The sequence below is a fragment of the Prionailurus viverrinus genome, chromosome A1 (genome assembly GCF_022837055.1).
Source record: "Prionailurus viverrinus isolate Anna chromosome A1, UM_Priviv_1.0, whole genome shotgun sequence".
Lineage (NCBI taxonomy): Eukaryota > Metazoa > Chordata > Mammalia > Carnivora > Felidae > Prionailurus > Prionailurus viverrinus.
In genome coordinates this window covers 158,488,538-158,733,662 of record NC_062561.1, presented here as the reverse complement: position 1 = coordinate 158,733,662, position 245,125 = coordinate 158,488,538, and the positions used below count along the sequence as shown (strand labels likewise).

Genomic DNA, 245,125 nt, shown 5'->3' with positions numbered 1-245,125 from the left:
ACCAAGACACATAGTAATTAAATGGCAAAAAGCAGTGATAAGAAGAGAATTTTAAAAGCAGCAAGAGAAAAGAAAAGTTACATTCCAGAGAAAGCCCATAAGGCTATCAGCTGATTTCTCAGCAGAAACTGCAGGCCACAAGGGAGTGGCATGATATATTCAAAGTGCTGACAGGAAAAACAAAAAACAAAACAAAACAAAACAAAACAAAACAAAACAAAACAAACCTGGAGCCAAGATTACTTTATACAGTACAGCTAACATTCAGAATAGAAGGAGAGATCAAGAGTTTCCCAGACAAAGTTTAAGGAATTCATGAGTACTTAGACCAGCCCCACAAGAAATATTAGAAGGAACTTGTTGATTGTAAAGGAAAAACCATAAGTATGAAAAGTAGGAAGCACAAAAGCAACAAATTAAGTATCTCTATAAAAATCAGTTAAGGGATTCAAAAAATAAAAGAATGTGAAAGTAAGACAACATGTACCTAAAACATGGGAGAAGAATAAAGAATGGGTTCAAACTTAAGCAACCATCAACTTAATATAGACTGCAATATGAATAATATTTTGTATACAAACCTAATGGTAACCACAAATCAAAAACCAGTAACAGATATGCAAAAAATAAACAGCAAGAAATCCGAGTATGTCCCTAAAGAAAGCCAGCAAACTGTGACAGAAGAGAGCAAGAGAAGAAAGGAACAGAGAATAAATACAGAAAACCATAAAACAAGTAACATAATGGCAATAAGTACATATCTATAAATAATTACTTTGGGTTTTTTTTTGTTTTGTTTTGTTTTTAAACAGTTTATTTATTTATTTTTTTGAGAGAGGGAGAGAGAGCACAAACAGGAGAGGGGCAGAGAGAGGAAGAGAGAGAATCCCAAGCAGGCTGCACATTTTCAGCACAGAGCCCAACACAAGGCTTGAACTGATGAACTGTGAGATCATGACTTAAGCTGAAACCAAGAATCAGACACTTAACTGAGTGAACTACCTAGGTGCCCTTATAAATAATTACTTTGAATGTAAATGTACTAAACATACCAATCAAATTCCATAGGGTGATGGAATGATGAAAAAAACAAGACTCATCTATATGCTGCTTAGAAGAGACTAATTTAGACCTGAAGACACATGCAGATTAAAAGTCAAAAGATGTAAAAGCATTTATCCTGTAAATGGAAGTAAAAAAGAAAGCTTGGACAGCAATTTTTATACCAGACAAAATGGGCTTTAAAACATAAACTGTAGGAGTTCTCGGGTGGCTCAGTCGGTTAAGTGTTCAACTTTTGATTTCAGCTCAGGTCATGATCTCACAATAGTGAGACTGAGCCCTCCATCTGGCTCTGCACTGACAGTGCCAAGCCTGCTTAGGATTCTGTCTCCCTCTCTTTCTGCCCCTACCCTGGGCACTTGTTCTCTCTCTCTCTCTCTCTCTCTCTCTCTCTCTCTCTCTCTCTCTCTCTCCCTCTCTTAAAAATAAATAAACATTTAAAAAAAAAAGACTGTAACAAGAAAAAAGGATACTATATGATCACAAAGGACATAATCTAACAAGAAGATATAACAATTATAATTATTTATGCACCCAACATGATAGCACCAAAACACATAAAGCAACTAATAACAAACACAAAGGAAGTAATTGATAGAAATAAAATAATAGTAGGGGATTTTAACACCTCACTTATATCAATGGATAGATCATTCAAACAGAATATCTATAAGGAAACAATGATTTTGAATCACACATTGGACCAGATGGATTGAACAGATATATTTAGGACATTCCATCCTAAAACAGAAGAATACACTTTCTTTTTTTTTTTAAATATATGAAATTTATTATCAAATTGGTTTCCATACAACACCCAGTGCTCATCCCAAAAGATGCCCTCTTCAATACCCATCACCCACCCTCCCCTCCCTCTCACCTCCCATCAGCCCTCAGTTTGTTCTATTTTTTAAGAGTCTCTTATGCTTTGGCTCTCACCCACTCTAACCTCTTTTTTTTTTCCTTCCCCTCCCCCACGGGTTTCTGTTAAGTTTCTCAGGATCCACATAAGAGTGAAAACATATGGTATCTGTCTTTCTCTGTATGGCTTATTTCACTTAGCATAACATTCTCCAGTTCCGTCCACGTTGCTACAAAGGGCCATATTTCAATAGCCAAATTATGGAAAGAGTCTAAATGTCCATCAACTGATGAATGGATAAAGAAATTGTGGTTTATATACACAATGGAGTACTACATGGCAATGAGAAAGAATGAAATACACTTTCTTTTAAAGTGCACATGGAACATTCTCCTGAATAGATCACATGTTAGGCCACAAACGAGTCTCAACAAATTCAGAAAGATTAAAGTCATAACATGCATCTTTTCTGAGCACAACAGTATGAAACTAGAAATTTACCACAAGAAAAAATCTGGAAAGAATGCAAATACATGGAGGTTAAATGACATGCTACTATACAATGAATGGGTCAATGAAGAAATCAAACAGGAAATAAAAAAAATACATGGAAACAAATGAAAATGAAAACAGTCCAAAATCTTTGGGGTGTAGCAAAAGCTATTTTAAAAGGGAAGTTTATAGAAATATAGGCCTACCTCAAGAAACAAGAAAACTCCCAAATAAATAACATCACCTTATACCTAAATGAGCTAGAAAAATAACAAGCATATATGAAAGCCAGTAGAAGGAAGGAAATAATGAAGATTAGAGCAGAAATAAACAAAATAGAAAATTAAAAAACAAAACAACAACAACAAAACAACAAAAACCAATAGAATAAATCAATGAAACTAGGAGCTGGCTCTTTGTAAATATCAACAAAATGGATAAACCTTTGGCCAGACTCATCAAAAGAGAAAGGGAGAGAGAGAGAGAGAGAGAGACAAAGAAGACTCAAACAAAAAAAAAAATGAACAAGAAGGAATAACAACTGACACCACAGAGATACAAAGGATTAAAAGAGAATATTGTGAAAAATTATATGCCAGCTAATTGGACAACCTAGAAGATATGGATAAATACCTAGAAACATATAACCTACCGAAACTGAAACAGGAAGAAAAAGAAAATTTGAACAGACCAATTAACAGCAATAAAATCGAATCAGTAATCAAAAATCTCCCAAAAAACAAAAGTCCAGCACCAGCAGGACTCAGAGGTGAACTCTACCAAACACTTAAATAACAGTTAATACTTATTCTTCTCAAACTATTAAAAAAAAACAGAATAGGAAAGAAAGCTTCCAAATTCATTCTATGTTACCCCAATACCAAAACCAGACAAATATAAGAAAAGAGAACTACAGGGCAATATCTCTCATCAACAAAGATGTAAAAATCCTACACAAAATTCAGCAAAATGAATCCAACAATACATTTTTAAAAAATCATTCATCATGATCACATGGGATTTATTCCTGGATTGAAAGGGTGGTTTAATATTCACAAATCAATCAATGTGATGCATCACATCAATAAGAGTAATGATAAAAACCATATGATCCTTTCAATAAATACAGAAAAAACATTGACAAAGTGCAACATCCACTCATGATAAAAACCCTCAACAAAGTAGAGTTACAGGGAACATACCTCAACATAATAAGGCCTTATATGAAAAACCCACAGCAAACATCATACTCAATTGGTAAAATTGAGAGCTTTCCCTAGGTCAGGAACAAGAGAAGGATGTCCACTCTCACTACTTTTATTCAACATAGTAGTGGAAGTCCTAGCCATAACAATCAGACAACAAAAAGAAATAAAGGCATACAAATTGGTAAGAAAGAAGTAAAACTTTTGATATTTTCAGGTGACATAATACAATATATAGAAAACCCTAAAAACTCCACCAAAAAACTATTAGAATTGATAAATGAATTCAGTAAGATCACAAGATACAAAATCAATATCTAGAAATCCACTGCATTTCTATACACTAATAATGAAGTAGCAGAAAGAGAAATTATGAAAACAGTCCCATTTATAATTACACCAAAAATAATAAAATACCTAGGAATAAATTTAACCAAGAAGGTGAAAGACCTATACTCTGAAAACTATAAAATATTGCTGAAAGAAGTTCAAGATGACACAAATAAGTGGAAAGATGTACTATGCTCCTGGACTGGGAGAACCAATATTGTTAAAATGTCCATACTACCCAAAGCAATCTACACATTTAATACAATCCCTATTAAAATACCAACAGCATTTTTCACAGAACTAGAATAAATAATCCTAAAATTTGTGTGGAGACACACACACACACACACACACACACACACACACACGCGCGCGCGCGCGCACACACACACAATAGTCAAAGCAATCTTGAGAAAGAAGAATAAAACTGGTGGTATCACAATCCCAGATTTCAAGATATACTACAAAGCTATAGCAACCAAAACAGTACGGTACTGGCACAAAAACAGACACAGTTTTCAAAAGAACAGAATACAGAGCTCAGAAATAAGCCCATGATTAAATGGTCAATTAATCTTTGACTAAGGAAACAAGGATACGCAATGGGAAAAACAGTGTTGGGAAAACTTGACAGCTATATGCAAAAGAATAAAACTGGATCACTTCCTTACATCATACACAAAAATAAACTCAAAATGGATTACAGACCTGAATGTGATACCTAAAACCATAAAAATCCTAGAAGAGATTTTTCACAGGCAGTAATTTCTCTGTCATCAGCTGTGGCCACATTTTATGTCTCCTAAGGCAAGGGAAACAAAAGCAAAAATAAACTACTGGGTCTACACTAATTTAAAAAGCTTGTGTTCAATGAAAGAAATCATCAACAAAATGGCAAGCCAACCTTTTGAATGAGAGAAGAAATTTGCAAATGATAGATCTGATAACAGGTTAATATCCAAAACATATAAAGAACTTATACAACTCAACACCAAAAAAAAAAAAAAAAACCTAAATAATCCTATTAAAAATAGGCAGAAGACCTGAAGTGAATTGACATCTTTCCATAGAAGACATATAGATGGCAAACAGACATTGGAAAAGATGCTCAACATCACTTATTATCAGGGAAATGCAAATCAGAACCATACAGAGATATCACCTTATACCTGTCAGAGTAGCTAGAATCAAAAATCCAAGAAATAATAAGTGTTATCAAGGATGTGGAGAAAAAGGAACCCTCATGCATTGTTGGTGGGAATGTAATTAGTGTAGCCACTGTGGAAAACAGTATGGAGGTTCCTCAAAAACTTAAAGACAGAATTAGCATATGATCCAGGAATTCCACTAGTGGGTATTTACTCAAAGAAAATTAAAACCCTAATTTAAAAAGATACATGCATTCCTATGTTTATTGCAGCATTATTTACAATAACCAAGACATGGAAGGAATGTAAGTGTCCCTTTGAAAGATGAAGATAGATAAAGAAGATGTGATATGTATATCACATAAAAAAAAAAAGAATGAAATCTTGCCATTTGCAACAACATGAATCGATCTAGAGAGTATAACGCTAAGTAAAATAAGTCAGAGAAAGATAAATACCATATAATTTCACTCCTGTGTAGAATATAAGAAACAAGACAAAGAAAAAAAGGGACAAAAGCACAGAATTGTAAGTACAGAGAACAACTTGATGGTTACCAGATAGGAGGCAGGTGGGGAGATGGGTGAAATAAGTGAAGGAGATTAAGAGAACACTTATCATGATAAGTATTGAGTAATGGATAGAATTATTGAATCACCATATTGTACACCTGAAACTAATATAACATTGTTAAATATACTGGAATTAAAGTGTAAAAATTAAATTTAAAAAAAGCTGAGAAATGGGCAGAAAATGCCAATAATGGGAAAGTCTTTACATTTTAAATATAGCGGTCAGGGAAGGTCTCACCATGTAGGTGATATTTGAGCAAAATCCCAAGGTGAGAGAATGAGCCAAAGCAGCTATCTGGAGAAAAAGTAATCAAGGTAGACAAAGAAGAAATAAAGTATGCTTGGGGCTGGTTTATGCCTGACATTAGAGGAATAGCAATGAGGCCAGTGTAGCAAGGAGGGAAAGAGTGGTAGGAGATGAGGTCACAAAGGCAATAGGGCACCAGATCATGGTGAACCTTCCTAAAAATCATAAAGATTGTGGTCTTCCCCCAAAGTGAACTGAGAAGCCACTTGAAGGTTTAGAGAAAAGAAGTGACTGATTTGACTTATAAGTGTTTTAGCAGATATATTTATCTATCTGTTTTTATTGGGAAGAAGACTGTCAGTATTCCAGGAAAGAGACAGTGGGGATGGACTAAGGTAGTAGTAGAAGGGGAAGTGTCAAGACAGAGTCAGGGCTTATATATATCTGTTAGAGCTCTCTGAATATACGGAAGAAAATCCCACTCTACCAAAATGAAATAAAGAAAAGAAAATTAAACAGAATATTGGGGAATCCCGTGAAATCAAGAGGGAGCCTGGAGAACCAGACTTGGGAACAGGATAGGAACAAGGTAAGGAGCCACATGACCATCAGAGCAATTTGTACCACTCAGCTCAAGATTCAAATAACCAAGAGAGTTTGGACTTCCAGGCTTGAGTCACATGCTCATTTCTTTGCCCATACTCAGCAGTAAGAGTAAGAACCAATGGCTTCTCTAATGGGAATTCAAGGTGGTTTGATTTACCACCACCCTACAAACCCCTGGAACTGCAATAGATGGGAGAGAGATGACACCACAAAAAGAAATTAGGACGCTTTTAGGAAGTAAGGATGAATATGTATGAAGCAATTTATGTCTAGTAGAAAAAGGCAGAATTACAAACAAAATATACCTCAGAATAAATGTGGTCTCAGAAATTCACCCATACTTTTCCATAAAGAGGTATTGGTGTCCGATTGTTATCTTACCACCCTCTAGATCTAACCATAATTCTGGTATTTACCAGACTACAGTGGAGATTAATTTATTTTGCTTTTAGGTAGTCTCACTAACAAAGTTTTTGCTTAAAAGTCCCAAATATCAGATACATAATTTTGAAAAATATTTAATTTTTTTAAGCCTACGAAATTCATAATACATACACATTTTCCCCTCAGAAATATCCAAGGATATATATTTGAATCAGTATATTTTGATTTTGAGTTATGTGGATAACCTTGTGAATTATTGACTATAAACAGCTGAATAAAGGTCCAAATATATCCTCTTAAATCACCCTTTTCACTCTCACTCTCTAGCTCCTGCCTTTTGAACAGGAAATAGACATGGGAAAGCATAATAAGAGAATGACTCTTTATCATGTCTCCCATGTCTATTTCCTGTTCAAAGGACAGGAACTACCAAGAGAGAGTGAAAAGAATGATTTAAGAGGATATATTTGGACCTTTATTCTGAGCATGTAAACCCTGCAGATCATATTTCCAGGGAACAAGCTGATAATATGAGACTTCAGATGCTCCAGAGGGACAGCTGATACTCCAATCTAATCAATTTTGACAAATTTGAAAGCAAAATCCAGAGACATTAGATCTCCCAATTTGTTTTAAACAGCTGAGATTCCAGATTTGTATGTAAAACCTCTGGGTTTTAAGTGCTGAAAACTTTGTTTTGAGATGGATTTGTTTAATTGTTTGGTTTTTAACACTATGTTGGAAACTTCTGTTGTCTTTTGTTTCAGTTCTTGAACACTAAAAATGACCTCTGTTCTCCATTTCAGACACCTTCAAGGTATGACCAAACCTCAACAGAGGTGACCAGATGCCTTGACTTCTTTTTACTGTTTCAATGACAAGAGCACCACATATATCTTCCCTTTGTGGAAGTCAGATGACATCTATGGCAAAGACATGTGATTCCCTGAGAATTCCCTTCATACTTGAAGTGCAACCAAAATGATCAGTGATTTTGGAACAATTTCAAAGTGGCATTTCCAGTGAAGATATGGACATGCCCTGGCTTGCTGCTACCTGTATGATGTCAGAACCAGAAAGGGAGAGTTCAGGAACTTCTTATGGTGAGACAACCTTGGTGACAGGGGCAGTTGCTGAGGGATGCAGGAACTCATCTAAAAGATGAACTCAAGCAACAAGGCAACTGAATCTAAAGCAAAAACTATGCTAAAATAGTACGTGGGGGGCGGGGGGAGCCACAATACAAAAGAGGCCCTTCCCATTTCTCCACCCCAACTTTCTTCCTCAGCCCATTCCCCTAGTTTTGTTTTTTTTTTTTTTTTTTTTTGAGATACGTGGATTGAGTTTTGTGGGTTTTTTTTTTTTTTTTTTTTTGAGAGAGAGGGAGCTGTTTATTTCTTTTCGGCATGTTTTCCTCCCAGTTTCAAAAGCTAAAATGGTAAATCATGTAATGTTTGATATGACCATCGCCACAAATTCTGGTGGGTGAATGGATGGTGGTTGCTTATATAGGAATTGGTTGAACCTTATTGTTTAAATTAGTTCCACCTAAGCCAGAGTTCACAACTCACATAATGCTGTTTCAGTGCAGACTACGATTGTCAAGGCTTGTTATTTCTGTATTAGAATGTTATTTTTTTATATGAAATTTATTGTCAAATTGGTTTCCATACAACACCCAGTGCTCATCCCAAAAGGTGCCCTCCTCAATACCCATCACCCACCCTCTCTTCCCTCCCACCCCCCATCAACCCTCAGTTTGTTCTCAGTTTTTAACAGTCTCTTATGCTTTGGCTCTCTCCCCCTCTAACCTCTTTTTTTTTTTTCCTTCCCCTCCCCCATGGGTTCCTGTTAAGTTTCTCAGGATCCACATAAGAGTGAAACCATATGGTATCTGTCTTTCTCTGTATGGCTTATTTCACTTAGCATCACACTCTCCAGTTTATCCACGTTGCTACAAAAGGCCATATTTCATTCTGTCTCATTGCCACGTAGTACTCCATTGTGTATATAAACCACAATTTCTTTATCCATTCATCAGTTGATGGACATTTGGGCTCTTTCCATAATTTGGCTATTGTTGAGAGTGCTGCTATGAACATTGGGGTACAAGTGCCCCTATGCATCAGTACTCCTGTATCCCTTGGATAAATTCCTAGCAGTGCTATTGCTGGGTCATAGGGTAGGTCTATTTTTAATTTTCTGAGGAACCTCCACACTGCTTTCCAGAGTAGCTGCACCAATTTGCATTCCCACCAACAGTGCAAGAGGGTTCCCGTTTCTCCACATCCTCTCCAGCATCTATAGTCTCCTGATTTGTTCATTTTGGCCACTCTGACTGGCATGAGGTGATACCTGAGTGTGGTTTTGATTTGTATTTCCCTGATAAGGAGCAACACTGAACATCTTTTCATGTGCCTGCTGGCCATCCGCATGTCTTCTTTAGAGAAGTGTCTATTCATGTTTTCTGCCCATTTCTTCATTGGGTTATTTGTTTTTCGGGTGTGGAGTTTGGTGAGCTCTTTACAGATTTTGGATACTAGCCCTTTGTCCGATATGTCATTTGCAAATATATTTTCCCATTCCGTTGGTTGCCTTTTAGTTGTGTTGGTTGTTTCCTTTGCTGTGCAGAAGCTTTTTATCTTCATAAGGTCCCAGTAACTCACTTTTGCTTTTAATTCCCTTGCCTTTGGGGATGTGTCAAGTAAGAGATTGCTACGGCTGAGGTCAGAGAGGTCTTTTCCTGCTTTCTCCTCTAAGGTTTTGATGGTTTCCTGTCTCACATTCAGGTCCTTTATCCATTTTGAGTTTATTTTTGTGAATGGTGTGAGAAAGTGGTCTAGTTTCAACCTTCTGCATGTTGCTGTCCAGTTCTCCCAGCACCATTTGTGAAAGAGACTGTCTTTTTTCCATTGGATGTTCTTTCCTGCTTTGTCAAAGATGAGTTGGCCATACGTTTGTGGGTCTAGTTCTGGGGTTTCTATTCTATTCCATTGGTCTATGTGTCTGTTTTTGTGCCAATACCATGCTGTCTTGATGATGACAGCTTTGTAGTAGAGGCTAAAGTCTGGGATTGTGATGCCTCCTGCTTTGGTCTTCTTCTTCAAAATTACTTTAGCTATTCGGGGCCTTTTGTGGTTCCATATGAATTTTAGGATTGCTTGTTCTAGTTTTGAGAAGAATGCTGGTGCAATTTTGATTGGGATTGCATTGAATGTGTAGATAGCTTTGGGTAGTATTGACATTTTGACAATATTTATTCTTCCAATCCATGAGCAGGGAATGTCTTTCCATTTCTTTAAATCTTCTTCAATTACCTTCATAAGCTTTCTATAGTTTTCAGCATAGAGATCTTTTAAATCTTTGGTTAGATTTATTCCTAGGTATTTTATGCTTCTTGGTGCAATTGTGAATGGGATCAGTTTCTTTGTCTTTCTGTTGCTTCATTGTTAGTGTATAAGAATGCAACTGATTTCTGTACATTGATTTTGTATCCTGCAACTTTGCTGAATTCATGTATCAGTTCTAGCAGACTTTTGGTGGAGTCTATCGGATTTTCCATGTATAATATCATGTCATCTGCAAAAAGCGAAAGATTGGCTTCATCTTTGCCAATTTTGATGCCTTTGATTTCCTTTTGTTGTCTGATTGCTCATGCTAGAACTTCCAGCACTATGTTAAACAACAGCGGTGAGAGTGGGCATCCCTGTCGTGTTCCTGATCTCAGGGAAAAAGCTCTCAGTTTTTCCCCGTTGAGGATGATGTTAGCTGTGGGCTTTTCATAAATGGCTTTTATGATCTTTAAGTATGTTCCTTCTATCCCGACTTTCTCAAGGGTTTTTATTAAGAAAGGGTGCTGGATTTTGTCAAAGGCCTTTTCTGCATCGATTGACAGGATCATATGGTTCTTCTCTTTTTTTTTGTTAATGTGATGTATCACGTTGATTGATTTGTGAATGTTGAACCAGCCCTGCATCCCAGGAATGAATCCCACTTGATCATGGTGAATAATTCTTTTTATATGCTGTTGAATTCGATTTGCTAGTATCTTATTGAGAATTTTTGCATCCATATTCATCAGGGATATTGGCCTGTAGGTCTCTTTTTTTACTGGGTCTCTGTCTGGTTTAGGAATCAAAGTAATACTGGCTTCATAGAATGAGTCTGGAAGTTTTCCTTCCCTTTCTATTTCTTGGAATAGCTTGAGAAGGATAGGTATTATCTCTGCTTTAAACGTCTGGTAGAACTCCCCTGGGAAGCCATCTGGTCCTGGACTCTTATTTGTTGGGAGATTTTTGATAACCGATTCAATTTCTTTGCTGGTTATGGGTCTGTTCAAGCTTTCTATTTCCTCCTGATTGAGTTTTGGAAGAGTGTGGGTGTTCAGGAATTTGTCCATTTCTTCCAGGTTGTCCAATTTGTTGGCATATAATTTTTCATAGTATTCCCTGATAATTGTTTGTATCTCTGAGGGATTGGTTGTAATAATTCCATTTTCATTCATGATTTTATCTATTTGGGTCAATCTCCCTTTTCTTTTTGAGAAGCCTGGCCACAGGTTTGTCAATTTTGTTTATTTTTTCAAAAAACCAACTCTTGGTTTCATTGATCTGCTCTATAGTTTTTTTAGATTCTGTATTGTTTATTTCTGCTCTGATCTTTATTATTTCTCTTCTTCTGCTGGGTTTAGGCTGCCTTTGCTGTTCTGCTTCTATTTCCTTTAGGTGTGCTGTTAGATTTTGTATTTGGGATTTTTCTTGTTTCTTGAGATAGGCCTGGATTGCAATGTATTTTCCTCTCAGGACTGCCTTTGCTGCGTCCCAAAGCGTTTGGATTGTTGTATTTTCATTTTCGTTTGTTTCCATATATTTTTTAATTTCTTCTCTAATTGCCTGGTTGACCCACTCATTCGTTAGTAGGGTGTTCTTTAACCTCCATGCTTTTGGAGGTTTTCCAGACTTTTTTCTGTGGTTGATTTCAAGCTTCATAGCATTGTGGTCTGAAAGTATGCATGGTATAATTTCAATTCTTGTAAACTTATGAAGGGCTGTTTTGTGACCCAGTATATGATCTATCTTGGAGAATGTTCCATGTGCACTCAAGAAGAAAGTATATTCTGTTGCTTTGGGGTGCAGAGTTCTAACTATATCTGTCAAGTCCATCTGATCCAATGTCTCATTCAGGGCCCTTGTTTCTTTATTGACCATGTGTCTAGATGATCTATCCATTTCTGTAAGTGGGGTGTTAAAGTCCCCTGCAATTACCACATTCTTATCAATAAGGTTGCTTATGTTTATGAGTAATTGTTTTATATATTTGGGGGCTCTGGTATTCAGCGCATAGACATTTATAATTGTTAGCTCTTCCTGATGGATAGACCCAGTAACTATTATATAATGTCCTTCTTCATCTCTTGTTACAGCCTTTAATTTAAAGTCTAGTTTGTCTGATATAAGTATGGCTACTCCAGCTTTCTTTTGGCTTCCAGTTGCATGATAAATAGTTCTCCATCCCCTCACTCTCAATCTAAAGGTGTCCTCAGGTCTAAAATGAGTCTCTTGTAGACAGCAAATAGATGGGTCTTGTTTTTTTATCCATTCTGATATCCTATGTCTTTTGGTTGGCACATTTAATCCATTTACATTCAGTGTTATTATAGAAAGATACGGGTTTAGAGTCATTGTGATGTCTGTATGTTTTATGCTTGTAGTGATGTCTCTGGGACTTTGTCTCACAGGGTCCCCCCTTAGGATCTCTTGTAGGGCTGGTTTAGTGGTGCTAAATTCCTTCAGTTTTTGTTTGTTTGGGAAGACCTTTATCTCTCCTTCTATTCTAAATGGCAGACTTGCTGGATAAAGGATTCTCGGCTGCATATTTTTTCTGTCTAGCACACTGAAAATCTCGTGCCAATTCTTTCTGGCCTGCCAAGTTTCAAAAGAGAGATCAGTCACGAGTCTTATAGGTCTCCCTTTATATGTGAGGGCATGTTTACCCCTTGCTGCTTTCAGAATTTTCTCTTTATCCTTGTATTTTGCCAGTTTCACTATGATATGTCGTGCAGAAGATCGATTCAAGTTACATCTGAAGGGAGTTCTCTGTGCCTCTTGGATTTCAATGCCTTTTTCCTTCCCCAGTTCGGGGAAGTTCTCAGCTATAATTGGGATACCAATTATGCGTATATTATTTATTTTTAGTGTATCACTTAGTTCTCTAATTTTCCCCTCATACTCCTGGATTTTTTTATCTCTCTTTTTCTCAGCTTCCTCTTTTTCAATAACTTTATCTTCTAGTTCACCTATTCTCTCCTCTGCCTCTTCAATCCGAGCCGTGGTGGTTCCATTTTGTTATGCATTTCGTTTAAAGCGTTTTTCAGCTCCTCGTGACTGTTCCTTAGTCCCTTGATCTCTGTAGCAAGAGATTCTCTGCTGTCCTCTATACTGTTTTCAAGCCCAGCGATTAATTTTATGACTATTATTCTAAATTCACTTTCTGTTATATTATTTAAATCCTTTTTGATCAGCTCATTAGCTGTTGCTATTTCCTGGAGATTCTTCTGAGGGGAGTTCTTCCGCTTGGTCATTTTGGATAGTCTCTGGAGTGGTGAGGACCTGCAGGGCACTTCTCCTGTGCTGTGGTGTATAACTGGAGTTGGTGGGCGGGGCCGCAGTCAGACCTGATGTCTGCCCCCAGCCCACTGCTGGGGCCACAGTCAGACTGGTGTGTGCCTTCTCTTCCCCTCTCCTAGGGGCGGGATTCACTGTGGGGTGGCATGGCCCGTCTGGGCTACTTGCATACTGCCAGGCTTGTGATGCTGGGGATCTGGCGTATTAGCTGGGGTGGGTAGGCAAGGTGCACAGGGGCAGGAGGGGCAGGCTTAGCTCGCTTCTCCTTAGGTGTTCCACTTCAGGAGGGGCCCTGTGGCAGCGGGAGGGAGTCAAATCCGCTGCCGGAGGTTTGGCTCCGCAGAAGCGCAGAGTTGGGTGTTTGCGCCGAGCGAGCAAATTCCCTGGCAGGAACTGGTTCTCTTTGGGATTTTGGCTCGGGGATGGGCGGGGGAGATGGCGCTGGTGAGCGCCTTTCTTCCCCACCAAACTGAGCTCTGTCGTCCGGGGGCTCAGCAGCTCTCCCTCCCTTTGTCCTCCAGCCTTCCCGCTTTCCGAGCAGAGCTGTTAACTTATGACTTCCCAGACGCTAAGTCGCGCTTTCTGTTGGAACACAGTCAGTCAGGCCCTCCGCTTTTGCAAGCCAGACTCGGGGGCTCTGCTTGGCCGGCGAGCCGCCCCTCCGCCCCGGCTCCCTCCCGCCAGTCCGTGGAGCGCGCACCGCCTCGCCGCCCTTCCTACCCTCTTCCGTGGGCCTCTCCTCTGAGCTTGGCTCCGGCGACTCCGTTCTGCTAATCCTCTGGCGGTTTTCTGGGTTATTTAGGCAGGTGTAGGTGGAAACTAAGTGATCAGCAGGACGCGCGGTGAGCCCAGCGTCCTCCTACGCCGCCATCTTCCCTCCTCTCTGTCTGTTTTCTTTTGTTTTAGAGAGAGTAAGTAAGCAGGGGAGAGGATCCGAGAAAGAAAGAATCCTAAACTGGCTCCTTCAGCACAGAGCCTGGAGTACGGCTCAATCCCAAGGCCCTGGGATCATGACCTGAGCAGAAATCAAGAGTCAGACTTCCAACCAACTGAGCCATCCAGGTACCCCCATGGATTGACTTTTTTCAGTCAACTGAGCACTGTAAACACCAGGCCTCATGCAAGACACAATGGGAAAAAAACATCAAACATATGAATTTCCAAAAGAAATTACTTGAGAAGAAAGTTTTATGAAACGTGTTCAGAAAATTGGTTAGTCAATGGAGATTTATGTAAATATTTTTAAAGGTATTTATAAGTGAACTAATCCAGACAACTCAGCTTCCTTTTACATTTTTTTTCCTTAGAACAGTGGAAGCTTTATTCACAAGCTCCACTTGAAAGAAACAACTTTTTCCGTCCCATGGTTAAGGATCTGTAGAATCATTTCCTTTCTACAATGCAAACTTGACACGTGACTTACCTGCTTACTTCAGGTGAGTGACAAACCATAATCATGATAGGGAACAATAGGGCACTGCCCTAAAAAAGTGCTTTTCATCCTCTCAAAACATTCACAAACATTAACCAATTAATTAGTAGGTGAACTCAGCCTTTTTTTTTTTAAGCACAAATGAAAAACTGAAGATATTTAAAAGCTTTCCCCACAAAGGGATTCAGTGTCTGACTCTGAATTAGAATTTGGACCTTCCTAACATTAGCAGTTCAGAGATTCAACTCATGTAAACATTTGAAAGGTCAGCTGTTCATCAAATACTTTTCCAACTACAGCAAACGTATCCTTATTAAGTTTCTTTTGCAAAAGTTCCAAGGTGCTGAACACTCATCCATTGCCACCAATAATTAACAATCCAAAACAACCTAAATACAGAGAATTTTTTGTTGGAATTTTGAAACTTCAGACTATCTTAGGAACAGGGCTTGTGGGAGTGCTAATGGGCAAAAGGCAGGCTAGGAAAAAAGACATCAGGCTGAAAATTTTTCCCAAGATTGGTCCTTCCCTGTTTCAAACAGTTTTGCAGCAATAAGAAAAGTGTTTGCTCTTTTCAAATAAGAACTCTATGCTTTCTGGAAATGGGCAGAAAATTAAAAACCAAGAAAAACAATATCACTTGGCCTAACATTTAGAAGATTTAAAACTTGGAGTCATTATTAGGCATTACAGTCATACTTTATTCTATCCAGTTAACTTTGATTTGAACATGTATCCTTCTGCCCAAGGTTTAATGATTAAAAAAAAAAAAATTACTCAAACTCCATATCTACCATGAGATATTTCCCTCTCATTATTTCTACATACCCCACAAAAAGTCACAAGCCTAATTTAAACAATACCATTTGTGGAACTTAAGAATTGAACAGCTACCAGCTTTAAAGGTTTCCCTGAGTCTCACACCCACACACTGTCTTATACTAGTTTCTACATGGCCATGTGTAACCTGACATGGTTACATGATGAGCTATGTGGCACATCAGCAAGGAGAGAGAACTCTAATAAAAGCAGGATTTAAATCTCTATGTCAAACTCAAAATTACCTTGCAATTATGGTAAACCTAAATATAAAAAACATTAAACTTCTAGAAGAAAATCTTTGTGACATTAAGTTAGGCAAAGATTTCTTAAGCAAGAAACAAAAAGTGCAAAAAAGAAAAAAAAATAGATAAAACAAACTTAATCAAAATTTAAATGTTTGCTCTTGAAAAGACAAAATTAGGAAAATGAAAATGCAAGCCATAGGCTATGACAGAAAGTTTGCAACTACCTTTGACCAAGAATTCATATTCAGAGTATTGTTTTTTTAAAAAACATACATACAACTCAATAAGAAAAAAAACAAGCCAATTTCTTAAATGAACAAGATTTGGACAGACAATGACTGAAGAAGATATGCAAATGGCTAATAGGCCCAGGAAAGATATTCAATGCCATTAGTCATCAAGAAAATGCAGATTAAAAACACAATGAACTATCACTAAACATTCACTAAAATATCTAAAGTTAAAAGACTGACAAAATCAAGTGTTGTCAAAAATTGAAGGAACCAGAAATCTAGTACATTATTGAGAGGATGCAAAAGAGTATAGCCACTTTGGAAAGCAATATGGCAGTATCTAATAAAGTTAAATACAGATTTACCAAATGGCCCAGCAAACTCATTCCTAGGTATTTATCCCAGAGAAATGAAGACATATTTCCACACAAAGACTTGTACATGAATGTTCACGGTGGCATTATTCATTATAACAAAAAAACTGAGAATAATACAAATGCCCATCAACTAGTAAATGGATAAAGAAATCATGGTATTTCTATAACATGTAACACTACTTGTAAGAAAAACTACTGATTAAAAACAACAACACACAGTATGAGAAAATAAAAAAAACTTTTGCACAGCAAAGAAAATCATCAATAAAACAAGGCAACCTACTGATGGGAGAAGATATTTGTAAATGATATATCCAGTAAGGGATTAATATCCAAAATATATAAAGAACCCACACAACTCAACACCAGAAAAAAAAAATCCTATTTAAAACTGGACAGATGGCCCAAATAAACATTTTTCCATAGAAGACATCCAGATGGCCAACAGACAACAGGAATGGCTAAAAGAAAAAAGATAAGAAATAAAAAGTGTTGTCAAGGATGTGGAGAAAGGAACCCTTGTGCACTATTGGGTGGGAGTGCAAATTGGTGTAGTCACTGTGGAAAACAGCATGGAATCTCCTCAAAAAATTAAAAATAGAATTACCATATGATCCAATAATTCCATTACTGGATGTTTACCAAAAAACCCAAAAACACTAATTTGAAAAGATATATGCATCCCTACATTTATTGCAGCATTATTTAGTCAAGCTATAGAAGCAACCCATGTGTCCATCCATTGATGAATGGATAAGGAAGATGTGGTATATGTATACAATGGAATATTACTCAGCCATAAAAATCATTGCCATCTTGTCATTTGCCACAACATGGGTAGACCTAGAGGGTATAATGCTAAATAAAATACATCAGTCAGAGAAAGACAAATACTACATGATTTCACTTGTATGTGGAATTTAAGAAACAAAACAAATGACCACACAAAGAAAAAAAGAGACAAAAAAAACAGACGTTTAAATACATTGAACTGGTAGTTGCCAGAGGGGAAGTTGGGGTGGGGAGGGGAGGCAGGGATAGGTAAAATAGATAAAGAGTATTAAAAGTACAATTATCAAGATGAGCAATGAATAATGAGAGAGTTTTTTAATCATTATATTATAAACCTGAAGTTAATATAACACAATGTTAATTACACTTCATTTTTAAAAAAATAAAAATAAAACCCAAACAACAACAACACAGATAAATCTCAAAAGCTTTATTCTAAGAAAAACAATCCAGACACAAAAGACTACCATATTGTATAATTCCACTTATATGACACTCTGGAAAAGATAAAACTATAGTGACAGAAAACAGATTGATGATTGTCTGCAGTGAGGGTCAGAATTGAGGGTTAACTGCAAAGGGGCACAAGAGTACTTTCTAGGGAGATGGAATTTTTCTATATCTTGATTGTGTGGGAGATTAGGCAGTTATACATAACTACCAAAATTCTCAAACTATACTTGGATAAGCAAGTTTATTATATGTAAATTATACCTCAATAAGGCTAAAAAAAAATGTCAATGTCAGGAAGTCTTTATCCCTGCTATTGTACAAAATCTTGCTCTTTGAAATAAGCTAAACACTTATAACCACAGTTTCATAATAGATTTGAGGTTTCCTTTCAGAAAGAGCACACTAAACATTTTACATCTGTGATTTGTTTTTGGTATTGTTTCAGTTTGATAAGTAATATCAGAAAACTGAACAATGATTTAACTAGCTCCTTTCTCATCTTCAGAACCCCATTTTCTGAAGAGGAAAGACCTCACCTGAAGTTTATGCATTAACAGTATAATACAATTCAAGAAACATTTACTGAAGGTCTGCTAAGGTTTGAATTCTGGAGCCAGATTGCCTGGGTTCAAATTACATGTCTACTACTCAGCAATAGGACCTTGGACAAATTACTTAACCTCATGGTGTTTCAGTTTCCCATCTATAAAATGGAGAAAATGGTAATACCCAACTAATGAGGCTGTTTTGAGGATTAAATGAGTAAATACATTAAAAGTTCTTAGAAGAGTGCCAAACACATAAACACCTTGCCTTAACTATAATTATGTGTAAAGTGCTAAAACTACAGAGGAGGAAAAGACAGAGTTCATTTTTGTTGTTATTTGTTTGTTTTCATGAGCTTACGGTTCACTTGAGAGGGAACAAATGAAAAGCACATGTCTAAAATGGACAAAAAGAAATGTTTAAGTACTTATAAGAGCATAGATGCGTGAGCTATTCATGGTGGCAGTAAGGAAGGTTCATCAAAGAATGCTACAAAGAGGGGCACCTGGGTGGCTCAGCAGGTTAAGTGTCTGACTTCAGCTCAGGTCATAATCTTGCAGTTTGTGCATTCAAGTCCCACATCAGGCTCTGTGCTGACAGCTCAGAGCCTGGAACCTGCTTTGGATTCAGTGTCTCCCTCTCTCTCTGCCCCTCCCCTGCTTGAGCTGTCTCTCTCTCTCAAAAATAAATAAAGATTAAAAATAATTTAAAAAAAAAAAAGGAGTGCTACAAAGAGTAACTAAGTCTTGGAAGAAAAACAGGAGTTCTCCAAATCAAAAAAAAAGAGTAACAACAGTAGTGATAATTTAGTCTGCTAAAGTCTGCTAAATTCTATGCACTGTGCTATATATTTTACACAAGCCATTTCTCTTGTGACTGTCACAATAACCCCATAAGACAGGTACTACATTACCCATTTTATACACGAAGACACTGAGTGTCAGAGACTATGAATCACTTGCCTGAGGTCATCAAACTAGTACATGCCTTAAGCTAGAATCCAAACAGCATTGCAGACGCTGAAACCTGTGCAGAGAAAATAGCATGGCCAAGACTGAGGTGGTGAAGTGCTTAGTGAGTTTTGGGAAAAAGCAAAGAGCTCAGTATGACTAGAACACAGATAAAGCTAGGAAGATGAGGCCTTGGGTCCTATGACCAGTTTTCATGTCTCTGACACAGAACTCCATTACACTATTCCTGGACAGGAAGCCTTTTATGACCTATTGCTTCACTAGATTGCATTTAGTAGGCTTAGCCTTCCTTTGCCAGATCTTCATATCAGTAGCAGAGGTTCCTTAAAGTGTGTCCCAGTAACCATCTGGGCTGGAATCCCTGGGAAATTTGTTAGAAATACAAATTTTCCGGGTACCACACAAGTCTACAGAATCAGAACCTCTTTGATCAGGGCCCTGAACTTGCCTTTTTAACTTCCCTAGGTGTTTCTCATAAATACAAAAGTTGGAAAGCCCTAGAAATTGTAGAAATACTCAGAACCCTGACTCTCAGGACTCCTAGAGCTGAGCTCTAGGTCTATAAACCACCTTGAGAATCCTTTTAACAGTGACATTCTGATTCAGTCTGAGGGGAAGGGGTGACCTGGGTTCACCAGATATTATTGCAGATATCCCTGGCCCACATACTATGCTTGGAGTCACAGGGTTGGAGGATATCCCACACAGGAGGATATTCTTCTCCATTTCTATCTTCCCTCCTGGTCTTGCATTTATCTTCAGACTGTCTCCTTGCCTGGGTTTACTACTCCTTAAAACAACCTTCTGTTTATTTACTGTCTAAAAATGTTGTACCTTTGCCACGAAGAGGTGATGGTCAAACTATTTTTACTTTCATATGCTCACTATTAAAAAATAGTACCTTTATAAAAAAATGTTTCTTGGATGTCTAGAATTGTTCACTGAAATTCTAAGATGACCTAAGGAGTCTGACTAGCAATATTATACAAAATAGACTAATGATGACCAAGGATGAGAAAATTTGACCTTGTGGTATAATGTGTATAGTCAGTCATAGGGTCCTACTGACATTTTCTTCAATACATTCTTTTAAATCACATAATGAAACCAACAGGGCTACCGTCTCTAAAGTCATAAAGGATTGACTAAGGAGGAATCTTATAAACAATCTCCTTATTTAGACTTAAAGGAACCTGAGTTTTCTGGTCTCCTGTGCAGACATGCTCTGCAAGCTTCTCCTTGCTGGCACTCCTGAAGGAAAGGAGCTGTGTGAAGCTGCCTGCCAATGCTACAGCAACCTGGCACCAGGCAATGGGAAAAGCCACTCCAGCTGAAAGGCGTCTTTTGCACTCTGGCTGAGAATGGCTCCTTTAGAAAATGTTTTTTTTTCAGTTTCTAATGCTATTTTTCTGTGTGCTATCATATTTTCAAAGCACTAATCCTAAAACCTTATGAAGAAGATTCTTTGTAAGATCCCACTTTGTATTTTTGTGGTTGTCTGCTTTAATGGGCTCACCTAAGCCTTTCCTAATGCAAATCCATTAACTTGCACTCATTCTTGGCTTTGCAATTCAGAGTTACTTTATCTCTGTGGTTAAAACCCTTCTGTTTGTTGTTCTCACGTAATTCAGATGAATTAAATAGGCACTTTTATAAAGGGGATACATTACCCACTCTATAAAATAGATGGGCCTACATGTCAAGGATTCCCTGGAAATTACAGTCTATTTGATTTGGTACATTTTAGGCGACAGAAAATACAGTTTGGTTGGAGATCTCACATATTGGCCCTGAAATCTTAATTCTAAGACTGCAAAGAATCTACAAAATTACTACCATTGTTGTTAAGAAACATGCTGTCGATGAAAAGGCAAATCTATATTTTGAAAACTAAAAGTAAGTACCTAATAAGCCCTTTTAGATGAAGTAAACTATCTATGACCCATAGGAAAAGACAAGGAGGATTCTATGCAAATATGGAAAATAAATTTAGTTTCAATTTTGAGGTCCTTGTACATCCCTTTTTTGCTTCCCTCCTCACTCCTAGTTTCCCATACATTTAATAATTTTTCTCAAATACCAACTATGCATCACATACTTCCGAGTTCTAGAAGTTCAACATTAAGTAAGTCTAATACAGTCCCTGCACTCACAAAATTTATCACTAAATGGGGGATATAGGAGTAATCAACGACAATGTAGTATGCTCCACTTTTAATTTACAGTGGTTGCTGGCCAATCTCTGCCATGATTTGCTGTTTACTGTTACTCAGGAGGATTTGCAAGGCTGGTTAATTCTTCTTGGGCAGGATCACTGTGCTTGCAATTTGTGTTGTTGACACTAGGGGACACAATGTAGTCCTTGATTATATTATGTATTCCAGCTAGTTTTCACCAGACAAGTCTCTCAGATTGTTTAGCATACCATTGAGTCAGTTTTCCTTTTTGTATAAAAGCAGCTTTCACTAATGTAACAACACAAATAGAAAGCTACTTATCACTGTTGCAGGATTGTTTACCTCAAAACCCAGGATTCGTTGCCTCACCTTTTGGAAGAATTGAAGAGGTGGACACAAAATAAAATAAGCAGCAGGCAAAAGTTTATTAGAGTACAAGATTAGAAAGTAAGAATAGTAGGAAAGCTCTCTTTACAGAGAATAGACATTCCAAAGTGAACGCTTGCTGACTATAGGCAGGGGTCCTTGTTTTATAAGGTTCTGGTCATCCCCGCCTCGTCCCTTCCCCCTTGTTCCTTCTGAGGTTCTACCCTTATTGATTTGATAGCTCTAGGTGCTGGGTGGTCCATTTCTGATTGGCTCAATTCCATTGTATGATGGGTAGCCTGTGGCCACCTTTAGGTCTTTTGTTAAATTTCTCAGGGAAACCTGAGGGGGAGTAGGTGGGGTCTGTTGCATTCTTTTTTTTTTTTAACCTTTATTTACTATTGAGAGACAGAGAGAGACAGAGTATGAGCATGGGAGGGGCAGAGAGAGGGGAAGACACAGAATCTCAAGCAGGCTCCAGGCTCCGAGCTGTCAGCACAGAGCCCCACGCGGGCCTGGAACTCAGGAACCACTAGATCATGACCTGAGTGGAAGTAGGACACTTAACCTACTGAGCCAACCAGGTGCCCCTGGGTGTGTTACATTCTTAAGAGGAACCTTACACCTGAGAGGGTTTGCTATGCTCAGTCATGCCCAGCATTGTTCCAAAATACGTGTTTTTCCCAACCCAGGGACCTCATGTCATAATCTTTCCCTCTCTGCCTACTGAATCCTATCTTTCCCTATCATATTAACATTGCTAACTATAAACAACTCAAAATATAGTTTTAAAACTACATAAAATAAAATTTAAAGAAAGCAAACCCATGGAAATAAATCGGTGCCTTCCATCATGTGATCCTTTGATTCCTGCCACTACCTGTTTAATTTAATACACTGTTGCTTCTCAGGCTCAAAGAAAATTTTTCCCTGACTTGACTTTTAGAATTGGAAACATTTGGACTACACTCATCCGATTGTACTTCAGAGCTACTAAGTGAAAACTTACCTCTTAAACCTGCTCCCTGGGATCAGACACAGGATCCAAGTTTTTACCCATCTCCTTCCTAACTACCTAGTCAGGGCTCAATACTCCCCTCCTAACATCCCCTACAACTATAATTACACCTGTCTTTCTATCTGAAGAATCCTCCTTCTTCACAGTTGCTCTCTCTTCCCAATCTTGGTCAGATTCTTTGTGATCCTTAACCAGAGTAAAAAAGAACAAGAGACCGATGAATGTAAGGACATCACCCAGTGATAATCTCTTCGAATCAGGAAACGACATGACCTTTGACAAACCCTCCAGCAAATTCACTCTGAGACTTTTTCTGAACAACCTATTTGTTTGAAGTATGTTTTATAGGTAATGGTTTAAGATGACTCTTTGATGTCATGTCATATTTTGTATCCAAATTTAGCTTTATCAGAGGATTATCTTTATTGATTAAGAACATTTTTTACTTATCAAAGGATTTGAGATGACTTGATACATACAGTTAAACCATAAGATCACAGAAGCACAAGGGTAAAAAGAGAAGGAAAGAAAACTTGATAATAAAATTTCCCAGAAACAGCCCACCTTCCTCCCATGGTAATTTGAGGAGATCTAACCTGATAGACCACCTACCACATTGAATAGTGTTCATTTGGTGTTGTGTGTGTCACCCTCACTCTCTACTATATTGTGAGTTCTTTGAGAACTAGAGATGTGTCTTAGGCAACTTTTGTATTCACAAGGCCTTGGGAAAATGCCGGAAACAGGCTAGATTTTCAAATACAGATCTTTGAATTAGCTCTGAATTTCTAAATTTCCACTCTAATTCTTTTAAGAGCTGTGCCTTATTTTTTTTAAATATTTTAACATGCAATTTAAATATACTAAAATATCAGAACCATTTTAAAACAGGATTTTATGTAATTTTCTTTTCCATGATATTAAAATGTTAGTTTATAAAAAATTAAGATGTGACTCTTCCCATGTGATTTCTATTTTTAAAGTCTGGAGGAAAAATACCCTCCCTTTTCTATATCTTCTGTCATTTCTCTGCCCCCAGAATGTCCTGAAATAACCCTAACACCCACCAGACAACCTTGCACAGACGTGTGGAGAACATGATATTTAAGCCACTGTCACACCTGCCCTCTCACTGCTCTTGCCACCATCACCCTTAACTCTTTTCAGACAGGGACATCACCTCTGCTACTACTCAGAAAATCATAATACATAAAGATCTGATTTTTTTTAATCCAAAATATTGCCAATACCTCTTAGAGGATGACTAATCACTCTCAAACAGTATTTGTAAATTTTGCCCTCATGGAGCCTCAGAGCCACATCAACATTTTCTAGAAGATTCTAGATCACCAGGATAATGTTGTGTGACTTTCATTATTCAGCTCAGCTTTTGGAAATGTGAAAAATATCAAGGTGAGGCTCCTGGGTATCTCAGTCGGTTGAGCATCTGACTCTTGATCTCAGCTCAGGTCATGATCTGACAGTAAAGAGTTCAAGTCCCGTGATGGGCTCCATACTGGGCATGAAGCCTATTTAAAAACAAAAACAAAAAACAAAACAAAACAAAAACAAAAAACAAAAATATCAAGGTAAAAGCTGATTATTATGAATTCATTATATTTGTTGTTTACTAATTCAAATATCACTAATAATAAACAAATTTTGCCAAGCATGTTATTAAATGTCATAATTTTGAATCCTTGATCTGTTTAAACTCTAAAACTTCTTAATCTGAATAAAAATATTTTTTGATTAAAATACAACTATTGATTTTGTGTCCACCTTTGATGGAGAATTTCCATGACTTAGATCTGTGTCTGTTTTATTCATTCATATTCTCTTAAATACCTAGACTAATGCCTGGTACAAAATAGGTACTAATTAAATATTTACTGAATAAATAGCAATATTCTTTCTCTTCTTTTCCCATCATTATTTCCTTACTTTCACCACCACAAAAGAGGCAGTCTACTTCTAAGCTCTCCATAATAGATCAGCAGTTTCTTGAGATCTTATTAATTTTTGCAAAATAATGTAACAAAACACAGAAAGTTTTTGGTGAGAGTGAGAGAGAGCATGTTAGAAGCCAAAGAAGAGCTGCATGCTGAGGTTCAACCTGTTAGCACAATCGTGAATGGAGAATCAAGGAGAGCATATAGAGACCCCAAGGCAATCTTTGAATCCTCAGCCTAGTTTGTAGCTTCTGTAAACCATACTTGGTTTAAGCACCTAAGAGAGAAAATAATTTGGAAAAGGCTTAAAATGGAGGCAAAAAGATGACTGAGTGATTGGAAATTAAAGCAAATGAAGTTGAAGGAACTTGGGTGATTCAGTCAAAAAAAGGCAAGAAAACTGAAGAGGATGAATTGTCATAAATGAGGCTCGTTGAGCAAGAGTTTCACAGGGTCTCCAGAAATGCCGCTGACACTGCAGGGAACAGGGGAGAATAAACAGCTGGGAACTTGTGTACTGGGCAACATAATAGGATGTGCACTGTGCAGCACAGTAGGATGTCCAAAGGATGTGGTGAACTCAACTCCATGTAGCAAGCAGACAAAATTTGTAATCAAGCAGGCAATGGTTTCACAGCTCCAGGTAAGCCAGTAATAATCATGAGAGTAGCTTCCACTTATTAAGTACTTTCTAAACATTTTACATGTGTTGCCTCATTTAATCCTTACAATTCTGTGAGGCAGATACTATTATTTCTCTGCTTTACAGGAAGAAACTAAGATAAGAAAGATGAAGAAAGTAAAGTAAAGAAACCAAGGAATGGTTAGGTCACTTGTGCAAACTATATCCGGCTAGAAGTTGCTTGAGCCACCTTCCAAACAAGGCAGTTCACATCTGGGATATACTGCTAGCCCCACAAGATACTCCACTCCATGCACTGTAGGATTAGTCAGTAGAAGTCAAGAGAATAGGCCACAGGAGAAGAGTCAAGAAAGAGCCAGGAACTAAGGCAGGTGTCCAAGGTAGTAGACTAAGACACATGGTAGGCTGCAGATTAAATGAAGAATTGGAAAGTTACTCTGATAAACTGAGGCAGAAGTCAGCATGTAAGAGGAAGAAGAGGCTCCCATAGAGAGGTCACACAGAACTCACATCTAGCACACCAGATACAACCTGTGTGTGGTAGGTCTTATGCCAGGTCCAGGACAATAAAGAGTAAGCCAATGATCTACTTCCAAGCCAGGGGAGGACTTTGACAAAAAAAAAAAAAAAAAAAAGCTGATCCTGCAATGAGGATCCTGGGAAGATGAGGTAATCAGGCACTTCTACCCCTCACACAGCCCATCAGTTCACATCTGAGAAATTCCAGGTGACTTAAGAAGAACCTGGGCTAGTTGGAAATCCTGATAAAGACCTAGGTGTCCTCCATGAACTTTGCTGCAGATATAACTAATTCAATAAGGGCTAATAGTAAAGAGCTTCCCCATTCATTCAAGATAGATGATTTCTTTGTAAAAGCTCAGTTAGAGGAAAGTCTCCAAGAATCTTTCCAGAGTCCTATCTCAAACTTACAGGATTGGAATATCAGGTAAGAGGGCACAGGAAATTGTAATTTTTTAAGTGTCCTGGGTAATTCCAGTAATGTGTGTGACTCATCTGCGTGAACACATGCAAAAGACTGCCAACAGGCATCCATTGGTAGGAACATTCCCCAAGAGCTGCATGCTCTTGCCAGGTATAATGGGGGTCAGTGCCACTGCCCTGCTCAAAGCACTAGCATGAGTTATGACAGTTATGACAGTTATTCAGCAGAAATGATCAGGCCAGTGGCTTGGTTCTGCTTCTATCACCTTGGTCTTGTCTATTATCTTCCTTTGTCCTCTTCTGTGTGGACAGCTCATTTTATTTACTTATTTTTTTAATGTCTATTTATTTTTGAGAGGAATGGAGGGGCAGAGAGAGGACAGAGGATCTGAAGTGAGCTCTATGCTGACAGCAGCAAGTCCAATGTGGGGCTTGAATTCATGAACTACAAGATCATGACCAGGCTGCTCAACCAACTGAGCCACCCAGGCACCCCATGGAGAGCTCATTTTAAACCCTGGGACTGCTTTCTCTAAACAGTAGTTAATTTTTACCACTGTTGCTTTTTGTCCTAAATTGTTTATGAACAATTTCATATTTACTGAGCAACTTCAGGTCCCTAAGATTACTTGAGCAGCAAAAAGTTCTCGAATTATCTATTGTAAGGATCCAAAGTTTCTTTCTCTTATCTTCCTGTACATACAGAGGTTTCTTACACCGCCAAAAGCAAGAAGTTATTTCCACCTCCATTTATGGCAACTTCAGAGGAGGTTTACTTGAATTGCACCCTCAGGGATTGAAATTAGATGAAGGATGAATTTGGTGATAACGAGGTTAGGTCTTTGTGACCTGAGTATCACGTAATCCAGTCCAGTTTGTTCTTCCATGTGAATAGCTGATGTTTACATAATCAATTCAACTGGCTATGTATTGAGCCAAAACAAACAGGAAGAGGACTACAGAGTTGGTCAACCTTGTCATCATCTGATTTTTTTTCCAGTTATTTAAACACAATCTAAATTTATAAACACTAGAATTAATAATAAAAAGAAGTTGGACTCTCTTTGGGGGCTCAATAAAATGTAATACCTTTTCTGAGGATTTTTTAAATGGATCAATGTCAAGAAGATGCAGGCAAGTTAGAAACAATAAGCTGGCCTCTCAAAATCTTTTAGTCAAGGAATGCAATGATTATATCACAACCAGAAGAAATGCCAGCCAACTTTTCCTTGGTACCTAGCATGCTTTCTTGGAATTTAAAAAGAGGAGCAATGTTGGTGATTTGCCACAGGTTTAAGCCCAGAACATGCCACCATTCACATAGCACTCTATTTTAGAGTGGCAAGTGTCCGAAAGACAAACTGATGAAGACAGCTTAATGGGAGGAAAATGAGTAAAAGCATAGCAAACCACACCAAGCATGTTTGCAACCCAACATTTCCTTCAGCCATGTGGCAACACTGTTCTCAAAATACTGCCCTTGTAAAAATGGCAGACACAACATACACCCTCAACCCAGCCACTTTACCCTTCCCTTGCACAACCATATTGGCTTTGAGCCAGAGTCCCAAAGTACAGGTAGAAGTTATCATTCCAGGCAGCTGGAATAGTGAGAGAAATTGAATACCCATTTTTCTTCCAAGTCAAGCCAGACCTTGTAAGAAGCAAAACAAGAATTCAGATTGGTTGGATAATTTAAACAGCTGCAAGGATGACTTTATGCAGCAAAATTAGTTCACAGGAGCTAATAACCAGTGCAAAGAAATATACCACTCTATGAATTATTTGTTGTAATAGACAAGTCCAAACAATCCATAAAGAACTAATGTCACATAATTGAAAAATAAAACATGTAAACAAGTTGGCAGTTTCTCAGAGCCTGATTTCTTGCCCATGGTGTCCACACTGGAGTGAAAAAAATCCAGGATTTAAAGTCAGACAGATGGTTTGACACACATTTTATTTTATCTCTCTCAGACTTTCTCAGTGTCATTATCTGTAAGATGAGAATGACAATTATATCTACCTCTTAAGACTACTGTGAGGATTAAATAATAATAGTAATAGTAATAGTAATAATAGTAGTAGTAGTAGCAATATTTTACTACATAAATGTTTGCTGGCATTAGGAACACTTGCAGCATAGTGTTCTTCTAGCTTATCTGTTTTTTAGCCTCTCTCAGGATGGAGACATGGCAGTGAGAGAATGGGATGTCCCTTGGACCAGAAAAAAATGTCACTCTCTTGTACAAGAGCTACAGACTTCTGTACCCTACGATCTTTTTAAATTTCATCAGTTACCCAATGAGTATATCCAAGGTCCCCCAACTAACTCCCTTAGTTATGTATGTGAACTAAACCATTAAATCTGATGCCCCCTCTCCTCTCAATACAAAAACCTTTGGGAACTCATTGGGCATAGAGGGTAGATCAATGTGACTACATTATTAGTCACAGAACAAACAGTCCAGGTAAGTAATTGTGTTTTCTCCCATTGATTAAATACATTCCCACCTGCAGAGACTAATGGGCTCCAGGGATCTTTATATATTTAACAATGAGATAACTAAGTGGCAAAGTCAACAATAATCAGAAGGCAGGTGCAAGGAACCAAGCAACTTTTTTACAAATATTGTTTTTCCTTAAAGGAAATAAGACACACGTTTAATACAATAGCTCTGTAACCTAAAAGAGAAGAGAAGGATTGCTGGCCGGGAATAGGTTCCATTAGAGCAATTAGCTTAAATTCTGGTCTTGGTAGTAAATGAAATTCAGACAAACTTCTGTGAGCTTGGTCACTTCTCTGAGCTTCAGATCCAAATTGGAACAATTTCTTCTCTTCATCTACCACATCTAACCAGTTACCACAGTAGTTATTATTTAGGAATGTCTTTATATATATATATTTTTTTCTTTTCCATCTCCCCTTGTCTCTGCCATATTACTATCTCCTGCCTAGATACTGAAATGCCTCATAACCAGCCATCCAGACTCTCAAAACCAAGTTTCCCAAATAGCAGTCTCAAAAAATCTCCACAAAGTCATGCTTTAGCTCAAAATGCAAAGTGAGTTCACTGTAGTCTACACGTCTGACCTTTTCTACCTGACTTTCAAAGTCCTTCATAATATGACTCCACCCTACCAGCCTATCCTTATTTTCCAGTCAGACTGGCTTCCTCACCAGTCTCTCATGAATACACAAGACACACACCCACAATTTTCCAGTTCCCATTCTACTGCTCCACACATGCTTCTTGCTCTTGTGTGGAATGCCCTGCTTCTCCAGCTCCATATCTAAACCCTGCTCATTCTTCAGGACCTAGATTAGTCTCATCTTCTCCATGAAGTTTCCTCTCACTCCTACAGTCCTCAGGAAACATTTTCTCTGTACCATAGAATCCATCACCTCACAAAACATCTGATTATCTCTCATTTCATGTGCACTAGACTCATCTCCATAACTAGATAATAAATTAGGTCACCAAATACTGGTTTTTCTGACAAATATGATCCTAACCACATTGTTTGAGTTCTCATTTTTGTTTTCTCTCATTTGAGTATAGGCACACCCTTAACTGCCTATGGAATTCCCTCAATGAAATCAATCTTATGCCATCATTCCTTAACTTATTTAAGTTAAGAGTAACAATATTAGGATATGCATCACTAAAACCTATAAATCTTGAGTGTAGGAGAAAAGGCATTAGGTGTATTAGAAAAATCACTGAACAATGATTTAGGAGATCTGCCTTCTAAGAACCACCCTGCTATTAACTAGCCCTGTGATCCTGGTTAAGTCATGCAGTGTCTCAGCAAAATGAAGGGTTGGAATGAATGACCTCTATGGTCTCTTCCAGCTCTTTGTTTCTGACAACAAAGAAATCAGAGCCTACTTTGTTCATGTCTGAAAAGCAGAAGTGAAGAGGTTTCTCTCCAGGAAATAGAAAAGCTCTTGTGCCTTCTCTTTTATAATCATAATATTAACATTTGGGGAAAAGTATGTATCAAATTTTGCCCATTTTATTAGGTAGTATGTTACAGTAATCTTCTAGGTCAAATACAAAAGAGACAACTGGTTAGTTTTCACTTTTTGAAAGTCACCATATATATTTTGAACTAACTCAGTAGTGACCTATCTTGAATTTGGGTATCATGAAGCTACAACATGAAGCATCATGAAAATTTGAAAGAGGCCCAACTCAAATTTCGATAAGAAAGGGTCTAAAGACAAATGGATAAAGAAGATGTGGTTTATATATATAATGGAATACTACTTGGCAATGACAAATATTGAAATCTGGCCATTTATAACAACATGGATGGAACTGGAAAGTGTTATGCTAAGTGAAATAAGTCAGGCAGAGAAAGATAGATACCATATGTTTTCACTCATAGGTGGATCCTGAGAAACTTAACAGAAGACCATGGAGGAGGGGAAAGAAAAAAAAAAAAAAAGGTTAGAGAGGGAGGGAGCCAAAACATAAGAGACTCTTAAAAACTGAGAACAAAATGAGGGTTGATGGGGGGTGGGAGGGAGGGGAGGGTGGGTGATGGGTATTGAGGAGGACATCTGTTGGGATGAGCACTGGGTGTTGTATGGAAGCCAATTCAACAATAAATTAGAAAAAAAAAAAAGAAAAAAGAAAAGAGAGGGTCTAAAGATACATACTGAATGCCACAGTATAGACCTAAGAGAATTGTATGCAAAATTCTGGAAAGCAATTATCTTTCCTACTTTCTAGCCAAATGCATATTTTAAGTAATAAGAAATACTGACAAAATTTGCTATAAATCTCTGAAATCCTTTTTCTTTTTTTCTTTTCTATTGGTCTTGAGGATGAGAGAATTTCTTTAAGACAAAAAAAAAAAAACAAGTTATAATAAGGCATCCATGGAAGACAATTTATAAAACAATACATAGAAGTGGAAGAGTTTTCCAAAGGCAGAGGAGTGGTCAAGAAGAAAATGATGTTACAAGGGGGTGCCAGTTCCAAGGATGCCAGTCAAATAAGAATGGTACATGTGTCACAAAATCAGCCACATTGTGATTCTGCTTTGGAGAGCTCATTTATTCATCAAGTGCTTAGGCAATGTGCTGGGCACTTGGGATAAAATAAAGGGAAAGAAACAGTGTCTGTCCTGCAAGAACTCACTATCAAGCAAAAAGACAGCCAGGGTCTGAGTTAGCAGTGCCCTGGCTGAAGGCTCACTGTGTGCCAGACACAGTGGTGGGCACACCAGCCCCATGAGGCAGGTATCATTATCCCTGTATCACTGATGAAGAAACTAAAGCTTTAAGAAGATTCCATAATTTACCCGAGTGCTATGACCTGAATGTTTATGTCCCTGCCCATGGCTCCACCCAAAATTTATATGTTGAAATCCTAACCCCCGGTGTGATGGTATTAGGAAGTAGAGCCTGTGATTGGGTCATGAGGGCAGAAGCCATCAGACTAGTGCCCTTATACAAAGGTCCCAGAGATCCTCTGTCATGTGAGGTTGCAAGCAAGAATGCACTGTCTTGAAGAAGAGGGCTCTCACCAGAAACTGAATCTGCAGGTGCCTTGACCTTGGACTTCTCAACCTCCCAAATCGTGAAAAAAAATATTTCTATTGTTTAGAAGTCACCCAAGTTATTTTATTATAGCAGCTGAAACAAACTAAGACATGAAGGCTACCCAGCTAGAAAGTAGCAAGGCCGGCTTTCATACCCAGATCTGAGAGTCTCCAGAGCTAGCACCCTCCACTTCAACCTTCCACTGCAAATTGGTGTAGACAGTGCAACGGGGTGAATGATAATTGAGACAGGCGTAAAGTACTGTGGGCTCTGTGACTCTCACCAGAGCTCAGAAGAACTCGGTACCTCTCTGTGACTCGAGTCCACAACCTCTGGTTTCAGGTTGTTGTGTGTAAAACTACCCAGGATGTGGTATACTTCAACTAGACCAAGGCCACAGGGGGAACAAAAGCAAAACACTTCAGTTGCTTCAGATTCTCTGGTGATCTCAGAAAAGAAGACTATGTGTACACATACAGGCACATACACTCCTTTGCCACAGCAGTTTCCTTACCAGAGACTAAGTTTATTCAAAAGTATCCTCTTTACCCATAAAAACGGAAACAATTTTTTATACATGTCTGAAAACTAAAATAAAAAGAATGAAAAAAAAACCTCTTTCTGAATGTAAAGGCCCCAGGAGACTGGGGGAAAATGACTCTGGGTAGCTCAGTGGCTGTTTTGTCCTCCTGGGCTGAGCAGCTGCCAGAACTAAGAGGACCCCAGAGGGATCTAAGGGTCACAGCAGCAAAGAACCTTAAAGCTTCAGGGGCCCTGGGGAAGGTGGTACAAGCTCAGTGGGACCCTGGCCCCACATGATCTGATGACAGCCTGAGGCCCTCATCAGAGACCTATTTTGAATAATAACACCAGTGGAGAAGAGGTATTGTTTATTTGCATTATGGAAACTTCTTGTCTTTTTTTTCTTTGTTTTAACCTAGTAAGCTGTAAAACTTCCAGTGGGCTATGAGGGTAAGATCGGCCTTCAAAGAAGGGTACTGGAAAGATTTTTGGCTGCAGCAAGGTGCTAGAAATGTCTGTCCCACCAGGATTACCTCCTGAAGCCTTGAAAAGGGCAGGGAATTAGCTTTCTTTTATCAAGGTCCCATTAAAGATTTTGTCCTAGGCATTACGGGAGGGACCTTGCCTTTTTTAAGTCTCCCAGTAAGCCTTGAGATATTATTAATCTCATTTATAAGAAGGAGAAAAAAGGTGAGGCTCTGGCAAACACTAAATCATTTGCTGAGTATCACACAGCTAGTCAGTGAGGGCCAGACCTAAAGGTCTATCTGACCCCAAGGACCAGAAAGAGAATCCTTTCTGTGGAAAAAAAACAAAACAAAAACAAAAAACAAACAAACAAACAAACAAACAAACAAAAAAACAACAGTAAGAAGAAATCCTAACAGGAAGATGAAAAATTAACATCTTTATTTACAGTTTATTTAATTACCTACTTATATGAGTAGGAATTAAATTCACAAGGAAAACATTTTAAGCTTTATCAAAAAGCATACAGTGAAAGTATGACTCTTTCCACCCTCCTCTAAGCTCCTCAGTTCCCTTCACCAGAGGCAACGGCTGATAATAGTATGTCAAGAAAGGCTACACATACACAAACATATACATGTATACATAAAGCCTCCTTTTATTTACAAAAATGGCAGCATTGACTGTCCCTTCTTAGATACCTAATATATCCTGGAAATTTTCTATATTGGTATCTATAAATCTGCTTCATTCTTTTAACAATTTTTTTTTTACAAATGTTAAAGAATCTATTGTATGACCGTCTGATAATTTATTTAACTAGTCCCCTATTAAATGGACATTTAGATTGCTTCTAATCTTTTCTTATTGTAAACAATGCCATACAAATATCCTTATACAGTCTTCCTTGAATACATATGGTAGTATACTTTGGGGACACAATAGTTAAAAGTGAAATTCCTTGGTCAAAAGTATGTGATAGAACTAAACTACCTCCAGGAAAGTGTGCACTAAGTTACAATCCTTAAAATATATACTTAATGCCTACTTCCCCCACTGTCTCCAAAACACTGTGTCTCCAAACATTTCCATTCTCTGTTGAAAAGAAAAGCACCCAGATGTTCACTTGCATACTTCCTTCAGAGTGAATAAGGGGAACCTATTTATTCAAGCCTGGGCTTTAGACTCCTGGAGTAAAGGAAGATTTTTTGGAGTTCCTTGAACTGTAGAAGATCCTGACTAAGAGCATCTGTTCCTCAATTAGGTGATATTGGCAAAGTAGGAAAATAGAATAAATCCCTGAAAATAAACAGTTGGCTTTGACTAATCAGCTGAATCCACCAGGGTACTGTCAAAGCCACAGAAGTCACTTCTGGGTATCCGGGTAACCTCACCAGCCTGCTGCATAACAGGGCCAGAGCAGGCTGTGCACTAGGAAGGGGATGCCTGCCACAAACAGAAACATTCAAAACCTATGGTCTGCCTCTGCTTGTCAGGGGGGAAAAAGTATGGGGGGGAGGAACATCAGAAACATAAGACTAAACAGAGACTGCCAAGTACTGAATAATGTTTCCTAACTGTAATGAAATGAGGGAAAAATGGATATAGCAGAAAACAAAACACTCTTTTAGTTATATTTTCTAACATAAAAACTTTCTAGAGTGAATAAATGCCTATTGGATCTGCAGCACTAATATCTTCCTCCAGTGGTGCGGTCCAATCAAAACCATAGGATCCGGGCAGGAATCCTGGGTTTCAAAACCTGAGAGATGGTGAAGCACACACTTTATCTTTGTCCAAGTTTTGCTTACCTGAATTTTCTAAAAGTCTGGGTTTGACATTCTTTCAGGATGCATTACAAAATGTTCCTCTTCTGTTTGGCAATCATCTTGCTGGGGAAAAGAGCCTGCTGGCACCATGGCCTGAAAAGGACTGGGAGGAAGGGCAGTGGCTTAGATAGGCATTGAGGTGAATTGACACGAGAGGGATTTCGTCTCCAGAGGGAGTAAAGAGGAGGTCCCAGGAGTGGCCATATTAGTAACCATTTGGAGCATGACTTGATTTTTAAGCTGGTGCACACATCCTACATGACTAAAAAAAAAAAAAAAAAAAGTAAATATGCATTGCTAACACAACACTCCAAAAATTTAAATCAGGTTGTTACCCTACAAAGATGAATATTTTAACCATTTAGGGGAGAAGCCTTCCAGCAAGCAACAGAATGCCTTCTAATTACTACTTGTGCTTTTTTCCAATTAGCAACCAACAGCATATTGTCGTGGAGGCATTGTTGGGAATTGTTTGCCTCTGTTCAGATGTATTCAGATGCTTAAATGCAGGTTTCTAGGCTGATACATATTATTACAAAAATTACAAGGCTGAAAAAATGATTTCAGATGGAATTGTTTCAATCTATCAGATTTGAAGCAGCCTCTAGGTCAGCTTCACAAGCAGTTGGAGACTATTAGAAAGAATTTGCTATTGCCCAGCCCACATCCTGTCAGCAATATATACAAGTTAACTTGATTTGCCACTGTTAGCTCTACCTCTCTGAAATCTCTCCAAATCAGTCACTAATTCACTTTCAAGTACCATCCATCATTGCTCAGATGAGCCTTGCTCGGTTCTTATTGATTGAGTTTGATTGATCGATTGATTCTCTTATTAGTCTATCATCTGGACAGAGAAAAAATAATTTGGAATACTCATCTTCAAATTGCATCCCAGGGGTCATGTAGCTCAATGTGGGTTTCTATGATTATCTCTCTTCCTCCATTCCACTGAGCCTTTCCTCTATTATGCACTTCCGGTATACAGAAAGGTTTCATGAGCAAGAATGAACAAGAACCTAGGAAAAAACAGAAAGATGAAAAAAATGTACAATCCTTAAAAAGGGAAGTAATTAAATCAAAGTTCAAATTTGACCTAAGAAAATTGGTGTTCCAAGTTTTAGGTGGGATATGTTAAAAAATAAATAAAAGCATGTACACCCTTAGCTTTTCTGTGTTACATACCTTGAGATGACTGGGAAAATGCAAATGAAGCCTCTGATAATAAAATAATCCATTACATAAATCAAATCTAACAAAATGTCATGGTTAAGGATTTCTCTCCAACACTTAGGGAATACTATTTATTATAGCAGTTATATGAAGGTTAATCATATAACTATTGAACAAGTTGTTCTAAGTTCCTGCAAATGGGAAATCAATGTAACCTAGAATCTATCCCTACCCTACAATAGCCTTTAGAGGTAGTAATTTTGCCTGCATGTTCTTTAAATTAAATTTGAATCAGAGAGGCTTTGACCAAAACATATAGTAGGAATGTTTACTAAAATGAAAAATAGAGCTCATCCAAATGTGTCTATCCTAATATCTCATAAATTATATGGTTTGGGCTGGTTTACTTTAAGTAATGGTAGCACTTAAGGCAAATTGATAAGTGACTTGAAGGGATTTCAGAAGGGTAGGGCCAACCACGGCATGCAGAAATTTCCTAAGACGTCACTTAATCCATCAGGGCCATTCTAGTATTTTACCTAGGCTTACACAGGTAGATGGGAGCAGAGCCAACACACAACTCAGATATTCTAACTCCTGGTTTATTTTTGGCAAACTAATGGGGCCAACAGAAGCATTTTATAGGACTCTGGATAGTTTTCATTAACTTAAATTAGATAATTATGCAATTTTTAAAAGGACCTTATTTTTTAGAGCCTATTAGTATATTCATTTATTGATTCATTTCCTCTTCGTTTTCCCAACTTGGTCTAAAAGTTGATCTGAGGTAGTTTACAGAGATATGTGCTATGAAACAAGGTAAAGCATACATATTGACATAAGGGAAAAAATATTTTCCAACACTTGAGAAATATTCATTTGCCACAGGAAAATATGCTTCCATTAGAAGAGATTCTGACAATATTTTCACTAATTGAAAGTAATCTCCTAATTAGTGAGGCTTTATCATCCTATTTTGCGATGAGATTCTTCTTGTTCATACTCATTTTGAGTTCTCGTTACCATTATATTCCTGACTCTCATTTTAGTTTCTAGAGAAGATTGAGATCCAGACCCAAAAGCATAATAGAAATGAGTTCTAGCCAAGATATGAATATTAAATGCATAACCAATCCTTGTACTAAAAAGTCAGTAGCTGACCCAAGAGCCTTGCAGAGGAGATTCTGACCTTCAAGCTGCCCAGCCAACGAGTGACATCTGCTGAGGAGTTCTAGGAGTCATAGAGGGACCTGGTACATTTCACATTTAGTTAAGTTCCTGAAACTATGGTTATCAGGAATGAGGCTTTGTTTACAAATAGTTGTAATTTAGAAATGCAATAGTTAATTTGTTTTTCAGTATTTGACTTTCAAGGCATTACTTATGAGCTCACTTCTTAGGCTTAGAAGACTGAAGAACAATTTTTACACTGCCAGTAGATAAAATTTGTGCCACTGACAGAGGTGTGAATAATGTCTATAATTTGGGGTCACAATTTTGGTTTTATACTAAATGTCTCAATTTAAAATTATAAATTTTCATTCATTTTTCAAAACTTAGTTCAAATACCACCTTCACTGAAACCCCTTAGGCAGATTTTACAGTGCCTTACTTTATTTCTCTATAATACTATTCTCCACACTACCTTGGAATCATGTAATGTAAGTTTATATGTCTGTTTTACTTCCTTAACTATAAATTTCTGAAAGGCAGGAGATAGGGTTTGTCTTTTACTGATAGATAGTAGACATCCAATAAGTACATAATGAAAGAATATCACCATTTTCATAAAAATCTATGAAGTATTTCAAACTGTCTTAATATTGTGGTAGGATCAGAAGAAAATTCCATCAGAGTATAAAGATTCCTTTGGGTAGAAGTCCAGGATTTGGGGTCTAGCTTCAAGGTCAGAGGAGCAGGCAACCAGAGAGAAAGATTAAAAATCAGTCTTCAGGGTCTCCTTAATTCCATATGCCTTTTGTCTTCTTCCACAGTATCTTGTAGCAATATAGAATAGTGGACATTTGTTGTTTTTTGCCCATTTTGTTTCCTTTCTTCCCTCTTCTGGTTATAGCACCCTGATTTTGTTTTGGGGAAACTCCTCCGTCAGATACAGTCAGGTGTGGTTGCCTATTTAGATGCTGTGTCCTCCTCTACTCAAGGTGTAGGCACCTGACCCAAGCTAGGCTGATCAGATTCCTTCCTCTGGAATATGAACAAGCGACAAGAGGCTGACTGACCCTGAAATGGCCATCCTGCATCCTTCAGTCCCTGCTTCCCAGTCCCCCAGTGGCTGTACCTCCCAGGCAATCTACATCTTTTGCCTTGCCTTTCTTCTTGGTTGTTTGAGCTTCCCCACTTGCAATAAATTACTTCTCTGATTCAATTAGCCAGAAGTGGTTTATGTGCTAGCAACCAACAATGGCAACAGAAACAGTGAATCATATATTAAAATTCTATCTCATTTATCCAAAAGCCTAGCAAATAGGAATAATTCTGGATATCTCCAATCTATTCATAGGCTCAGTTTACTTCTTTTAATAAACTCACTCACAGCCCAGATAAGTATCTGAGAAATCCCAATCACCACGCCCCCGCCCTTCAAATATTCATCCTGTTCCTAAAATAACCCATTTTTCCCATTCATCCCCCCAGATCAGCCCCAACATACCTTGATTAGTAAAGTAACCCATTGAGCTTAAAGACCCTTGCAATATTCAGCCCTAACCTGTCTGTTTCTTGCTTAACCACCCACCCACTATGTCACAAAAACATTGGCACTTTCTCATTATTATCAGATGTCCAAGTCAGCCATGTATCATTAGCCCACTCCCAATTAGTTTTATTACCTCTCATTCACCAGCAAACACAAAGAACCCAATTAAACTACTTCTTGTTTAATACCTTTATAGTTCTTATTCTGTATCATGCATTATTTGAAGTGCTTTACATATGCTAACTCATTTAATCCTTCATAAAACCTCCCTGAGATAAGAACATACAAAAAAATGAGGCATAAAGATCTTGAGGAGTTTGACCACAGTCTCAAAGCCCATAAAGAGTAGAATCAAGATTCACAAGCAAGCAGTGCGGCTCCAAGGCTGTGTTTGAACCAGCAAGCCATGGTTTTGAGATGATGGGTTTATTACATGGCCAATTAAAGGGAAGGGCTAATAATATTTTAATCTGCAGCAGCTGACAGGGTACACTGACATGGAAATAATATTAGTTCCCACATGTCACAAACCTAAAACCATCAAGTCAATTTAGAATGCCCTCCAGGCCTCCTTTCTTAAACATTATGGAAACAAGCCAGAACAATTCTACCATGGTTTCTATTCCCATTGAGAAGATTCTAAAACTTTGGATGGGAGATGCCTTTCTTCTTTAATTGGTCTGAAACAGATACATTAATTTTCTAGAAAGTATGAAAGGTAAATCTAGTATGAACCTCTTACTCCTTGTTGTAACCAGTGTTTACCCCCTCTGGAGTGGGAGGGAGGTTGCTGCTACACTTGCTCAATCACTGTTATGCTTCTGGCTGACTTTTCTAACCCCTCTCTCTTTAGTTCAAGAGAACAGATGAAGTCATACATCTGTCCATTGATGTAAAGACTACACTGGGATCAGGTGGTCAAATTCTTCCTGGATATGAGGCCCCTTCTCTCTCCAGCAGGATTGTTTGGCCATTCATAAACAATGCTTAAGGTGATTTTTATTATCTTTTTGGTATTTCAAACTGCAATTAAAGTTTATTGTGTGATAGTCTTATTGGATTATATGTATATTTTTACTTTCCTTCCTTGAGTCTTTAAAAGTTTTCCGGAAGAGGGGTGCCTGGGTGGCTCAGTCAGTTAAGCATCCAACTTCAGCTCAGGTCACGATCTTGCGATTTGTGAATTCGAGCTCCATGTTGGGTTCTGTGCTAACAGCTCAGAGACTGGAGACTGCTTCAGATTCTGTGTCTCCCCCTCTCTGCCTTTCCCCACTTGTGCTGTCTCTCCCTCTCTCAAAGATGAATAAATAAATAAATAAATAAATAAATAAATAAATAAATGTCTTCTGGAAGACTATCTAAAGTAAGAATTTACATACTGAATGTCTCAATTTGCCTGTGAAGTAACTTCTCTGAAGTAAGAACTATAATCTACATAGATTTGGTTTCATGAGCACTAAACACCCTGTGCTATGTAGAACACTCATGGTATAATGACATAAAATACTGATATCAATTTTCTAATTTTCTTAAATAAGGGTGAAATATAACTTAAAGTGGGTATCTGCAGGAAGAGGAATTATAAGTGAATTTTAACCTTTATTTATACTTTCTGAGTTTACATATTGTCTACAAAGAATATATACTTCTTGTATAAATAAACAAGGCAGTATTAGCAAGAATATTTAGCTTAATAGGGATCTCGTGGTATCATGGTCATACTATACTATTTTTTCCTAGTTTGTAACTAATAATAAAGGTAAAATGAACAGAGAACTCTACTCTTTATTTTGAAAGTAATAAAGCAAGAAATTGGTAAACATTTACTAAAAGAAGCAAAAAATTCATTTCCATCCTTATTCCACAGTTATATTCAGACAATAAAAGAATCACTTTACCTATAAAGGCAGTCTGGTGTCAGAGGACCTAGACTGTGAATGCAGATCTGCCTCCTACTGCTCATGAATGGGGTCTATCAGTTCCCTGTGCCTTAGTAATCTCAACTAAAAAATGGAAATAATAATGCCTAGTTCACAGGCTGTGTAAGTACCTAGGATATGTTGTGGCACAGAACAGCCATCAAATAAATGTCCCTCTACTCATTCAAAAAGCTTACTGCACCCCTCCTCTGTGTGAGTGCTTACAAAGTACAGAAACAAATACATTAGAAAATAAACACTTAGTGCTTTCCCTCAAAGAGTTTGTGATCCGGAGGAGCAGATAATGAATCAAATATTTTTGATGCAATAGAGAAGTACTAGAGGTGCTATAAAACTCCTTCTGCACTTAAGTGTTTAAAAAGTCTAATAAATGTAAGTTCTACCATGGAGTTCCTATTTCTCCAGGCTTTGGAACTAGATCTCATTTAAATTGGGATTTGTGAATGTCTCTGGGGTAAGCTGGGAATGGGTGAGTATCGGTCTAGGGTAGTAGCTAAGATGTTCTCTATCTTGTCTTCAGTAGTTGGTCTCTGCAAATGTCTGCTGATTCTGTTGATGTTCCCTGTCAACAGTACCTTGGGGTCCAACTCTCTTTAACTGCCTTGCCCCTTTAAGGTACAGGGGTCCATCCTGTGGTTCCCACAGCACAATGGGCCCCAGGAAATTCAGCAGGACCATCCTCAGCCCTTTACCATTTCCATGTTCCTCTCAGAGCACAAGAATATTGTCCCTGCCTCCACAGCATGCCAGGCTCTGTGGAACCTCTCTGCATGCTTCCTCAGGCCTGTCCACCTGGGTACCCTGTAGCCATTTCTACTCTGGGTTCTTCTCACCTCTCTGGGCTCTATCTAGCAAAGAAAACCTAGCCTCTCTCTGTGCTCAGATTCTGTATACCTCTGAGGGATTTCTGTCACTCTCCTTATCCCTGTGCTGTGCTCTGGAAAACACCAGGAAGCCTCACTCCTTTGTCAGAGGCCCACCTTGTCTACTCACTCCATGCTTTCCCCTGGTTAGAGCGCTTTCTTTTTTCTGTAGCATGGAAACTCTACTTGCTCAGAATATCTTTTACTGGCAATTAGTTTCTCTATGCCCTTTGCCTTTTTCATTCCCTGAAGGGTCCAGACTTTTGAGACTTAAAATGCAAGAAAAGACTGTGCCATCTCTATCTCAATGTATTAAAAATACAATACCACAGCTGAGTCTGGGGTGACAAATAAAAGTTATCAGTTAATCTTTGAAAACTCTTTTCTCACCATAGAACACAGAGACTAAGACAATCCAAAGGCAGAAAATGCCTAACTCAGCTGAGGCACTTAGGAAAGGCTTCACATTGAAGGCCCAGCCTGACCTAAGTCTCTGAGGATGACTCAGAGCTCAGCTACAGTCAGACAAGGGGAAGGTCATTATACACAAAGGGAGAATATGTGCAAAGTGACAGTGTTACATAAATCAGGAGTTAAATTTATCTCCCACAATTATCAAAACTATATAAATCACAACTCATTTTGAGAATGGAATAAGCAACGCCATAACCACTTAAATTAGAAGTTACTTTAGGGATTATCTAATCGAATCCCTGCATATCAGAGATAAGGACATTAAGGTCCCAAATGATGATTTTTAATCCATAGTTCAAACACAAATGAAACAAAATTTAGCCTCCCACTTCTATCTCCAGCAGGAACTCCTACTCTCAATTTACCCTCCCACATATCTTCTTTGGCCAGAATTAAGCATCAAGCATATCAATACTTGTAACAAGTTTTGCAGTGAGTTCTTCATTAAAGTTGGGGGAAAAGAGTTACTCTCCAATAACTCTCCAATAATGCTGTGCTTGCATTAGCTCCATTGAGACTTATATCTCCAAGGTGTGTATTAGCTTTTATACTTATTTTACAGATGAGGGAACCTAGGCAAAGAAAGTTAAGTAACTTCCCTAGGTTATATGACTACTAAATGGTAGGCAAGTAGTAGGTATTAAAGTCTAATATCCATGCTTTTGGCCACTACAACACCACATTTCTCTTCATGCTATTATTCAGCTTACAAATATATTATAAATATACTTGCACAAATCCATGTGTGTGTGTGTGTGTGTGTGTGTATATATATATATATATATATATATATATATAAACCCTCCTCATTGAGTCAGGTTTGTTTTTTGAAAGACTAGAAGTAACCTAAATATGTATTAATCGGGGGCTAATTTGATAAATTATAGCATATCCTCATCATATACCCAGTAAAAACAAGTGGATGAAGTTATATGTACTGATATGGACCAATCTCCAAGAAACAAGACACAGTTAAATTAAAGGTAAAAAAAATAATAATAATAGAAACAAAGTGTATGTGGTATTTCATATTTGGGTTTTTTACAAGGGGGTCTATAAATAATATTTAAATTTGATTAGCTAAAGAATGTTTCCATAGAATACTAGCAAGAAATGGTAGAGGTTACCTCTGAGGAGAAAAGAGAGAAGGTAACTGAAAATGTGGGGTGGGAAATAAATTTATTTTTCACTGTATACCTTTTTTGTAATGTTTCCATTTTTTACTATGTATGAGTAAGACTTATTCAGATTCTATAAACTAGCTAAATTTTTTAAATTATCAACTGATAGAATTTTTTAAATCCTAAGAGAAGTATTGAAAATAAGAATCATATAATTGAAGAATCTAGTTACTTAAAAGTGTTTTTAAACACGCAAGTTATCCTGTTTGTATTTACCTGCAAAACACCCTTTGAAAAAAACAGACTTCTTGCCAGGATATTGATTCATTTGTGAGTCACAAAAGAAAATAAAGAAGTAGCCAGATATGTAACTAGTCTGATGCCGGTTGGTATGTAGGAGTTTAGGTGGAGAAATGTGCATTGGGAATGAAAGGAAGGGAGGGTTGGGGGGGGGGGGGGCACAGAGAAGGTACCAAATTGGTAATTCCTAGTACTGCTAAAATCCTTGCATTAAGAAGCTCTATCCCAGGGACTCATAATTCATAATTCATGAGTTATAAGACATAAAAATACTTTTCCAAGTGGATTCTTAATCCCAACACATACCACATTACCATAAATACCCACAAGACAAATCATATTTAGTGACTGGCCCTGACATAAAATGTCCAACTATTTTCTTTCCATACTTTCTATCTGTTTCATTTTGTTCCTTATCTACTGATTAGACTTTTTAAAAGTTCAATCAGGTGTTCATGAAATTTTACCTTTGTCATTAACACTCACCAAATTGCTCTTAATTAGGAGAGTGTATACTTGGATAGAAGCTGGAATGACCTAAGGGAGAAGGGCACTATTACAGATTGAATGTGTCTCCTCAAAATTCACATGTTGAAGCCCTAATCTCCTCCAATGTGATAGTATTTGGAGATGGGGCTTTTTGGAGCTTATTAGGGTTAGGTGAGGTCATAAGGGTAGTGCCCTATGATGGGATTAATGCCCTTATCAGAAGAGACACCAGGGAGCTGAACTGATCTCTCTTTCTCTGTCATGTGAGGATACAGTAAGGCGGGATAGTCTCCTCATGGTACAAATAGTTATTTTAATTAAAATGTAGTGAGATGTTTCAGATAAATCTCACATAAGAAAAAACTATTCTAATGTTCTTGGCCTGAAGATCACTTTAGAATAGACAGTCAAGTGTGCAGAAGTCAAAGTGTACTGTTCCTCAGAGAAACTTATTCAACAGGAAAAAATAAGTTGTTAAACTGTCATAGACAATTAACATCCAAATAAACACAATTAGTAAAATCAATAAGACAAACTCCACAATGGAAAATGCTCATTCCAGTAATAATCAAAGAAATACAAATTAAAACAAGCAAACGATAATACCCAATATACATAACAATGCAGAAGAAGTCATATGTCACATTATATTAACACTTCAGAGAGCAGTATGTCGATATACAGCAAGATTATATTCATAATCCTCAACCTTCATACCATTTTGGGGAATTTAATCATGAGAAAATAATTCAGCTGAATACTAATAAAATAATAAGTTATGGACATGAAGATGCTCAATACACTGGTATCCATTATATACATCTGTATCCTTATAACATAATTTAATAAAAGTTGAGCTAAGTGGCCAATAGTAGAAGTTAACAAATTAAAATAATATGAAAGAGTAAGCAATCATTTAAAATAGCAATTGTTGGTGCCTGGGTGGCACAGTCAGTTAAGCATCGGACTCTTCATTTTGGCTCAAGTCATAATCTCAAGGTTTGCATTGACAACACAGAGCCTGCTTGGGAATCTCTCTTTGTCTCTCTGTCTCTCTGTCTCTCTGTCTCTCTCTCCCTCTCTGCCGTCCTCCCACCTCCTCTTGTGCACTCACACTCTCTCTCTCTCTCAAAATAAATATTTTTTTAAAATAGCAATTTTTAATACAATATAAAAACATAGGAAATTTTAATGTTGGGAGACATATAGAATGTTTCATGAAAAAAAGTGTAATATAAAATACTGTAGTTGTAAATATAAAACATGTAGGCCTATGAAAAGAACTAGAAATTATTATGCAAAAATATGTATCATCATATAGGGAACTATGATTATGAATTAATTATTTTTAAAAATTTTTTTTTTTTTTTCAACGTTTATTTATTTTTTTTTGGGACAGAGAGAGAGACAGAGCATGAACGGGGGAGGGGCAGAGAGAGAGGGAGACACAGAATTGGAAACAGGCTCCAGGCTCTGAGCCATCAGCCCAGAGCCTGACGTGGGGCTCGAACTCACGGACGGCGAGATCGTGACCTGGCTGAAGTCGGAGGCTTAACCGACTGCGCCACCCAGGCGCCCCTGAATTAATTATTTTTAAATGCTTGTTTATATTGTTGTTTACATTTATTAAAACTCAGAGGGACTTAGGATTCAAAGGTTTATGAGTACAATCTAAATACAAGAGAAAAAATAGCCAACTTTACAAAACACGTTTCAATCATTGAACTTGATATTTATTACTTTCCTTTTTCTTTGTTTCAAAGAATTCACTGAATATTCTTGTGACATAGCAAATTCTTATGACATGGCATATGCTTTCAGCTACAGAGACTGACTTCCGAAGACTCTGTTCTAAATTCTGTAGCTACTAATTATTCAACTTCAGTAGTCCATTATGGTAAGGACGGCTCCAAAGTTGGTTGCCTCACTAAAACATCTGCTTTGATCATTGTCTTTTAGTTGTACACAGAGGGACTTGGGAGCCCAGGCCCAGAACCCACACCCTAGTGTTATCAAGAAATACTTCTTTATTCAGGGAGAAGAAGATAAATTCCACAGTTCCACGCCTTTTTTAATATTTGCTTCTGTGGCCTAGAGGAAAGGAGAGGGGTATGTTTTCACTTAATATTTATGACTTTTCATCATATGTTCTTTAGAGCAATATGTCTAGAGCAGGAATACTAGAGAACACTAATGACAGATTCAGTTCCAAACACAAAGTCAACAATCTGACAAAATGTTATTTGACCCTCCTTTACATTTTTATTCTCAGCCTTTGCCTCAAGGTCCAAACGGGAGGTTTTCAACCCTGAAAAAGTAATCTGGAACAGCTGGCCCTATAGTGAAAACAAACTATCCTGACCTAGGGTGTGGTTGTCCTGAAAGAGACAAGCTACCACGCAGACACTGGATTTTCACTCCAGAGCTGAAAAAGGAGTGGAGTACCCAGACAACATTCAATTCTCACAAGACAGGAAGGCACAGAAGCCAATTAGAGAAATAAGATGAAGTCCCAGTTCCCCTTAGCCTGTTTTCAACATGGATGCACAAACCAAGTGGATTTAATGCGACAAATTCCCAAGGGAAAAAATTCTTTAAAAACTTTTATTCACAAGGAAATGAGAGAGTGTTTAATTCACCTTAAAGGGATCATTTAACCCATGAAATAAACATGCAGGCACTTGCCCAGAGATGAAAGCAATTTGGCAGTAAGCTTAAAAACAATCCTTCCTAAAAGCACCACCTCTCTGCCTCTTTCCTCCACATGGCTCCAAATCTTCCCCTTTGGCTCAGTGAAATTCAATACTTTGAAAATTTTCTATTTCTTCTTCTTTTCCACTTTTTTCTTTAGTTCAGGCTGAATGGGAACTGCTTTTATTATCTTGGTTTAGTCAATTGGCTGGCAGCTTATGGAAGTAGAATGCATGGTGAACTCGGAATCTGAAAAAGTGTGTTCAAGACTTTATTCAGTTACTAACTATATAATTATTGACAAGCCAGTTACTTCTATAGACCTCTGTTTCCTCATCTGTAAGATGAGAAGGGTGAATTGCATAATTGCTAGGATGCCATCAACCTCAAAATGCTCTGTAACTTATAGGAAAAAATATAGATGGTGCCAAGAAATACTGTTAAGAAGATATAAATCCTTAAAAGCAGATGAAAAGTATTGAAAAGGTGGTAAAACCTTATATTTCATCTTTACCTGGCTTGATTTCTCAGAACTGAATCATCTCATGGAATGTACTACTCAGAGCTAAAAGACATATAGATCAAAACAAAGCTCTAAAAATAAAAGATGAACCTGTGTTAGGAAGAGGTGACTGAGAGCCAGTGAATAAATTCCTGCAGTAGGAATTTCTTACATTCTTTAAGACCAAAGCAAATAAGAAGGAAGGAAAAATTTAGGTGCCCATTTCAGGGCAGCTTTTCTTCCTGGCAGACCAGTTTCTAGGGATTAGCTTTCATTACATTAGTCCTGCCACCTGAAAGAGAAGTTATCCTGGCCAATTTATTTTCTAACTCTGCATTGGCTTATCACAATGTAGACCTAAATCATGACCAAGTTAGGAATGACGAGTATGCAAACAAAGATATAAGGAGTGTCAGACTAAGTATAATCCATAAGTAATTCCCAAATCCCACTCTATGAAATAATTTCAACTCCCTCCTTATTCACAATTTTTTCCCCCAAGAGATGATGTTAAATCACTAAATTTGCTGGTTTTACCTTTGTCCTTCTTTCTTCCTCCTGTCAGAACCAAGGTACTAAAAGCTAAAATACGTCTTCTGGCTAGTCGTTTTGTACAGTAGTCAATTCTTTAGTAGAAAGCAACAGAAACTATGTGTATTAGCTCAGACTGTCATAACAAAATACTATAGACTGGGTGACTTCAACAACAGGAATTTATTTATCATAATTCTAGAGTCTGGGAAGTCCAAGATCAAGGTGCTGGTGAGGGCTCTCTTCCTGGCCTGCAGATAGTTGCCTTCTCTCTGGGCCCTTACATTGCAGGGAGAGAAGAAGCAAGGTTTCTGGTGTCTCTTCTTATAAGGACATTAATCTTATCATGAGGGCTTCACCTTCATAACTTCATTGAAACCTAACTACCTCCCAAAGGCCCAATCTCCAAACACTATCACATTTCAGGTTAGAGCACCAACATACAAATTTGCAGTAAGGGAGGGGCAGAGGGGTGGGGGGAGGGTAAGCGCAGTTCAGTCCATAGCTCTACATAACCTACAAAAGAAATAAGTTTATTCAAGGATATTGAACAGCTCACAGAATCAAAGAGAAATCTAAGAACCAGCAGGGTAGCCCAGAGGGGCTAGGTAGCAGGAGTCAATAGTTCATTCATGGTGTTAATACTAGCAAAAATTAATTCGAACTAAGTTTTCAATCTTTGAGTCTTTCCATGCAAGATTTAAACAACTCAAAGAGAATGTGGTTATCCTAGTTTGAGTCATGAGGCAGGGTATTTTGATTAATAGTTTCAAGGACACATCATAGAATGGAGTTGGAGAAGGTGGGAAACGGGGAGTAATTCTCCAAAAAAGAGAGAAACGAATATAAGATAGCCAAAAAACAAAAACAAACAAACAAAAAAACACAATCAAACAAACAAACATACAAACAAATATCCATGGTTCTCTGTTAAGCAAAGACTTAGAAGAAACCAACGTTTCAATGCTGGCTTGGCCACTCATTAACCGATCATCTTGGGTGAATATATTAGGTTTTTTGAACATTAGTTTTTGCATCATTCAAATAAAAAGGTAATATCTGTCTAACAGCAATACTGTGTTGACTAAACAAGTTACACACACAACAGTAAATGAGTCCTAAATGCTCAACAAATGTAAGTTCCCTCCCTTCTTCCTCTTAAATATGGCAGCTGGTGATTCACTATATAAGTCTATATATAGAGTTTACTCTTAAAATACAAAATAAAATACAACTCGTACTATGTGGACATGTTATACTATTATAAATGTTTTATATATTAGGCAATTATCTGACATCAAAGGGGTAACAGGCTTTGAGTCAGACTTAAATTATTAACTTTTGGTAAATCATCCTAGACTAAGGTAAGAAGGTCAAGTTTTCACATCAGATGCCTAGAGAATATATAATCTTGGTGACAATATTGTTCATTATTTCTAAAAGCCAAAATAACCCTTCTGTTTGCTAAACATAAATGGACATGTTACTCATTAAGGTTTTCTGCCACATGGCTTGGATCTGGAATTTTAACTGGATCTTTGGTCTTTGAACCCCTTGAAATTATATGCAAAATTTTGCATGTGTTTGTGGATATGCACCTGAGTGCATGCACTCATACACACACACACACACACACACACACACACACACACACACACACACAAAAACCCTGCCTAAACCAAGGGTGGGGGCACATAACATCTGTGAGCCACTCCAAAAGGCAACAGCCATTTTCAAATTTCTCCTCCCTTTGAGACAGACTCAAAAATCCATCATTGTACAGTATATCCTATGAACACCTACAATAAAAGTAGCAGCAAGTGTATAACACACCACAAAGTAAATAGCTATGCCAGGAATAATGCTTATTTAGTCCAACATTTTAGCAGTGGAACTTTTTTCAGTAAAAATCTGCCCTCAAACCAAGTACATAAAACAGAGTTTCCTAGACAAATAGGTCCCACTGGTAGTTTACATCTTCACTGATTTATAGAAAAGACATGTTTTGCAGAAAACCTGAGGCACCCAGGAGCCTCTCTAGAGTCACTTAAAAGACTAGACTGCTAAGATAATGGAGAGCAACCTCACTGTAGATTCATGTTCTCCCACCTCAGCTGCAGCTTATCTCTAGCTGGCTTCCTTCCCCTTCCCTACAATGGCTATCTCGAAAATCTTTATTCAAGTCTTACCTGCTCCCCTTTACCCCCAGAGAGCATATGGACTTCTTCACCAAGAGAGTCAGACCTAAACAATGGAGTTGCTTAGACTTTTTTCCTCTTTTCTCAAACTTGCTCTACTGTTCTGTATCCCCACTCATTCTGAGATCCTTCTTTATTATCTTAAGTGTTTTTCTCCCTTCAGCTACTCAAATACCACCTTCATGGTTTTTTTCCATTTCTGATTTTTGCCATATCAGTACTAGTGCCACTTAACACTTTTCTTTATATCAGTTCATTTTATTTACTTACATACATTTAAACTTTTCTCATTAAAATGTTTTTAATGAAAATTTTTAAACATACACAAAAAATAGTGATGCAAAAAGCCCCTGTGTGTTCTTCACCTTCAACAATTATCAACTCATAACCAGTCATTTCTCCATTTATACCCACCCACTTGCCTGCATTCCAAATAGTTTGAAAATAATCCCAGTCATCATATCATTGCATCAATAAATACTTCAGTATGTGTCTCTAAAAGGGAACAACTTTTTAGACTTACTTTTGTTTTTAAGTTAGCAAATAAGGAAAAATGAAAGGTACAGAAGTAAGGACGGATCATAGTTAAGAGAGAATAACAGCATTCAAAGTGAGAGGAGGAACTAGAAATGAGACAGGCAAAGAAAGGAAGGGCAAAGGTTGGCCAGCAAAGTCTCCAAGGACTGAGAACAACAGACACAGTGCCAGGAAAGTGGCGGGTACAGGTAAAGGCTATGATACATGAAGTACAGAGGAACTCTGGGGGAAATGGGAGTGCCACTGGTGGATGGGAAGTACATTCAGGAATAGGGATGGGAAGGATGGAAATTGGGGAACCAGTTTGGGCCTAGGAACTGACATTGGGTGCTAGATAAGTGACCCTGAAATTGGGGAAATACCAAATAGAACTGGGGGAGTAGAGCTGAGAAGAAGACAGGAGCTGAGGGAGCAGTGATACTGGGAAAAGCATAGCTACAGAGTCAGATTAAAATGCGGTGCAAATTTGGAAAGGGTTTGTTGTTAGGAATGTAGGGTAGGGTAGTCCTTGCCTCCTTGAAGAGAGACAGTGGGTGTTTTAAGAAAAGGGAACCTGAGAACTGGGTAGAGACAAAAAATAAAAGCTGTATATTGATTGACGGCTGAGGAAAGGTACAGAGTCTCTGATTATCATGATCTTGCCCTTAGGTAAAATAACATCTGCATACCACAAGTGATTTTTTTTTTCTGAGAAATCCAGGGACCCCTAGCCCCCACAGTACTTATTTCTCTGTAGCATTTCATTGTTTTGATCACCATCTCTTTCCATTCCACCTTTGAGTTTCATGATACTCTAGTTTTCCATCTTTATATTCTCATTCTACCCCCAACTTGTTTCCCTCAAAATCGTTTGGTGGCTCTTCCTCCTCTTCTATCTGCCCTTCTGAAGTAACATCCATCAGGGTTACATACATCCGGATCAATCTTATCTATCCACTCATCTATATATTTGTTCCCAAGTCTACATCTCTATCTATCTATCTGCCATCTTGAGCCTGGGATGCAAATTTCTAACTGTGTATTGTACAGCTGACTCCACACTGATGTGCTGCAGATATCTTAAATCCAATGTATTCAGAAAAAAACTAATTTTTTCAGCCTCAAAAATCTATTCATCCTCCCATTTTCCTTATCTTGGTCCCAGCATCTCCAATCATCCATTTGCTAAATGAAAAACCTTGGAATCAGTTTTGATTCTTCTCCTCCTTCACCACCTGGAGTAGGCATGTTTGTGATCACCAGGACTCTTGTGAAGGTCTATTCTAAGTTTGAGAAACTCGTCAAACAGTCCAAAATGGAAGCTAGAGCCTCTCTTTCCTAGCCTCCTTTGTAGCCAGAGTACAGTGAGGAAACCAGAGCTATACAGTATGCACTTTCATGAGGTCAGACATAGGGGTGTACAGTTTGCAGCAACCAGTAGTGGAGGTCCTGGTATCCTATGTCCAGCATCATGTGTGGTATGATATGCAATGTTCAGGGGTGCTAACAGTGAACTCTTCACCGTAGAAGCCCTAGGGTATGGTAAAAGCATAATTCCTAGCTGCATGACCCCTCCCCCCCCCCCCAGGCCTAACTCCAGATTTCCTGGAAATCTGTGACCTAGGAAACACCCTTTTGTAATCTTTTTTCTACTTCATTAGCTGAGGGTATTCCTTTGCTTGTAATTAGCACCTGGACACCTAAGTTTCCCCAGTTTCCTAAAATCAGTTACTAAGTTTTATCTTCTGGATATACAGACTGTTGAATCCTTTCTTTCCATTCCCATTACCTCCATCTTGGTTCTGGCTTCATCATCTGCCCAGGCTCCCGGGCCCACTTGCTTCAGCACATCTTGTAATATATATACCTTTGATTATATCTCCCATAGATCTCATCACTCCATCATCTGTGCCTTAAAGACACCACAATTACAGCAGTGACTTCACTTCTTTGGAGTCATTTACTTAAATCGCTATTTTAGTCTGTCAGGCTGATTTAAAAAAAAAAAAACACAGATGAGGTAGTTTATAAACAATAGAAGCTAATTTCTCATAGTTTTGTAGGCTAGAAGTCTGAGGTCAAGGTGCCAGCATGGTTAGATGAGGGCCTTCTTCCAGGTTACAGACTTCTAATTGTGTCCTCACATTGTTGAAGGGCTGAGAAAACTCTGTGGAGTCTCTTTTATAAGAGCACTAATTACATTCAAAATATTCCACCCTCATGACCTAATCACCTCTCAAAAGTCCCACCTCCTGCTAACACATCACATTAGGTATTAGGATTTCAACATATGAATTTGGGAATAGGGGAACATAAACCTTCAAACCATAGCAATCACTGTTTGTCCATTAGCCTGGAGTTAAGGCAGTGTCGGCTTAGTAGAAAGAGCAAAAGTTTTGATGTCAGGCAGCTAGGAAATTCCCTTAGACTCTCTAATTCTCAGTTTCCTTGGGATAATGAAAGTGATTAATTTAGTGAAAGCAAATTTAGCAAAGAATCAAAGATTATTACAGATTTCATTCTCATAAGTACTGTCAAACAAGCTTCCATCTATACCAGAACACCTGCAGAATCATCTAGGGTGTGAGCTAAGGCTGGGCTCAAGTCTTGCCTGCTCAAGGCCCAGCCCAGCAATGAACAAGATGTGCACTTCAGCCCCAACTTCATTGCCTGGCCAACTTCCTGTCCTTCCTATGCCCCAGGAATATGATCAGCAGTACCTTTTCAGTCCACTGATATTACACTGTACTGGCTGAGCTTCGCTGCTGAGAACCTTTCCTACAGGGTGGTAGGACAATAATTGAGATAATAAGTATAAACACTTGTCATGGTACCTGACCCATGGCAAGCAGCAGCACTCAACAAAGAGTGACCATTGTCATTATTCTTTCTGAGCAGAGATACAGCCTCTTTGCATTACATCAGTGCCCAGAACAGTAAGACATGGAAATTGCACTCAATATAATTTTAGACAATATATAAACTCATGACCAAATTCTTTTTTTTACTGGAATAGGATGTTTTCCTTTCCCTCAGCCCTTACCCTTTTATTTAGCAAAATCCTATCCAGCTTTCAACAGCCACCATAAATTGCACCCTTTTGCAAAGCCTTTCTCACTACCCCCAGTCAGGATTAATCATTATTTCCTCTAGATTCCCAAAGCTTTTTGTTTACAGATGATACAGAACTTTTCACAAGGTGCATGACCTGATTTATAGTTATTGACTGATTGATGGATTGATGTGAGCACCTCTCTAATTAAACATAGATTGAGGTCAATGGCCTATATTACTCTCCTTTGTAAGATTCATAGTACCTGTGACAGTTAATTTTATGTGTTAACTTGGCTAGACCATAGTACCAAGGCATTTGGTCAAACACTAGTCAAGATATTGCTGTGAAGTTATGTTTTAAATGAGATTAACATCTAAATAGGGATATTTCAAGTAAAGCAGATTACTCTTGGTAATGTGGATGGGACTCATCCAATAGTTGAAGGCCTTAATAGAAAAAGGACTGACCTGGGGTTCCTGGGTGGCTCAGTCGGTTTAGTGTCCAACTCTTGATTTCAGCTCAGGTCATAATCTCACAGTTTGTGAGCTCAAGCTCCATGTCGGGTTCTGTGCTGGCAGTGCAGAGCCTGCTTGGGATTCTCTCTCTCCCTCTCTTTGCCTTTCTCCTATCCTCTTTCTCTGTCTCAAAATAAATAAATAAACTTAAAAAAAAAGAAAGAAAAAGAAAAAGAAAACGGACTGACCTTCCTGCAAGGAAGAGGGCAGGCAATCTCCAGACTGCCTTCAGACTCAAGTTGTAACATCAACTCTTCCCTGTGTCTCCAGATAGCCTGAAAATTTTGGAATTGCCACCCTCCAAAATCTAACTCTTTAAACTAAATCTAGATTATAGATAGATAGATAGATAGATAGATAGATAGATAGATAGACTGATCGATTCTATAGTGGGGAGGATGTATATAAATATATATACCAAAATATTCTTTCTTTAATTAATTTTCTATCTATATATCTATTTATCTAATCTATCCATCTATCCCATTGCTTCTGCTTCTCTGAGAACCCTAGCTAACCCTAGCTAATCCATTATCTCTCCAGTAGGTACTCTCTCATGGTAGAGGTTCAGTAACCACTTCCTGGATGGATAGAGCCAGAAGTAAATGAGTGAAGGAAGTGAATGGAGATAAAAACTGGTGAAGAATGCTAGGCAATTGAGTACTGGGACAAGGACATCAGGGAAAAGTCTGATGAAATGAACACCATCCTGAGAGTAAAGCCTCTGGAATCCCACCCCTTATCTAGTCTTCCTAGATAAGGCCCAGGGCAGACACTGTCTGCTCACGAATAAAGACAGTATGTGAGGCCAGAAGACCTTTTGGCTGAATCTCTAAAAGACCAGAGTTCAGACAGGGTAATAGTGAAGAAACTCCCTAGCAGTGAGTCAGTGCTCAGTAAACGCTGCTGCCTGGCTAAAATGATGGCACTTGTACACCTAAGTTCGGTAGCACAGGCCAGCCCTGACCCTCTGTCCTTCCCATACTATGCTCCTCTTTTAGCTCATCATACCTACTGTGTTGCCTACATCATCCTTCACACTCTCCCCCAACACCTTTATACACAGAGCCCCTTATCTCTCATCACTGTACACCAAGTTCAGTGGCCTGTCAGCTGCTTTGGGCTCCCCAGAATTGCCCAGACAGGGCCACATTTAAAAGCCATATTACTCTCTAGTTTCTGCAAATACAGGAAGTGTATAAGCAGGGTTTTTTTAAGGGAAAACTATAAAATGTGGAGAGTAAATTACATTGCAGCTTTCCCCTCCCATTGAAAAATGGCAGGCTGCCAAGTGGTTTGGAGCTCAGTCAGTGTTTCAGATTAAAGGGAGTTGAATGTAAACCTCACATTACTTCTAGAGCATGAAAAAGATAGAACCTTAAATAGTCCCCATAACTGACAGAGGGAAAGGGGGGGAGGTGACTGTCAGTCGTTAATGCTATTTTTATGTTTGTATATAGACAGGAGGTCTCTGGAGCCTTTTAAAGTGCAAGTATGTCCATTTTAAAGCAAGTCAATTTAAGAAAATCCAGTCTAGCAAAACAGATGAATTAGCAAGTGGTGCTCCATACTACAAAAGAATTCTTCACTCCAAAAGCAATTAGGACAGTCTCTATGATTATTAATGGTTTAAAAGTCTACCACAAATGTGTTTCTAATGACCCATCGGAAAAGTATTTCCCTTATTGAAGGGTCCTGGTAATTATTTAGAGACTATAATGAGCTGTATCCACATTGCATTATTTAAAACCTGTATTTACTAGAAGCCTATATTGAAAAAAAGATTTCCTACACATATACAAATGGCCCCTCTTGTCAGACTGAACTGTAAAAGGAAAACTAAAATTAAATAAAAAATATAATCGTAAGAATGAGATTACTTGAGATTCAAAATAATATTCTCATGGACCAATTTTTACACACCATTAACTTAAAACAAAAAAATTAAGGGCTTGATATTATAGAAGCCTTGAACACATAATTTTTTCATTCCTCAGGTAAATTTTGATTCCCTAATACCCCTGAAGCCTTGTGCTAACCCCTAAAGTCTATATGAGATAAAGGTGATATTTTCCCTCCACAAAAGTTGAGAAATAAACCATTCATGGAACCACTTGAGAAATGAGGTCATAAATTATGCATTGCCACATAGAAAGTTACAGACAGCAAGTACAACAGGAAAGGAGACCAATATGGGCTGAAATAGTGAGAGATATGACAGTTGAGCTTGCCTTTGGAGGGAGAGGCAGATGAGAGGAACCACAGCAAGAATTCACACCCAAGCTGGCTTAAAACAAATCCAGGGAAAGACTTAAAAATGTGAGGAAAAAGATGGAATGTGCATAGATATAAAAAAAGATATGGGATGAGTTAGAGAAGCTACCATCAAATAGCAGGCAATGGAAAAAATGGAACAGTGAAGACTCAGAAGGATCATAATCGTGAGAGATCAAACTTCACAATAGCAAAAGGCAGCTAAGCCAGCTCGCAGGGCCCTACTGTTCAGGTTGATTCTATCCACAAGATTCATGCTAAATGAACACAAAGTTGAGCCTTGGACAACTTGGAGGTTAGGGGCGCTGACCCCCATGCAGTTGAAAATCCAGGTATAACATGACTCCCCCCAAAGCTTAACTGCTAATAGCCTACTGTTGACCAGAAGTCTTACAGATAACATAAACAGTTGATTATCACATAGTTTGTATGTTATGTGTTTTATATACTGTATTCTTATAATAAAGAAGAGAAAATGGTAATAAGAAAATCATAAGGAAGAGAAAATACACTTACAATACTGTGCTGTACTATACACTTACTACTGTGTAAGTAGACCTATGCAGTTCAAACCTGTGTTGTTCAAAATTCAATCATTCTATAACTTGACAGTGTCCAAGTAACATTTAAACCTTTTAATGATGGACTTTGTTTGAAACTCAGAATAGTTTTTCTTTACAAAAAAAAAAAAAAAAAAGATAGTTTTTCTTTTTCCATTAGCCAGCATCAACAGTTCTCTGTCACAAAAGGCATAACAAAGTATTAACACAAATGTCAATGTTCTATTCTGTTCTCATACTCATTACACTCATGATGTGTTCTCTCCACCTCTAGGATACATTTCTTTAATGCAGCCCACGACTCCATGGAATTCCCCTCCAACCGTTGGAAACTTTGTCCATGATCATTCTATGTCCATTCCAGCTCATTCCACGACCTGTTTTGTTAAGTCATAGTAAGGTGAAAGATTTTGAGCAAGATCTGTAAAATAACTTTTAATTTCCACAGTACAGTCAGAGGTAAGAGTTATCCTGGCACTGAAAGAAACTCTCTCTGGCACAAGGCTGAGACTGAAGCAAAGTTTAAAGATCTGGGGTGAGAAGGTAGAGGATAATCCACTCTGAATAATAAATATCCCAGTTACATCTCTAGATTGTGATATCTTTCAGTTGCATAATACTTTACACTTTAAAAATTCTTTCCCTTACCTTGTCTCATGATCTAAACGCTTTAAAATAAAAGACCCTTTGGGGCACTTGGGTGGCTCAGTCAATTAAGCATACAACTTCGGCTCAGGTCATGATTGCATGGTTTGTGGGTTTGAGCCCTGAGTAGGGCTCTGTGCTAAAAGCTCAGAGCCTGGAGCCTGCTTCAGATTCTGGGTCTCCCTTTCTCTCTGCCCCTCTCCTGCTTGCACTGTTTCTCTCTCTCTCTCTCTCTCTCTCTCTCTCTCTCTCTCTCTCTGTCAAAAATAAATAAAACATTTTGAAAATTTTTAATAAAAGACCCTTAAAAACTAGAAAATACTAATTTGCTTTATTGTGGTATAACATGTATGCAGCATAAAGCACCAATCTTAAAGCATATAACTCAATGGATTTCTACATATATACAAGTGCAAATACACACACACACACACACACACACACACACACACACACACACACGTAGTGCTATCTAAGCACCATTCCAGATCAGCATAGACAGAATTTCCAGCAATTCAGAAGGCTCTCTTGTACTCCTCCCCTCAATAGTTTTTTTCTTTATAGAATTGAAACTTTTTTTAAAATAAAAATTAAAGTTAGAGACGATAACTCTCAGCTATGCTCAAACCATTAATGTTTGGGGAAGCTCATTTCAAAGTTTCAAAGTCTTAAGAAGTAGTGATGGGGGGCGCCTGGGTGGCTCAGTCGGTTAAGCATCCGACTTTGGCTCAGGTCATGATCTTGCGTTCTGTGGGTTCGAGCCCCGCGTCAGGCTCTGTGCTGACAGCTCAGAGCCTGGAGCCTGTTTCAGATTCTATGTCTCCCTCTTCCTCTGACCCTCCCCTGTTCATTCTCTCTCTCTCTGTGTCTCAAAAATAAATAAATGTTAAAAAAATTAAAAAAAAAAGAAGTAGTGATGGAAAAAAGGAAAAAAAATTACCTGTGTTCATGGTTTACACCAAGAAAAAAACTATACTACACCAGTCTTCTGAGTTCACTCATTAGGAATTTCTTTTAAATACTTTTATAGGAAAATCATATCTAAGAAATGTTGATAACAGGAACAACAAGTACCAGAAGACAATCATCAGTCTTTATAAAATGTAATCCAGAAATATACCCCACTGTGTAGCCATTACCAACATATGAGGTCAAGAGAGGATGAAGGGAATCAAGCAAGGGGGCTAGCTGGCCTGGTTAGTTTTTCTTATTTTTTGCTAATTTTTATGCTTTTAAATTTTATCTTGTTTAGCGGGGAAATAAGATACCAGCATAGATGTCACTGAGGGCAAGAATCAGAAACAAAAAACAATTCCCAGAAGAGGGAATTTCACACTTTTCTGAGAAAGTTAGGCTGGGTTATTTCAGGAAACTATAGACTTATGACTATTTAAATAGTTAAGCAAGTGTTCCCCCCCCCCGCCCCTGTAGGCCACATAACACAAACCACAGACAATAAATATCACTTGTGAAAATCAGGCAGAATGAAAAGAAGTTTCACAAATGCAATAAACTATAGACAGAGAGTACCAAGAGACTTCACCACAATAATTACCCCCATGGTCAGGGTTTGAAGCACATTCTGCAATTAGTAAAGGCTGAAGTCCTTAAATTAAATCATTATCAATTTACTGAAAATACAAAGATGAAATCTTTATGAGAGCTGCAATTACATACCTTTGCCCATCACTCAACAGCTGTTTGCAGAACTCAAATGGAAATGTTATTTGCAACATGCATGATATGACCAAAGCTAGCTTTGAGCAAAGCTACTTAGATAAAAGCTTGAGACACTGGGTTTATAAGGGTCTCTAACTTTCTCCACTCCCTGGAATAATCTCTTTCAATGTTCACTATTGTTGATGACAACACGATGTAAGAGAACCAAGCTTACCTTCCAACTACCACCTAATCAATAGCATCAAGAAATACTGGAGTCAAAACAGAAAAACTACTGTCCCTTTGCTATAATTTTCTTTCTCATTCTCATGGCCAATAGGACACACAAATAAAGATCATTTAAAATCCTTTAACAGCTAAATCCATCCTGAAGAAGTTACCAAGTGAAGTTACTCCCCTGTCTCCATCTGAGGATAAGCCACAATAAATATACTAGACTAGTTCTCCCACAGGTAAACTTATGAATGAATCAAGTCCCACTTGCAAGGCCTTACCCACAGTCTCACACAGTTAATTCCAACTAAGGATGCATTAGGAACCTCTAACAAACACATACTATAGTGTGTTCCAAAAGCCTTTGTAACATTATAGTATAGTTGGAGGCAGAATGATGAAGCTCAAATCCCAGCTATGGTGCTAGCTACTTGTGTGAATTCAGCAAAACACCTAACTTCTTTATGCCTCAGTTTCTTCATCTATAAATTGGGAACGAAGGTGGCTACCTCCCAGGGTTGTTGAAAGTATTAAATAAAATAAGACATGTAAAGTGCCTACTCCAGCCCCCAACTAAATAAAACCACATGCCAGGATTGTATATTGAAGCATATTTGCATGTCTGTATGTAAAGAGTTTGAATGGGATCTCAAATCTTTGTTGACCTACCTGAATAGGAAAGAGTAGGACTTCAGTTGTGTTCCCTGGGAAATGGGCTCTGGGATGGATGATTCCATGCAGCAAAGTTCTCAGGAAATGCACTCAGAATCAACAATTATGGAGGAATAAAGGAAATAGGAATGGGCAAAAGGAGGAGCTGAACTGTATGGCAAATGCCACAAAGGACTCAGCTAATCCCACAGGGCTCTCTGGAGCTAGGACAGCCCTTCTGAGTTGTACTACATGAGTCAAGAGCTTTATAACCCACACTTGCCAGTCATTTAATGTGGGCTATCCCCTAGAGAGAGGCATAACCTTGGGTAATGTGGCTCCCTTCAGTTGAGGGCAATGCCCAGATAGGGATTCACCAAGAACTATGACCATCAACAGTCCAGTAGCTGAATGCCTCAGTCCTGAAGAGAGGGATCTCAGCAACACATCATATCCACTACAGCCCAGCATTTGTGCCACTTGTATCCACTTGCTTTATATGATAAGTTCTGGGGGCAAGTCCTGATTGGTCTCTTTTCCTGGGGATGCCCATATGAAAGATGTTAGTGGGACAAAATCACTGCAGCTGGTGTAAGGCTGTAGCTGATACTCATTGTCTCCCTCTATTACCCATTCTAGATTCTTCTTACCCTCAGCTAGTTTCTCTTCTGGGGTAGGAAAGTTAACTTGTGGGGTGACCCAGACCTCAGCCCTAAGGAGACTGCATACCATATCATCAGGCCCTCCCCAGGCCATGACTGATATATTTTCCAATTTACTCTTAAAATTGGGCAAAGAAAGTACTAAGAAAATCCCCAGTGGATCACCTAAGTGCCAAACACATTTTCCCATATCCCACTGTATAACAGCAGCCTTACCTCTTTCTCTTTAGGGTCAATTACCCCTGCCAGGAAGGTGACTTCTTTTCTTGACTGCTTTCTCTTGGTCTGAGAAACCTGAAGTGATGGGCTTTCAGCTATGCTGAAAGCTAAATAGGACTCTAATACTGTCCCTTGATAGAAGTGTTACTCCTATGGGAAACAGAACCTCTAAACCCATAGATAAAGGGAGTTGTGATGACAGGAAGCTCAGATCCTCCAAATGGGCCAATGGGAGAGTTTCTAAACAGGTCTCTTTCTACCTTCAACCTTGGTCCTGGATCCATGTATTCTTCCTCTTGGACATAGAAGTATATAATGATAGTTGATTGAGGGGACATGTTGCACTTACACCCCATTCTTACAGGTTACTGTCTCCAAGCTGGCACCTCACTTGTGCTTCCACAAGGTCATTCTATCACTGTTAATAGGTAGGCAAATTCTGGGTGGTGTGGTATTTAATAAAGCCACTGGATTTCTGATCGTGTATTCACCTTCACACCTCTCTTGCTGTAAAAGGGGCTGCTTTGTTTGATACAATGTTATGCAAATCCTGCACTGGTGGATCAAAAACTCTCTAAGCCACAGGATAGTTGGACTGATTGATACACTATATAAGGACAGTAAGGCAACCCCCAACCCAAAACATGCTGATTCCAGGGTGAAAAGCGTCCAGTGTAATCAAGATGCCACCAATTGACAGTCTTTTGAGAGATGGTCCCATACAAGATTGGTCTCTGTTATGAATTGAATGTTTGTGCCCCTGCAAAATTCATATGTTGAAACTCTACCCCCCACTGTGATGGTAATTAGGATGTGAAGCCTTTGGGAGGTGATTAGGATTAGTTGAGGTCATGAGAATGGAACCCTCCATGAATGGGATTACTGCCCTCATAAGTGTCACAAGAAAGCTTGCTTTCCTTTTCTCTCTACCATATGAGGATGCAATAAGAAGTTGGCAGTCTGAAACCTGGAAGAGGCCCTCATGCTAACACCCTGATCTCAGACTTCCAACCTCCAGAACTGTGCAATATAAATTTCTGTTGTTTATAAACTACCCAATGTATGGCACTTTGTTAGAGCAGCCCAAAGTGACTAAGATGGTGTCTATTGCTGGATTTGGGGCATTCAGCAGCAGTAGTTACTATAGGAATCCCATAAGGGAGAGCTCATGCTGTCAGGCCCATGGATAGCCTTCATCACTGCCACCATGGCTATTTCACTTATGTGCCCATTATGTCAGCATTGGGATGGCCAATAACAGAGATGGGCTGACATCAGGTAAGTCATTTGGTCTACTTGGTTATTCAATGCCTTTTCCATGATGGATGCTCTCTGGTGGAGATGGATATATCTTCACACTATGTGCCCATTTCCGTGTGCTCATCTATATGGATCTCTCTAGACCTCTTTATCTCCTATCTTCTTGTCTTTTCCTTCCACTCCCCTAACTAACCAGAGACACCATTTTCCATACCCTATGAGATTATGAATATGCTTACTTCAAGCTACTTCTCTTTCCAACACAATGGGTAACAAAGGCACACTCAAAACTCTACCCACTAAGAGGATTTCTCCTCACCACTGTCTTTTAGGGCCATCTCTGAGAGGGGCAAAGGAGAAATCTATTTTTGGCTTATACCCACTAATCTTTGAATAAAGATAAGGCTTTTTTTTTCTCTGTTAGCTAGTCATCAGGACCCTTGTCCCAGCAGTCCTCTGTGCAAACTGAGAAAGAAGCCCCAGTGCAACAATGCTGAATGGCATGGGCTTCATTAATATACAACTTTTATTTATAATTCCTGGGCTCACCAGAGTTTAGACTTGGTTGTGTGACCCAATCCAGTTAATGACAAGTAGTTCTGGCTGCATGATCATTTGGTATCCCATAGTCTAGGGACCAGTAGCACCCCAGGAGCTGTTTACTGAATGGTATATAATTCTCTGTATGGCATGTGATTCTCCTTAGGTGGTGGTTAAAGAATGAATGTTTGTGTCCCTCAAAATTTTATGTTGAGGCCCTAATCCCCATTGGGGATATATATGGAAATGGGTCCTTTAAGAAAGTAAGGCTAAATGAGGTTACGAGATTGGAGCCCTCACGACACCTGAGTTCTCCCTCACTTTCTTCTTTATTCTTTCTTTTCTTTTTTCTTTCTTTCTTTTTCTTTCTTCTTTCTTTTCTTTCTTTTCTTTCTTTCTTTCTTTCTTTCTTTATTTCTTTCTTTCATATATCTATCTATCTATCTATTTATCTCAATCTCTATCTCTGCCCATGCACTGAGAAGAGGCCTTATGGTTAGAAGGCAGGCATCTGTAAGCCAAGAATAGAGCTCTCACCATGAACCAATTCTGCTGGTCCTTGATCTGGAACTTCTAGCCTTCATAACTATGAGAAAATAAGTTTCCATTAAGCCACCCAGTCTCTGGTATTTTGCTATGGCAGCCCAAGCAGACTAATACTGGGAATTTCCACAAACTTCACACAGTCTCTTTTCTCACCACCAATACGGCTCATAACACAGAGTCTGCTTGGTCGTATGGCCTAAGCAGGAAAGCTGCACCAAACCCAGAAATAGTGCAGAACACTTCCCTACTATAGGCCTACTCAAGTATAGAAGATACTGCTTCTACAATTTTAAGAGGCCTAGTAAATGTTGTACTTACTTCTTAGTGCTAGGAGGTTTGAAAATCAAGAATTTGTTCTTTATTTTGGACAGATATTCTAGTGTGCCCCAAATCAATGGACTTTGAGAAAGTCACTATTATGGCAAGCACCTGAATCTCTATAAGATTTATCTTCGAATATATAAAGCACATGTATCTGCCAACACTTTCAATATGTTTGCCATGTTTTGTTCATCCAGTCTGATGAGTGTAGCATTATTGATATACAGGATGAAGGTGATATACTGCAGAAATGTCCAGATAGGGTATTCCTTTCGACTCTATCAGAGGGTGAGAAAATTAACATAATCCTGGAACTATTATTCTAGTGAATGCAAACTGTTTCTGATCTTCCTTCCTATTAGGAATTGAAAAGAACAGAAACACCAAACGAATGCTTAAATACCACGTACCAGAGGCTGTGTTAATCTGTTCCAGCACAGATACCATACCTGGCACAGCAGCTGCAAGTGGTCTATTAATGGTGGATTTTGCAGTAGTAGTCTCTAATCCTCCAGGATCTGTATGGTTTTTGAAGAGGCCAGACAAGACTGGTAAATGAAATGTAAATATGATAGGAACCACCAGTATCTGTTAGGTCTTTAATGGTGGCATTAATCTCTCTCTATCCATTGCCTCCAGGATACATTATTATTGTTGAATTATTCTCTTGTATAGGATTGAAGGGTAACTTCAGAGGCTTCAACCGGATCTTCCTCAATACAGTAATTCTTACCCCATTGGCCAAAGAACCAAAGTGGAACTTCAACCAACTACTTATTAGTAGTTCCAGTTATACATTCTGAGCCCAGAAGGGTGATCACATACAGGATCTGTGGACCCACTAGACTCACTGTTAGCCAGACCTGAGTCAGAATTCCATTTATTACTGGCCTTCATACACCTTACCCACTCTTTCTACAGAAGGGGACCATAGGTTCTAGACATCAATGTAAACTTGGACCCTGTCTCGAACACCCCTCAAAATATTTGAGTATTCCCCTTTTCCCAGTATACAGTTACCTGAGTAAATGGCCTTAGTTCCTTTGGGGAAGGACTGGAAGAAATATTACCACATATGTGCTGTTGCACAGTGTTTCTTCCTAAAAACCTAGGCTTTCCTTCAATTTATGGCTTCTAAATCTAAAATCTGGCTCAGAAAGCATAAGAGACTCTTAAAAACTGAGAACAAACTGAGGGTTGATGGGGGGTGGGAGGGAGGGGAGGGTGGGTGATGGGTATTGAGGAGGGCACCTTTTGGGATGAGCACTGGGTGTTGTATGGAAACCAATTTGACAATAAACTTTATATATTGAAAAAAAATAAAAATAAAATCTGGCTCAGGTCCACAAACTGGACAAAGAATTGTGGCTTTTAGGATTAATGGGGGTGCTTAAAAGGTGACAGGCATTAAAGAGGGAATTTTTTGGGCTGTGCCCTAGATATCATATATAAGAGATAAATCACTGGATTCTACTCCTGAAGCCAAGACTACACTGTATGTTAACTAACTTGAGAATAAAGAAAATAGAAAAAAAGGAGAGGAGAGGAGAGGAGAGGAGAGGAGAGGAGAGGAGAGGAGAGGAGAGGAAAGGAAAGAAGGAAGGAAGGAAGGAAGGAAGGAAGGAAGGAAGGAAGGAAGAACGAAAGAAAGAGAAAGAAAGAAAGAAAAAGACAATTGCTCTCTGCTTCCTGATTAGTCATCCTGCTAGGTTCTTCATCTCCTTTTGGGTTTAGTTCCTTTTTTCCTTCTTTAGCAAGTTCAGCACTTCCCTGGCTACATTAAATTTGATTTGAAACTAGCTACTGGTCAAGATCTGAGGGAGATAGTCTATGTGGTTTTGCAAGGCAAAAGCTTCTATGTTGCCTTCAGGTAGAGGGTACAGTCTCCAACAAAGAAAAGGCTACTTTTGCAAGCCTAAAAAGTTGAGGGAGAGTTAAGTTCATTGACACAGATGTTCCCGTCTCAAGCTTTAGGGTCTTATTCTTTTCCAAAACTAGGAAATTTTGGCATAGCAAAATATGTCATATGACCTTGGCATAGAAAATTTGCTGGGGCTGAAAATTTAACCTTTTCTGAAAATGAGCCATTCTTAAAATCAAATTTTGGTCTTCAGTATTTTCTGCCCTCAAGCTGCAGGAGATGAGTCTCTTTATTTGCTGCTAAGGAGGACTCTGACTTCCATACTCTCTCTTTGATTGGTAATTAATCATTGTCTTTCTCTTATAATTAAAGACACTCAGCAAGAGCCAAATAATCCCATTATCCTTATAATTTACGACTCTCACCTCTCAAAAGTCTGAGATTTGCACCAGCCAGTTCATTCTCCTCCATGGTACCCCATCCCAGTTCATCACCAGTGAAAGTGTAAACAATGAATGACTACTTCATGGTAGAGATTAAATGTCATTGCCAGCCAGCTGCAGTCGCATAGTTCCAAAATCCCATTTTAGAGTCAACTTCCTTAGAACACCTCTGGCACCAAATCACTTTGGTCAATTTCCCTAGGAACTACTCTGAAGGAGTTTTGAATGTAGAACGTTTATTGAGGAGGGTCCTTGGAATTGTCACCTGTGGGGGAGTGAAGGAAGTAGGTGTGGACAGAAAGAAGTATTGAACTTCAGTGCAATCACAACAAAGGATTCAGCTATCACACTGGCAATCTCTGGAGCTGAGATGGTCCTTCCTCATAGCAATGAGTTTGAGCCTTTGTTCTTCTTCCTGACCAATCATTGTAAATAGACTGCCCCTTGGAAAGTGGTGTGATCTAGTGTGAGACAACACTTTGGCTGAAGGCAATTCCCAGAGAGGCCTCCAACTTTCTCCAACTTTCAGCCTCCAACTTTCTCACTTACTGGGAGGATTAGTGACTTGGTTCTGAAGGGGAGATCTGGAAAGTACTCTACACTATCCAGAATGTAGTATAAATGCACACACACACACACACACACACACACACATACACACACATTTTTTTTTAATGAGACCTAGGATAAGGTCAAGAAACAATGCTTCTTTTGATATATATTTCTAAGAAAAATAAGGCACTTCATCCTTCAAAATGCTGAAAACTGTTTTTCTACTGCCAGAAAAACACAAATGATTTCAATCAAAAACAGGGTCAAGAATTCAAATACTTTTGCCACAATGAAACCAAAATATAACATCTAATACAGATAAATTTCAGTTCAAAATATTTAAATGCACAAACATAGACTAGAGGAGAACTGATATGATAACATTTCATGCAGAAAATATCCAGGGAGGTTAGTTGTTTCTGAGCTTAAAGGGTGTCAAGAGTATAAAGGCAACTACCAAGAAAACAAGTACATTTAGCCTCTATTAATAGAAATACAATACAGTATTGCCAGCAGATATTATGGTTCTGCCATATATTCCATAAAGCACAACCACATCTGGAGAAATATTCAGTTCTTAGTTTCACATCTGAAAAGACACCATTCAAAACCAGACTGAATCCCAATAATAGTAATCAGAAGTCTGAAAATAATGCCCTATGGAGAAAAGCTAAAGGGTAAGGGGTGGTTACTCCAGAAAAGAAAGGCCTTCATGGGGAAGAAAGGAGTCAGTTGAATATACTGGGTCTGGGTTTCTCCAGAAAGAAGGACTAGGATTTGTGGGTAGAAATTATAGGGAACAGATCTCAACTCAATAAATGAAAAACTCTCAAACAATTAGAGCTGTCTGGCAATGGAGCCAGCAGTGATGGCTCTGCCCTGAAAGTGCCTAAGCCAAGGCTCTTCTCAGGGATGCAGGGTGCACACACACATACACACACACTTTAAAATCTTATTTTTCTAAGACCAGGGGTGGAGAACTAAGACTACCAGGTCAGGAAGAGTAAATTTCAAAATGAAGAGTAAATTTCAAATTTCAAAAAGTCCTTTACTTTTCCTTGAACATCTCTGTTATATATAAAACTTTCCCAAGCTCAGTGATAGGGCGGGAACTCTGCTTCTACTATTCCACCTTCCCAAAAAACAGAAGTATGGATGAATAAATGAATGGATGAATGAATGAATGAATGAATGATAAAATGACAAATAGCTCATCAATAAACAAATACAACTCAGATAGTTCTTATCTCATATCTAGATACACCCATCCGTATTCTTTTTCAAGAACTCCCCAATGAAGTGAGCCATCCATGTGAACTCAAGTAAATTGCCACCTCCGTGGGGCCCAGTTCCCACATCTGGGAATAAATAGAGCAGGTGGAGCTAAATAATCCCTCAGTCTCTTTCAGCCCAAACAGTCACATAGCCCAAGGAAAGGAGGTATTGTTTTTATTAAAAATGCCTTAAAATCATTAATTATCCAAGATAAGCAAACATTTTTTTGGCTATATAAAAGTAGTTGTGGAGGATTTGTTGTTGAAATGTATGACTTAGTAAAATACCTGGAAGAAAGCAAAAGATAAAGAACTCACAGGAAGAAAAGGCTCTAGGATAATCAGAAATATTTGTCTGGTTTGTTTTTTCACTCTTAGTTTTTTCCTGTAAGTTCATAGAAAAGTTTCAAAACTCCACTGCTCAATGTTAGGTATTCATGACTAGCAGGAAGTTAGTTGATTTTAGGAACTCTGTATTTAGAAGAATATCCTCCTGAAAAATGATGCTTTAAAAAAAAAAGACATTGGGGATTTTTTCTTCTTGCAAGAAAACATTGTGTAATACTGTTAAAATTGGAACAGAACTGACTGGGGCTTTTTTTTAAAAGACAGGGATGCCATGTTATTTATGTGTTCAGTACTTGTGTAATATTTTAAAAGTTTATAATCTTGTATTTGAATCAAAGTTCAACAGAAAATTAAATATATATTATTATATTGTTATTAAAATTGTTTAAAATATATTCAAGATATTATTAAATAACTTTTCATCTGAATCCAAAACAAAAGGGAAAAAAAGTGTGATGTTTTTTCCATCTAAGGGCAGCACTGTAGTTTAGTACAGTGAGTAGCTGACTAGAAGGTGTACTTTGAATGGAACAAAAAGCACTTTCTTCCTTAAACATTTACTTCAAGGGGCACCTGGGTGGCTCAGTCAGTTAAGCATCCGACTTCGGCTCAGGTCATGATCTCGTGGTTGATGGGTTCGAGTCCCGCGTCAGGCTCTGAGCTGATAGCTTGGAGTCTGGAACCTGCCTCATGGATTCTGTGTTTCCCTCACTCTCTTCCCCTACCCCGCTTGTACTCTGTCTCTGTCTCTGTCTCTGTCTCTCTTTCTCTCTCTCAAAAATAAATAAAACATTAAAAAAAACACATTTACTTCAAATCTAACACAGACTTGAATATTTACATTTGTCATTACTGTGGGTTCTGGTACTCTGATCACTGATAAAACACCATATACTTGCTGAAAGAACAACACAATCTAGTAACATTTATTTTGGATTAATTTGATAGATTAGTCATTTAAAATGCTAGCCACAAGCATCTGAAAATCAACTGCTAAAAAACTAGTGTAATTTTCATCTGTATAAATAGACGTGTAATTTCATAATAAATAAAATATAAGACAGGGAAGGAGAATGTCCATATAATTTGGGGGAAGGGTGGGAGTACAGCAAGTGAAAGAAAGAAAGGTCTGAAGATAGAGATTTCCACATGGGAGCACCTAGTAAAGGAGCAGCAAAATGGGAGAAAGTAGGAGCCCTGAGACTTTGCAGTCTTACTTGGGACTGAGGAAAAAGATGTCTGACTTGAAGGATAAATTTTAACAACTTCAAGGATGGGTTGTGCAACCAAACATAAACAAAGAATTAGTTAATGTTTGTGAGGTGCTTTGCTATCTATGAAGTACTTTCTTATTCTTGATTGCATTTAATCCATCCATCCTCTGAAATGGCATCTATCTAGTATCCTCATTTTAAAGATGGAAACTAAGGCTGAGAGGAAATGATTTCCCCTGATTCACACCAGACCTTCTACCTCCAATCTTACACACTCAGCACATACCACAGTGAAGCTTCAAGATGGTTTTTGGTTTATTTTACTGACTTGGAAGATATCAGAAGGAAAATAAACTGGTTAAAAACAAATTGTACTGAACTCCACTACACTGTATATTTCAAAGTGCTTTCACATATAGTCTACTGTTTGATCCTCAGGAAATTATGATCAGAATAACTCAAAATTCAATAGGAAATTACTAAAGCAGAATTAAAAGCAAAGTACACCAACTCTGGCTTTTCCCATGTCACCACACTGGGTCCCTTTTCTGCTGCATGGTTTTTGCAAAGCTGATCTTAGGACTAGGTCCTGATGAATGAGACTTAATACAAAAGAAAATTAGAAGGAGAAGGGAAAATCTCCTAGTTTACACAGAAATTTAATAGGATCCCATTGTCAGAGTTACATTAAGCTGGTTTGAAAAATACCTACAAGTTTAAGTATTAACAATAAGTGCTTTGGAAAGGATAAAACAAGGCCTCTGCTAGAATCACCACATGGCTCTCCTATGACTGCTGCCCACACCACAAAGAAATGCAATATCAAAGATCAACACATAGTAAAAATGAACCACAACGCGCTTCCAGTTATGGAATGAATAAGTCACAGGGATGAAGGGTACAGGATAGGGAACAGAGTCAATGGTATTGTAGTGGTATTGTTATGGTGACAGATGGTAGCTACACTTGTGGTGAGCATAGCATAATGTATAGAACTGTGGGATCACTATGTTGTACCCTTGAAACTAATGCAAAATTATGGGTCAACTATACTTCAATTAAAATAATAAGCCACAATTGAATGAGTAAGAAGCATTATGAGCCCCATCTGAGCTGTCAAAATAATGATACCAGTTTTTCTAAAGCTGCATTGCAGGTTGGAGAAGACATCTTGATATCATAGACAGGGAAAATGTTTATACCAACTAAGCTCATCATGTGTATGTAGAAAAGACAATCAGAAGGTATTTTACTTTGTACAAGGTAGTGAGTAAATATTCCCAGAAAAGCTGAATAAGATTGCATTTTTCCTTTTTTGACATATTTCCTTTTTTGAGCTCCCCGACTTGTCCTATTTGATGTTTGGTAACAGATTAAAAGGTATTTGTGAAAAGTCATAAATGATACTAATATTAAAGTGAAGTTATACTTTTCAAGAAGAAGATTGCTTATGTCATGCTGCAGTTGGTTTACTGATTTCAAAAACTGCAAAATAAAGATCTGAGAAATAATTAGCTCAGCAATTCTTGACCTCAATTTAGTAATGCAGTCTTTCTACCCATCTCTCACCAGAATAGCTGCAATTATTCCAAAGTCTATCATGGAATTTTTCCAAAAGCCTCAAAACAAACCAAAGGAAAAAAGTTGCAAAACTTTTAGGAGATAAAGCGGCAAGAGAGTGTCACAAAATCAAATTATAAGTAATGCAAGTCTAAAAAAAATCTGAAGATCACTGAATTAGACCAGTGGCTCTCAAGCTTGACTGAAAAGGAGAATCTGTGGGAGTTTTTTTTTAAATCCTAATGTCCAAGCTACACCTCAGACCAATTACATCAGGATCTCTAGGAGTGGAACCTGGGCATGAATATTTTTTCAAGTTCCCCAGGAGATTTCAATGTATAGCCAAGGTTCAGAACCACTGGAATAGAACTATTAAAAGGCTAGATCCTTCAAATGGTGCTGTCTTCTGTTAGCAGACAGAAGGCATAAGGGAAAAAAAAAATTATGAGAAATGAAGTGAGAGCGAGCGGAATCACTTACTAACTGTATAACTGAGGCAAGTGTTCATTTCTCTGAGTCTCCAGACTTTCTCAGAGGGCTACCAAAAAGAAGACACTAACTGAGAGAACATGCAAAAATATCTAGCCCACTACTTGGCACATAAAAGCACCAAATACATCTCCCTTTCTTCCCCTTCTATCCCAAGTATTTTAGGTAAATACTACTTCCTGACCAAATGGATTAGAGAGTGGTAGATCTAGTTACAGGTCAAAACTCCTCTCAAAGAATTTTAGGCAAATATAACTATGACCATTCTTTTGTCAATAATGGAACAAAAATATGCACGGAGCCTTCAACTCACTAATGACTCCCACACCAAAAGCTCACATAGAAATTGGTTGTTTGAGGCAAAAATGAGACATGATATTTTGCCAGTTGGCCAAGCCAATAGATTGATAACCATTGATAATTACCAGTGTTGGCAAAGATGTAAAAAAACAGATTGTGGAGTGTATATTAGTACAACACATTTGGGAGAGTAATTTGGCAGCATCTATAAAAAAATTTAATGTACGTACTCTTTCATTCCATTAACCTATTACTGGATACCCATCCTACAGACACACCTACACATACCTACTCAGTGAGATATTGTTATGCTTTTGGTTTTGTTTTCATGCAACTTAGTGACTTTCTGAAATCCTTTGTTTGTAGTCCATCTTCCATACGAGAAGGTAAATCCATGTGGGAAGAGTCTCTAGAGTCTGTTCACCAGGTGAGAAGGGCTAGGCTTGCCAAGAGGGCTCATGTCCCGGGCATATTATCTGCCTATAGCGTCATGCCGCTTGAAATATATACTTATTTGGCTTCTCATGCAATATTTCCATCAACCCATTTATGGCTCTCTTTATTTAACTTATTTCAAATAATATATAAACACCTACGAATAGACCATTTAACCCAAACAATGATATTAACAATAACTTATATCTATTTATATGCTCTCTGCCTGCAGTCCTCTGTCTGCCCTCCACCCTTGCCACCTCAGGAGTAACCACTATTCCAAACTTGGTGTTTATTTTTCCTTTGCCTGTTTTTGAATGTTACAAAAATGGTATTGTACTATATATAGTTTTCTGGGATTTTCTTTTTCACTCAGCATTTTGTGACAGATTCATCTTGTTGTTGTGTATGTACTTTCACTCACTGCAAGTAAATATCCCATTGTGAGAATTCACCATAATGTATTTATCTTTTACTCCTATAGTCAGCATTTTTGTGTTTCCATTTTGGGCTATTAAGAAAAGTGGTACTATGAACACTTCCTGTCATTTTCATGACACGAAGGTGACTTCTGGTAGGAAATTTGGCTGCTACTACACTAACCCCATCGCCCATAAGAGTCAGTGATGGGCTTTGCTAAAAGGCTTAATTTCTCTCCTCACTACCTCCCCCAACAGACCAGTTCAAGGCAACCTAGGGAGAGAACCTATAAAAAGGGCAAGCATACCTTTAAAAAGGCAGCACTCAGCAACAAGCATTTACTGGCATAATTGGCTCCTTCCAAAACTATCCTGCTATCTCCAACACCAGACTGAGTGCTTCCTTGTCCATCTCCTGTCAGAATTTTAAAGATATTTTTACTTGAGAGACGAATTCCTAAACAGTTTGAATTTAATACGTTATTCCGATTATTTTAAAAAATAACTGCAAAGAGAATTTTAGCTACTGATAACTCCCACAGATATTCTTGTTTAGTAATCATACTTGACATCCAATGACACAAAACGCAAAGAGGAATCCTTCACACACACACACACACACACACACACACACACTGGGCTGAATGAAAAATCCAGTATCAATAGCTACTTATAACTCATTTTATTTTTTCTCACAAAGATAAGATATAAAAGATTCAGGACAATTTAGGGTAAAAAAGAAAGAATAATCCATGCACTGTTTTGTAATGATTTTTTTTTCACTTAATTTAGAATAGGTCCTGTAGCTATTTGTAATCCCTCTACAAATACTGCTTTTGCCTCACTGATGTTTTTAGATCTTTGCTGTGTCTCATTGTCTAAAGACTCCAAATTGCATAAATTATTTCTTTTAAATTAGGTTTCTAGGGGCGCCTGGGTGGCTCAGCCAGTTAAGCGGCTGACTTCGGCTCAGGTCATGATCTCACAGTTCATGAGTTCAAGCCCTGTGTCAGGCTCTGTGCTGACTGCTCAGAGCCTGGAGCCTGCTTCGGATTCTGTGTCTCCCTCTCTCTCTGCCCCTCCCCTGCTCACACTGTCTCTCTTTCTCTGTCTCTAAAATAAATAAACATTTTTTTTTTAAATTAGGTTTCTAAAAGTTGCCACCTCCTCCCAGGAAAGAGAAAACAACAGAGACCACCAACTAGAGACCAATTAAAAATAGCCTTGCAGATAACCCTGTGCCTTTCTGTTCAGATTACAGGTGTTAGAGGAAGGAGGAAGAGAGGCCACTTGACCTCTCTATTCCTAAACATGCACTCACCAGTCCTGCTGTCTACCACAGCATACATCCTCAGAATTCAGAAGCTCCCTTCAACCCTCACCTCCTAATCAGGACCTCAGTACACTCAATACCTTCCCCTTCGCTTCCATCTACCCCTTCCTCAGTCCTGTGGGTACAATGGGGAACACTGGTGGAGGACACTCACCCCCTGAACTATCTTTGACCTGAGGGAAACTATAGCACTGCTCAACAATCCCTTCTGGACTGTTCTGCTCCTGGCCTCCCAAACAGCTTAATAAAACCAAGTCTTTCTTCCTAATCCTCATGCCTTATGGCCTGTGCCATTCTCCTCATTGACCTCTTCACACTTATATTGAGATCATCAGCATGAACTTCCTCAATATCTCACACCTCCCCAACCCACACTTTTATCTATTTTAATCTGTACTCATTGATGCCAGCTTTCCCCTCATCCCAGAGGAAGTGACCTCCCTTTTCTGGTTTCTGGCTAATTCCTTCACCTGTGCCAGAAAATTCCACCCCCTCCCACATAGTTCAGAATCACACTTATTCTTTCTCTCTTGTTTGGCTACTTCTCCACACATGCAAGGGTTCACTTCTTAAAACCAACAAACAAAACTCCACCATCCCTCTTTTTCTCTTTCCTCTCACAGAATGAACAGAGGACAATTCCACCCTATGGTAGTGGAATTCATACCTCCTTTCCACTCTTCCACAGACTGCAATATGGATTCAAGCCCTAGTACTCCACTCAAGAATCTATGGCAAAACTGTGACACCACCCTCACCCCCACCCCCAGTTGCTAAATCCAAAGCATTTTTTTCAGTGTCAACCTTAGCTGACCTCTCTGGACCTAACTGTGCTCCAGTTGACAATATTAATCACTCCCTCCCTCTTGAATTTTTTTCTCTCTTAGCTTATAAACTCCTGCTTCCCCTCTTAACATATATGACCATTTTCTTTTCTCATCTCCCGCCCAACCCCTTTTTATGGCTCCTGTTTTGTTGTCTTCCTCTTAAAACACTCATGCTCCCTATGGCCCTCTACTCATTACTCTGAGAACATTTTCCTTAGAAAGTACTATCTCCCCAATACCCATCATGGATCCCCAACTCTCCCAGAGAGCTACAGACCCAAAAAGCCATCTGTCTTGAGAGCATCTCAAGTATAACAAGTTCCACACTGAGTTCATAATTCCCATCACTCCCAACTTTTCCCCACCCCCTCAACCAATAACTCTGACCTTTTTCCTATTTTCTTTAAGTGGATGGAGTTCACTATCTGCTTAATCCCACCCAAGTGGGATCCCCAGGAAGTACGGCAGCTCTACAACATCATTCCATCAGTCTCTGAGGTTTATACAATCCACCTCCTTAACATCACTGCCACCTATTCTCCCTTCTCCATCCCCACTGCATCTGTCTTAATTCATACTCTTCACACCATGAGAATTAGAACTACATCTGCTGACAGTACTACACACTGGAACTTAACTTGCACAGTTCTTGCAGCCTATATTTTTACAGATGAAAAAACTGAGACCTGGAGAAGAAAAATAGTTGCCCAAGCTGACACAGTCCAGAAGTAGAAAAGCCAGGGTCCATTCAAACTTGTGTTCCTGGCTCCAAAGGTAATATCCTCTTCTCCATTTTAGCAATCTCCTGTTTCAACAACTTCCTAACTGGTTTCCCTGAATCTCATCTCACATTCCATGTCTAATCCAATCTATACCACAGACAAAATAAGGTTTATTTTTAAAAACTTATTTTTATTATGAAAATAGTACATATTCAGAAAAAGTATATACAATTAAGAACAGCTTAAATTATTATAAAGTAATCTTTGTAAAATGCAAGCCTAACCTTGTTCCTGACATTTTCCTAATCTTCTCAAAGTCTCCCCACTGCCCTTCAAGAGAAGTCAAACCTTAGCAAAGCACAGAGTTCTCCAAGATGTCACCTCAGTCCACTCCTTCAAGCTCATCTCCCACCAGGCAAGATGGCCCAACCCACACTTTAGCCTCATGGGCTGTATCTCCAGGCTCCAGGCTTTCTTCTTAACTGGCTCCCAACTGAGATTCTGGGAATATTCTCCCCTCCTTGATTTACCCTTTCCATTGCATTCTCACTTTGCTCTCTGGGAGCTATGTCTTAGTGCTTGTTTCAGAAGATGCTGTGTCTAAATGAAATAAAAACAAAACCTCTTGACAAAACTGAATAGCCAAAGTAGTACAGTTCTTTACATCTAGATGGTTAATAGACACATGAAAAGATTCTCAACATCACTTATCATCAGGGAAATTATAAATCAAAACCACGATGAGATACCGCCTCATGCCTGTCAGAATGGCTAAAATCAACAACATGGGAAACAACAGATATTGGTGAGGATACAGAGAAAGGAGAACCCTCTTACACTGTTGGTGTGAATGCAAACTGGTGCAGCCACTCTGGAAAAACAGTATGGAAGTTTCTCAAAAAGCAAAAAAATAGAACTACCCTACTACCCAGCCACTGTACTACTAGGTATTTACACAAAGGATACAAAAATACATATTCAAAGGGATACATGCACACCAAATGTTTATAGCAGCATGATCAACAATAGCCAAACTATGGAGATAGCCCAAAATGCCCATCAGCTGATGAATGGATAAAGAAGATGTGATACACACACACACACACACACACACACACACACACACACACACTGGAATATTACTGAGCTATCAAAAAGAATGAAATCTTGCTATTTGCAAGGATGTGGATGGAGTTAAAATATATTGTGCTAAGTGAAATAAGTCAGTCAGCGAAAGACAAATACCATATTATTTCACTCACAGGTGGAATTTAAGAAAGAAAACAGATAAATATATGGAAAGGGTAAAAAAGAGAGAAAGAGTGAAATAAACAATAAGTTTATTGTTGATGGAGGGAGGTGGGTAAGGGATGGGATAAATGGGTGATGGGTATTAAAGGAGGGCACTTGTTATGATGAGCACTGGGTGTTATATGTAAATGATGAATCACTAAATTCTACTCCTGAAACCAATATTACATTGTATGTTAACTAAAATGTAAATAAAAAATGTGAAACAACAAAACAAAATCAAAACAAACAAAAAAGAAATTGAAGGACAATTCATTGTTTCATTTGGGAACTTCATCCATTGTAAGGAACCAAAAAAAAAAAAAATCCCAAATCAAACTGTCTTAAGCCAACAAGAGACTAGTGCCTTGCATAATTGAGATCTCCAGAGGCAGAGCTCCTCCAAGCAAGGATGGATTCTGGGCTCCATAATGTCCCACAGCTTGGTTTTTTTCCCACTCTTTGAGTCTATTCTCTACCAGCTACCCCTATTTTGTTGGCTTCTTGCTCACACTCCAGTTGGTGTCTGGCACCTTCAACTTCTCCCCTCCTGATCCTAAGATAAGAGGCAGCAGTTCTCATCTCACATATACTCAAGTTCAAGGCCAGAAGTTACTTTTCTAACAGTCTTAGAATTGCTCTGATTTCTCTAGGTTAAGTCACTGACCACTCTTGAAACTAAGAAAATAAACTTCTCTGATTCTGGTGAAGGAAATGAAACTCATGGATTACCTCAGTCCAGAGGTAATCTGGCTCTACCTCTGGAACAAATGTGTAAACCTCCAGCTATATTAACTGGGACTAGGGGTAGAGAAGTAAATTCTCAGAAGAAAATCAGTGGAATAGATGCTATTGTAGATGATCCCCCAATGCACCTCCTGTTACATCTTTTGTAGTCCCCTCCCTCAAATCTGGGCCTTATGACTAGCTTTTTTTTTTTTTTTCATAGACCTTATTTTTAAGAATGGTTTGAGATTTGGGGGGAAAATGATGCCATCGTATAGACAGCTCTCACATATGCTTCTCCTATCATTGACATACCATTTGCGTGGTATATTTGTTATAATTAATGAATACATATATATATATATATATATATATATATATATATATATTAACTAAAGTCTGTAGTAGTTTATTCAGATTTCCTTTGTTTCTGCTTGTGTCTTTTTCTGCTCCAAGATCTTATGCAGGATACCACATTATATTTATTTGTCGTTGTCTCTTTGGGTTCCTCTTGACAGCTTCTCAGACTTTCCTTATTTTTGATGACCTTGATAAATTTAAGAAGTACTGATGAAGAATTTTATAGGATGTCCTTCTATTGGAAAATTGTCTGATATTTTTCTCACAGTTAGACTGCGGTTTGGAGTTTGGGGAAGGAAGATCATAGAAGTAAAGTGCTAGCCTCATCACATTATATCAAGATTACATCACATTAAATCAAGGATTTATCACTGTTGATACTGACCTTGATCATAGGACTGAGATATTCTTTTCCTCTCTTCCATTCTACACTTTTGGAAGTAAGTCATTATGAGCAGCCCACACTTAAGGAGTCAGGATTCATGCTTCCCCTCCTAGAGAGTGGAGTATCTACAGAAATTAATTGGAATTCTTCTTCAAGGGAGATTTGTCTCTTCTCCCTTGTCATCTTCCTTTGACTTCCTTTTCTTGAAAAGGATTTATTCAATCATTTATATCAGTATAGACTCAATGGATCCCTATCTTGTACTGTGGGTTGTAATCCAATTAAATTTTATTTATTTTATTGATCAAATTGTTCCTGCTTTGGTCATTGGGGGCTCTATCAATTGGCTCCTGTGCATGATTACCTTTTTGACCAACAGAATGAAACAAAAGTGATGCTATGTGACTTCAGAAGCTGGGTCACAAAAAGCCTTGCAGTTCCTGCCAAAGTCTCTTGAACACTTACTCTGGCAGAAAAGGCTCCCATGTAAAAACTCTAACTACCATAAGACTATAATGCTGTGAGGAATTCCAAACTAACCATGGGAAGAGGTCATGTGAAAAGAAATAGATACCAGCTTCTAGCTCTTCTGGTCATTCTAATTGAAGCACCAGATATGTGAGTCAAGGAGTCCAGCCCAGATGTCTAGCCCAATCAAGCATTAAAATTACTCTAACCTCACCAACTATCTGACTACAACCATATGAGAAGCCCCACAACCAAGAACTCCAAGCTCAGTGGAACCCAGTCAACCTACAGACCATGAATGACAGCAGTGAGTTGCTCTTTTAAATTTAGCAGTGTTTTGTGATATAGCAAAAGAGAACTGAAACAGATGCAAAAATGTACTAGATATGGTATTAACTCTCAAAGTAAAATAAATTTTATTAAACATATTGTGATGGTTCTCTTGTTTTATCACCCAGAAGAAATTACTTATTCAAATAAAATTATTTGATAAAATATTAATGAATCTTTTTCTTCTCAAATAAAGTTATTTAAACTCTGGGGCTCTCAAGGTAACAATGTGATCAGAAACACTGCTCCATACAGACAGTTAGGCTTTCTAAAGACCTTAATGTCAGTTCAAAACCAGTAATATTAGTCTTGAGTAACTCTGCTGTCTACCTAACAATTAGTCATAGCAAAGTAAACTTCTGAATAGGACTTTCAGGCAGCAGAATCTGTAAGCATCCAGAAGCCTGAAATGTCTTCCACTATCATGATAGGAAATAATATTTCTACATTTGAGCCAATCTAAACTTCTATTGGCATCTTTACAAGAGTTTGGGGAACAGAGGTCTCCATTCTACCAGAGGACAGAACATGTTGCTTTTCTACATGAACTGCACATTTCCGGGAGTTTATAGGGTGGGGAGGCTGAGGTATGGAAAAAAGCCAAAACACTTCTCCAAAAGAGATAACATTATTAGTATCAAGATTAGATTACCAGATTCAAGGAGGCTATGTCACATTTGTTTTGTTTTGTTTTCTACAAAGGAAGATAGATTGTATTTCTCTTTTATTCCTGGTTCCCCCTCCTTTCCTTATTTATATTTTCTGTTTCTCATTTAAACAGTTTGCTCTTAGAAATTTTATTTGCAAATATGTTTAAGCTTCATTAATACATATTCATTTTATCTAGAATGTAAAATAATTTACTTGGCTTGAGTTTATCTTGATATATTTGCTTAATAAATTAATAAACAAGCCTAACAGAGTTTATTTCAAAATAGCTCAAAATATTTTTTATGTCTTAAACATTAACTATAGGTATATGAACATGTAATTGCTTATCTGAAAGCAAGTCTTACCTGTTCACTGGAGATTCAACTTAGAAGCACTTATTAATTGGTTTAAATTACCAAAACAATACAAAGATATTTCTTTTTAAATATTCACCAAGAGGGACCACTAGAGTCTAGAGATAGAAGGTTCCTTAAGGTCAGAGATAGGGCTCTGGCTCTTGAACATGAACATTGAACCTTAAGAGGCATTCAAGACATGTTTGCTGAATGAATGATTCAGACTTCAATGACTTAAGTTTAGGGATTTGTTTAATACACAGGTTTCAAATGGCAATTCATGGGCCAAATTTAGTCCACAATCTTGTTTGGTTTGGCCTGTATATTGATGTATTTTGCTTTATTTTGTTAAAAATGGTAGTAAATTCATTTGGTTCAAAATCTTTTTTAAAAAGATTTACTCTCACTCTAAGTCCCATCTCTATGTTTTATCTATCCATGTGCCCCCAACTTCTCTCAAGGTAATCTCTTTTATTCATTTTTTGTGTATTCTTCTAGAGTCTCTTTAGACAAATTATAAGAAAACAGTTCTATTATTCCCTTTTTTACACAAAGGTAGAATTATATACACTGCTTTTTAGCAGGCTTTTTTCACAGAAATTACACCTGGAGATCTTTTTCTACCATTCCATCATTTCTATTATTATAAGCCAGTTAGTTTCACTTGTTGCATTTCATGTCCATCCATGGTAGTCATTTAAGTTATAGCTAGAGTTACACTGCCAAAAGCAGAGTGGGAACAGATATACATTTTGCCCTCTTTATTACACCAAAGTAGGTGAACAGGGATGGGGAGGCCACTACATAGTAAGTATCTTATAGGGGACACATCCTACATATTAGTTACACTGAATGAATTCCAAAAACAGCATCCACAGATGGTTAGCTGCCCCACTCCACACCTTACACACACACACACACACACACACACACACACACACACAGAGAGAGAGAGAGAGAGAGAGAGAGAGAGAGAGAGAGAGAGACCTGGAAATGTTAAATCAGTGACAATGCCAGAATTTCTGAGGGAGAAAAATCTCAAAATTTCTTTCCCTTTCCTCTAGGTGCCCAACTCCTTCCACCCCAACTCCCACCAACATCCCACATTACACTTTCCAGAGGTAAATTCACCATATGTAGCATTTCTTAGACTTGTGTGATCTCAAGAATTTTAAAAGTCCTTGTTAAAACTCCAGATTCCCAGCCCCATCCCTTGGGCATTCACATCTAGGTCTGAATCTCTGCTCTTAGGATCAGGAAAGTTTAGGAAGACTGTCAAATACATTCCAATGCCTGTGTTGACACAGTTCTCTTAGGGACCAGTCATTATAATTAGATTCTCAGCACCTTATTATATGTCCTTTCTAATAGCTATTTTAAAGAAATCCTCTTTTAGAGAAGTGTTTCCCCAAGTGTTTCCCACCCTTTGGAAGGATGAGAAGATGAAAAATGGTATTTCATAGGACAATGCTTGGGAAATTCTGCTTTAGAGTATCTTGAAGGCAAAGAGCAAAAAAAGTAGCATTTGTTTACTCTCATATGCCTGGCACTATACTTAGAACTAAGGCTTTTTTCTTGCACACAATCTACTAAACATAGACAGATGTGCATTAGTTCCTCCATTTTAAACTGAGATAGATTTAGATCAACCTCTTCCAAAGGTAGAGTCAAGAGCTAGAATTTGAATTGCCATTTCTGGCTGCCACATTCAACTTTTTTTTTTTACCATTGCCTCAATGGTAGCCAATACATGTCTCAGAAATTAAGGAACATTCCAGAAGGACACAGATGACAAAATTTTTCCTGGGGATATTCTGGCTTCTACCCAAGTTGTTGAGTGCTCTGAATACAACACTGTTTGTGGTAGCTAGTCTCCAAGCTGGCCTCCAGTGACCCTGCCTCTTGGTATTCATGCTCTGATATTCTTCCTCCCACATCGTATCAGGATTGGTCTGTATGACCAATAAAATACAAAAAAATACAAAAAGACATAATGATGTGTGACCAAAAACTAAGTCACTCACCCTGGGAGAAACTAGCTACCATGTGGTAAGGATACTTGATTGAGCAGCCCTATGGAGAGACCTACACAGTGATAATTGCCACCAGTCATGGGAACGGCCATCTCAGAAGCAGTTCCTTTAGCACCAGTCAAGCCCTCAGATGACTGCAGTTCTAGCTGATTTCCCGATTGCAATTTCATGAGACACCCTGAGTCAGTGCCCCCCAGCTAATCTGCTCCCAAATTCCTGACTCACAGAAACTGTGAGATAATATGTATTTGTTGTTTTAACCAACTAACTGTTGTAGTAATCTGTTACACATCAGTATATAACTAGCACAGGTTTCTATTATATGGACAGAAAAAAAAAAACAAAACAGAGTAGGTATTTGCCTCTATTGTGATCTACAGTGACATATACCATCGCACCTTAGGGAAGGAAAGCAAGATTTTTGTTTCAATTTTTAAAAATTAAATAAATAGGGCCACCTGGGTGGTTCAGTAGGTTGAAGGCCCAACTTCAGCTCAGGTCACGATCTCATAGTGAGTTCAGTGAGTTCAAGCCCGGTGTCGAGATCTGTGCTGACAGCTCAGAGCCTGGAGCCTGCTTCAGATTCTGTGTCTCCCTCTCTCTCTGCCCATCCTCCACTTGCACACTGTCTCTCCCTTTCTCTGTCTCTCTCAAAAATAAATAGAAACATTAATATATATATATATAAAGTAAATAAGTAAAAATAAAAAAATAAAATAATGTGTGTGTGTATGTATACATACAATATATATTAAGATTTTTGTTATACTTTCCAAACACTGTTAACTTTTTGTTTTATCAAGGTCTGGTAGTGAAAGTAGAATGAAACTATCAGGGCAAGGTCACTTCAACTAACAAATAAAGGAACACTGATACATGAACTTGATATTTGAACCATCATGACCGAAAAATTAAATAATCTGCCAAGGGTAGGAGAAGTTGTTTTGTAAATCCAGTTCAGTGCTATGCCAAACTCTGAAAATACATGGAAATTCATTTTTCTCTGTCCAAGGTAGATTTTTTTTCCTTTTTCCTTTCCTTTTCTTTTTTTTTTTTTCTCTTTTTGGTCATGCTCTAGGAAAAGAAGCCTATAATTGTAATTAGATCTGAAGAAAGTTCATTTAACTCTGATAATTTTTGATCATTCCTATAAAAATATTGCCAAGAAAGTAATCACCAACCAAGCAAAAATATAGCAAATAGATCATAACAGCATGATAAATAGCTTTTCAATGTATTATAGGGATGGCAAATATTATCATGGCACATTCATTTTGCCTTTATTTTTACCAAGCATTTTATAATTATTTTGTACCTCCTAACCATTAAAGCTATATGGTATAATAAGTTAAAACTCTCACTCAAAATTATCAAATAAGGAAACTCAGATGGGCTAGATTAAGTACACAAGAGGCTTTTGTAAGCATTAGAAAAAAACCCAATGAATAATTATCTTGCTCTTAGGGACTTGTCTTTAGTGTGGCAAATCCCAGAACTGGGGTGGAACACGAAAGGGAGAAGAGTTGGAAAAGAGTACTAACTACTTAAAAGTAACCTCCTTCCCCTTATCCTCATACCCAGGCATCTGGCATTCTTAAGTTCTTTCCAACCTGCTCTAAATCTTTCATGGGATAGCACTTAATATTGTTTGCTGTCAGGGTGCCTGGGTGGCTCAGTCGGTTAAGCGGCCGACTTCGGCTCAGGTCATGACCTCGTGGTCCATGAGTTCGAGCCCTGCATCGGGCTCTGTGCTGACAGCTCAGAGCATGGAGCCTGTTTCAGACTCTGTGTCTCCCTCTCTCTGACCCTCCCCTATTCATGCTCTGTCTCTCCCTGTCTCAAAAATAAATAAAAATGAAAAAAATATATATTGTTTGCTGTCTATCCTTATGGCCTAACACCAGGCTGTCCACAATCCTATCCTACCAATGATTAACCAAATGAGGCTGACCATGGGCTCCAGGCTACTGTCCAATAGGCAGGTCCATTGCCCTCCATCTAGAATATTTTATATATGTGAGAGAAGCAGTTCACCCAAATATACCTCTAAGATTTTTAAGACTGGGGCAAGAATACAAGTGAAGGGCCATATACAAAAGTTATAAATCAGGTTAACAAAACTGTTAGTTAAAACAGGTCTTCTCTTCCTATCTTAACAACTCATAACAACAAAATTTTTTAACTATGGGCAAAGCTACAGGTTTTATATAACTAAAAGTCAGCAAAGTAACAAAGACTACTGAACTTAATTATTATTACACCTGAGTAATATTTGGATGAGCAATAAAGACATCTGTAACTCAAATTATTATATATTTATTCTATAAAATATATTTTCTTGCCTTTGGCCCATCAAGATTACTAATAATGTTGTTAAAATCAAGATTTTTCACATAATTTGAGTTCTACTGACAGGAAATGCCAAACTAGAAAACCTTTCTTGGGTCAAAATTATTACATACTTTTTATTAATTCCATTTGGAAAAACTTGGCTCTACTGAGATAGTGACAAATGGAATTGTCAATACAATTTTTAAAACAGTACTCAATTCAGAATTGAACACTTATTTCACATTTCAAGCTCAAATATTGTAATAGATGTACTTTTGAAACATTTTCATTTCAAAACAATATTATCAAGTATGGTATTTGAATTTCATCATATAGGTTGCTATCACACCAAGATCTCTCAGCATCTCTTAAGACAATATCTAGATTCATATCAGTTTTCCTAATTCTTCTGCTTTTACATTTTCCAATTCTAGAATATTAAAAAAACTGAAAACAGGGGCGCCTGGATGGCTCAGTCGGTTGAGCATCTGACTTCAGCTCACGTCATGATCTCACAGCTTGTGGGTTCAAGCCCTGCATTGGGCTCTATGCTGACAGCTCAGACCCCGGAGCTTGCTTCAGATTCTGTGTCTCCCCCTCTCTCTCTGCCCCTCCCCCATTCTCTCTCTCTCTCTCTCTCTCTCTGTCTAAAAAATAAATAAACATTTAAAAAAAATTTTTTTAAACTGAAGACAGCAGTACATTGCTCAATTTGTTCAAATTGTTATTTGGTCTCTATTAGCCAGAAAATAGCATTTACAGAAATTAGTCTGGGGATTTTTTTGTGTATGTGAATTTTCTCCTTTTAGTTATGTGAACATTTTTATTTCTTCAATTTTCTTATATTTTTTTCAAATTGTTGCTTTTGTTGCATATTGCACTTGCAGTTTCTATTTATAAAAATTTTCTTTAAATTTTAAGAGTTTTTTAATCTTTTCAAAAGTGAAGTAGCCAAAGTTAGATGTTTCTTCTAAGCCATTGCTAATATTAATAGCAAGTAAACATTGTTAATCCATGTGTACATCAAATTTGATGTTTTTTTCAATATGTTCCACCTTTGGACAGATCCTGAAAATACTGTATATAACGTTTAAGCTATTCCCCAAAATGTCAATAACATTAGCAATATTGAAGCAATCTCTCTCAGTAACAGAGTCGAACTATGTACTGTAAATTGCATAAAGAATCATGAATTTTTCACCAAAATCATCTTTGTTGTTATCAACCATGTTAGCACCACTATCACAGTTTTCCCCTTGATAAGATTCTTTTCTTATCCTTTTTTTTTTTCCTTTTGAGTAGAATTGAAACACAATGTAACATTAGTTTCAGGCATACAACATAGTGATTCAACTTCCCTATACATTATGCTATGCTCACCACAAGTGTAGCTACCATGTGTCATCATACAACACTATTACAATATTATTGACTATATTCTCTATGTTGTACCCCTTATTCCTGTGACTTATTCATCCATAACTGGCAGCCTGTATCTCCCACTCCATTTCACCCATTTGCCCATTCCCTGACCTCCTCCCCCCTCACAGTTTGTTCTCTATATTTACAGGTGTGCTTCTGCATTTTGTTTCTTTATGCATTTGTTTTTTAATTCTCCCTACCAGACAATCTTCACTTGTTTCATTATTTTTTTACCTATCTTAAATTTTTGGTCATTCTTTCTTCAAATTTCAAGATCATTTCTACACATCCTACATATTTGCCAGTAAGTTCTATAAATATTGTGCTGTTGTGCCATGAAAGGTATCATTAAACGTAGCCGAAGATTGAATATGTGACATTATTCTTTTTTTTTTTTTAATTTTTTTTTTCAACGTTTATTTATTTTTGGGACAGAGAGAGACAGAGCATGAACGGGGGAGGGGCAGAGAGAGAGGGAGACACAGAATCGGAAACAGGCTCCAGGCTCTGAGCCATCAGCCCAGAGCCTGACGTGGGGCTCGAACTCGCAGACCGCGAGATCGTGACCTGGCTGAAGTCGGACGCTTAACCGACTGCGCCACCCAGGCGCCCCGTATGTGACATTATTCTTTAAAGAACATTATGCCCGTGTACTAGTTTGACATTTGTTTTTGTTTGTGGAATATTATCGATTATTTGCTGTTTGACATTTTTTTTTTCACTTCTGGTAATTACATCTGTACTTTTTGTGTGCAAAGGACATTTCATGGTATTTTACTGAGAATTTAAGTGTTTCCTGTCACAAATGCATTCATTGGCTGAAGTCTATCATGAAGATTGGCTGTGAAACATGTGAACAATGATAAAAAAAAATAGTTTCTAAGCAGAGAATATAAAAGCCAGTTTCTACACTCTCCTACTTGAAAGAATTTTGGAGTAAAACAAAATATTAGAAATTCTGCCATGTTCATGCAGTGTAAAATTCCAATCATTAATTTGAACCTGAATGTGTTTTACTAGCAATAATTTCAGAAGGACATGGCATTGCCATTTCCAAGATCATCATCCTGTCAGATGCTTGGAGTATTCTTCCTCTGTTTGATAATTTCAAGACCATTCATTTCTCCATCTTCTAATTGGCAGGCCAGAGATGCTTATGTTTTTTCCAGGTTATTAAAATGATAAAAAAAATAGATCAACATTTTCATTCTCATTGTTTTAATTAAAAATTAAATCTTCATTTAATAAAGAATGTAAAGTTGAGAGAGGTTTTTATCTGACCTATTTACGTTGTGGGTTGATGAGAATAATGTTCTTGTTAATTTGCATTGTTTTGATCAGTAGTTAAATAAATCTCCATTAAATAAGAAATTGTAATTTCTTGTTTGCAAATTTTATTAGGGTCATGCTCAACAAAAGTCTGTTCACTCTAATTGTTCCCGTATTTTTATTTTTAACTTAAGTAGAACTTCACTTTGAAAATTCTGTATTTCTTTTCTTCTTTACAGCTTTTTTGCTTTTCTGATCTCTACTTGTGAATTCCTCATTTCAATCATAATTCTCTATTTTTCACTGGCCCTCATTCTCAAGAATCTAAAGGATTAAAAAGTAAAATGTGTTGCATAAAGGGTATAAAATTTAAATAGATTTTAATCAAAAATGTAAATTTAAAATGCATAAAATGGAAAACTTTTCATGTGCTAAGTTATTTTTCTTCTAAAATATATAAAAGTATTAAAATTAAAAGGTAACATATAAACTGATGAATATCAAATTATAAAGCAAAATTAAATACTCAATTTTTATTTTAATTTTTGAAAATTTAAATATGCTCATTAAACATTTTTATAAAAATAAAACTCTGTATTTCTAGCTTTCAATATCCATCTAGTTGCCAACGTTTAAGAATTGATATGACACCACAAAGAAATGGAAAAAGATTCCATGCTCCTGGATAGGAAGAACAAATATTGTTAAAATGTCGATACTACCCAAAACAGTCTACATATTCAATGCAATCCCTATCAAAGTAACACCAGCATTCTTCACAGAGCTAGAACAAATAATCCTAAAATTTGTATGGAACCAGAAAAGACTCCAAATAGCCAAAGCAATCTTGAAAAAGAAAACCAAAGCAGGAGGCATGACAATCCCAGACTTCAAGCTACACTACAAAGCTGTAATCATCAAGACAGTATGGTACTGGCACAAGAACAGACACTCACATCAATGGAACAGAATAGAGAACCCAGAAATGGACCCACAAACCCATGACCAACTAATCTTTGACAAAGCAGGAAAGAATATCCAATGGAATAAAGACAGTCTCTTCAGCAAGTGGTGCTGGGAAAACTGGACAGCAACATGCAGAAGAATGAACCTGGACCACTTTCTTACACCATCCACAAAAATAAACTCAAAATGGATGAAAGACCTCAATGGAAGACAGGAAGCCATCAAAATCCTTGAGGAGACCGCAGACAAAAACCTATTTGATCTTGGCCGCAGCAACTTCTTACTCAACATGTCTCTGGAGGCAAGGGAAACAAAAGCAAAAATGAACTACTGGGACCTCATCAAAATAAAAAGCTTCTGCACAGTGAAGGAAACAATCAGCAAAACTGAAAGGCAACCGACAGAATGGGAGAAGATATTTGCAAATGACATATCAGATAAAGGGTTAGTATCTAAAATCTATAAAGAACTTATCATACTCAACACGCAAAAAACAAATAATCCAGTGAAGAAATGGGCTAAAGACATGAATAGACACTTCTCCAAGGAAGACATCCAGATGGCCAATCGATACATGAAAAAATGCTCAATATCACTCATCATCAGGGAAATACAAATCAAAACCACAATGAGATACCACCTTACACCTGTCAGAATGGCTAACATTAACAATGCAGGCAACAACAGATGTTGGCGAGGATGCGGAGAAAGAGGATCTCTTTTGCATTGTTGGTGGCAATGCAAGTTGGTGCAGCCACTCTGGAAAACAGTATGGAGGTTCCTCAAAAAACTAAAAATAGAACTACCCTACGACCCAGCAATTGCACTACTAGGCATTTATCCAAGGGATACAGGTGTGCTGTTTCGAAGGGACACATGCACCCCCATGTTGATAGCAGCACTATCAACAATAGCCAAAGTATGGAAAGAGCCCAAATGTCCATCTATGGATGAATGGATAAAGAAGACATGGTGTATATGTGTATATATATATATATATATATATATATATATATATATATATACACACAATGGAGTATTACTCGGCAATCAAAAAGAATGAAATCTTGCCATTTGCAACTGCGTGGATGGAACTGGAGGGTATTATGCTAAGTGAAATTAGTCAGAGAAAGACAAAAATCATATGACTTCGCTCATATGAGGACTTTAGGAGACAAAACAGATGAACATAAGGGAAGGGAAAAAATAATATAAAAACAGGGAGGGGGACAAAACCCAAGAGACTCATAAATATGGAGAACAAACTGAGGGTTGCTGGAGGGGGGATGGGCTAAATGGTAAGGGGCATTAAGGAGTCTACTCCTGAAATCATTGTTTCACTATATGCTAACTAACTTGGATGTAAATTTTAAAAAATAAAAAATAAAGTAAAAAAAAATTGTTGTCACACTTTAAGCATAATATACCTAAACATAGATGCATACAAGTATGAGAGAGCAATGTGAACTGTTTAATATTGCAAAATACTCGTCAGCCATCATATGCAATAACTGCAAATATTGAGCATATCTGGAGTAAGTCCAGAACAATAAAGTGCTTTATATGGAGAGAAGCAAGAAAATGGATGTTCAGCACTAGTGGGACATAAAACTTCATTATACAGATACCTAATGCATTCATGCTATGAGAAGAAGGATTTGACAAGTTAATTAATTTGTCTTTTCTCTTATTTAAGTGTCTCTGCCGTTCCAATCCTCCCTGGACTCTGAAGGATTCTCTTTTTCTCATGTTGGAGGTAGCATAACGCACGCTACGTCACAAAATTCAGATGTAATTGCTTTTTATTTCCAGGAGGTAGTTAAAAGATGTGGGAAAGCATTTCCCTGTAGCATGATGAGTGTTAGTCTACAAGCACAAATGTTTAGTGACAGAAGAGCCTATGGTTTTAAAAAAATTTGCTTATGTGTTGTGTATATTTGTGACTTGAGAGCCGTCAGAAGCACAGGGCCCAGAGCCTCTTTTTCCCAGACCTAAGTATTCCATATTGCTTCTACTTCTTTCTTAGTCCACTGCCTCAGTGTACATCAAAAACCCCTACCCCCACCACAGCCCAGTTTAAGACCCTGGCTGAATAATTTATTCTCAGCCACTGAATTTATTTAGAATTTCAACTGAAAAAGTTCAGACTCTCACATGTTGTGCTACACTACTCGTGAGGAGAGCAGAAGTCTCTGTAGGAAGGATGAACACTCAAACGTTTATACATGCTGCCTGAAACACTGTGCTCTCCTCTCTTTCACTATTTAACTCTTATTTAGATGGATGCTCATTTCTAACTTCCATAGAAGGGTCTTCCTTGGCAGCCACAATTAGTTCAAATGTCCTCTGTCTTTGTTCCCCTAGCATCTTGGTCTATTTAAGAGTGACGATTCTACACTAACTTCTGCAATTTGACTAGTGTTTGTCTCCCTCAATAGAGGAGTACTAACATGAGGACCGTGTCAGAGTGTATTTTGATTGGCCATTATATCCCCAGAGCTTAGGCCATGTTTTGCACAAAGAAGACACACACAATTTAATTAATTGCTAGCCATTCAGCTGCATCTCACACTCTGTTTGCTTCCTTGCTTTTAGACCTCGGTCAATCATGTGGCTAAAAAAATTTATTTGCCTTTTAGATCTCAGCTTAATAGCGCTTTCTTGGGAAAGCTCCTAGACCTTTCTGGCTAATTCAAATCCCCTTAATTTTTTTTTTGTTTGAAAAGACTGAAAACTTCATTTGCCCTCCTGATATGATTTCATATCATGTTTTTATACTTGAGCACTGTGCTCCAGGGAAATCTCCCCAAAATTGTGGAAAATAGTGTACTGAAAAGACCGGCTTCATGGGGGGCATGTGCATTATTACAGCAATCTTAGAAATATTTTCACTGGCTTAGCAAAATCTTAAGTGTGGCCGCAGAGCATGGGCAATTTTAGCAATAGGTGTATTTTCTCAAAATCAATTATTTTGAACACTGACTGACATGGGAATTAGGAAGTACATTTTCTAATGTGATCACATTATTTTGAAGTAGTTCAGGATTTATCCTTAGCATTCAGTTTTACCTGGACACTAAGCAGCCCAGGAAACACAAAAATATCCAGAAAGTTTCTTGACTCCTTTTTTGTAAGGTTTAACTCCATCACCATGAAATCATTTGTTTATTATAGAATAACTTTCATCCTGGTTCTGCTGAGAACTTGAAAAACTAGAAGAACCAACAAATGATGATGAAGTGTCTCTCTACATTTTCCCATTACTCCCAGTAACTGGTGGACATGGAACCAACCTTAATTTCGTTTCCTGCCTCTTCAGCTTTCCCACCCACATTTGCAGGATATCTGGTCTCTGCCTCTTTCCACAATTTTCCTTGTATTTTAAAAGAAAATACAGCAAAATTGGACTATAATAGACATTGTCATCACAACACACAAAATAACTGTTAAGTTGAATCAGCAGTGAAAGTTTTTCAGGAGATAATTTTTTTTTTCTCTCATTTGAGTCTTCATCTGTTTTAACCAATGGCAAAATTAATCAGAAATGACAAGTCAAGTTGGAGACCATCAAACAGGGCACCTCATTTTCATGAGTTTCTGAGTATCCATGGCCTGGGGGCTCTGGCTGGATCAGTCTCAAACAACTGAACTTTCCACCCAAAGTGTCCCATAAACAAAGAAAGACTTTATTAAACTCAGCTCAGCTGGGGGAAATGTGAAAAAGCATCAGACTAATTACACTCACTCACATGATCAAGTACTAGTTCTTTGGCTCAATCAATCAGAAGCTCTACTAAGTGAGATTCAGGAGCAGCTAAAAAAATGTTAATGTGTCAAGACATAAATTAGCAAAAATATGACCTGGAATAGGACATTTAACCATGCCAGAAAGCCTGGCCTCCATTTGGAATCAATGAGATTATCCTGGCAAAAAAAGTATACCATCAAGTTCTGAGAAAGTGAGCAATGGACACCCTGACTCTGTGGACTTAGAAACAAAAGGGGGAAATACAAAATTTTTTTTCCTACTCTTATTAAGACAATGCTAAAATGTGCTTTGAGGTCGTTACTTCACACAAGAAAGCAATCTGTTTTTAGTCAAGGCAATATGTTATAAGTAGGGAGCCTAATTCATCTGTTTTTATCAGGTAATAAAGTGGAAGTAGAGGTCCTAATAAATGTCTATTATCTTGCTCACAGCTGTAAAAGACATACCTCAGTAGTTTTATCTGCTGTAAAACAGCAGATGTTTCTGCTGAGATTCTGTATAAATTCTCTTTGGAGCAAACAAAGCACTTTTCTTTGTGGTTGACAGGAGCCAAACAAGGAGACCTAAGGGAAATCGCGTCCAATCCCCAGGGATTCTAAACAGCACTGCCACATTGCTCCTACTCAGCTTCAACTGGCAAGTGAAGCATTATTAAAAATTTTCAATTATTTTCAAGTGCAGAAATGTTTTTAACCTTTTGCCTTTACAAAGCATCGTGTAAGTATGCTTTTCTTTCTCCTCCCCCAGCTCCCACCTTTGGATTATTTGTTTTTTGGTTATTTTTTAACCACAGGTAAATTTTTAAAAAATGACTGAACTTGCTAAGTGCTGCTCCTGACACAACATGGGTAAATTGAAGTCTTTTCGTTAAAAATAATAAAATAAACTTTGGTGGTATTCTAGAGGTAGAGATGGCTAAAAAGTCACTTGGGGCAAATACTACAAATCTTTCTACAGAATATTCAGTTTGTGACAATTTGGAGGATTATGGTTTTAGTAAATGCTTTGCCTGCATTAGATGATAGTAACTCTGTGGCTTTTGTTACACATTTCATTTCTTGGCTGAAATTAGTCTGAAATAAAGGAAAGTCTGTGTTTATTTTGTAACAATTTCATTAGTAGGTTTATGTTACATTTTCTCATTGGTAAAGACAGGAAAGTGCTATCTACAGGATTGTATTAGCTATCCATGTAAAAATCTTAAGCATGGCCACAGAGCATGGACAATTTTAGCAATAGGTAAAGTTGGAAACAAAATTTACCTCCTTATCATATTGCATAAATCTTATTTCTTATTTCCACCCTTAATTATTTAACTGGCCTGTTGTACAAAACAGGACTATTTAAGATTATCTCATAACATTGCTATGCCCTTAAAATTTTCCTTGACCCATATTTTGGATTATACCTTCAAGACTTTTAAATAGTGAATAATTTTATGCTTATCCAGGATCTATCTTTCCATTACTGTTCCTATTCTCTGTGTCCCCATTAACAGGTTTTTTAGCATAAGGCAGCCATAAGAAGAAAACATATTTCAGAGGTTCTGAAAACAAGAGAGATCTGGAAACCCCAAGTTCCTCACTAGTCTTGAGCCTAGCTACTAGTCTAAGAGTGTTCACTTATTATTGGATATTACAATTTTCTGCCAAGATAGAGGAGAGGCCCAAACAGCTTCCATAAGTGGCATTTCAAAGTAAAACCTTATTTAGACTTTCATCAGCAAAGTGAAACCAAGGCTACCATTTTCACTAAAAAATGATGCCCTTCACTCTAACGCCACAAGAGTTATTTCTCAAGAATCATACTAAAATCACCTAGATCTTGACCTCTTACACCCACATTTCCCAGAAATGATTAAACCATCATTTCCTAGCTTATCTAGAGCACAGCTTCCCCTATGCTCCACCAACACAACTGCACAATCACTAGGAAAGTAGTGTGGCAGTTGTCTTGAGGGAAGAAGGGGCAACAGGTGACACCTGTCCTACCTCCTTTCCCAGCCACCCTTGGGCAGGTTGGGCTATGTCTGAAAATTTTCCAGAGACTTCCTTCCACCAGCAAGGCTGCCACACAGAGACTGAGGGATGATTGGTTTATGTGTCAGCTTTGCTACACTATAGTACCCAGTTATTTAATCAAACACTAATCTAGGTGTTGCTGTGAAAGTATTTTTGTAGATGTGGTTAATATATACAATCAATTGACTTTAAGTAAAGGAAATTACACTCAATAATGTGAATGGGAGTCATCGATCAAGTGAAGGCCTTGGGAGCAAAAAATGAGGTTTCCTACAAAAGAAGGAATTTTGCCTCAAGACTGAATTTCCAGCCTCTGGACCTGCCTGCCCCACAGATTTTACACTTGTCAAGTCCCACAGTGTCCCAAGCCAGTGTCTTAAAAGAAATCTCTTTGTATATATGTATGTATGTATGTATGTATGTGAGTATATGTATATATTATATGTAATATATATAATACATATTCGTTCTGTTTCTCTGAAGAACCCAGACTGACAGAGGGCCTTATTCCATCCCTATTCCCTCCAAATGAAGTTATATTTTGTGAATTAAGAGAAGGAGTCATGAATAGATAAGCCTGTTCATGTTGGACAAGCATGGTTCTAAGAACCACCCTTAAACTTGGGAGGTTTCCTGAAGAAAACCAAAACATAGCGGTCCCCCATGCTTGGCTATGTATACATGGGGACCACTGTACTTAGATGCCTTTTCTATACTTCCCCCCCCCCCATGTTAAATATGTAGTTTTATCTGAACTACAGTCAAGGTCTCACGATTCTGCCTCAATTTTTTTCACAAATAAATTTTACGATAGAAATAAGATTTTTCTTGTTATATGAATCCATAATCTTTGACAATATTACACACATTTAGGCATTTCATTTCAACAGTGTTTAGGTTTAGACGTCCTGGTATAATTATACTTAATTAGATCATTCAAAGTAATTGAAAGTCAGTAATTCTTTTAAGATGAAGTAACATTTCCTAGAAAACTTTGCACAAACTTTAAAAACAAATTGAAGTGTGAAAAATGGAAAACGCTGACCAACAAAGTTCTTTAAATAATACCAGCTTGAAACAACTGAACAAGGATGCTCTTTAGGCACAAATCTTGTTTCCTGGATTCTATTAGAATCCTAAATACTGAGAGGCATCTATAATTTGTTTTAACTATTCTTTCATGTAGAAAAAGTTTCATCATGTCTACTAATTTTTCATCATAAAGTGTTTAGAAATTTATGAAAGCATGCAGTTATACTGACCAAGCTGTCTCCATTCCTTCTATGATACTAAAGTTAATGATTCTTAGTTGAGGGGCACCTGGGAGGCTCAGTCGAGCATCCAACTTCAGCTCAGACCATGATCTCATCGTCTGTGATCTCGAGCTCCACATCAGGCTCAATGATGTCAGCCTGTCACCGCAGAACTGGCTTCAGATCCTCTGTCCCCCTTTCTCTGCCGCTTCCCCACTTATGTTCTCTCTTATTAAAAAAAAGTTTAAAAACATCAAAAATAATCATCAAAAAATAAATTAAAAAACATTAAAAAAAAATTATTCTTAGTTGAGCAATCTCACTACTCCCCTGCTCTGTATTAGATGATATACATCCTAGATTTGTGACAGTTTATATAAAGAAACAGGAAAAAAAAATACTAGATTATAACAGAATAGGAAATGAAATTCTATTTTTTTAATGTTTATTTATTGAGAGAGAGAGACACACACACAGAATCCAAAGCAGGCTCCAGGAAGTTTAACCAACTGAGCCACCCAGGCGCCAACCCCCCCTTTCTTTTTCATTTTTTTAAAAGAGTGTGATGAACTCTGTGATGAAACATTAAAATGTCTTTTAAAACATTTTTTTAATATTTTTATTTATTTATTTTTGAGAGAGAGACAGAGTGTGAGCAGCGGAGGAGCAGAGAGAGGGAGACACAGAATCTGAAGCAGACTCCAGGCTCTGAGCTGTCAGCACAGAGCCTGACTCAGAGCTCCAACTCTAACTCCATGAAATCATCACCTGAGCCGAAATCGGTCACCTAACTAACTGAGCCATAAAGGCACCCCCTAAAATTCTAATTCAGTTAAAATCTACATCGCAAAATTTTAAATATAAACTTATGACTAACCTTAGTATTATCTAGATTAACCACATTAATTATCTCTCTTTTGAAAACAGAATGTGAAAAAATGTAGCAATGGCACCAGACTAGAGGACTGATATTTATAACCATTGTCACTTTGGAGATGTATTCTAAGTCTGCCGCTTATTTTTATTAACATTTATTCTGCTTTGTTCTCAGTGCCCTAATGAAAAAGAGGATATACCTAATTTCCAAGCAGGTACTGGCTTAGAAGTGAATCTAAAAAATAATATTATTTCTGATATTGGAAACAATATTATTTCTAATAATGGTTAAATCAACCAGATCTGTTTATAAATATTACCCCCACCACTTTCCAGGTATGTGGCCAAATTAATCAACATTAGGCTTCAGTTTCTTCATATACAAAACAGGGATAGTAAGCTTACTCACTAAGTCATTGTAATAACAAAATTTTATACATATATATTTTAAAATAACTATACACACACACATGCTCAATAAATGGCAGTCTATTTTAGAAATTGTCTTTACTCAAAATCATTAAAGTTCTATTCTAAAAAAATGTATCTTCTTATTCAATATATTTAAAAAACTAGCATTTAAAATGTCTATTTAGGTTAAGGCTCACTGTAAAACATAAAGCACAAAAGTTTATTATGTAGAAGTTTTTTAGTGATAAGCAATAGAAATGGATTACAGTAGAAAATAAATTTCTGGGTATGGAATAGCCCCAGAAGCCTTGGAGAAGATCAGGAGTCAGACAGTTCAAGGGGTGCAAATAGCAGAAACTAATGACTTTTTCCCTTCTTCAGGATTTTGCTGCTACAATGATTCCATTCCAATTTTTTCAGTCATTTTGTCACTCAAGATTCAGAGAGAGTGATTAGGGGAGGACATCCTTTAAAGAGTTTTGTGCTCCCCTTGCAGAAGTGTTTTTTAACATCTTGCTTAAATGTTGCCACGTTGGGGAAATTATATAGTTTCAAGGCAAACTTGCCTTTTGTACGAGTCATGGGATTAACACATATGTTTAATACCAATGGGAGCAATGCAGAACAGTCATTTTTATTTACTTAATGACCCTTTTGCATTGCCTAAGGAATTGCACAAATAGAACTGCTTTAAGAACAGAATTGTGAGACGCCAGAGTGGCTGTTAGTCGAGTGTCCGACTCTTGATTTGGCTCAGGTCATGATCTCAAGATCATGGAATTGAAACCTGCTTGGGGTTCTCTGCCTTTCCCTGTTCATACACACACACACACACACACACTGAAAGAAAAGAAAAGAAAAGAAAAGAAAAGAAAAGAAAAGAAAAGAAAAGAAAAGAAAAGAAAAGGAAAGAAAAGGAAAGAAAAGAAAAGAAAAGAAAAGAAAAGAAAAGAAAAGGAAGACAAAAAAGAAAACAGAAAACAGAATTAAAACAGAATTGTATGTTCAACAATAATAACCACTGACATCCCTGGCACCATGTCTATGCTATTTAATCTAACCAAGTAATTTATACTTGGAAGAAAACAAATGAGGTCTGATTCCTACTTTGTTCTTTCGATTGTTTGCATTGGGCTTTCCTGGTTTATACTGCAAAATAGTTTTTCTGCATATTTTCCTTAGTAGACTATATTGGGAAAAGTTCAATGTGTTCAACTTTATACTTTACAGATTTGTAAAAGCATGTTGGATGTTTACATATTTCCTGCATGACTTCAATGTACGAAATTATTCCTTACAAAATTCTCTCAGAGGAAAAGAAGGAATAGCAAGGGGATTATGTAGATAGATATCTATGTTTTCCACAGGAAAACAGGACAAAGTAAGCAACACAACATGGTACCAGCAGCTAAATCACCTGGAATAAATTTAAATAACTATCTCAGCTTTTATATTGGCCTTAGGATTTCTCAAAATAAGATGCATGTGGTTTTACTTTCCATATAAAATGAATCTATGCTTTCTAAATTTTAATATAAATTTTTGCAACCTTAAGAAAGTGAGACATATTCCACCTTTTGTGGCTATGCTCACATAGTCTGTGATCCATCTAAAAAAACTTCTCAGTCTCTAACGTCAAAAAATTTAAGTTCTAGTCTTAATTCTGATTATGACTGAAGTAAATGTTTAGAGAAGACCTACTATTTTTATATCTTGTTTTCTTAGTCTTTACAATGGCAACAGACATACACTGGTGCCCCAAAACAAAGATTTATTGATTTATGATACTAATAACAAATGTAACATAACTACTAATTGTTTTAAATATGAATCATATATTTAAGAACTATGAAAGAAATGTCATCATAGTATATAAAAGTTAAACTGGAATTTATTACAACTGAAAATCTGCCTGCCAAGTTATAAAAAGGTCTGAGGAAGACTCTTCTCTTAGTAAAGGATGTATCATGTACTTTGAGATTAAATGACATGAGAAAATGTTAAAGAGAGATCTTACTTAAGAAACAAAATACAAATAGAGAAAGAGAAAAACAGATATGTATCTTTTGGACCGATCACTTAATCAACCCATAAGATAACATTTTGACCTTAGAATCAGGGCTTATCTATAGTAAGGAACATGTTCCTTCCATTCCAACTGTACTCATTGGGGAATTGAATGGTTCTGAATTTTACTTGTCAATATTTTTCAGAAGCCCAGACCTGGAAGGACTGCAGCAGAAGTTAAACAGTTAAATGAAATCACCACCAACACTCTGACAGAGTGTTTCTCCCTTTCTCCCACTAAGGTTTTAAATCACCCAGGAAAATCTCTAATAATTGATAACACAGGGGACAACAATACTGACTAAAATTCTAAGCTCCCTAAGTTAAGAATTAAAATAGAAAGGTAAAAGAAAACTTAGAAATAACGGCGGCTGCAGGGCACTGGGTAGCTTAGTCGGTTAAGTGTCCCACTTCGGCTCAGGTCACAATTTCACAGTTTATGGGTTTGAGCCTCACGTCAGGCTATGCGCTGACAGCTCAGAACCTGGAGCCTCCTTTAGATTCTGTTCTCCTCCTCTCTCTGCCCCTCCCATGCTCATGCACTCTGTCTCTCAATAATAAATAAACATTAAAAAAAAAAAAAAAAGGAAATAATGGTGGCTCCCAAACTTGAGAGAGTACAAAAGCAGGAAGGTGAATGACATAGCTTCATGCAGGTATGACAGATATCATTTTGACAACCAAGATGTGGGTCCTGTGTGCATGTTACATAGTACAAGAAAAAATAAGTAAAACCTGGTGTCTGCCTTCAAAATGCTTATCAAGTTGGAGGGTAAAAAATATAAAGCTCACAATACGAGACAGAGTATGAGAAGTGTAATGTGTGGCTCAGATGCATATGCAGCATAGAGCTCCCGACTTAGTTTCAAATTTCTAATTTGTTGTATACAAAGAATGAGTATTGCATTCTGGCAAGCTTTTGAGCTTTGGACTTAGACAAATGTATCAGGGTTCAATCAGAGAAAGACAACTGGTAGGAAATTCATATTAAAAGACTTATTGCAAAAAGCTGGCGAATGGCTAAGCAAGTCTGCAATCCACCAGACAGACCACCAGGGAGGGCAGGCTGGAAGTCTCAGGCAGCTGAAGCCACAGTCCACAGGCAGGATTTCTTCTTCAGGGAAGCTTAGCTTTGCTCTTCTGGCCTTACAACTGAGTGAGTTAGCCCCATGTAAATTATCTAGGATAATCTTCCTTACTTAAAGTCATCTGATTATGGACTTTAATCACATCTATAAAATACCTTCACAGCAACACCTACACTAGCGTTTCACTATTACAGTGGGGCCTATAGCCTAGCCAAGTTGACAGTTAACCTGAATTAAATTCCCAACACTATCGCTTCCTAGCTATATGGCCTTGAGAAACATTCTAAATTTCTTTAAATCCTATTTCATCATTTGTAAAGATGTAGGAGTAACTGCTCATAGAATTCTTGTGAAGATTAAATAGGTCCATGTAAAGTGGATCTAGTAATGTGCTTGGCATATAGTAAATATTCAGTACATATTACTCAGTGCCATCATCATCCTCACTATCTGGGTCATACTGAGTCAACCCTTTTCTCTAAGCTTCAGTTTCTTCATCTGTAAAATAAGAATATTAATACCTATAATTCACAGGAGTGATATGAATATTAAATGAATATATATTAGAGGTGATATTTTTAATTGTGGGAAAGCTTTGTTATCTACTTAGATTTCAGGCACTTTTACACATTTTCCAAAACCTATTTTATTTTATTTTATTTTTTTTAATTTTTTTTTTAACATTTATTTATTTTTGAGACAGAGAGAGACAGAGCATGAACAGGGGAGGAGCAGAGAGAGAGGGAGACACAGAATCTGAAACAGGCTCCAGGCTCTGAGCTGTCAGCACAGAGCCCGATGTGGGGCTTGAACTCACGGACCGTGAGATCATGACCTGAGCCGAAGTCGGACGCTTAACTGACCAAGCCACCCAGGCGCCCCTCCAAAACCTATTTTAAAAAACACACTTTCTAAAAATGCAACCAATAATTATAACTTCAGAATTTTTTTAATTTTTATTTAACATTTATTATTGAGGGATAGAGACAGAGTGTGAGCGGGGCAGGGGCAAAGAGAGAGGCGGACACAGGATCCAAAGCACATTCCAGGCTCTGAGCTATCAGCACAGAGCTCAACGTAGGACTCGAAACCAGAAATCATATAACTGAATTTTTAAAGTGAGTCCAGGTCAGGGCCCCTGGGTGGCTCAGTCATTTAAGTATCTTAATTTTGGCTCAGGTCATGATCTCATGGTTCAGGAGTTTGAGGCCCACATCGGGCATTGGGCCCTATGCTGACAGTATGGAGCCTGCTTGGAATTCTCTCTCCTACCTCTCTCTCTTTGCCCCTCCCCCACTCACATGCATGTGCACTCTCACAATAAATAAACTAAAATAAATAAATAAATAAATAAATAAATACACACATACATACATAAATAAAGTGAGTCCAGTTGATAACGATTTCTTACATATCTTAATACATCTTCAGGTTTATAAGTGGAAATTCACCAGATTTCCATAGGTACAAATACACACACACACACACACACACACACACACACATACACACACACAAATCATAAATTATTTTATATCATTTATATATTTTATATTTATATATTATATATATTTTTTATATATATTAATATTTATATATTAATGAAAGCTATCATCAAAACAGGACATTCAGAAAAAATATTTTAGGATATTATACTAATATTAGTTTCATTATACTATTATTTTAAAAGTAATTTTAGAGAAGTTATGGTTTAGCTGTCTTAGCCTAGGTAAGTGTACATAAGTTAGAATCCTAGCTCCACTACTTTCCACTGAATGAAGAAATCAGGCAAGCCCCTCAGCTTACCTCCACATCAATCTCCTCATCTTTAAGATGAGGGCAGTGACAGTACCTCACAGAATGTTGTGAGCTTTAAGAAGCTGATACCTATAAAATGCTGGGAACTTCCTGGTATATAGGCATCAGCTATCTGAAAATATCATTTAATGTCCTCCTGGAATGTCAGTGGGATGGCTTCCTGTGTGAAATATTATACTGGTCCTGCAGATTAAAGGAAAATGCTGTTAGATATTTACAATATCTCTTACCAATACAAATATTTTTGTTCCTCTATGAAGGACACTGGCAGTAGCTATTCCATCTGTATACATCTTTTTCTTGAGAATTTATCCCACAGATACACTTACATTGCAGTAAAATATAGAAAACAAGTGACCATCAATAGGAGACTGTATTCTCTTTTATTATGATATACAATACAGCTGTAAAAAGGAATAAGGAAGCTTTCTATACACGGATACACAAATATATCTAAGATATATCAGATGAAAAAAGCAAAGCATAAAACTGTATAAAATGGTAGGAATGGGAGCCAAGATTATATATGCATGTCTAACTGCATTTACATAAAGAAACTTGAGAAGGATACAAAAGAAACCAATAAAGTGGGCAACTTGCAGTGGTGGGACATTGGATGGGACCCAGGTGAGTAGGGAACAGAGCATGGAGCAAAACATTTCACTGTATGCCTTTTTATATTTTTATTATTGAGCCATGTGAATGTGTTTTCTATTTCAAAATACATCTTGATAGAAGTCAATGGTACCTGTTGTATCAGTTAGGCATCCCAAAAATGCTGTGTCACAGACAACACCAAGATTTAACAAGTATTTATTTTTGAAGATCTACAGGTCAGCTAAGCTGATCCAAGCTGGACTCCATCTAGAGGCTCTGCTTCTCAGATCTGTAAGTCTGCTCCCCATGTATCTAATTCTCCTTGAACCAGCAGAAACAGAAGCACAAGATGACTAGTGGAGGCATATAAGGCCTCTTAAGTCTTAGGCTGAAAAATGACACAACTGCTGCCCATATGTCATTAGCCAAAGCAAGTTAAAGATTGAGGAAGTACACTCTGCCCACAATGAAGCCATGACAGGAGTGCAGATGCAGAGAGAGGCCAATGATTCAATCTGTCCCACCTGTTGGCAACTACAGACATCCTGAATGTTCTAAAACGAGCACTATGAATCACAAGTCTAAGGAGTAGCAAAGAGCAGGCAAAACTTTTGGGCAGCTTGAACACTCTATGAGTGTCTTGTCTCGTCTTGACGATTATGTCATCACTGTCCATGTGGATCATGAATGAAATGGAATGGGATGGAATGGAAGGCAAACTTATGAACTCACAGGACCAGCAAAGACTTTGGACCACACTTTAGCCCAACACATTTTACAGATTAGGCAAGTGAGGCCTGGATAAATAAAGTACAGTAAAGAACAGTCATAAAAATCTTAAGTGGTATATCAAAGAATTTGTTAAATACAGAATCTGCTAGATTGATTAAAGTTCCTTAGAGTCCAGGTGATGGGGTGAGCCAGGAAATAAAGAGGGAAAACTGCAGTGACATTAACTACAAACAGCACCCATAATGATAAATCAGAACACATTTCATGCATACAAAGGAATTATTATTTAGAGATAGATGTAAAACAGACATTAATAATAGTGTATATTAAATTTTTATTTTGAAAATATTAGATTTTTTTTAATTTAAACGATTTCAAGAGTATAAAAAAGTAAATCCCTGTTCTTTACCAGACACCCAATCCATCCTTCCCCCAGAGCAAAATACTGTTAGTAGTTTATGTATTTCTCCATAAATGTACTATGCATTATTGGTTTATAAAGAGAAAAACACAAGGCATTTGCATCTTAAGTATGCATTTCCGAAGACCTGGCATAATTTAATACTTATTTTCCCAAAGGACTGTTAAAGTATAATGAGTATTATTTTTTTAACCAGTTCAAGTGACAATGGCATTAAAAACAATTTATAATTCACTAGTCCTACTAGTTTGAAAAGCTATGCAATTCTTAATTAATTCTTTTTAATTTGGGGAAACTCACAATATATATATGGAAATATATATGAAAACACAATTTATATGGAAATGCAAAGGACATAGAATAGCTAACAGTTTAGGAGAACAAAGCTGGCAGAGTCACACTACCTAACTTTTGAGACTTACAGTATAGGTACAGTCTTTAAAGACAATATGCTTCAGTGTAGCATGGGTATAACGATAGGTAAATAGTTTAATGGAACAGACTACGCATATTCTTGACCATCTCCTCACACCAATAATTGGGACTGAGCAGCCAATTCACTACAATGACTAAATCTTTTCCGTGTTTATCCATGTCAGCCTCACCCTCATTTTGTCCAGCTGATGATTTGGAGCAAATATAGGACTTTACATTTATCACTACTACATTTTATCTTATTAGTTGTTGCTCTTCTTTTTAGCCAGGATTTTTCTGGATTTTGACTCTGTAATATATTCTAATATATTCTCTATCTCTTCAAGCTTCTTACTGTCTGTGAATTTGGTAATCATGTTATTTAGCACTCTTTCAGTTACAGTTAGTAAGGACTCAATTAAAACTGACTTAAGCCAAAGAGGAAATGTACTGGCTCACATGATCAAAAAGTCCAGGGGATATTCAGATACAAACTGGATCCAGGTAAAAAATAAGCTCAGCTGGGTACTCTCACTCTCTCAGCATCATTTTCCTCTTTATGGAAATCAGCCTTTGTCCCAATGATCTCAGTAAGACTTAAACCTATCTCTCATTTGCCTAAAATGAGTCATAGGTCCATCTCAGAACCAATCAGTGTGGTTAGGAGATATATTTCCTCATCTGAATATCACATTCATTCCTGGAGCTATGGATGAAGTAAGCCTTCCTTCAATTACATGGACTGAGGAGTGAAAATGGGGAAAAGTAACTTCCCAGGGAAAACAAGGCACTGTCATCAGGTTGTAGGAGAAAGGATACCATAGAAAGGAAAAATAAGATCTTTATATTACAGTTCTCATCTAGGTTGTTGACAAAAAATGCTGGGCAGGGCCAAAGGAAAGGATAAATAAAATGCTTACAACATATCATCTCCAAAAATAATCTATTTTTGTATTTTGTTTTAAAATATGCTGCCAGGAAAAATAAGAGGTATTAGGTCTGAAGGAAATAGGAGAATTATCACCTCCATATGCTCAATACTGATTAAAGTTTAATTGCCCTATCCTATTTATATTGAAGCCAAAAAGTGGAGAAGTTGGAAAAGGCCTATGTCTTAGACAGCCAGGCTGCTGCCATAGGCTGATCTGTGGCTTAAACAACAGGTATTTATGTCTCACAGTTCTGGAAGCTGAGAAGTCTAAGATCAAGGTGTCAGCAGATTCTATTTTTCTTGAGTGCTCTCTTACTGGCTTGTATACAGCTGCCTGAGAAATGTGTGTTCATGGACAGAGGCTTTTCCTAACTGTGTGTTCATGGACAGAGAAAGAGCTCTTGTACCTTTTTATTTTTTTATAAGGATATTAATTCCATCATGGGAGCCCCACATGTATAACTTCATCTAAACCTGAATATCTCCCCAAATCCCCACCTCCAAATACTATCATATTTGATATGATAGTATCATATCAAATGATATGAAGGTAGGGCTTCAACATATCAATTTTGATGGGTCATAAACATTCTGTCTAAGCAGTCTGCAAGAGATCTGTAACCAAGTTCGAAAGTCAGTGGAACAGCCAAAGAAAAGAGGTTTATCTGGCCATTCACATAATGAAAATCAACAGAACCAAGGTAGTCAATCCAATATTATACCCAGAAATAGCATTACTTTTAGAGAAGCTTAATCTGCAAGTACACATAAGAATATTCTCTGTACCACCTCCAACAAATCTCACTTGGACCAGGAACGAGTATTAAAGCCAATGAATCAGGAAAAAAGCCTCAAAAAGTACTACTAAACTCAAATGTCCCATAGGCAGGAAGTCAAAGCACAAGAAATTACACTTAATGGAAGCAAACTGGTCAATTAATTGAAGAATATGACACCAAAACCACCTCTTAAAATCCACAAGAATATCTGATAATTATGTGATTGAAGGAAACTGGAAATGCAAGATACAAAATGGGTGATGCCAAAAAGAAAAGAAAATTATAGGTTATTATACCAATTAGGGCTTTTAAAATATGTTTTAGCTGAGATATTTAGCTATTGCAGTGCTTTCATTTTCATTTGCTGGATCTACAGAGAGAAAACAAGTATGAGAGGAGTTTCCTACAATGTCTAGCTCTTAGCATATAAAAAGGGATTTTAAAAGTATAGGAAGTATGAAGAAGATTAGTAAACCTGCACTAAAACATGCTAAAGACCTCCATCCAAACACTATATGCCCATCATGGTTTTGCTTCAGGGTCAATCTCACTGTCCTGGAGTTTACACTTTCATGTTTAGTGCCTATTATGATGACAGCAATAGGAGATGCCACTATCTTTGGTGCCCCAGGGTAAAGTTATACCCCTAACCCTGGCATCAGATGGCTTGATTTCTAAGTCTCAGTCTACCACTAGATCAGCAGATAAGTCACTTAATTCCTATGAAACTGAACTACCATTTAGCCAGATTGATGGAGATGAAAATGGGGTGCAATAATGCCCAACAATGAATAGTGCAACATTTTGGAGATGTGGCCTAGCCAGATATGCTCATTGACCACCCAAGACCTAACTAGTCCTGCCCAACTTCTAATGTGGTCTGCTCCTACTGGTTTAAGATGCTTAAATGGGGGTGAAGAGGTTAAACAGGGGTATTCATTCATTATATAAAAAATCATAAGTTGAAGGGGTGCCTGGGTGGCTCAGTTGGTTAATCGTCCAATTCTTGGTTTACGCTCAGGTCATGATCTCACAGTTGTGTGAGTTTGAGCCCCACGTCTGGCTCTGCACTGATAGCACAGAGCCTGCTGAGATTATCTCTCCCTCTGTCTCTACCCCAACCCTGCTCACCCTGTCTCGGACTCTCTCAAAATAAATAAATAAACTTAAAAAATTTTTTTTAACATTTATTTATTTTTGAGAGACAGAGCGAGACACAGAGCATGAGTGGGGAAGGGCAAAGAGAGGGGGGTACACAGAATCCAAAGCAGACTCCAGGCTCTGAGCTGTCAGCATAGAGACTGATGCAGGGCTCAAACTCATGGACCACAAGGTCATGACCTGAGCTGAAGTCGGCCGCCCAACCGACTAAGCCACCCAGGTGCCCTGAAATAAATAAACTTAAAAAAAAATTTTTTTAAGTTATAAGTTGCCATGAAAAAGAGTAAATTGACTGGTAATGGTGAATATTCAAAATATAGGACAAATATGTATAGATAAGATTTATTAACAAAAATGCAATATTTTATTTTTAATACCTTGTTTTGAAAATAAGCAATGAAATTGATTTTATTTTTTGTATATTTGATGTTTATTAATTTTATTATACTATAGCTAGTATATTATATAGTATGCATTATAGTGTACTTTCTTTCTTTCATCTTTCCTGCTTCTGCAGTTCAATTTTTAAGACTTTAGTTTTTAGAGTAACAGTTTTAGATTTACAGAAAAATTGTAAAGATGAGTTCCCATATGCCCTACACCCAGTTACTCCTATTATTAATACCTTTAGTTTGTTTCAGTTTGAACTACTTCTATTTCCACTTATTATTTTTAATCAACATAACTGATATACTGGATAATGTGATCAAATAGTACTAAAAAGCTGATAATCATTCATCAGTCCTAGCTGCATTCTTCCCTGTAAGTAACCATTTTTATCTGTTTAACTATCTCTTCTAGTTATTTAAACTCTGTGCTTCTAAATAATATATTTATAAATAAATACCTTAAACTAGCAATATTAGAAATTTTGATAATTTTTTTTCCGAATGCTCCATCATATTGATCACATACCCATCAACATTAATTGCTCAGCAGTCTAATGTAATCAAATAATCCATCCACGTCATTTCTTCCCCCTTATTTCCATTATGGAACTTCTATCCTCTTGCTACAGTCAGCTACTTGTGGCTCTCTAGGCTCAATGCAAAGCTGAAATTTCTTTCACCAATTTCCTGTGTTGGATACCCTGGTCCTCGGGCCTTGGGACTTTTTTTTGTTTTTCTTGGGTTGCACCTTCATTTTGTTGGAATAAATCTTCTAGTCACTTCCTAAGAAAAACTTAAAGGAGGTAATTCTTACAAATTTTATTTACCTAAAACTGTCTCTATTCTACCCTCATGATTTATTGGCTGAATCTACAATTCTAGGTTGAAAACCAGTTTTTCCTCAGAGTTTTAGTGGCATTGCTTTACTGCTTTCTATCCTCCAAAATTTCTGCTGAGATGTACTGTGCCATTCTATTAGCTATTGTACATGACGTGGCCTTCCAGCATTTTCTTTTTAATTCCAGGGTGCTGAAATTTTTAAAAATTTTTTTAACATTTGTTTTTTGAGAGACAGAGAGAGACAGAGCATGAGTGTGGGAAGGGCAGAGAGAGAGGGAGACACAGAATCTGAAGCGGGCTTCAAACTCTTAGCTGTCAATGCAGAGCCTGATGCGGGCCTTGAACTCACAAACCACAAGATCATGACCCGAGCCAAAGTCAGATGCTCAACCGACTGAGCCATCCAGGTGCCCCTTAGGGTGTTGAATTTTATGAAGGCTTCCTTTACAAGTGTCTCTTTTCATTCATTGTGCACTCAGTGGGTCTTTCAAACTGGAGTTACATATTTTAGCATCTTAGTCTTTGCTTTTTATCTGCTAAAATGGTGTTGAATCTCTCATCTACTCATGACTCAATTCCCACATTTCACTGGAAGTCCTTGGAAATAATATTTTAAGTATATAGTCAACTCAATTATAAACTCTAATGGCCTATATAATGACTTGGGAATATGGCCTAAAACTTTGGAAGGTATAACATTTCAAACCAAATAATAAAACTACTTAAAGAAAATGCAATTGCCTGAGTTGAAGTTATCCAGTTTTCTCATCTCCCTCCACATATACTTACCCAGATAGGACTGGCTGGATAAACAATGAAACATTTATATAAAAGAACATCATGTGATTATTGCTGCTGTTTAAACCACTTGACAGTTAGTGGGAGACATCATGCCTTTTACCACTACATATTTCAGTGTGTATTTCCCAGGAACCAGTCATTCACATAATGCTTCTAATTTTATGAACTGTAGACTCAAAGAACAAGATATGTACTTACTAAAATTAACCATATATATAGGAATTCTGTATATAATGTATCTACACTGGACATAGTCCAAAAAAGGTTGAATGATAACAATATAGCAGGGCTTTTTTGATTTGATTTCACCTCATCTTTCATCCTGTGATACAGGCCCCATAAAGCTCTAGAGCATGGCAACACAGCATGAGCAGCCAACATCCAGAACGTTTTCTAAAACCAAAATCAACTTACATTTCATTACTCATCTTTGATATGCAAAGAAGTCTAATGTGCTATATTTAAATGTTGATTTGCTCTGTATGTATGCCACCCCTTTTTCTTACTCTATTTTAAAAGCTAGAGGTGTCCTAATTTGTGAATATGAGAAAGAAAAAAAAAAAGATTACTGTATTTGGACTTGCTATTTAAAATGTCTCGATGTAATTCTCTCCTTCATATGTGTTTTGGAATTTTCCCTTATCAGAAAGCTAATCAGGGTCAAGATCTGAGAATTAAAAGGAAAGGAAATGTGGTTTACTGGAAACTTATAACTGTGGTCACTTAAAAACTCTTTTCTAGTCTTTAAGTAAGGATTTGAAACCAATTCCATCCAAATAATTTTGTTTAATTCCAGGTAATCAAATGCCATCAACACATCGAAATTATCTGAGAACTACCACTTCTTAAATAATCTCTCTCAACTAATATACTTGTGATTTTTATTATGAACTAAACATAGTTTTTGCAAGCAATTACAATGGGAATATTTACAAAAACTTGGTAAGATTTGAAAATTAATTTTAAGAACTGATGCTGCCAATTCAGTAAAAAGACATTTTATAACCATAAGTAAGAACAAGAAATAATGAGTTGAATAGATCTCTAGAATATTTGAGATGGTTTCGTAGATAAATACATGTTGTAATACAATTAGCAGCAGCTATGTGTTTTTGTGGCAAATGAAAGCCAGTGCTCCTCTCACTTAAGAGTGCTTAGTAACACCTTACCAAATGTAGTGGACATCTGTTGTTTGTGTCTTCCTGGCATCCACTAGGGACCTGCTCCTCTTTCACCCCATGTGGATCTGGAGAACTTATTAATCAGAGGCCTTTACTCTGACCTGGCTTCATGAGCTGGGACAGCTCCTGGGCTAGTCATTCTTTATACAGTAAAACCTTGACTGAAAGTAACTTGTTCTGCAAGTGTTCCACAAGATGAGCAAACATTTCTAATAAATTTTAACTTGATAAATGAGTGATGTCTTGCAATATGAGTAGTACGTGACACCAAATCACAAGATCACAAGTCAGTCAGTCAACAGTTCTCTCTCACTGCAGGATCGTGGCGATCATCTCCTATGCTCCAATGCTTGGTCTCAGGCTGCCATGTTTGGCAGAAATCAGTGACTTTTCAGAACATTGGAAGGTGCTCACCACTGACACTACTGTATTTTTTATCATTTCAAAGCACCTATGGACAGTCCTTTCCTTTTCCATATAAGAGGAAGCTTAGGAATACTTTGCTTCATTCTAGGCAGGCTGCCTGCAGATGTAGATAGACTCTTTTCTCTGCTGCCTTATTGCCAGTTATATTAAATACAGTATATGATAAGACTTCATTAATACTGTACTGTAGTCAACATCCATGTGAGTATATACAATGGCCCTATGCAGAAAAAGGTTGAAAAGAAAGGCAATAGGAAGAAGATGATTATGGTGGAAGTTAAGAAGGAAATCATCAAGAAGTATAAACAAGGTATGTGAGTGGCCGAAATTGCAAGATTTTATGAGAAGTCTACGTCAGCATCTCATCTGTAGAGGAGGAGGAGGAAAAAAAGGTGGAAGAATCCTTCACTTCAAATGAGATTAGGGAGATGTGTAAAATGTGGGAAACAGTGCAAAATTATGTAAAAAAGCACCACCTGAATAAGGTGATAGCAGTGCGAGCGACGAATCTGTTTAAAGCAATGCGATGCCATTTCCACGAAATCCTCAAAAGGAGGCAAAAGTAAGTGTCATTGGATAGGTTCCTTGTTAAAGCTGAACAAAAAGAAAAATATTCCATTGAGCCAATAGATAGCAGTGATCCTGTTAGCGATAGTAAAAGTCCTCCTACAAAATAACCCTCTTCTGTCTGGTCTCTCTCAGCCATGAAGATTTTCAAAGGTTAGTGCCAGTTCGTTTGTTTATTTTTCTTTATATTTTATATTTTCTTTATTATCTTGTATTATATTACAATATTGTAATCATTTTTATCTGAATATTTTTGGGTTGTGGAATGAATCATCTTAGTTTCCATTATTTCTTATGGGGAAATTTGCTTTGATATACAAATGCTTTGGATTACAAGCGTTTCCAGAACGAATTATGCTCACAAACCAAGGTTTTACTGTACCTTCCACTGTTCACAGATTAGTACAAGGGGATGAACATATGACCCAAGCAGGACCAATCAGAGTCCCATGATGAAAGGTAATATATGGACACCAAAGAATCTCTCTTCTTCTGACTTTGACTTAAAAAGAACAGAGGAGTCTGGAGGTGCCAGTGGTCATCACTGACTACCATACACACAAAATCTGCTATAGAATAATGCCGATACCTAGAAGAATGCTGAATTGAGTGAGAAAAATCAAGAGAGCCAAGAATTCTGTTGAGTCCCTAGACTCAGCTGTGCTAAGGCCAGTTCCACACTGAGACTTTCCAGTTAAGAGAGACAACGAATTCTCTTTCTTGCTTGAGTAAATTTGAGTTGAATTTCCATCTGTTGCAACCAAGCATCCTGACTAATAGACCAAGACAAGGCCTTTTCAAAACACAATGTATGGTTAAGGCTTACCTAAGTACACTTGAACTATGGTTGCCCCTAAATGGTACATCTGCCAAGACTATAAAGCTATATGAATGGAATGGAATGTTAGCTTAATTTTTTTATAACTTTGCAAACCATTCCACTACTCACATACAAGCAGCCCCAGATTATTTACTGTCAAAAGGAGAAAATATACATGTGTGTGGCAGTAAACAGGGGAGGATTTCAGGGTAAACTCAAGCCAAGCACAGCACCCACAGTCTGAAAAATGTTTCAGATCAGAGGTTTCCTGTCTGTACATTACACAAAAGACTATTAGATTAGGTTCAAGTCTGAAGGTGATGTAGTTCTAAAAGAAACTTCACGAAATGTATTAGAGAATATAACTCAGAACCTGAAAGAAAGTCTTAAAAACAGGGGCATGATTTATAGTTGATTTATATCACATTCATGTTCTTGCAATACATTAAAAACATACTTCTTAACAAAATGTCATACTATAGTTTTGCTTTTTAGGAAAACCTGAAATGTAAAAAAAAAAAAAATCCATTATAATCTTAAATACAATAAAGTGAATTATATACCCAATATCTGCCAAGTTATATACCTTTCCCCATTACTATTCTTAAGGAAGTAAGTATACCTTTTTTACCACAACATGAAGAAATCCCACTGTACAAAGGTAGGCTGCAGCTGTATAGGCTGGAAGTCCTCTGTCACATGTCTAACATGTGAATTCTCTCCTGCATAGCACATTGTGAAAGCTGATCTTTAGAGTAATTTTCCTTTTTCTTTGTCTTCCCCAGTTAACTCCCTGGTCAGAAGAGCTATGCATTTCTAGACCAAGGGAATTGTAGAACTAACATAAAATGTGGAACATATTATCTTTTAATGATTTGTTTTCTCATCTCTCTCTATAAAAGCATCTGTCTCCTTTGTCTTACCTTTTCTTAATAGTGCCTCACAATGCCTGGCACAAAATGAGTACTCAATAAATACTGACTAAATGAACAAATAGAACATTCCAAAGTAAAGAGCTTGAAAATGAACTGCCATTTTAAACTGGGAGCAAATTGAAGGTCTCAGAAGTTAGGTGATGTTCCAAAAACATAAAGCCATTTAGTCCCAGAGTAAGTCTCTTGATTCCTAATCTAATGTTCATCCACCAAACCAGAGTTTTCAAGCATTTGTCTAAAATAATGCCCACATGGGAGACATGTTCTCAGGGTATAACCTGAGATATGATGAATTCTAAGGTAGCACTATACCCTCCATTCTAAGAATATCAAGTGTTTTAAAAAAATGGATTTAAAGTCTTTATTAATCATAAGTTTTTAGAAATAAACCTTAAAACAGATGGCAACAAACTAGTGTGTTAAGAGACCAAAGATGATGAAATCATTACACTATACTAGGCTAATATGTATAGGTCTTTTCTCTGAGGACACCACCTCCTTGATTTTATCTCAGAAGTAACCAGATCTTCAGTTGGTGTGTTCCTCCATTCTACACTCCTTGACTATGTTACACTCCCTACACTTGACTTGGAATTGGAAATTATATAATTTATTTTGTATCACCAGTGCCTACCCTAAAACCAAGCACTCAATAGAGGTCAGTTTATAAGACAAGTGAGGGGGCACCTAGGTGGCTCAATCAGTTAAGCCTCTGACTCTTGATTTTGGCTCAGGTCATGATCTCATCATCATGAGATCAAGCCTCTTGTTGGGCTTCATGCTGAGCATGGAGCCTGCTTGGGATTCTCTCTCCCTCTCCCTCTGCCTTCCCCCCACCCCAGCTCTCCCCCCAACAAAAAATAAAATAAAATCTTTAAGACAAGTGAGGACAACTAGCTATCCATATGCCCAGTGATGAACTTAGACCATCACCTCACACCATATATAAAAATTAACTCAATGGATCAAAGATTTAAATGTAAGAGTTAAAAAGCAAGAAAATATAGGAGGAAATCTCTGAGACCTTAAGTAAGGGAAAATTTTTTTAGATATGACACCAAAAACACATTCCATAAAAGAAAAAAATTGATAAATTGGGCTTTATCAAACTTTAAAATTTCTGTGCTACACAAGACAACTTTAATAAAATAAAAAAGGCAAGCAACAGACTATGAGAAAATATTTGCAAAACAGGTATCTGCTGAAGAATTTATATCCAAAATATACAAATAACTCTTACAACTCAATAATAAAAAGACAACCCAATTTATTTTTATTTTTATTAATGTTTATCTTGAGAGAGAGAGAGAGAAAGCATGAGTGAGTGCAGGGGAAGGGGTGAGAGAGAGAGAGAGAGAGAGAGAGAGAGAGAGAATCCCCACTGACAGCACCAACCCTGACTTGGGGCTGCATCTCAGGGACAGTGAGATCATGACCTGAGCAGAGATCAAGGGTCAGACACTTAACTGACTGAGCCACCCAGGTGCCCAAGATAACCAAATTTAAAAGTGGGCAAAAATATATGAGCTGATATTTCACTATAAAGAAGATATGCAAATGATTCATGGCAAATAAAGATACGAAAAGATGTTCAACATCTATAGTCATTAGGAAAATGTAAATTAAAATGAGATACCATTTCGTACCCATTGGAATGGTTGGAACAAGTAAGACAGACAATAGCAAATGTTGGTAAGGAAGTGGAGAAATTGGGACCCCATCATACGTTGCTAGTGACAATAAAATATGAACACTTTAAAAAGAAGTTTCTAAGTTTCTCAAAAAACTAAACACAAAACTACCAAATGGCCTAGCAATTCCACTCCAAGATATCTACACAAGAAAAAGTATAACATATGCCTACACCATGACTGGTAGAGAAATTTTCATTGCAGAATATCAGAAATGTTGATAATAGTCCCAAGCTGAAAACAACCTGAATGTCAATTAACCAGTAAATGGGTATAGTAAGTATAGTATGTCCATAAATGGAATACTCTTTGACAATAAAAAGGAAGGAACTACCAACACATGCCGCATCACAGATGAACCTCAAAAACATTTTGCAATGAGAAAGAAGCCAGACACAAGTGACCACATATTGTATGATTCCATTTATATGAATGAAGTATCCAGAAAAGGCAAATTTATAGACATAAAACAGATTGGTAGCTGCCTGGGCCTGGGAGTGGGAATGGGAATAACTATAAATGTCTATAAGGGATATTGTTGGGAAAATGAAAATGCTCTAAAAGTGATTTACGGTGATGACTGCACCACTCAGTAAAGTTACTAATAATCATTGAATTGTACACTTGAAATGGATGGATTTAATTATATGTAAAATACATTTCACCAAGTTGTTTTAAAAAGGAAAAGTGAACGAATCATTGCCTCACTTATACCTCTTGCAAAGATCCTTCTCTTCATTGTCTATTTAGTATTCCACTCTATGGGTATACCACCAATTTTCAGAAACTTTCTACTCCCTTATCTTTAAAATTCTTACCCTCCCTCCCCCTCCCAACTCCTCCCTCTAACAAATACTCTCTCAAAACCTCTTAGTACATTTTAGCATGTTCGTCCCAGTCCTTCCATTCACAGCAGGAAAACAGGGCTCTTTGCCAACAGCTCATTCACACTTTTATGGAGTCCTTATTCAGTCCAGTTACCTTGCCATCAGGATGCTAACAGTCTGACAGAAGAGATAGAGGATTCACAGAAATAACTACAAAATAGAGGTTCCTGGCCAGATCTTACTGAATGCAGATGGGGAAAACCAAACAAGACTTTGTATAAGAGGGGCCATCCAAAGGAGACAAGGCATGACAGTCAGAATCCCTATAAGTAGAAATAAGCACTACAAGGCTTCTGTGGGGATCAGGGCCAGTGGTGAGTATACCCATTCTGAGAGATTTCAGCTTCAGGTCTTTGTTCCTGATCTTTCTCTTCTCTCCTCAAACCATGTTCACCTGCTGTTGGCTCTGTTATCATGCCTAACTACTCAAACTCAGGCAGGCAAAGAGCCAAAGCTGAAGAAATAAATGAGCTTACATCTGAGCCCTGTGATTATCTCCACATCATCATCAATACATAATTGGGTCTTAGAAGGTACAATTTCACAAATGCTGTTTTTCTCAAACTTTTCTCTTGATACCCTGAGATACTGTCAGAGAGGGGAGGGCTAGAAGAGCAGTAGGAGGGAAAGTCCTTCTAGAACTAAAGCATTCAAGCTCTGGAAGAAGACATCTTGTTTAGCAATAAACATATCAGACATATGGGTACAATTGCCCCTGATAAATACATGAGTCAAAAATTAGTATGTAGAACCTTATATTTGACTATGCATTAAAAATGAATCCTGGATTTAGTGGGAAACCCACTGAACCAGTAGTGTGACTGTTAGAGAACCTGTTGAATCACTGTGTGGAGAAATATTATTCAATTTGCTTCTTTAGTTCCAAAGCATTCTGAGATTTTGAGCTACATATGTATGTAAAGTGCAACTGTTTTCAATATCCATGTCCTTTATTATTCATCATACAATAAAAAAAATCAGCCATTAAGCAAATACTTACAGAATACCATGAGTCAGGCACTGAGCTAATGTTGATGAATGAGGGTAAATACAGATTTAAAAAAATGTGTAAGGAGTTCAACTATAGTCCAATGTCTATAAAAATATGTTCTGTGGACCACTTTCATCTGAATCACCTAAAAAGATATTCAAATGCAGACTGCTGTGCTCCTCATCAAACCAAATGAATCAGAATCTCTGTGGGTAGAGAAATACACATCTTAACAAGCTCTACCTGTGACTGTTAACATACACTGAAGTTTAAGTAAATCATTGCTATGCTAAATCCCACAGAAACTCACTCATATCACAAACAAGTGTAATACAGTAGAAAAGTAGATGTCTCCATTAGATTCAGTGGTGATTATGTGCCAGAATCCTCTTGTATAATAGTCTCAGTACTGCTAATTTGTACATGAGCTTTTAGAATAAGGTCTCCAAAAAAGCTACTATAAAATTATAAATATTATGAAATTAATTATCACTGTTAAAATAAGGAGAAAAAGAGGATGAGACTGACCCACTAGAGTCAAGAAAAATTGTTTGAGCTGGATCTTAAGGCTACAGCTTTAAGCTGGGCCAGCCAGTTTGGAGGTTTTGTCTTAGGATTCTGTCAGTACCACACTCAAGAACTGGATGAATGAAATTGGAGCTACAACTGATCCTAAAAAGGTTTGGCTTCTGCCATCCACTCCACAGCCAGCAAAATGATGTGTTGTGACCAGCTTGTTTCCTTCCACAGCTCACCTCTGAGGCAAGGTCTTCCTTAGCTATCAAATTGGTAATACTTAGGTCACATATCTAAACATTAGCTACAAGGGAGACTGGGAAAAGTAAGTTTTTGTTTTTGTTTATAACTACCTTCCGGAAGTAAAATGCACAATGCAGGAAACTATCAAAACATGTAATGGATGGCCAGCGCATATTAAGCTGCTATGATATCATATTCCTACTACACAGTCCATCTCCAGAACCTAGTCTTTTAACCATTCTGCCATAATGCTTCTTACTATGGCCAGGGGGGCAGGGGTAAGCAATCATCTCATTGACCAGAGCTGGGTCATGCATAGAAATTAGGTTACCTTACTTGTTCCAGCTGCTGTAACACAAAAACCATAAACTGAGTGGCTTATAAACAACAAAAATTTTATTTGTCACAGTCTGAAAGCTGACAGGTCCAAGATCAAAGCACCAGTAGATTCTGTGTCTGATGAGAGTGCACTTCATGGTACATAGACTATGTCTTTTTGCTGTTTCCTCACATGGCTGAGGGATCTCTCTGTGGTATCTTTTATAAAGGCACTAATTCCATGGAGCCCTCATGACCTAATTACTCCCCAAGGCCCTGCCTCCTAATAAAAATGGTTTATTCATGGTCAGTGTAAGAGTCAACAATATAAAGAATATTTTCAACTTCCTTTAGTCCTTTAGGAAATATCGTCCAGTGTGGTATTTAGTGTTCTGATGTGAAGATTTTCACAAATAATTATTCTTTCCTGATTGTAAAAAAAAGTGTAGTCTTCAGACAGGCAAATACTCTTCCACTTATGACACAATAAAAAGTATAGAGCACATGAAGTTTTCATTTTTGTATTATCTATCAAGAACTTTAAAGATAGATTAGTGCTCAATTGCAATAATTACTATGAGCTGGTTTCTAGATATAATTTTTTTCCTTTATTATTTGGTTCATATTCTTTTGATAGTGTATTGTTAATTTCAAAGCCTCAAATTCTTTTTTTAAATTTATATTCCTATTGGTCGAATTTAAAATAAAAGTCACTCACCTTATATGTAGTTTGATAAGTTTTCATAACTGTATGTAATTATGTAGCCATCACCACAATTAAGTTAGAGAATATTTCTTATCACCCCAAAAAATTTCCTCTTTTCAGCTGATCCTCTCTCAGCCTCAAGCAACTAGTGGTCTACTTTCTGTTACTATAGTTTTACCTTTCCTAGAATTTCATATGAATAGAATCATACAGAATATAATTTTGTGACTTCTTTCACTTAGCATAAGGTTTTTAAAATTCTTCCATGCTGTTTTGTATCAGTATTTTGTTCCTTTTTTATTGCCTATTAGAATTTCATGGTATGGTTATATCACTACCAGGGATATCATGACACAATCTTTATCCATTAACCGTTGATGAATAATTGGATCGTTTCATTTGAGGATACTATGAATAATGTGGCTATAAATAATCACATACAAGCCTTTGTATGAACATATATTTTCGTTTCTCTTGGATAAATACCTACAAAGCAGCAATGCTGGGTCCTATGGTAAGTATATGCTTACTGCCTAAGACAGAGCCAATTTGTCTTCCAGAGTAGAACTGAACCATTTTGCAATTCCACCTACAATGTATGAGAGTTCCTGTTGCTCCACATCTCTGTCAGCACTTGTTGCCAGGCTGTTTAACCTTAGCCTTTCTAATGAGTGTGTTGTGGTATCTCATTATGATTTTAATTTGCATTTCCCTGATGAATAGTAACATTGAGCATCTTTTTATGTACTTATTGGCCATATTTATATGCTCTTTTTTTTTAACTAATTTACTTATTTTGAGAAAGACAGAGACCGTGTGAGCAGGGGAGGGGCAGAGAGAGGGGGAGAGAGAAAGAATCCCAAGCAGGCCCCGAGCTGCCAGTTGCAGAGCCCAACACAGGACTCAAACCCATAAACTGTGAGATCATGACCTGAGTCAAAACCAAAAGTTGGACACTTAACCGACTGAGCCACCCAAGTGCCCCTATACTCTCTTAAATTATCTGTTCAAATCCTTTGCCTAGTTCTTATTAGGTTGTTTGTTTTCTTATTATTGGTCATAAGAGTTATCTTTATATTCTGAATCTGAGCCTTTTGTCAGGTATTTGTTACAAATACCTTCTCTCATCCTGTAGTGCCTTTTCATTTTCTTAACTGTATCTTTTGCAGAGCAAAAGTTTTAATTTTTACTTATAATTTGCATTTATTTTTATTTCAGCATTTATTTAGTTTTCTTTTATGATTAATGATTTCTATATCTATTTAAGAAAGCTTTGATTAACCTAAGCTTTCTCAAACTCTGTACTATTGATATTTTGAACTTGGTAATTTTTTTGTTGTAGGGAGCCATCCTGTGCATTGTAGAATATTCATTTGCATGCCTGGACTCTACTTAGATACCAACAGCATGTTCCTCACCCCACTCCAGTTGTGGTAATCAAAAACATCTACAGACAATGCCAAATGTCCCTTGAAGAATCAAATTGCCCTCAGTTGAGAACCACTGGCCTAAACTAATGCCACAAAAAATTTGCTTTTTTTTTTTTTTTTTTTGGTAGGAGTTTTATAGCTTTAAACTCTTAAATTTGGGTCTATAGTCCATATCAAGTTAATTTCTATATAAGGGTGAGGTAAGGATCAAAGTTCATTTTTTTTTCCATAGAGATATTCAGTTGTTTTAGCACCTTTGTGGAAAAGACAATCCTTTAGTGCCTAAGTGCCTTTCACCTGGGCACTTAATTTGAAAATCATTATAAACTGGGATATATTCTAAGCTCTCTATTATGTTCCATTTCCATATGTCTACCCTAAGCCAATACCACACACTCCTGATTATTGTAGGTTTATAATAAGTCTTAAAATTAGGTACTATAAATACTTTATTCTTTTTCAAAATTATTTTGGCCATTCTAGGTTCCCTGCTTTTCCATACTTTTTAGAATAAGCTTGTCAATTTATTTTTTCTTTAAAAAACTTTTTTTTAAGTTTATTTAATTTTGAGAATGAGAGAGAGAGCATGAGCGGGGTAAGTGGCAAAGAGAGAGGAAAGAGAATCCCAAGGAGGCTCTGCTGTCAGCACAGAGCCAGATGCAGGGCTCAAACTCACAAACTATGAGATCATGACCTGAGTCAAAATCAAGTGAGACCCTTAACTGACTGGACCACCCAGGAACCCCACTTTAATAAACGTTTTATTTTGGAATCACTTTAGATTTGCAGAAAACGTGCAAAGAGAGTCCTCATATACTGCTCACTTAGTTTCTGTTTCCCCTAATGTTACCATTGTACATTATTGTGGTACATCTCTCTAAACTAAGAAACCAACATTGGCACATTGCTATTAATTAAACAGATGATTTAAGTTGGATTTCACCAGTTTTTTCTTCCAGGACCCAGTCTAGAATACTATATTGCATTTAACCATCATGTCTTCTCTCTCTCCTCTAGACTATGATAGCGCTTAGACTTTCTTTGCTTTTCATGCATGACTTTTCAGTTATTTTGTAAAATGTCCCCTAATTTGGTTTATGTGATGTTTTTCTCATGATTAGGCTGTACTCATGGGTTTTCAGAAAGAATGCCCCAGAGGTTAAATATACTTCTCACTACATAATGTCAGGAGATACCTGCTATCTACATGGAATCACTAATAAGGTTAACCTTGAAGTCAATTTCCTTTTTTAAAAGCCGGTTAGTTCTCTAAAAATAAATAGTAAGTAAGTAAAAACTTTTAAAAAGGAGGTTGCCTGGGTGGCTCAGTCGGTTAAGCGCCCAACTCTTGATTTCAGCTCAGGTCATGATCTCAGTTTTGTGAATTTGAGCCCTGCATCTAGCTCTGCGCTGTCAGCACAGACCTTGTTTGAGATCTCCCTCTCTCTCTGCCTTTCTCAAAAAATAAAAAATAAATAAAAATAATGAAAATAAAAACTTTAAAAGCTGGCTAGGATCTTGACCAGGATTGTAATGACTCTATGTATCAATTCTGGAAGAATTGTCATCTTACCAACTTACAGTTTTCCAACCTATAAATATTGTCTTTCTACTTATTTAAGTCTTCTTTAATCTCCTTCACCTCCTCCAAGCATGGATTTCTCACCAAGATCTGTCTGCTTCTGTCCATTCTCCTGCCCCTTCAAGTACCTACTTTTTATTATTATATGTTATAATATAATATAATTATACATGTTCCAGAGTATATAGTTATTACCTGGAAAAAGCTAGTTTAATAAGATCTAATTCAGCCACTAAAAGCAAAATATACTAGTGCCTCAGATACTTTTTAAGGTAGACAGGGAAAAATAATTTGTATTATTATTTTTAAAATACCATCAGACTAGAATCTAAATCACCATCTGTGCTAAGCCAACCTGAAATCTTAAAGTTCACCAACAATTAGCAGCCATACGGTCTATAATCTTGAAACAGAGGATTTCTTTGTGCCAAATGAATTTGACTATACGAAATTATGACCTCCTATTTGGTTATAATTTCAAACTCTAAAAGATACAAACACGAGAGAATCATATTAAAATCATAGTAAAATTGTTCATTGCTATCCACGATGCTGTAAAGTAGGCATAATTCTATATAGTAATATATCTTTAATGGTAATATAGTTTTAATTAACTCTTCTGGAAAGCAAATGTATATGAGCCTTAAAATTATTCATAACTTTGATCTAGTGTATTCTCACTTTTGAGACTCTATCCTATGGAAATAATGCTAAATAGAGTCAGAGGGAAGAGTAACCCTTATGCACAAATATTTCCACCAAAGCATTGTTTATAATATGAAATAATTTGATACTACTTAAATATCCAATAAGAAATTATTATACTTCCATAGCCACAAGCTTTAGTAACACCATAATATTAAGCAAGTGTATATGCTATATGAGCTCAACTCTAATTTTTTTTAAAGTATAGAACAAAAGACTAGAAGTTAATATACCCAATACTTAATGATGGTTAGTGGAACTATAGATGTTTTCTTTTTCTTTTTCCTACTTGCTATTTTTCAATAGTGAGCCAAGAAAACAATAAGATTGTTATTAATCTTATAAAAGTTTACCTTATTTTTGAATTTCTGAGCTGGAAAATTTAGAAAACTGGCTCACCCTCTATACTTCATTGGTAAGGAAATTTTTGTTTTGTTCCAGTCTCTATTTCCAAGGCTAAGGAAATGTGCCGGTTCACATCAGCAATATTTCACTAAAATAGTTTTTAAATTATTAAATAAAATGCTGGGGCGCCTGGGTGGCTCAGTCGGTTAAGCATCTGACTTCTGCTCAGGTCATGATCTCACAGCTGGTGGGTTCAAGTCCCACATCGGGCTCTGTACTGATACCTCAGAGCCTGGAGCCTACTTTGGATTTTGTATCCCCCCCTCTCTCTCTCTCTCTCTGCCCTTCCCCAATTGTACTCTGCCTCTCTGCCTCTTGAACATAAATAATTATTTAAAAAAATTATTAAATAAAATGCCTCAAGCAAACTTAATTTTAATATGAATGCTCTAGAACCTGGAAGGTGAAAGGAATTTTAGAGTTGTATTTCCAATGAATATTTCAAATGCTGAGCAAAAGTGGAGTTTTATTCTAGAAAACTTTCCAGTTATGAGATTTAAGATGCCTAATGAACTTCTATTACATTTTATTTATTAAAAGCTCCTTGTTCTCTTGTTGCAGTTACTACTGTTTGTTTATAGTTGCCCAAACAGAAATGACAAAGTACAATGTGATCTTCTATATCAGGACTTTCTGTTACAAACTAGTCCACCTTTACTGTTCAACTCTCCTAGGCTAATGATTTAGTAACAGCATTGCTGATAATTATCTACTAAATCATATACTGGACATAATGACCTTTAACTAGGTTTTAAATATCGCAAACAATTTTTCCCTGATGTCTCTCTAAATAGGAAAAATAAAAATATTTTTAGTTTAACATTTCATACCACAGGAAGATAATCAGGAGGGAATGTTTAAGGTTAGTAGAGTGTTTATCTTATCAAAAGTGGTCTGGTCTGTTTGGGTTGCTGTTTGGATTCCAGCTAATCAGCCCTATTTACTAGTTTAAGAACTTTCAGCAATTAACAGTGTTCAAACAGCACCAATCTGCTGTGTTATTTCAGCTGGGAAAGCAGCTATATGAACCAATACAGCTTTCTTACTAAAAATAAACGATAGCACTTTCCACTCACTGGGGAGTTAGTTTTTAGGTTTGTCACACTGTCACACTGCATAACAAAACAAAAGGGTGTGAAACATCTAAATAATAAAATACCCGAAGACATGCCATGTTTTTAAATTAAAAAAAAAAATAAATAAAGTAACTTTGCCAACAAAAACATCATTGCAGGAAGACAAAACAAATATAAAGTGAATTTAAGAGGTAGGTTGTGGTCCTTTTCCATTGAGAACCAGGACCTTCATTGTTTTTAAGACTGCTTGGTTATATTAGCATTTTTTTTTTTTACATTTATTTATTTTTGAGAGACAGAGAGAGACAGAGCACAAGTGGGGGAGGGGCAGAGCAAGAGGGAGACACAGAATGTGAAGCAGGCTCCAGGCTCCAAGCCATCAGCAAAGAGCCCGAGGCTGCAAAGAGCCCTGAGATCAAGTGACCCTAGCTGAAGTCAGAAGCTCAACGGACTGGGCCACCCAGGCGCCCCTAGCAATTTTTAACATAGTAGCTCGAATCAACAATACATTTGTTCTTCAGACTTTGACACTTCCCAAGCTGCTAGGCCTATGCTTAACCAAACAAGTACAGTAGCACACGTGGAACATTTATGTAACACAGAAACTGTAAAAGAAGCCTACGTGTTCTAGAAGATATGACAAATGGATAAATTTTAAAACAGATTTAACACTCTTATGAGGAATATATTTAGCTTATACTTGTTGTAGTTAAAAGTATCACATCATTTGTTTATTGACAATAAAATATTCTTTCTCTAAATAATTTTTTTAATTCATTGAGCACTTATCTGGGGTTATGTCCTATACCAAAGACTTTCCATATATTCTGTCATTTAATTCTTGCAATAATACTATGAGGTGTAGATACTAATATTTTATCTTCATTTTGCAGATGGAAAAACAGACTTAGAAAGGTTAAGTAATCTGCGCAAGGTCATTCAGCTAGTTCATAATGGAGTATGGTTTGGACACAGGAGGTTTGATTTCGGAGCCTGTGCTCTTACCTACTATAGGTAAATAAAAATGACACTAAAGAATTTTTAGAATAGAAGAGATATCAAAATACCTGAAATAAACATTTCTGATAATAAAATCATAAAATACATCCTATCTATGGCCTTCCTTTTCCCACTGACAGATATTCCCTTCCCAATGCCAGTTCTTTCTCCCGGCTACTGCCCTTTCCTCTTCCACTTTCCAACACACACACACACACACACACACACACACACACACACACACACGCCAGTTGCAGCTTCGCTGATAGTGCCTGTAGTACTAAAAAACAGGGCAGGGAAAAGTTAATGTTCTACTTCAAAAGTGGACTAAATGGTTGGTGAGCGTGGCCTCCGAACTAGTGGGGTGGGGAGGGGAGGAGACATCATTATTTGAACAATCGATTGGATGTTCCCACTTGTTTGTTTACCTGAGGTAAACTCATTTACAGGTATATAGGAACATGAAAAAAGTCTCCATAGAAGAGGTGGTTCCTGGATTTCCTTCACTTCTCTGCTCGAGCCAAAAGGCCTGCTGTTTACCTAACAGAAACAAATGTAGAAGGTTTTCCATAAGAGTTTGAAATGACGTTTCTCTAAATAAAGTTAGGTCTTACTGAAGCAGATGTTATAAATGAGTGTTTTCCAATCTAAAGAACTTTCTGCAAGGAGGGAGATGTTTGACATTTCTGCTACCCAGTATGATAGCCACTAGCCATATATGGCTGTTGAGCCCTTGAAATGTGGCTAATGGGACTTAGGGGCAAGTTTTTAACTTTGTCTAATTTTAATTTAAATAGTTACATATGGCTAATGGCTATCATATCAGACAGAATACTGATAGCCTTATTCAGCAACCACTACTCATTGAGTATCTTCTATGTGCTACATAGCTACCTGTAAGGAAGGTACAATTTCATCCTCCTTTTAAAGATGAGGAAACTGAGGCTCAGAGAGCCTCATAGAGTTACAACTAGTAAGTGGTAAATTCTGGATTTTACACCCACATCTGTCCCTTTCAAGGCCTGACAGTTTCAATACCAGTGGTTTTTAATATTGGCTGTGTATTAGCTGGTGAGCTTTTCAAAAATACTCACCCTCAGGTCCCATTCCCATAATTTATTTAATTGGTCTAGGACAGGACCCAGGTACATACATATCATTGAAACTGTCACTGTGTAATACCACTGGTGTGACTGAGGACCCCTATTATTGGACAACCATTTCTAAAAGGGAGCTGCAATGAAGCTCTACCTCTACTTCTTCTCTTAAGCATGGTTAACACTTAATGCTAAAAAGAGGCCCTGTCTTTTTTGCACATCAAGGTAAATGACCAACAGCAGCAACTGCTGGCTAGTCAAATAGCTGGTGTTTTGATAGAGCTGAGACCAGGGCCCAGGTAAGGGTTATATGTAAATGCCCCAGCTTCTGGAGCTGTGGAGACAACAAGTGAGCAAAGGTCAAGAGAGCTCAGCCCAGTGATTTAAAGCCCCATGCAGAAATCCAGAGGCAGAGAAAGCTTGCAGGTGCTATTTGACTATTTCTGGAGGTGAGAATACTCAGAAATCCCAGCTCGTCGACTTTTTCCTCTCCACCCCCTTTCTCCCACTCCAAAGGTCCTGAGGAGTGGTCCAAGGGCCTCTGTCCAGTATTTTTCACCGTGCCAAGGTTATTTCTAACAGATATAACCCTACCCTGTCACATAGTAGGTGCCTAAAATTAACTACGAAATGAATGAATGCAGAGTTTGGAATTCAAGAGAATCAGACTACTCAGCTTCTAGATGGGTTCAGATATCCGAGAATGCGTTTGGTAAATAACTTGCAAAAAATCAAACAAAAAAAGTCCCTTCAAACTGACAGTTACCAGCGGAAAGGGGAGATGGGCAAAATGGGTAAAGTGGATCAGGAGACACAGACTTCCATTCATGGAATAAATAAGTCACAGAAATAAAAGGTATAGCAGAGGGAATACAGGCAATGGTATTATAACAGTGTATGGTGACAGACGGCAGCTACACTTGCAGTGAGCAGAGCATAATGTCTAGAGATGCTGAATCACCATGTTGTACACCTGAAACTAATGTAACAGTGTGTGTCAACTGTACTCAAAAATTTTTAATAATGGTTTAATTAAAACAAAGAAATTGGTGTACAATACAAATAGAAAAGACATCTGAAATAAAGAACTTGGTATAGTTATCAAAAGAGATGGGTCACCAATTAATTAATTTTTTTAAGTTAAAAAAATAAATACGTTATACTTTAAAACAAAAACATTTCAACAGTTAAAAAACAAAGTTCCTTTAGAATTCTTGCACTTGCCTCAGAAAAGTGGGTACAAAAGAGGCCATCAGTCTCCAGGACAGGATTATCTTTTGTTTCAGGGGTTAAAAGGCTTGAAAGTAATGAAATAAGAAGAGGAAATGAGAATATTGACAAAAAGTTAAACAGGAATTTGTCCCATACCCATACATACTCCAAGAGTCCTGTTAAGCACAGGCAACCTGCATTTATCCTGGTCTTGGGCTAGGAGACCACTAAATCAAGTTCTGGGGTTTAGAAAGAAAGTCAACAATGCAGGGGCCTGAAGAAACTGCCATAAAAAAAGAAAATGCTGCTGTAAACATTACCCCTCAGACTAGCCAAGTATGTCTTTCTCTCCTACAATAAAGGAGTATAAATAAACATAATCTGTATTTTAGATTATGCTCGGGAATGGTGTGTGGCTATAAAATACACTGTGGAAATCATCCTTCCATTCAGAAACTCAGTACAGCTGCTCCAGTAAGGAGGCTGTGTATGTTCTGAAGCTAAATAAACTTGTGTTCTAAGAATCTGTCTTTAGAAATAATAGCTCTGGATGCCGTGAGCAAAAATCTCAAGGATGATTGTAGCAAATGGCTTCAAACTGAAACATCTAGTCTGTTGGCAAGTGCCCTTTAGAAGGGAGAGCTTGAATTCTCTTGAAACAAAATCACCAATCATTCTCACCGGCCTGTGCTTATAAAAGTAGGGAAAACATAGGTTTTTCAAGCTACAGCTGCAAATTCAAAAATTAGTTTCTAACAGTTGATTTCGCTTTAGTAATGTAAAAAGTAAACCACCCCAAAGAGAACACAAAGAATTAAACAACGGCATCTAGAGATGTGAACAAAGATAATGGTAGAAAAAGCCACTTCAAATATCTCCAAACTTGAATTTCAAACTATGGTTTCTTTTGAACCTTATCTGTCTGCTTCACCCTCCATCCCAGCCTTTTTTCTTTCTTTCTTAATAGTAACACATGTCCAAGTCTTAAAAGTAACACAAAGATGTGTAAAATTGAATGTTAGTCTTCTAACCTCTATTCTCAATCCAAGTCCTTAGAAATGTTTTGTTTTGTTTTGTTTTTTGTTTGTTAATCATTGTCTAGCTCTTCACATGTTAAAGAAACATGATCTCTAATGTGTAGGTGTCCTGAGTTTGATTCCCTGTCCTCAAATTTTCCATTAGGAGCCAACTGTGTAGGGAGACAGAGAATCAAAAGATGGAAGCTCTATTCCTCGCTTCTGCCCAATCATGTTTGTGCCTTTGTGTTTCCTCTCTGGAATTAGTATCCCTATCTGGAACTTAAGGGAAGTGAAAATGCTGATTCTCGGTTCATTTATAATTCAAACCTTGTACACCAGCACCGTCTAACAAAAGTGAGCTATAAATGGGAGCCACATTGACAACTTAAAAATTTTAATAACCACATTAAAAAATAACAAACAGGTGAAACTAAATTTAATAATTTTTGTTCATCCCAATATATCCAAATTATTAACATTTCAACATGTAATCAATATTAAGACACTATCAACATTTTAATATTATTATTAACAGTTTATAATCCATTTTTAAACTAAGTCTTCAAATCTGGTGTACATTTGACACACAACATCTTAACTGAGACTAGCCACACTTCAAGTGTTCAGTAGCCACATGTTAATTGGTTGCTACTGTTTTAGTCAGCACAGTTTTATACCACTGTTGGACATTATTCCAAAGAAGCTCTTTTTCAGTGAGTAGCTCACTTCTGCATCTCTGTATTTGATTGCCTCTTTTACCAACAAAACATTATTATTGATTATCATTCGTGGCATTATCTAATTATCAGCAACAAATTGTTCAATCTATCTAGATAAGGTTACTCATGAAGTTCAGTATCAGAACTTTGATTAATACGAGTGTTGTTTCTCTATAATACATTTAGTCTTTGAGTGAATTTTTGTTGGTTAAGTCATTCCTATTGAATTTTAGATCATTTGCCCTGAGCTTTACAACAATTAGGATAAGTATCACTGTTAATTAACAATTTAAAATTGTTAACAACAATTAAGTTTAAAATTAATTTAACAATTAAAATTAACAATTTAAAAGCATTCTATGCTTTTTTTTTTTTTTTTTTAAGTAGGCTCCATACCCAGTGCAGAGCCCAATGCAGGGCCTGAACTCAAGATCCTAAGATCAAAACCTGAGATAAGGTCAAGAGTCAGACACTTAACCGACTGAGCCACTCAGGCACCCCTGTATCCTATGCTTTTAAAAAGCTGACTAAAATACTAACTGGCCTAAAACACTAATAGTTTTTTTCCAGAAATCACCCAGTTGCATCTCATCAATCATGTTCTGCACCTCTTAATCCTCTCACTAAAAAACACCTAACATGTTATTAAAAAAAAAAAAAGCATCAATAAGTAGTGAAACCTTATTGGATGAAATATCGTTTAAATGATACTGTTCTCCAAAAAATTCTACAAATAACTAATACTTTCCACAGGCCAGGAGCCATGTTTGCCTTTAAGGAATCCTGTCTTTGTGATTTAATTTCAAAGATTCCATCAAATTAGCCCATTATCAGAGGCTCTAGCATATATGTGATGGGCAGGGATGTAGGTTTGTATTCTAGGATATCTTTCCCTGAAGATGAGCCTTCTCCCCAAATTGGACACATTTTTAAGTAGACCTTTTTCTATCCCTCCATGCCTAAAAAACAAAATACGCTGGAATATGCTATATATCACCTTTGGTGTGTGCTATAAATTTAAGATTTTATTTTATTTTTTTTCAGTTTAATTTTTTATGTAATCTCTACCCCCAATGTGGGGCTTGAACTCATGACCCTGAGATCAAGAGTCACATGCTCTACCAACCGTACCAGCCAGGTGTCCCCCACCCCCATTTTTTTCTTTTTAAGATTTTACTTTTTTTATTATGTGTGCTATGAATTTAAAAGTAGTACATGCTCACTGTAAAAGAAAATGTTCAAATGAACCGGAATTATATAAAGTAAAAGGTGAAAGGTCTCCCTTCTCTTAATTATCCCCAGGTGTACTCCTCAGAGGTAACCACTGTGAAGAGTTTTACAAGTATCATGCCATAATTCTCCAAGCATGTATTACTATGTGTATGCAATGTACACATATGTATACATATGCAAACTTGGAGAAAGAATTTTTAAAGTAACAAGATTATAAACAAAATTCCAATAATACAGTGGCATGTAAAATAAAATGATGTATGTTCACATACAATATTTGAGGGATTATTATTTTTTTTTAAACATTTATTTCTGAGACAGAGAGAGACAGAGCATGAACAGGGGAGGGTCAGAGAGAGGGAGACACAGAATCCGAAACAGGCTCCAGGCTCTGAGCTGTCAGCACAGAGCCTGACGCGGGCTCGAACTCACGGACTGCGAGATCATGACCTGAGCCGAAGTCGGCCGCCCAACGGAATGAGCCACCCAGGCGCCTCGAGGGATTATTTTTTAAAAAGTAACAAATGATTCTGAAGAAAATATAAGTAAATAAAATGCAAATTGTAAAATGCAAAGTAAAATGTTCCCTACCCCACATTCCCACTGCCCAAAGGTAATAACAATTACCCATAGCTCTTTCTTTTGTGTGTACGTGTGTCCTTTGTAAAATTTCTATGAGTACACAGGAATACGTGCACACACACACACACACACACACACAAAACATATGTAAATGAAGATATAGAGAATATATATATGCCTAATGTAGTTATGAAATATGCTTTAAAAGGTTTTTATTGTGAAATCTAATATACACATAGATAAATGTACAAAATAACAAAGTGAACCCCCTTGCAACCACCAGCCAGATTACAAAGTAAAAACCAGGGTGCCTGGATGGCTCAGTCGGTTGAGAGGCCAACTCTTGATTTTAGCTCAAGTCATGATCCCAGAGTTATGGAATTGAACCCAGGATTGGGCTCTGTGCTGAACGTGGAGCCTGCTTAAGATTCTCTCTCTCCTCCTCTGTCCCTCTCTCCACCTTGCAAGCACTCTAGCTCTCTCTAATTAATTAACTAATTAATTACAAGAAAAGTAAAACACTTCCAGCCCCTTAAAAGCTCTCCTCTAGAGTCCTCCTAATTACCACCCTCTTTCACTCTCCCTCTCAAAGGTTTCCACTCTCCTGACTTTCAGAGTATTTAATTCTTGTTTTTCTTTTTAATTATACTGCCTAAGCACACAATAGTAAGCAGCATAACTTTTCTTATTTTCAGATTTTTAATAAATGGAGTCAAACCACATGTATTCTTTATGTCTGGTGCTTTTTTTTTTTTGCAATATTTATTTGTTTATTTTTAGCTTAATTCATCTTGGGTACCTCAGTCAACATATATAGAATTACCTCTTCCTTGTATCCATGCTATACAATCAACAAATAGCCTGAAATACCAAAGTATTTTCACTCTTCTGGTCATTACAAATAATATGTAAAGAACAACTTAGGTATTCAACTTAATAAATCTATTTTTTAACTTAAAAAGTAATCCTACTGCTGATATAAAATGAGGTCGAATATTAATTCAGAATTCTTGAACAAATTTCAGTTCAAGTACAATAAAATTTTAACAAGGGATATTCCTATCTTCTAAATTCTAGACCCCTTTCCAAAACTTATATTTTGCTTAGAGACATGGTGACATCTTTAGAGCACATTAGTGTGTGTTTTTCAAAGGCTAGTCCCTGGATTGCTGGCATCACAGTTACTGGGGGATCTTATTAAAAAGCCTATTTTCCATCATTCAACATCTTTAGAGATGGTCATGATAAATGAGTTAAGATATAGTCTAAAGTGCTATAACCAGGAGACTCCAATATACAGTAGCGCCAACAAGATAGAAATTTACTTCTTTCTCATTTAACAGCCCTATACTACACAGGCAGGCCAATGTGACATAGGCAGGTCTACTCCATAAAGTTGTCCAGAGAATCAAATTAATCTTGTTGCTCCATCAATCTCAGGGTGCGGCCTTGCTTCCATGGTGGAGGCTGGTCCTCTACCTTGTCCATGCACTATCACATTCTCAGCAGAGGAAAGGGGGACACAAGGAACTAGGGAGTAACTGGTCAGGAAGCACAGAAGCTGTACCCATTCCATTGGCAAAAAACATGCAGGCTGGGGAACTGTGGTTTCTGGCTCTACTGGCAATGTGACCTCCTAAATCTGGCAAGGGGCAGAGTTCAATTATTAAAAAAAAGAAAGGGATGGATATCAGGGAATAGTTCTTGGTCTCTGTAACACATGGGTATCTATACTGTTAGGAGCTCCAGTTTCTATGTCCTCAAGGTGTGATCAATCACCTGGCTGGAGAGAAGCTCTTTTATATTTGGTTTAACATCATCTCTCCCAATAACTCTGGAACTCTGGGCCATGTACACTTACTGGGAAAACCAGATATCAATAAAAAAATAACAGCAAATATCAATAACCTGCTAATTACATGCCAAGCACTTTATATAGATTATTTCACTTAATCTTTACAACAAGTTTATGGGGTAAATACTGTTACACTCTCCCTGTTTATAGATAAGGAGACTATGGTTTAGGGAAGTTCCTTGCCTAAGCCCCACAATTAGTCTGCAATTAGTAAGTGCTGGAACTTGAACCCAGAGCCTATAGGTTTAACTTTCGTCTGTACAGTGAGTGGTTATATTTAAAAGAACCTCTAACCTTAAAAATCTACACATGTTCAATATAAAAAAGTTGTTGAGGTCAGTGGTTTGGATATAAAGAACCAAAATCTTAGGCAATTGTTAGTAGAAGGTATTCAAGGCTGACCTAGTCCTAATAATAATAATACTACCATTAACTGATACTGAGTGTTTACACTCTGCAAGGCACTGTCGCATGTGCTTTATCTGTGCAACAACCCTACGTGATAGGTCCTACACTCATCTCCAACTTAGACATAAGAAAACTGGGCCATAGAAAAGTTAAGTCACTTGGCCAAGGTCACACAGTTGATAAGAATAATGTCTTTAACCACCAGGCAATACCACCAAAATAAAAAGAGAAGTTGATAATTATGAGTCATATTTACCAAAATCTGATATATTTTTCCATTTACAAGGCATGTGATAGTTAACAAGTCTTATTTTCAGTGGCATTATGAAGTAAGCTTATTATCATAAAGATGTGTGAAGTCTGCAGTCTGTCTAATGCACAGATAAAGCAATTACCAAGTTCACTGAACAGTATAATGATGAACATCTTACTTTGTCATTATCAATTAATATTTACCAATTCCCACACTGAATCCTAGAGATCTCCTGGGTATACCTGGTTCCCATTTTCCTTACGTCTCTTTTAAGTAAAATGATTGTCCAAAATTTGTATTTGACTTTGTTTATACAAGGCACCCTCCAGGATGAGTGCAAGGCACTAGGACAAGGAATGTTATACTTCCCTCCAATGACCAACATTTTTGCCCCCAAAACTTCACCTCACCTTAGTGCTTCAGCACACTTAGAACTGCCAACCTCATGGTTTGCTGGATTCTTGGGACAACTCTCACTATGAGAAAAGAATAGGCATTGTTATTGTATGAATTATTGAGAACTCCCAATGTATTATAGCCATCTTTAGGGAAGTGGGGGGAGGCCACAAAATAATTCTTCTTCATCAGTTCCATATCCTGATCACAGTGGTAGTTACAAAAATCTATACATGGAATGATATTACCTATAACTGTACAGACACAGACACACACAGACACACACAAATATATATGCAAATAAAAAATGATAAAAGTGGAACCAGGTCGATAGTCTAATTAACAATACTGTACTGATAAAATAAATTTGTATATCAGGACCAACAAAAGGGAGGAGACCCCAGTGACCCACTCTATGTCACGAATGTACACCTAAGTCAGCCTACTCTCACAGGAAACACCTGTCAAGGAAACTTAACATACACTAATGACAATCCTCCAGAGACTCTGCTTTAGCTAGCTTACCTTACTCTAGAAAATAGAAACTGTTTGACCTACAAGGAAATCCCCAACATCCTAGCCAACCATGCCCTGCTTCCATTTGCCTCTTGTAACATTCTATAAAACTCGCTCTTACCCCAAATCTCTCAGGAACAATGTTCCACTGTTTGTGAGACACTGTATTCCTTCAATCCATGAATGGTTTTCCTTTGAAAAAAGACATCAAACTTGTTACTAAATTATATTGTTTTTGTTATCTTACAGTACCAATGTCAATTTCCTGGTTTTGATATTATATTGTAGTCATATCACATATTGTATTTGTGTTACATATAAGATGTCACCATTGGGAGTTAAGAGAATAGTATACAGGAGTCTACAATTTTTGTAACTTCTTGTGAGTCTATAATAATTTCCAAATGAAATATTTTTAAGGGAGACAGGTGTAGAAAGGTGGTTCCTAGACCAGCTATGGCATCCACTGGGAACTTGTCTGAAATGCAGAATCTCAGGCCCCAGACCTGCTAAATTAGGATCCACATTTTAACAAGAACCTCACATATTATTCACATGCACATTAAAGTTTAGAAGCACTGATATATAAGAAATAAAAGTGATATTCAAGTAGTGTCAGAAAGGTTATTCCAGAAGCTCACGGTCTGTTTGCTTCATTGGTATGCAGCCATTTCAGCCACATAGGGTATTAGCTTAGAAGACCTTCCTCCAACATGAGTTAAATACTCTGCCTTGAAATACTTAATAATTTTATCTTTGAGGGGTGCCTGGGTGGCACAGTCAGTTAAGTGTCAAACTCTTGATCTCGGCTCAGGTCATGATCTCACAGTTCATGAGTTTGAACCAAGCTCTGCACTGATGGTGAGGAGGCTGCTTGGGATTCTGTCTCTCCTTCTCTCTCCCCCTCCCCAACTTGTGGGCTTTCTCTCTCTCTCTCAAAATAATTTTTTTTAAATAATAATTTTATCTATGAGTTTGAATTTTCTAAGTGAATTCCTAAGAGACTAAAGAGCATGCACTGGGAGCTTGGAGCCTCAGCTTACCAACCATCATACTTCCCCACCTTATAGGGATGGGTTCTCAGCTGCCCTGGCACTTCAGGACCCTACTCCTCCAGGTCCTCATCCAGTAATGCTGCTGGCCTCCAGCCCCTCTGGGCACAAACAGATGGGCCCCCTTGCTCCCTGAGACAACTCAGGGAGGTTTATTGACAGTCATCCACATCCCAGACTGACAGCACCATGGAGTGATCATCTTATAAGTGGAAGATAAGTCTCTCATCTACTGCTGATCCAGGTACCCAGCATGTTCCAGCATGGAGATTGTACTACCCTCAGAGGTCCCCCATCCACCATGGGTTCCCACAGGTGGCATGCCTAGGGGAAGGGGAGATACTTGGCATGACTTCCCTACCTCTTGCCAGGAAATAGGCCAGTCCAGTGGCTGGTGGGGGGGGGGGGGAATCCAAGAAGTGAGTGGGTGGTATGTATGCTTAGGTACAGAATGGGACTCTGTGAGAATCTGCATTTGCTGGGTGAGTATCCCCATGCCTAAGGACATGAAACATTAAATAACAAAAACATCATTACAGATAGAGAAAAAGACAGTGGAAGAAAGGAAAAAGTTTTATATTTTAATTTTATTGTCTTTTGAAGGAGGGACTCCATATATTTTCACTTTGCATTAGGCCTGGAAAATCATGTAGTCAGTACTGCAGAGGTCATTGGGAATCAAAAGATGAAATGCCAGCATCTGCATGGCAGATGCACGGGCCCAGTGGTGAACTCTAATGGGTACCAAAACAGCCTTTATTGTTAGATGGCTCCAGGAATCCCTCACCAACATTTTTTCCTGTCTCTCTCTTTAAAGGAGACTTTCCACCATGGAAATAAGCCAATGCCGAGAATGTAAGCACATATCTCCTAATTCTTTGTATTTATACTATTACCCAGGTAGGGTGTCCAGGCAGCTCAGGCTGGGTGGTGGGTTTGTAAGAGGAGGGTAATAGTATAAATACAGGTCAAAGATATGACCAACTGTAACACTTCCTATGCTTTTAAAGATTAAAGTTCCTAAGTGGCAGAATAGGGAAAAAAAAGTGGGGCTTTGGAATAAGTTTAGGGAGAGAGAAAGAGAAATGATTTAAGGATTTAAGGACTATATTTATAGTTGCTATATGTTAAGCTCTCCCTTAATCCATTCATAGAATTATTACTTAATGAGCCACTCCCTAAAAGGTCACTAGTGAACTTAAACCACTTTCCTCTGAAGCACTATTTCCATAAATAATATATTAATGAATAAAAAAGTCATATTCGGTAATAAAACACATTACTCTTCATTTTCTTCTTTCTCTACTCTGGGCAGTACCAATCTTCCTTTTACTTAAATCTTTTATCTTGAACTAATAATATTATTGAGTATATCTCATATATAACTAAAGAGAAAGCAAAATTTAAAGAGTATTTTTTTCTGGAAAGATGCTCTCAGTGAGTTTGTTTAATGGGATAAATACAAAATTTTATTTGTAGAATGATCTCAGTTTGAATCTCATAAATAAATACAATTGTGGCTAGGAAGAGCTGGTATATAAAGTTTTTTTTAATATAAAATTTATTGTCAAACTGGTTTCCATACAATACCCAGTGCTCATCCTAACAGGTGCCCTCCTCAATATAAAGTTCTCAGTAATTGTTGTCTTAGGGCATGAGATTACTGGTGGTTTTAATTTTCTTCTAATTTTCTTCTTCTTTCTATTTCTCTGTATTTTCCCAGTTTGTCCATAGTGAATATTATAGGGGACATTATCACCATTACATGATAGGGCCCTAATGCCTCTGATACTTGCTATTCTGTAATATGAACCACCTGGATTTTTTTTCAGAAATGTATCTTGATCTTTTGGATACTGCCACCAGCCCCCTGACAGAAGTGAGAAAGCTAAGTGCGAATTTCCCACATTTCAGGGGTGTTAATTCATTCAATAGCCTAATTAAGTCACCACCTGATAACCCAATTCATTACAACATATCAGACTCTAAACACCCAATTAATTTGCTCCTCTGCTCTACATGAGCCTACATATCTTGACTTTGTTAACTGAATCATGAAGTTTGTTTGTTTTTTAAACCAGTGATTTCCATATTATGTTGTAGGAAGGTGAGTTGAAGCAGCCTAAAAACTCCTTATTACAGTTGTGACTTGACTTACAATCATGAGGAATTTATCCTAATAAAGTGCATCCAGTATGTACATACTAAATAATTGTAACTCTTAATTTTTCATACTTTCAACAGCTTTCAGGTAACTTCTGTATTCCCACTATATTTTCTAGACAGAACATACCCTGAAATGATTAAAATTCAGACAGCAAGTTCTGCTGGTAGTGATCAGGAACATGCTATCATTTATCGAAGGCCATTTTACAGAAAACTAAAGTACAGAGAGGTTAAGTAACTTGTCAAAGGTCATACACCTGGCAAGAGACAGGGCAAGGATCTAAACTGAGCAAATGTGGCAGCCAAACCTGTGCAACAGGAAAATAGGGAATGAAAAAAACCCATCTGCCAATTTATTGATCAAATTCACAAATATTTATTTAGGCCAACTGTGCAAAATGAAGCCTTCCTCCTCAAGAAGCTGAACAATCTCAGGGTGATTAGAAATGCATATGAGTAGGAAACTTCCCCTTAAGAAGCTAACAATTTAGTGCAAGAGTTAAAGTACAAGCAACATAAGTTTCAAAAATTAGGTAAGAGATGGGACTGGATGTTCTTTAAAGTACCTTTCAACTCTGGAAGTTTCTGTGAAACACTTTGTCTTGTCAGTTTTGGTTTGAAAATTTAAAAAAGGTTCACATAAGCTAGTTACATTTATAAACCCAAACTCCAGGCTTCAAATAAGGAAAAATAAGCTCTGGCTTAGGTGTTTTAATTCTGCAACTGCAATACCAAGTTAGCAAATTTGATTCCCTTCTCATGTACAGAAAAAAACAATTTACATCATATTGTATTTGTTTGTATACTTGCTTTGAATCCACAAACTAGAAATGCTCTGTTTTAGCTACAAAGACAGAAGAAAGCCCTGTCCAAAATATATTTAAGCCATTGGTATGGACAGATGGAAATGATGCCATGCTAGGTCTACAGAATACTGATAGAGAATCTGAATTTTGATTGCTTATGTTTGATGGGATTTTCAAATTACTTTTAAAAGTAGGTCATAGGTGCCTGTCTGAATTAGAGGAAGATTCTCTAGGGATGCCTGCTATGTTTTAAGAAATCTCTCTTGGCCCACAGATGCCTTGTCCCCAGAAAGAAAAGAACCCTTACAAAGGCAACAATTTCTACATTGTCTCCTATATGACCAGAATGGGGTGGAGCCACAGAATTTGATACCCCCTAGCTAACGTCAAGGGACCAATTAGTATATTCACAGTTAATTTAATGGGATCCTGACTAACATCATTAAGGGCACAGTAGGCAATAAATGATTATAAAGAACCTTGTGAAATTCCCTAGATATCTATTCCTGGTCTACCTCCCTTATCTAATACTATCTGTGGAGGCACAGATGACCTGGAAATGGAAATTGTGTAACTAATAATTTCTAATTGAAAGAAATCTAACTTAAGTCTGTGTACACTGTTCATTGCATGTTATATCTTAGTTCACACCTGGGGAATCTAAACTAGTTAGTGCTAACCTCTTTGGAAGTCTGACACTCAGTCATTAAGTTTCACAACACCTACTATGCTAAGTGAAATAGTATTTTAAAAATTCAGTTGAGGGACAATACTTTTTCCTAGGGGAATTTTGCAACTTCTTGAGAGATGACTCAGAGTACCAAATGGAGTGAGGTTGTTGTTAAAATGCAGATTCTTGACCACTCCCCAGACCTACTAAATCAAACCTTTGAGGGCTAGAGCCCAGGGACCTTAAGTTTTAACAAGTTCCCCAGGGGATTCTTTAGTACACTAAAGTTTGATAACTTCTGCCCTAGGGTATCACCGATCCAAAGCTAAAAATCACTTGTTACTACCAAATGTTATAAAATGTTCTACTTCTAGCATAACTTTGACTGGCTATAGAAAACCAGTACTTGTTAGTACTAGAAAAATTCCAGCCACAATTTGACTTTTCATATTTAGGTGCATGATTCAGCATATAGTATAGATGCAATACAGCACTGCTACAGAAATCTGAGCACCCTGTACAAGGCTGCAGTAACAGGCTCTCTTTCCCACTCCCTGCACACAACTGGTACCAGAATTGTTACCTCCCCAAATTAATCACTGTCTTTCTCTTTCATTATCATGTTCTCTCATATTCCCAAAAGTGAGGATAATGTTAATTTTAGGTAACTCATAAAAGCTAGTGCTCTTTTCCCTTATCAGTATTTTGCCATTTATTTTTCTTTTATTGTTCTTTTCAGTGTATTTACTGATCAACTAGCACAAAAACTTGTCCCTATGGTTGCAAATTTCTTCAACCTCCTAACAAATATTCTGCTTTTAAATAATATTCTTAAGTTCATCTTAAGATGAAGTTCTTAAGAACTGACAAAATGACCCCCCAAAAATGTGAAGGCATGAAATTGGCTTCAGCATTCCAAGAGAAAAGCCATGTCCTCATGGTATGTGAGGTTATCCCTTAGGCACCTGAGAATTCTTTCACCAAATCCAAAATGTAACAAGACCTTGGGCAGAGAATTTTTTGCCTTTTGGAGAATGTCAGAAGTCTAAAAGCTTATGTAACTATTAAAGAATTGGTAATGCAAGAACTTTTTTACAGAAGTTTCCATGCCTGTTTGTTTTTCAGGAAGAACTAACAGCTGGTTCAAACACTTGATGAAAACATTTATCTATCTAACTGAGCTCATACATACTCTGGAAACTGGAAGGTACCTGTTAAAAAATAAAAAGTTCAATTGCTGAGGCACCAGAAATCAAACCTCTTTCATAAAATTCTCTCAATCAGACATCATTCAGCCTGGCTCTATTAATGTCACTTCTCAAAAGGCAGAAATCTTAAATGGGATGAATCATGACAGCTGGTTTCTACCAACCGCCACTCCACCAGACAGGAAGCTGGCTGTCAATGGGGGTTAGGGTGTCCAGGCAGCTCAGGCTGGGTGGTGGGTTTGTAAGAGGAGGGGAAGCCCATCAGGGGAGCTTCTGTAGATGAGCAGCATAGAAAATGGTTCTTTTTAAAAATTTGCAGTTTGATGGTGATGCAGAGAATGCTATAATTGAATACCATAGTTCACAGCTTTTTCTCTATCTAGGAAAGGGATATAAGAAGTATGACCACAGCCCACGCTGAATTTATAATGAATATGTAAACTGAATGAAGATAGTAGGACTAATCTATTTGTTTGGAAGAAAATTGAAAAGGAATTTGACTAGTGTGCTGCAGAGAACTTGTTTCTTTCTGCCAGAGATGGTTGAAAGCTAATTCTACTATAAAGCTATGATAAGGACATTGTGTGGTATTTAGCAAAAGGATAGACACATAGATCAATAAAGAATAGAGAGTCCAGAAATATAACCATATCATAAATACTATGATCAATTAATTTTGACATAGATGCAAAGGCAGTTCAATAGAGAAAAGATCATCTACTTTGTACAAATCTATACGCAAAAAAAAAAGGACCTAGACATATACCTCACATCTTACACAAAGATTAACTCAAGATGGGCTACAGACTTCAGTGTAAATGTAAAACTACAACACATTAGGGAAAATAGATGCAAAAAAATTTGTGACTTTTAGCTAGGCAGAGTTCTTAGATATAACACCAAAAGCACTATCCATAAAAAACTTATAAACTGGACTTCATCAAAATTAAAAAAAAAAATTTGCCCTATAAAGACACATTTTGCTTTGCATAAGACACTTTTTTTTAAGTTTATTTATTTATTTTGAGAGAGAAAATGCTTATACATGAGCGGGGAAGGGGCAAAGAGGGAGGGAAAGAGAATCCCAAGCAGGCTTCGCGCTGTCAGTGCAGAGCCCTACACAGGGCTCGAACTCACAAACTGTGAGATCATGACCTGAGCAGAAATCCAGAGTAAGATGCTTAACTGACTGAGCCACCCAGGTCCCCCTGCTTAAGACGCTTTAAAAGAATTTAAAATATGCCACAGACTGGAGCAAAACATTTGCAAATCACCTGTCTGCCAAAGAACTTATATCCAGATTACATAAAGAATCTTCAGACCTCAACAATATGAAAACAAACAACCCAATTTTAAAAATGGACTAAATATTTGAAAAGACAATTCAGCAAAGAAGATATGAGGATGGTAAATAAGCACATGAAAAGATGCTCTACATCATTAGTCATTAGGGGAATTCAAGTTAAACCCCGACGTGATACTAATATGGACCCTGTAGAATGACTAAAATTAAAACCAAAAGACTAACAATACCAAGTGCTGGTTAGTATGCAGAGAAACCTGAACTCAAATGCAAAACAGTACTGCCACTTTGGAAAACAGTTTGGCAGTTTCTTAAAAGGTAAATATACACTTACTATATGCAGTTAATTCCACTCTTAGGTATTTGCCCAAGAGAAGTAAGACTTATGTTGACATAAAAATCATTTGTGAATGTTTATAGTGGCTCTATTCCAAATCACCAAAAACTGAATATGATGCAAATAAATGTTCTTCAACTAGTGGCTAAAAACTGTGGAGCATGCATACAATGAAATACTGATCAGTAAATAAAAAGGAACAAACTACAGATACATGCAACAACATGGATAAATCTCAAATGTATTATGCTAAGTGCAAAAAGTTACACTGAAACGGCTACATCTGTATGAGTCCATTCATACAACATTCTAGAGAAGCAAAACCATAGGGATAGAGAACACATCAGTGGTTGTCACAAGAGTCAAGAAGAAAAGTCTGACTACAAAGGAACAGCACGAGGGAGTTTTCTGGGGGTGACAGAACTGCCCTGCTTGTCAAATGTATAAAAAAAAGTAAATTTTACCATATGTAAATTAAAAATAAATTTTAAAGAGTTTATTCTGAACTAACACTTGAATACTTTACAGTAAACTTTCAGAGATATCTGTCATTGCAAACCAAAAAAAAAAAAAAAAAAAAAAAACCCTCAAATTTTCTATTTTTAAAGTAAGTTTACAATGGCATGTTTCTTTTTTGGCAAATATTAAAAAATAACATCTATCTGTTAAAACCTATATGTGTTTTTTTGTTGTTGTTAATTTTTTTTTAACGTTTATTTATTTTTGAGACAGAGAGAGACAGAGCATGAACAGGGGAGGGGCAGAGAGAGGGAGACACAGAATCGGAAGCAGGCTCCAGGCTCTGAGCCATCAGCCCAAAGCCCGACGCTGGGCTCGAACTCACGGACCACGAGATGGTGACCTAAGCTCAAGTCGGACGCTTAACCGACTGAGCCACCCAGGCACCCCGACACCTATATGCTTAGAGTGAGTATGTAAAACAAAAAAGGTTAATTTTTTTAATTTTTTTTAATATTTATTTATTTTTGAGAGAGAGAAAGAGAGAGAGACAGAGCACGAGCAGGGTAGGAACAGAGAGAGAGGGAGACACAGAATCAGAAACAGGCTCCAGGCTCCAAGCTGTCAGCACAGAGCCCAACGCGGGGCTCGAACTCACAAACTGTGAGATCATGACCTGAGCCGAAGCCGGATGCTCAACTGACTGAGCCACCCAGGCGCACCCAAAAAAGGTTAATTTTTAAATCACAGAATAAAAACTTTTTTTTAAAGGTTCAGGACCCTAAAAATGAAGCAAAGATACTGACCAAGTGAAAATTACATAGGACAGACCTCTTCTTCCATGTACAATTTGTCAACATTTAACAAAGTTACATCATGCTGCTTAGCTTTCTATACTATTGAAGTTTGATACAATCCACTGACTGTAGTACCAGTATTTTCACCAGGAGTCAGAGTTATAACAAATCATTAACATTCTGGACAGTTGTTGTTTTTAAGAAGTGTGAATATCCCTGTTAGAGGCTAAAACTCTTTGGCAGGTAAATCATATCATACCTTATACCTTTTACATTTTTTAATGTTGGCTCAATTGAGAAATCCTGAAGATAAATCACAATTCAAATACCCAGCATATTTAAATCACCTAAATCATTTTACACATAAGAGAAGTGATTTATTCAAGGTAAAGGTTAGAAGAACAGAATCAAAAACAGAGAGCAACTTATCTTATTAATTTTAATGGCCTTGCTTTCAAGATCACAAACACAAAACAAAAACATTTCTGTTAATAAGTTATCATTAAAATAATTTGCTCCGACAACTTAAAGGGGGCATTATCACTTTAAGTACAATGTATACCCAGCGAAATTTATTAAGTATGTGGCTAGTACCAACAGCAATGACCTCTTACTAAATTCTTTTTGCAAATTATCACTTCAGCTTCACACTGTCATTATTCGACTGATAGTACTCTGTTTCACCTTCCAGATGATATATACAGCCACCTCTGATCATTGGTCGCCCTGCTTATTCTCTCCCCAATCATCTCATGTTCCCTGTACATTTCAGACCAATGTGCCTTCAGGCTACCCCATTACTGCCTACAACACTTACTTTCTGTCATAATATATCTAATGGATAAAGTGTCCAAGGTCAACACATTCCCATGGGTGTACCCTAAATAAGCGCAATGCCTGAGAAGCACCTGTTAATTTCCTACCCTCTTTTTTTTTTCCCACTCCAAAATACATTTGAATGTAAATGACTGAGAATGATGGTACTACTGGGAAAATCTTGGAAATATATACAGGGATACATACATATTGTAGGTATTAAATACTCCTGTCAGTAACAGTGGCCCACCATAGCCATGGTTCTCAATGTGAAAGAGGTGTACAGCCCTTATAGTAGGTGTAGTTTGGGTAGACTCCCCTGTTCTTTTTCTTCTCCTCCTCTTTCCTCAAAACTTCCCTCAGAAGACTTGTCCAGTTCTATGACTCTTACTATTATTTCAGTGGGATTGACTCCGAGGCCTAAGGCCCACAATTCCAAATGTCTGAACATTTTCACTCATATATTGTACCACCACCTCTAACCTAAATCAGCTCCCCCTTCTGATTTCCTTATTTCTTTTCAAATCAATACTATCTTCTAGCAAACAAACTTGAAGCTACTACTTATTTTTGGTTCCTCATGCTCACTCACCTCTCATGCCCAAATAAAGCTGTCAAATCAGTCAACTCTGCCTTCAGAAAGTCTTTCATATCCTTCTTCTCGTCTCTGTTCCCATTATCAATATCCTAGCATAGGCCTCATTACCTTTTGCCTTTCTAATTTAGCTTCCTTTTTCCAGTATTCCCCCATTCCAATTCATTAATCATACTGCTTTCATCTGGATAGTCCTAACCTATGGATTAGAGTATATCACTATCTGGTCAGAAGATGCCAATGGTTCTGCATTGCTCACAGATAAAAGTCCATAGTACTTAATTCAATAATGAAAACTCTCTTCACAATCTGTCATCAACACATCTTTCTATCTGCATCTGTCACAACGGCTTTCATATGCCCTGTGTATCAGTTAAACCAGATTACAGTCTTTCACCAAAACACCTTGTGATAGCAAACCAGTATTCTTAAGATCCCTAAATTCGGAATGTTTCAGGGGCACCTGGGTGGCTCAGTTGGTTAAGCGTCTGACTTCAGCTCCGGTCATGATCTCATGGTTTGTCAGTTCGAGCCCCACAATGGGCTCTGTGCTGACAGCCCAGAGCCTGGAACTTGCTTCAGATTCTGTGTCTCCCTCTCTCTCTGTCCCTTCCCTGCTCACACTCTGTCTCTGTCTCTCAACAATAAATAAATGTTAAAAAAAAAAAAAATTAAAAAGAAAACAGGAGCCAGTATCTTTAAAAAAAAAAAAAAAGAAAAGAAAAAAAAAAAGGAATGTTTCAATAATCTCATTATCACAACTACAAATCTCTGATGTTCCAAAGCTAACTTTTCCATGAAGCTTTTCCCAACACCCAACACCAACACCTAAGCTGAATATGTTCTAGCAATCCAGAACTTCCTATACCACTGAATTAGTGCCTTTATGGTACTTCTCATCTAATAACACTCATCTTCATACTTTGCCCTGCTTTGTTTCTAATTTTGTAAATATTTTATCCTGTAAGGGTCATGTTGACTCTTAAATTTCCAAAATCCAAAGCAATGGCAAAAGCTCCCAAAATAGTAGGCCATAACAGATCAAAAGATCAAAGATGATAAATATGATATTTGATTAAAAACAAAATGGAATCAAGGCAGCCTGCAATTCTAATTCTTTAAGTAGAAACAAAAAGCCTTCTGAATTTATATGTGTGATATATTTATTCTGTGCTTTTCACCATAACATGTTCTAGAAACCAGGTCATAAAGTATCATTTTCCCATGGGAACAGTGATATTATTGGGGATTGTGCTTTTCAACAAAGACTCATTATCAAATAAATCATAGATAGGAGCAACATTCAATAAAAACAAAGATATAACAACTGTAAACCTTTATATTTTAAAATTATAATATGAGCATTTTCAAATGGGTGTCCACATACTATGCATATTTATTATACTGAGGTTCTAATATATCACAAATTATCTATGCTGAACAAAAAAATTGAATTAGTTTTCATAAATCTCAGTAAAGTCAATATGCTAATTATAATGAACCTAAGATGAATTGATCACTTTATTTGCCATCTTACTATTTAATATGATATTTGATGTTTGTGTGTGGGGGGGGGGGTAGGTGACTCAAATGACTAGTTTTACTTTCTTTTTTTTTTTTTAATATATGAAATTTATTGTCAAATTGGTTTCCATACAACACCCAGTGCTCATCCCAAAAGATGCCCTCTTCAACTTAGTTTTACTTTCAAGACCAACAACAAAACCAACAGTGTCTCTGAGTCTCAGGTACCTCAAAGGTAAAATGAATATATAAAACAATGGCTACCTCACAGAATAGGGAGAGAATTCAAAAACACAATGGAACTTTGTTGTTTTTAAGCTGTAAAGTTCCATCAAGAATAAGCTATTATAGAAGGGCCTGAATGGCTCAGTTGGTGGAGCATATGACTCTTGATGTCAGGGTTGTGAGTTTGAGTTTTGGGTGTAGACATTACTTAAAATCAAACTCTTAAAAAAATAAGCTATTATTAATTATCAATATTGTTCTTCATGTTGATGGCATCTGGCTCACTATTAGCATGTTTAAAAGTGAAAAGGTGAAGAGGTGTTTTGTCTCCTCTGGTCTTCCTACTTCCTCAGTTTATTCAGATATACATTTGTGTTCCTTTTTAGTACAAAACAACATGGAAACAATAAGAATTGTGAGGTCACTCTATCACCCTTCCCCTTTTCAGAACTTATTTGACACCTTTCAGGGCATCGTGAATTGCACTGAAAAGCCATAAAAACAACTCTTATGTGCAAGAAAGGGACACTTTGGTCACTATAGTGTGCAATTCTATGGACAGGACATGTTTCTCAATCAGTATGGGAGGGGAGAACTTTCCTCGTGTGCAGGAGAATTAACTCTGAGTCTTTTGCTTCCAAAGAACATACAACTTCCTTGAGACTGCTTTTCAAGTAGGAGAAGGCAAGCAACAAAGAGGGAAAGCAGGCCAAAGAAGTATTAGTGAATACAGATCATCGCCCTCTCAGAGTTTTGTCTTTGGTATATCTGGAAGATTGAGTGACAGCTCTGCCCACCTAGCCTTCTCTACTCAGCTCCACCAAGAAGAAGGGATCTGAACTGGAAGGGAGGATAAAAGTGTGGTGAGGGGTACTTTCGTCACTCCCACATCACAACTTTTGAGAAGAACCCTACTGTCCTAAGAGAAGGAAAAGACTTTAGAGACTAAGATAGTGTAGAGGTAGAAGTCTAGAGTTTAAATAGCTTCCCCCAGGATGAGGAAGGGCAAAGGCTGCCAATTCCAGGAAGACTACACCCCAAGTCCCCTTTCAGCTCCTCTAGAAAGACCACACCTGGAGAAGGTTAGACTTGGTCCCCCAAAGTTGCCAGTCTCAGCAAGGTTCCCAGATGCACATACCTTCCAGAAAATCAAATGGACCATCATCATATATATTTTGTGTCAAGCAGCAGTTAGAGTTTCAGTCTCCCTTTCTATAATTTCCATCAGTGCCACCATCAACCCAACTGCCAAACAAATACAGAATCTAAGTAAAACCAGTATGTTTGCTACATAAGCCCAGTTTCAATTCAGGTCATCTGGTTTCTTCCATCTAGATCATACCCAATAAACCCTTCCTGAAGGGAAATTTTTGAGCTTCTCATGAATTACGTCAGCAGTGATAGACATAGACTAGATAGTCTTCCCCATATATTCTGGGACCTTTGTAACACCTGTGGATTTATTGTTCTACCACACAGTGAGATGGTGGGGGGAGGGGGGGCTTAGAGCCAGATTTAGCAATGATGATGATGATGATAAGCAACACAATGTGACATTTATTACACTTAAAGGGAGTGGAGTAGAAAATAATCACATGTGATATAATAATTGTTTAGCTTAAAATCTGTGTTTAGGCAACAAATATTTATGTCTCTCCTGTAAGTATTTCACTTTCTCCATGAATATTTAGTGAATTTCTTTTAAAACCATAGAGCTCCTACTTCACTTGTGTCTAAGGATAGGAAGACACTTTTTGCACAGAATTAGGGAAGTCCTTGAAAGGAGAGCAGTGTAATGGTAAAAGGTCAAACATAATGGGGACATGAGGCATCAAGGAGAGAGAATTACAAGGGGAAGAAGTTCCACCTGGAAATTCTTCTTCCAGGGAGCTCCTCTGCTGTATTTCTATAAAGTTATGTGTTCTCTTTTCCTAACAGGAGCCCATGCATTATATTAAGACATTAGTAGGAATTGTTTTATAGGTACCTTAAAGAAACACTCACAAAATTACCAAGACAGGTATAAGAAAGAATGGCCTTGTGCACTGGAAATCATTAAAGCAAAGGTTGAAAACCAGAAAGCTGTGGGTTACCTGAGGCCCAAAGAGTTTTTTTAAATATTCACAAAATGTTTATGGAAAATTTCAGGTAGGTGCCAACAAGTAGAAATCAGAAAGCTCACATAAAAATCTGAGATTTTCAAGTTTTCTTTAAAAACTGGACTACACTGGGCCCCTTCATGTTCACCCTACAAAAATCAGCTGGACTAGGAAACTGCTAAACTCTTTCAACACCCCTAGCTCACCACAGTCCAGCACCTTCAGTCCCTGTGGCACTGTCTGGTCCACTTCATTTATCTTGTGAACCTAATAACACCTGAAGGCATCTGAACTGGTGATCTCAGCTCCAATAGAGAAGTAAGAAATGGTCATTAAATACATGGTGATCAGGAAAGAGGCATGGCCTGGCATTTCAAGACGAGCAAAGACTTTGATGTTCACAGTCCTATTTTCATTTTGAAAAAAAAAATTTTTTTTAATGTTTATCTTTGAGATAGAAAGTGACAGAGTGTGAGCAGGCAAGAGGTAGAGAGAGAGGGAGACACAGAATCCGAAGCAGGCTCCAGGCTCCAGGCTCTGAGCTGTCAGCACAGAACCTAACGAGGGGCTCAAACTCATGAATTGCAAGATCATGACCTGAGCCAAAGTCAGAAACTTAACCGACTGAGCCACCCAGGCACCCTCAACTTTTTCCATTTTGTACGCTAAATATAACAAATGAAGCAGGCCTTATATCAGTTTACTTCTTTTTGCCTTTTCTTTGCACTAAACTATCATATATTTATTTCTTCTCAGTTATTAATTCCAAAGAGGTACGTAGTGTATTTTTTTTTTAATGTTTATTTATTTTTGACAGAGAGAGAGACAGACCATGAGCAGGGGAGGGGCAGAGAGAGAGGGAGACACAGAATCCGAAGCAGGCTTCAGGCTCTGAGCTGTCAGCACAGAGCCTGATGCGGGGCTCGAACTCACAGACCGTGAGATCATGACCTGAGCGGAAGTTGGAGGCTCAACCGATTGAGCCACCCAGGTGCCCCAAAGAGCTACTTAGTGTATATAGTGGCTAGAAAAGCCAATTCAGACCTACCTATCCAGGTTTTAATAGGGTGCTTTTTAATAAACAAAATCTCAGTTTCCTCACTCATAATATGAATGTGTTCAACTAGAATTACCATTAAGATAATTTTTAGTTGGCCTCTCCCCATCTATACCAGGTCTTCTTATCTAGAATCTACTCAGCCCTATAGAGGGATTCAAGTTCCACTGACTCCAGACTTCTTTCTTTGAATTTTTGAGCTGATCACCACCACCACCACCCAAATTAGCATTTACTAATTCTCAATTGCTTTGCTTTGAGTGCATTGGTCTGTTTGCCAGATTTAGAGACAAAATTCCTTTAAATAAAAGACTATGCAGTTCAATTTTTAAATCCTCGACAGCATTTTACACTTAATTGGCCTTCAATAATTATTTGCTAATTATTTACTCTGAATGATACAGAAAATATCTATAAACTGGAAAACTTCCCAAAGAGCAACTTTTATCAGAGTCCCCCTCCCCCAAACCAATTACCCTTATCAGCTTGCCCATCTGATTCAGGTAAGCATAATGGTACTACACAATGAAGAGACACAGTACTAGATTACTGTATTACTTTGTACATGGTTATCGCTTCCTTCCTTATTTGAAAAGCTCAAAAGGGGAAAAATATAAACAAACAATAATTCACTAATAATAAGTGATAACATATTCCTAATTTCTTAATAATATTACACAGTGAAATATGTTACCTACTAAATCAGGTATGAGAAAAATATTCCTACTGCAACAGAGGAAAAAAAAATCAGTTACTGGTAAGGTGCTGCAGGTCAGACATTTGAAAACTACAGTGAAAATCACCCTTGATCTTCCACCACCTTCTGTGTGTCATCAGAAGTCCTGAGTAACAAGAGGCCAAGATGACATGTGGGCAGGGATTTACCCACTTTCACCAGAAAAGTATTGAGACACAGGTTCTCCTTGTTCTGGTCAAATCTCTCCCCCTCATTCCCCCCCCCCCGATAATTAAGGTTTTAGATTTAGATATGTGGTCAGTCCTTCCCTATTAAAGTAAAGTAAACATAAGAAAAGAATAATTCAAATACGAAATTATTTTCAGTGATTGCCTTAATTTCTCTATTCAATGAATTTAAGATAATTTACACTTTAGTAAACTGAATTAATAAATGTTAATCATGTCTTAACAGCTAGCAAATTCTAGTGGGTTGAAATTAAGTCAATTTTAAAAATGCTCTCCTGTGATGGAACCAACAGTTAATACAGATGTTTCCACTTAACCTATACTCTGTGGAAGGAGAATTAGTTCTGTAATTCATTTTACATACATTCAATTCTTGAAGGTCTGAATCAAAAGGCAATGTACCTTTAGGCTGGGGAAGGGATTAATTCAGGTGGGGGGTGGGGGGGGGTGGGGGATGAATCATGAAAAACTCCCACTTGGATCTTTCGGGAAAATCACAGCCCTATCCAATTTAAAAGGGTGGAAAAACTGTTTAACTGCCTATCAATTTTTCTGGGGAATCCCTATAAAACACAATAAGGTTTTACAATCTGATGGAAACAACAACCGTTATCAATTTTTTTAAAGTAAATTTTTTACACTGCCTTTTAACGGTTTGAATTCTTTCAATGGTTTGTTTTCATCTGGTGTTTCACATCACCCTGTTAATTCTTGCTCTCCGACAGGAAGCCTGTCAGTCTACCCAAACAGAGCCTGAAGAGGGCTCTGGATCAGGCTCTCTGCTTTAGCCACGCCTACACACGGAGCACCGCGAGGAACGGAAAAGTATGCCCAGCCTCCGCACACCCTCACACCACCAGCTCCTCTACTTAACCTCCGATTGCTTAAGCCCTAGCTAGGTTTTCCCACATCCCTGTGGAATAAAATGGGCAGAGTTCAAACAAAGCCGAAAAATGACAGCTGTAGATGTATCTTTTAATTTAGGTCAAGCCCAGGTCTAATTTAAATGGTCCTTTGAAAGGAGATACTCCAAATTCCATAAAAAGGCACAACCCTGTCCCTATGGCGACTTCCAGAGATACGGTATATGTTCCTCTGGGATAAGAACCCGGATAAACTGGGAAAGAACTAGAAGTTCAATTTTCTATAGTATTGTGCCAACCACACCAAAGACACTTAAGTCTTTAGGGATGGTGTTGTAATTAAGGTGCTACATATATTCTAGCACAACTCCTAAAGCCTAGGGTCGATTCACTAATTTCAAGGTTAGGGTGAAATGAAGAAGGGCGTTCTCCTCAATTCCATCTGCTCAACGGCACTAAACTGAGTTTTCAGAAGATGCTTTCCAGTGACCCCGCCTACTTTGTTCTCCCTCACAGGCACACACCCAGCTCCACAAGTTTCCGCAACCGTCGGGGAACGAAGTCCTTACTTGGCCACACATTTGGGGTGGGGGTCTTCCTCTTCAAGGACCACTCGGGGAGGAAGAGATTCCCCTACTCCCCCGACTCTCCACTACCACCTCCTAAGGGGCGGGGCTCCGACTCTAGGTTACCAGGCCAGGCAAAGTGAATAGCCAATTAACAAGGGATCCCCGAAGGCAGCCTGACCAATAGCGGCCGGCGAGCCAAGAGGTCCAAATGTGACGTCACGTGTGATTAAATTGGCGCGTCACCTTGACGTCAGCCGCTCACCTCGGACGTCCCGTCCCGGGAGCAAAACTCCAGCGACTTTGGGCCCCGCCCCCGTGAGAGTGGAGGACGGCCAATGAAGGCGGTTCTGTGAGGAAACAAGGCCAATGAGACGAGCCCGGGGCGGGGCGCGGGCCGGAGGGTGGGGCGGGTGGCGGCGGTGGCAGCCGGAGGTCTGGCTGCGCGCAGTATATGACAGTACGTCAGCAGCGGGATGGCCGTAGCTGTGGCGGCGGCTGCAGAAGCCCTAGCAGCCGCGGCCGCAGTGGAGGCTAGAGCCCGAGCGGCGTCGGCGTCCGCACCCCTGGGAGTTTAAGATGGCGGCAGGGGGGGCGGCGGGCCTGCGGGAGGAGCAGCGTTATGGGCTGTCGTGCGGACGGCTGGGACAAGACAACATCACCGTACTGCATGTGAAGCTCACCGAGACGGCGATCCGGGCGCTCGAGACCTACCAGAGCCACAAGGTGAGCGGGTCGGCCGGCCAACCGGCAGGGCTGAGGAAGCGAGAGGGCGCCCGTCGCCTCCCGGTGGCGCCACCCTGGGCTCCGAGCAACCGGCGCGGGGCCGCGGAGCAGTGGCTCGCCTCAGCTGCCGTCAGCGTCCGCGGCGGCAGGCTGGGCAGGGCCGGGTAGGGTCGCTGACGCCGCCGTCCCGGGTCGGCCGAGAGCCGGAGCGTTGGGAGACGGGCAGGCGGGCGGCCCCTGGCGGCAGGGCCGAGGCAGCCGCAGCCTCGGCTCGGCTGCGCGGCTGCTGCGGGACTTTCCGACGGCGCCCGCGGGTTTCCTGGCGTTTTCTGTCCCATTGAGGAAGGGAAGCACCAAAGAGACAAGGGAGATGACTACGCTGTCTGTGGCGGGGGAGGGGGAGCGGGTGCGGCGTACCAGTAACGAACTCCGAAGTACGGAGGGCATAAGCCGTCAGCGTTTGGGTGTTAACACAGAAACACCGCGGATCCGCAGAGACTCGGACACAGCAGCTCCGCATATGGAGATGGGACACACCTTGTACTCGCAAGGACTTGAGGACACAAACACACCCTGAGGCAGGGGGCACACCACGTAGTCCCAAAGGACGGGACACGACACCCCGCCTACGGGGGGTAAAGGGAAGTCACACCTTGCACTCCCAGGAACTCGGGGACACGGGCGCTTCACCTTCCCAAAGAGGGACCAACGCCGTGTACGAGGGAGCCACACACACACAGCGCTCATCCAGGAACAAGACAAAGGTTCGCGGAGGCTCTTCGTACCCAAAAGACACGCTGGTGTCGGGTTGACTCCCGGCGATAGGAAAGTGGATCGAGAGTGAGGGTGGGGGAAAGGTACATTGTACCCTGGGCAGAGACTCCTGTCTCGCTCACCACACCGCGTTGGGTAGAGATACCCGTTTACACACGGAACTCGAGTACAGCTAGGGTTCACGCAGACGCACATACACCGCATTTGGGGAGTACAAACCAGAAACGCGTTTTCTTGTTACGGCGGAGGGGGAAAAGTGGGAGAGAGACACGGAATAGACGTGCCACAACCCAGGGTGCATAGGGAAGCCGTTTATGGGCATGCAGTACTGTGTGTGGAAGGATAAAAGGAAGGATATACGATATGAGAGATGGATAACATTTAGTCTGAGGGGAGGGACAATCGGAGGGAAATGTAACCCACAGGGCATACTGACAAATAGCCCACTCCATACCAAGGAAACCTGCTTCAGTTAACTGAAACAGGCACAGAGGGCCAGAGGGACACCCGGACGCATATAGTTATTCAGATAAAAGTGGAGAACAGAATTAACATCTGTTGAGCTCCCACTAAATACATAGAAGGAATACACAGAAGGAATTTGGAAAGCAGAGCTTTTGGAAGCAGAACTGCAAGGGAGGTGTGAACCCTGTGGTTCAGTGGGAGCTTGTGAAGCTGGGCAAGGGAACACTCATCTTCAGAGAAGCCCCCTACACATGGGTGCATGCAGGGGGAGGCACACGGTTGTGAATAGCTTGGGAAGTACATGAACTCTTGGTAGTATAGGTGTGAACAGTAGAGACTCACAGAGGTGAGCTTGCTCAGGAAGGCACTGACAGAACAGAGTGGTTACATGGATGTACACTTCAGGGCCCATGTGTTATCCACCAGAGAAGTGTACGGTGAAAAACAGACTGAGGAGGGGAGGGAAGGGTGCATGTAGGAGGCAGGGGGGGGGGGTACCTTTCTACACACTGTGAAATCCTAGGGAAAAAGAGTCTCATTTGTGGCTGGGAAGATAGTTGAAGCCAGTAATAGGAATGCAAGGAGATATAAGAAATACAAAACTGCATATGTCAATAACTGCTTCCAGACTGGTATACCTGTAAGGAAAGACCACCAACTAGCACGGAGTAGGAGGCCCATATGGGGGGAAGCCAGATAGGCAAGCAGAGGGACAGAGGCAGACAATGGAGAGAAACTCAGCCCTGCAAGATGGAGAGATAAGCTTGCCAGTTCCAAAGGGAGGGCGTGGGAAGGAACGGCACAGGGAAGAAGGTAGGTCAGGGGTGTAAAGAGAAAAACACATAGGCTGAAGAGGAAGAAGCCAGCAGGAGAAGGCCAACTTCCAGTCAAAAAAAAAGACTGACACATAGAGGGTAGGGAGATTCATCTATGAGGACAGTAGGCCACCATCCACCTTGGGGGAACAATAGGGAAATTGTACAGTTGATTACAGCAAGATTGACAGACTCTGTACACTTGGTAGGGAAGAGGTGGATGAGGAGAGCGACACCGGGAAAGGATGGTGCTCAGCAATGTGAGGTGCCAGAGGCTTCCAGTGTTCAATGATCTGCATGACTGCTGGGGCCCAGGAAGGGAGTGTTTTTTCTACCTTCATTTCTGCCTCGTACACCTTAGTGTTTACATGCATGGGATTAAGGTTGGAGTCCTTTGACTCCAGAAACCCTCACATTTATATACCAGTGTCTTCCAAGAAACAGGAAATCAAAAATTCTCTCGGGACCCACCACTTAGTTCTTGATTTTTTTTTTCTTTTTACTTTTTATAGTCAAAGGTATGGAAGTCAATTACTTTTTCTGCTGCTAACTACTTCAATTGCCATTTACTATTGCTCTCTTTTTTCCATCTCTGTGCATGCAGATTAATGGGTCTGATCAATATGTACAGGAGCAGAGAAGGGAGACGGAGAACACTTTTTCAAGTCCTTCCGCCTTTCTGAGGTTAGAGCCAGGCATATTGAGTTAGTCCTGGTAATCCTTTTCTCCTGAAGGGCTGGTGGTGGAAGCAGTGGCATGCAAGGAGAGGGGGAAGAAATAAACTGACTTGGCCTTTGCAATTGGACACTGCCTTGTTTCTGACTTAACCAGCTTCTGTCCGAGGCCTCTCTGTCATTTCAGCTACAAATACTTTGTAAGGGGCTTGGAAAAGCAGGAATCGGGGTAAGAATGTTAATCCCAGGTGGTTGAAAAGTGGGAAGAGACTGAAGATAAAGAAATGAGGGACCCTTCAGGTGACTACACTGTTGGTACTTACTGCAGAATCCTCTGGTGTGTTCAGCCAGGTCTCCTACAAATGTGTTCTCATGACCTTCCTCCACGCTAGTCCAGACCAGGGCTCCCCCATCAGGGAGTTGCTGGCAGTAGGCATCTGGCTGGACTTTTATCTAACAGTAGGAGGATAAATTACTTGGTCTTTATACCTTACATCCATATCAGAAGTGGGGCTCATGACTCGAAACTGTAGCAGCTGTTTCGAAATATGTTGACACTTGTTGGCTAAGTGGGAAGTTGTTTCTGGTGATCAAGCCAATTCCTTCTGGGGGGAAAATTGCTTTCATTTTCATATAAAACTGTGCCCACCATTTTTGTGCTCAGATAGGATGCTCAGTGCTTGACAAGTGGCCTCCAAGTGGCTTTGGCCTGTGCAAGGTTATGACTATTAGTCCTCCTCTTCTAATGACTTTGCAAGAGCCAGAAATTTCAACAATTTCCTAAATTAAGCATCAGAAAGTTATTTTTATCCAAATTATTTTGCACACTAGATTTACTCTTATAAATTAAACCACTTGACCTAAGACTTCAGAGAAGTAAATTCATGGATTTTAGTAAACTATGATTTAAGCAGAATACAGAAGTTCTTTAGATATAATTGAATTGAATAAGTATACGAAATTGTTAGGGTGCATGGAAACAATCTTCGATTGGGAACAATTCCTCACTGTTTCAAAAGACAATCAAATGTAATTGACTATCATTATTCAAGTTTTCTATTTTTAGAGAAATGAAAAATGCTAACTTGAGAATCTTTCAAAACAGGGACTGGAGTCAGGGAGAGAGACACTGAATCTAGCGATGGGAGTTTTAGTTGGAGTAAATATCTCCTAGAAGTTGTTTTCCACTACGTATGAAACAGTTTCAAAATGATTGTTTATTTAAAAATGTTAAAAAGAAAGAAAATTTAGGCATACTAATACAGATATCTAGGATATGTTGCAAAGGTACTTTTTTTTAACTGTAGATTGTTTTGAGAGGAAGGTTACTAAATAAAGTCACATATTACCACTTTATAATCATTCTAAATTGATGTTTCTGATTACATGGTTTGTGTAAGCACTACATATTTAAAGTGGACATATATTATTGTAATTACATATTTCTCCAAAATGTATCCTAAAACTGCATTTAGAATTAAAATCCCAAATTTTAAATATATTTTAGCTAATTCAGTAATGTGTAGCTGTCATATGCTGACATTTATAGTAACAAAAATCTTATCAAAATATTCTTATCAGATTCTGTCATTGCTGAGCCTGTCAGTTTATTTTTTAAAAATGTTTATTCAAAATTTCAAAGATGGTGGCTCAAATAATATCATCATGTTTACCTAACTATTACATAAAAAGTCTTGCATAGATGTTTTTGGGGGCAAGGGTTCTTCATGCTTTGTGCTTAAAGATAAGAAAGCAGAAGTGTTTGAGAAGGATTCTGTTAACACAGTCTCTTGTCAACTCTAATTATTGGCTTTAAAAGAATTTTCCTTCTTTGGTAAGTGTCTTCTAGGAAAATGATAGTGTTTTGAAAATGTGTACAAATACACTTACATTTAATTTTGCATGAGGAACTCAGTCTCTCTCAGTATTACCAGATATTATTATTGCCAGTCAAAGCATAAAGTCTAATTCAAATCTCCAAAGTTACTGTCCTTCACAATTGCTCCCTTTAGATCAAGCATTACTTGATCTTTTAAAATCACTAATTCTATAGGTCATGAGGTAGGTGATTTTCTCTCCTAGCCTATCTTTCTACCAGGTGAAAATTTTAGCATTTGATTCATTGTGATTTAAGGCAAAGAAAAAACTTATACCTTCTTCCTTATTCATTTTTCTTCCTGTCCTCAAACAGTTTTGAGTATGTGTGTACGTATTGAGTAATCTTCCTTATAAATATAGAAGACGCTGTTCTTAAAGCACTGCTCAAGCATCCAGAACTGCCAGCACAAACTGCCACTGCCATTGGACATGTTTATTAACTAAAACAAAGAGGTTTGCATTATCAGATTCCTCTTCTTGCACTTTTATGTGTAGCCAGATTTTAAGACGTTAATCTGGGTACCTGGGTGGCTCAGTAAATTAAGCGTCCGACTTCAGTTCAAGTCATGATCTCACAGTTTCTGAGTTTCCAGTCCCTCATTGGGCTCTGACAGCTCACAGCTTGGAGCCTGCTTTACATTCTGTGTCTGCCTCTCTCTTTGCCCCTCCCCTACTCACACTCTTGTCTCAAAAAAAAAAAAAAAAAAAAAAAGAAGAAGAAAAAGAAAACATTAAAAAAAAAAAAGTTAAGGGCTGGGTGGCTCAGTTGGCTAAGCTTCCAACTTCTGCTCAGGTTAGGATCTCACAGTTCCGTGAGTTTGAGCCGGCATCTGGCTCTGTGCTGATAGCTCAGAGACTGGAGCCTGATTTGGATTCTGTGTCTCCCTCTCTCTCTGTACTTTCCCCCCCCACCCCACCCCCCACGCGCGCGCATGCGCGCTCGCTCTCTCTCAAAAAACATTATAAAGAAAAAAAGATTTAAAAAAAAAGTTAATCTTACTTTTAACTTAGACCCATCTTCAGGATAAACTTGATTTTAAAGTGCTTTTTATCCAGTAAAGTCAAATTTGTACCTCATGTTCGGGTGTTTAAAACATTTATTCAAATGATCAGGTACTCAGTGCAAAGAAGGGTGCTCTTCCCTGTGGAAAGCAGTAGCCAGATTGCCTAAAATGATAGACAGGGAACTTTGGCACCAGAATTGGGAGGAGAAAGAAAGAACATATGTGAAGGATTGGAACATGTTCAAGAAAAGAGTTTAAAAGGAAAGGGGTGTAGAATTCTTGGAATGATTTACAGGAAAGCTTATGGAAGACAATCACCAGATCCAGCCTTTCCATTTGTTCCATTTACACTTCTAAAAAAACTATGAAAGCTATGCTCATAATGCTTACTAGGTAATTTGTGATTAAATCAGGAAAATTAGAATTTCAGCCTAACCAATGCTAGGTCATTTTTAACAATTTGCAGTGACCACAGAGAGGCTCAGGAGCCTGGCACTGTGTCCAGTCAATGTATTTGCCCACTTGGGCCAAATGTATTTAGAGTATTTGAGAAGATGTTCCTAAAATGTGATGATATGGGCATTTCTGCATTTAAAATCAACTAAGTTTTAGAATAAAGAAAACAGTGTGTATATAACCCCACATTTGACTCTCTTGCTTACCTCAGATCCATACTACATTTTCCATGACTTAATGCAAAAATGTAGAAAAGCAGGTCTGGAGTACAATACAGTAAATTAATGGCTGTATCTCCACAGCCAAGTTGAAGCTGAAAAAAAAAAAACAAAAAGATATAACTCAGGTCAAATTTACCAAGGAGAATTGCTCTTTCTTTTCTTTTGCTCCCTCCCTTCCTTCCAATTTATCTACCCATCTATAATTTCTGTCATGGCATTATGGCCCTTGAGAGCCATGTGAAACCTGTAGGAAAAACTGGTTTAAGAGCCTCCACAATACTTTGCCATCAAAGGCCAAACTAGCATTTCCATGGCTGGCAGTTTAATATAGGACATAAAAAGAGAGAATCTTATTAATTAGGCTATATGCTCCTTAAAGATTCATGAGTCCTATTAAGCACCTTGAATTGAGCTCTACAGTCAGAGCATTTGACTACCAGTTATATAGTAACCAGATTGTTAGACAAATGGCCTAAGTTTTTCTTATTGATGATCTTACATATTATTGGTCTAAAAAACATCCTCAGGTCTTAAAGGATTTTAGCAAGGCAGGGACTAGATGGGGGACCATATCTCTAGCAGAGGGAATGACACAGGCAAAGAAAGGACGGCAGTAGAAAAGCTAGGGTAGGGTGTGAGAGTCCCAAGGAATACTGTGTTCCACTTAACCCAAAGTTAATATAGGAGAAAAATATAGTTGGATTTAAGAGAGGAAAGGGAGATTGGAGCAGGTTAAATTTTATTCTGTCAACACTAACGAGACACTGAGTAGAAATCTAAAGTGTTTTGAAGGTGTGTTTTAGGATTATTCTGTCCTCAGTGTTACATGATGAATATAAAATGAATCAGGAAGGAAATAGACAAATTAGGAGGAATTATGTGGTCCAGGTGAGAGATGATTGGAGTCTAAAGTAGGATGCTTGTGGGAGACATTAGAGATTAATTGAATCTATGGACTTTTAACATATTTTAAAGAAATAGGATTGAATTGAGATTTCTAGCCATCATCACCGGAGGTATTCTTAGTAGAAAAAGGAGAAATCAGAAGCAGTTGGGAGAGTGGGTTGGGCACAGGGGCCATAAATATGATGAGTACCATTTTAGTGAACATTCATTCAGTCTCTTGTTTGTTGACCAAGAGACTTAGATTTGATTAGGTGTTTTATATTTGAGAAGTATATTTGGGGGTTTGAGGCTAGACTAGAACAATGCCATATTGTTTATATGTCTCCTATAAACTCTGACATTTGGATGGAAATTTGGATGACAATGGGATTGGTGATATTCGGGAGGAAGGTGAAAGTATTAATTGGAAGAAATTTTGGTTTTGAGAAGGGATTTTTTGTTTATAATTTTGTATTTATATTTTGTTTGCATTTCCTTTATTTAATAACCTTCTCTATTAATTGCACTTAGACAATCATCAAGCACAGATAATATGAAAATAGAATTTGATTATAACCTGAAGATCAGACCTTCTCTGGTTTCTGTCCTTAGTGATTATTGAAACATTAAGAAACTGTGTATAAAGTACCTGGATTTACTTTTCAATCATCATTTTGAAATGATTCTGAAGGCCTTGAGTCAGTGTTTTCACTTCTTCCAGATTGTCTCCATTTCTGTTTTGGTGCTTTGATGCTCTTCTTTTTTGTTGTTGTTGTCACTGTGGAAAAACAAAACAAAAAATAATCCTTACTACATAAAGCTTTCCTTATACCTATACATTGTAATGGATTAGGTATGGGTGCTTAGTTCATGGTTCATGGAGGTAATCTTGTCTAGAGGACTTTTCCCCTCAACAGTGAGCTTATTCAAAGGTGAAGCCAGGCTTAAAGTTTTGATAAGATTCACTGAGATACTTCAGGATCTAGATAGGCTTATCTGGAAAGTTAAGTGTTAGCATATTTAAAAAAACTTTGTTTAATGTTTATTTTTGTTTTTGAGAGAGAGAGATACAGAGTACAAGCAGGGGAGGGGCAGAGAGAGAGGGAGACACAGAATCCAAAGCAGGCTCCAGGCTCTGAGCTGTCAGCACAGAGCTGGACTTGGGGCTTGAACTCACAAACCATGAGATCATGACTTGAGCCAAAGTCGGAAGCTCAACCCACTGAGCCACCCAGGCACCCCCAAGTGTTAGCCTATTTTAAAATAACTTGTACTTAGTATCATTGTTTTTGGTTTCCATTATCAGAAACCATGATGTCTCAGAGAAACAGAAAATACATCCATATAGTAGAAACTTAGTTGAGTGTCTTAAGTTTTTTTTAATAAAAGATTAAGAGATAGGAGTCCGAATTATAATTACCAAATTTTTTTTTATTCATTTAGCAAACACTTTAAATTTTAAGACATGTGCCAGGCACACAACTACACAGTGAGTATATAAAGCCAATTAAGTCCTTGATGGTCCTTGCCTTCAAGAAAGTGCTTGTGCTTTAGTAGAAACAGACAGACATGTGAAAAAATAACTGCAATAAAGTCTGTGTTTAAGGGGACACCTAAAGAGAGAAGGATGATGTTTAAGGATGCATCTGAAAAGCAGTGTCTGCTCCTTTACCTCCCATCACTTTGGGTTGTCTCCACCACACCTGTAAGATTACACCTGACTAGGTCCCTTGTTGCTCAGATCAGTGGACGTCTCTCTGTTCTTCCCTTACCTGACCTCAGCAGCATTCCATCCTGTTAACCACTCCTTCCTGTTATGAAACTGATTTACCGCCCTGCCCATTCTTAGTCTCAGCTGGCCATCCCCTGTTTGACTGGTCTTTGAATGTTGGAGATCCCAGCTTCCTCCTCTTTATCTATTCATTCTCTATAGGTGACCTCATCTAGTCCTATAGATTTAAATGTCATCCATATGTTAATGACTTCCAAATATTTATCTCCAGCTCTGACCTTCCTCCAGCTCCAGGCACTTACTTCCAACACCTCATCTCCTTATCAAAGTTTAAGAGACATCTCAAATTTAACAAATCCAAACACAGTTCTTGCTTTCACTCCTCAAACCTACATCTTCAGAAGTGTTCCCCATGTCAGTAAGTGGCAGCACCTGTCACCAGTTGCCTAGTAATCAACTAATCCTTGATTTCTCTTCTCATTTCTGGGCTTATTTGATTCATCAACAAGTCCTATAAATCTCCAAACTTTCAAAATTTAACCCCATCCTTCACCACTACTCTAGTCTCAGCCACCGTGCTCTCTTAGGACCAATACCATGGACTTCCAACCAGCCCCCAAGTATCCATTCTTACCCCCATAGTCCATCCTACGCACAGCAGCCAGAGTGATCTTTTTATTTTATTTTTAATTTTTTTTAATTTTTTTTTCAACGTTTTTTATTTATTTTTGGGACAGAGAGAGACAGAGCATGAACGGGGGAGGGGCAGAGAGAGAGGGAGACACAGAATCGGAAACAGGCTCCAGGCTCCGAGCCGTCAGCCCAGAGCCAGACGCGGGGCTCGAACTCACGGACCGCGAGATCGTGACCTGGCTGAAGTTGGTCGCTTAACCGACTGCGCCACCCAGGCGCCCCCAGAGTGATCTTTTTAGAACATTAAGTATGCGTGCACCTGGGTGGCTTGGTTAAGCATCTAACTCTTGATTCTCTTGATTTTGTCCCAGGTCATGATCTCATAGTTGTGAGATCCAGGGTCTGTGCTGGGGGTGGAGTGGAGCTTTCTGAAAATATTCCCTCGCTTCCTCTCCCTCTCCCTCTCTCCCGGCCCTCTTCCACTTACTCATCCTCTCAAAAAAAAAAAAAAAAAAAAAAAAAAAGAACACAAAAAAAACATTAAATATGAAAATGTAGTTTCCTGGTTTCAAGCCTTCTTAGGGCTCCCTTTGTTTTGGATGTTTTATTTGGATGTTTTGGATGGTTTATTTTATAAATTTCTAGTACTTTAAAAATAATCTGTCTTCCCTCCCAAGTTTATTTCATTGCTTCTGCTTAGACTTAATGTTCTAGAGATCATGATCCCAAGGAAGAAATCTTCAGTTGCATTTATAGTCAGATTTGACACGTAAGCTTTTTATATAATCACAAAGCCTACATCAGACTTTCTTGGAAAAAGATAATGGGATATTATGCTTCAAGTATTGGTGTTTTAAAGGCTGGTTACAGTAACTAACTTTTTAACTGGTTCTTCAGTTTAGATTTGCCTTCTATGTTTCTTTAATAACTGTTTGAAATAGTAAAATATAAGATATATTTTTAATTTGGCCTGCACCAGATAACTACAGTTTTCCAGAAGCTATCTTTAAAAACAAGGATTGTGTTCACTAGTTTAGGTTTTGACCTCTTCTCATTACTGTTTTGACAATCCTTTTATATTTCATTCTTTTCAATGCTATAATGACCAGAAATAAATTATTCTTTATTGCACATGCACTTTAATCTTGTTCTTCCAGATCTGCAGAGAAGTTTCTCATATGTGTTAGGTTGGATTGACTCACCAAGCAAAATACTAGATTTTGTGAAGCCTGGTGACTCTTTTTTGGCATCTAATAAAATATTGGGGGCAAAGAAGGAGATAATGTTTATTTAAGGTAGCTTTGGATTATCAGTAAATTTTACATTCATGGTATCTTTCTAAACATTACCAGCTTTTGACAAGCGCTAACTATATTGGATTTCTTCAGGGTCAAGTGTTTGATTTCCTGCACTGTTTCCTGCTTTAGCTCCAGTTTTCTTTCTTCTTCTGTCCCTACGTAGATAGATAGATAGATATATATATATATATATATATATATATTTTTTTTTTTTTTTTAATTACAGTGGTTAAAATATAATTATTAGAGTCTTTGGTTTCTCTGTAAGGTGATGTTTTAAAGAACAGAATAAAATGACTTTCTAAATGAAAAAAAAAACCAAGTTCTTAAAATGGTGTAGTACCTCTTTTAGGAAAGAAAAATGATCTTTTATATAAATTGTATCCCAGGAAAAATCACAAATACATTTTCTTATCTACTTGCATAAGTGACAACAAATTCAAGTACTTGGTATTTTCCTTAAGCTGTAGTACAAAACTAAAAATCTATCAATGCTTATCAGTTATTATCAATTCTTAATTTTCTAACTTTTAGATGTTTCACATTTTATGTAACCATTGTTAAGAAGTGGCAAGAGAGGCTACTGTATATAGTGGTAGGTAAGAGCACATTTCTTAAATTGAGACTGGCCAGTATTTGAGTCCCAGGCCACTCACTAGCTATGTAGCCTTTGGTAATTCATAGGACTTAACTGAGAATTGGAAATAATAGTATCTACCCCACAAAAGTATTCTTAGAATTCCTGATGATGATAGTAAAAATGATTATAGTGACTGACACATTTTAAGCACTCAGTAAACAGTAACTAAGTAGCTATAAGCAATTCCACTTAATCACTTGACACCATTTCTAGAAAGTTTTCTGGTTTGGGCAAAGTTCCGACATTACATTTGACTTTTGAATCTTTTTGTACTATCTTTATCATGACTTATAATGCACCTTAGGCACTCAGATAAATACCAAGTATTTAATAAATGTCTGTTGATTGCTAAAAAGTTGAAGTTAACTTTCAGTTAAGTCAGAGACCCACAATGGGTTCAGAAAGAAAGCTGGAGATGTTTCAAGTAGACATCTAACCCAGGGGAATAGAGTTAGGTCTCTATAATGTGTTTCTTAGAGAAATCACTCTTTTCTAGGCCCAGAATGCTATTTGTTATGTTTGCATATTCACAAAACCAACAGTGGTTGATAGAGTAAAAGTAACCATAGATTTAGTTTGTCAATAAGCAATATATAAAAAATGAGATAGTTATAACAACTTTTATAGGATAAAAAACTTTGTTTTATGCAACTCCAAAAAACCTTAGCTTTATTCCTTCTCTCCCACCCTCTAAGTATCATGTCAGAAATGAATATTATGCAGAAAATTAAGGTTCCTTAATAAAATTACTTAGGAAATTCATATTACTGTTATAGACCTGATATATTGTGAGGAATAGTTTCTGGATATAAATGGGCATAGATTTCTTTGGTCACAGAGAAGTTTTTGTTTCACTAGAATTGGCTTGTAATGGGCAGATGTCAAGAGTATAACCAAACTTCTGAGCATTTTAGTGTTGCCTACACTCTAGGCTATGCTTAAGAACGTCCTACATTTCCTATGAAGTACAGAAGATTAATTCAAGGGGCTGTAAAAACAGTGAAACAACTACGAGTTTAACAAAACCTTTTGACTACAAAACACCACCTTTATGAGATTGTTGAACCATTTGTCTAAAGGAGTTTCCCTAGCCAGTTTCAGTCTATGTTGTTTCTTGACTGGGTGAAGATACCAGATCACTTTCTTACTTATAGCTCAACCACTATTCAATTAAACTCTAGAGTTACTTGATTTTCAAATGAGCTACTTGATGTATATATCTAATAAAAGCTAAAAATCAAAAGTTGAAGCCCTTATTGAAACTCATTTGTAATGGGAATGTACTTAGTAAGTTAAACATTTATTTTAAAACATGCCTTATCACCTGTAATTGCTTTATCTTTTTTTTTTTAATTCTTTTTTCAACGTTTTTATTTATTTTTGGGACAGAGAGAGACAGAGCATGAATGGGGGAGGGGCAGAGAGAGAGGGAGACACAGAATCGGAAACAGGCTCCAGGCTCCGAGCCATCAGCCCAGAGCCCGACGCGGGGCTCAAACTCACGTACCGCGAGATCGTGACCTGGCTGAAGTCGGACGCTTAACCCACTGCGCCACCCAGGCGCCCCTGCTTTATCTTTTAAAACAGAATTGAGGTCATGTTTGTGCAGTTAAACTTAGGCTAAAGAACACTTAGAAAAACTAACATGCATGAGACTTTTACTTATAATGGTATTGAATTTTAGAATTTATTCCTGGTAGCTATCCCATTAACACAAGTGGTCAGATGCATACATAATAAGTGGTATAAAGTTCTAACTATCTCCTCTTGTTGCATTTTCAAAGTGTTCAAGAGCTAGTAACATCTGGTAACTTAGTAGCATCTTCTTGTCTAAAATCAGGATTAAAATCAATAATGCATTGGCCTTTCTTTTATGTATTTTTCTCCTCTGGGTTGTTGGATAATCTTAAATGAATTTTTCAGTAACTGTGACCTTAGTTTGTCCTGTTTGGATAAGCACCCATAACTATCCCATAGATGAGGGTTTTATTACTTTTTAAATGAAAAATGATAACACATATTTATATATGTTCCTTTATTGTACATGTTCCTTATGGCAAAAAAATGTTATCGGTTAGTTTTTATTCAGAAACTGAAGTTTGGGGGTGCCTGAGTGGCTCAGTCAGTTGAGCGTCCTACTTCGGCTCAGGTCATGATCTCGCAGTTTGTGAGTTTGAGCCCCATGGTTGGGCTCTGTGCTGACAGCTCAGAGCCTGCTTCGGATTCTGTGTCTCCCTCTCTCTCTGCCCCTCCCCCTGCTCATGCTCTGTCTCTCTCTCAAAAATAAATAAACATTAAAAAAAAAAAAGAAACTGAAGTTTGGAAATTTTAATGATTTTATGAAATTCATTTTCCTTGGAAACAAAATGCCAGAACTGAATGAGCATTTAAGAATTTTTAGATGTTCAGCACTGGAAGGTAACCTGTTAACAGAGACAAGAGAAGGAAAGGAAAGTGTTCTGTATTTAGGATTCAGAGGACTGGCTTTGAAGTGCAGCTTTGCTAATCACTAGGTTGGTGTCCATGGGTAATGCCCTTTACCTGTTAGAGACTCATTTATCTCCCTCTGAAATGGGTAACAATGATATTTTCTTACCATCCAGGGCTGATTTTAGGAGGCTCACTTGAGACAATGGTTATAAAAATTGCCCAACGCATTACAAAACTAAACGAAAGTTATCATTTCTGTTGAGGAATCATGCAAGACAGATACAGCTATACGTATGTCAGGAGGTTAGGTTCTAAATTCAAGTCCTGAAACAAAAACTGGTTAAAGTCAAAATTACTCTTGAAAGTTCCCAAATGGATGTAAAGTGTGATTGTATTGTCTATATAATCATGAATAGTAACCTGTAAAATATATCTGTATAATAGTATACTGCTATAAAGTAGTATAAAAGGAACATGGCCAAAATGATTTTACAATAGATTTTTTTTTTAGTTGAGCATAATGTAAATACATATAAGTTAAATATGTGTTAGACTCCTCTGTATCATAACAACCAGGAGTAAAGCAGCCTATGAAAATAATACACCTCCCAATGTTTTGGAACCCTACTAGGCACAGGCATCTGGAAAAACGACAGCTTATGAGAGTTAGCTCAAAGTGGGCATATTTCAGAGTTAGCAAAATGGTGGCATCAGTGTTTGGTTTGAATAGGAAAGGTTTAACATTTTAAAATTTGAATCCTTTCTGAGATGGGCATTTATTCTCCCGGTACTTGCCACTCCTTGTTGCATGACATTGTCTCTTCCACATTTATCTGCCTTGGGTCCTTAAATACATTTGAGTCTTTGATTCCTGATTTATCCAAAGGAAGGCCTAGCTGAAACTTGAATGTTAAATACGTTATTACTATGGATTGACAAAACAGTGTTTGGGAAGGTATGCCATCTGGAAAGAAAGGAAGGAGGTAACAATAGAGGGGAAGAGGTGCCTGGCTGGCGTGCCCAGTGGAGCATGTGACTCTTGCTCTCCTGGTTGTAAGTTTGAGCCCCATGTTGGGTATAGAGATTACTTAAAAATAAAATCTTAAAAAAGAAAAAGAAAGAGAAAAGTGGCTGAGGCACAGTTGAGAGGAAGTGGAAGATGAAACTGGTTGGTCCTGTAGATGGAAAGGCTGTTTTCCAAGTGGAGGAGTTTGCTTTGCTTTGATAGAGCCCACTGAGAAGGAACCCACTGCAGCCTGTGTGCTATGCTGAGATGGTATCCCAGAGAGCTTCTGCTAGTTCTTTGAATGATGGGCAGCATTTGGAAGGAATTGAAGGAAGGCCTTTATCTAGGTGTTCAGTGGTAGGGACCTGAAACAGTCCGGGGGTTTTCAAAGCAGAGACTAAGAGCCTAATATGAGGGAATTTGGGGCTGACTGGCCAGAGATTCAGATTCCTGAAGCCACTTTTGCTTCATTTTCCTTTGGTGCCTGATATTCAAGCTTTCAGCACATTTTATCATTCTTCCTTGGGAAAGTCTGCTCATTCCACCATCTCGTTTGCTGTGGATGAAGTCATACTAATTTAGGCCTTTATCACCAGAGTATTTCTAAATAAAGCATCCCCTGGAACTGATGTCTAATCTTTTTCCCTAGCCTCAATCCATCTCTCTCTCTCTTTCTTACACATGACGGAAAGAGCTGCTTTCCCTGAAACACTTCTTTCAGCAACTCACTTTGTTATTCCAAAAATTAGAAGCCCCTCCAATTGTTTATCTTGTCAAAGGCAAGACTTAAAGACCATCCCTGAGGGAGTAATAGAGGAGATTAGGGCAGGGTTATTTCACAGGGTGATAAACCTTTTGAAATCCTGAGATCTGAAATTTAAATTACTGTCCTATTTATTCTGTAGTGTATAGAAGCTAAAACTGAAGACAAATTTTGAGGTCAAGGAAAGATTAGGCAGGTCCAATTCTCATCCTTTGTATTGTATTTCAAGTGTGAAAGAACTCTGTATACACACAGAGACCTGCCCTTTGCTCACACATTATCCATTCCTGTGTCCTTGCTTTTTTGTTGAGGACACTCCCTTTCCTTGAATTTGTTTTTTTCAAAATTGCTCCTAAGATTCATCTTTTCCATAAGCTCTTTGTCTTTTCTAGTATTTCTTCTAACCCATATCCTTTTCTCCTTTTTTGAGAATTTTTAGTAGTACTTAACCTAGTATTTAATCATTCTCTCACATGTTCCCCAACTAAATTGTGAACTCTGGCATGAAGGAATGGGCCCTCATACTCTTGAATCTCCCATAGCAGATGTGTGTGGAGCACAAGGTAGTAGAAAAAAAAGAGCCTGGCAAAATAGGATTGAGTCCTGGGTTCTGGTGCCAATTTAGTTATTAATGGGATGCAGGGCTGGTGGGGGATACGCCTTGACTGTATTATCTGTGATTCAAAATTCTGTAATTCTAGCAGTGTATAATGGCCTAATAGAATATGGTTGGGGTGAGGGAAAAGAGACTAGAAATTAAATTTAACGTTACGAACCCAGAGAACCAAAAAGATAGAAGTACCCTTGCCAGAAAAGTAGGAAACCAGTGCCATTTTGGTTGAGGGAGGGCTGGGGAAGGGAAGTTAGTTTGCCAGTGTTGCTGTTATTAAGAGTTTCTAATGCAAAATGTTCGTGGGCAGTAATAAGTACTAGGCTGTGGAGAGAAGAGAATTGAGGAATAGAGATTCAAAGTCATCACCAAACAGGTGAGGTGAGCCTCCAGGAGGGAGAGTGGATCCAGAAAGTGGAAAGCAAAGAGTACTGCTTTTGAAATGAAAGACATAATAAAAGAACCAGGAGGACTGGTGTCTCTAAGTGTAAGGAAGTTGTGATCTCCAAAAGAGAAGTGAGCGATTTGAAAATTGAGAGAAGTTAGCATTTGTTTGACCAAGAAGAACTGACGACATTGATAGAGAATTTCAAATTCCAGTGGTGAGCTGAAGACAGCTTCTGGGTTGCAAAGAGTCAAGGAGGAAATTAAAACTAGCCTCACATGAGTGCGGAAAAGCATTCTGGTAGAGAAACACACTGGTGACTTTGGATACAGGAAATCGTGCCTGAGACTACAGCAGATATTCACAATTACCGCATTTCTTCTAAATACACAACTCTATGATAAAATATTAAAGTTATGAGGAGGACAAAGCTCATAAAAAAAAATTGTTCTAGAAATTATATTCTCCTGGTGAAAACCTTGTGAGAAAACTGGTCATCTGTTTGACCCTCAAGTAGAAAGTAACCTCTGGTAAATTGTGAGAACCTGGGAACCACAGTTCATTATCAAATACTTCAATTTTACATTTATAGCATCCTGTTAGAGTTTTATAAAGTTCTTCCAATTAGCTCTTCCCTCTCATTACCCCTTTTAAAAACATATTTAGAAACTAAGCAAGATACGTTTTTTTAATGTAACATTGAGTTAGTGTAGCCATCATTTTTTGCCAAATTGTGTCAGTCATTTAAAAAAACCTGACTACACTGCCAAAATGTACCTGTGGTTGTGTGATTCAGAGAAATGTCAACAGTGTGTGTGGTATTGTTCATTAAGGCATTTTAATATGATGATATGTAAACTAAGTATATAATGAAAAGATACTTTCACAGACTATAGCACTGACCAGATATACAGATTTAAAGTTTAAACATTTAGTTCTGTGACACAATAACCAAGGTTGACCTGTTTTTTTCTTATGTTTCTTTTAATAGAATTTAATTCCTTTTCGACCTTCAATTCAGTTCCAAGGGCTCCAAGGGGTGAGTACTCTTACTGATGTAGCAAGAAAATCTAATATTCTTCTCACATACTATTATATTGAAACTCTTAAAATTTGTTTTCATTTGTGCCTCTTAATATAAGATCACTCATATTTTGTGAACTTTATGACTAAATGTAAATTTCTGACACCTTTAATACACTTGAATTATATTTTCTTGATTTATTTAAAAAATAATTCAGAGACTTATTGAGAGTAGTTTTTCCCCCCTAAATCATGAATAATAGGATTTTTTTTTTTTACCTTGTTTCGAAGTATAACACATGAGTCAGTATTATGAGAAACGTTTTGTTTGTTTGTGTGTTTGTTTGTTTCTTTTACCACAATTGACCAAACATAAGAGGAATTAATTTCAGGCAAGTTCTGATTACATACATGATTGTTATTATTAGTGAATTTTTGCTATCTGTAGACTTAATTTCTTGGATTATACATACTAAGAAACAAAATGTACAAAGAAATTTGAGTTTTTCCAGTACACAGAATAAGCAAAGTACTGTGTCTTTTTTTTTGTTGTTGCATTTAAAAGCATAATAAACTCCTAATAAAATATATCTATGAATTTTATGTTTATGTTGGATGATAAACTTTACAGGAGTGTTCAGTATTATTTTAAAATTATTACTTTTAATGTTTAATAATAAAGACTCAATCATCCATTCCCTTAAATTAATATGTGTTTCTGAATTTGTGTCTATATATTGACTATAGTATGGAGATTTGGAATATCTGTAAATGGATTTTAGAGCTATAGAAAAAAAGTGCAAGCTGAGGGAGAGAGATCGTATTCCTACATTTATAAATAGATTGTAGATCTACATTTGTGAATTTTTGTTTGTCACAAAATGCAAAAATTCAATGTAAATACAGTCTTTCTAAACTTTATAACTTGAAAACATTTCAAGAGTCAAGAGATTAATTATATCATTCAATACCAGCTAAGAGTACTTCTAAGTAATGCTAACTTCAAGGAGGTGTTTGTGTGTGGACGTCAGAGCTTTGCTTCTACATGATAGCTTTACAATGAAGTCTTGTTTTTCTTTCTCTGCCTAGTAACTGAGTGTTCATGAATAGGATCCTAATTATTATTAGCATTCTTCTGAATTTTGTTTTATAGCTTCATAGGTGGTCTTTAGCACCTGCTGACTCTATTTTTGAGGTATTGGTTTTGGTTGTTTACTTAAGGCTTCTTAAGTTTTCTCACAAAATTTAATGGTATCGCTAATATCTGAAAGGGTGTTCCAGAGGCAGGCCTGAGTCTGTGAGCCCTGGAGGGATCCAAGTATTTTCAGATAAAAGGTTATCTGAGATGAGAGGGCAAGACCTGGGAGAAGAGAGTAACGTTTGAGCTGCTTTTCCCTCACTAGCAGCTGTTACCTTGTTTGGGATCAGCCTCTTCCCTTAATTCCTTGTTTTCCCAATCAGGACATGAAGGCCAGGGAAGTGCAAGACAAGAACATTTTCTTAGAAGGGAGGCATCAAGTTAGACTGAATAATGAGGAACCAACATGTGCAGCCTTCCAAACTCTTGATTCAGGCACATGCAGCTTTTAGCAGTCTTCGAAAGAATTTTTTTTTTTTTCTGGCATCCCAGTTGCCCCCAAAAAGGCCCCAGGCACCATTGCAAAAGTGGCTGTTTTTATTTGAGAACTTGGACATCCTTTTCTGAATTCTCCTACCTGTCTCCCCCAAGCTTTCCTAGGCTTCCACAGTGTATCTTTGCTAGCTCCATTCTCTCTCCTTACTCCATTCCTTGCCTGGGTGTAGTTCACTGATAAAGATAACTTAGATGTAAATGACTGATAGGTTTAAATCTTAATGGTGTTTGAATTTTAACAAATAAGCTTTTTTAATCCAAATAAATGGCTATTGGATTGGGTCGGGTATTGGTGCAGGAGGGTGTAGACTGAGAGCAATGGAATACTTGGCCCTACCTTGCTTACTTTGCTTTCTGTCTCCTCTACCCCTCCACCTCCACCCGTGGCCCCCTTTTTATTATTCTAACTGGGAACAAAATATATGGACTCAGCATTGTTTCTGAGCCTGCAGCTGCATTCCATCCACCCTTCCCCCCCTTCTCTTTGCAGAGCTCTCACCAGCCTTTTGGGACTTAGTAAAAACAAAGAGTCATTACAGGGGAGAGAGTGGGTTGGCACAGCCTACAGGGAGTACGCAGAGCCACAAATGTGAGGGTCTTATGTACAGTGCTCCTCTGTTATTCTCGAGAGCCATGATAATTTAACATTGCCTGTGCTGATTTCTTTAAAAGCTCTGAAGAAGTATGCTTACAGTTTTCCTATGTGGAAAATATTTAGAACTTTTAAGAAGGCTTTAAGAAGGTTTAAATTTAGATTTCCCACAAAAGATAGTTTTTCGTAATGAGAAATTTTAGTTATATTTTAATACAGTGTTTCAGATACTTTGAAAGTTTTCCTAGAAAGGATTTGGCGAATCTAAGAAATTTATAGTCTTTTTACATCATATGTGATTGGAAATAGACATGAACTATCATGGTAGTGTCAAATATATGCATATTTGAAACATAACTAAAGTACTGTTAAAACATCATTTCAAAAGTGAACATTTAGTGTTAAGAGTAATTCGTTTCCCTGATGCTAAGCACGGCGTGGCTATTGCTGTTCCTAGTAACTAATTATAGGATTTTTCTTGCCTCAGTAATGTCTTTAGAAGGTCAGAATTTAGGTCTTGGCAGGTTAACTTTTAAGCATATTTATTTTTGTGCCTGAACATGTTCTCTAAGGTTGAATTTTCCTCTAAATAAATGTAGCCTGGAACATTAAACAAACTATAGCAGTATGCTGTTAAGGAGTGAAAATGCTGAGAACCATTGACTACCTAGGTTTTTATCACCGCAGTTGGCCTGCAGCTTTTATATCATAAAAAAATGTAAATTGTGTCTTTCACAATCCATCTCATCCCTTTCTCTTAGTGGAAGAGGGTGCTCAGTAAATTGAGTGGTCATTGAAGGCATTTTCTGGATTCAGAAAGATGAGGAAATATCTATGGGAGCAGTTGAGTATGATTTCTAAACTCATAAATATCAGGACCTGAATAAATCAGCCAAAAATGCCTTGTGGATTCTGAAGGGTATGGATCAACCAATTATCCTCACAGTTCTGATGATACCTAGGAAACTCATAACTAAAGGTTTATTAGGATTATAAATTTCTATAGATTATTCTAATTGAACAGAAAAGGTAGCAGGAAAGATTCACATGGGCTATAGTAATAAGGTGTTTTAAGTTATAATGTTCAGAGAGTTGTGTTGGTGTAATGTACCTGGTTTCCAAAAGCCATCTCCTGATTGTCAGGTAAGCTTTAATACAAATCATTTGTATTTTTATAGAAATATAGAAATACAGTTATCTTGTATTTTAGCTGGATTCTGCAAATGTAGCAGGGGAAAAATTTCCAAAAGTGTTGGTTCCAGTGAAATTTTAAAAACTACACTCTGTATTTTTATGTTTGCTGAAAGTTTCCTGTCTAAAGATGCAACAGAGACAGAGCATAGTTACGGTGTATGTCTTGACACCATCAGGGGAAGTTCTCCCCAGTATACTGTACAGCTTTGAGAGGAAAGGCACTGGGAGCAACTGAACTCATGATTTTAAGTGATGGCAGTTGTCACTGCTGCAGTTATGTGCTAACCTAATTTTAAACACATTTCTAATCAATGGTTGTGCTAAAAGGTTTGTTGTGCTATTTATTTCTTATTTACTGCACATTCTTTCAGTCCTTACTGGTGCCAAGTACTTTGCTAAGTGCTTAGTGTGCAAAGATACAAGGATGTGTAAGACATGGGTTCTGCCCTCAGGGAACTCAGAGTCTGACAAACACATGTACACTAATACTCAGGAAAGAATTAATAATGTAGGACTTATCCAGAACCTTCCATTCAGAACTTCTATATAAATGGTACTGTCGGAAATAGGGCTTTTGTGTATATTTCTGATTGGTATGAATCAGCATTTTAAACAAAGATTTCATTAAATGCAAAATATCACATCCTGGTGATAGGTATGTAAAATTCCTGAGGGCCTACTAAAATCTATGTACATATACATAAAAAGGTAAATCTGTGGTATCATTCAGATAAAAACTGAAATGGCAAGGTTTTCAATGGCAAATAATGGCCACATCCCATGGGCCTTTGGTGGCCTTGCAGAGTGCACTTGGCTGCAGCCTCAGGGACTCATGTCCAGGGAATGGCTACCCCAGGGCAATGAGAAATAATGTTAACTTTGTCACAGTAAATAGGATTCCAGACTTCAGTATTTGTTGTGAGAATGTTCCAAAATTTTCTAATAAAATTGGTTACTTCAGAATCAGCAGTCCCAGAGGCTTTAGAAAATAGAAGCTAGTTTAGCATACATAATTTAGAAATTATTTTTTTTAATGTTTTTATTTATTTTTGAGACAGAGAGAGACAGAGCATGAACAGGGGAGGGGCAGATTGAGAGGGAGACACAGAATCCAAAGCAGGCTCCAGGCTCTGAGCTGTCAGCACAGAGCTTGATGCGGGTCTCGAACTCACGGACTGTGAGATCATGACCTGAGCTGAAGTCGGACGCTTAACTGACTGAGCCACCCAGGCGCCCCTAGAAATTATTTTTAAGAGGAGACCTGAAAATAGAAAATATTTTCTGTAAGTACCATGTAGTGTCTCCTGTAAAATAGTGAGTCACACATGCGTTTCCAGGAATGAACAAGGAACAGCCAGCCAAACAAGTTTAAAATGTATGTCTTCCAAAAGGCACTGTGACCTTCTGAAGATTAAATCAGCATTTAACTGCTAACTTTAAAGGCTTGAATAATGCTATAAAACTCTTGCAGTAGAGTCATTAACCCTAAAGAACAGAGGGTTGCATTTTCTTGTAAGCATTCAGAAATACTTTGTCAATTGCTTATTTTTCTTTGCGGGGCTGGGGAGATCAGGTCTGAAAAACTAAATTATACAGTATTTGAAATTAGTAGGCAATTTCAACCCACCTACAAATGCTTTCTGCAGACTACCCTTCTCTAACGTACTTGATACCTGGGAAGCAAAGATAACTATCCGTTTGAAACAGCAGCAAAGATAAAAATAAATCCCCAACACTGCCATTCCTTCTTAGATGATACGCCTGTACTCTGACTGCTTTCCCCTGCTGTTTTTGGTTTGGCTAGCCCACTGATTTGGCCAATGGTTGTGTTTAGTCAGTCTGCTCAAAGGTTGCTGACTAACAACTACCTTTATACACTCAGCTCTGAGTGTAATTAATACTAGAAGGATGTTAAAATTATATCTTTTTGTAATGGCAGTTGTGCTTTAATCTTTTTAATGTTACAGTGGTTGACATGAATAGATAGCATTTTAATATTTGATTGAATTATAACTCTTCAACCATGTGTTAATTTACTAAGACATTAATACAATAATTTAATTTGAAAGAAATATTTAACTTCCATATATAAGATTATATTATATATAACATTATAATTTTACATATCATATAATATATGACATAAAACTTATACCTATATAAAATCTCATTTCACCAGGAATATGGGCTGACATTGTAGAAACTTATTTTATTTCACGCAATAATTGAATCAGACACAGTTTGAAGCTATTGTAAATTGACCAATTTGTATATTTTATACTGCCACACCTCTGCCCTCCTTTTCTTCTAGATAAGAACTAGCTTCAGGGTTTCTAAAGAAGGAGAGCAGTGAGCTAAATTCACCATCCATGCCTCACATGATGGCTGGGTAACACTACAGGCACCAGGCTCCAGGCCCATCCCCTGCTCTGGAAGAGTGCAGGATGGCAGAGGGTGGGAAGATGACTTTGACTTTGTGGTACCTGCAGAAACTATCTCGAAGTGCTTGCTTACCACACCCTCACACAGACTCAAATGTAGGCTACAGCAGGACAAGCCTCCCAAAATATGATGACAAACAGGAATGAAGGCATTCTGCTCTGTCCTTCACCAAACTGCAGTTACTTTGGAAAGCAGCAATTGGAACTATGATTGAAATCTGAAGCAGCCACAAATACCATAAATTGCATTCTTAGCAGTGAGTTAAGCTTACTGTCTGCATTCAATAAGTATTTATGAATACTCACTGTGTACCAGGCACCACAGCAGATACTGTGTAGACAAAGGTAAATAGGACTTTGAAATGCCAGCTCTTGTTCCTAACTGACATCATCTGGTTGTCAATAAAGTCTGCCACTGATGGCTTTGCCTTTTTGTTTCCCACCAAAAACTGAAACTTGTGAAGTTGAGTCACCTATGTTACAGAAATTGTCACTTTAATAGCACTCACTTGGGGCGCCTGAGTGGTTTAGCATCAGGCTTCAGCTCAGGCCATGATCTCACAGTTTGTGGGTTCAAGCCCTGGGTCGGGCTCTGAGCTGACAGCCCAGGGACTGGAACCTGCTTCAGATTCTGTGTTTCCCTCTCTCTCTCTGCCCCTCCCCCACTTATGCTCTGTCTCTCAAAAATGAATAAATGTTAATTTTTCTTTTTAAATAGCACTCATTTAAGCCTGGAAAATAATATTTTGCCATTCTATAATACCTTGTGGTTCTTACAGCCAAACCACCCCTAAATTTGGATCATGAGCATTACTTAAATATCTTTTGACCTCTTACTATGTTCAAGACACTATTCTAGGCATACAAGATGAGCTTATAAGAGCTTTATTTAAAAGTCGAAATTTAAATAAGCAAGAAAAACAATTTAGTAGAATATGTCCAAGCCCTAGACTTATTTCAAACAGTGTTTTGAGATTTTCTTTAACATTTAATGTCTTTGGAATTGGAATGCATCTCATTGGCATCTTAGTATTGTGTCAAAGTTTGTCAGCATTTTATATTATGTGGTAGCACATAAAATCATAAATAGTCTTACAATTGCTGGCATTGTAGACTCAGTGAATTACAGCAGAGCAGTGGAAGTATTTAGTGTCTGTGTGTTGTGTGATAAGATTTTATCTAAATAAAATCTTTTCAAAAGTTTTCTCTTCTGACCCCACCCTTGACTAGCTTCCATGGTTAGCTCCCTGTGTTAGATAATCTGGAGAATTTACGGGGAAGAGTATATTTTTACAACCATTCTTGAATTGTGATTTAAACTGGAACGGGGGCACTTGGGTGGCTGAGTCTGTCAGGTGTCTGATTCTTGATTTTGGCTCAGGTCTTGATCCCGTGGTTCTTGAGATCCAACCCTACATATTTTTTCTCTTTTTCTTTCTCTTTCTCTCTCTCTTTCTCTCTGCCCTTCCCCCACTTGTGCATGTACTCACTCTCTCTGCCTCTCTCAAAATAAATAAAAAAAAATTAAACTGGAAGGAACAAAAATTTGAAGCTAAAATCTCAAATTTGTTTTTAAGCTAAAAGTCTTTACTTATAAAAGTAACTTGTTTTGAAAACAAATTTAGATTTGAATTATTTTTCAATAATTACAATTAAAATTAATATTTATTACAATAAATATTTAGTACTAAGTACTCTATACTAAGCACTTTACATATATTACTCTAGTTTAATCCTCACAGGAATGCTGTGAAGCAGATACTTTCATTTTCCTGGTGTGTATACATATCAGGGCTCTGAAGTTAGTTTTTGAAGTTCACACAAATTAGTGAATAAAGGAGCCTACAGTCCACTCTAGCATCTGATTCCAGAGCCTGTTCTCATCACTACAGTGATCCTCACCTGCTTATAATAAATGTTTACCAAGCATTTTATTCATTCTCTCATTCATGTAAACATTTGTTGAGCACCTCCCCAACCAGCAAGAGGAAGAGCAAAAATCAGGAAGGTCTCAGAGAAGAAATAATGTTTGAATTGGGCTTTGAAGGATTACCAGGAATTGGCTGATCAGAGGAGGAAGAAAATGCCATTCAGTCCAATAGTTCAGCATGAGCAAAGTGGTAAACAGGTTTATCAAATGTTCCCACCTTCTTAAAGAATTTTAATTTTACCTTGGAGATCAATGCTTCTTATTTATAAAATTTCCTGAGAGTCTGTGATGAGGTCTGGAAATCATGACTTTAAAAATTTTTTCCCTAGGCTTTCTTATGATAGCTACGTTCACTATAATGAAGAACGTGATAAGAATATGTCTATGTAAAGGTGTGTATGTACATTCTGTTCTCAGGAGAAGGTTCACAATTTTCATTATTTTCTGGGTGGAACCTATTGCAGTCACTGCTTTCAAACACATTTAGAAACAATTCATGGTAAGAAAAAACATTTCACATTATGAACCTTTACACTATAAGTGTATTCATTCACCTAACTTGAAACAGAAGTTTCACAGCACAATATTTATTATCTGTGTAGTTTGATATATTCTATTCTATTTCATTTTAAAAGAATCATAGTCACAATCCACTAAATTAATGTCATGACCCACCAGTGAGTCACAGTCTATGGTTTAAAAAAGCACTGCAGGAGATTATCCTCTTTTTTAAAAATTTTAGCCAGGGAACCATGTAGTCAGACTTACATTGTAACGTGCATATTCAGTACCTCCCTGACTTATTCTTTTTATTTGGGAAGGATGTAAAGCAGGAGTCAAGACTCCATATTTATGGTGAATATTTGGTTGGATGATGAGACTATTATACAAACCCAAAATAGATTAAAAAACCAGATTGAGACAGGAGGCACAGGGGGTATGTTTTGTTTGGGACATGCTATACATGAGATGTTTAGGTAATAATCCATACCTCATTCTGTCAGGATGGAGCTTTCTAAGAATCAGTGGCATCTGAGAATTTGGAACAAAAGGATTTTCAAGAAACAACTCCAAAGGACATTTTATAGGATTTAATTATACTTGGAAACTCAGTAGTAAGAAGGAAGAAAGGTGTATTTACAGATGGAATTCTGGTACAAAGCTATATTTAAAGAGTTATTTTTTTTTAACTGTTAAAAATACTGGTTAACTTATGAATACTTATGTGTGTTGGTACTTTTAATTATTAACATTTAGGGAATTTGAAGCTCCTTTTGCCAAATTTTGTTCACACTAATTAAGAATAATGGCAAACTAATAGAGATAAACTGCATATTGATTCAGTGGAAGAGTATACAACAGAAAAAACTCATGTGGGCAGAAGACTGCAGATGGCATCACAGCATGTTTATAAAGCTTAGTAACAAGCAAAATTAATATGTTGTATAAGTATACACACATGTGATAAAATTATTGAAAGCAAAAAAAGGAATGATCATCATAAAAGTTAGAGTAGTTGTTACCTTTGATAGAGAAAGGCAGGCATAAGTGTGGAGCACATGGTTAGATAGATCATTGCTAATGTATTTAAGTTGGGCAGTGACTTCATAGGTATTCATTTTATCATCAAACTTCATGACTCTCAAGCTATATTTATTTTGTAGAAACAAATAATACATAGTTTGTTCTCATTATCCTTAACCTTAAATGTGATTTGTCATCTTTATAGGTTAAATGAGAAAATCCAGAACTATTTCAACAGATACCAAAAGGCATTTGATAAAAATTCAGTATTAAATCTGAATTAAAATTTAAGGCAATAAGTAGAGAATAGAATGAATTCTTCCTTAACACGATTAAAAATATCTTTATCAAACTAATAGCCAATTACCACACTTAGTCATAAGACAATAGAAATATCCTTATTAGTGTTAGCAATAAAGTACACATGCCCACTACTCTCTCTGTAATATAACATTGTTCTGAGAATGCTCAGTAATGGAAAAGAAAATGAAATAAAAGCCATGGATAATCGGTAAGTTTGCCAGTAACTGCAGGTAATCCAAGTACACCAAGTAAAAAACTTTAAAAACTTAAGGATTTCTTGGGGCGCCTGGGTGGCGCAGTCGGTTAAGCGTTCGACTTCAGCCAGGTCACGATCTCGCGGTCTGTGAGTTCGAGCCCCGCGTCGGGCTCTGGGCTGATGGCTCAGAGCCTGGAGCCTGTTTCCGATTCTGTGTGTCCCTCTCTCTCTGCCCCTCCCCCGTTCATGCTCTGTCTCTCTCTGTCCCAAAAATAAATAAACGTTGAAAAAAAAAAAATTAAAAAAAAAAACAACTTAAGGGTTTCTTCCAGTAAAGTAGTCACTTGAGAAATAACTTTTAAAACCATTGGGTGGCTCAAGTGAAGAGACGTTTCTTTCAAAATGGAGGAAAGAACAGGACATTTGTAAATGGATGGGAATGATCTAGTAGAAAGCAAAAGTTGATAATGTAAGAAAGACTTGCTAGATCAGTGCCCCTTTGTAGGTTGGAGAGATAGTAGCTCAGAGGAGAGATTGTCATTAGAAAGGAGCAAAGAAGGTTTGTGTATGGAGGCTGGTAGGAAGGCATGTATATGAGTGCAGATTTTGAAATTCCTGTTATTTGTTGGATCATTTCTTTGGCCTTATCTCCCATCTAAAGACAAATTACATAGGCCACTGTCCAGTAATGTTAGAGCTTAGCAATGTGTTGGCACATGAAACATGCCCAATAAATGATAAATACAATTTTAAAAAAAATCACTGGCCTCTCTAAGTGCTAGCCATTAGAATTTCAACATAAAAATGATCTCATTTATGGTAGCAACAAAAAAAATTACCAAAATGAAATACCAAAAATTAAGTATAGGCCATATTATTCTAGACCCTTCTAAAGGGCTATATTACTTTCCTAGTGGGTATAAAAGAACATGTAAGTGGTAAATGGCAAGACTGTCCATGTATGTAGGTAAGAAATTTTTTAAGTTGTCATTTCATCTTCCTAGTTAATCAGTAAGTAATAAGATATCCTATATATACTATTTTTTTAAATACATAAACACAAATGTAAACCTACAAGGTAAATATGAAATGCTCTACACCAAAATGTCATTGCTAGTAATTTACATGAGCTATATATATGTGTTTGTATTTCCTAATCACTCTATAAACATAAATGTTTTGAGATGCCAAGTTTAAATATGTCAAGAATCTAGGAGAAAGGCTGAATATTAAAGGTTTAAAAAACATGCTGACAATGAAAATAAAGAAGGCAGGTCTTGAAAAGTTATCCATAGCTGGACACCAGCTAAATATCTTGCTCGTCAACTACTTGATAGAGTTGCTTTGTCATCTATCAATAGAGAAAGAAGGTTTTCTCTCCATCTGTGGTCTTTCTCCCCATTGGAAAGAAAGTACAAGCTGACTTATTGGTGTTAACAAGGGTATGGGAGAAAAGGCCACTTTTCTTTTGGCGTTAACAGTTGACATTTTGGAGCAGTAGTATTGTGACATGCCCTAGGAATAGGTCTTGTCTAGAAAGGACAAATTATGGGAATGAAAAGTAGCACTCAGCTGAATTTAAAAAAGATAAAATCCTTAGGGATTTTTAGGTAATAAACTCAGAATGCAGTAGAAAACTGCAGTAGGATAACTAAATTGGGCCCGTAGTATCATTAGAGGGTTGGTACTTATAGTAGCCATAGAGGAAAGGGGCAATCTTTTATAATATTTACACAGCTTAGTGTTTAATCATTCAATAAATTAATATTGGGGATATATTATTTTGGACTGAGAATATAAGGCATAGCCATATTCACAAATATGGTAATACTCTACTAATTAATACTAAGAAATTCTTTGAATGCTTGTTAATTTTCTCTTGTTGGTAATTCATTCAAGTCAGTTTTCACAGGTTAGGAATGAGGGATGGTACTTAACAATGTTCCGTTTTTCACAGTTCCACGGTTATTCATAAGTTTGTTCTAGGGAGGCTTGGTATTTTGTTTTATCTTTTTTTTTTTTTAAGGAAGGTAGTGTTTTGTTCCTTCATAGAGAACTTGAAGCATAAGATAATCATGCATTCAGGATTAATTTTGGATAGTCTTACATTTCACGATTTCTAATTCTATAAAAAAAAATCTCTAATTAAAAAAATATATTTAAAGTGATAGTGTCATGAAGGGCAAATGTCATTGTGATAACTTAAAATCTAATTATTTTTAAGGCAGTCTTTATTGTTTTTTGATTGAAAAACAAATGAATGCACATGTTAGGATTGTATGTAAAGTACATACAAGGACAAAGATGAGTAAATGTCCTGACAATGAAAAACAGCTGGTGTTGCTGGATTTCTTCTAGTCTTTTTTTATATTTACACCTAAGTTTTAAAAAACTGTAGTCACGGTGTATTTGCTGCTTTTTAATACCCTACTTTTTCTTTTTAACATAGGAGCATTTTCCTATGTCACAAAATAGGAAAAGTTACTTCTAAATAGTTACCTAGAGGCACCTGGGTGGCTCAGTCGGTTAAGCATCTGACTTCGGCTCAGGTCCTGATCTCACAGTTCCTGAGTTCAAGCCCTGCATCGCACTCTGTGCTGACACCTCAGAGCCTGGAGCTTACTTTGGATTCTGCGTCTTCCTGTCTCTCTGCCCCTACTCCTCTCACACTCTGTCTCTCTCAAAAATAAAAATAATAAAAACACTGAAAATTAAAAAAAAAAAAATAGCTACCTAACATTTCATTTTATAGATAAACTAACATTTCTTTAGCTATTCTCCCATTACTTACATAGTTTCTATACAACCGTGATGTGATGGTTTGATAACCAATTTGTGTAAATCTTTATTTTCATTTCTAATGATTGCTTCAGGTTAGATCCCTAGATGCGGAATTACTGGGTCGGAACATATGAATGTTTTTAAAATTTTTGATAACTGTTGCTAAATTGCTACCACATGTTCCCCTCTATCCCCCAAAAGCTGCTGCTGTTTATTTCCAGAGCTGTTTGAAAATACCTGTCACAAGGTGTTTTCCCTTACCAATACTGAATACATGTTCTTAATTTCAAAAATAATCATTTGATAATGTTTAAAAAGTGTTTGACATTGTGATTTGCTTGATAATATCTGGCACAGGTAAAATGCAATATTTTAAGAAATAGTTGAAATACTGTCATATGTTTTACTGTCTCCACTGATATTGCTAGGAGTGGTTTTGAGTACTCATTATATTATTTATCTTTCCCAATATAGTGGGGAAAATTTTTTATCTTGGTAATTTTATTTTGGTAATTCAAGGACGTTCTTTGAAATATAAATACTCTATTTCTCTAACTTTTAAAAATAATTACTCAATTCTCTAACTTTGTATATATTTTGCTATTTTACTGTTTCTCTTTCCCACTGTTGATAGTCCTCATAATTTAGTGCTTTTGAGTTTTCATCCTCATCATTAGATGCCTATCTTCCTGCAAAGAACATTACAGACTTCTCAAGAAACCTATTTTTTCATGAAACCCATGCTTTTTTTTGTTTGTTTTAATGGGTCAGTGCAGTGAATTATTAGCAAGGGGATAAAATATTTTGCTACTTGATAACAGTTTCAGTGTTCTAGAGGAGCCTGTGTTGTGTCATTCTGCCTCTTAAAATCACATAACCATCTAGAAGATAATTAAACACTTTTGTGCTATGAATTATCTAAGTACAGTAATTAGCTGTCTATATGTAAATCTTTGCCCTTTCTTTGACAATATATATTCCTTTATTTGAAGGCAAAGATTTGAGGGCTTTGCCAGTAGCTCAAGCACACCGTCCTTAAAAATGAATCTTTTTAGTCATGTATTTCTTACAACCACACTAGAGTTGATCTAAGAGATTTGAAATGTTCTCGTATTTACATCAGACCTGCTAAGTGTCTTAGAGATTAGAACTGCAGTTTCTAATTCAGCTTAGCTCTTGATGCACTGTATATATCAATAGCTTTATACCCATTAAACCAAATCATTTTATTTCCTTTATAGTCCTGAAGAAAATTAGCATGTGAAATTGACATATGAAAACTGAAGAGAAATAAATTTTATGAAATAGACCCTATCTCAGCAATGTATTTTCATGGTACTTGTTTGAAAAGACATCCATAAAAATTAAAATACTATATAGGCTTTATTCATCTTTAGGACTACCAGTAGTTTTGACACTAAAAATCCCTACAAACTTTAAAATATTGTTTGCATTTATGAAGATTGAATGCTTTAAAGTCACAAAGTTTTGGTCCTCATGAGAACTCTTAATTCTGTTTTCTTTGTTTCTTTGTTGTGCTATAGCTGCTATCTAGGGCTCTGAAGGCAGCATATTTTTTTTATAGGTAGGGCACTTGGGAAAAGTGTTTGCTCCCCTTCTAGATTAGCACCAGGTATCTGTAATTGTTCAGCCTTTCATGGACACCTTTTTGTGGCCTATTCATTCTTGTACCTAATATCTCTGTACTTTGAGTTTGAAATATTTAGAAATTTTGCTAGTCTTTTTGTTGTTTTCCCAGATAGTTTCCTTGACTTCTATTTAAGCTAACACTAAAGTTTGACCTTGAAGGTTTCTAATCCCTTACTTTTGTAAATACTGAGGATTCAGAGTATTTGATTATCCATAGGACACTTACCATTGGTCCTTTGTCATTTGAACATTACTTTAAAAGTCAAACACATCATTACGTATGTGTTTGAATCAAACAAGCGAAAATCAGAGCGGGAGCTCCCCAATAGTGTCTTTATATCACCAGAGCAAACATTTTGAGGCACATACTGGACATCGTGCCAAGCACCTTGAGGAGGGCTATTTCTTTAGATTTCACGACAGTCCTATTAGGTGAATAATATCATTATCCACATTTTACTGATGAGGAAACAAGGGATGAATAAGGCTAAGTTATTTACTCAAAGTAACACAGATGGTAGAATCCGGGCCCACGTTGGAAACTGAGCAGTCTGCTCCAGAATATATAGCGTGCTAGATATGGCCAGTTTGCACTGCTCTCTTTTCCTCTGTATGTAAAAGATACATACATACAGAGGAAAAGAGAGCAGTGCAAACTCACTCTTCTCTTCTTCAGCCATTGAGGAAGACCCAGCTTAGAACTGGAAATACAAAGGGATCCAATAATAAAGAAAGCATTTTATTTTAGTTTAGTTTAGTTTATTTGAGAGAGAGAGAAGAGAGCAGGACAGGGGCAGAGAGAGAGGGAGAGAGAAAATCCCAAGCAGGCTCTGCACTGCCAGTGCAGAGCCCAGCGTGGGGCTTGAACTCATGAACTGGGAGATCATGACCTGAGCTGAAGTCAGATGCTTAACCAGCTGAGCCACCCAGGCCCCAAAGAAATCATTTTAAAAAGGAAAGAAGAGAACAAGGCAGCAGAACACTAATTTTTATCTTTGGTATCCTTCAAATATTTGGCACTAATTCTCATCAAAATATGGCACATAAGAGTTTATATTTTGTGTATACTCTTTTCTAAGTGTCATTTAAGATGCGACTAAAATGTAATTAATAAAATTATAGCCCCCAACTATTGTGCATCTTTTTTGCTGTTTCTTTTTCCTTAGCTTAGAGCCTTGATGTTGTGTCTTCGGTCCCCCAGAGCCTGGGGGTTCTGTGATGTCACCACAGTGGCTGCCTCAGCAGTCCCAGTCCCTTGTCATCCCTTTCCTCTACCAGAGCAGTGATGACTCTCTTTGTAATACATGGTAGATTTCTCTGTAAGATTTATTTTGAAAAAGCATTTGGTAACTTTAAAAAAAAAAAAAAGTGTGATTACTGTTGGTGTTGAAAAACAGATTTAAGAATTGAATATACTTCCAAATCTATATGAAAATATTCCTCAGACTTTGATACTGTTTATGTTATTGAATTTAATGAGTTTTCATTGTAACTTTGACTGGTTTGGGATAATACCATGTGTTTTGCAAAATCTAGGGCCTAGGCCACTTTTAGCAATTTATGTTAATCTTGAGGATTCACATCTGTCAGGTACCAGTCTCTCCCCCAGATTTACACAACTGTTGCTGATGGCCATGCATGAATTCTATTCTTAACTTCCACTCAGCAGCAGTTCCTCCTGGCATATGCAAAGAGTGCTTTCCTCAAGACTCCAGGAGAGCAAGAAGGAGAGAAGATTGGCAGTGAATTTGGAAATTGACATTTTTATTTAGGATTTTTTTTTCCCCTGTAGAATTCAAGTTTGGGCTTTGTTTCCAAGAAACAAATCATTTTTTTAATTAAAATTCTGCTTTCTACTTGACCAAGAGAATTACTAAACTTAGAATTATTTAGTGTAGTCTCCCTAAGTCCTTTGAAATGCAAAATGGTCTTAAAAACACTCATATTTTCAAATGGAATTCAGTGAGGGCAGAGTATTCTGTGAGTATTTTAATAAAGATGAAAATACTTTTAAAAAAGAAATGTATATTGTAAATTTAAGTTCCACAAACCCAGGCAACCACTTGGTCTGGGTTTCAGGGCTAAACATAGACCAAGACAGGTCAGAAATTTTCTCATCCTGACGTTTGTACCACACAGCACACAGCTGTGTGGGACTTTTTTTTTTTTTCCTCCGCCTTTCATTTTGTTATTTGTTTTTGCCTGCTCTGGGGACCTCTGGTTTTCCACAGACTCTTAAGTGATCTATTTCAGATACGTCTCTAGTTTTTTAGTATCCCTGGCATAAGGCTTCATCTGAATGAATGTAATCTACTCCCAAGTTTCTTAAAAAAAAAAAAAATCCAAAAATATTTATTAGGTATCTGTTGTGTTCCAGATACATATGAAAGTAAGACCATGGTCTTTGCCCCCAACTAACTGGTGGGGAAGAAGACATATAAACAAATACTTATGCATGCAGTGTAGTAAAGGCAGCACTAAAGGTGCACCCAAGGGGTTATGGGGACCCAGAAAAAGAGTTTTAAACTCACCTCACTGGGAAAGGAAAGGTTCCCTGAGAGAAGAGCTCCTGAGCTGAATCTTAGCACAAGCCTAGGCAAGAAGTGGGTATATCATACACAAGGTAGAGAGTGAGGGCTAGGTCTATTGGGAGGAACCTCATATATCCTATTAAGGAGCTCAGGCTGGGTGGTAGATAAATAGTAACAGAGACTCATGAAGAAATAAATGTTTGGAAATGACATGGTCAGATTGGCATTTTATGAAGGTAGTTTTGGCAGCCAGATGGTTAAAGACAAGACAAAAACAGACAAAAATAGATGCTGAAAGACAAGTTCAAGTAAAAGGTGATATTGAGCCAAAGCAGAGGAAGGAGATGAGGACATATATTTGAGAGATCATTTAGGAAGTGAAAGCAGTATGATGTGTGATTATCTGGATATTGAGGGGTGTGGGGTGGTGTGACAGAAGAGTCAGTTGACTCCCTAGGATGCCAATAACCTCAGTAACTATATAAATGGTGGTTTTTTAACTGGGAGATAAACAGCATGGGAGAGTGGACAGATTTAGGGATAAAGTGAGAATTCTATATACACTTTGATTCTGTAGAATATAAATTTTGAAAGGACTAGTTAATATAAAGAACATGAACAACAGTTTCATGATAAGAGTTATGGAACTCAGTGGGACATTTTAATTTTTGTTGCTAAAGACAGACTTGTGGATTAGCCCCGCCGTGAAGTTTGAAAAAACTTCTCAGATTCTCCCAGTGGTTCTCTCACTTTCCTTCTAAAAGCTTTGGCATTTGCTCAATTTTGTAGTCATTTTTTAATCCAAATTTCTATTCTGTTATGCTCCATAGTCTGTATACCTTTTCCTTGATACAGTAACTCTAGTACCTGCTGTTTATGTCTTTCCCCTGCCAATAACTGTCATCCTCCCCTTTTTTTCCTGGAAATAACCAGGTACCAACCTACTATACCCAGCCACCTGGTCTCTTCTAACCATGAAGCTACAAAATGAGTCATAGCAAAACTCACTTTGAAGCCTCTTTTTAACTGGTGAAACCAGTATTGGTTAATTGTATTTTAGTGTACTTAGCTAGTATGAATTCAGTTATATTAAGGGTACTCATCATCATATCCAAGATACTGACGTGTGTGTGTGTGTGTGTGTGTGTGTGTGTGTGTATACATTTATATATACATATACACACATACACAGACAACATGCACACTCATACTCAATCAACGCTATTCTTTCAGGGGAAAACACCTTGGTGTCATCCTTGATTTCTCTCTTGTTTTCATTCCTCGCACTCAATAACTGTAGGAATCCTGTTTCACCTACCTGCAAAACATATCCTGAATACCTCCATGCCTCCCCATCTCCTGATCCAAACCACCATCATCTTGTAACCAGTTAAAATTAGTTTTGAAATGTTGCTATCAGTGATGTTTTCCCATGATGGCTATAAATTTAAAAGAATACATTAGAGATGAGAATGCAATTCTCAGAAATGATTTTTCTAATAAGACTATATCCCACAGAAGTAACAGAAACAAGGAAGTTCCATATTGGCCTACCCTTTCATGGAGAACTTTCTAAGAAATTCTAATACTGAATCTAAAGGAGCTATATGAAGAATAATAGGGAAAACTATTCCACTTTACTTTTTTCCATAATAACTTCTTGATAAAGAGGAAGAATGCAGGAAATAAATGGATTTATTTTGTCATAAATTATTCATATTAATTGCTACCTGGCGTAATTTTTTTTGGATAACTACCAATATTTCTCTTTGTGCTAAAGTTAGCATATTTCACTACTATCCTCAGTACAGTATCTATCATGTGGAAATTTCAGATGTATCTAGTACATGTGGGATCTTCTTCAACTCCTGCTCTTCCGTGTCAGTAGGAATATTTAGTTCTTACTGATTTCCCTAATACTTAACTTTTTCAATTGATGGTGAAAGATACCCTTCCATCTCTGCTCCCCCACATCCACCCCGGCATTGGTTTGCACATCTGGGCTGATCTGACAGGCTTTTTTTCCTTCCCTAAACCCATAATGTTAGGCCTCAAGTCATAACTGCTGCTCTAGCTTGAAAAATAGGACTTGTGGCTTTCAGGTTGAGGTTTCTATTTTCTGTTCTGATTCTAGATTATTCATTCTGCCCCCAAACTCTGGAACAGTACATGCAAATACATTTCTCTAACTAAACTGAATTTTCTAGATTTTTAGGAAATCACAGAATCGTTGAGAGGGTTTGAGAATAGAGAATTCTAATGTTTAAATATTTGTACCTTTTTTTTAATCCAAGTTAAAACATATTAGTTTATATATAGTAAAGTAATAGATGTACTAGTAATGTAACAGTAATATAAGCTATTCATTCCCCTGAGATAGTATAGAAATGGAGGAGGTTGATTCTACAAATGGAAAAGTATTATTCAGTATGAAAGGACCTACAACAAAGAAAGTCATTTTATTTAACCTGGCATTTCCCAAATTTATTTCAGGATACAACTCCTTTTTCTTGTAAGGAAATTTTTCAGCCTACTTTGGAAATACTGGTGAAAAGAAAGCAGATACTTCAGTTCTAGTCCTGGCTCACACATTAATCAGCATTTTCATTCATTCAACAAACATGTATGGAGCGACTACTTTGTGGTAGTCACTGTTTGAGATGTTGGTGATATATTCAGGGAAAAAAAACAGAAGGCTCTGTCCTTCCAAGGATTATTTTCTGGTCGGGGAGAAAGACAATAAACATAATCTGTAAGTAGTACAGTCACCAAGTGTTTTAGGCAAACATGGAGCAGGATCAGGGGGTCAGGAGTACAAGGGTTACAATTTTAAATAGTCATAATCTTGAGTAATCACTGAGTCTCTGTTTTCCTAATCTCTAAAATGAAGAAATTCAACTAACTTATTTCAAAGCCCTGCCAGAACTATAGGTTTCCTTTAAGGACCAAGAGCTGTCATATCCAAGTGTGTTACTGCTGGCTCATGAGCATCTTACCGAGCTTTTCTAATCACTTTAGCAGAAAAGGTTGGATATGAAAATTCAAAAAGTCTGTAAGTTTAATCATTTTTTAATACCCACAAAAGAACAAAGCATTCATTTTAAATGAATACCAAAAAAAACCCCAAACAAACAAAAAACAACAACAACAACAAAAACCCTTGATGGTCCCATTTTTAATCTGGCATGTACCTCAGTCCAGTATCAAGTAGATAGTGTTTGATTTAAGGGTAAGAAACCTCTGCAGTAAAGGTATGAATGGCTTTTAAGCAGATGTTAGCATGTCTGTATGAGTAATTTGCAGCAGTGTGCAGATTGTGCTACTGTTGTTGTAGTCTTTATGTAAATAGGAGGTCTGTGACTTGATGTTGAAATGACCTTCTAGACAGTATTCCATTGCTATATGCCTGAGCTTGTATCTCAGAATAATTAGAAGTTTTGACTTATACATCTTGGTATACAGTGTTTATGTAAATTATAAATGTCTGAAAGTTTCCTGAAACTTTCTGTGTAGCTTTTTATCAGAGACAGACTGGAGTTTGGAAGGAGGGCTATGGACTGTGGTCCCAAGCCTTTGATTTTCAGCCCCTCATTTTTGGAATGAAAATTAGAATCTACTTTTCCAATTGCCCAGAAAATGATGGTATATTTTTATATTCTTCATCTTGAATAAGTAACTGTTTGTAATCATAGTCTTTGATACTTATTAAGTAGTATTTCATTCTTAAGGCATTTAGCTAAAAATTTCAAATAGACCCAATGTGTCCCTAAATATGATGGCATTCTCACTGACGTGTAGGAAAAGCTTAAAATACTATAATTAAAACTGAGAAGTTCCTATCACACAATGGGATGTTCTTCCAAGATGGTTTCTAAGTCAGATATCAGTATTTCTTTTCCTATGATAGTAGCCCAGTCCCAAAGTGAATGTAATTTGCCCAGAGACCTGCCCCTGCCCCCATCTGCACAGTGCTCACTTAGAAACACACCCACAGAGTGGAATAATGGTTAGGAGAGATTGTTGAGAATCTCTGTCATTCTCCATCATGCTCCCTTTCTTACAAAGAACTGATGACAAAGCTTGCTTGTCTCTGGTAATTAGCAGCCTGAGAATGTTATCTACATGTGTGATATATGTATGAATAAGGAGGAATGGTAGGGACTACAAACACTCTCCAGATAAGTCTTTGTTTTGTTTTTCTGAAACAAAGTTGAAAACTATACCAGTCTTTTCTAAGCGTTATTGATTGCCAGCGAAGGTTTTGGAACTTACTAGGGGAACAGAATTGTCAGAGACCATCACTACAGAGATTCATTTTCTTTATTCCAAAGCTATCCTTTCACATTTTGAGGGTTCTTAGTAAATTATTATCTCTTTGTAAGAACTTCTTTTTTTCTTTTTTTTTTTTTGCTGATACCTAAAGTAGGCATTCCAGGGGTGCCTGGGTCACTCAGTCAGTTGAGTGTCCAACTTTGGCTCAGGTCGTGATCTCATGATTCCTGAGTTCAAGCCACACATCAAGCTGTCTGCTGTCAGTGTAGAGGCTACTTCAGATTTTCTGTCCCTCTTTTTCTTTCCACCTCTCCCCTGCTTGCACTCTTTCAAAAATAAACATTGAATAAAATAATAAAGTAGGCATTCCAAAAGTACTTTTTTTGTTTGTTTTAATAACTCCCATTAGGACTTTTGCTAATCTGGGGTGCCTGGGTAGCTTAGTCATTTGGGCGTCTGACTCTTGATTTTAGTTTAGGTCATGGTCCCAGGGTCATGGGTTCGAGCCCCGCATCATGCTCCGTGCTGTGAGCATGGACCCTGCTTGAGATTCTTTCTTTCTCTGCCCCTTCCCCACTCGCGCATGTGTGTGTGTATGTGTGCACACGCATGCATGCTCTCTTTCTAAATAAATATTTTTTAAAAAGACTTGTTTATTTGACATGCTTGACTTCATGATGTTTAGAAGAAGTTGCAGAAATTAATTTGCAGTAGGTACTTAAATCTTCATTCTTTAACTAAATATACTTTAAATATGGCTCAGGTGCACTTATTTGCCTTTCGTTGTCTTCTGATCAGAATTTTTAAAAAATGGTGTTTCAAATAAGTTAAAATGGCCCCCGCCATTTGATTAGGAACTTTTATTTTTTTAAGATACTATTTTTCCTTCTACTTCATTAATCAAAAGTCACTGAGAATTCTAATCCATAATTTCTCACCTTTAGCCATACTGACATTTTAGACTGGGTAATTCTTTGTTGTAGGGGCTATCCTGTCCACTGTAGGGTGTCAGACAATGTTGCTCCCCTCCAGGAGGTACCAGTAGCACCAACCCAGACCAGATGTTTCCAGAGGGCAAAATTTTACCTTGTTGGGAGCAACTGTTCTGATATATGCGTAATACACGCTTCCAAAATCTTCAATGAATGTATAGCATGGGTTGTGTATGCTTTTCTTTTTAATCTGATTCTTTCCTATTCTGTTTATATTTTTTAAATGACTATAGGGTTTTTTTTCTATTCAAGAAACTTTTAAAGAAAGAGAATATGAAAGCCTTCTGTGCCCACCATCAAGCCAGACCCTAATATTTTGAGTGGTGTACACAGTAATTGATCCATATGAGATATTTTTTTTGTTGTTGTTATTGAACCTTCCAGATTTACACAAGACACTGTGTGTGTTAAAAAAAAAATTTTAGGGGCGCCTGGGTGGCGCAGTCGGTTAAGCGTCCGACTTCAGCCAGGTCACGATCTCGCGGTCCGTGAGTTCGAGCCCCGCGTCGGGCTCTGGGCTGATGGCTCAGAGCCTGGAGCCTGTTTCCGATTCTGTGTCTCCCTCTCTCTCTGCCCCTCCCCCGTTCATGCTCTGTCTCTCTCTGTCACAAAAATAAATAAAAAACGTTGAAAAAAATTTTTAAAAAAATAAAAAATAAATTTTAATATATAGATCATTTTTTACCTTAAAAAGTGTTAAGTGTTACTTAAGAAGAATCGTGGTTTAGAGGATGAGAAAGGAAAACCCTATGTTTAAGTAATAAAAAGGTTTGTTAAGGGCTTTCCTAAAATGCTGTGTTTCATAGGTGTCTGCGCTTAAGGACTCCCTTAATTAAGGTAAAACATTTTTAGTGGAAGAATACTGAACATTTGTAGAATTTGAGTAAAAAGTCTAGTCACTCTTGAAAAATAGAAAAAACTGTGCAATTTAGAATCTCCCCAAAGGGACAAACTTCCATACTTTGCTGGGTGAAGTACTCCTGCATTTCTAGACCTGAGCTGCACAGGAACGAAGACCTTAGACCTAAAGCGAAACCACAGCCTTGAGATGAGCCTACGGCCACTGTGACAGTGTCCCCAGCCAGGTTCTGCACATCTCTGTGAGGGTTAACAGGGAAGGGGAATGGAAGTTAAGTAATTAACAGCTGGAGAAGGCATTCCATTCAAGTGTTCACACCTTCTTTACCTGTCCTCCTCTCCTAGGCCTTTAAGGAGGCTTTAGCTACAGCGCACATTCCTTCTCTATCCCAGCAGAGAACAGCCCTGCAGTTCCTCAAAAAATAAAAGCAGACAGACATCAGTGAATGCTGTTACACTAGCCTGAGGACAGACTTTTTGTTCCCTTGTGTCTCACACAGCTTTCCACTGACTCCTGCTCTCCCACACCTCTATAGGATTAAGAAGTAAAACATTAGATTTAAGACTTGCTCACCAGGTTCCAACATTTTAGAACTAGGGGAAATTTTGAGAAATAAAAGTAACTTTAGGGACCCAAAAAGGTATAATTTATAGAGTAGATAATAAATGTAGAAGCTTATTACCCTAGCAACTGGAACTAATTTATAATAAGGAGTCAAAGATAGTTGAAATTCATGGATGATGGAGGCTCTATGGAGTACTATTATGTAGTACTCAAAATCTTTGGTAAAATTTGGCCTCTCAGACTTTACATAGTATTCTGAATCCCCATCTGTCAAGATGTTTTTCTTTGACTTTTTTTTTTTTTAATGTTTATTTATTTTTGAAAGAGAGAGAGAGAGACCAAGTGTGAGCTGGGGAGGGCAGAGTGAGGGAGACACAGAATCCGAAACAGGCTCTAGGCTCCGAGCTGTCAGCACCTGGGGCTCGAACCCGAGAACCATGAGATCATGACCTGAACCAAAGTCAGATGTTCAACCGACTGAGCCACCCAGGCACCCCTTCTTTGACTTATTTATTGCCGTTCATTCATTCCTTCAACAAACATTTATTGCATATCTACTATGCACTAGACACTACAAATTATCTCCCTTTTTACCTTTCTTTACTTTTTTTTTTTTTTTTTTTTTTTTTTGGTAGCATGAGGGTTGGAATTGTTACCTCCAGGTTCTTTTCTGTCGGTCAAAAGTTATCAGTCTTTTAGAGCGAGGAAGTCAGAGTTGCCTGCAGTGTCAGTGTCCTCCAGAGCCAAGCAGAAGTTATACATGTTTATCTTTCTAGCACATTCATGAATACTCTCTCCTCTATCTATCTCCCTGGCAGCCAGTTAGTTCTGAGTCTTAATCTACTATAATGGAAACTTGGGGGAAAAGAATGAGAATTGAAAAGCATTTCCTCCTCCTCCCACCCCCAACTTTTCTACTAAATTGCTACAACCCTGTGTATTTGGGGGCTGGAGAACAAGAAGTCATATTTTACTAATTCTTACCAACGAATCCTTTTTATAATTATCACTTAACACCATGGTAGCCCCTGCAAAACCAAGGTAAGAAAGGTCTTAGGAGCTGGAAAGGGTGGAGCATTTGAAAGACAGAAGTTTTCAGTTCATTTGTTCACAGATGATTATTGAGGTCCTACCATGTACCAGGATGATATGCCTAATACAGGGGTGCACTGATCTAGAGCAACCCCATCCCTTCACTTAATTGGGCTTCTTGTCTAATAGAGAAATTAGACCTTGAGTAAGAGCATAAAAACATTTGCCTTTTCCACAGTGTTGTGTGGGGCTCAGCTTTGGAGTGCCCTACAGAAGCATCTCTCCAGGCTGCCGACCCTGTTCAGTAAACATGAGGATGAGTAAGAGAATCTTAGGGCAAGGAGAAACGTCCATCTGCATTTTGGTGTGAATGTAATTATGGCATTCACCTTACACTGCTAGTTATTCTTCAAAAATATTACTCAAAGAAGCAAGAATTAAAGTTAAAAGTGCATATAATAAGAGGGTAAAGAGTGAAATATAGATTCTGTCTCAGAGACTATTTAAATATCTAGAAGATATTCAGCAGGGAGGCATGCCAGCCAGACAGAACCTGTAGCACAAAAGAGGAAGAGCTTTTTAGCAAATTCACTAATAACTGTTTCTTGTGAACTGTAATCATTTGCTAGATTGAAATGAAGATGGTTCCTTTTAAACTATTGAGCAGAAGTGATTACTGATACTTAAGGGTAGAAAAATGGAAATAAGAGTGTGGTGAGTTATAGGCATACTTGCTAGATTCCTTCAATGATTTGGTGATTTAAATGCTATGAATTTAAATGCTCAAGAGGGCTTGCCTATAAAATGGATGTCACTTGAAAACAGTTAAGTCAGTCATCAGATAATGGTATGTCAAATTTGTAATTTGAGGTGTTTCTCTTTTTCCCTCACTTTAGCTTGTCAAAATCCCTAAAAATGACCCCCCCAATGAAGTGCATACCTTTAACTTCTATTTGTCAAATGTGGGTAAGGACAACCCTCAGGGCAGTTTTGACTGCATCCAGCAAACATTTTCCAGGTAAGTACATGTCAAGGTATGCTGAAGGGAGAATACTTTTTCTTTGAGAGGTTTTTTTTTTTTTTTTTAATTAAACAATAAAATCTATCATAGCCATTCCATAAATGTTTATTGAATTGAATTATAGAGCTCATTAAGAAATATTGAGCACCTATGTGCTACAAATTACATTTGTCACTGTGGATACAGTCATAAAAATTTTAAGATTCTTGCTCTCAGGGATTTTTTAAGGTATAGATTTTTTATCTATAAAACATTTTTTAATTCAAAACAAGTTTAAGCATTTTTTTAAAGTTTGTATTCACTGTATTTAAATAAGAGTGGCTTATAGTAACATTCAAGGGTAAAGGAGGGGAAAAAAATACATATCCCTTTCTTTCTTGCCTGCACAAGCCTTGTTTTAAGATAGATTTTCAAACTTTTTTATGCTGCAACATAATGGAAACTAGAAATTAACCCCAGGATAGCAGTCACTTCTAATTAAAAAGGGGGGGGGGGGCAGGGAGGAAGACAAGAATATATACCCATATATATCCCAGGGTACCATGGAACCCTTATCTACTCAGGTCTTCTGTAAACAATAAGCTACTTGTTTGACTCTTCTTTGCTATGGTTGTTTCTGATTAAAGAATGTGCCCCTTGAGGAGGGGGAGTTTGTTCTGCCCATGGATAAAGACAAGGCCTTAGAACCCGCAACATCCCGAGAACATTGAAATTGGCCCAAAGTGCCCCAGGACATCATCCATGCCTATCTCTCCTCTGTGCAGTGCTTGAAACTGTGTAAGCGCTTGCTGTGCGTGGGAGAGAGGAAAAGAAAGCTGTGTTCCAGGGGAGCATGGGAGTCAGAGATACAAAATAAGACACTTAACTGAAAGAGTTCTAAATTTCTCTTCCCATTTAGGGTACTAAATAACTTTCTATTCTATCTTAATATGCTATTTTCCCTGAGTATATGTTAATTTGCTATATAAAAGTTGCCCACCTCAAGCATATATTCTTTGGTATAAATTGTATATGTTACAAATTATCTAGATCTTTCTTTACTGTCCACTGTGATAGCTACTGGCTGTATGTAGCTATTTACATTTCAATTTATAAAAATGAAATAAAATCGACATTTTAGTTCTTTGCTCACATTTACCACATATTATAACTCAATAGCCACATGGCTCGTGGCTATCATAGTAGACAGCACAGATACAGAACATTGTCAACATTGCAGAAAGTGCTACAGGACAGCATTGTAAAAGATGACAGAAGCATCAAGTATGAGGGCCCTGAGTGATTGTATAGTTCAGCCCCTTCATTCCACAGATGACGATTTTACAGTTAGACAGGTGGTTAGTTGATGACAAGGCTGAATGAGAACTGGGTTCTCCTGGTCCAGTGTCCTTTACATACCATAAGGCGCACTGATTTCTAATGGTGGTGCTATCACCTATTATGCTCATCTTTAGAGAATTTTATTATAGTAAGAACACTTTGACCTCAAATTCAGCTAAATGTCCCATTAGGAATTCTGAGCAACAATCCCCTCTTCAAAACCAGTGATAGCATCATAGGTAATATGGTTTCTCCCTCAGATCATAAATACCCTGTGTATTTATTTCTACCTTGCTTGTTTGGAGAATTGAGTTAAAGTCACTTACAAAATGCTACATGATGCAGCAAGAGAAATGAAACAGTTATTGTGAGAAAATTGGGTCAAATACATTAGTATGATCCAAATGTGTTTTATAAAGTATGATCCAACTATGAAAGTGTTTAAGGTGCTTTATAAAATGGTCTTCTATGGGTATAAATTGAAATTTGCCACTATGAAAACAAAAGCACTGAAGCTTTCAGTTCTCACCCTGGCAAGCAAACTTTTTTATAATTTTGTTCCACCTTTTCTGTTGAATTGAATTTTTATTTTTCCCATGAATCTTGTCTCTCTTGTAGTCGTGCAGCCTCCTCTAGGGCAGAGGCTTCCTTATACCCCTTTTCTAGTCTTACTATGCTGGCTGAGCTCAAACTAAATGCTATAAGTAGATGTTCACAAAATAGATACTAACTAATCTCCTTTCTTTGTTTTTACATCTCCTTGAACCTCACTTTAATCATATCTAAAATGAGGAAATCCCAAAGTCAAAATTACCTTTAAAAAATTCCTTAAATCTCTCTATTCACAGGCCTCTTGAACAGTAATACACACTCTATTACAGGAAACAGTGAGCTAGGCTAGAGAAAGACTCTAGGAATGTTTACATGCGTATGTCAAAGTATTTAAACTTTTAAGGTAGCTCAGTTGAAAAGGGATGAGTGGACAGTCCTACAAGAGAGTACCCCTTCTTGCCTGCAGGGTTTAGCTCTACTGTGTTTTCATGTAATGATCTGGTTCTTACTTGGTATAAGCTGTAACTTCATCATGATTGGCAGTAGGTTCAGCTTATTCTCACTGTGTAAATTACTTACATTATTTGGTGGGAGATGTTGAAATCCAAACTTCCTGTCACCAGATCTTCATACTGTAGTTTTTCTTCTCACTTCTTCTTCTTCCCACTTTCTCTGAGAGTTAAACCTTCCTCCCTCCTTCCCTTCCCTTCACTGGTCTTTCAGCATTCAGACATGTACAAGTCTGTCTCATAAAAAAGAAAATAAGAGCAAAAACAACCACCCTCCCACTCACTGTGTACCTGAAATCTGACTTCCTTCCACACCATTCAGTGGAAACATGCACCCCCCAACAGGGCCTTGACCACTGGAGAAGAATCTATTGGATGCTTATTGGTTCCTATTGTTCTAGACTCATTGCCAGCATGTTACACTGTAGACCACTCTGGTTCTTGAAACATGCTATTCCAATGGCTTCCATGACACACTGTTCTTAGAGTTTCCCTCTACCTCTTCAGTTATACTTTTTCAGCCTCCTGTGGTCATCTTTTCATCTTCCTCTTGATTATTTTAAGTGTTAGTGTTCTTCACAGTTGGTTCCCTCCTGAGACCTCGCCTTATTTCTTCAAAGTCATCATGTCCAACACTGAACTCATTTTCTCTCTTGTAGCTCTACCCCAGTGCCTCAATAAATAGCAGTTCCACACACCTAGTAGCCTAGGTATGATCTTTAACTTCTGTCTCTACCTGTGGCTAATCACTTATCAAATCCTGTCAATTCTGCTTCTCCTCACTGTCTGGACTCTTTACTGTTCTGCATTCACACTGCCCTACACTGGTTCAAGTTCTCACTTCTTGCCAGTAATCCTTCAGTAGACTTCTAACTGGTCTCCTGCATTCACTTTTGTGCCCCCTACCTCCCAATCTGTTCTTCATCCAGCTTGATCTTTTTACAGTACAAATGAGATATTTTCTCTCCCCTGATTTCAGCCTCTGGTTTTCTTAGAATAAAATCCAAAATCTATGCCATGACCTCCAAAGCCCTATATGATGTACTTCTCATGCCCTCTTCAGACTCATCTCTAATTGTCCTTTCCAACTCCCTTTGGCCAAACTGAAAACTTCCTCCACACTTCCCCCTGGCCCTGCACAGGTTGGTTATACTCCCAGAAAACTTCTGTCCTCCCTGCCCCTCCCCCTCCTTTCTAAAGGCATCACTTCCTTTTGAAAGCCTCCACCTTGCCCACAATCCTGATGAAGTACCTTCCTGGGGTTCCCTGTCTCTCCCCCCACCCCGCCCCCATCCCAGCATCTATCACACTGTGTCATAATTTCTAGTGTGCTCATCCTTGTCACTCGTTAGAGAGCTCCTTGAAGGAGGGACCACATCTGTCTTAGTCCCTGTCTCTTTCTGTCCCTCACACATTGCCTGGCATGCAGTCCCTGCCTAAAAAATATTTATGAGATGAAGGAACTGTTTTGTTTTGTTTTTTTAAATAGCATTTGTACAGTTACTCGCAATTTATAAAAATTTTATTAATCCTATTTCTTGACATCATAACAAATCTGCTTCCAAGTAAGTTTGGAAATAGACTATCAGAGCTATAGTGACATTTTTATTACTTCTATATTCCAGTCTGTTTTAAGGCCATAGCAATTTCTTTTTAAAATACCAGTATAACTGTTAACCATGATCCCCTAATTTCGCCATAATACTTTGAAACAGAGCCATCTTCTAGGCCAGTGTTAATATGCATGATTTTTTTTTCTTTTTTTTTTTTTTTTTAATTTTTTTTTTCAACGTTTATTTATTTTTGGGACAGAGAGAGACAGAGCATGAATGGGGGAGAGGCAGAGAGAGAGGGAGACACAGAATCGGAAACAGGCTCCAGGCTCTGAGCCATCAGCCCAGAGCCTGACGCAGGGCTCGAACTCACAGACCGCGAGATCGACGTGGCTGAAGTCGGACGCTTAACCGACTGCGCCACCCAGGCGCCCCAATATGCATGATTTTTTAAATAAAAGTTTTCAAAAAAATATTTGCAAAAGCCTCTTGTCCAGAATGTTCTTCAATATTTGCCATACAAATAAGTCATCTTCTATAGAGATTTAACAAAATGGTAAATATGAAGGATACAAATGTTTAGGATCTTTGGGCTAATAAGAAATCCCAGTGTTGAACAATATTTTGGTCTTAAAATTAATTATCTTACTGAAAATAAAAAGCATTACAGTAGGTCTGTGTCTTCTAGTTAGTTCTAAAGCATGCATATTATGGTTCCTATAGGGGTAAACTAAACATTTTTCGTATCAGTGGTAGATAATTTTTTTAAAAAATGACAGAACTACAGTGCTCATTGAGACTCTGGTCTTCAACATAAATACTAATGTTTTTTCAGAATTTTACAGATTTGGTCTCTGAGAGTTCATTTTACCTGTTCTATTCAGATTATGAAAAAAAAAGTAATATGAAATGAAGGAGAGAAATTTAAATATTTTAAATTTCAACATCTTAAGTTATTAATATTAGTTATTTCCAGATTGCAAAGCTATTATTTGGGCTGCTGATTTTAGGGTTATACAGCTCTCACTTGCTTTTAGTGTGCAAAATGAGGGATGTCTCTAACAAAGCCACTGTCTTACTTGACAGCTCTGGAGCCTCCCAGCTCAATTGCCTGGGATTCATACAAGATAAAATTACAGTGTGTGCAACGAATGACTCGTATCAGATGACACGAGAAAGAATGACCCAGGCAGAGGAGGAATCCCGCAACCGAAGCACAAAAGTTATCAAACCCGGTGGACCATATGTAGGTTTGTATAGATATCGTTCTCCTTCTCATTGAATTATTGGAATAATTCAAGACCACTGTAGGTAAATACTGGTAATATTAATTTAATTTTAACATAGAATTCGTTTCTAGAACATTTTAAATAACATGGTCAAAAATCATCTCTTCTCTTTACACTGATAGTAAGTTCAACAGGTAGAAAATCCTGAATCCTTTGTTAGCTGTTTGTTATTATTTCACAATACTGGGATTTGGCCATGTTACTACTGAGGTTATAATAGTGGTACCATTGTGTTTTCTTTGACACTGGGTGATGTCATTTCAGTGATGGACAGTATAGGTCTTGTTTTGCATTGTAGGGTTATTTTTACAGTAAAATCCATTGGTAGAATTTCAGAGGATCTTTTGCACAAGGAATTTTTATTGCAAAATATAAAATGTGCTTATAGCAAAGCATTAGGGTGATGCCTTTTTGGTACCTCAGTTGTGATGCCGTTTATGGATTCTCATCCTCATGTATCCATTAATTAAGAGTCTGCCCCAGCCCCATCATCTTTATCATCAGCTCACACAAATATCCATCAGAATGAAGGGAAGTAGGACCAGACCAGCAAGATGAATCTCTCCTTTATGAGCAGTGACCCTAACAATTTTAAAGAGTTGATTGACAGTGACTATTAACAGTAATAGGGAGAATTATCAGGAGTGAAGAAGAGCTCTTTGAGGCTTTGGTCAGTTTAATGACATAAGTCACCATACATAAATGATGAAAGAATATTAATTTGGAAATGTAAGTGCACACAAAAAGAGTCTCTTGAATAACCAAATTCTTTAATTAACATCTTTCCATGGTTTGGTTTAATTTTACTTCTGCATTTTCCCATTGCTGACCCAGCTACAGTACATTCAGCTTTGAGAAGCTCCACTGGTGTCTTTAATAAGTATTTCTTTGGAACACAGCCAGTGCTCTTGGGACTTGGTGCTTAGCTTAGATACATTTAGTTTGGTTTAACAACAATTCATGGATTCCCCAGGTATCTGTACCCATGGGGCCCATTCCCAACCCACTAAGTTACCAGCAGTGAGATTTTTCACCTTCCCTTTCCTGCTGAGTGAGGTAACAACTTCCAACTTCCTTTCTTTCTCTTTGTGCTCACAAGTAACTTAATTAACTTTCTCTGTAGTAGGCTAAATCTTAAATTGTTTTAAAAACACACACAATCTGGCACACTTAAGTACAAACTGTGAAATATTTTTCCACTCTGTCCAATACCACCATTTATAAATAGTGAGACAAATTGGTGTGTTTGACAAAGGAAAAGAAGACTGAAGCCATCAAAATGATTTTTTTTCCCCTCTCAATGGAACTAGCTGAAAAACTTTACTTTGATTTGTTCCAAAGTCTGCAAATAAGCAGTGATTGTACCTTTCCATAGAATTATCCTTGGGTGTCCCCTCTGTTTGTGTGTTTGTTTGTTTTGATAGGGTCAGATACAGTTTATCTGCACAGCATGTTACACAGCAGAATTTTCAACACGTAAAATCACATAAACCATACCCTTCAAGGAATTTTAGAACTTGCAGGGCTTCTTATAGGCATTACAGATAACTTACATACATTTTTTAGGAGTGACTACATAAAATTTGACGTTATCTAAGCTTAAATTTGAACCAGATTACATCCATGCCATTCTCAGACAAGCTGGCCTCCCTCTGCACACACATATGTTTGCCCCACAGAGCCCTGTAGTGATATCTGCCAGCCTACGTGCTCCACTCTGCTTGTCCTCGGTGCCCCGGTGGCCCGCCAGCACAGTACAGTGTTCTTCTCTGGTCTTAAATCTTGTCATTAACCTTCTCAGCTTTTTACTCTCTGGGTCAAATAACCCCAGCTCCTTTTAACTTTTCTTAAGATGGCCTGTATCCCAACTCTTTAATTATTTTTATTGCTCTCCTCTGCACTGCCTCCATTTCCTCACCTCAGAATTCAAAACTTTTTAAATTTTTACTCTTCTTTGTTATGGTATATTTTGACCTTTTTCTTTTAATCTTATTCATTGCTAGTCCTTTACCATGTTTCTTTCTTTTAGGCAGCTCAGTTTGTGTCTTCCTGCCTTTTTCAGTACCTCCAAACTGACTCATTCATTACTTTGGAATGCTCGTCATTCACCCTTCAATACTAACAGTACCCAGTACTTACGGAGTACTTGCTATGCAAAGACACTGGTTAGCACTTTACATGTAGTTACTCATCTAGATCTCAAAATCACCTCATAAGGGAAGTTATCATTGCCTCTCCATTTTACATATCGCATAGTTAGAATCAACAAATATCAAATACGGGTTTGGCCTCTTAACACGTTGTTATTTCCTTTAGTTCATAATTGAATATATCATATAAAATGATACCAGAAGCTCACCTCTGCCACCTTAGAAGTACCTGCAGAACAAGGCTTCTTTCAACAGCGTCAGCCTGGGTGGAGGACAAATAGGAATAATGCTAGTCTCATTGAGGGGCTGTGGTGGCACAGTGCCAGGACAGGCCTCTGGCAGCTGAATTGGGCCACAAGCTCAGTGTGAGAGGGTGAAGACTGCCCCTAGGGGTCACCTGGCCTAGTCACCCAAAAATATAAGCTTTTGCGACCCTCTTGTAGACTGAGCAAAACCAAAATCTATTTTGCCTGGAGAGGAGCAGGAGAGGCTTTAACCTAGAAAACATCATTAGTATTTCTTCAGAATATTTCCACTTCTAGTCATGACATTTATATCAGTGGTGAGCATTGTTGTGTTGTCATAATCCTTTCCCTTTGTTTAAAAAAAACAAAATTACTAATCACTGCTTCCATTTTACTAAGTCTGCTCACTGACTTGTACCTAAATTCTGAAATGTTATTGAATTGTAAATTGGTAATACATGCTAATACTTATTTAGGTTTATAAAATAACCCAACCAATCTAATTTCTAGGATTCTTTTTCCAATTTTCCCAACTTCTTCCTCATCCTGCTTATTTTTGATGATGTAGTACATGTTTGAATGACCTTCGACAAATCATTTAACATCTGTGGACCTTAATTTTCTCAGTTATTAGATAAGGGGTATTTGAACTGGATAACATCGAAAGTCCTTTGTAATTATAACATTTTTGACCATTACGAATATATATTTGAATAATAAACCTTTGGAAGAAGTGATCATAAATGCCAAATGTGGAGGTGGTTTCCATTGCATTGGCTTATGTATTTAACCATGACAGTCACCCCGTCATCAAGGTCCTGCCAGTGTTTTTAAAGCATTGGGTCCATGTTGCCAGGGCTTCTGATCAGGTTCCACAGAACAGAAAAACAACTACAGAAGATGGCAGTCCCTGCTCTCTTTCTGATGTACTATTTTAACACCTTCCTTTCAGATTGTTTACTCACAGCCGTTAGACAAAGGGATAAATACTTTCACCATCTCATATTAAATGGAGAAGTTAGAAGTAGACTCCTTGTTATGAAACAGCAGTTCAGATGTAGTCCCAGATTACCCAACTCTATCAGACCCACTGCTGCTGTTTATATAAGGAGCCTAGGGAATTGATTAGCAGTTGGGTCTGGGAAGAGAATTAAGTTCTCCCATGGGCTTTATTAAAAGAGCTTTTCTGAAGCAAATGTAAAGAAATAAAGCCTTTCTTCTGTCCACTTTGAACTGACATTTTCTTGCTTTTCTTTTTAGCATCTCAATTCTGTAACTACTTAGAGTACTGATGTTTTCTTCATCTGTAGCCTGTCCTACCTTGAACTAGAGGACTCCTTCCTGGTTAAATAGGCACAGATTGATGGGGCGGCAGTCTTTGTGTGAAACTCAGTAGCCTAGTGTGGCTCTGTTGTTCTTTTAGCATTTAAAAGAAATGGATTACCCCACAAGTGGCTGTTCAAAGGGAAAACAGGGCATCTGGCTGGCTCAGTCAGTAGACCATGGAACACTTGATCTCAGGGTCCTGGGTTCAAGTCCCATTTTGGGCATAAAGCTTACATTAAAAAAAATAAGTAAAAAATAAATAAAGGAAAAATGAGATAAAGGTGAAGTGAGTGTACTAGGGGTAGGAGATTCATGTACCAGTGACAGCCTAGCATTAGGCCCCAGGTGAGACTCCACTGCTGTCTTATCCCAGACCAGATTCAAATTTTTGGTCAAACATCATACCCATGCTCCTCTTAGAGAGCCTCCCATATTTGTCTGCCCTATGCTTACTTCAGGGAGGGGCAGGGGCAAACTCAGGAGACCTTGGGGCTTTCTGGAGACTGAGGATCAGAGGTGGGTCAGACATACAGAGGAGGTAAGGCAGCCTGGAAAACACTGGTAGTACTGTCACTTTTTGTTTTTATTTGCCTTCCTTGCTGGCTTGAATTCATTCTAAATGACCAATCATGGTGTGTATGAGCCCAGCTAAAAAACATTCTCTGTCCACTCACCTCCCCAGAGAAGAGTGGTGGGCAGGGCTCCATAGTCAGCTTTGTTTGGTGAAGTATAAGCTAAACAGGTTACAAAGGGTAGGGTAGGAGTGTGGGATTTATAGCACTTCCTAAACTTTTGTGACCCTGGATTTTTTTCCCCACAAATTCCTATTCAAATTTAGAGGAACAGTAGTGTTTGTTAATACGATTATAACTAAGAAGTGGTAGATTGGAAGGTTTATGTTTGCTGTTTTAGAAATTTCAGTGTGTCTTCATATGCTAACATCCTGGCAGTGTGGGAAAATACAGACTGCATTGTTTCCGGCTTCTCTGCTGTCTACTTGCTCTCTTGCTGTCATTCACATTGACATTTTGCTAGTCATCAAATACTGAATCAAGGTCTGCTAGTGGACAAAGCAGCCACAGCCCTGCCCATATGGAGTTTACAGCCTAAGATGAAACAATGGCAGACATTGGGCATTTGTTCATAATGCCTTTCCCACAAAGAAGTACATGTAGGAAAACTTAGGTACTAATTAATAACAGAAACTTCCACATGTTAAGTGAGCACTTTACCGTTTGAGCTTATCCCATTGAAAGTCTCAGTTTTCTCATCTGTGAGTGGGACCATGCCTGTTTCATCAGGTTACTGTATTGTGAGATCTAATGAGTGTAAAGGTCTTAATATAGTGCTCCCCCACCACATAATTGGTTCATGATAAATATTAGCTCCCTGCCCATCTGACATTGATCTATAAGAAAAATACAGAAACCAAATCTAAATCTATCTCCAAAACTCTAATTGCACGTTAATAGCTTTTCTTATCACTGAGTAGTGCTCCTTTAATGTTGAGTTCTCTTGTTGTGCAATATTTTGATCTGATATTTACAATTTGTTATGTCCAGGCAGTAGGGAAATACAAAAGCCAGTGAGATCATTCACCCTTTCTCCTCTATTCTACGTAGGATTGTGTCAAACTAACAGCCCCTCTGGCCAGGCCTCAGGACCCCTGCATGGACAGAGTTACTATCAGTACTGCTCTTGCTCCATTAAGCTGTTTTCACCCCAGACGGCAGCACTTAAGAGACTGCTTTTGCTTATCTGCTGTTTCTAGTTGCTAGTCTTGTTCCTAGTGCAGTTGTCCTACATTATATGTTATTAATATCCGCCCCCCAACCACATGGCATAGAGTTGGAGGTTCAGAGTGTATGAAAGGTGCTATAAGAGTCCACCTCAAAAATGATAAAATGAGGGTCTTACACAGCAGTTTAATTCTAATTTTTTCTTCAACAAGGAATTGTTACCAGGTTTTGTTTTTCTAGAAGGAAACATTTGCCACTTCTCAGTGTTAAGTTTAAGCAGAAAGTGGGTTAATTACCAAATGGCAGTCGCCTGGCAGGAATGATGGGAAGGCCTCATTTTTACCATTTTCCATTCCTCTAATTCACCTGTGTAGCTTCAGCCCTGCAGAGGAGGTATCTGCTTGTCTGGCCCTCTGAGATTTTTTGTTGGTTTTGGTTTTGTCTTTTGACTCCTAAAATTTGTTATGGCCTATTGAAAAGGAGTATGTCTTGTGGTTGCCCTTGTGAATGTTGACCCCAAATTATGTCTGACTCCCCTCTTTGTGGTCCCTGAATCTGTGAGATTAAGATAATTTTTCAGCTCAGCCAAAACTGTGTTCTTAGTGAGATACAACAGGTATTGCTCACATTTCACATTTGTTATATTCATTTCTGCCAAAGAAATGACATATAATATGTACATATAAGGTCAGTAAATAGCATGGGTAAGCATGGAAATTACTTTATTTGCACTTAACATGAACTACCTACAACCTTAAAATTCCCAACCACTTGCTACAGTTTGTGTCACTAATATCCATATGTAGCTAAATGGACAGAATGATTCTATATACATATTTATTCCAATAAATGCTTCTATCAAGACAATTTCAAATCCATAATCTTAGGCCATTTATTCAAAAAGCTTTCTGTTTGCATATCTCTTTAATGTAAAAACTGAAACAAAGTGGCCTATAATTCCCTCCAGAAATGAAGAAGTACCTGAATCAGAGTTGAGGAAACTGAGATGCTCATTATAATCTTACCCATAAATGTGTAACAATGTCATTTCCACTGGACTTTAGGGAAAAGAGTGCAAATTCGGAAAGCGCCTCAAGCTGTTTCAGATGCAGTGCCTGAGAGGAAACGGTCAACCCCCATGAATCCTGCAAATACGATTCGAAAGACTCATGGAGGCAGCAGTGTTTCTCAGCGTCCATATAGGGACAGGGTGATTCACTTACTGGCACTGAAGGCTTACAAGAAACCGGAGCTCCTGGCTCGACTGCAGAAAGATGGTGTCAATCAGAAAGACAAGAACTCCCTTGGAGCAATTCTGCAACAGGTGAGACATGCGGAGAGAGTTCCTTCTGTGCACCTTCTTGTTGAGAAGTTCATTTCAGAAGGCTTGTTAGTATTATTTAAGGTAGAGAAATTTCAGGATCATTTTGATCAATGGTATATGAATTATAACTCTTGAATATTAAGCCATCTTGTTTTAAACACCTAATGAAAAGCTCATTGAAATGTGGTCATTTATAGTAGGTCTTATAAGCTAGAAGCTTAAAAAAAGCTTTAAAAATCAAGTTTCAAGTCATTATCTTCATTTGAGTTAAACAAATTTTGCTCTGAAATTCCATTATAAAAGAAGTTTTTTTAAGCTTATTTATTTTTGAGAGAGAGAGAGAGAGAGAGAGAGGGAATGCACATGCAGGGGAGAGAGAGAAAATCTCAAGTAGACTCAGCACTGGCAGCGCAGAGCCCAGTGCGGGGCTTGAACTCATGAAGTGTGAGATCATGACCTGAGCCAAAATCAAGAGTCAGATGCCTAACTGACAGAGCCACCTGGGCACCCCAAAAAGGTAAGAAGTTTTTGTTGGCTGATTTTGGTCTTGGGTCACTAAAGTACTGCTGTAATTTTTATTGTTATATAGGTGAAGTTGTACGGTTTATTCTTATCAGTCTTTGGTTTGTATAAGCTAGAATATGTTTACCTACTAAATAGTTTCAAATGTGTCTTGCCCTGCATGCTTTTTACTCTACCTTTTTTTGTCACTGAGTGTGCTGAGATCATTCAGTTGTCTTTATTAAGGGATATGAATATGTAAAGTATTACCTTTGATCAATTACCTTATAATCACAAGCTTAAGTATTAAAGTAGGTCGTAGATTTTGTTGATGTCACTAGTTTGTCAAACTATAACTTGCTATATTTTTCATATTGATTTGGGGTCATAAATATTGATTACTGTTCAAATCAAAGAATTTTCTTTCTAAAGCAGTAACATTTCCACAGTTCTTAAATTTCACCATTAAAAAAAAATAAACCTATAGGTTTTCATTTATTATTCAAAGAATGACACTTTTAAGTCCATTTTTTCATCTATTCTCTTACATTCAAGTCATGATACTAAATATTATGAAAGAATAAAGCCAAAATCTCCAATTCTAGGTTAATCAACCCCCACTGTATCTTGGACATTCTCAAGGATCTTATTAAATTGTTTGAACACTTTTTGGAAACACTTAATTTAAATCCATATGTCACATAGCAGTTTTAAGAGCTCAAAAGACAGGGTGAAAGAATGAATGAGTGTCAGAGTGTGTGTGTGTTTTAATTTTTTTTTGGTGGGGGAGAAGGAGGGAGGTTCAGGCTACATATCACAAAATATCTGGTGACTGAATCTCCAGGGAGGTTGTAAATTACCTCCTAAGTTTATACGATAAAATGTAAAATGATGGCAGAGGCAATTCATTCACACAGAGGGTATTATTGATGTCAGTAGTTATGTGATTCTTTATATGTATATAGACATAAGTACATTAAAATGTAGGTATGCTTAATTCAGCAGCAAATGGGACATGAGTGTCTTCATGTTAATCATTTGGCAGAATCTAGAGCATAATCTTAACTGCACATTGTAATCTTCTGGGGAGCTTTTAAAAAATGCCAGTGTCTGCACTCTAACCCAGACCAACTAAATGGAGCAACTGAATGGATACTGACCATTAACTGAGAGGGGGAGGGATGGCAAAGGAACAGGTGTATGGAGGGGCACTAGGATTTCTGTTCAGGAGATGTCTGTTAGCCATAACCCAATAGTGATAGATGTTTAGTAGTTACATATAAGGCCATGGTGTTGAGACAACAATTGGAGGTAGAATTATAAATTAGGAGATAGCAGTATATCAATTGGCTATTGAAAGCCTTATAGCTGGCTCAGTTGGAGGAGCATGGGATTCTTGATCTCAAGGTCATGAGTTCCAGGCCCATGTTTGTTGTAGAGATGAAAGAAAGCAAAGAAGAAAGCCCTAAGGCTGAATGAAATAATGATGACAATGAAGAATACAAGACAGACAATAGGTCCTAAGCGCTCCAGCATATAGAAGAGTGCACAAAAAAGACAAAAAGGGAGAAGGAGGAAAGCAGGAGAAGGTCCCATTATGAGGACCTGAGGATAGTCTGTAGTCCTGAGGATAATAGGAAAAAGCTAAGCATTGTATTTTTCCACTTTGAGAAATCTGGTTTTGTGTCATCTTGTTTGCAAATTTGAATCTTAAGCCTACCATTTTCTACTTTATAACAGTATTAATGTTAGATTAATGTTAAGCTGTAAAAAAACCATAAACTATCATAGTATATTTGATAGTACTTTAAAAAGACACAGAAAGAAGTCAGTTTATTAAAAAGAGCATTTTTGGGACACCTGGGTGGCTCAGTTGGTTGGCTGAGTGTCTGACTTCAGCTCAGGTCATGGTCTCGCAGTTTGCAAGTTTGAGCCCCACATCAGGCTGTCTGCTGTCAGCACAGAGCCTGCTTTGGATCCTCTGTCCCCCTTTTTCTCTGTCCCTCCCTGCTCACTTTCTCTCTCTCTCTCAAAATAAATAAACTTAAAAAAAAAAAACAAAAAAACATTTCAGTAGGAAATAACTGGAGGATTACCTTTCCACCAGCCTTAAACATGACTCTTGCTTTGGCACCTGAATCTGTACATTTGTATTGTTGATGGAATCTAGGCCTGGACACTGTACGAATTGCAGTTAAGCAATAAGAAGAGATTACACTTGAGAATAAACTAGCTGACTAATAACAGTAATTTGGGGGTTATTTTGCTGTACGTTTCCATTTATTGGTTTTCGGGAATTTCAAGGACTTTGAATAAGTGGTTCTTCAGGAGATCTGGCAACTACAAGAAGCAAGCTTAGCAAGCCAAGGAAATGACAGACAAGGGCATCAGAATTGATACTATTTATGGAGATAATTTCTGCTGATTGCTGAAGGGAAAGTTTATAACCCAACATTTGGGCACTGTTTGGTTTGTACATAATACAAATGATCAAAGATTTTTACTGTGATTCACAAGTAACGGGAGTTAATGGCCAGAAGTAAATAATGAAGTTGTTAACCTAACTCCTTTGACTAGAAAAACTTGACTTAAAAAATATATATAAATAAATAAATCTTCCTCCACTTTTTACCTCAGTAGGCTGTTTGAATAGAAATGTCATGTGGTGGACGTTCAGGGAAAAAATATTTAGCTGCATATATAAAGTTTTAATTCCCCAATGAAGTCAAACAGCATTTATTGAGACCTGTCATATGCAAAACTGGCAGTCCCTTTGTAGCCAACTGGTACAGTTGTTTTCAGTGTAAATGCAAAATGTTGCCTGTTTTGGGTTAGGAAATAGCAAAAACGGCTAATGCTCTGTTTTCACACTATGTGCCAGGTAGCCAATCTGAATCCTAAGGACCTCTCGTATACCTTAAAGGATTATGTTTTTAAAGAACTTCAAAAAGACTGGCCTGGATACAATGAAATCGACAGACGGTCACTACAGTCAGTGCTCTCGAGGTAAATTTTTCTTCTTTGAAACCGATCAAGTAAGTGATAATATTAGTTATTGTTATTTTAGTGTTGAGAAGGAAAAGAGAAGCAAGGGTAAGCTTTTTATCATGAACATTTGAAAATTCTCTTCATAACTGGAACATATGTATGTATCCTTTACAGAAAACTAAATCCATCTCAGAATGCTGCCAGCACCAGCCGTTCAGAATCTCCTGTATGTTCTAGTAGAGATGCTGCATCTTCTCCTCAGGTATTCCTAAAATTACATAACCATAGCCCCTAAGTGAACTCTAGGGACCAGCTAGTTCATGTGGTCTGATTTATGCATGAGAGAAATGAGGCCCAGAGAAGCCGCACAGCTTGCCTGCCCAAAGTCACACGGCCAGCTCATGGCAGAGCTCTGTTTAGAATTCAGGTCCTGGCTCACAGCCCACACCTCTTTTTCACTACACAGCACTGCTTGTCAAAGTGCTTAATATCTACTCTGCTTTTCCATATTTGAAGTTTCCATTTTATTATAAGATTATCTACTTTTTTATTTGGTCACTACCTAGAAGACTTACCCAGTCCTGTATTCAGTCTCAGATTATATTGAAAATTGGAGGCATTTAATACTACCTGAAACATGTTGCAGAAAAATATTCTTAAGGAAAAATGTTTATAAAATAAGCAAATAAAAAATTCTGTCCTTTTCATACATGTGTGTCCTTAACGTATTTTTCAATTAAATCCCAGTCAGAATATTCCAATTAGACCTCACTCCTTCCAGCTTAAAATTTCCCCCAAAAGATTCTTTATTTCCCTGATTTGAAGATTGACAGTGGGACAAACCTATCTACCCCAGTGCTGCTCACACAGTGCTCCTCTCTCTGGACCCTCCTCCCAAGGATTCGGGAGACAGGACAGATGTGTGGACAACAGTAAGCTTGCTGTGGGCAAAAGGCTACTCACATGTCAAAAACTGTTAGAAACCTATTGTGAGGAACAGAGGGAGAACAAAATAAAAGCAATTTTGTCCTTGCATGTACATTGTCTATAGAATCCTCACTTTTAATGCCAACTGCCATGAAGTTATTTATACTGTAATCTAATTATGTAATGGCTGCCAAATCAATGGTGCTAAATTGGAAACAGAATAATTAATGGGATGATTAACTGTTATTTTTTTTCAAGGTGAAGCTTAGGCCACATTATTACATTGGATGTATGCTTTGTACTTTTCGACTATCTGAATTCCCTTTTTAATTTAAGTATTGTTATTGCTGGATTGGGATAGTATTAGCATAATTTTTTAAATTTCTGAAATACTAATTCCATATCATTTTTATGGACTAGTTATTAAAACTTACCTTCCAATCTGATGAAGAGATATATTTAGAGGGGAAAAAAACTGAATAGCATTTCAGCAATAATAGAGATACTTAGAGAAATTACTTTGAAGGTGCTGGCTGTTCCCATTTTAAGACAGGTAAAATAATAAATGGCAGCCAAAATATTCATAAGTAGAGCATGTTAGCACATTGGAGGAGGTTAAATAAGTGTAGGCTTTTGTTGCCCTTTACCTACCCTTCTTAGTCCTCACCGAGTGAATTGGTACAAACTGCTTTCTCCTTCCTCTCTTTTAATATAACTAGGTCAGCCACAGCCCTCAGAGGAAGAAGGTTACCTCTTCTTAGTACTCTCCTAAGTGGTACAGTCCACATAAATGGCATAGTCTCTCCAAGAACTTAGGGTGGGGCTATATGATCAGAAAGTATAAGTACAGTTGTTCATATGGTAGCCAATGATGCACATATTGAGTTTTAATGCAAAGTGGCTCGTTTTTGTTTTTCTGCCCCTCCCCAACAGAAACGGCTTTTAGATTCAGATTTCATTGATCCTTTAATGAATAAGAAAGCTCGAATATCTCACCTGACAAATAGAGTGCCGCCAACATTAAATGGTCATTTGAATCCCACGAGTGAAAAATCTGCTGCAGGCCTCCTGCCGCCTCCTGCAGCTGCTGCCATCCCTACCCCTCCACCACTGCCTTCAACCCACCTGCCCGTTTCCAACCCTCCTCAGACTGTAAATTCTAACTCCAATTCCCCTAGCACTCCAGAAGGCCGGGGGACTCAAGACCTACCTGTTGACAGTTTTAGTCAAAACAGTAGTATCTATGAGGACCAGCAAGACAAATATACCTCTAGGACTTCTCTGGAAACCTTACCCCCTGGTTCAGTTCTACTAAAGTGTCCAAAGCCTATGGAAGAAACCCATTCTATGTCTCACAAAAAGTCCAAAAAGAAGTCTAAAAAACATAAGGAAAAGGACCAAATTAAAAAGCACGACATTGAGATGACTGAAGAAAAGGAAGAGGACCTTAAAAGAGAAGAAGAGGAAATTGCCAAGCTGAACAACTCCAGTCCAGATTCCAATGAAGGTACACTTTACATTTGTAAAACCAACTACATGTGTTAAATGATCGGGCAGAGCAGACTATCGTGAGGGACATTATGCTGTTTATATAATTAGTAATGCTTTTTTATCAAATGACCTTGTGTTAATAATCTTAGTGTTGTGCTTTGGAGCAGATTTTTCTTTTCTTATATTTAACATCAGTAATTTTTGGTCTCTTTTTAGCCAACTATTAAACATAGTTTCTAAATTTGATAATAACATGGTAACATTTGAAAATGATTGTTATCCTCTAGAGACCCCCTCTTAAAAGGTAGACTTTGTTGCTCTTTTCCATAACTGTCAGGGTATTGCACAACCTCAACGTGACCTATTCTCTGCCATTCTTGAACTAATTTTACCAGACACACAATTAGCGATAAAAATAATTCTTTTCCTTCTTTGCCAGAGAAACAGGGTCACCCCTGCCTTAATTAATGTTAACACAGGGGAAATGTCAAATTCTTTATAAAACCAGCAAGGTAAGATTGCATATGCAGATCCATAACATCATCTTTATTCAGAGGGAAAGCAATTTGTCTTATGCAAAGCTGTTGGCACTTTGCTTGATAGAGCTTAAGAAATTATTTTTTCAATTTTGAGCACACTGTTTTAGTAAACTAGCATTAGTAAAATTTAACCATTTCAAGCTTTTGAAAACTTAAAAAGCCAGATAACCTAGAGATGCAAAGAAGCTTAAAATAATGCTTTACTTCTAAAGAAAAACTAATCATAGGAAGACCACTTACCTAAGGTGTAATGATTTTTAACACCTAGTAATAAAATTATATTTTTCTTATTTAAAAAAAAAAAAAGTTGTGCTCTAAACCTTAATGTCCCCCAAACAGCACATCCAAGATTCAAGCCCCTCATTTAGCATTGCTGCCAATTTTAAACTCAGCATAACCAAAGCAAAATTCTCAAGGAAAATACGACTTTAGAAAAGTTACTTTAATGAAGAGGTTAAAGAGTGTTTGCCTTTCTGTAATTTGCCCATAATACTGGAAGTCTGTAATTCTTAGATTTAACTGACCATTTTTTACCACATGAGAGGTGCTTTGCAGCATAGTAAAATGCAGTGCCTTCACTGACCTGGATTGACTATACTGCACATCACAGCTTATCTGTTGAAATATTTAGATCAGTGTGATACTATATAGTGACCCAAAAGGTAGGTGTAAGCTTTTTCCCTCAAACACTGTTGTACTTAAATTTGCCAAGTCAGGAAGAGGCAAGCAGTAATAACACCTTGTGTTCAGAGTTAGTATACCTGGGTATATCCCAGTCCACACACTTCCAATGCTGAGATGGTGATCCTGAGTCAGGCTAGTGCTGGGAGGATTGGATCCCAGTATGTTGAGATGTACAGCAAAGTTTGAGTGTTCTCAGAGTTGGAGACTTGAAGAAACAGACTCTCTGAATCCTTCACTAAGGATGTAGTACCTTTCAAAGCCATTTGAGATTATCACAAACTGAGGATAGATCCAGACCCACATCCCCTGAATCTGTTGGAATTTATCTAGGTCTATGGCAAAGAAGAAGCCAGGTTGACATGCACTTAATGCCTTTTCCTTTAAGACTCAGGCTATTATTTAAAAAAAAAAAAAAAAAAAAAAAAGGAGTGGGGGGAGTCTCAAAGTCTACACACACACACACACACACACACACACACACAACAATAAGGCCACAGAGTCTGCATAATTTATTTCGTATACTTGGTCTTTTAAAATGTTGAACTAAGGAATTATCAAATATTCACTTTTGTTTTATATTGAACATGTCCATTTTGCCAGCAGGCAGGGTTAGGATGTGAGTTATTAATTTAATTCTAGTTTGAATGATAAAAAGTTACCCTAATAAAAAGTCTAAACTTACCCTCAGGAAATGTTGGTTGTGTTCAAACAAATAGAATCCTGAGTGAGGGATTTTACACATTTTCATAGCATAGCCATGAATGACTGGCACTTTATTTGTCTTTTTTTTTTTAAACAAATCTGTGTAGTAATATGAGATTTAGAGATAAGAGACCAGAGGAGTGTACATCGGTGTTCAGTAATGACTTATTTTAAATTACTTCAAAACCCATATGGGAAAACTTCCTACCCCTTCCACTGTCTGCATACAAAAAGGGTAGCAATAAAATACAGTGACTGAAGCGGTCTGCTACCTGACTTCATTGTCTCATCTGCCTTGTTCGAATCCTATGAAAAGTAGATGTTGATGTAAAATTTGTATCTTCCATTGTATGGCTGCATCTGCCAGCACAGTCTTTGAATTGCTGGGCAGATGCCACAACTGTTATTGAAAGAATAGAAGACTGACCTTGGGTTAAGACGGAATTCCTTTATTGTGCAGACACTGCGGTAGCCAGGGCGCTTTCAATGCCTGGCGTCAGTTCTGCTGGCCCTGCTCACAGGGCCTCTGTTGTTCGTGTGCAATTGTATTCCTTGCTCACTGTTGCTTATTGAGATGGAAGAATAGAATTTGAGGAAGAGTGTTCCAGATGTTTCTGATCTATTTTAGAATTATAGGCATTTTATAACCATACTGTTGGGTGAAAGCTTGATTTTTTTTTTCTTTGTAGGAGTTAAAGAGGGCTGCACTGCCTCCACGGAGCCTTCTTCAACAATTGAACTCCCAGATTATTTGATGTAAGTTCAGATGTCTGCCAATGGGAGAGAACTGTTTAATTTTAGAAAGTTTGCAAATTCTTTTCCCATAATTTGCAAATGAGAAAAGAAGTTCCAGAAATAGAGTCCCAGAGCCACCCCTGCATTTGAAAGGCTGCCATTAAGCCTGCTCGTCCCAAATCCACCCCTGTCTGCCTAAGCAGGTTGTGTCTCCCCCAGCGCTGAGTTCTGCTCTGTGGCCTTTAAGTATAGAGAAGCCTGTCCTTTGTTCTGTGGCCAGGTCAGGCATTTGATTGTGGAAGATTTCAGGGGTCTGACTCTTCAAAGCTGACAGTCTATCAATGCACATTCACTTGTTGCCCCAAAGAGAGAGTTTATTACTGATAAAGTGCTTAAATCTCCACAGTTAATACAAAGTAGAGATAGACTGATTTTCATTTAAATAAAGTTCTGCCATGGAATTAATTTTAAAAGGAGAGAAGAGTAAAATCAGATCATTTCACTTTAGTACCAGTTATAATGTTTTTCTTGTTATGACAACAAGTTGCTAAACGCTGAGCTGGGGACATTTTTGTAACTGGTTATCACAAAAATTATAACTTGTAGACATAATTCTAGCTTTTTTATAGACTCAAAGGCTTCTGTAAGAAGAAATAATTAAGTTGCAAGAGCCTGGAAAAATGGAGAGTGGAAGAACAAACAGATTTGACTGCAGATAGCTTTGAAAATGAACAAGTGTGCAAAATAATTTGAATGTAGATTGGAAAATGGACTCTGAGCTGTATGAACGTTTTTTCTCTATTAGCATCTCATGGTGGACAAAGTTAAACTGTGCTGTTTAGCATTCCGTGTACCACAAAATGTTGATTTCCAGAGTAAAGAATATACTTAAAATGTGTTACTTTTGCTTAACAGTAGTGTGAAAGCTATACTTATTGGGGAATGATACAGCATGAAACCATAATGCTGGTTATCATCTCTTGACTAAAAAGAACCCAAGAAACCATACCGAGCACTCTCTCATCGGAGGCGGTATTTGGTTTTAGAGTTCGGGGCGTGGGGGAGCTTTGAAAAGTGGCCACCACCAAGCTGGCCCAGGGAGGGTTGCTTGGGGGACAGCATAGCGTCTGGCTCCACTGATGAGGGGGTTTGCCTCTCCTACTGCAAACCCACTTCTCCTTAAAAGTCTTGCGGAAGTTGGCCCCCTCCGTTGACAACTGCAGGACTGTGCTCTCATTCTCTTGCGGTGGATTTTGAATTCCTCTTTTTTGTAATATTGATGTAAACTAGTTCTGTGTGACAGAATCGTGTGGGGAGGCTAAAAAAGAATTCTAACCCTTTCCTCATGCACTCAGGATGTTGCTGTGCTTTGTCAACTTAACCAGTTAATTCTATATTTAAAAACTGGTTTTTAACATCCTAATCTAAGGGATGGTCGCTGCATCTGCCTCAGTGCATTTTGGCACATTTGTCACGTTTCTGGCTCTCAAAAATCACAAAAGTATGTAACCTGTGTAATCGTTGGCTTAATTTATTGAAGTAAAAGCAATTTATTTTGTCACAAAACTGTCTTATATGATTATAGCCAATTTTCTTAAAATGGTGAGAAATCATGGATTTTCAGAAAAATCACTGCAATTACAGAACTTAAGCTGTTTCTTAGGAAAACCAAAAAGACATACAATAAAACCTTAATGATCAGCCTCTGAATAATTCATACCTAAACCACAATATCCCTAATTTTTATATAATAAGAATACTTTTGTTACTTGTGGCTGTGAAATATCCAAACCCTTTAAAATTTTATTCCATCATTACATTTAGAGCCAGCTGTAGAACCATAACAATTTTTGTTAAAAATAGTGAAATGCCTTTCATTAAAGTGCCAATATAACCAAATAATCTTCTATAATAGCAACACAACTGTTGGCCAGATTGGTGTTTTTCCCTAAGGAAATTATTAAATAAAATACTGAGTGTGTAGCCTTGTGTGTGATCTTGAGAAAGCAGGATATTTCATAGAACACATTAAGCCAGAGTTTCTCGAGCAGTATAGCCGTTTTGCTTACCTGCACTTGTCCCCAGGAAGCTCTTTCCCGCCCTGGGCTTCCTCCGCTGTGACATCAGGACAGCCCTGCGTCACTGCTTGGCTCACCACACTCTTCTTACATCAGAGACATCAGCATACCAGTGCTGTCTCCCTCACACTTAGAAACCGAACCTCCACAGAGGCTAACATGGCATGAATAAAAATATTAATGAGGACATTAAGTGCTCAGTTGCATCGCTTTTCTCACATTGCCAACCAGACATTTGTGCCATCTCATTTTAAATAAAACTGGTAAGGTTATCTAAAACCATTTTTGTGAAGGACTGAACTCCAAGGTTTTCCCACAGTTAAGAATATCTGTGCATGTCCGGGAGTGCTGAAGCACCTGCCCCTGATGGAGATTGCTTTGGAATGTCAGTTTTTATCTCAGAAAGTCAAGGGAACTTAGCATTCCATGGCAGGAACGCAGAGTACAGAGACCCAGGCCAGCCCCTGGTGTGATCCCACTTCCCAGAGCCACAAACAAATAATACTGTGTTTTAATATTAAAATGATGTTTTAATTTGCTTACCACTGAAAAAACTGACACGCTGGGAAAATGGCCTTCACTCACCAGTTCCCTAGAGGTATTTACACCCTAAAGTGAAACAGATTCGTGAAGAAACTAAGTTAGAATAATACTGTGACACTGACGTTCAGTTACATAGAATATGACACTTTAGGGCTGAAAAGACCTAGAGAGATATGCCCTTTTTTCTTTTTTTTTTTTCTTCCAGTCTGTCATTTCAAAAGAGGAAAATTATTCATTCCCTTTTGTATTCTATACATTTGCCTAGTCAAACATGGGAGGAAAGAGGCAGAGGGAACAAGCCTCAGGCACCTTACTGGCAGCAGGTGTAAACGGCCAAAAGACAGACCTCCTCTTAGCCGCACAACTAGAGAGAGCTTTGACTTCAGCGTTTACTTAGTGACTGGGTGACACTCTCCTGGTTTCATGTTACCCACCGAGTCCTTCTGTTTCCGTGTGACTCGGAACAGATGGGTTGGCCTCTGCCGCTAGAATGGTGGTGAATTATTTTGGATAGAGAAAGGTTTAGGAAGCTAAATCTGTATAAGCCTTGTTTTCTAGTCACACTTCAATTCCATTGCCACCGTGTTCTTTTCACATTTAACTTTCCTTCACTGAACATCTTAAGCTCTCCTGTGGGATAATTTCACCTGAAAGTTCTTTGAAGGAGTGACATGGCAGCAAACAGTGGCAGGGCAACTTTCAATCTAGGGAAACATGCTTGGATACAGTTTCTAAATATTTGTTTTAAATGTCAGACTTGTGCATTATGTTTATTCTGTAGTCTCTCTCCATTTATATTTTTTTTCTTTTTTCTTATTAGAAAATACATTGCTATCGTCTCCTATGAGCAACGCCAGAATTACAAGGATGACTTCAATGCTGAATATGATGAATACAGGGCCTTGCATGCCAGGATGGAGACTGTAGCTAGACGATTTATCAAACTTGATGCACAACGAAAGCGGCTTTCTCCGGGCTCAAAAGAGTATCAGGTAAACATGTTTGCTCCTAGACAGGCTCACTTCCATATTTTACCTTCTTTGTTCTCTACCCGGTCCACCCCCAGGCATCCCACTGGCCTTTGGAGAATGTCCTCTGGCAAACCAGCCTCTCTGCAGCTTTTGGTCTTCATTGAAAATTAGCTAGGAAACTAAATACAGTATTTGAAATAGTTCTCTAAAATAAGTAAACACAACGAACTGTATTTCTGTCAGTGGAAAATAACTTTATATAACATAATATGTATCAAATATGTAATAGAGGCTTATATACTTACTGTAACATAATAGAGTATCAAGGTAAAAAGCAAACACAACTAAATAGGAAAAAAGTTGATTTGGAATTCATTGAAATATTTAACTGCATTGCCAACTCAGACCATAGCTGTTAGATCTTGTGCTGTTCCCAAAAATTGCTATTTCAAGTCTATGTTTTTTTAGAAAAAAAACTCAATCTGGCCTAGAATAGGGAAGATATAGACATAAAATATAAAAAGGGTTTAATACCACAGAGATTTGGGGCTTAAGTGAAGAAAAGCTTGGTGTTTCCAGCTATTCCAAAGACTGACATTTGTTAACAGATACTAAGCCATTTTCCCTTCCCTACTTTAATTAGTAGTATTACCATAGCTGGCAAACCAGTAAAAGCCAGACCCACATACTGGTTGCTCTTTCTCATAGTTATAAGCAAAAGGATTAATACAAATGAATGTGTCCCTCCTTATGTAGGCCAGATAAATTTGTCACAATTCACAACCGTAGACGATGCATTCGTTCTGGCCTAGTAACTGTTGTTCTGACAGGGACCCACATGAGAGAACGTGAATGGGTTTCCCACAATTGGCAAAACAACCTGAGAGCATCTGTGCTCTAAAGACCATGCCTTCCATTAGTGGGTCTTAATCTTTAAACAGGCTGCCTAGAGTTATGGAAGACTTTGCCAGAGGAATTTGTGTTTGAGGGTGCAAGAGGTCATTGATATGGTGGGGTGTTTTTTTCTTTCTTTCTTTCTTTCTTTCTTTCTTTTTTTTTTTTTTTTTTTTAACATGTAGTTATTTACCAGTGTACCATAATTATATTTAAACTAAAATGTAATTCCAAGGATTGCTTAGTGGTTAGGAGCTGGCTACGGAGCTAAACTGCCAGGGTTTGATTCCCAGCTCTACCATTGAATATTTGTGTGACCTTGGGCAAATTACCTAACTTTCTTCAGAATCCCCATCCATAAAATAAAGTGATTAGATAGAGTTGTGCAGAATAAACCTAAGTATTTGGAAACTGCTTAGTCCATAGTACATAAAGTTAGATAAGTATTAGCCATCTTCCCTAGCCACCCAATTTCTCTCCTGAGAGGCAATCAATGGTACTGGTTCCCAGTGCATTCTTTCAGAGATTTGTGTGTGTAAGATGTATATACACATGTATATACACAAGCAAATTCACCTGTGTGCTATATGTAATTGAATCTAAGATGTCATCAGTTACAATATGTACTATTGTCTTCTGTTCCAGTAAGTTAAACTGTCACACATTATTTGATTGCATTAAAATGAGAGGAAACGTGCATCTTAGAAGGAAGTTGTTAGAATGTATTATATTTCTTCTCAAATGATATCAAACTGTATAAGTCATTCTGCACTTTGCTTTTTTTCACTAAACAATATAATGCATCTTAGAGAACTTTATATAAGTACATGAAGCACTTACCCCTTTTAATGGCCTTTTCGTATTCCTTTGTATGGATTAATGGACATTTAAATTTTCTTTACTGTCTTTTGCTTTACAAACGGTACTGCAGCAAATAACCTTCTGCGTGCAGCATTTCACTCAGGAGCAAGCAAATCTGAAAGAGAGGTATAAGTGCTGAGTCAGTTTTGCATTTGCTATTTTGATAGCAGTTGCCAATTGTCTTCTTTAAAGAGCGTACCAATTTACATTCCCATCATCAGTATTTCCCCACCCTTGCTGAATGTGTGTTAGCTGTTTATATTGCCAAAAAAAAAAAAAAAAATTGTTCCCTTCTGATTTTAATTTTTAATTTTGTAGAATGTTCATGAAGAAGTCTTACAAGAATATCAGAAGATCAAGCAGGTAGGAATCATCGCTGTGGGTTTCTGACCCGTAGTTGGGGCAGTATTATAAATTCTGCAACCTAATTCCTCCCGTCTGTTTCCTCTGCAGTCCAGTCCCAATTATCATGAAGAAAAATACAGATGCGAGTATCTTCATAACAAGCTGGCTCACATCAAAAGACTAATAGGTGAATTTGACCAACAGCAAGCAGAGTCATGGCACTAGATCTCTGCTTGGACCAGAAGATGTGAATAAACTTAAGCTTATTTATTTAAAATTCCAAATGAGTTGCTCTAAGATGCTAAAAAAATGAAACTTTGCTTGTTGAAAGTTTCAGTATTAGTAAACTTGAGTTATTTACTTTTTTTTTTTTTTTCCATTTTACTTTGCTTCCCTGCATTTTTGAAGCTGCTTTTTCTGGTCCTTCTTCCCATGCCTACGCCACCCCCAAGACTTATGTTTGTCAATAGAAATAATTTTTTTTAGATATTGGAGATCCAGTGTCTATACTTCAAATCAGCTCTTTTCCTTAAAAACTTATGTTTGTCATTAGAAATGATTTTTTTTAAGATATTGGGGATCCAATGTCCATACTTCAAAGTTATGTGTGTTTAAAAAAAAAAAAACAGTAATGTGCAAGGTGAAATGCTTTTGGATAAACATAAGCCTATTTTCTGACCTTTCTTAATGCAAACTCTTTGCCTTAAATGGTAGAATATTTAGAAATTTGCACAAAAATACAAAAAAAATTTAAAACATTGTTTTGGAGGGTTAAGAAATAGAAAGGTGTATGTGTATGTGTATAAATATGCACACATATGTACATACAGGCTGACTTGATCTAGAACAGTAAATCCGCCCTGCAAGTTAACCCCCCATTGCAATGGTTGCCTTAAGGTGTTTGCTAGTTGTGTACATAGTGTGGTTAATCATTAGCTACACTACTTCCCACTTGGTTAGAGCAATGGGAAGTATACTGTGGCCTACCAGCGTCTGAAAGCGTGTGCTCGACCAGTATGTGTGCAGAGGTGGTGTGGATGTGAGCGTGCATGGAGGAAAAAAGCTGCTACTCTCAGTAGGCCAAACGCTCAGGTTAAACAACAGACGAGTGTTACTGTAGGGTTTTTTGTTTTTGTTTTTGTTTTCTGTCAAATTGCTACTTCTATCGTGGAAGACAAAAGCATTTCCATTTCAACAGTTTGTCAGCTTTATTAATGTTGGGCAAAATCAATATGTTATGAAAATGAAACAGATCTATAGTTTTGGGGCAAAATTATAAAATTAAACATGTAGGTAACCTATTTATATACTGCTATAAAGTATTTTTTGAAGAGAGATATGCAAAGAAGCTATTACCTACATGAAATGTATATTTAAAGATTTTTTTTCATCCTGGGAGCCAGGAATATAAAAAAGAGCAGATATATTTAACCATAACATACTGTGATTCATCAAACAGCACAAACTTTCATTTCATGGAGTTTATCTGTTGACGTTGATTTAAACTATCATTTGTTTTATCATGTGGGAACATAAGTTATGTGGTCAAAAATATAAGGATTTTGAACTAATGTTGATTCAAGTTGTGTTGTCTTATCGTATTGTCTTTTCAAAGTGCTGCCAGTTGAAAAGGGAAGCATTATGTTTACAAATCTGTTTTGAAATGTTTGCCAAAATTTTGGTAGTATCTTTAATAAAGATGTTTGTCTCCAGCATCCAAAAAATAAATAAATAAATAAGTAACTTTGTTGTGTATCGGTATAAACCAGAAAATGTTGGTATCTAGAGAACCTGAGAGCATATAGATGAACTTTTCTCTTTGAATTCTTCTAAAACATTAACTGGAAAGAGTAGATAATATAGAAATGTATGCAGAAGTAAAAGGCGATACAAAGACTGATACAAGACCCTGTACACTATAACTCTGTAACATTACTACAGGAATTTGATTTTTCTGTAGCACAGACGTCCTAAAGAATTGGTTTCTTTTAGCATTGAGATCCCTGGTGCTCTTCCTTTTACCTCAGAATTGGTACAATCATTACTAAATGTTCATTGATTTCAAACTTTGAGTTGAAAAAAGATAGGAAATGGGAATAAATGTGTTCCTTATATTATGGTGGAGTCTCCTGAGGGATTTGTCTATAGGTAATGACCTCACTGGTGTCATTTCTTGGACATCTGGGCCTTTTAATCAAAGATCGTCTGCTGCTATTTGCTATGAGCAGTGTTTTTCAAAAGCAAGGTACTTGGACAAACACTTGCATCACCCAAATTAGAATCTCTGGGTATAGGACCCAGGTCTCCACATTTTCCTAAATATATGCTCCAGGTGACTTTTGCAAGTCAAAGTGTGAGGACCATTGGTTTAGTAATGGCACTAAACCTTTAGGTCTCTAAATCTCATGCCTATCCATGTCAGCAGGTACAAATCACTCTTCCCTCTACATGATATGAGGCATCCTCTCAATTGCTTCACTGCCAACTCTTATTTCAGATCTTGTTTACGAACAAGCCTTCCCTGGTTGTTAGCCCTTGGAGCTCCCACCTACCCACAACAGCACATCTTCTGGTTTACAAATTGGGTGATAATGGAAGCTGGAGATAGGTCATGAAAATCCAGCGTTGCACATTCACAGACCTGACCACCTACCTATAAAAGCCTTAATTTAGATGTTTGTTATATACATTGGGCAGATCCTTGCAAAATGTGTGTTTGTTGGCGCAAATTTGAGCTATAAATCTCTGAATCTGCTATTTTGAAGATGGCCATGAGCCTAGTAAAATATTTATAGTCATCCTTTATCTCCTACTGCAAGATTTTTAGATTCCCTCAAATAATTGCTACAGGAATGAGTGGCCACTTAGTACCAGTTACTCTAGTGGAAAGATTTATTTAGTTGTTTTGAGAGACACAGTAAGTATAAAACAGCATTATCAAGATGAGAGAATGAGGGATGTGTGTATGTGTGTGTGCGCGTGTGTGTGCATTTGTCACATTTCATCTAAAATAATTTGAAGCACTTTTGGAAATTTTTACCAACACCAGATTAACTCCAGATTGAATGAGCAGCTGAGTACAAACCAAAAGGAACATTCACTAGATGTGGTTTTGTTTTTTAAGCAGGGGTTCTGTTTCCTATCTTGTTATTTATTTCCCTTGGAATACTTGGGGGTAACTTCCAACTCTTGAGTTTGATGGTGGTTCAGTACTTGCTCTCACAAAAATAATTGGTGTGGTCAGTTTATATCATTGCTCCATGCACAGTGACTGTAAAAATTCAGTATTCATTTCCTTTCATCTCTGATCTTTTAAACTTTGTAGTTTTCTTTTCCCTTAAAGCATTTCACCTCATGATGTAAAACAAATGCATACTTGCCATGTTGGAAGCAAGATCCTGAAATGGTTAGACACAAGTGGTCCATCAGTTCCAACACTCTCCTTGGTTGCTTTACCCCTTCCACTAGTGCATTCTCTGCTTCTGGAACTTGGCTGAAACTCTTTAGCCAGTTCACTGTATTTCTGGCAGTGTGAGTGTTGAGTCGTGTATGCGTGGTATATGCCCTTACTACTATTGAAGTTCTTATGGTTTATTACTTGCCTAAGTGTTATTGAATCCTTTTCTTACGTGTACCGGATGGGGGGGAAATTCTAGCCAGCATTTTGAGGAACTTTTTGTGAAAGAATATTAACTGACACTACTAAATGAAGGCAACAGAAGATGTTATCATTGTTCTTTGTAACCCAAAACTAAACAAGGATGTGAGGCTCATTTCTAAGTATTTCTGTGTGTGTGTGTGTGTGTGTGTGTGTGTACACACACACACACACACACACGTAACACACTGTTTCTCAGTTGTTCCACCCAAACCATGTTAGGACCCTCAAAGGTAAAATGTCACAAGGACTTTTCAGCAGCTGTGGTGGTCCCTTTTGTTCTACACCAATTTCAGTTCAATAAAAATGTTAACTTTGCAATTCTGGGAATTGTTTTTCCTTTGTCTCCTTTCAAGGCTCTTAAATTTATCTTTCAAAACAAAAACAAAAAAACCCTAACAGTGCTCTCTGATGCCCTAATGTAAATGATCCTCCTGGGACAGAGCTATTTCTTGTTGGCGACTCTAGGAAGTGGAGGCAGGGTATTTGTTCCAGGACCTGCCTGTTTTCAAAGTGTAGGGCATGCCCTCCAGAGGCAACATCTACTTGGAGAACAAGAATCACTTACCGATTGTTTCCTATACGTGCATTGTCCCATTACTCCTCACCTCAACCCTGTTATCTCCATCTTATAGGTGAGTGAACTGAGGCTTAGAGAAGTAACATGACACAGCTAGTAAACAGTGGAATCTGGGAAACCTGACCCTGGCATCTGCGTTCTTAACCGTTTCTCCATATTGCCCCTCATGTGCTGGTACCTTACAATGAGCTTCACAAAGTGACCGTTCCAGTGACACCACACAGGCTAGACAAACTCTTGATTCAAAGGAGACTAGAATGTGGGGGGTGGGGTAATATCTAGATTATTGTCTGTAAGTTGATTTTGTCAGAAATGGTAAATGTGAAGGAAGGCCAAGTACTTTTTAAGAAAAAGTATGTTTCCCTTGTTTTTGAATGTCTGCAGTCTTATCAGGCTATTTGAAGGAGACTGGGACAGTGCAGGTGGAGACAGGAGGCAGGGTCTGGAATCACACGATCTCTTCTTCATAGTAAAAAGCTATCTCAGGGGCCCCAGGGTGGCTCAGTCGGTTAAAGCATCTCGACTCCTGATTTTGGCTCAGGTCATGATCTCACAGTTGTGAGATCGAGCCTGCAAGACCCACGTCAGGCTCTGTGCTGGGTGTGGAACCTGCTTGAGATTCTCTCCCTCTGCCTCTGCCCCACCCTCGTTTGTGTTCACTATCTTTCAAAAAAAAAAAAAAAAGCCATCTCAGTAACAGACTCCTGCTCTAGAGGCTAACCAGTCTGAATTAGACATAAGGATAGTCTCCTAGCTAGATCTTTAACCTCCAAGTTTTACACATTTTCTGAAGGAATAATAGGAGGGAAAGGAAGAAATCCTCAACTGAACACTGACATGAAAACCTAGAACAATCGGTCAGTCGGTGCCAGCAGTGATTCTGGTTAGGTCTACAAAGAGCCTCACGAGCAAATGAGGTCCCCAGTGTTATGATTGTGTCCGTAGCCCTCCCCCACTGGACATTTAACACTGTACTTGTCTTTTAACCCCTTCCTCAGGTAAAGTGAAAACATGCCTTCTTACTGGGCCATGGAAAAGGCTTCATCGTTGTTTATAAAGCACAGGGGAGTTCCATGAAAAACAGCCATCTAAATTATGGATTGTCTGCTGAAAGCAATAGGGAGAATTTGCCTCAACTGATTTTCAACTGATTGCAGCGGAGGCAAAGCCAGAGAGAGGCTTGAGGCTTCCAGGTGGAGTGTTTGGGGTTCATTTTATTGAATGCCAAACCTATGCAGACCTGCTCCACTGGTTTTACCTTTCTGAGATTGGAACAGGAGACTGGCAGTGGCAGGAAGTAGCTCTGTTATTTTATGATTGCTCAATTCTCAAGCTGGGGTCAGATGATTCTGCTATGCATGACAATAGAGATGTGTCATTTATAACTCCTGCCTGCTGAATTCAACTGGCCAGCCAGGCTGGTTTGTCTTACTGTAATTAGATCCTTGATGCAATATGGGTATTTGTAGATGAAGAAGAATTCCATTTCTGGGTTTGTGAAATGTAGGAGAGTGCTTCCTAAAGATGAGCTCATGTGATTAGCCACTACGCTTGAGTTCTAAAGCTTGGGCTTCTAGAGGAATGGCCACCTGCCTTCCTAGACTTAGGGATTCCTAAGGGCTTACAGAATTCCACTGTGGTATCAATAGGCAGCGTGATTCACCTCGCCAGCCTCATCACCTGCTGATCCCACCCTCTGAACACCACACAGACCTGCCTTCAGGTGCTTCTATCCCAAGGCCTTACTCAGTATTTGCTGTCCCTTCTGTCCCACAAGGTCCATCTTCCACCCCTTCCTCACTTAGCTAAGTCCTCCCCACACTCAAGATCTCCCCTTAACATCACCTCCTCCAGGAAGCCTTCCCCAACCTATCTCAGATTAACTCAGGCCACAATGGTGTATGCTCTCTTTCATCTTCTACTTCCCCTTTGTGGCATTTATCACAATTATAACTAACAACTAGTTGTATTATTAAATAAGTTCCAAGAGAGTAGAGACTATCTCGTTCTCTAGGCTGTTCCCAGATCCTAGCCCTGGATCTGGCACAGAGGAGGTGTTCAATAATAATTTATTCAAAGAATAAATGAGGCAGGCTATTCATATATGTCCTATTTAAAATTAACATGGCCAGAGGATTTGGATTACTGCAAGAGTCTGCTGTGTCAGTTAGGTCTATGTGCCTTACCATATCTTCCCCAATTCATGATTTAGGAATTAGTTACCAATGGCAGACTGACCTTACTTTGAGAGTCCCTTTGTCATGTTTAACAAACTGGACACCTGCATAGGGGATGTCTCTTTCCAACTTTAGCATTCACACCTCTAGTTGCCTCTGGAATATTAAGCATCTCAACAGTATATAATGGTTTGTAATATAAAATGAACTGATTTTAAAAGTTACTTTTATTTATAATAACTGACAGGTTCTGATTTCATTTCCTACTATATTTTTTCTATAGCTTTTCTCCCACTTGTCAAAGACATGGTAGAGGACAGCAGTCTACAGATGTTATATATCATTTTTTTAATCTTCATTAAAGCAACTCTGGTCTGACATTTCTTTAAATTCGACATGAGATTTGGTTACACTTATTTTATGCCTAGCATTTCTGTAATCTTCCAAGCATAGACATTTTGAGGACAATTGAAGGACTTAGGGATTCCTGTAATGATAGAGCAAGCAGAGCCTGTTAACAGCATCCAGAACTGTCTGGATTTCATAGATGATGAAACGAAGATGTTTAAATGACGGCCACACAGAGCAGGATGGGACCCCAGGAGCTTATACACTCTTCCTTGGGAGGGACTGAGAGCAGCCCATAGCTACAAATGGCCAACAATACAGAGTCATAAAGTACCAAACAAGGCACACTGTACACATGTGATTCAGAGCAATCAAGCCAGACAGCCTGGCTTAGAGTCCTGGTCTGCCACTCACAAACTACAGACCACAGGCAAATTTATAAAGCCCTGCAGCCTGTTTCCCATCCGTGAAGCGGACGGTACCTACATCAGAGGATTATGATAATGTATAGGTAGAATGGTGCATGGGACCTAGTAAGTTTTCTATATATTTTTCACTATCTTCTAATTATGTCTTTCCATCTTTTATTTGGATTTGCAAAGTTTTGTTACAATATACCTGACAAACAAGCAGCCTAAAAGCAGGACTAAAAATCCTATTAGGTTAATTTAGATCTTTGTATCACTGTGACTGAGCCCCTATTGTATGATAAACACAGCCCAGAACATTTTCAACACTCTACAACTTATTGTCTTGTGAAGTAAGTTTTCTCTGTGAATCTTTCCAAGTGTCAGTTAGCTTCACTTAACAACATGGCTACCAGTAACTTAGTGCTGATGCACTTCTTCCAAACTTGAGCTTAACTTTGAATATTCTATTAATTATTTCTTCCATTTGTCTTCATACAAGAGAGTTTTAAAAAGAGCCTTGTTGTCTGTAAGCCTGAGTGCTTCTTGCCCAGGCAGGTGCCAGAGTGGGTTGGCACAGTTCATTTCAGGTAAGAGGCTTTGGGGAAAAGCCTGCTATGGAAAAGACTCTCTTACACCTGGAAGCTTTTCCTTCTCCTCTCAAAGGCAGAGTTCATTTAAGTCATCCTTGTCAAAGTAGTGCCAAGAGGGTCTCCAGGGGTCTTGGGGCCACCTGAGCCACAGAACTATGCAGCTGAGAGCAGCTATAAGAGCACACTGGGGACTGTTGGCAAAGTCACCTCCTCACCTCCCTCATCTTCCTTCCTCTCTCTGCCACTGATGACAAGTCTTTATTGCCCTGGTAACCAGTCATCACCACCTCACCTGCTCCTCCCTTCTCTTAACTCACTGCTCTTGCCTGAATGAACTATTATGGCTCCTCCCTTCTGTTAACATCTTAGCATTTTTCCTGTCATTGGTTACAGATGACTTGGCTTATAGATGAGAAAGCGAGTTCAGAACCAAAGACCTGTCAGCAAGACGTGAAAGTGAGGGAAGTTGAAAATGCTTTGTGGTATAGAGAGTAAAGAATAGAGCCCTAGATCTGAGATCCACCAACCTGTGACCCAGAGCAATTTGCCTACTCCCCAGATCTCCCTTCCAACATCTCTGATAAATTAGGATAGTACCTATCTTCTGTAGTTGCGCAAGGATTCAAGAGAGATGGGTGCATTCAATGAGAGGGACCGGGTGGGGCAATCATAAAGCAACACTATGTATTCTCACACGTGCCCCTGCAAACACACTCCGGCAGCTGTTTCCTTGCCTTCAGGGAAGAAATCTCTGGCAGATCTCAATCCCTCCAGGACAGTTGCTCTTGATAAGCCCTGTGGTCACTCTTCGAATCAGTTTCCTTTCAGTAACTACTAAGTCCAGCCTTCTGTAACAGCCAAAACTCTGAAATGCATTTAAAATCGAAGTCTCTCCCCTCTTCCAGCTTAGGCTTGCTGGAAGCCAAGTGCTTCCTGCTACCATCCCTACTGTCCCACCACTCAGCCACCTCCAGGGTTGATGGAGGAGATGGTAGGGAGGAGAGTTAAGGGCCGCAGAGATCTTAGCACCTCCCGAACCTGGACTTGACTTCCTACAGGCATCATCAGAACCCATCCCAGGTACCTTGGAAGGTGCCCTGCTGAGTTCCTCCAGCCTTGCAAGGTTTTGACAGGGCCTCTTTAGCCAGCCTTTCCAAGAGCGTGCTTGTGTGCGCAAGCATGCCCGCACACGTGTGCGCGCACGCGCACACACACACACACACACACACACACACACCTTCCTCTTCAGGTAGGAAGCCAGTTGCCTATGGCCTCATTCTAAACCACACCAACACGGCAACTAGAAGTCTTCCATCTGGTCTCATCCACCCTCCCACCCCAGCCATAAACAAAAATTAGCACTTTGGGCCTGCCACCCTCAGAGTGCAGCAACTTCCCAAATGCATCCTCCATCCTGCTCTAGGGGCATTATGTGTATTTTTTCAGGCAAATACCAGTCCTCTGTGCCCCCCAAACTTGAGGAATCACAAATAAGGGATTTTGTTTGTGTCTTTAAACCACTTTATTGAAATATGACTGACATGTAAAAAGCTTAGTGAGTTTGGGGAGAAGGATACACCTATAAAACCATCACCACCATCAAGGCTACAAACATACCAAATCATCTCTCAAAGTTTCCTCTCACACCCTTTACTAACATTATTTTTGTGTATGTGGCAAGAATGTTTAACATTAGATCTACCCTCTTAGGAACTTTTTTAAAATATTTATTTTGGCAGAGACAGAGGGAGAGAGATAATCCCAAGGAGGCTCCATGCCCAGCACGGGGCCCAATGCTGGGCTCAGTCCCACAACCAGGAGATAATGACCTGATCCAAAGTCAAGAGTCAGACGCTTAACCAACTGAGCCACCCAGGTGCCACTACCTTCCTGCAAAATTTTAAGTATACGATATAGTACTGTAAGCTACAGGCACCATGGTGTATAGTGAATCCCCAGAACTTGCATAACTGAAATTTTGTACCCTTTGGCCATCACGCCTCTTCATCTCCTCCTTCCACCAGCCCCTAGTGATCACCATTCTACTTTGCTTCTACGAGTTTTGCTATTTTAGATTACACATGTAAACGAGAAAATACAGTACTTGTCTTTCTCTGGCTTTTCATTTAGCACAATATTCTCCAGGTCCATTCATGTTGTTGCAAATGGCAGGACTTCATTTTAAGGCTGAAATATTCCTGTGTGTGATGTGTATACATACATACCACATTTTCTTTATCCATTCGTCCATCTATAGACATTTAGTTTCTTTCCATATCTTAGCTATCGTGAATAGTGTTGCAGTGAACATAGGAGTGCAGATTTCTCTTTGAGAACTTAATTTCCTTGGATAAATATCCAGAAAGCAGGATTGCTGGATCATATGGTAGCTCTATTTCTAATTTGCAAAAGAACTTCCATACTGTTCTCCACAGTGGCTACACCAACTTACATTGCCACCAGCAGTGCACCAGGTTTCTTTTACTCTATATCCATGCCAACATCCAAGTGGTCTTCAGGAAGCTGCTATCATTAACCTGTGGTGAGGGGAAGCACAATCCCAGCCCTCTATGGAAGCCCTCAGATTTCTCACATCAGCTGACTTCTCAACTAAAAGTCCTTATGCCAGTGAGAGGAGCCAAAAGCTAAGGGGAGCAAAACTGGGTATTTTGACAACTTCTGCAAGCCCTGCATATGTGATGTAGCATCGTGCTTTACAGCTGTGGGTGCACAGCAATCTGTTGCCTTGTGACTTCCACCAAAGCTGTCAGAAGGAGTCCCATGTTCAACCCTATTATATGTGTGTGTGGATTTTCAGTCATGGCCCCAGTGCATTAACCCAGCAAATATTTATGTGCACCTAGGCACTGTGCTAGGTGCTGGGAATCTCTCACTGAACCAGACCAATGCGAATGACACAGATTATTTGATTCCACTTGTGGTAAATGCTGCAAAATCAAAGGGTAGCTATGAGAATGAATAATGAGGGGGCATAAGGCAATGAGGGAATGGAGCAGGGTCTCCCTGGGGAGGTGGCATGGAAGCTAATACCTGGAGGATGAGGAGAAGCAGGATGAGAGGAGACTGTACCAGAAAGAGAGAACACACTGGCAAGTCCTTGAGAAGAAGGCCTTTACCACTCACTGAATGCATGTTCCTCCAAATCGCTTCTCATTAACAAAAGCCATTTAGGGTCTTGCTTTTTTGTCGTTGAACTTTTCTCAATTGCTGCTTCGCCCTTACTAAGCATTTCTGTGGACACAAAGCCCAGATGCGATTCACTCCTCAGGTCCAAGCACTTGAGGTTATAGCCTTATCTCAGGCACTTTGGTACTTGGGGTTCTTATCTGGTGGCCTTCTCATATTGCTAATAGTTCTGAGGAAAGTTTCCAAAATAGGCCCATATCAGTTTAGTGGCCAGTCGATCTCAGACGGGCCCAAGAGCTTTCACATGGCAAAGTGTAAGCTGGGGAGGAAAGTGACCGCCTTACCCAGGAATTAGCCAGACCACCTTCTTCTCCCCTGAGGTTGGAGAATTCCGCTTGTGCAGAATGAGTGCACAGAGAGCCAAGATTGGTGAGTGCCCTCCACTGATAGAGGTTTCTGGGGTTACAGCAAGAAGTTTTGGCCACAGGGATAGAGCCCTATCAGCCAGAGGCAATTTCTCTGAGAAAAAGAAGTAACAGCCAGCCTTTTCTCTCTGCCACCAGCAGCCAGGCAAACCATCTGTATGGTGTGATTCTAAGGAGGTAATTGGTGGGCAGAGAGGAAACCAAAACAAGAGGAATGGAGAAAGAGGCCAAAAGGTCAGAGAAGCTGAAAAAAGAGCACTTCTGGTAATCAAAACGAGCAAAAGTTGGGAAGCAACTTTTCTGAGAGACCATTTTACAGCCTATGTTGCTTTGTGCCATTTCCAGGCATTTTTGCACATACTCTCAATCCTACCTTTAAACCTTTGTAGCATGAGGTGGGATATCCCACCAAGAAAAAACAGGCCTAGAGGGGTCACATGCTATCAACACCAGGGCAAGAATGCCAATCTGGTTGCTTTACTGTTTCCCACTTCCTGCCTCAGGGGCTTGCCCTCTTGGACTTGGTGCCGACCCTCAAGAGTTACCTAGTTACTAAGGGGACCCAACAAGGTTCTTCACAGCCAACTCGTGTTCTGCTTCCTTGAGATTTAGTTTCCCTCTAAGAGTGTTGAAATAAACCCCCATTTACAGAGGGTGAAACTTCCATTCCCCTCTCTGCACTCTGAATCAGGTATTCCTCATTGCCTTGGCTTCTTCAACCAGGTTAGTCTCCTCAGTCTGCTATGAAAATGCCCCTTTCTGCTAACACCACCCTTGAGTTCAGGCCATTCCACATGACGGGCAGCCCTCCCAAGCTCCCATCCATGACTGTAACCATCCCCTTCTCCTGTATTCTACTGGGCGGTGGGATGCCCTCCCTCATAGCCAGACTAAGTACCCCCGCCTCCCCCAGCAGTGGGAACAGAATCTTAAAGGACACTCCTAAGCAAATCTATTTCCTAACTCATAACATGACTGTTATGGCCACCCAATAACAAATTAACACATGTCCTTTGTCTTTTTCTCTGTTCTTTAAAAAAAAGTCCTTTCACCTCTTGACAAAAATTTCCAAAAGTACGTAGTAAATAAAAAGCAGAAGCCCCCTGTTCTCACTCATCTCCCTCAAGCTCCAGAGCCACTAAACACACACAGTATCATACACAGTTCTCTCTTCTGTCCAAACAGGATAGCAAACTACAATCTGCCACTTAATTTTTTATTCAGTAACTGCTACTTGCACATCATTCCATGTTAGTCCCTGTTGGCTAAATTCATTATTTTTAACAGCTGTATGGTATCCTAGCACTTATACCCTAACTTTGTGATTTCATCACCCATGAGATTCAGGATTATTCCTAATAGTGAAAAATTGAAATCTTCACCCACAATGGAAACATTTAAACTGGACAGTTTGACATTTTAGTCAGTAACCCTGCTGACATCCCTACCTTACCTTACCTCACTCACCAAATCCTCTTTAAGCATGAGAGAACCGCAAAACATAAAGAGTGTTCAGAGGATGTTCAGAAATCATTTACAAGTCCAAAAAAATTAAATATTGTACATCAGTCTCTAAAAAGTCATCAAGTTCATTTTGTTTCTTGAGTTCAACAACCTTTGATGATAACTATATCTCCATGCTATGAACGAGAGAAGCAAAAAGCAAATTTCCGTACTGACAATTTTGGACTATTATATGTTTATATGATAATTTATGTTTAGGATTTACATTAGTTATGTTGTGTTCTTAAACATAAGTGTGTGCATTTGGTTCCGTTCTATAATTAAATGGATTTAAGGGTCCACTTCAGTTTTTTGACTCTCCCCCTTACCTTTTCCTGAGACTTCTTTTTTTTTTTGAGTCATCTCATGGTTAACCAGATTTTGTTGTGCACTTTTTTCCCCTAATTAAATATCTCTACTGAGAAATGTGAGGTCAGTCTGTTCTTTCCCCCTTTTGTAGGAAACATGATTTTTCTGCCAAGATGCCCATGGGATTCTTATACTGTCCTTAAAGTTCAAGTAGCTTCACTGTGTATCTTCGTGTTGATTATTCTGCTACGAGTATTTTTCCCCTTAAGATCTCTTTCCATGTACAGAGTCAGATCATGCTTTATTTCCTTGGAGTTTTATTTCATTTTATTTGTGATATTTTTATTTCCTGCTCCATGTGTTCTGTTCTCTACTTCAGGAACACCATCATCCCATATGATGTCTGACTGTCATTATCTACTTAGTTTTTATTTATTTGGCAATCCCTCCCATAAATGCTATTTTATTCTCTTTAGTCTGACCTCTGCATCACTGTATATGTTTTCAGCAAACATCTATTCTAATGTGATCTTCATTTCTAGGATAGTTTTATTATCTTCCATTTCTTTCATCACTCTTAGCTTACTCTGTCTTCTTTTGCCTATTCTTCTTTGATCTTATATTTCACCTTAGAATTATTTCACAAAGACCTTGTGTATTTTTAAAAGTTCTTTCAGGGTGCAGGTAAATATGCATCTGAAATGCTTTGGTTTGCTGCAATAATTCTTCTAAAGAGTATTCTTCACTTGCCTTCTGATTTTTGAGTTTCTTTGCTACTTTTTGTTCCTTACTTTTATTTGCTTTTGGTATTATTAATGGACCTAAGTCTACCTGAAAACATAGACTCTGCTCTAAAAGGAATGCTGTTCTCTCCTGAACTTGCTATTTCTTTTAATTATGGAGAAGAGTCAGGGGGTTAGCTAGAGCAGCCACAGGCTTCAAATCAGATTTTTATTGGGTTTCAATAGTTTTTAGCCATATTCCCAATGTTCTCTGACCTCTCGGGTGAGCAGATTGCCCAAGCAAAATATAAAGACCATGGTGGAGTCTCCCAGCTCTCTAACCTTTTATTGGGTTATTTATGTTTATCTATAGCTGCTTGTTTGAATCAGCCAACTACCACAAAGCTGGCTGCCACTTACACCTTTTCATCCTTCCTGCTTCACCTCCTAAAGAGGAATTCTACTTTGGGAAATAAGTATGTCTTGCCCAGTAACTCCTTTCCATCTGTCTGACCATCCTCTCCTCTGCACTGTAGAGCAAACCCCTGAAGGGACAGTCTGGATTTCTCCTGTACCCCATCCACACACACAGTCCTTGCTCTGAGTAAAAGAGCATCACCTGAAACCCTGATATCACTTGTTTTCAGAAAACTCTGAATCCTAATTAGAACCCAAAAGGTGTGTTTCCGCTCTTTCCAGTCTCCCTTGACTTGGTCCAGATTCACCATATTTGGATGACAATGTAATTTGAGATTTTAGCAATTTCCTAGTTTTACTTAAGGTGGACTTTTCCCATCAAAATTTCATCCAGTCTAACTTCATCCATTTTGTAGGTTTCACGGAAGGGTTACGTTTACAGAACACACAAATTTACACCACCATCTTTTAGCTAGATCACTTCCCCCGCCCCCAACCCCACCCCAAACTCCCTTCTTAACAGGCTCCCTGGATTATGAGCATTTTGCTTTACTTAGTTTCATTCAAAATCACTTACTAAACATTTATTATGCTTATTGAAGGCTCCCTGCCCCCAGCACAAATCATCAATAGTACTAGAATGTAACGTTGGCATGAGTCATTTACACCACTAAATAACTTAGAATACAAATGTATTGAGTAAATACTAGATGCAGAACAGTATGTAAGATGCTGCTTAAAACATAAAAATGAGTAAGACTCAAGGCCTTCTTTCAGGGAACGCTACAGTATGACATGGTAAGATGAGAAATCTCTAAGTAACAATAGTAAGATGCATTAAATAAGGCCAAGGAATGATCACTATTATTATGATGCTGTCATGATGATGACAGGAGCTATGGAAGAGTGTGATCCAGGTCAACTGAAGGGAGGACAAAAATCAAAGGGAAAGAAAAACTGATAAGCAACATGCACCCTACATAACTTGAGGTAGGGTGACATGATGACAAGACAATGTGCTTTAGAGTTTTACAGACACAGGCTCACCTCTCAAATCATACAATTACCATGTCTCTCAGTGAAAAAACTCCTCTGTTAGTTTTGCCTTTGGTAAAAATACCCAATACTACCAACCTGTTGTAAGGACCAAGTGGAATGATGCATGTCAACATCCCCTCACAGTGCCTGGCTCACAGCAGGTGTTTTTATAAATGTTTATTTTCTGGCCAAATTAACTCTGTTTATCAGGCTTCACCCCTTAATTTCCATATCTGTTATATGAACTATTTAATACATGGGAGGATTTTTTTTTAAATGAGTGTTCTCACCCCTTGTTAATTATACCTGCCTGCCATATAATTGCATAATTCTTAACTATATCATTGCTTTATTAATTCTATCTCTGAAAAATCAAATGAGACCATCATGAAAGTGCTCCACAAACTGTTAAGTAATAACCAGTGTAAGGAAATAGTATTATCATAATGTATACCTGATGTTATGCTCCTTCCTTTATTAAGAAATCCCAGCCCTATGAAAGAGAGACACCTTTAACTGACTTGAACTGGGTTTTACCCTGCTGTGTATTTAGACAATTTCTGTACTGACTGGAGGCCATTTCTCTGAGAATATTTAGAGTCTGTTTGACGCTGCCTTGGGACCCTGCCAGTGTTTTCCATAGACATGCAACATTATACACACAAAAAGAAAAATAGGTCAGAATCTCCTCTAGTTGAGCGGCCTCTTTCCTCCGCTAAAGGTCATTCTTAATCCTCCCCCCAGCTCCCAGAACGCTGTGTGCAATGGTTTTTCAAATGTTCCAGGAAGGAAAGAGCTTCTATAAAGAAAAGCAGGGAATACATTCTTCATGGCAGCAAGGGCCCCTAAATGTGTCACAATTCCATTTACAGCACTGCAAAGATGAGTTCTAGGGAATCTTCATGTTGGTCTATTTTCTGTAGTTAAATTTTGAAATTCCATCCCTGGATACAACCATGGGGGAACTTTAACCATTAGCCCTCTGAACAGAGAATGGAAAACGAGAGGATTCTAGAGGCCAGTGTCACCACACGTGAGTGCAGAGGATGGTGCAAACACGGCTGGAGAGAGCTTACACTAAACCAACAAGCTGGGACCAAAGTGAGACTACGCCACATCTCAGAAGCCTAGAAACCAAAACAAACTCTGAGAATTCCATGGGGCACACAGAGACTGCTATGAAAGATGCAGCGTTGAACAAAGCACACAGATGACAGTTAGGCTAACCTGGAAAGCAGCCTCCTTGCTCCCTCAAAGCACCCATTTCTCAAGAGGAGCACCAGCTTTCCCAGATCTCTGCCTTCGGCAGAGGCCAAATGAGTCCACTTCCTGGAGACACTGGCAGCCCTTCCATCACCCCGAGTACTGTCCACTGGCTAGGCCACACATTATTTACCATTTTAGAAGTTATTTTCACAATTTCCTAAACCTACCACACAACTTGAATTCCCTTTTCTATTCATAACAGTTCGCTCATCTGGTTTTGACTCAACCTTTATCAAAGCATGTGTCACCCTCTCAGACATATGTCTGGAAATACTGTGCATGTGACTCAGGAACAAACAAACAAGAGCACTCAGGTATCATCCCTTTGTTCTACTATCCTTTATTTGCTAAAAGTGATGCTTTTCCAGGTATTTGCTAGTAACACATACAAAGACTATACAGGGGCGCCCTGGGTGGCTCAGTCAGTTAAGCATCCGACTTTGGCTCAGTTCATGATCTCATGGTTCAGGAGTTTGAGCCCTGCATGGGGCTCTGCACTGACAGCACAGAGCCTGCTTGGGATTCTCTGTCTCCCTCTCTCTGCCCCTCCCTCCATCAAAATAAATAAATACCCTTAAGAAAACAAAACAAGAAAAAAAAACCCTAAAACTATACAGATATACATACATATACATATGTGCATATATAATACATATTTTATGTACATACGTATTTATGTATGCATATGAAATTTGGTTGATGCTAATCTGCAAAAGATGTACACATTAAGAGAAATCATGGTAGCAACATCTCCTAAAACAAAAATGCTGAAATTTAAAACTACATCACTGAAAAGATGAAATAGAACATATTATTTCTAGGATCTATTAAATCCTTCTGGTGCCTTAAGTACACTAGATGTATATTGCCAAATTGTGGATATTAGTACATATTTGCCTCCTTTTAGGCTCCCCACCTCCGAAAAGAACCAATGCTCCCAAACCAAGAAATGGCAGGTTTTGTGTTTACTTCTACTCATGTGGTATTTCCATTCACGCTGGGGAAATGATTATAAATACGTTCACTGTGAAACTGGTAAAAATGTCTGTTTGGCCCACACTGTGTGGCTGCCCAGGCCTGGGAGCTGGAGTCCTAGAAGACTCTGCCCAGCCTGGGCTTGGATGTCTCCTGCCTCTTCTGGCTCCTACTTTCATGTCAGATCTTTACATGGGGCCTTCACTCACCTTTGTCTGGCTGTCAGCCCGTGTTTGTACTAATCTCCTCAGCTTTCCTATGGGGCCTGGAAGCCCTCAAATAAAGTCAAGATGGCCCTGAAAGTTTATTTTGTCAAGTACTCTAATACTTTGACTACCTGTTTATAGGGATATCTGGTCACCATAGTAAAAGCACAAAATAATTATACATTCTAGTTACCAAATGAATTTCACTTTCATTTCTTTCCATTGAACAGAAGTATGATGTTTGGGAATCAGCTGGTAGAGTTGGGTTTTTTAAGTAGATACACTAAGAAGATGTTAAGTAAAGCTGTTCTTCCTAGTTCGTGAGTCTGTCCTTTGAATCAGCAGCAAAGACACCCCTCTGGCAGGGCTGCTTACCCTCAGGTCCACAAACACCCAAGGGGCCCTTGGGATAGAGTTTAAAGGGTCTAAAAATTTGGATGGGGGAAGAAAAACCCACTTATTTATCTTCATTACCCTGTAACTGAAATTTAGCTGTTCTTTTAATTATTAAGATAGGTAACAAACTACAATAGTTCCTTATGACTTTGTCACCATTAGTATTTGCCAGTACCTTGAAATATCATTAATATCCATCAACACTTTGAAGGTACAATTTTTACTAAACCCACCAGATCTTATTTAATGTATTAATAAAGCAGCATCTATATTACTGTCTCACATATGATTTTTTAAAATATTCTTCAATACAATTTGTTTCCTTAGCATCCTATCTATTTTATTTTGTACTTTTAACAACATCATTCTTAGGAATGGTCCATAGGCTCCACCAAGACTTCCCAACAGGACTATGGCTCAAAATCAAAGATTGAGACTTCATGCGCCAGGGTTTCACAGATGAACTTGAATTGCTAGTTTATAAATACATCATCTCAATTGATACATGGCAAATGATAATGACTAATGCTGAAGAAATCTGATTTAGACATGGGCTTCTAACAAGTGTTCCACTCTCCTGGGTCAAGGAACTTCAATGAAAGGGTGGAGAGAAAGAGAACCTGCCGTCAGCAAGCTTTCAGAACTGCAAGGCAAGCTATTGCATAACCATAGGCTTGATTTGCTGGTTGGCCTCCTTTATTCAGCTTGCTGAGATTATGATATTCTTGTCTTCAAGAATGATTATAGGTTACTAGGCCTGCAGGTTCAAAATTGCCCTCTTCAGCTATTTGTAAATTCCTCTGGCTCTTTGTTTATTGCCCGTTGAGTTCCCTGGTCCTGGCCCTAGAAGTTCTAGCTTATTCCTTTGACTCAGGGTTTCAGTTAGAACTTTACAATGAAAGAAGGTTCTTTGTTTCCAAGAGAAGTTGACTCCATAGTGTCAGGTCCTACTGGACTTGAGATAATTCTTCCCTTAATTTCAGCTGATTCATATTTTCAGTGGCTGACTCAGAGTCATGATTCAATAATGACGACATCGTTTTAAACTTATAAAATTTGAAGGGAACCATGGACAGAAATAGAAGGGAAAACATGTAAAATGAATGATAGGAATAAACTGTATAACAAATGAATGACTACCAGTGGCTCTTTGTCTTGGAATAAAATAGAAACTTTACTAAGAATAACACATAATTTACATGTGAGTAGGGTTTATATGGTCATTATTTGGTTCAATGTCCTTAACAACTCCAAAAACAGTTACAAGAGCTGAATATCAGAGAACATAAGGAACCAGCCACACACCCCAAATTAGAAAGTGGAGCACCAGCCAGAGCAGAGGGCTAGGCTTTCCACTCTCGGGGTGTGGGCTTCTCCACACAACCCCAAATCTGAAAAGTCCAGAGCCCTTGAGGGTACTGCCCTAGAAAAACTGAACAAAGAACTGTGTACTAATGGAAAACTAAATGAGACTCAGAAGCAAAACAGTAAACATAAGCACTTCCTAATGTTTCTAACACTGACTGAAGATAGAGAAGGACAGAGAAGCAATGTTGGCCATTTAAAGCAAAAGAAACTGCTTTAAAGCAAAAGAAACCATTTAGAATCTACTTTAAGTTGTATCTCAATTTTTAACAAGTTTATTGCTTATCTATTCATAGGTTTGGTTTTCATTTATATGTATTGGAACATAATATATGTATATTGTATTACCCACTAGGGAATATGACCTATGATACAAATAATAATAATGTCTTCAGTGGTTTTTAAATATACAGTATTTCCTATATAGTTTTCTGAATAATATCCAACAAAAATTATGTAACCTTCTTTGACTTTATTCAAATTTAAGTAAATAACTTCATCTTTTGGTTGTTTTGTTTTTTAATCTCTTTCCCAACTACAGAGAAAGTTGGTGTGCATATAAAGGAAAAAAAAAAAAAAGGAGGTTGGAGGGCCCTGCCGGTCTCTAAGCAGTGTGCATGTGAGTGGTTGCTACACAGGTTTCCAGATCCTGATTTGAATCTCAGGGGCCAGAGCTGTGTGTGTTCCACAAAAGGCCCTTTGAAACTCTGTTCCCTTCCTGGTCTGACAAAGCCCTAGAGGGTTGACCTTTGAGGGACAGACACATTGGTTTGGCTTGGCCTCTGATCTGCCGTGAAGGACTGTGAGCCATGCTCTTCTGTCTGGGACCTGCTGCCTACTTCCTCCATTATATTTAGCTCTTCAGTTATTTTCCTAATGAGCTGTCTGTTTGCCTCCAGCCTTCCAGCCAGAAAATGAATGTGTGCAAATTATAAACTAAGTACCCAGTGCTTGAGACCTACAAGACCTATTCTACACATTTTGAAATCCACCCACTCTAGAGTTCTTGCCGGCCATGTCTTTATTCTGTTTGCCCCATGGCTGGGCAGGAACATGACACTCCAGCTAGAGCCCTACATTCTGTCAAATGACCACCTCCATAGGTGCCCTTCTCCTCATCTCCCCACCTTGCTAGTGTGCTAAGGTAGCTAACAGGCGGACCAAGCGCGTACTGACGGTGGCAGCAATTCAGAGAAAAAGGAAGAATTAAAAACATTTTAATCAACCAGGTGATTACCGGGAGATTTTTTTGCATTTCTGACGTGACTTCAAATGATATATTTATATATATGGTGGGGTGAGAGGAGAATAAATCTTTTTTTTAATACGAAATTTATTGTCAAATCGCTTTCCATACAACACCCAGTGCTCATCCCAACAGGTGCCCTCCTCAATGCCCATCACCCACTTTCCCGAGAGGAGAATAAATCTTAATATTTTTTACTTGTGGAGACTCTAAAGCCTTTAGGCTTCCTTGTGTCCTACAGTCCTTTTTTTGCACCCCCCCCCCCTTAGTACATCTTCTGCCCAATACTAATGTGACTCAGAGAATTTATTCCTGCTGGAAATGTGGGACTTTGTGAGCCTCAATCTGCCTTAACATGAACTTTTCTGCTCCTGTTGTTTTACTTTTGCATGGCCCCAATTACCTAAGGAAATTATAGAAACCCACTACTTTCAATGTTCAAAGCCAAATGATATTTTGGTGGTTGTTTGGAATCTTTATCTTCATGGAGTTGATGAGCACCAAAATATACCTGGTTATGTCTTCACAGATAGAATATTGCACAACCCCTACCTCTCATGTCTTATAAAAGACTTATGTGCATATTTTAATTAGGTCCCACAAGATCCATTATATAAAATGGACATTGATATTTTTAACTTTAAGACCTAGGAGGTGCTGTGTAACCAAGCTCTCTGTAAACCATGAGAAGCAGTTTGCACATTATGGTGGAAAAGCTCATGATCAATAAGTCCATGAGAGTCAATATGGATGGGCACACGGCTGCCCTGAAAAAGTGGTTTTCTGCTCAAGGTGACACCAAAGGGTGAAAAAACATAGAGAAGATTTGGGGTTGATTTAGTAGCTATTAGATATTGTCAAATATGGAATACCTGGTTTTAAAACTTTAATATAGAGGGGCGCCTGGGTGGCTCAGTCAGTTGAGCATCTGACTCTTGATTTCAACTCAGGTCATGACCTCATGGTTGTGGGATTGAGGCCCAAGTCCTTGGGCTCTAGGTTGGGTGTGGAGCCTGCTTAAGATTCTCTCTCATCCTTGGGGTGCCTAGGTGGCTCAGTCAGTTAAGCGTCTGACTGTTGAGCTCAGCTCAGGTCATGGTCTCACTGTTCATGGGATTGAGCCCTGCATTGGGCTCTGCATTGACAGCATGGAGCCTGTTTGGGAATCTCTCCCTCCCTCCCTCTCTCTCTCAAAATAAATAAATAAACATGAAAAAAAATTTTTTAAAGACTCTTTCCTCCTCTCCCTCTATCCCTCCCCAGCTTGTTCTTGCTCACTCTCAAAAAAATTTGTTAAAAATATATAGATAAATTTGTACAAAACATGAATCACATGGACAGGGCACCTGGGTGGTTCAGTCAGTTAAGCATCTAACTTCGGCTCATGTCATGATCTCACGGTTCATGAGTTCCAGACCCATGTTGGACTCTGTGTTGACAGCACAAAGCCTGGAGCCTACTTTGGATTCTGTGTGTGTGTCTGTCTCTGCCCCTCCCCCACTCGCTCTCTGTTTCTCCTTCTCTCAAAAATAAATAAACATTAATAAATAAATAAATCACATGGAGAGTATATATCTTTTCTTAATGTTTATTTATTTATTGAAAGAGACAGAGGACAAGAGGGGGAGGGACAGAGACAGAGGGAGAGAGAGTCCCAAGCAGGCTTCATGCTGACAGCACAGCTCAATGCAGGGCTCGAAGCCATGAACCATGAGATCATGACCTGAGCTGAAACCAAGAGTGGGACACTTAACCGAATGAGCCACTGAGGCGTCCTGAGAGTGTACATCGTTTAGAGGACTCACAATAGCACTTCTTAAAGAAAGAGAAAAGGGGGCACCTGGGTGGCTCAGTCGGTTAAGCATTCAACTTCAGCTCAGGTCATGATCTCACGGTTTGTGAGTTCAAGCCCCATGTCGGGTTCTATGCTGACAGCTCGGAGCCTGGAGCTTGCTTCGGATTCTGTGTCTCCCTCTCCATCTGCCCCTTCCTCGCTCATGCTCTGTCTCTCTCTCTCTCTCTCTCTCTCTCTCTCTCTCTCTCTTTCTCTCTCTCAAGAATAAATAAAACATTAAAAAAATTTTAAAGAAAAAAAACCCCTACATTACCCAAAGCATTTAAAATACAGTGTACATTTTTAAATTCAATTTATATTTGGCTTTTAGAAATAGTTTTGGAAAAAATAAAATTATAGGCAGAAAATCCAGTGACTTTTCAGTGAGAATTTTAAAATTCTATTTTCAGGGCTCAAACAAGTACATCCCTCACCTCACCTATACCTATTTTTTCCCTGGTAACTTTGTGCTGGGCAGGAATGAAGGGACAGCAGTTGCAAGGTCTACTTGTCATTATGTGCCTACTTGTTCTCCAGACCTGGCAGGAAGAAATCATGGGGCTTGGGGATTTTGTAAACATGAGGTTCTTACTCAATGCTCTAGGGATGGTAAACTCCAAGTCCTGACAGACGGGAAAACGCCTCCCAGTTTCCAAAATTGGACAGTCAGGCCTAGTTTGAACCATGGGATCCAGCTGCACTGGAGTAAGCCTGGGTGGCCACACTGTGGCCACATCAAAGCAGAACACACATGCAATTTGGGGACATTCGCCCTGCAAGTTTTGATGGGAATGTGAGTGGGAGGAGAGGCTGTGGCAGTCCCTACCTCTTACCATCCAGGTCCCCCGTCAGCCTAGGACCTCCAGGATAAACTGCTCCCCTCTGTGGTCTGGGACTCACTTGTTGAGACAAGGAGCTTGTTCAGCCTTACACATGAATGAGGAGCAGACAGAGAATAAGACTCACTGACCACTGTTTCCCCGAGTGATTCCTCTCCCACACCCCTCATGGAAAGCCCTCCACTGAAAAAAAATCAATCCTTCTGGCCTTTAAATCTGCCTTCTGTCCTAGTCAGAGGTTGCCAAGAACAAAGCACTATGGGGGCTCCTATCTCAAAGCTAACAGGGCCTGAGCCACCGGAAGAAGAGAGCTGCTCTATAAAAGCTTTTAAATGCGGTTATATTTTTACGACCACTTACTGAAGAGGTGAATTATTTTCTACTCCTCCTTCTCCAGAAGCACAGCCATTAAGGTTACCTAGAAACCTGTCCAGGAAGCATGTAGCAAATAGCAACCAAGCAATAGAAACATTCATATCTGTCATCTAGCAGGAGATGGTATCAACAAGGTCATATCTAGGTAGAGGTGGAATAGGAAACTCACTGGTTTGCATGTCCTGGCTATTTTCAGGGGTTGTTTACACACACAGTTGGCAAAGGAGTTCGTTTTCAGCGTGGCTAGGGGGCATCTTGATTGGTCTAAGTTGGAAAAGAAAGACATTTGAGACTGGATGCTACTCATACTACAGACTGCCCCATGGAAGGAAGACGCACAAAGAAAATAAAAAGGCATTAGAAGGGATGCCTGGGCGCTCAGTCAGTTAAGCTGCCCAACTTGAGCTCAGGTCATGATCTCGTGATTTGTGCATTTGAGTCCCACATCAGGATGTCTGCTGTCAGCACAGAGCCCACTTTGGATCCTCTGCCTCACTCGCTCTGTCCCTCCCCCACTCACACTCTCTCTCAAAAGTAAATAAACATTTAAAAAATAATAATAATAAGGCATTAGAAGACACTACCTCTACTCTAGAAGAACT

At 38.0% G+C, this 245,125-nt stretch overlaps 1 protein-coding gene and 1 long non-coding RNA gene across 2 annotated transcripts; one reads left to right on the top strand and one right to left on the bottom strand.

Annotated features, from left to right (window-relative positions):
- Positions 1-23,073: 23,073 nt before the first annotated feature.
- Positions 23,074-150,599, bottom strand: LOC125154807 (uncharacterized). The gene is made up of 5 exons (XR_007147939.1): positions 150,502-150,599; positions 133,153-133,223; positions 132,530-132,595; positions 34,859-35,895; positions 23,074-23,149 (listed from the first exon to the last, which is right to left on the bottom strand). It is a non-coding gene; the product is annotated as an uncharacterized LOC125154807 (long non-coding RNA).
- Positions 150,600-150,914: 315 nt separating this feature from the next.
- On the top strand, positions 150,915-224,676 carry ELL2 (elongation factor for RNA polymerase II 2). Its single transcript, XM_047839001.1, has 12 exons — positions 150,915-151,224; positions 168,885-168,932; positions 194,307-194,428; positions 199,452-199,615; positions 206,179-206,438; positions 209,821-209,945; positions 210,102-210,189; positions 211,788-212,361; positions 214,960-215,026; positions 218,447-218,618; positions 220,671-220,715; positions 220,806-224,676. Exons 1-12 carry the CDS (start codon positions 151,078-151,080, stop codon positions 220,920-220,922), a joined length of 1,929 nt encoding a protein of 642 aa, XP_047694957.1. The 5' UTR covers positions 150,915-151,077; the 3' UTR covers positions 220,923-224,676.
- The last annotated feature ends 20,449 nt before the right edge of the window (positions 224,677-245,125 follow it).

Bases quoted from the DNA above. Each gene is read 5' to 3' on its own strand.
- ELL2 (XM_047839001.1), top strand. From the start codon at position 151,078: ATGGCGGCAGGGGGGGCGGCGGGCCTGCGGGAGGAGCAGCGTTATGGG. The intron at 206,439-209,820 runs GTGAGACATGCG...ACTATGTGCCAG, and splicing joins TTGGAGCAATTCTGCAACAG to GTAGCCAATCTGAATCCTAA. The intron at 215,027-218,446 runs GTAAGTTCAGAT...TTTTCTTATTAG, and splicing joins GAACTCCCAGATTATTTGAT to AAAATACATTGCTATCGTCT.